Raw genomic sequence first — 288,358 nt, forward strand, 5'->3', positions numbered from 1 at the left:
GGGCCGATGGCGCGATATGGCAGCCTGGCTTCTGTCAGTCTGCCCCAGGGCAGCTGTGGCTACAACTGTAGCTGCCTCCACCAGTGTGTGAATGTGAGAGTGACTGAATAGTGGCATTGTAAAGCGCTTTGGGTGCCTTGAAAAGCGCTATATCAATCCACTCCATTATTATTGTTATTATTAAATTACTTACGAGTTTAATTTGTCAGCAACTTCCTGCCAGCCCTCGCTCCTTGCTTTTGCAGCCTTTGCAGTGTTCCCTTGCGTTCTGATTAAACTCTGAAACTCCTGAAATCCCTCACTCAAGAGTTCTTGCTCTGCTGCCGAAAAATACCGAGCCGAGCGCGCTCCGTCGACATTTTCGCCGACCAATCAGAGGGTTGCCGATCAATGTTTCTACTATCGATGCGTGGCCCCTTTTACGACACCCAGTGATGTCACATTACTGCGTCCAGCTGTACTAATCGTCAACAGCAGGTGTGTTCGGGGAACCGGATTAGCGAGCTCACGGTTAGCGCGATGATTTGATCTTGGATGTGTCATTTGATCTTGGATGTAGTAAGCGACGTACGAAGAACGGGCCCCAGGTCCCGAAATTCAATCTTATATTTCTGTTAGGTCAGTGTGCATGTTCTAGTGTCTTCCTTCCACACAGCCCTCTGCATGCTAATCAGTAAGTAAATGAGATTATTACACTAAAAATATTAAGCTGTAGGGTGCATAAAACTCAATGTATCTATAATGTGAATTGTGTTGACATGCACAAACACAGATCTGACTGCTTTGCCAAATCTTTGTATCATGACAGCAGCAAAAGTAAATCAGGCTATTCAAAATGCATTCTAGCAAGCACTGGAAGTTATACAGCCATCATCCAAACTGTAGAAGACATTTACACCCAAATTGGAGGGCAGCACCAGTAACAGTTGATTTTTGTTTTGTTTTGGGGGCTGAGAGAAGCAGCAGGTTTGGGGGGGAAAGAAAGCAAATGTAACTGTAGGATTATTAAAAACTATAGAAACTTTCTCAATTCGAGGCACTGTTTTCCATCATTATCCAGGGTTTAAGACACAGAGAGTCAGTCTGAAACATCTTCAGTTTAACTTTACTGTTCATTGGAGCTGTTATGGAAAGTTTAAATGTAATTGGCCGTTTAAATGTTTAAATGTAAAGTCATGTATCAGAACGTTGCTTTGTAGTATTTCAGGAACAGAGCATCTGAAAGAATTGAAAATGGTTTATGAAAGAACTGAATTTGAAACATAAACTATTTGGTGATTAGTCTCCCATGAAGCATAGTGTGTAGGAGGAAGTAGGACATCCACCAAGGGTAGAATTAGCAACTAGTAATTGAGTAGGATGTCGGGGGGGGGGGGTTGTTGTGTGGTAAGCATTTCAGGTATTTTCTTTACTCATTTATATAATATAACAAATATATGATCATATTGCGTTTGCTGTTAGCCAAATTTAGGGTTGCTTTGGTTGGTTTACTAGTGATAGTTTTTATAGCCTTTCGCTAGCTACTTGGCTAATGCTAACTAAATGTTTCTACAACGTGACTGGGCAGATGTAATGTTGATCCTGTACCAACATTATTATGATGATGCAGGAACAGCTCCAACACGGGGATATCAGATTGTGTGCAAATGGTCCCCAGATGGGATTTTAATGGGGCCATATGCCCCCCAACAACTTAGTTATAGCACCGCCCCTGCTTCCTGTATTTAAAACATCACTTAGCGGCAGAAACAATACAACCTTATCAACATGTAAATTATATCTTATGCCTTATGAATTAAACTGTACTCTTATGCTTTGTTGGGATTGTTTGCACTAGTCTGATTTGATTCTCGCAAAGCCCTCCAACTGTTTCCACCTAATTCTGATTTGAATTTGGACGCTTTCTCTGAGATGCAATCTCTGTAATGTTGTAAAAAATCATCCTTGCTAGTGTGACAAGAACACTACGCATAAAAACTCAGGTGAGGATGAAATCCATCTCTGTTGAGGTTTGTCACATCAACATCAATGCTGAAATTGTGATATTAAAAACACAGACATGCTTCAAATAGATGAACAAGAGTGGAGTCACAATTTATCTTCACTTTGGAGATGTGTGTGACTGCTGTGCCATGAATTATGTGTAGGCAGAATACAACCCCTTGTCATTACACAAGCCATTTTGTTCAATGATTTAAGATATTCGCGAGTCCTGTATATTGAATGTCAGCCTGTATGACAGCGTGTTCCCGCTCCCTCTTGTCTGCATCGCCTTCCAAAGCTTTTCTCCGTCGTGTTCTTCATTCAATAGTAATTCTCTCTTTCTCTCTGACTTCCTCTCCTCCTCCCTACATACTCATCTTTTCGCTTGTCACTTTCCCTTTATGTCAATTACCATCTCTCTGCACTTTTCCTGCCTTTCTCTCTGTCCCCACTCGCCCTGCCCCACACCTTTTCTATTCCAGTCCCAAGATTTCCTCATTCTTTCCAGCTATCACATACTCAATCCCCTTCTCTTTTTCTTTTTTTTTTCTCCCCATAGTGCTTCCTGCCTGCGTGCAAGATTTCCTCATGCATTTATTGTATATTCCTGCTGTTTTCCAACTTGCTCTCCTCCTTTCCCATCATCTTTCCTCCCATCCCACACATTTCTTTCTGTCCAACATGTAATATCTTCTCTCCTTCTCCACATAAATCCCAGTAGTGAGTGAGCAACCTGAATCTGTCTCTGACCCCGTTCATTTTGCAGTTCAGGAACCTTAGAAAACCAGGAGCGTGCTTACCACCTCACCTCACATCCACTCATGAGTGCATGTGAGGTCCGTGTAATCAAACCTGGAACGATATGGCAGCTAGCTTTTGTATGTTTGCACCACAAGTGCATTTCACTTGGCTGTGCTTGTTCTGCGTTTGCTTATGGAAGTACTTACCTGTTTTGCCGTTGCATCGAGAGGAAGGTGAAATGTGTTAAACCGGTCGTTACGTTCACTCTCAACTTTCTCCCAACAATTCTGCGGTGATGCCTGTCCGCTAGGTTACCATGACTACCTGACACTGAAGGCACCTCTTCATCCATCTGTGCCGCAGCAGTCGCTTCCACCTTGCCCGGCTCTAACCTATCCACCCACCATTCCTTCCATCAGTTCTTCCCCCTGCAATACAAGCAGCATTCGCCCATAGAAAGGAAGATAAGGTCGAGGCTGCTGGCTTTTTGAAAGCACCGGCACCGCAAGAGCTGAACTCAGTCGACAAAAGCAAGGGAGCGACAAGCAACGGGGGCTATAAAAAATTCATGGCCAACATACAAAGCTTTTGTATGTTTGCACCACAAGTGCATTTCACTTGGCTGTGCTTGTTCTGCGTTTGCTTATGGAAGCCAGTTTGTTGGAGGTGATGGGTGTGTGTGTGGGTGAGTGTGTGAGAGCACTTACCGTACAGTATGTTTATCAGTATGCCAAGCAGGGAGCCTTAAATGGATTTTAGCTGGAATGTATCAGCTTTTTTTCAGAAAGGAAGAACCTCAAGATTATCTCGCATTGCCAGTGTCTTAAATATGTGTGCATCTATTGTTTAGTGTTTGTGTGCGTTTGTGTGCATGTTTACGATATCGTCTATGTGCACAGTGTCTTGTATGTTGTCTGTAATTGCCTGCGCCTTACCATCCATCACAGGGATGGGGGTTTTCACATTTTCTTTACTCTTTCTAGTCAAGAAACTTGTTCTCTCTTTTGCTCAGAGAAAAGGGGAAAACTTTTTCGTTTTTCAAAAAATGCCTTTGACAAGTGCTTTTTCTCTCTCTCTCTTTCACACACTGAACATGCATAACAAACTTTCTAGAAAGAGATTGCGTAGGGGGCTGGATGGGGAACAAGAAACCTCATATCTGCCAAGTAGAAAAACAATCAAGACAGATAGCACTGACTTGTCAAAGAGTGTGACACCACCAGGTCCCACCCTGGGAAAATGAGAAACTTTGCACTCACACAAAACACAGCATCCCTGCAAACGTGTTTTTGGGTTTTTTTTGGTTTTTTGGGGGTTTTTTTTTTTAAACAATTTGATATTCATCTTTTCTCTCGCGTCTATTAAACTTGCAACTAATGCTTTTGAGATTTATCAACCCTTACTTTTTGGGGGCATTTTCCTCACACTCAAGGGCGGCTATGCATTCGCACAGTTTAGTGACACCATTGTTGTCAAACACTAATAGCAGTGACACTTGCAGTGACACAACCTGAACGCTAATTTCAATTTTAAATTGGTCTGAGATCAGATTTTCATTACAGTGAAACAACAAAGTCATTTGTGCTTTTTGTACTTTTACCTTTTCAAAGCTGTCAAACACAGCCTTCAGCCTCGCAGCAGGACTGCATCTCATAAGATCATCTTATCTTTTGACAGTTAACACAAGAAACAATTACACAAGAAATAATTCAGCCGGCATTGGAAACACGACTCTTTAACTGGATCGGGGTGGCCAGCTCCAGGCCTCGAGAGCCAGTGTCCTGCAGGTTTTAGATGTGTCCTGGATCCAACACAGCTGATTTAAATGGCTACATTACCTCCTCAACATTTCTTGAACTTCTGCAGACGCCTGATAATGAAGTGATCATTTGATTCAGGTGTGTTGACCCAGGCTGATATCTAAAACCTGCACTTGAGGCCTGGAGTTGGACACCCCTGCTCTGATATTTCAGTAAGACTAACTCTGGAGCAGGGTGACCAGGTGCACTGCGTTATCTGGAATTGTGGCATTCATAAGGGTGTGTGTGGTGTGCTGTTTTGAGTATATCAGTTAGGCTCTAATTGTCAGAGACAAGGAAAAAAAAATCTCCTCACGTTTGTGTGGCACAATGAAGCAGAATTTTTTTGTGAAAAAAATTGTCAAAAACTAAACCAAAAGAAACAAGATGTGATTTTTTTTTTTTTATATCTCCTCAGTACAGGAACATGTTAATATGTTTAGTCACACACCACTGAGCTTGACAAGTCTATAGTGTGCGTGTGTGTGTGTGTGTGTTTGGGTCCACAGAGACAGTGACCTGGACACGATGGTGGAGTGGGTGCAGTTAAATGGACCGTGGCTGAAGCAGTGGACTCAGTCACTCAGAGCTCACCTTTAGGTGGCAGCATGGGAGCCTCAGCCTCTTGGACACACTCGGAAATTACAGAGTCACAGCTCGACTTGCCAAATCAGCCAGGCTGCATAAAACGCTGTGATGTTATTTCACAGAGAGCATAGAATAATATCGATATGCACCTACGTACTACTGATATATTTACCAACGGGAAACAATCTTTTCTGTCTGCCTGGAGCAGTGTGCCCCACAACTACTTGAAACCTTTACAAATCCACTCAAAACTAATTTGAGATGTCAGAGCAAATTAATTTTAGCTGTCGGGTATCAAGAGTTTTGACACATAGGAAGCAGCAACTGATCACTCAAAGCGTAGCTGGACTCACCAGGGATGGTTGCAACTGCTGAAAATGTTTGGGGTTTTTTTTAATGATAATTTTAACTAATACCCAATATGGTATATTTGCGCTTGATGTCGTTCACAAGTGGTTTCTGGGTCACAAACTCCTTTACAGAAAGCTCTAAAGAAGCAATGGAATGTATTTAGTTTGTGTTGCTTGTCAGATTTCTGATCCATCTGGCACGTGACATAGATACACAGATGTTTTAGTTCTTTAGACAAGACATAATGTGGATTGCACAACACTGGACATTATATTCTTCATTTCCAGTTAATACTTGTACAGCTGCTGTTATTGTGTATATATTTATTTATATTTCTTCATACATTCTTATATAGTTCTATATTGTATATTTTGTTGTACAGTTATTTTATTTTCAACTTTAATTTATATATTTTATCTTATTCCTTCCTAGTTAAATTTACCCTTTTTAATTTTTCATATTTATTTCCTATATTATTCATAGCCTTTTCCTTTTTTGTTTTCTTTAGGTCACGAGCAGTTGTCCAAGCATTTCACTACATATCGTACTGTGTATGACTGTGTACGTGACAAATAAAATTTGAATTTGAATTTCTTTAGTGCAGGTAATTACACCCCAGTGTCTACAAAGAATTTAAGGATGTGTCTCCAGGAGATTTTATTTTTTGACCTCTGGCTTTTTAGTGATGAGCAAGATATCAAAGGATGGCTTTTAAATGTGAAATCTCATGGTGGAAATTGAGACTTGTAGCACAGAGGTGTAACTAACGATGTAAATGGTGGCCGATGATCAGAAACTCTGCTTACACAACACTGGCACCGCGCATGGTGTCTCGCTGCCATGTACCAACATATTGAAATGGAGCTGTCCCTAATGTTGTTAGTTACACCTGCACTTTTCCTGCTAAGGAGCATAGCAGGAATCCGATGGAGAGATAATATAATAACGGCATCGTATCGGGGAAAGAAATTATCAGTAATTCTGCTGATGAAAATGGCTCGCTGTGGCAGCATGCTGCAGGTCAGATCCCATCTTTGTTCTCCAGCAGCCCAGTCATCGATCTGGCTGAAGAGCCCGACTCTGACAAGTGCCCAGGTGGTGGAAACGATGGAAGGGGCAGCAGAGATTGAGGAAGTGGCTGATAGGATGACGGCCTCATCTTGGTAACAACTCCCTGGACTCTCAGATCCTTTCACCTCCTTCCACCTCTCCTTCCTGTTTTCCTCCCTCTGTCTTCCCTTCCTGTGCCCCACAGGACTCAGTGGAGCGATGGAGGGAAACAGAGCCCAGCTACCTCCACCTGGTCATTATCAGACAAACACCTGCTGCCTCTTCCCCATGCCTACTATCCTCTCATGCTCTAAACTCTTGCCTGTTTTGGGTCCCTTGTTCTCACTCAACCCTTACTAATAGGAATATCTTGTTTTATTTTTTTGGCAGTGCACAGCTACAGGTGTGCAGAATAAAATTGAAAGTCAGTGTGCGTCTTTCATAAACGATCACAAATATATTTGTTTATGTTTGTGAAGCTGACTTGTCCTCTGCCTGTTTTGCCGTTGCATCGAGAGGAAGGTGAAATGTGTTAAACCGGTCGTTACGTTCACTCTCAACTTTCTCCCAACAATTCTGCGGTGATGCCTGTCCGCTACGTTACCATGACTACCTGACACTGAAGGCACCTCTTCATCCATCTGTGCCGCAGCAGTCGCTTCCACCTTGCCCGGCTCTAACCTATCCACCCACCATTCCTTCCATCAGTTCTTCCCCCTGCAATACAAGCAGCATTCGCCCATAGAAAGGAAGATAAGGTCGAGGCTGCTGGCTTTTTGAAAGCACCGGCACCGCAAGAGCTGAACTCAGTCGACAAAAGCAAGGGAGCGACAAGCAACGGGGGCTATAAAAAATTCATGGCCAATAGAAGAAGGCACTGGGAGTCCTGCAGTATGTGAACTGCACTCTGGAAACTTTTTCTCTATTTTGCAGTCTTTTTTTTTTCTTTTAATGTTCTCGAATGGATTCCAGGCTTTCCAAACTTTACTACATACATCTTTATTGTCGAAAAATACTGAGAGAAAAATCAAATAAGTCAGACAAACTGTGAAAGTGAATTTCAGTTTCAAATGCTTTTGCAGCCCTGGGCTGCAGGACTCGTTTAGATGTGCTGTGCATCGGAAATTAAACTATCAAGTTATTTTTACTCTTCTCTGTAGTGCTTTGTTTTCAACCAAACACGAGTTTTTGTGTTTAAGCAAATGTGAGTTTTCATTCTTTCCAACAAATGTTTTTCCTCAGTAAACATTCAAACAAGTCAAAACTGGGAAATGTGAGGTAAAGAATGATGACTCCACATAGAGGCAGTGAGCCTCATCTTGCTCCCAACTTCTCACTTATGGATGTTTGATCGCTTTGCATCACATTTCAGCTCTCTGAGTCATCCTTTTTAATGTCTAAGTTTAATGTTGTAATCAGTCTTATTTTTAACCCAACCCGTCATCTTTTAACAAACCTAACCAAGAACTTTTGGTGCGTCAATCAAATAAATGGGGAGGGAACAGACTGGTGACTTTTCTAGGATGTACCTGCATTTTGCCCTATAGTAGCTGGGATAGATTCCAGCCTCCCCATGACCCTGAACTGGATAAGTGGAAGAAGATGGATAAATTGATAATCATTGAGTCACAAGCTGCATGTAACGTGGTCAACATGACCAAACCTAATATCTGGTGTCTGACAGACTGGGCCGAGTGTTTCAGACACTGCTGATGTGCTGGGATTTACCCACACAATCAGAGAATCATCTGAAAAAAGAGAAAATATCCAGCGAGCAGCAGTTCTGGGGTGAAAATGCCTTGTTGATAGCAGATGACAAAGGAGAATAGCCAGACTGCTTTGAGCTGATAGAAAGGCAAAAGTAGCTCAAACAGCCATTCGTTATAACCGAAGTATGCAGAAGAGCATCCCTGAACGCTGAATGTTTAAACAGATGGGCTACAAGTGCCGCTCCCGTAACAGGAAACTGGGGCTCACTAAAATGTGTTAATAGAAAGTTGCCTTGTATCAACAGTTCAGTTCAGCTGGTGGTGACGTTGTGGAGGGTATTTTCTTGGCACATTTTGGTCCCTCTTGTGCCAACTGAGCATCATTTAAAGTCCATCCTCTGAAGGCTGCTTCCAGCAGGACAACATACTTCACTGTATTCCAATGGCCTCCACAAGCACCAGATCTCAATCTACCTTTAGGATTTGTTGGAATGGAAGATTCACGTTATGGATGTGCAGCTGAATCTGCACCAACTGTTTGATCCTATATGTCAATATGGACCAATATGGATCTCTCAGGAAGGTTTCCAGCTCCTTGTTGAATCTATGCCTTGGAGGATTAAGGCAGTTCTGAAGGTAAAAGGTAGTCCAACCTGGTACTAGAAGGTTGCACCTAAAGAAGTGTGTAAAATTTCACTTACTGACACTTTTTCTACCTCTGGCAGAAGGTGAAGGTTTTTAAAACAGGACTATTTGCTTGTGGGCTTCAACACATGTCACAATACTGATGAGAGAAGAAACATTGTGCCTGTCTCAGACACCAGCAGCTTTGGCAGATTTGCAGTAGTTGACACTCCTTGAATGAAAACAGGTTGGGGAGTTCCTGCTGTCGCATGTGCTGGTTCCCTTTCCAACTTGCCGACGTTCAGTGCAACAGTTAATAAAAGAGAACCGTGATCACTGTTATTAATTCCACCTGTGCTTTTTCTACTGTGTCAAGTCAAAATGTCTACTGTGAAAAATGTCTATTGTACCAGAGATGAATGACACAGCCAGATATCTTCTGGCCTTTGGTAGTGAATGGAGTTATTTTTATGTGTTCTCGGCACAAGCTGATGTATGAGCTACTTGGGAAAACAGACTGTAATATTCCGGCTACAGTACATAAAAGCATATCTGAACATTTGGCAGCTGAGGGTGGTTGGTAGAAGAGCAGAAGCAGCAGAAATTTCATATCGTGCAGTAATTCAAGCAGTTTGTAGCGTGGAGTAAGCAGCAGCCTGAGCAAGCACTGTCAAAGATTGCTGGACTGCTCTAAGATGAACTCTTAAACAGATAAAAAAGGAAAGACTTTCATCTTTTCATGTAGTACATGAACTGAAATTCAGCAGGTGATTGCTACTAATTTGGAAAAGAAATTGCCTGGTCACTACATGTTAAATCATACATTTTAAACAGTAAACTCGTCATACTTCATATCTGTATGTTAAACAGTTCTAGTAAAACTAGAGCCAGAAGGGGAATTGCCATGTTCAAATATGAGACGTACAAAGAAACAACTGATTTGGCCATATTATTAAAAAAAAGGAGGAGTATTTACTGAGAACACAAACATTCTTTTTTCAGGTACGAGTTTGCTAGGATGAGAAAGACATCTGCATCGGCTGATTGCGACCTACACCCATTTTCATGAGGAGGTCCATTGTCCCTCTTGGGGGACAGTTCCACAGGGCTTAAATCTGGGACTCTACACCATTTGAACTGAAGAAGCGTCTCAGGTGAGAGGTGAAACGTCCTCAAGCAACTTAAAAAAGTCCAGAAGCTTTTCTTTCCAAGTTCCTTAGACTACGATGACCTGGATGACGGAGAACCTTCACAGACATGACAAAGACATCCTTGCTTTCTTCTATATTTTCCCCTAAGCTATCTGCCTCCTGATTCTATCTGACTGGGCTGAAGGATAATGTTAAGCTCAGAAGAAGTAGTTGTACTATACTAGACATTTCAGCTGTTTGTACGAATACGATGCCACATGAGATCAATCATTGCATCTGTAGCAGGTTGAAAAAAGCTACATGTTTATTTTTGTAAGAAAACCAATTACCCGCTTATTTTTTGTTTATTATTGTGACTTATTTTGACATTGTTATGTGTTGTTATATTGGTTATATTTCATTATGCCAGTAGATGGTGCTCTTGCACTGCTGTGGAACTACCAGAGAGACTCTAGCTATAGGCTCTGCGCATGCGCAGCTCAGAAATAAATGAGCTCCGGCCTGAGCAAGACGCTAACTTCGGTGTCCTCTCTATTAATCCACAGGTACTGACAAACAAACTTTTATGTTACCGAACTGGTTCTAAATGTCATGTAAGTTGAGTAACAACTGTTCGGCTATATTTTGAGATGAGAGTGATGATGTTGTTTTGTGGTATTTTGTTGTAATGAGTATTAGTGTATCATCGGCATAATGCTATAATGCTACGTAGCACTATAAGTATATGCTATGACAGTGGCAACTTGCGACTTCCGAAAATGTGTTGTAGTGTTTGTTTTAGTGTTAGCCAAGCAGTACTGAGTACATGTATTAAGAGGAAAGCTTTTTGTTGGTGAAACAACGTTGCAGTCGTCTGCCGCCATGTTATGTTGCGTTCAAGGGACGCCATGTTCAAAAGTAATAGCGTATATGGCGCGAATGTGGGGAAAGGTTGTGTGAATGTGGTATGTTGTTATGCTTTAACCGTGAGTGTTTTGTTTAAGTTGTGAGTATGTAAAGTCATTTTGAATTAGTTTGTATTTATTTTGCTTTTGAGAGAATGCTTTTTGTAACTTCATTTTTGTTTATGAACTCTGTTATTTTATGGGAAGAATGCATGGTCTAGTGTGATTTGTATTGTGTATATGTAGAGAAATAAATGAGCTCCGGCCTGAGCAAGACGCTAACTTCGGTGTCCTCTCTATTAATCCACAGTTTGCTCATATTTGGCTACGCAGTGCTCTCTAGCCTGTGTGCCGCTTGCTGCCGGTCCAGATTCCCCTAGGTCTGGTGCCGGTAACACATCCACATTTCCAAAGCTATTGTTTAAGAGTGAGAACCTCAATAAGGCTTCAAGTCTTGCAGCTTTATGACAGCATCCCATGAGGCATCTACACATAAAACTCAAAGGCCAGTGAGAAACATCAGCAGGAGCTTAAGCTGTAAGGTTTAAGCAGGTGTAGCACAGCTCCCCTGAGCCCAAGTGTCTTCACCAACAAAAGTTAATTACACATTTCTCTTATCTTCTCTACCACACCCTGGTGAAGATCTGTACACCAGCAGTTGAACCTTGATCTCCAGGTAGCTGTCAACTCCAGTATGCACCCCTCCACCACCACTACCACCACCTCTACCCCCGTGGTTAATTAATTGAACTAATTAAGGCTCCCCGTGTTAGTTCCATTGCCAGGCAATGTCCATGCCTTATCTCAATCCCACAATGCACTTGATCACAAGCTGCCGTGTTTGATACGTTCCAAAGAAGTGATTAATTAATTCATGAGCGGCAGGTCGTTAATACACACCACGTCCCTCTGATATCAAAGTCGCGGCGGTGAATGCACGAGAGGCTGCAGGTTGTGTGGAGGCGGAGTGAAAGGAACATGTTGGGAGCCACTCTGAAGATGAGGCCGGCAGGCAGGCTCAACGTGAGGGTTAAAGGGCGAAGCATTAGGCTGAACCTTTTGAAGACTTAAAGAAGCATCTGGGATCCTCTGATACATCTAATTAATAATTTATTGTGAAGTTAATTATGCTCATTGTGAGAGAATGTATCCTGAATTTTATTCACTTGACTGAATTTAGAAACAAGTGTAAACACAGCTTTTCCAATACATCTGCTTCTTTCCCTTATCTTTAAAGAAGGCGCAGCGCAGCTTTATCTGCTTTAGACCGTGACACGTTATAAGATAAGATAAGATAGAACTTTATTAATCCCTCGGGTGGGTTCCTCTGGGAAATTCGATTTCCAAAAAAGCACAGCACCGACAGAAGTTACAGAGTTATACACACACACACATATATATATATATATATATATATATATATATACATACAGAGACAATATAAATAAAATATACGAAGGGGATAAATAGAATAAATAGGAATAAAAATACAAGTGAATTGCACATTTCAAGTATTGAGTCTATTGCACCGTTGACTATTTACAAAAGTATTGCACAAAAGGTATTGCACAGTGAGGTGAAGAGGCACTACAGCTTAGTTGTTCCCTCCTTTGTCCTCCTGTTTCCCCTCCCTCTCCCCTCCAGAGAGGAGTTAAACAGTCTGATGGCGTGTGGGACAAAGGAGTTTTTAAGTCTGTTAGTTCTTGTCTTTGGGAGAAGCAACCTGTCACTGAACAGACTCTTCTGGTTGTTAATGGCCGTGTGCAGAGGATGCCTGGCATTGTCCATAATGTCCATCAGTTTCTTTAATGTCCTTTTCTCTGCCACTGTCACCAGAGTGTCCAGCTTCATGCCGACCACAGAGCTAGCCCTCCTGATCAGTTTCTCCAGCCTGGATGAGTCCTTCTTTGCTGTGCTGCTCCCCCAGCACACCACAGCATAGAAAAGTACTCCAGCAACCACCGACTGGTAAAACATCCTCAGGAGCTTCCTGCAGATGTTAAAAGACCTCAGCCTCCTGAGGAAGTACAGTCGGCTTTGGGCTTTTTTATACAGGTGCTCTGTGTTGCATGACCAGTCCAGTTTATTGTCCACCCACAGCCCGAGGTACTTGTACTTGTTGACCACCTCCACCTCCTCCCCCTCTATCTGAACCGGCAGTGGACCTGCTCTAGACCTCCCGAAGTCCACAACCAGTTCCTTAGTCTTTGAGGTGTTGAGTTGCAGGTGGTTTGTGTGACTCCATGCGACAAAGTTCCTCACCAGACTTCTGTACTCCTCTTCCTGATCATCCCAGATACACCCCATGATGGCTGTGTCGTCTGCAAACTTCTGAATGTGGCATAATTCAGAGTTGTAGCAGAAGTCAGAGGTGTACAGGGTGAAGAGAAGAGGGGACAGCACAGTTCCCTGTGGTGCTCCTGTGCTGCTGACCACTGTGTCAGACGTGATGTCCTTCAGCCTGACGTACTGTGGTCTGTCGGTGAGGTAGTCGGAGATCCAAGCCACCAGGCAGGGGTCCACCTCCATCCTGTTCAGTTTTTCTTGAAGCATACAGGGCCGGATGGTATTAAAGGCACTGGAAAAGTCAAGAAACAGGATCCTGACCGTGCCTTTTCCCCCATCCAGGTGTGAGTGGGCTCTGTGTAGGAGGTACAGGATGGCATCCTCCACTCCGACACCCGCCTTGTATGCAAACTGTAGTGGGTCCTGGGCATGTTGTACCTGTGGTCGGAGGAGGTTGAGGAAGAGCCGCTCTAGAGTCTTCATAAGATGTGACGTCAGTGCCACCGGTCGGAAGTCATTCAGCTCATTGGGCCGGTTCTTTTTGGGGACCGGGACGATGCAGGATGTCTTCCATAGGGCGGGCACTCTCCCCAGTCGCAGACTGAGGTTGAAGACTCGTTGTAGCGGCTCCCCAAGTTCAGCAGCACACGCCTTTAGCATCCTAGGACACACCTTGTCTGGGCCTGCTGCCTTTCTGGGGCGAAGCTTCCTCAGTTGTCTCCTGACCTGATCCACTGTGACACTGGGAGATGTTTGGGAAGAGGGGAGGGGGGGAGATGTCTTGCTGCTGAGAGAGGGATTGGAGGAGGGGGGTGTCATGGTGTCAGGAAGGGGGGGAAGCGAGGGAGGTAGGAGAGTGGGGATTGGACTCTGTAGTGAAGGTGAGGGTGGGGGGGTTGTGGGCTGGTCAAACCTGTTGAAGAAGTTGTTGAGTTCGTTTGCCTTCTCCACAGTCCCCCCCACTGTGCTTTTCTTGGTGTTGTGGCCTGTGATGGTTTTCACACCATTCCAGACCTCCCTCATATTGTTCCTCTCCAACTTCTGCTCCACCTTCCTCCTGTAGGTGTCCTTTGCTTCCCTCAGGCAGCGTTTCACCTCCCGCTGTGCTGCCTTCATCTCCTCCTTCACTTTGCTCCTGAAAGCCTTCTTCTTCATGTTGAGGACAGCTTTGACTTCCTGTGTTACCCACGGTTTGTTATTAGGATAACACCGTACCGTCTTAGCAGGGGCGACCGTGTCCACACAAAAGTTGAGGTAGTCTGTAAGACAGTGTGTCGCCCCCTCTATGTCCTCACCATGTGGGCTCAGGAGCACATCCCAGTCTGTGGTGTCATAACAGTCCCTCAGAGCATCCTCCTTTTCTGGGGTCCATCTCCGGATGGAGCGCGTTGTGACCGGCTGCCTTTGGACGAGGGGTGTGTATTGTGGCTGTAGGTAAACCAGGTTGTGGTCTGACTTCCCTAGTGGGGGGAGGGGGGTGGCTCTGTATGCATCTCTCACATTAGCATACAGTAGGTCAATTGTCCTGTTGCTTCTTGTGGGACAATTCACAAACTGGTGAAAAGCAGCCAGAGTAGAGTCCAGTGTGGCATGGTTAAAATTGAGCAGGGATATACGTATATAACGGATATAATTATTCTGCTTATTGTCTATCGAAGTGCTCTTTCAAGAGCCAATCAAATAAATGGAGAAAAATAAGCAAGCAAACGATGTGTACATATCTATTTGACTTCTTTGTTGTGCCCCCTCAAAGCTTAATGCCACAATAGACCTAAAGAGATTCATTCTTCTCTCCGAGCAAAAGCAGTGCCTTTCAAGTTTCACTGAAGTTCCAAGACAGAGAAAATTTAAAAAAGAATCCAGCCAAAGACACCCATTTGAAGATCAAAAGGGGCTGTATTGTGTGTATGTTTTCATGTGAATGTGAATGGGGGGCAAAAAGGAAGAGAGAGAGAAAAAGTGAGATCGCCGAGGACCATTAGCAACAGTTCCAGAGTATTTTATCAATCTGGTGCACTCCATCAGATGGTTAAGTTGGGATTAAATTGACTGATGATGTCTTGCGTGGGAAGGTTGCAGGTGACCGGACTGACCTCCAGACTGCACGCAAACCACTCATGTATGTACACATGGAGCTGATGATAAAATGTATGCATGTTGGAAGCATAAAGACAGACTCTGCATCGTTGTGTGGAGGCGTGCAGGGTGGATGGGCTAATCGGACATATTCCTCTGGATCCTTGGAGGGATGACCCCATCACCTGGCGTAGAAGACGGTTAAGTCCACTTCACAGCAGGGTGTGGGTCTCCTAAGGGAATGTTTGAATGTGTGTGTGTGTGTACCTGGGAGGAAACTTAAAGGTGAATGAGATGACAGCTGAAAGTCAAGTTCAGCTCATTAATTCTGAGCATTTAGACTTAAAGGAAAACGGGGAAAATACATCAAACAATTTAACTGATCTATATAATCATCATCCACACCGAGTGTCTGGACAGTGTTTGGGAAATATGGTCCAGAAGATACCATAGAAGACCTCTTTAAAAGCTCTAAAATACTCTATATAGATTGTTATCCCATGTGTGTTAATCAGGCATCAGGAAGCTTTAGGTCAGTGGAGCAGGGAATGGATTTTCTGTGGCCCTGACGGAGGAGACTCAGTGCATAATGGCTTCTACCTGTGGAGAAAATAACAAGCCAGACGGAACGGAGGAACATCAGCCAATGATCTTTCATTCCACTGCAGACACTGACATCAAGTGAAAGCTTCTGCCAAAATGCTCCTGTTGGCTCGGAGAGGTTGACTATAATTAATTGATGAAAAGCGATTTTTTTCCCCTCTTTTTTGACATTTTAATGCACTTAAATTATTATTTTTAACTGCATTAAAGTATTTTTAAACCTATTAGTCAGTGTGCAGCACGGAAGACACCGGTGGCCTGGTTTGGCATCATTACTCTTCGACTAATGATGCGGTGCCTGCAAACTGGAAAAGTACATCTGTGACTTTGCCACTGCTTTGTTGTTGGTGATTGCAGTAACACAATGGCTTCCAATTAATAGTAGGTCTTCCACATATATAAATACTTTTTTTTTAATATGAAAGAAAATGTGTAGAATGAGCACCCGCCTCCTCTTCACTGAAACATGTCTACATGCAGCACAGTGGAGGGTTTTGGAGGGCTTTAATATCCTTTAACACTAGAAGGAGTTCATGTTGACCTCCTGTCATTTCTAAAATCATAGAACTCTGTTAGAATAAAACCCTACTACCTCAGATTTCTCATTTTCCCCAAATAGGTTCATTTTCAGTTATATTTCAGACTCGTCTTATAGTGATTTTTCTCATGAATCTACACTCAAATAGTAACAATAATAAAACATAATACAATAGCAAGGTCAAAGACTGGCTTTGGTCAGGCGGGTAACCAGCAACCAAATGGCCACTACATGAAATATTTGGTGATGGGAGAACCTTACAAATAGAGTGGTCACACAGAAGTCATATTCAAATTCACCTGAACACTTCTTACACCAGGAGAAGCAAAATCCTCTGGTCTGATGAAATAAAGGCTGAGAAGATGTCCACAATTTTCAGCAGTGTGGTTGAGGAAGAAATTTTTTACTGGCACCACTGATACCATCCCTGTAATAAAGCAGTGACTGCTGGTCACATAGAGGGCAGGTTTAATATAAACATTATAGAATAATTCTCATTCAGATTGCTAATATCTCAGGATGTAAAGTCTGGGTCAAACATTTTTTTGCTTAGTCTCTGTGGAAAGTGATTGAAACCAAAACAGAAAAAGAAACGATCTTCGGTAAGACGAGTGCGACGTGCCAGTGTGTGATCTCTGACGACATTCCAAATGCACTCTGCATTCAGAGCGGAGAAGACCTAAAATACACCAGCAAACAGCTAAATCGTTGTTTGCTTTTCCATTTTTCCATCAGAAACCTGGAGGACAAGTATTAATCAGCCGTGAAATGAATTTATTAAAACTGTTTGCAGTTTTATAGAAATAAGCAATTATGAATCACGATTAAAGTGATTGATTGTAATGTTTGGCTTCTAATTTTGCGTTCAAAACAAAATAATAAAAGACAGCCAGAGATTTATCATAATGCAATGTTTAACCTGCCATACGGATTTCTGTAATTATTTCTCTCTGTGCAGTGATCACACAGGAGGAACGTTGTTTCGCCTCACTGTGTATTTTTAAACTGTATATGGTTGAAGTGACAATAAAGTGGAACTTGGAACACAGTACTACACAGTAAGGGAATCTATAACTGCATTAAATATAAACATGGACCGTGCACACAGGTGAACGTGTGTAATAAGTTTGCACACACACACACATTATCAACAGAACTAAGAGCGTGTCACAGCTTCATTTGAACTTCTTGTCGTTTACAGTACAGTTATGTTGCCGCACTGACCTCATGTTCATTAAAGACATGAGTGACTGTCACTGTTCAGCTAGAATGTAGATATCATACTAAAAGTTGATTCTATTGATCTGGGCGGTGTGTTTTCATTGGGAGAAACATGAAGTCACCCAGTCCAAGTTTCCCCAGCCTTATAAAGAAACATTTGCATGATGACCAGTACTAGCACCACTGATTAAGAATGGGCCGTGAGGTCAGTTTCATGATCATTAATATGCAAATTGCCATGACCACGTATCAATGGCCGTGAGTACCATTCACAGAGAGCTGGGAATGGCTGCAATCAAAGCATTGTTAAGATGGTGAGTGATGTACCCCTAAGCTTCCTCCTCGGGTCAAAGATGATCGTTGCTCTCTGTCCGAGTTGTGCACGTCTTCGTCTCTTAAAAAGTGAAGAGTAAAAATTTTGAAACATCTCAGTGTTTCGGCCACTGAGACACAACAAGCTGCAAATCCACCCATCCATCTTCTTCCACTTATCCAATTCAGGGTCTTGGGGGAGAGGGCTGGAGCCTATCCCAGCAGTCATAGGGCAAGAGGCAGGGTATGCCCTGGACAGATTGCCAGTCTGTTCCAGGGCTAATACAGCGAGACAGACAACAATTCACGCTTATATTCACACCTATGGGCGATTTAGAAGCATCAGTTTCACTAACTCCACTAACTGCATGTCTCTGGGCTGTGGGAGAGAGCCCATCCACATGCTGACTTTCCCTGTCTGTTGTGTGGCATTGTGCAGATTTCGTCAGCGCCTTTAGCACCTTTAGCTAAGTGATGCTTCAGGCCTGCGGCCCCTTTTAAAGCCCTGTAAAGTTGTGGGAGCTGCAAAAGACTCCCTGCATATATTCTTTTCATTCATCGCTGACTTTCAGCGAGCGTTTGGATTCATGTCACAGTTGAGCCATTAGCAGCTAACCTCACACATTACTTAGTACTCACTATGCTTCAGACTTGCACTTGCCTTGGGGAGCTTTGCATGGCATGACTGTATACATCTGTGGTGGGCTGAAGGTTGGCAGCTCTTGTACTTAACACCCACTCCTCTCCTTTACTGTGGGTCTCTACAGACACACAGCTATTTTTATTTTTTTGTGTGTGTGTGTGCACCCTAAGTTAAGAACCTTGACAGTAATCCATCTCACAGCGTCTCCAACCAGTTCCAGCTGTCACCTTTGCCTCGCCAGCAGCCACTGAACCACTCACTGGATTTAGGGGCCCTATAGATACCACTGCCACTCATTGTGCCCCGGTTCCACCATCCACTTGATGCAACGCACACTGACAGACACCAAAAGGCTCCTCGGTTAAAATAGAATTTCAATTTCACCGGGTTTTAGTGCGTGATAAAACACAGTGCCCTCTTCAGTTGTAGCTAAAAGAGATTAAAAAGGAAAGTAGAGTTGAGGGGGGCAAATATAGATCATGGCTTTATTAACTATGGCAATAGAATTCTGCATGCAAGAAGAGAGGTGGGTGGGTGAAGAAACGAGCATCTTGTGCTTTGCAAGGAATTTATCATAATGTACGCGCGGCAAGATCATTTGCCTCTTGACAGGATCATTACGAGATTCAGTGCTCCCACGACCATTACGCAATTTCAGCGTTCTTCCTCGGATGGAATTTTAATTGAATTAGCCCGGATGGTTACACATGGTGTGAACGATAACATTTTTTGTCAATCTGAGCTCATTGAATGCGCTGGCGGGCGGGGGGAGTGCTAACGGGTCAGGGCAAGCCAAGAAAAAAAAGAAGGGACAAGGTACTTTGGTGTCTTCTCCTATGCCTCTCTTTTCAGTTGCAAAATAGATGCCGTGAAAATCACTGGTCTGGCCGCTCTGAGCTGCCTGATGATCTGCTGTTGTTATACGCTCAAAGCCACTCTTCCACGCAAGTGACCATGTAAGCTGAGGGCAATGCAAGCATGATGTATGGTTAGAAGGTAAATGTGTTAGTATTAGCACCTCCAGAGAATAAAACCCCCACCAGCAGCTCAAGTACAGTCCCGTAAGAATGATTAATGATGCCGGTCATGTTATGAAAGGCAGGGAGATGGAGAAGGGAAGGTATTGTGCTGACAAGAAGGTTCCTCTTTAATGTGAACATTTTGATCCTCAGTTCTTTGATACTAAATGACACAGCCTATTAAGGCGCTGGAATTAATATGAAGGCTGAGCATCAATTGAAAAAATGTCTACCATGGTGCTACCCAAGGTATAACAATTTTCAAGCCACATGAGAGGTCCTGCATTTTGCACTTGGAAAATTTAATAAAAGATCTTCAATACCCACCCAAGCTTAAACGTTTTTAAAACTACTCTCTTTTTTGGCCTGGTTTAACACAATATAGTATTAAAGAGACCAGATTATCCTCACAAACTGTGTTAAACACATTGCAAATTGAAAAATGCTGTAAAAGCACAGAAGACACAAAGGAAGTCGAATAAAACACAAAAATAGAAGAAATGTAATTAAAATTGAATAAACAATGGAAACAGAAAAAAATCCTAAAAGCTTCCAGAAGCCTCAAAACACAACAGCTAATATCAAACATGTATCTACAGTATGACGTGAATAATGTGAGAGTTTGCCAACTCTAGTAGTTCTGGTTTAGTTTTTAAGCATTTTTGGGAGACAATAACCTAAACAGTTGTTTTATTATTTTGTGTCTTGTGTGCTTTTGCAGTACGTTTTTGTTTGACGATCTTAAGTTGCAGGACATTTGATCTCTCAGGGCCACCGTAGATTACTCCTGATGACATGAAATACATTCCTAAAATGATTCAGTACCACCAACAACTGTAATGATCCGCAATAGAAACACTGATCACTGTTAAAGGAGCCCCTTTTGCAAGCCCCAAAATGGAATTAAACTTAACAGCGGCATCACACTAACCAAGTCAACATAAGCTTCCTTTCTTAAGGTATAAAAAGTTTTACACAAGTCAACAAATAGATCGTGATGTTTTCCAACTCAAGTAGTTCTGATGATGTGCAGAACTTTACAAGATATAATTTTTAAACATGTGCAGGTGAATATTTACTGTAACATTACTGTGCTGCTTTCTGGTGCAGCTAGTGTGGCTCCATAGTGTGGTGAGGTTCCACATTTGGCTAATAAGTGAAAGATCCTGTTTGATCCTGGAGGAGACAGAAAATCCCTTTGGGATTCATCAGAAAGGGCAGCTGGTGCAAAATTCTGCCAAATCAAACTACTTACTGACATAGATGGGCAGTAACGCGTTACTGTAATCTGATTACTTTTTTCAAGTAATGAGTAATGTAAGGGATTACTATTGCAAAATCGGTAATTAGATTACCGTTACTTTCCCGTAGGAACGCTGTAAAACACAGCAGAAAATAAATAAAGTCAAAGACTCAGCGGTCCTGTTGCTCTATTTTCACCTGTAAAGCAGGAGTAGTGTAGGCGGAGGTTTACCCTGGTGCAGGTGTGCCGCAGCGGTCAGTGGAAGAATCTGCGAGTTTTTCTGTGAGTTTCCCATTACCTCGTTGCGCACTCGGTGCTTGCTTGGAAGTTTAGGGGTTTTTTTCGCTGTAAAAAGAAGTTTTCTTCCCACGCACGATGGACACTAATGTTTTTGTCACTTTTTATGGAATCAAACTCAAAGTAAGGTCAGTAGGGGAGACCGGGGATAGTTGTAACATTTTTGACATTTCTGTCTGTAAATTGAAGCTCTTTTAAGGTAGTGGATTCAAAATGTAATGCAAAGTATTTACATGTCTCTGCTATTAAATAATGCAGCTATTTTCTCTGCAGCACAATTACCCATTGCATGGTATGGTCTCAAACACAAAGAGTGAAATGTTACAATTAACCCCATAGTCTGGGTTAGTTGTAACACATCCTGGGGTAAAATGTAACACAATGAAATAAGGGTACTAACAAAACATTAACATGTAATCTTTGTTTATTCAACACATGAATGCACTTACATCCATTTATGTAGCTGTGTGTGTGTGTGTGTGTGTGACAGAATGCAGAAATCTAGCTTTTGAACATATTCCAACCCCCCAAAAAAGACAAATTATGGAATTTTCTGCAAATGAATATTTCATTAATTTTGGTTGGTCTTCCTTGAGTTTGGCCTCATTGGCTCAGTGGGCATTATAACCTACAACTCTTGCACCAATTTTGAACATAACAATGAAGCTGAAAAAATGTAGTTGTTCACCAGCATCGCAATTCCATTACTTTTTATCATGGCTTACCTTGGTGTGGTTTGCAAAGTGCTTCAGAAAGATGAGGGAATCTGTTTCTTGCACCCATCCTGATTTATTTCCACTACCAGTACTTCCTACTGGTCCATCTCTGACACAGTGGTCTGCATAATGTGGGAACACAAACAGTGAAGTAATTGTGTTGCCAATGGCATTAACCGCATATACAAAAGCGACCAGTGAACCTCTCTCTGCTGATGTCGTTGCCCCAACTTGTTTAATATAAGTTAAAGTAATAGTGTGGCAAGTTGTAACATCTGCATTATTGTTACAACTAACCCAGACTGTTGCTGTTACAACTGACCCAGACTCCTATAGCCATGAACTAGCTAACATTACAACCAACGGCTAAAACATTAGCACTAAAGACCTACACAGAATACATCCCCATAGACATACAAATAACATAATTTAAGTTTGATGAGTTTAACTGCAAAGCAGATAATGCTATCACAAATTGAAATAAAGTAGAAAAACTTACTTTTTGGCATACAAATTACTTTTTTTCATGTTAAATTGTCTGTGTTTGACAAAATGTGCTGATTTTTCACATGTGATAGCAGAACTGAATTGGGCATGCACAGGATGAGTCACATCATTTGAAACTTAGCCCTGATTGGAGAAATTGGAAGTGTTACAACTGACCCACGTTACAACTATCCCTGGTCTCCCCTACTTCCACGCTTTAAACGCTGCACGCTCATACTCTCTCCCGCACTCTATATATTATCCATTGTTGATCTGCACACAGCTGTTGTCATGAACGTTGCACTTGCTTACGTCACTGTCATGCGACATTCTCGCAAAAAAAATCACGGTTTTAGTAACGCAGTAACGCAGCGTTCCTTCGGGAAAGTAACGGTAATCTAATTACCGTTTTTGCAATAGTAATCCCTTACTTTACTCGTTACTTGAAAAAAGTAATCGGATTACAGTAACGCATCCATCTCTGTAGAAGAGTGGCATGGGGTGGCAAGGGCCACCCTAAAATGATCCCTTGTCACCCCAAGTGCCATCCTAGTTTTGCATATGACAGTGTTTATTAAAACAAGATCGCATTAACACTTTGAGCGTAGTTACAGTCAACAGTGAATATAAATGCTAAAACTGAAAATATTGCATAGTGTTACACACGCTCTGCCCCCCACCCCCCTCAACCATTAACAAATGGTTCAGCCCATAACACGGACCGGCTTTTTTCTTGTTTTCAGTAGCTTAAAACCGTTTTAACGCTATCGGTGGAAGAATGTACCATGTCGACCAATTAAAAATAAATGTCAACACGTGGGATTTGGTTGTTTAGGAAGAGGGGAAAGTTTTGGGAGTGATGGTAACGCCAGCGAGACAGAGCGAGCGAGTGTGAAAGAGAGTTTTTAGATATAGGAGATTTATAACGTTTAGTGTGGAGTGTATAGTTAGTGTGTTGTCTTGTGTAGTCGTTATTTTGTTTTGTCAGTGAGGGCACTAATGAATGTCACAAAGGCACATTTGTAAACACTGTCACTAAGTAGAAAACCAGCGGAGTGATACACCTGTTGTCAGGCCTGCAGGTTTATCCCGGTGCTGTTCTCCTCTGTCTTTTGGTGGAAAAACTTTTTTTTTTTTTTTTTTTTTTTTACTGGCACACATAATTTTTGGGGCATCTTATTACGACACCAGATTGTTCTCTCATTTTAGTAATATTTTGAAATGGTTGTACAAAATAAAAATAAAAATGTCAGGTGTATTGGCTGCATTTTTAGATAAATAGTTGTATATGTTTACAAAATGTAAAATTTATATTTGCATTTCAAGTTATAAAAATTTACTAAAACATGTATTTATTTAAACGTGTATACTTACTGCATTTGAATCATTATAACCATATGTAACCACCTGCATATGTGTTTGGGGAAAAAAGGCTTTGATTTTGCTACCCCATTTGATTTCTTTGCCACCCTAAGAAAATTTCTCTAGATCCGCCCCTGGGTGTGACTAGGGCCTTGTGGTCAGAGTAAAGCAGGCAGCTAAACTTTCCTGGCAAAAGACTGTTTAAAGTTGTGAGGGTGACTCAATCGTCCATCGAGGGGGGCAGCATAAATGTAAACATTTGAGTAGCGGATTTTGGGGATCTCAAATTATGTGTACAGCAGACTGTCAAGTGATTAATGCAAGACATGTATCAACAAAGCTGCTCAACAACAACATTTTCATCTCTAAACACGGCTGATGACAAAATAAAAAAAATAAAATCCAAGCCACAAATTATTTAGCAAAAAATGTTTAATCTCTCCTTGATGCGTGTTTATTTACAAGTAGTAAATCTGCAAAATAGGAAATAACAGAATATTTACACAATGAATGTTAACCTGCAAACTTGTGACAGTCGCTTCAAGTCTGAAACTCTAAAAATGTATCAGTTATTGTAGTATTAAAATTCTTTAGCCACTATACTTGAAATTCCTTTGCTTTGCGTTTCCGTGGGTTCTATGCAACTTCCATTTTGAAGGAGGAAAAAAAAAAGAAATAATGAATTTCCAAGAATCAGAAGCGAGCAGGAAAAAAACACAGAATGATGCCAGGACTTCATTTGATTCAGCAATGGTTTGAAAAGGCAAAAATGTGATGAAGCTGAGAATTAAACATGACTTTGAGCTGAGTCTACGCACTCTGAAGGTTGACAACAGCAGCAAACCCAGCAATTCAATCTACAGCCTACACTCTTAGGCCACCGAGTAACAATAAACACAAGTCAGCTGTTGTAGTAAACAGTGAAAAATGAATAGTAGAGAAGGGCAGCTGGAAAAAAAATACATGTGGACTTGAGAAGAAGGTCAATTTAAAAGGCAAGTAGCCATGCAAATGATAAACAAGCACGACTCCCCCAGCAGTCGTTTAATCAACAGAGCTACGAGTGGAATAGGACACAAATGGAGCATGAACCTGAGAATGGATTGAGAATGTGTAAGTGTCTTTGAAAAGCCTGACAGATCATCAGCTGGACACCACAGCCTCAGTTGTGATGAGGGAGTGAGTGAATTTGTCCCTACTGCACTCATACAGACCATCCAGAGGACTGCTGTTAACAGCACCACTGAGTCTCAGCAGTCATTCATTTCCACGTGATCTATACAGAAAGAGCACCAAAATGTATGAATGCAGTAAAAAGTCAGAAGGGGGGGAAAAAAACAAAAAAACAAATCCAAAATATGATTACTTTTTTTGTTTTTCATAATAGACTAAGAACATTTTAGTGAAGGATTTCATTTCTATTAGAAATAATGTAACATGTGTAACCAACATGATGACATGAAAAGGAGAAATTTCTATCCAAGCATGGCCAGAGTGGTCCCTTTAAGACTGGCAGGTACATAGTGAGCTATCAAGTCCCAACGAGTACTGGGATGAAGCTCGTAAGCATACAGCTGTAGAAGTCATGTTGCATCTCAGACATGTACAGTAAACAAAAGAGGATTGGACAGCATTTATGATCAGCATAAAATGACAGCCCTAATGTTCGATAGAAAAACAAGGTACAAGAGTTAAAGCAGCAAGTCACATTTCCATCACGACAACACAGACGCTCATCTGATTCAACAATTTCATTTTGATCCTAGAGATCAGGAAAATAAACCTTGAGTTCGGTCAAGTACTTCAACTTCAGGCAAACTGAAGAGACTTTTGTCTTCTGCGTACCATAAAATGTACAATTTACAGATAACAAATGAAAGTAAAAACAAAACCAAAAAAAACAACCTGATTACAAAAAAAATGGCAAACAGCTTTTGTTCATCATGAAAAAGTATACAATTTACAAATGAAACAACAACAACAACAACAAAAAAACAAAAACAATATACAGACCAGTTTGGTTTTCGGCAAGCAGAAATAAACCCCTCTTATTTCTCACCATAAAGTCAAAAACCGTGACTTCAAAAAAAAAACAGAAACAAAGAAATCCTCTTATGAGAGCAGTAATATAAAAAGCTTAAGCCACACATGGCAGTAGGCTAGTTTTGAAACAAGAGCTGCAGGCAAAGATGAGGATTACTCAGCCTCGTGTAGCTAATGAACCAAAGTGTCTCACCTCTGTACACTTCTATACCCTCCTCGTGGACAGAAAGCTTAAACCCATGTCTCAAACATATATGTTCTCGAGGTGGAGAAATAACACTAAGTCTTTTCTTTGCACCTCTGTTGTGAGAACAGAAAAAAGGGGGGAAAGTGGCTTGAGGCTGGAAATGGCTTTTCTGACTTTGTTTCTCCACAGTGAAGTTCTACTTGACCTCACTGTGGTTGCTGAATGAACAGAGTCTGTAAATAATAAAGACTTTGCTCCTGCAGAACCGTCAGAAAATGACCCTTTCAGGGATGGCTAACACAAAAGCATGACCTCTGGAAAGTTAGACAGGGTGGTATCAGAGCAAAGAGGAATATTTAAGGTAGTGCAATGTAGCTACTTCATTGTTCCGTCACTAAACTACGAGCCACTAAAACTGTCACCTCTTGACCTTTGAATTAAAGAAACAGACACCAACGTGGCCATGATAAAGCAACCATCCTGTAGGTATATATTTGGCTTTGTGAAACCAACAGATTGCACTGATTGAATAAGAAACAACAGCAACTTCATGTTATCACCGTGACACCATGAACTCTACCTGGAAGATGTGGAGATGGGCGACTTTGTGTTTTTTCTTTGTCACTTTCAACAAGGATCCTATGATGGGTTGTTATTCAAAAACTTCTTTTCAGTCACTAGGCATGTTCATATTTAAAATCATATGGTAGCACATTCCATCTAACAAAATGTCTTTGCACTAAACAACATTCAAAGAAAACATGGCACAGTACGACTTTTTTGTTTCTTTTTTCGTTGTTTTTTTTGTCCACATCAAATCGTGTTTTGTCTTATTTTTATTGTATTTGTTGGTTTGAAAAGAAAAAAAAAAAAGAAAAAAGTTTACTCCCTAATCTTTCTTTAAAAACGTAGCTGTATTTATATATAATATCTATATAGTCTTGCTTTGTAACGTTTCTGTAAATTGTGCAAATTCAGCAGTAATACAAGTGGCGAGAGATCAGAGAGTGGGCAGTTGATTACATTTATACAAAAAAGAAAAAAAATTCTAACTGTGACATCTGGAGTCACATGACCTAGAGAGATCCTCTCTCCATTGGCTCATCACAGATTGGTCCATTCCGCTAATGATGCCGTATATGGAGTTCTTTCCAGGCTTCCGTTGTTTCTTTCCTGACCATCGCGTCATCACAACAAAACTCCTGAAATCAAAATCAAGCAAACCACAAACACCGACATCCACAATAATCAAATGCTGTCGAGTTGACATGTTCTCCATGTATGTATGTGTGAAAAAACGTCCCGTGTCCTAGCCTCTCACACAGACACACTGTATGGAGCTGCAGACAAACACACACACATACACATGTAAGCGTACACAGGCCCCGCCCATCTCTGCCGAATCCCCCCATTTTGCAGTATACTGCCTCGGTCCTTTTGCAGTTTCGTCTGTCGTATTGTTTGGGGGTTGGAGTTTTGTTTGTTGTCTGGGTGAGAGGAACGTGGGAGAGAGACAGATGGAGAGGAGGAGTGAGGAGGAGCAGGAGGTGCTCGATGGTCCTCAGCTGGTCAGCGCCATTGTGTCGATGACCTGCTCCAGCTTGCTCCTCAGTCTCTGTCTCCTTGCCTGCTCGTCTCGCTCCAAAGCTGACAAGATCTGGGGGGAAAAGGGGTTAGAGGTCAGCAAATGCTGCAAAAAAACTTACAGCTCCTGCTTTCAAAGCACAAAGATGTTATTCCTACATAAGGATGAATAAGGACTCCCACATGGCTGGGTCATAAAGCATGCAAAAGTTGGTTTAATTTATTCAGTTAGCCCGACTAAATCGCCTCTTAAATGTCTTTTTTTTTTTTTTTTTCGCCTGTCCCATTTGGTTCTTTAGCCATCAGAATTGTTGTCTGAAGACCAACAAGGATACCCAATGGATTTACTTTTCCAAATGGATCATCGTGGCATTGCCGTATTGGTCCATTTGATCGACCTTTGTTTTTATTATTTATTTTATTTTATTTTCAGTTGTTACAGACGGGACAGACATGAGTGAGGGATAGGAAAGGGAGAAAGAAAGAGGAAGGAAAAGAAAAACAGAAGGGGAGAGGGACAGTGAGAAAGGGGGGGGGGGGGGAATCTCCTGGATCACCCGTTGAGAGAAAAAGAATAGAAAACAAGCAAAAAAAACAAAAAACAAAGCAACATACTAAACACAACACCATCGCATTAATCTAGCTAAGTGTAAACAGCAATAAATACTAAATATTCAATGTTGTTGTGCAGCACGCAGGACAGACAGCGCACAATGTGCTTTGAAGTAGCAGCCAAGAAAGGTGTAATTTAAGTCTACGAGCAGTGAACACCCGTGTGCACACCTGTGTGGATCAGCGCGCTTGTATTCAAATGGTTTCCACATGTAATGGTCTGCAAGAGGATTTAAAGAGCCATAGCCCTGTCCCCCAATCGCCTCTTAAATGTCAATAAGACTGAAGGTAAGTCTTTGTATACAGACAAAAGTAACAGCTTGTATTTAGTATGTAACATTAGTACAGCTTTGTTTCCTTCTCTTAGGTAGTACTAAGACTTAAATCTCACCTCGTCCTTGTACTTGATGATGTAGGAGTAAATCTCATGTAGGGCTGACATGCTGTTGAACTGGTTAGCATGCAGGCGTGACTGCTCTGCGAGGTAGGCACTCATGTCCTGATCGCTGATAGCCGGCATCCTGGAAATGTCAGAGTAGTACCTGGACGAAAACAGTTGAATATTTGTATGAAATATAACAAAACACACAAATGTAACATTCACGTCTAATCCACCATGCTTACATACCTTTCTACCCAGTTTTTATAGTTGGGGATGTCTTTAGCATAAAGCAGCTTGTTTGATGGTGAGTCCTTCCCTAGTTTATGCTCTGAGGTTGAACATGAATCCATGAAGGTCTGAGCCACCACAGACAAGCAGGCATCTGTAATACTGTTCTTGTGGATGTCAAATACAAACTGTGGGTTCTTGATCACGTTCACCCAGAACCTCAGTGGAAGACTGGAAGCAGTAAGAAAAAAGGATGAGCTGCAGAGCTACAAGGCCTGGTCTATTAATGTGCAGAGATACCACACCAGTGCATTAAGCTGCATACACACTGAACAAGCAGTCTCGAGTGATTAGATACTAGAACTGGCAGGGAAAAATACAAGCGTGGTGCATTCTGTTGCACTAACAATGTAAAAGTGTTCCATATTTGTTGGCTTACTGTCCAATATTGTTCCTACTGAGCAACACCAATGCCAACAAAACACAAACCAGCAATCAAATATTGCCAGTCATGCCCTTTCACAGCTTGCACACGCGCGCAAACTCACCAGTTGCTCTTCCAAGTGTGCCGTACATCAGGGTCTGATATGGAGTGTTTGTCTGCCTGCTCGTCCAGGAAGTCAAACATGTACTTGATGGCGAGAGGCAGAGCGCTGCCTCGGTGCGCTGTGCTGAAGATGGTCTCAAACAGGTCATCCACAAATTTCTGGAGCGTACCCTGAGCACAGGAATCAATACTGGATTAGGAGTTTTACTACACTAGTTGACATTTTCCTGCTCTTTGGGGCTTTCACGCAAACAGCAGCATGCAAAAAGTGGTGAAACAAATTTTAGAAATGTGGAAAACTATGTGCCAGTTTGTTTGTGTACATAAGATTTTGTCTCCAAAGATGGACATATAGAGATAAGTGTTTTGTCCCCGTTACACTTAATGTTTCAACAGTCCAGTTACACAACTGCCTTTGCTTGCACATTCTTCTTTGCTGTCGTGGCTGCAGGCGATGGCTTTCAGTAGCAGGTACTTGGGATGACTCTGCTTTGCTGTCAGTACTTCAACTTTGGGAGAATTTTTGATGATGTTGAGCACTTAGTGTTCTTTACAGTATTTAGGATAGGGCCCAATGAGAGTTCAGCCTAAGGCTGTTCTGCAGTGTTTTACCACATCGCACAACTCTGGAGAATTCAGAATCCTAACAAAGTTCTCTGAAGTTGAAATGATTTGATATTTCCCACAAGTTGTCACACGTTTGTCCCCGTTTTCAAGCATCCAGGCCACGTTTTACAAAACCTTTTTTGAAGCAGCCACAAGATGAATTTGCAGTTTTGTATTCGTTCACACATTAACAAATCAGCTTCCTAAACACACACACACACACACACAGCTGTGGGGGCTGTAATAAATAAGAACAAACTGCAATGCTTTAGGTGCCCCCCACCCCATTTGTCCTCCTCTGGCTTGTATGTTAATCACTTCCCAGTTGAGGCAGCATTGATGCAGCTAACCTTGCAGTTTCATAGCTGGGAGCTCATGGGAGCTCTGCAAATGAGAGCAAGAACCTGACATGGTTTTAGCGTATGGACAAATGACATTTTATAATTAATGCAAAGAGGTATGTTTATATTCAGTGGTATATGAGCAGAAACCAACAGAAGGCCACGTGTTTTTATGTGTGTGTTTAAGATGTGCCAGAATTCACACATTAAAGTCGTCCATTTCTCACATTTAACAAGTTTAATAAAAAAATGCTAATTTGGCTTTTCATACATCTAATAAAACCCTTTTTTATATACCCCCTCGTTTCTCTGGCCCGAACAGCAAATGCTGACACTTAACTAGACTAAAACATTTGTGTTGAAGGCAACATTTTATATTATATCGTCAAGTTAATCATTGGAATCCATTATTCAGAGAACAGAACCGCTCTTACTCTTGAGGAAATGTGAAACCAAATGGGTGCATTTTGAATAAGAGCTTTTCTCTTAATGACTTTAGTTGGTTTTTTTTCCCTTGTGCTTAAGTGCAGTTTGTAACAATTAATGCAAAAATTAAACAAAGGTGTTTCTTGAAGGTAATTAGCACTACTAAATTAATCCTTAAATAACATTATTTTATCATCACTTATTTTAGTGGAAGTATGAATTTGGGCAAAAGCTCTTACTTTATAGGAAACGTGTGCTTTAGACTGTACATAAATATATATGGCTGCAAGGCCTTCACAGCCATTTCTTAGCTGTTCTTTTATAGCTCTGAAAAGCTGTTGTTGCTTTAGCAGCTTCAGCAGTTAAAGAAAATAAAATAGTTTCTGTTTCACAACCTAATCTAACAGACATGGAGGCTCAGTCACACACTGCTCCGTAGTGGTTAACAACTAACTCGGGGAAGAAATACAAATTACCTGCCGTTTGTTTTTGCACAGTATCAACAAACACTTGACCTAACTCCAGCCTTTAAACCAACCTCTCTGATCATCATCTGAGGACACATGCTGCATAAAAACCTAAACAGTTTCCACAGTGTGGTCTGGAGGACATGGAGGAATTAGGTGAATAATGATCGTGGGGTACTGGCCTGGGCCTAAAAGCCCCGAGGCCACCAACAGAGGGCCCAGTAACACCAACCAAACAACTCAATAGTCAAAGGTCAACCTCCTAATTAAGACTCTGCATATGTGTGTCTTTGTGGAAAAGGTTACGAAAAATGTTAATGAGCTTAGAGACCACCACCAAACAAAGGTCAACAGGGGCTGCTGGTGGAAATGGGCTACATGACAGGGATGTGGTGGAGTCGGGAGGCTGGGTCTGCGCGTGTGAGAGAATACGCAGCCTCTTTTTACCTTTGTGGCCAACAGTCTGGTCAGGTAGATCTCAGACACCATCTTGCTCCCTCTGTCTCCCTCCCTCTGGTCTGAGTGGTCGTGGTTCTTCACCAGATGCCATAGCTTGGTGCCGCTCTCGAGGTCAGGGGTGATCATGGGTGTTCGGGAGCGCAAGCTGTCTGGACTACTGGCTGTCCTGAGCATGCTCTCTGCACAGAGATAAAGGAGGACGTGTTGGAGAAATAAGTCAAAGAGCCAAAAACCTTCATGCTGCTCTGTGTGTTAAATGCTATAAATTATGACTCATGCCGTCTTAATCACCATTTCAAGGAGAAACATTTATATAAGAAGAAAAAACAATGAGACAAATGAAATATCTGGCATAGCTGAAGACGGCAAAATCTGACTGAAGTTAAAAGCACTATTGAAATGTGACAGCTTTTTCTACTTACATGTCACTCTTTCACTGCAAAATAAATTCATCTATCACTCTCTCACCTGCCCCCTCTCTCCTTTTGTCGGACATTGATGTCATATCTGTGACACAGAGTATTACGCTTCCACTTTGAATGCTTGTCAGCTGCGTGACAAAGCAGCAAAGGACTGAGGGGTTTGAAATTGTCAGGACAGAATGTGAACCAGGTAAGCTCGGAGCAAATATGATGGGGGTGTTAGTGAGTATTATGTGTATGCCACAGTGGCAGGGCTCTGGAGTAGAGTTACTCTGTACAGTTATAGAGGTAGAAGAGAGGGGGGGACGGGGGGAAAACGTCGTGAGGAACTGAGATCTACTTCACAACATTAAACCAGTTATTACAAATATGGCATTTTGACAGCTCTGACATTTTGTTAGCTTAAAAATGTATCTAAAATATGCTGTTCTCCATGTGACTCTTTGATTTCACATATGTAAGAAACTTTCAAGATTTCTGATTCCTTTGCAACAACTTCAGTGCACCACTGCTATACTGTGTTTAGCTACGCTGTTGTTTTCCATGTATGCCCCCAAGAAGGCCAAGCATTTGTTTGAACAGATGTTCGAGGTTAAGTGATCATTAAACAGTCTTCTGCACAATCATGTATACAAGGGAAGCTTCAGGTAGCTGTCTGTGACAGCTACCCCCCCAAGGCAACTTTACTTAGACGAAGGAAGGCAAACACAAGAACAAGTAGTTTAAGTGAGCTAATATAACCAGATGAAAAACAGCTCTATTTTCCTGATCTGCCTCTTTAGGCTGAATGAAGAACATCAGTTTTATGTCTGTTAGACTTTCATGTGAACTAATATTACACCTGTAATAATTTATCACATAAGATATGAAGAACATCAGTGGACAGAACTGTGGCGTAAGTGAGTAATAATAAAACTACTATCCACTCCTCTACAGCAGAGAGGAGAACTGACACGAAACTCTTTCAAAGGTTTGGAACTCACTTAAAACACTGTGTGGAGAAATGTACTATATTACTGATAAGGGCACAAATACTTGATTAGCAATATCATATTTAATGGCTTCCAGGGGCCAAAGTATGTAAATTGAAACCAGTATTTGTGGAACAGTTTGAACCAAGTCCCAGGTCATGTAAACAGGTGTGAAAAGCACTGAGCTAATTTGCTAATGTAGATGAGACAGATGCCAAATTAACATGTGAAAGGTTCTGAATGATGTTTTTAAAGGTTCTTTCTATGAACAACATCCCAAGTTTTGCAAATAAATAAATAAATAAAATTAACAAGTCTGAATTTTTATAATTCCACACATACAATACACACACACCTTCTTTCGTACCGTATCTGCTGAGGGATTTGGTGAATGTGGAGGAGTTGGAGATGTTGTAGGCCGAGTTCTGTTTGGGTACCAGGGCAATCACTGAGCCATCTGTCACCTGAAGCAGACATTCAACCAGCAGCAAGATTATTGTCCAGCCAAAGAAACTTTCACAGTGCTCACATGGAATTTATTTCTGGATTTTTCATTTTGATAAGTAACATAAGAATCCATAAATACGCCATCAATAAGAAGCACAGAGGTTTTTCTCCAGCATAGCTTCAAGGGATTCTGTGCTGTATTAAGAAGCTGGTTACCTGGTAGTGAGCTAGGGTGTTGAGTCTCTTCCAGTCATTGTCGATCTTAGTGGTGACATCTTCATCCTGAAGGATGATACGAGCCATCCTGCCCTGCCGCCATTCTGTCAGACACACACAAGAGTGCTAAGTAAGGTTGTAATGTTTAATAGAAAGGGAATAAGAATCTTTCAAGACAGACAGCATAGACAGAGTCAGTGCCCCTTTTAGGCACACCAATCAATTCTCATCATAAACTTAAACTTCCAAACAGCAAATCAGGTTTCTACGACTTAATCTTAATTCAGAGTGAGTGTAGTGCAGTTTTACGGACTTTTAAACACATTACTAGATGTTTTTTAGGATCAGAATTCCCACTCCTGTCAGAAGTGCCTCCCTTCTGTGTCAGAGAGCTCTTGAAGCAATTCCCTCTTTATCTCCCATAGCAGCGCAGCTGTGTGTTATGACTCTCCGTGTGATTTGATATTTGTATGTTGTTCATTTTTTCCAGCTCCTTACCAAGGTCCATATCTGAGGCCTTCGGTCTCTGGGAATAAGGCGTCCCTTTGTACACAGCATCCAGCAGCTTTTCCTTCACCTGTGTCACTGTGTCACAGTTCAGGCTCTTCACTGTCACCTCTGGAGCATTTTCATTCTCCGGGTTCACACAGTGCAGCGTCTACAAATGCAAAGGGCGGAAGGGAAAGAGCACAGGTTACATTTAGACCAGAGGGTCAGCACAGACTGGAAGTAATAACTATTGATGTGTTAGAGCATGACCCTGTGGTTGTGTTTGACCTGCAAAGAAACACTTCATATGGCACCTCAGAATCAGTGTTAAAGAGCAGAAGGGGTGCACAGCTAGCTATTTATTCCTATCAATACAGGCATAATAATGATTTAGCAGGTTGGATCCTGTTTTGATAAAAGAATATTTTCCAAAATTACTGGACAAATATCAGCTCTGCATCATTGCGCTGTTTTAGTTGTAAGCATCCATCTGCTTTACAACCTTGTTCAGAAACAAATGCGCCTGTGTCCAGAAAGTATGTTTTTGAGTACTGACCAAAGTCTTGTAGTCAATTTGCTGTCTGATGAGTTTATCCTCGCTCAAAGAGTAGCGGGCTTCTCCTGTGATTGCATCTATTGGCCCCTTTTCCATTTGTTGCTTCATGGCACAGTACAGCATGAAGAGAGGTTCCCCGGCACATTCCTTCAAAAAGTGAGACACGCAGTTGTATTATGAAGTAGGAAGAGACAGGTATCAAGGAAAAGTGACAAAAGGTTATATGAAGAAAAGGAGAGAAAGACATACTGTACAAAGTGAAAACTGAACATTGAACTGTTCAAGAACTTTCCAAGCAAAAACACTGCAGCAAAAAGTGCATAGCTTTTCAGAGCAACTCTTCAATTATATTTCTAATCTTCTTTAAGACAACCACAGGCGAAGCAGTAAAGGACAAGGCCACGACTTGTGTTGGCTAACAGCACGCTAAAAACAAAAACCCTCCCCCCCCTGACACAACCTCCAGCCTCTCCCCTGTGTCTCTTCCTCAGTAAGAAAAAACAGCCTCTATTTGTGTGTGTGAGCAAGTGAGTGAGCAAGGAGGAGAGAAATTATAGAAAGTGTGAGTGTGAGTGAGTGGCAATTGATGGAGAAGTTAATAGAAGGTTAATGACTGAGGGGTGAAAAACGCTGGGAGAAGCACTTTGGTGTGTGAGACGTGTCAAATGGGCAACAAGCACTGGGATGTTGGGTTCCCTGTCTCTCTTTTCTTCACACTCGTTTCTGCTTCCCCTCTTTTCCATTCACTTGTTCAGCAGGCCTGCAAACTAAGCACTGCCTGTATGGCTTTGTATTTTCTCCTTACAGGTGTCATGTGCCGTCTTTCCTGACTTCTTGTTAATATTTTAACACTTCACAGTGTTGATTTTAACTAATTGAGATATATTTATATTTTATGACCTTCAAAAATTAGGTGCGCTGATGAAAAAGCATTAAATTATGATTTAATTACTTGCAGCTCAGGAGGTCAGAAAGACTGAGAATTACTGGTTTAGATAATCTATCTTAATCATTGCTTGTTTAGAATAACTTAGTGTTGCAATGCTGTGCAAATCTCTGATCTCAGCAAGCAATTTGTCGAGTACATGTTTATCGCTGCAGACAAAACTGATGACGTAAATGCGAAATGAGGATATATATGTGTGTGTGTGTGTGTGTGTGTGTGTGTGTGTGTGTGTGTGTGTGTGTGTGTGTGTGTGTATTTAAAAGCGTTCATGGTGTGATAATGTTCACATTAGTGCTTTTTAACCAGTGATTCACATTTTCTGTCTGCAGCTTTGTGCCTTGAGGCAAAGCCGAATATTGCAAGTGCTGCCCTCCGAGCTTCATTGGACATGTTCATGCATCAACACCAGTCAGTCATCTTGGTGAGCTGTCAGATGAACTCTGTGGGATAATCTAGCACTGCCTGCCTCCTATGGTGAAAACACAGCACACTGGCAGACGTCCTCTCTGTCTAGCAGCATACAAACCAGCTCTGCGCTGCGTCTCAGTCCTTCTGTCTCCTTCAAATGGTGCCAGTGAGGAAAAGCAGCACTGATGCTATACGTTTCTAAAAGCATTGTGTCGCGCAGACATTTTGCTGCGCTACAGTGTTTTTGACTTCAGTGTCCTGTTAAATTAATTATAATATATGCCATTTGTTCATTGAATTAATCTAAAGCAATCACATTTTATAATTAGTCTAAAATTCTCTCTAAAGCAGAATAAAGTGACCATGTGATCCCACACAAGCTTGTGCAACAGAGGACAAGTGAATGCTTAGAATAGGGTAATGGATAAAAGGATTTGTTTTCCTATCTCTTGTTCGTTTCGTAGGTTAAAGCTCTATCTCTTTGAACAGGTACTTGACCTTTACCCATCTCTATTTACACCTGGCTGAACTCTGAAATTGTTCCAGGCCTTTCTTTCATGTTACTCCCAAAAACATAGGAGAAAGAAAGGCATTAAACTGCAAAGGTTGGATGAAAGCGAGGCTTAATCTTGCTGCTAGCTACAGAAACTCTTTACTTCAGTACTCATCCCCCCACCCATATTTCCCTACACGCCCTTTAAACCCTCCAAAAACACCTCTGCCCTCTTTTTAACCATTTTCTTTCCACAATCTTCCGTGTTTTTGCTTTTTTTTTTTTTTTATTGTTTCTCTGTTATTTTTGTCTCCACTAAAGTTCATAAACACAGCTGCTGAAAAAATCCCTAACAGCTTTTCTGATAACCCACTCCCCTTTTACTGAACCACACTCTCGCCGTCCAGTCTCTAATTTGGAGCCAAGACACACATGCGTGCACAACCAGAACGGACACACTCGCATACACAGATGCTAACTGGGATCCCCGAGGGCTTGGCTGGTTTCTTGTCCACCAGAATGCCTGCCCTGGCGGGGGTTTAAGGCCCCGCTGCTAACTGATTAGTTGCAGCAATGTTTGAAAGCTGAGAATGTGTGTGTGGAAGCAAGAATTTATCACATTTTAAGCTATAGTGAGTCCCTGTGATATGAAATCAGAGAGAGGATTTCAAAAAGACAGACAGAAGAGAAATAAGAGAATGCAATTGTGTAAGATGTGTGGCTTCCTGTTTTGATAAGCCCCAACTGTCTGAAGAGCCATCCAGACACACAGCCATGCATACACGCACAGACACTTTCCTGGCTCTAAAAGAATCAAGCTTGGGACAAAGAAAGGACAGGTTAGTGCGACAGTCTACGGTGATCAAACCAACATGGCCAGCTGTGTCTGAACAGTGCTTCAGACTCTGCAGATCCCTCAACTGGTAGAAAGAAGAATTTACCACATGAAAGGCAGAGGTAAGGAATAGGAACCCTGCTGCCTCTGCCTTATCTAATGCTGCAGCTGTGAATGTGTGCGCTTGTTAGTGAGACATTTTTCAATTCTCAAACACCAGTGGTGATGCTGTTGCTTCTGCAATTGTGTGTATCTGTGTGTGTGCGCCTCTGGGACAGTTTTACCTTGAGGAACTTGTAAAGCAGGAAGGTGAACCAGTTGGTGAGCATCTTCTCAGCAACCGACTCCGTCCTGGGAGACCGATGAAAGAAAATGGGAGAGAGAAAAGAGAGGGTAATGGGTGAGGGTGAACTGGAAATAAAAGACAGTAGTATGTGCCACAAGTGGAGCGTAAAGTCTCTGTATGAGGAGGTTTTGGCATCTTGGACTGCCTGGTTATAATCTATGGTCAAAAAAACAAACATTTGAAACACGCTTGCATGTCAAAGACACTACATGACATTATCAGTCTTCATGCAGTTAATCTTCAGACAACCAAAGAAAAAGATAATGTAAGAAAGCAAATCCTTCAGTTTCTTACATTGCTCCATCCCCTCTTCACACTACCTCTAGGCAAACCCACTAATCTTCATAAAAAATACAGCAATTAGTATAACTCGCTAACTTCTCTCGTTAATCACAAAGCTGCCATGTAATGAGGGGAACCTCCGCACGTGCATGTGTCAAGCAAACACGTGAGCAACAAGTGCATGAAATGAAAACCGAGCAATTAAATGACTTATTGTGTCTAATTTGTTAAATACCTGAGAGGGACACCGGCACTCTAGGTATGTGGGTGGAAACGGGGGGGGGGGGCAAATAAAAATCTTTCTCTGTGTTACCGCCACACTTCCATGCTTTTCACATTAGAAACACTTGTTTTCTCTTATATTGACGTGGGGTACACCTGTGTTACTAGGTTATCTAACTGGGCCACGTTCCAATACTTATCGCAAATATTAGTCATTCGGTCATTAGGACGGCACCATGGGTGAAATGTGAAGACAGCTACATTATGCTGAAAAATTTTCATGCCCAATAAATAGTAAGACAGAAAAGAGGAAACTCTGGAAACTAGGCCAATGTAGTAGTAAAAACCAATAAAGGCCTGTAGCACAAATGAGACACGTACTCCTACGCTTCCTCAAACCTTCCTGTTTGACTGTTGGATTTATTGAATGGATGCAGAGCATTTTTTCTTTTTCATGCCTGTCAGCAAAATAGAGAATGAATGATGAGGCAGCGGAGAACGCAGGTACAGAAAACATAACGAGTGAATAAACCGGGACAAACCCCGTTTCTGAGCACGTGACGTCCACTGGTAACTTCTAATCTATGCCCCTGAACATCATTTTTGAACACGTCGTACGGGAATAAGCGATGACGCATTTGTGTTTTTGCCAGCTGCACACAGACAATGAATCTCAACGCACAGTATACAAAACAACTGCACCCAATGCAAAAGTATAATTTCATCAAAGGAGGTGGAGATCCCCATGGGAGAGGACTTTTACATCTATCTATTGACTAAAAAGACCTAAACAGGGTGAACCATGTGCAACAATTGCAGAGCTTATTAACACCGACTCCTGAGGCAAGTGTAGTTAACAGGGACAGCGTGTTGTGACCATACGCCCCAAGAGGGGATTGGAAAAGACTTCACACAGGCACGCTGGCTGAGAGTCATTTATTTGATTAGATTTTTAATTAAATATCTCTCCGAGGAGTAGGAGAAGAAAAAAAATGTAACTTTTTTTTATCATTTAATGTCTAATTCCAATTTATTTGGAGACAGGCCATTTCTCTAATTGTGTCTTTCCTTAAATATGTGTATCCTTTTCTGCTCGGCTGTCAGCAGTAGCTCATTTTCCTTCTCTTTTCTCCCTCTGCCTATCTGCTCCGTACTACCCTTCCCTGTTCTTTCTCCCTCTTTACCATCTCTCCTCTATATGTTTCACCCTTCATCAATTTCCTTGTAGCTCAAGTCTCCCTCCAGCCACTTGCCCTCTTTTTCTGTCAATCACTATTTCACTACCTTCTTTTACTTCAGCCACTTTTATCTTGCTACCTTTTCCCTTTTCACATCTCATTTTTGCCTTCCCCTGTTTCTTACTTTCCCCTTTCCCTACCAAATCCTTCTCTCTTTACTCTTCAGACCAACTCTTGTAAATCCTCCTCTCCCTCTTTGCATCCCCTGCATCTCTTGTACTCCCCCCTCTTCATCTTTCTCTGTGTGTTTGTGAGAAATGAGAGAGCAGTATGTCTGACTGTGGCTCCAGTGGGACTGTATGTGTGCTCAGGGGTGTAATCCTCTCTGACAGGGACAGGGTTGAGAAATAGAGAGGAGGTAACGTCACACAGGCCTCTAAAAGCTGCAGTCACTGTCCCCTGCCTTCCTCCCTCATAACTTCAGCCGCAAACTGAAAAAATACATCACTCGATACTCTGACAAAGAATATATGTTCATGTTCTCCTCTTCCCTTTTTAATGCTACAACAGGTCTAATTACGTGGATTATTTGAATGTGCAGCAGCACTGACATGACGAAATGAAAAATTAACACTACTTTTTTCCCTTATTTTTTGTTGAATTTAATATAATTAGTCAGGGTTTTTTTGTTAGGGTGCTTCCTGTCAAGAACATCCCAACACAGCGAATATAAGAAAAAGGAAAAATACCTGAAAACACACACGCACAAATGCATTTCCTCAAACCCGAACCTGCAACTAACTGGTGCACGTGTGGCATGTTTTTTCCCCAAAGCCAGGTTTTAGCCCTTTCCCTCCCCTTCTTATTTCCTGCTTTTTGTACCTCCTGAGTAAGAGCTTTGGGTGGTTCTTGCTTTCCAGGTTTTTGTCAATGAGGTCAGACAGGAGCTGTTTGAGGACACCGGTGGCATACTCCATCTCTCCTTGCAGTGCTGTCATGATGAGGGAGGCCACGTTGCCCCTGTCTCGCATAGAGAAGGACCTCTGTGCTTCCAATGTGCGAATGAAGGTCAACAGAAAGTGCTTTTTGGTGAGTAGCTGGCCAAACAACGTCAGGGCCTTCTCCACATTGGCGGGTACCTGAAGGAGAAGGGGACGGAGGTGATGAAGGGGAAGGAGAATTGGGAGAAGAAGGAGTGTTGAATAAAGAAAAAAAGAGGCAGTCAATTGTTGGACAAGGAGAAGATAAAGTGAATGGAGGTGATCATGGTAGGTTTAAGGAAGCATACAATTCACAGAGGAGAAGAAGACAACGAAGAAGGAAAGGGAAGGTAGAAGGTTGGTAGAAAAGAGTAAAGAAAGATCAAAGATAGCGATATAGGGGAAAATTAGATAAAGGGACTTGAAAAGATTGAAAATATGATGAACTGGTTGTGAGTTATAGCTGTGCAATGGATTCATGAGTATGTTTTAAAACAGGATTTATCAAATGACATGAATAAAGAGCCACATGTGCTCTATTTTCTCTCCATGCATAATCATGTCAATACTCTTATATTTTCCACATGCATGTAGGAAACGGCACATTGCAGCTTTGAAAACCTGCCTACTGTTGAACCAGTTCTCTCTATCCTACAACCCTCACTGTCATCCCTTTTCCCTCTTCTCCTCTCAACGTAACTGGCAGGCCTCCCCTTCTCAGGTAAAGAAAGTGAGGCTTGAAGTAAGAATGTGAGCTTTAGGCAGTAATAAGAAATTGATCTGCCTGCTAGCGCACTATTGTGGCTTGTGATTGCCTGGGCCATCCAAATGAAAATCCAATGTTGCGCTACACTATCCCTTTGGAATACAGTTGATAGCACAAGCAGATAGTGAATTCCTCTAAAGCTTGTCTCTGTAGTCATAACCTTATGTGCATGTCAGTGCACCATGCATGCATTTTCCAGGTAAATGCGTGCGTGATACTGTAATGTACAGAGAAATGACAGTGGTACAGGTGCACCTTGCATTACAGTGTCCACAGCGCTTGAGTTCATGTTAGTAATAGAGTGTTTCCTCTTGAGAAACGAACAATAGTAGAGCGGAGTGTGTTTTATTGAACATGTGAACACTGCTTTTTCAGGAGCCTCAAACAGGCTCAGTACTGTAGAGGCAATCTATCACTTGTGCGGAGTCTTAGTGGAGCTCAGACATTGCCCCTCAAAACAGCCACAAAACTAGAGTTTGTCCTGAGAGTTTGGACTTGAACCCTTCTGTCTGATATCTAGGACTAAGATGCAGTTTTAGAAGGTTTGGATTCAGATTGCCTACCTCTAACATGATTTTCAAATCTCACCTACATGAAATCTATGAAACATTCCCTCATCCTGTGTTTGTGTGTGTGCAGGGTGCTCTCTACTGACCCGTACCTCCATCTCCTTGAGAACAGGGTGGTCCTCAATCCCAGGAAAGAGGACCCTCATGGCATAGGTGCGGTAGTCCAGGAAGGGGATTCCTGCTCCATCCAGCTCCTGAGTGAGCTCATGGATGTCTGTCTGCAATTCTGCAAAGGCTGAGAAAAGAAACGGGAAATGCTTACAAATGTATTTTAAGTTCCAAAAGAGAGACACATTTCTCAAGATGAAATAAAGAGCAGACTGCCATATACAAGACTGTTTAGTTGATTTTGATGACACATTTGGTTGGAAGTGGTGCTCTGTGCAGTGTTTAGCATTGTCAGCACTAGCACAACACAAAGGGCTCATTTAAACACACTTAATGACTATGACTTGTCACACTTCTTTCTTATATATCCCAAAACAACCACTGCTTAATAGATGTAAAATACATCTGTTCATCTGCAAAAACATTGCGGAAGCATTTTCCTGGAAAACTGAGACATTCTGATTGGTATTTATTAAGTACTGGATGGGGTCGAATAGGATAAAAACGATAAAAAACAAACAAACAGGGGTAAAGCTGGGCATTAAAGATTTAAAGGTGTTTATTACTATGTTAAATACTTTCAATTTATATTTTTAAATAGTCAGAAATTGGGGAAAAAACATGCAGAAAAGAGAACCATAGTTTTCAAAATAATCACACTTAAGATCTTGGCTTGTCATGCCATCAATCTGATGTTTGGAAACATTCCTGAGGAGGAACAGAAAAAAGGAACATGGATGATATGAAGAGAAGGTGGAGGTGTCTCAAAGAGCAGCAGTGAAAAGCAGCCTTATGGGATCACTCTGTGCTAAGAGTGCAAAGAAAGAGAGAGGGAGAGATGGCTGATAGAGAAAGTATTCTGGAGCTGCTCAGTGGCTGGAGGGGAGTTCAGGATGCAGTTGCACACATGGCAAGCCTGTGAGTACACACACATTATACACCGCCACCTCTCATGCTTGTATTCCCGCACACACCCACACACACACACAGTTTTTCTGTTGTACCCCACAGCTGAACACATAACCTTGTGCCCAGATGATTTATGTGAACGCACATGTCAATGTTTTCACACTTTTTCCATTCCCACAAAGTGTGTGTTCTGACCCCATTCTGTATACTCCACTGGCTTCACGAGCCACATCTAGAGGGAAAATATGGGATCAAATCCATTCTCTCACACATCACATACAATAGTGTATACAGCTAATGGTTTTGGTGGACTGCCCCAAATCTATTTTATAAACATAAAACTCCCTTGAGGTAGAAAATATACAGCTATATGGTTCTATTAGCACAGCTCTGTGTGTGTGTGTGTGCGCCATATAGCATCATCCAAAATACACTAACACATGGAAACACAACTCAAACAAATAACGAAGCAAAGCCCAGACTAACAGATGGCTTGTGTCACCCTGTCCCTCTCTTCTAATCTCTTTTCTCCCTCCCTTCCTCCTTTCAAAGTGACATCTTAGAGGTCACCTTTCTCCCCCTTATGGTTACCTCCTCTTAACTACATCCTTCCATCTTTCTCTCATTTATCCGTTTAGTTTCCTTCTCCACCTCTCAGCATTATTCTACACAACTCTCTTTGCAAGCCTATAATGTTTTAGTTGATCTCCTGGCTAAGCCTTTCTTGATAGAAGGACTTTATTTCCATCATTCCTTATTCATCTCAAATAGTCCCTTCTCTCCATGTTGTCCTCTTATTTGTCCACCCAGCTCCGTCTGCCACTACATATTTATCTAGCATCCTCCATCTTCCCATCCAAGCACACACTCTCTCCATTTTGAAATTTGTTCTCCGATATTTCTTTTCTCTTCATTTTCCCACCCCTTGCATAATCTTCCTGTCCATTTCTTCTTCTTCTGCCTCCCATCTACTCCCATGACTTGTTTGCCATATTTATCTCCCTCACTCTCCTCCCACTCCAAATCTGCCCTCTTGTCTTCCAGACAGTACTGACAGAGAGGGACAGACGGGGTCAGGGCACATGGACTCACTTCTACACACTCCAGCCAATCACAGTATGACCTGCAATGTGAGTTTAGGTCTGTGTGATTGGAGGTAGTTGCAAAAGAGCAGGATGTAAAGATGCGAGCATCGGGTGAGATGAAGGAATAGCACGCAAAGGAAAAAAACAAACCACAAAATCATCCTCTGAACAGATGACTGACAGTTAAGACTCAAGGAAACTAATCAGATAATCCCAGGTTGTGGCCACAGTAAATCAATTATCATAAATCAGCATAAATAAAGCTATTGCATACCAATCTTTTTTTTGTTTTTTTTCCTTTTTTACATTAAGACCTGGCTCCTACATGACCCACAATGCAACTTGGCCACATGTACTTTATCCAGATATTCAGGTGTGGTATTAAATCTCCCTTGACACTATAAAAATGCAACTGACCTCTGAATGAAAATTTATATTTTTATATTTAATAAAAGCACAACAAGTCAGTGGAATGAGTAACAATAAATTTATGACATACCTACTATATTTGACATTCACTAAAGAAATGCAACAAGTGAAGTGATCTCAAATTCAAACGCATTGCAATGATCAGAGTTATCAGTATTCCCCTTCCCTTTCTCCCCATCTGCTTTTCTCTCTCTCCTGCCAGACAAACCCACAACAGCATCAGCAGCTTCTCACTCAATCCATGCCGTCTCCAGCCAAATGAATATATGCTAATGTATTGGTGTGTAAGTTTCTCTCCATCTCTCCCCCCGGTTCAGCAGTTGCCAAACCACTCCTTCCTTACAATCTCACACTTCTGTGCCCTGTCTCTATCTAACCTCCATCTAGCCCTCCCCCTCTCAGTGTGGATGGTAGCGAGGCCAGCCAGGCAGCTCTCTCATGGGGTGGAGAGCCAACATCTGGTGGCTGGCTCAGATCAAAGTAGTCCTCTGGAAACACACCAATACCCAAGCTCGCGCATACACACACACACACACACACACACGCACCGCTGCCACCTAACAGCGGAGGGACAGTTGGCAGTGAGAGTGAGGGGGAAATAGAGAGCGGGAGAGAGAAATGGATAGGACTACTGAATGGAAGTTGTTCAGCTTTTTAGGTAAGCTGCAGTGTGGGAGAGATTTGGGGGCATGGGAGTTATTTGTGAAGAAAGATGAGAGAAGTATGTGGGAAGAGAAATAGAAAGAAACAAGGAAATACCAACATAATAAAAGTGGGTTTTCTCGTTTTGAGTGGCTAGCATCACACCCCTGACACACAGGTTTTGTTTGGACTCACCTTCCTTGCACTCAAGGGCCACCCTAGACTCCAGGTTGTCCATCTGCAGCTGTAATCGCTTTAGAGTGCGGTCGGCATCCCGCGACTTCCTCTTATAAGCAATCAAAACCACAATGATAACCAGCAGGAGCAGTCCACCTCCTCCTCCAATACCAATGATGGCAGGCAGGGTGAGAAGGCTGTCTGAGTAGATCTGCAGTGTCCCTGGTGAGTATTCAAAGCCTCCAACACGCACCTACGAAATAGACACATTCAGAGGAGTATACTATTTTGCCTGGAGAGCAGGCGCATGAAAGACAGCACACACTTACTCAGAACAAAAGCAGATTGGTTGGGACAGTATGTGAAAGAGAGATGCTGCAAACTACTTTTCTTTTTATCAGCTAAGAAATAAATTAGCTGTGTTACAGGTTTGAGGAGCTATGTATGACTCTCGCACTGTGTAACTGAAACAATCACAAATGTATCCCACATGATGATTTTAGCCCTACGATACAATTAAAATGTATTTCAAATTTTATGTTGGCAAATCAAGTTGTGCTAAGTAAAGCCAAGGGCAGGCTAAAATCCCCCAAAACTCTTTACATGTCTGTCATATCTGTGCTTTGAGACAATTTTTTGGGAATGAGCAAAAGAACATATAGCTTTAGACACACACACACACACACACACACACACACACACACACACACACACACACACACACACACACACACACACACACACACACACACACACACTTCTTGCTGACAGAAAATGGGAATTTAAAAACCCAACAACATTTGGATAGGTTTCTTTTCCTCTTCTTTATCCTCCTTTTATTTCATCTTTAACTGGCTTAAGTCTATGAAATAGCAAATAGAGGAGGGTAAAAATAGACAGACCTATCACACCCACTAGGCATTTTTTGGTTTCTATTGAATATCAATACTATTGAAATCTGAAGGAGGATACCAGCCAAAACCAGACTGATCAAAAGCCTCTAAGACATAAATACAGTTGCAAATGCTGCCAGCGTATAAGAGAAGGGATACGTGTGTTCATCTGCTTGCAGCTATATGAATGGGTAAAGGAAATCTAGAGTAATTGAAGAGATTTAAGTCTGATGGGTGGGGAAGAAAGAATGAGATGAATGAATAAAAAGGCAGGAAGTGGATTGACATTAAAGAAGGGTGATGAATAGGCACAGTGGAAACAGCAGAGGGAACAGGGGCTGCAGCGGAAAATAGGAGAAATGTGAAAGCCAGATGCACCAGCAATGGAATGAATTACAAAAAAAACCCTAAATGAAGCAGGTTGATGAAATAACAGGTACTATTTAACACAGGATCAATATAACTTAGAGAGAGATGATGTTCAGGTTTTGTAAAGCCAAATCCTTAAACCTGAATGACACTGATCTGCTCAGATTGTGATAAGTCAGGGGTGGAAGAGAGAGACACAGCGCGCAAACGGAAAACATTACAGAAATGTAGATAGACCTGAAGTTTCACTCACAGTGACTTTGTGTTCTCCGGTCAGATTAGGCCATTCGCAGAGCAGCTGGCTCTCAGACAGGGTGAGAATGCAGGGCGTCTCCCCGATCAGCACTGTGTAGTTCAGCTTAGCATTTCCTGGGGCTGCAGGAATTAGGTTACGACCCTGGAAACAGACACACTTATGTTACTTACACACAGTCAAGTCTATGGTGGTTGATATAAACAGAGAAACTATACAAAAGCAACATAGTTGGAGCCATGACCACGGTAAAACAAACACTTGTCTCTGATTGGCTCCGAGGTATATGTCAACAGTTCATCCACTGCCCGATGTGCAAGGTGCTGTAAAATGTAGGTAACCATAGCAACAGCACTTCTGATGCTGCCAGATAATACCTCTCAGAGAAACCAACTAAAATCACGAGTTAAACTGTCTGCAAATATGACTATTACTGTGATTTTTGTGAGGTCCCAACCTGTTTTCCTTTAATCTAACACACTAACACTCGTGGTGTTTTTTCATTGATTCAGCTGAGGGCTTACATCACAGCGAGCTGTCGAAAGACTCAAAAAAAATGTGTTGGTTGCATTAAAAGTATTGAGTCCAGTAAATAAATCTCTGTTTGCTTCTGTGCCATCTTCACCTACCCTTCCTCATGCTCTCCATGCTTTCCAAAGAGGGAGAATTAATTGCTGGAAAGTTTTGATGGACTTCTAATTTGTCTGCAATTATTTAATAGGATGCCATTTCTTTGCAGCTTATTTCTGCAGCTTTTGTTTTCCTTTTTTAACCGGGAGCATGGCAAGGCAATCAGAGCATTTCATTATGGTGATATTTAAAGTTACAGAGGAGAGACTCATGAGTCTTAATTCTAAAACTCCACCCAGATTGGCTGAGAGAAAAAAGGTTTTAGTTTTCCATGAAATTGTGTGATAATTTCCTCCCTCGTTCCTGAAAGCCTTTGAAGTTCAAGGGGAGAGGTGACATGACAAAAGGCAGCATAAGTGGGAGGGGTAAATTCGCTCTGGATTCAAATGCGCGCTGCCTCTATGGCTTAGAGTAAACATGTCTATGAAGTCTCTCTTTAGAAGTTATCGTATAAAATCTGCGCAGGTGGCACAGCAATGCATGGGCCCACTTTATAAACATTATTTCCCTTTGCAACTGATTTTGAAAAGCAACTTAAAAGCAACTCTTTTTTTAAAAAAAATGTCTCTAAAACCCAATGGAGACAGCAGGTGGAGAAATCACATCTCTCGAAGCTGACACATGTAAAAGAACGACGTGTTGAAAGAAACGCGAGAAAAAGGCGAAAGGGAAGAGCCTATACAGAAATGTCTGGAGCAAATCACCTCAAATGCACATCAGTGTCTTATCAGCTGCACTGGAAGCTGACTGGGAGGCATCTGGTTATATTTTTTCAATATCTATTTGAGAGATTGATTTGTTAACACTGTTGACAATACTCGATATTACTAGCACACTGCTACATGTATCTGCCGTTACTGTTTTCTTGTATGTCAAGTGAATGCCAGCACTCAACTAACCTTTTATCCTCGAGTCCTGGGATATGGGCACATTAATCCCTCACCTTTAAAGGGTAACCTTTCGTAAAAAGCTTTAATACTAAATAATTACAAACTCAATTCATAACATATTTCTCCACCCATTCCAGGTAAACTATGTGAAAGAGGAGACACAGGCACAAAGAAAGTGATGCAAGAAGAGACCGATGAGGCTAAAACAAGATAGAAAACATTATTAGAATGACTCAAGAACAAAAAGAGGCATAAAGAAGACAAAGGGTTTAGTGGAAAAAAGAAAAAAAAAAGTCAAGAGCAAAGTCAAGAATAAAAAGACAAAGAATGTGATGGATGTAAAGTAAAGTCAGGCTGAACAAGGCCAAAACAGATCAATGCTAAGAGCACAAGGCAATTTACCTTGAGTATGAGTGGTGAGCTGGGCTTCAGCTCCAGCATGCCGGTGGGGCTCAGAGGTTCAAACACAGGGTCCGGGTGGTAGCTAAAAGTCTCGTTTACCACCAGCAAAGAGCGCACGTCATCCATGACAAAGCCAATCTCATCAGGACTGCTGCCCACATCCGAGAAGCCCTTGTCAGATCCAGCCACAGAGGGCGCCAGACACACCATTACGGTGTTGTTGAGGACCGTACAATTCTGGTAAGAGAACATAGAGTGGGGACAGGTGATGAATAAATTAGGAATGCAGGAGGAAAAAAGTAAAAGGAGAAAAGACCAAAGAAAATGAGAAGAAGTTCAGATTGAGAGGGTGATTTATTTCCTATTTAACAACCTTTCTACTTTGTTTAAAATGCCATTTTGGAATGAAATTAAAACAGGTAATTGTTTTAATCTTTGAATAAAACATATGTTAATTCAAGCGTAATCAATAATATTTATAAGAGCTAAAACACAGGTATATGGTGTGAGTGATTAAGTGTCTCAGTAATAACATAATGAGGAAGAGGCTGGTTTAATAACATCAGTGTTGTAATCAGTGTTGATATCATCTGGAAATTTGCCGCGGGGCACGACACTTAAATCAGTCACCGTAGAACAAATTAGACTGTAATGGCAGAGAATCTGGAGAGGTCAACCTGGAGCTGATAACACAATACAGCAAGAGAGACCTTTGCTGATAACGCAGCATGTCATAGCCATGCATTATGTGCCATATGACGCATACTGAAGCTGGAGGCAAGACATAAAGCACAACTGTTTTTATAGATCAATAGATGCATTAACCAAGAAAAATAAAAATGGTTGCAGAGAGGTGAGACAAGGGAACAACAATGGATATTTTTACTTTTAGCTAAGAGTGGGAGTGGGAAAAAGGTTAGCTAAGCCCCATGGTGCTAGGTGAAGAGAGGGGGATTTGCCAGAGCTACTTTATTGCTGGTTGACATTTCAAAGGTTAAACTGCTAAAAGGAAATTCAACATCAAAAACAAACAGAAAATGGGCCCTTGGCTGGTTGACCGATGGGTCAGGTGTGTGAGTCTGTGTCCCAGGAGTGTGTGTGCGCGCGTTATCACCTTTTTTTCATGGATAAGGAGAGGGAGCCAGCATCAAGACAGTGTGAATGAGAGACCTGCAGTCTATATGGGCTTTAGTCCACCTTACTTGTCCAATCAATGCATTTATAATGTGAAATAAAGTGTTTACAGGTGTGCAAGCACTCACATTTTCCGACTTGGCAGCTCCGTACTTGGCTCTCATTTTCGGCTCCTTGATGGTGGCCAGATTAGTTCCAGTAATGGTCAATTTGGTTCCTCCACTAAAAAAAAAAAAAAGAAAAGAAAGATGAACATAAAGTTAATCAAGACAAAAGGAGAAAACAAACAACCAATAAAAATATAATACATTCTCTGTGGGAGCAAAGAGTGCCCTCCAGTTGGTGATTCGCCATTTGCCACATAGTCACTCCTGCTGTAGTCTTTCACTCACTTAATCATGGAGGCTGACTTTAAGGAAATGATTTCTCTGATGTTCAAAGTGTGTTTAAACAGCTACACAGGCTGCAGTAAAGAACAAGTAACTTTGTAGCATTACACATGAGAACCTGAAGCTTCTGGCCTCCCAATACCAGCCTGAGACCCAGGGGACGTTATCAGAGTGTACCGAAACTGCAAAGCGGTATGAGATATACATGGCAAAGCAACAGTGTCAGTGATCTGACATTTTCTGTAACCTTTACACCTGTGACCTATTCAGATCTATGTGACGCTGAATAGTAGAGACATAGCTAATACGGGTGTGGGGCCTATTCCCCTACAATGCCTTCTTGTCAGCCTCTGCTGGCCTGCGATGCTGAACTTTATCTGATGTGAGGTGTTCTGACAGGAGCTAAATAAGTTAGCATACAACTAGCATAGAAAGCTGGAGTAGAGAAGCAAAACACAGCTATTGTGTGTACACAAAGACACACGCATAAAAATACAAATCATATACTCAATCATATTTCACACATTTTGCAAAAGGCTAGGACTCAAAAAAAAGAAGTGCCACAGCACTGTTTAAGTGAAACTGTTGAACAGGAAGCAAGTGCAGGTATGGAGGTGAGGGCAGTCTCGGGGCCTGAAGTAACACTATCCCTCAGAGGGTGATGGGGCTTGAGGAGCTAGGAGGACGAGAAAACTGCCTGAGGCGAGAAAGTTTACCGCTTTTCAGAGACTTAAAGGTACTAAATGAGGCTGAACAGTGTCTGCTGTAAAAAGTGGGCAAAGTTATTTTTATGTTTTACAGTTAGTTTCACGTGTTGATGGAAGAACAGAAAATTCTGTTGTCGAGGTATAAGGCAACGCAAAAAAGTCCGTCTGCGGTAAGACTATTTCTATGAGGATCATCATTTCCATAGATATAGTGCAAACTACATGATGTACTGTGTACACTGTCCTACTCTGTGTAAACATCCTGTAGTGTCCTGCAACTGCTACAAAGCCATATATGTGTGCGGTTAATCCAAGAAACTCCTCCTGAAAGAGTGAGAACAAAAAACTCTGTAGTCAAATTTGTGAGAATGAGCACTCTTTGCAAGAGCTCCAGGAAGAGGGTCACCAAAGGGGACACAGCGACAGCATAGCTTGATAAATGAAAAAATAAAAAAAAATGAAAAACACAAATGGCCCAGAGAAGCATGCGACTGCTACTCTGGGAGCACTGACTGAAACACCAAACACAAGCCGATTGTTAAGGTTATTTAGCCCCAAGGCTAACGACAGTGCCTTCTCCTATCCTCAACCTTTCATTCATTCCACTCCAAATTAGACTCCTTTTCCACTCACACCTGTTTCACATGATGAAAGATTTAGAAGTAAGAAGTGGAGTAAGAGCTGATACTTCAAAATAAATATCTGAGATATAAGATAATTTACTATGCCTTATCCTGAAAAGCTTTTTATGTGAACTGTCTGCACAAAGTACAGTTACTTTTGAAAAACAACTTAATACTGACAAATCTGAACGAAAGGCGAACATTATTTAACTTGCTGAGCATCTTGGAGCAACTGTGTTTAGATTATGAGATGCAATGTTTATTGGTTTTTCATTCAGGATTTACTTTTGAACATGTTTTCAGAGCTGTAAATGAACTTTTATTTAGCCATTTTAATTAAAGCAGCAGGAAAACACCTACCAAAACTTACACATGTGACAAAATAATTGGAACCACTACAGTACGTTTGAAGTAAATGAGAGAGTCAACAGTGTGAGTGTGTTTTGGTGTGTTTGCTGGCTTCATTTCTCAGCTGAGAAGTATGGGAGTTTCTAGGTCATGCTAGTAAGCCCATTAGCATGTGGACGCTTTTTTCCCCCCTCTCTCTCCACAACACAGCTTGTGTTTGAAGAGGAAATCTTCCTGTGGCTATGTAGACTCATTTCAGTAAGTCAAGTAATATTTACAGATACATCTCTGCTGCAGCTCATCAACTAGCAGCACTGCATCAGGAGTCTCCTTGACTGCTGTTCCTGCTCTCAAAGATTTGCTTTAGAAACATAAAGATAAACTGAATAAATAATATGTTTAGAAAAGTAAAACAAGTGTGACAACGGTGAGGGAATACGCTCTCCACAAAGTTCACATTTCAGAGTAGTTGAAAAAAAGCCAATAATTTGCTCTAGTCATCACCGGTGATTAATAATGTATTCATGCGTTTGTATTTGTTTTGTTCTGTAGCTCCAGGTTCATCAAGCAGAATTGCAGATAAAACACTGTATTGATATAAATTATAGATAAGGAAATCATCACATGATATGCTGATGCATTATACAGTGAATGTTTGATAGTTCGCCATATGAACGAGTGAGCAAAACATTAAAAATACAGTAACTCATGACAATACACCTCCATTTTCTAACAAGTGCTCTAAAATATTCAGTGTTTATCACCTTCAGGGTTGGAAGACACTATGTAAACAATGAGAATTAATTGATAACTCAAATATAAGACTGCATTGTCTTTGCTCTTCTATACAACACAGAAAAACAAAAACAAAAAGACAAACATGAATCCAAAATGTTCAACTATGTTGTCCTGGAAGCAGCACAGGGAAAAGCTCTGATTGGTTCCTTACCTGGCGATACTCCAGTCAGGCTCGATCTTCAGGATAGTAGGATCTTCTGTGTAGCTGAACTTGACCTCTGGGTTTCTCAGCTCAGCAGCATTTATGTCCACCATGACAGGTGTCTGGCCCGTGGCCTGGCCTGCTGGGGTTACACATACTATCTCCTTGGCGCTCCGCCTGAAAGTGAGGGAGATATAAGAGAAGACAAGAGAAAAGGAAGTCACAGGCTAAGGTCTGTCTCATAGTGATTGAGTTAAAGATTAATACTAATAGTTCCTGGAAACAATGAGTTTTTAGGCACCCCAAACAGAAAAACACAATTACACAGGAAGGAAACTCTTGTTCATCTTTTTAATTACTTGTAACACAGACACGGCGGTGACTGTCATACATCCACAAGGCCAACATCTTTCAGTCTGTCCAGCCCTGGTTTCGTCAGCCTGAATCATACACTGTTGTACTTCAAAGCCCTCACACTCTCCCTCTCTCTGTCCGTCTCTCCTTCCCTCCTTTGCTTTCTCTGGCTAACAGATCTGAAGTGGCAGATCAGGCTGGTTGTCTCTCTGTGTGATGTAACTCCCTCCCTTGCAGACAGCCAGCCAGCTGTGACCTGCTGTGAAACTTTGCGCTGCTGCCAGAAACTTTGTGCTCCACTCCACTGGCTCATTCCACTTTCCCCTCCCCATCGAGGGAAGACACTGCTGGAAGAGAAGCGGTGGGGATGGCAACCTATGTGGGCATACCTGTGTACGTGCACAGTGTGTTGATCAAGTGTACTGTGTAGAGGGTTTGTGAATTTCCATATAAATGCTGTTCACAGGCAGAAGATTAACACTTACTCGGGGTGTAAGTATGCTTTTTGTGTCAGTCGACGTCTGCCAACGCCCTACAAAGCACTCAAAGAATGTGCAAAAGGTTGCGCGTATGAGTGGTGCAGACACGGAGGCAGGTGGGACAGTATGAAATTTTGAACATGAGAAGAGCAAGCTGATCTGTACACAGATCCTCCCCCACTATCCGCTGTGGAAATAAAATCCACATAAAACAGAAGATGGAGAAGATGAAAGAACAAAAATCCATTTTTGCGTCTTTACTGGGATTTCGGGTGGGGTTTGGCAACTGAACAAGAACGGACATATTGGGAGTCTTTGTCCCAGGAGGAAATTTTATTTTATTTCCTTTTACAGGGTCCTCAGAGGGAAATGCTGCTGAAGAGGGGATGAAGACAGACGGGAAAAACTGAAGGACGAATGGAAAAAAGAAAAAAGAAAAAAAAAAGGTTTTTCACATTCCACTAGTGCTGTGTTTCCATGGAAACAGTTTTCACAACGCTGTCACTGTCAAGAGTGCCAGTGGTGCCGCGTACGTATTTTTGACAAGGTTGCGGCCACACAAAAGAAGCCAGAAGGGGACACAGAAAGGAAAAAGGAAAGAAAAGGGGTTGCACAGGGAGATAAGAGGATGAGTGACTCGGGGTAAATAGGTTTTGATTAAAGCAGAGGCCCCACTGAATACAAAGACACATTAAAGAGATAGACTCAACCAGTTCATTACTTTGGCCATAAAGGTTATTGCTGCTCAGTGAATGAAAGGCCAAGACTATTATGTTCACCTTTCTCGGGATGTGCTACAGAGCTTTAAATTGGCCTCTACTTTTGCTTTTGATATGCTATAAAAAGAACTTGATGGGTCCAAGCTTATTAGTTTAACCTGTCACTTGTTGCCTAAGAGAACGGAACCACTACAATAAAAAAACACCACTCTAAAGCAAAGAAACAAGAAAAGTGGAAACAAGGAGTATTCCTATACCACTTCCTATCTGACAAACATAACCTCCATAAGGAAGCTTCCATCAGATAAACCTTTTCAGTATATATGCGATTGTTTTAGGGAACTAACAATCTTTTCTGTGATGTTTTCTTGTGCCATCTGCCAGACACCATACATGATTGGATTTAGTTCAGAGCCCAGTTTTTTGTGAGTCTGCCAGCAAGAGACTCAAAGAAACAATGGAGTTCTTGGCTAGGGGAATTAGAGTCATATCAAATTGGATCAATGTCTCCTCTCCTTGAAATCCAAACACAACCTCTTGCAGACTGAGTGACAAGTGAAGATAGCAGAGAAAGATCATTCCAAAAACTAAAAAGAGAAAAATTACATATTTCAAACATCGGTTCAAAGCAGCAAAATGTAAGTTACCAATTACCAGCAACACCATATCATTCCTTTTAAATTATAGTCATATCTTTGAGAAAATGTGGGCCATGCACTTAAGCCATCCACAGCAGAAGTGAACAACGATATCGGCTTCACTGGGAAAGGCTACACTGTCATCCTGCTGGGAATTACAGCACTGCAGGTCATCCTGTTACTCGCTTCTTTTGCTAGTCCTGCACAAATCGAAGGCACTGACCAGGGAAGAATGTCATACATTAAAAACAGGGAATAACTACAATTACTAAACGCAGCAAACGGTGGGAAAAGTTGGCAAAAAACAGTAGCAGATGTAGGCAAAATATTCTGCATTACATGGCTATTATTTGTCTAAAGAGCAGAAATAAAACAGCTACACTTTAACCCAGTAAATCAGTAGTAAATCTGCAAACATTTGTTACAACATCTTGAAACGGTAAGGCCAAATGGTTCCTCTTCACTGTTTGGAGAGCTTTAATCAACATGGTCCCCTGCCTCCACAGCAGCACAACACAAATTTAAACTGTCATTTTCTTAGAAAAATCAGCCTCTATAAAAACCTTACATAAACAAGAGTTCTGTGACTTTGTTGTAAACTGCCCCCCCAAAAAATCTTCAGGTTGAAACACTTGAACTAAAAGAATATACTGTAGATACTCCAAGCACTCTGGATTAACTCACCTCACGAAACGGCAGGGGTGAAGTCCAATCTTCACAGACACAGCGCTGCCCGCGTTGAGATGACTGCCATCAATAGTGATCCTTGTTCCTCCAGATAGCGGCCCGGTGGAAGGATGGACTCGTGAAAAATATGGGGACTAAAGAGGGACACAGACAGAGGCCGAGCAAGTTAAGCGTCACTTATCGACTGGACTGTGGCTGCCAAATACATGTGTTACAATCATCCAAAAACACAGTTGTAATATACATCAACAACATTTACCACAAAAGTGAAGGCCTTGCTTGAGACTGTTTTGTAGTCGGGGTGACTACAGTCTCTGACACACACTTCCACCTGAGCCTCCTGCACTCTGTAACCTGTTGCATCATTTAGCCGACACACAATCCTGAAAACAAGAGGAAAAAAAGTTTATCACTATGTAAACGAGTGAATGTTTTCAGTTTCAGTGTTTGCTTAATAGTGTGACAACTTGGTCAAAAAAAAGGGACAGAAAAAAATGAGGAATACTTCTTTTCTGCTCTGTCTAATCAGAAAAGCATTCAGATATTTATGAGTGAAGTGTTTCATTAGTTTCCATCTTATTCATAAAAAATAACAAAAACAGACTAAATGTTCTATTAGAGATAATGTGAACTGCTACGAAACTAAAGGCTTTTCTGTGTGTGTTCATGCATTAGCGTGTATTGTAGAACCATAAGCTGCGCACTTGGCCTTGGGCGCTGGCTAGCCAAATGAAAATCCACAGGAGAAATGATTGAACATGGAGAGGAATGGTGGTGTAGCCCACAGGGAGAACACACACACACACACTCATTTCATGTTTCACCCACTGGAGACATAGTTGAATGTTAATTAGCTAGAGCGCACGAATGAGACAGAGAGAAAGCACGAGAGAGCAAAGGAAGGAGGGAGTCAGAGAAGAAAGGAGAAAGAAAGAAGTAAGAAGGAGAGAGGGATAAAGGGAAAGAGCTTGATTAATTGAACAAGCTCATATCCTACACATCACCTCAGCTTCCCCTCCCTGCGATGAGTTATTAAGTCTCCTGCTTCCATCCACCCTGCAGGTGGCCATGGCAACTGCATCGCGGCCGCAACAATGAATTTCACATTGCGATGCTGTGCGTTTCCATTGTTTTTACTTTCCCTTTCATTTATTCGCTGTCCTCCTGCTATGACAGAGGCCATGATTAAAATGCTGGACAAATCTCAGTTAGGAATGCAGCTCCGCTTGCATCATTATTGCCCAGATGACAGGTGGCTACACTGAGCTGGTATTACGTGGTTAGAAACTACATTAGCTAAGATGACAACAACATAAATTATGCCTCACTCAATCAAATAACTTTGGTGGAATGTAGAATGTTAAAAAATTAAACATATGTCAAATTGTCACATAGTAACTACTAATAAGGCAATAAAAAGAGGGAGCTTAGGTTCTGTTTTTCTTCACTGCTGGCAATGATGTACTTTTCTCAAAGTGAAGTTAAACCATGTAGTGAATATTTGATGACTTAGGTGGGAAAAGGCCACACTTCCTTGCAATCCAATTCTTTCCAATCATAGAAACTGATGTAGAAGAGGTGGCAGAAGCAGAAAGCCAGAGTGAGAACAAGGTGTCTACGTTTTGCCCAACAGTCATTGCACATCCTCTTGTCTTTCGCAGCTGACCTTTGACCTGTGCCGTCTATGCTGTGACCCCGTCTTGTTTTCTGTGCTATGGCTCTGATGGGGTCACAGGAATGACGAGTGCAAACGGGACACTAATGGCACTGTATGGCTAACATCACTTTTAATTAGCATGACAGCCTAACTGCTAACCGCGCCCTCCTCTTCCTGCGGGTGCTATGGCAACAGGCCAAAAGCAGCATTATTGAGCTGGCCGGGTTAAACGTCACCATCTTGACGTTTGGATGTGATCACTTGGAGAAAATGAACATGTTTGGGAAAAAAAAAAGTTAGGCTACAGCACGGCCTCGTGATAGAAGTGAATGTAAAACTGCTCCGCTCTGTCTGAACAAAACAACACACGAGTTTATAAATTATAAATCAAGACTGACATGTCACTACGCTACTCTAAACCCACTAGTGAGTGTGGAACAGCATTCTGTTTTCCTGACTGTCAAACCATCAAAGTCACATTTCTTCTGGTTTCTTCTTAGCGAGGGTGGCAGAAAGAAAACCAAGTCTGCTGGGACTGTGCTGCAAAACTCAGCAAATGGGGCATTTTTGTACAATGACAGCAACATGGTTGGAAATAGAATATTGAGGACGCCTCCAACTGTGACGAGCTTCACCAATTCTTTCCTCATCAGAAAATGTATCTTGTCTGCTTAGATGAATACAACATAAAAGAGAAAGTGGGACTCATCTTGTAATTTCATTGCCCCAGTATTTGGAGGAGCTATAATGGGGCACTGCCAGTGTGCCAGTGCCCCAGATTTCTTCTTATTCTGAATGTAATTTAATTAATGATTCACATGATATTGTTTACACGTGAAATAAAGAACATTTTTTCAAAGAGGCACCCTGTTAACAGTTAAAACAAAGAGCTCAGTCATAAACTGAACATGACTGTTATACATTACTCTGAGTTCTACTCAGGATATACAACTGCAGCTATTAAATGGGAGTTAAATTACATCTGTGCAATCTGCTGTACTTCACCATTTCCCAGAAAACAGTAAACATAACTTAGAGTGTTCACATGACAACCTTTCATGAAGAATAGCTTTCAGTAGATGTATATTGCACACTTTTGATAATATTAAATCCACTTATATCTAAAAATGGGTCAAATTAATCCTAATGAGGCGAGTTATATGAGGTATTTCAATGCTGCTTGACCTGACCTGAGCATTAGTTGAGTTGAACAGGTTTTATTCAAGTTGCTGTCAGAGTTACTCGGACTGAACATGTACAGAAAGTAGCAGCACCATGCACAGCTTGAGGCTATTTGTGAGGAATTGGTTTTGTCTGTTAGTGGAAAACAGCATTTAACCTTTGAAGGTTTTATGAAACAAAGGTCTGAGAGAGTCACAGCGTTGTGCTTAGCACTCAGTGTCACAACAATAGGGGACAAGACAAAAAAGAAAGCAATGAGTTTTAGAAAGAGTGAGGTTTAAAATCAGTGGGTGTAACAGGGTGAAGAAAGAGACAATGCCAACGTACTGCTCAGCGCTAATGTATTCGTCCTCCTGAGGGTTGCACGCCACTTTGCCGATACGGACTCCATTCTGGATGTCTTTGAACTGTAGACCCAGGTTCTCACCAGTGATGGTCAGCATGGTTCCTCCCTGTCTGGGCCCAGTCTCAGGATACAACTGGGTGGTAGACCAAAGAAAGGAGGACATAAGTGAAGCAGAACAACACATGTGGCGTATATTGTGTTTAAGCATGAATGGCAGTTTACTTAGGTCATTATGGTCATGTTTCATTCTGCATGAATTACATTCTTGCTACCTCATTAAGCACGATGAAAAATGACCTTGAATCCATTAACTCCACCTCAATTCAGTCAAACATTCACAACTTGCACACTTAACCTGGACCTACCCATCAAACCCTCACTTACGTCCCTCTTTTAATGTTGTGAAGATTTATAGGCTGAATACAATTAGAACACATAGTGACCCCTGGTTTCTGCTTTTTTTTTCCCTAGAGGTCTGTGACAGGTGTACGGAGGTGCTAATGGCTACCCGAGGCTAGCCTAGTCGCTAATCATGGCTCTATTCATTCAGCCCCAATGCAGACAATGGTAATCAGTCTTTACTAGTATAATTAGGGCTAAAGCTAATTGGATTAGAACACGGCGGGGCAGTGGGGTCATTTGTTGCAACAGGGAGGGGGGTTATTGGGGGAGACATTAGTGGTTGGATGTCATGGAGTGGGGGTGTAAGTTGCCACACACAAAAAAATGTATAAAAAAAAAAAAAAAAAAAAAAGATTGATTATGAATCCTGCTTTTTTTTTTTAACACAGAAATCTTTTGCTTGGTGTAGAAAAAAGTTGCTGTGTGGCACACAAAGCTCTACAAAGACACAGACAAACATGTCAACATTGAAACAAAGGGGTAAAACAGTGACCAGTCTCCCATATGTTTTATTTGATTGGACGGTTCAACGGTCACCAACAACTAGAATATGGGCCACTCCACTTGTAAGTCTTTAGTGGTGCTGGAAGCCTGGTGAAACACTGACTTAAAACGGTTAATATTTGTGCCATCCAACAAATTACTGAAAACCGTGTGCCGCTATGTCAACTCACTCAATTTGACCTCCATATCACTCTTTGTTCCTTCAAAGGTCAGCACTGTCACGAAGATTCATTAACAGTTTGATTCATTTGTCAAGCTTCGCTAAAGCTGAACCTTACGCTGTGCAAATTTACTTTTTCTCTATGAAGAAATCCTTTAATGACAGTGATTCTAGTGAAATTAAGTGATTGTGGTCAAAACCTTTGCCATCTTTAAAAGTGGTGCGACTAGTCCTTTGCTTTAATAAATTTACAAATTTAATCTTGTGGCGGAGGTGTGGTCCCTGGCGCAGCTGCAGGGGAGGAGTAGTGCAGTGAGCTCAAGGGGGCGGTACCGGGAGGCAGGTGAGCCACAGGTGGTGGCGATTGTGTGATGACAGTGTCTTCTTTCTGTTTGTCTATATGTGACGGCAGAGTCGAGCGGGAGAGAGAGCTGGATCGGAACGAACTGCTACCTGTGCAGAACTGTCAAATAAATACAGCTCTTAAGAGCAGAAACATTGTGTGTATCGCATACTTCACAAATCTATTTTTTAAAAAAGGATGGGAATACACCAAGTGCTGGAAAAGGTGACAGCAGGGATAATGTATTCAAATATTCAGGTTTGTAAAAGAAATAATTTAATAGTTTAGGAAATACTATCAGCAGCCAGTTAGCTTAGCACAGCATAAAGAACAAAGGTGGTGGGGAAAAAAGCCAGCTCAGATATCTAAATCATTACAAAATCCAGCTATCAGCACCAAAAGTCACTAATTAACATATTATGGCTTGTTTGTGTAAAACAGAAATATTATAACATGGCAATAGGTAGAGCCATTGCAGCTGCCACATCTTGTATTCAGTCTTTGTACCAAGCTAAGCAGCAGTCGTAGCTTCATTTTTACCACTCAGACATAATGACAGTATCAATCTTACTGACACCATGCCAACAATGAAAATATGTTCTGCAATATTCAGCTTCTTTAAAGCTTATCTACAGTCTTACAGATTAATTAGATTAACCTCTCAACCCACTCAAATATTTCCCCACCTGGCACTACAATGATACCCAGTCTAACGCTATGGAAAAGGTGGCAGGTTAGTAAAAGCCACAGGTGTTTAGAAAACCACTAATACAAACACACAATGGGAACAAAGCCCAGTGTCATGCAAGCCAGAAATGAAATGCTGCACATATTAATTAATGGCTATTTATCAGCTGGCACTCCATCTTGAACTTGTGTCTTTTATTTCAGTCTCTGTCTCCGTCTTTGACAGTGTGCCCAAATGTATAGATTTTAGCTGGAGACAAAAGAATGACTGGCATGCAGCAGTGCTCAGTCACAATCTTTAGATATGGTAATCAACCTCTCTTTCTCTATAAGCACTGGCTTATCAAGCACATAGACACACAAAGACAGAGTGAGACGCATACACACATGCACGTTGTTCCATCCACAACCAAACAACACAAACAAAGCGCCCTTTTTGATAAAAGCCACCAGCCTAAACACTCGCTCTATTCTCCTCTCACCATCATAACGCTCTACACTCATTCATACTCGCTTTTTTCTCTTTGTGGCTGACTTGTCCCGATGTATTTGAGGCTTTATGTCAGGCCTATTGTGGATGGCTAAGAAGCAGTGCACAGATAGCATCTGCAAATTAGAGGAGGAGGGGGAAGGGGGAAACGGGCAAGGGACACGGGGGGAGATGATATGAACATGGTGTAAGGCTTCCAGAGTTTATCTGTGATATGAAAGGCTTTCAAAAACAAAAACTCACAAGCAATCTGATAGAGGCAATGACGTGAAAGAAGAGAGGGATCAAATAAGTCTTTAAACGTTAAATGTTTCCATGTGACTGAGTCAAACAATATTAGCTCTGAAGATGTGTAGCCTTATAGAACAGGAACAAATCTGTGTCAGAAGTCAGAATCACATCGGGGCCAATTATATCCCTCTGGCTGAACTCTGATCATTAAACAAGTACACGAGCTTAATTAGGACATCATCGTGGCTGACATCCAGTTACAATCCTCCCCTTTATGAATGAGCACGGTAAGTATTTACCCAACAGTGGGTAAATACTCCTATTTTTGTAACAGTGGGGGCTTACTTTTTAGCCCCAAAATACAATCAGCAAATCACAGAAGCATGGTCAATCAACACCCGTAAACAGAACAATATCTATCTCTATATGGATAATAAGGAGGTTGCAAGCAAGAGGGTAAGGAAGATAGAAGGTAAGGGAACAATGAGACCAAAGGATGAGATTCAAAATAAGGGAAAGGAAAATGAAAAATACTGAATAGTTAATAGATAGAGGAAATAGTCGGTGGAAGGGATGGAAATTTAAAAAAAGTGTTGCCAAAAAACCATAAAGGATGAGAAAAACAAATGTGACTAGCTACAAAAAAGAGATGGGACATAAAGAAAACTGGCAAAGGCAAAAACCACTAAAGCAGTACATGAGGGAGAAATGATAGGCCATCAGATCCATTTATGCACTTTAATACATATACAACATCAAGAAACACTCACACATAAACACATGGAGCTTACCACGTGCTAAAACCCTAAAAATGCAACCCTCCCACACACACAGACTGGAATGGCCTGCGTTGTTTTAATTGGTTTCTAAGGGCTAGCTGTGATGCTCTTCCTGTCCCCTAGGAGATGGCAGGCAGGAGATGATGGATAATGGAGGGCCAGGCAGCATCCAGGGCCAGTACCAGGACACTGCTGTGCTACACTGGGACACAGTGGCATAGAGAGTATGTGTGTGTGTCCCTATCCATGTGGCTTTGAATGCCATTTTGAGAATATAATACAGACTACCTAAGTTGTAGCTTACTTTATTTTCATTTGGAGGCTTCTGAGAATGTGTGGGCACCATTGTGAGTCTTGCTGGCTTGTGTGAGTGTTAGCGCAGGCTCAAAGACACACACGCAGGGAGTATTTTCTTGCTTGCTTGGAAGGAAGTACTAATTAATCTTTGTGCACAATGTCAGTGCACAAAAACGCAGCACAATAAAAATAGCACTTCATCAGCTTAACAGCCAAATTCTTACAATGTCTAAAATCATCATTTAGTACCTAAAACATTAATTGCTGAATTTGGAGAGAAGTACTAGGTGCCAAAGCTGTTAGTGGCACAGTGGCCACACCGCACACTACTGAAAAATATCAACTGGACAATAGCCCACTCAGAAATAACACTAAATAAGTTAAACACTTGCTGCTCTGACAGCTCCTACTGTGTGTATGTTGTGCACACATGTGTGTCTCCAGTGGTGTTTCCTCCCCAGCTGAACACACATTCCTTGGTCCAAATGAAATTAGTGGTTAATCTACCAGCTATTGGCCACACAGCAGTTAGCATGCTGCATAAATGAACAAAGCAGGCTGAATCAGGCAAAAAGAAAAAAAAGATGAAACAGGGAAAAGGGGATTTGACCAAATGGTTGGTAAGAAGTGGAATAATATTCAATTTGTGTGGCCAATGTGATGCTCTTTGGGGGGCGGGGGGCGGGAGAAGATAAAATGGCGGATGAAAAAGGAGAGATTTTCTTTGTCATCTGCAGATGTTCTTTTGGCGTTAAATGTCAAACTGTAAATGTCAAAGGTGGAGAAGAGAGGTGAGGCCAGCGGCGCAGCTTGGTGATAACGCTTCCCCCAGTGTCTCTTTCTTCTCCACTTCTTTGTCTCTTCTTCTGCATTCTCAAACTTGCAGTGCGTCTCTTCTCCTGCTGCTTTTTGAAGCTCTTTGCCAGCTTTTTGACTGCCACCAACATCTTGCCCAAGGGCAGGATTTACCCCTACATATGCATGCAACGGCACATGCTTGTGAGCACAACCCCCCTACCACCTCCCGTTTCTCTCCCGCAAGCACGCACACACAACCCAGTTGCCTCTGCATGCTTGTTTCAAAGAGATAACTGAAACGAGCACGAAGAGAGAGGGAGCATTAGCAAATGGTTTTATCTATGTGCCAGAGCTCCAATTAACCAGTATCTTCATTACACATTCAAAGAGACGAGCCCGTGTCACACAGGAAATGGACTGAGGGCTTCAGTCACACAAGTCAACATCAATGAAATGAGCATGGATATTAAACATATATTTCACACTCATTTAAGTTGAAGAATTTAGATGATTCTTCAGCTTATTTGAGATACATTTAAAGGAAGAAATGCTTGGCTGAAAGTTTGAATCACTGTTGGAGACACAGTAAAAATGGAAGAAGACAGACTGACGAGAGGGCTGAATGTCAGGACGCGTCTCACACAGCAGTGTATTGCTTTCAAACCGCACTGTGTGTGCACTAGTCCCAGTGGTGAGCTGTAGGAACTGTGACCCAGGTCGCACTCAGACGAGGACCACCGCCACGGTTACTAGTGGCAACAGATGGTTACGCTATGGTGTTTAGACGCCTCGGCTCTGCCAGCCTGTCAGATGAACACATGCACATGTGCACGCACATATTCAGCACCCGTGGCGGGACACAATTAACGCACTACCACATCCTCGGCTTCTTTGTCTCTCTCCAGACAACCACCCTCCCTAACTCTTCATTTAGGTGCATGTGTGTGTCTGTGTGCGCTTCTGTGTGAAGCCGTTGTCTCTGATCTCGTCAGTGTGTTCAGTCTTGGAGTGTGTGAACTGCCTCCTCCTTGCCAGCCCATCTGTGTTGCTGTTGCAGTCTTAGTGTTGGCTTCTAAGTTGTCTATCCTCTCTGCTGTCTGCCCTCCTAGGATGTCCCCTTCACTCTCCGGGGCCAAACAATGACACAGAGCAGGAAGACTTTTCAAAGCTCCTCTTTTGAAAAATTTGTTTTTACTAATGATCTGGCTTGGATTCTTGTAGAAAAAACACATAAGAATCAATCATAGCCTGCTTACAAGTAACATACTGTAATGTGAAGCCTCTCTTCTTAGACCCCTGAGTTGTTTGCAGTGAGTTGCTAGGTCATGAACAACCAATCAGCAGCGTGAGTGTGTGCTTTAGCAGTGCTTAGAGAAGCCTATTCTTTTTACCTTGAATTTAGCTGTTCCATGCAATGTTGTTTTTAAAGTGGGCTAATGATGAATGTGGACACTTTATGATTCACATTCTTTGCTCAAACAGCTTTCATTCAAAAGGGTTTTTGAAATGTTGTGATATAATGAGCTGAGAAATTACAAAAAAATTAACTATTTCTGCTTTATTTTTCTCTTCAATTTTGTTGTATCAAAGAGAATATTTCTGTTGTGCACAGTCCACTCTGCATGTAGTTATATGTCTGGATATAGGGGTCTGTGTGCATGTGTGGGTACATTTGCACAACAAGACGTGTACCATCTGTTATCTTGGAATCATGCTTAACTGCAATACAATATGTGTAAGCATGTGTCATTATTATCAAGTCTTACCTTGGTGATCTTGGGGTGAGCACAGCGGCTGTTTCCTGTTGTGGCATGCATCCAAGTGCTCTCTGGGGGAGTACACTCCTGTCTCAGGGAGCACTTCTTTTCCCCAACGCACCAGCCGCACTCAAACCTGGGGTTTGCCTTCAAACACATCCCACAGCTATCCCTCAGTGCGTAGCACTTATACAGGTGAGCTGAAGAGAAGGAGGGAGAAATGAAGCATCATGAAATTATTACTGTTGAACTGAGGCTACCAAGTGAATAAAACATCCAGTCAATATAATATGTTAGAAATGACAGGGTGTGCTAGCGGTTAGCACTGTGGCCTCAAAGACATCAAAGAAGGTTTAGACCTACTTCCCAGCTGGGACCTCTCTGTGGAGTTTGCATATTCTCCTTGTTTTTATAAATCCTTGCACCAGTCTCTTATGTTGCTGCTTATCAGCTGGATTGTAACTCCCCCCAGTCAAAGACTATCTTATTTTCAGACTGAAATAAGCAGATAAGAAACCTGACAGTTTTCTTTTGAATAAAATTAAATTGCTTTATTTTCACTTCCTCAGCTTTATCATAAAGTTTCAAAACTTCTTCAGTGTCACTGAGCCAAAGTTGAGTTAAGGCCCGATTTCCCAAAGGCACGAGGAACAGAAGAGTAAATCTTTCCTCTCTCTTTCTCTGCTATTCCTTCCCCAAATCCCATTGGTCATGGAGCAGCTTTAAAGAAACCCTATGCCAATTACTGGCTGCTAAACGACTCGCCTTTAATTACATTAACCTATCAGTATTTAAGATGAGTGAGCATCACTTGCACTCTACTAGATGATTATCATCACTGAGAAATACAGAGGTGGCTGGCAGTGAAGGGAGAAGAAGACGAGAGTCATATTTAGGCTGTAGGTCACTGCCTGATGTGTTACATTTGAGTTAACACACAATGCACAAAGTGATGAAGTAAAGACTACAATACTACAGACACGCCTTTGTTTACATGGTACAAACACATGTAGACCAGTTACACCACTCATACTGAGAGATATCTGACATTTAAGACTACAACAGCTTGCTTGGCTCAATTAGACTACAAAGAGCGATCAATAAACAGCACAGAGTGATGTGGTGTTTCCTTACTGACAAATGGCAATAATCACTAACTCACAAACATGTAAGATATAACGGCAAATTCTGGCATTAAATACTACATCCAAAATACCCATTACTTGTTGTGTCCTTAAACATTAATGAGTAACAACCAGGAGCAGACTATGCTACTCCCTCTGTTGTACAAAACTCAATGTGCTTGTCATCCACAGACTATATCGAACTGGCGATGATGTTACTTTACCTCACAGCAGGGGAATAATGTTACATCCCCCACTGTGCTTTACAACCCACAATAATTACGAAGACAGCATTATAAAGACTTTTACCAGTAATTATATCCAACAGACATGATCTCATTGTCTTCTCCCACAGTGGTGCACTGAGAATGTATATGAGTTTAATTATTACCCCCCAAGGTTCCTGGATGAGGTGTGGTTTCACATTAAATCAAATATAATGCACTCTAATACAGTTTAAAGAAATATATATGTCTTCTATGCACTATCACATTAAAATAACACAAGTCAAGATACACACGGATGCCTACAACACTAAAGAGATTAACAAACAGGAAAATGCAACAATATGCATACAAAACATGGTAAAAATCTGTTTAAAATGCAAAGGGTTATGTGTTTTTGAATATTAGTTGGTGTAAACCTAAGACACTAACAGTGTAGCGGTCTTTTGCACCTCGACTCATGACGCTTGCCAATTTCTGCTTTGTTCAAATTGGACAATTTGCAAACAAAGCAGAAATTAGCCTCATTGCTCTACAACATGCACACACTGTACATCCCAAACGTGGCTCAATATACTGAAATTTAAAACATTTAGAGAGAGAAAATATCAATTACATTGATCCCTTTGACACTAGTTGCTACCCATTAGCCATGACAAAAGAGTCTCGTGGGGTGGAACCTGAGCCTTGACGGACATAATTATTATTCAATATATGCATTAGTGAATACAAATGACCAAAACTAGAATATGTGAACTCTCTGGCATTGACAGAAGATTTGAGCACATTCCTTGGGTGCAGTGTTTAACTGTGCTTTTTCTCTTTTGTTAGCACAAACAGTTTAATAATGTGACTGTTTTGCCTCTTCTACACACAAATACACACACAGTCATCTAGATACGGTTCTCAAATATGTAACTGTGAAAGATTGTGTCAAAATGTAACAGTATCTATGGTAATTTAAAACAGCTAACCAACTAAAAACACCCACCCACTAATCCATCCATCTGGGTTGTGGTGGGGGTGGAGCCGTCATAGGGCAAGAGGTAGCTGTGGACAGGTTACGAGTCTGTTGCAGGGCCCAGTGCATTCACAGCTATGGCCAATTTAGAACCACCAATTAACCTAACATACATGTCTTTGGACTGTGGGAGGAAGCCACTCAATCTCTCAATAGGCCAGCAATGGCTGCTTTTTGACTGTAGTATTTGGGGGTAATGTGCCATTCATGAAGCAGAAAAGATGATTGGGTGATTATTACATAATACATACTGATTGGAGTCATAAATATAATTGTTAAGGTTAAAAAAAAAAAAAAAATGTTGTACGTCACTGCAGGACACTGAATTCCTTCCCGGTTTCTAAGACAAATCTAACGCATTCAACCACATTCAGTTCCTACCATAAGTAACCTTTAATATTACTCACCTTTAATGTTATAGGGGTTGTCAATGACAAAGTTTCCATTCCAAACTACAGACAGGTCGACAGGCAGGTCGCTGATGTCATTGCCCTCATAATTATACTGAAATATAAAACAAAGAGAACAAGATTACAATTCATACTCATCCATTCAACATTTTTCTTACATCAGCATCATCATCAGAAAACATTCCATCTTTCAATAAAATTCTTTCAATAAATTCATAAGAGCGAGGGAAAAAAAAAACAAAAAAAACACAGCTAATACCAAGAGCAAACTCAGTTAAGCTAGTGGTTGGTAGTAATGTCATACCCTGCGGTGCTCACAGAGTTGAAGGGCCATAAAAATGAATGATGAGAGACAGGCTATATTGTGATTTTTACACATGGCACATCCGCCGCTGCCTGGCAGAGCGCAGAGTTGATTAAGAGATTGGAATCCCCATCACTGTATGACTCATTCCATTCCAGTGATGAATGAAATGCATAATATATCTCTGACAATAATATTCTCATCTAATTTCATTTTTGCATCCTGAACTAATAAGAGTTGAAATGTAATTGACTCATCGTTGGCATAATCAGTTTTACGGAATTGCTTTAAATGAGACAACAAGCTTCAAAAGCGGTGATGTGATGGCGGCGTGTTAACTGAACGGGTAACGGAGAAAAGAGCTCCTATGAGTCCCTGCCCAAACTCCCAACATATAAATTATCAATGACAATTATCACCAGCAAATAAAATGCCGCTTTAGAAATTACACCGCCTCCCCAATAACCCCTGCTGATGTGAGGTAAATACAACATCTTCATCAAGAACTTCACAGACTTCACCGAGACAGGTTTTACATTATTAACGTCTCTTTTGTTAGCTGTATTTCACACGACATAAAGCAGACACTATATGACAAGATGGGTGTGTTGTCAGCAGCAATGTTGAGGTGACGGCTGGTGAGACTTCAGATAATGACCTAATGGTGCCCAGCCCCTCTCACTACCTCTGGTATGGTCAGTATCTCCAGTAGCCCCTGGGTGAGCGATAGCAGGACTTTTCTCTTCTAGTAGAGTGGTGATAAAATCCAATGTGAAAGCCCCAAGCTCGGGGCTATGAGCCCTCAAAGATTGAATCTAGCTACAACTTTGCCACTATGTGAGAGTGATCAAGATGGCGCCGAGTATGGCAGCCTCGTCGCGAGCTCCCCCAAGCAACGGCTTTCTTCTGTGTTTAATTTTACTTTTCCTTTATTTTTTCACGAGCAGCACTTGTCTCCTTGTGTACGACCGACAAACCTTACTGGACATAAAAGACGGTCTTTCTTATAACTTTCCGGAGTTCAAGTTTTGCAACACGGACGCTCCGTTTGCAGACCCCCCATTCATCTCACCTGAGACGCCTTTGTTCTCTGGCCCTGGAGGCCGCAAACGCCGACGCAGAGGGAGAAGATCTGGCGTTCTGGTTCGACTGAGACGGCGCACTTACAGACCACCGTTACCCAGTTTATTACTGGCTAATATGCAGTCTCTGGAGAACAAGCTGTGCGAGCTTCGGGCACGGATCTCATTCCAGCGAGAGATGCGGGACTGCTGCGTGATCTGCCTCACAGAAACCTGGCTATCGGACAAAGTACCGGACTCCGCAATACAACTGCCGGGGTTCTCTGTGCACCGCGCGGACAGGTCACAGGATCTTACTGGGAAAAGCAGAGGCGGTGGTGTGTGTTTCATGATCAACAACAGCTGGTGTGATTATGCGAACGTGCACCCGGTCAAATCCTTCTGCTCACCGGACCTGGAGTACCTGATGATTAAGTGCCGGCCATTCTGGCTACCGAGGGAATTTACAGCAGTGATTATTACGGCTGTTTACATTCCCCCACAAGCCGACACTGACCGTGCACTCAGGGAACTGTACAGCGCGATCAGCAGCGAGGAAACCGCACACCCAGAGGCAGCGTTTATCACAGCCGGAGACTTTAATAAGGGAAACCTGAAGAAAGTCTCACCAAAACTCCATCAACACATCCTTTTCAACACACGTGGAAACCGGCAACTCGACCACTGTTACACCTCTTTCCGGGATGCGTACAAAGCCCTCCCCCGCGCCCCATTCGGCCAATCAGATCACTGCTCCATCCTGCTCCTGCCCGCCTACAGGCAGAAGCTGAAACAGGAAGCTCCAACCCGGAGGGCGGTGCACTGTTGGACGGACCAATCGGAGTCTGCGCTGCGGGACTGCTTTGATCACGTGGACTGGGAAATGTTTCACGTGGCCGCCAGAGACATTGATGAACACACAGACTCAGTCTGTGGATTTATCAGGAAATGCGTGGAAGATGTCGTCCCATCCAGAACAGTCAAATCCTTCCCAAATCAAAAACCCTGGATTAACGGAGATGTTCGCGCGGCACTGGCGGCACGGAACACCGCCTTTGCCTCCGCGAACACATCGGACTACAAACACGCACATTACCAACTCCGGAAGACGATCAAAGCAGCCAAACGTGAGTACAGGGACAGGGTGGAGCAACAGTTTGACAACCCTCGGAGTATGTGGCAGGGACTAAACACGATCACAGACTTTAGAGGGAAAACCAGCACACCGCAGACCACGGCCTCTCTGTGTGAGGATCTAAACGTATTCTACGCTAGATTCGACACAGCGAACACCATGAGACCGGACAGTGTGCGCACCGCGGATGACGTCAGTGCGCACACTGTGTCTGAGGAGGATGTGCGGAAGTGCTTCAGGAAGGTGAACGCACGCAAAGCTACTGGTCCGGACGGGATTCCCGGCCGCGTCCTCAGGTCATGCGCGGCTCAGCTGGCTGGAGTGTTCACGCACATCTTAAACCTTTCCCTCTCTCTGTCTGTAGTCCCAGCCTGCTTCAAAATGGCCACCATCGTCCCTGTACCCAAATCCTCCACCATCTCCTCATTGAACGACTGGCGACCTGTAGCCCTGACCCCCATCGTAAGCAAATGCTTCGAGAAGCTGGTCAGGGACTTCATCTGCTCTGCACTACCCGACTCACTGGACCCTCTACAGTTTGCATACCGCCACAACAGGTCCACTGATGATGCCATAGCCCTGACACTACACACTGCCCTGTCACACCTGGAGAAGAGAGACACGTATGTGAGGATGCTGTTTGTAGATTACAGCTCAGCATTCAATACCATCGTTCCCTCGAAGCTGGACAGGAAACTGCAGGATCTAGGACTGAGCAGCTCCCTCTGCAGCTGGATCCTTAGCTTCCTGTCTGACAGACGCCAGGTGGTCAGACTGGGCAGCATCACCTCATCCCCCATCACACTGAACACTGGTGCTCCACAGGGGTGTGTACTGAGCCCTCTCCTGTACTCACTCTACACCTACGACTGCACAGCCACTAACAGCTCCAACATCATTGTGAAGTTTGCGGACGACACTACAGTGGTGGCTTACAGGGAGGAGGTCAGCGCCCTGACCCACTGGTGTCAAGACAACCATCTCACCCTCAACGTCGCAAAGACAAAGGAGTTGATAGTGGACTTCCGGAGGTGCAGAGAAGTACACACCCCCATCACCATCAACGGCGCTGCTGTGGAGAGAGTGAGCAGCTTCCGGTTCCTTGGCGTACACCTGGCTGAGGATCTTACGTGGTCAGTACACACAAACAAAACAGTGAAGGCCCAGCAGCGCCTCTTCTTTCTCAGGAGACTGAAAAGATTCGGCATGAGCCCCCGCATCCTCAGGACCTTCTATCGCTGTGCCATTGAGAGCATCCTCACTGGATGCATCACCACCTGGTATGGCAACAGCACCGCCTACAACTGCAAAGCTCTCCAGCGAGTAGTGCGGTGCTCTGAACGGATAATTGGAGGTGAGCTTCCCTCCCTCCAAGACATCTACAGGAAGCGGTGCCTGAGGAAAGCGGGGAGGATCATCAAGGACTCCAGTCACCCCAGCCATAAACTGTTCAGACTACTTCCATCAGGAAGGAGGTTCTGCAGCATCCGGTCCCGTACCAGCAGACTGAGAGACAGCTTTTTCCATCAGGCCATCAGACTGCCGAACACGTCATAGACACCTCAGCTTCACTACTGGAACTTCAACATTATGCACTCCACACTGTATATAAATGCCACTTGTTTTGCACATATTCAACTCTGTATATTTTATATATTTTATTATTATTATTATTATTATTATTTTATTACTATTTAATTTGTAAAAATGTGTATACACACACACACACACACACACACACACACACACACACACACACACACACACGTAGGAAAATATTTAGTATACACATCCAGAAATGCATACACTATTATATATTGTACTTATATTTATTAGTTTCAGGTTGGCCATTCTTGTATTTTGCTCGTTTGTGTTGTTGTGTTTGCACATCTCTGTTGCTTGTGGGGCTCGCACACAAGAATTTCACTCGCATGTGCTGTGCCAGTGTGCCTGCACATGTGATGTGACAATAAAAAGTGATTTGATTTGATTTGATTTGATTTGATATCACCCACTCCAGTGTGATACTGTGAGATTTATCCTGACATCTGTAATAACAGTGAATTTGAATATATTTGAGGGAGGAAAGGACTAAAAAATGTGCACTGAGAAGATAAGAAAATGAGAGGACACAGCAATGTCACAATGTGTGAATGGCTGATTAATTCTTTCATCACTTTTTTTGTGATTGGATGATTTACATTTAGCGGGCCCTGAAGGCTGAGACGCTGATATCCGAATAAAGAAAGACGTCTCCATGCATCTCAGAAAAAATACCACTTTGCTCTTAGAGCTGATTTTAAAGGCAAATTCTTTCAAAATGTGTTTTCAGGCTCACTCTAATTTATTTAGCAGCTGTGAACTACTGAAACTTTTACTTGAGCAACTCTACCTGGAAGCTGGCCTACAGAACACTGAAGAAAAAGAAAAAGAAAAGAGACAACTTTTACAGTCTCACTGTAGATATAGTAAGTTCTGAATTTAGACAGTGCTATTGCATTACAACTAGATTTTTAAGACAAAACATTAGCCTTGGCACAGTACAAAATAATAAGGTAGGGTGTGAAAAGCAAAGTGGATGGGCAAACAGAAAAGAAAAAACCGATAGAAGATGTGAAAATACTTGGAATTTGTGATCAAAAGCTCAGAAGTGGAGTGAAAACAACAAAAAGATGGTGAAAAGGAAGGATGACAAAGAGGGTAGGGAGAGGGGGTATAGAGCAGGTAATGCAGCAGAAAGGGTGAAAGGGAAATAGCGAGGGCAAGATGGATAGAGAGGTGATTGTGTGTTATTCTGTGGACACCATTCATTTACACATGGAATAAGAGGCCGGGGCTGGGCTGTAAGCGCGTGAGCTGGTGGGGGCTAAAGTGAAATTGGCATTTTCAATTTGTTCTCTGACATGTCTGCCTCGGTCTTTTCACACATTCCTCTGCCTCTCCTTCTCTTGCAATCCTCCTTTCCAACCCTCCTTTTTCTCTTTCCCTTTCCCTCTCATTATTCCTTCCCTATACCTCTTTACAAACCTCTTCCCCTATCAATCTTAGCTTGACTTTCTCTCATCTGCCTCAATCCCCCCCAAAAGGTCCACAGTCAAACAAGGAAATATGAACCAGATTCCTTATCAGATATACCAAACATTTCCAGAAAAACACATGTGCACACTGTACTATAAATATATGTCCGGCACATGGGACTCCTTCCAGAGAAGGATGCCGGCAAATTCATCAAAGACTGATCACATGGTCTGTACAGGAAGTAAAATATGATGAATAAAAACACATGCAAACACAGGAAGATAGGGCACAGCAAAAACACATTTTGGACATCAGCTATTATTTCTCTTCTGAAGTTTGACCATATGAACCTCTTCAATCTCTCCCTCCCTCCTTCCTCATCGCTCCACCACAAGACCACCCAGTCTGCCTGGGAACAAGAGCACTTCTTCAATTGGTAAAGATGGAGAGAACGTGTGAGTGTGTTTGAGTGTATATCTGCATGCAAGACAATAGGAGAGAAGAACGGGGAGAAAAAAGGAAGTGCACAGGGACACTGCACTGTGAACATGTGCAAAGAGTGAAAAAGCATCAAAGCATCGCAGCGAGAAGGAGATAAAGAGGCAAAAAGAGGCAGGAAACACAAGACATCTGGAATAAAGCTGAGACATAAAAGCTAGAGATGCAAGTGGGAGAAAGATGGTGAGAGTAGAGAAGAAGGCTGTTAACCAGCCAAGGTCAGCTTTGTATTTGGAAATTGCTCAAGCTGATGAAGGGGTTCGAAAATTATCAACCGCTCTCTGAACAGTCAGTTGTGTTTACACTAAGCAGCAGGTAGGTTTCTCATAATCTGTAACATGACACGAAGGTTGTTAAATTGAAGCAGTCAAAATCAAAATGGCAAATAAACAAAATTAAACACTGTTATCCTGAATGCTTTATTTTGTAGAGATTAACAGGGAATACTGCTATATAAATAAACCTGAATTAAATTAATCTAAACACACAAACAGAGAGAAAGGAACTCGCTGCAATACCAACATGATAAAGAATAACAAAAGAAAAACAAATTACCAAAATTTCAATTACTTGAATACCAGACCATTTCTTTCCAAACCATTTTTAAAGACAAAAACATATCTATACATCCATCTGCTGTATTCCCACAGGACAGAAGACTAGCTTTAGTTAAGGACAAGAGACCGAGGTGCCATTTATTTCTGCCCTTGCTTCTCTGCTGAACAGCAAATTCTAAGAGAAGGCCTTTTTCTTCTTTGACCATGTTACCAATTTTACTCAATAAAGTAGAATAGTAACATATTTTAGATGTATATCAGCCTCTTAACACTGATTTTTACCTTGTTGCCTAACTCAAAATGTCCACCACAAGTACACATCAATAAAACACCAAAGCTATCTATCCTCTGTTTTTTGTTGTTTTAAATCTATGATACAAGAATTTGCCCATGTCTGTATATCAGTCCTCAAAGAAGAGTCTATATTGGGAACTGGGACAACACAAACATGCATATTTAGTTAGGGAGGAGAGTGTATGTGCATGTATGTGTGTTAAACGGGCAGCAGAGAGTGGGGGAGCCATTGGAAAGGTTAGGTTATTATCCAGAGCTCATCTTCTCTCATTGCACCAAGGGCTTATTAAACTTTTATACTGAACCACCACTGTTGCACAACACAGCGTTCAGGGAATACACACATGGGCCTTGGACAGGGTTTACGCACATCATACAGCAAATTCCAGTATGAAAATTAAACACCAAGAAATAATTCTAAAAAACAAATCACTACATTTTACAAAGAGGGCACACAGAGAGAAAATTAGAGATGCAGAATATTTACAATGAAAGAGCAGATGACAGAAACAGGAAATGGAGATTCCATAAAGGAAACAAGAATATGCAGTGACAACAAATAAGCCAGTGTAACAAAAAAACTAAAACAAAGAAGAGAAGAGACATTTGTCACTGGAAACTAAAGAATGGGAGGCAGGTGTAGATGAATGAAGGAGATGAATAAAGGTAGGGTGAAGATGGAAAGTAAGGCAGGTAACAATGGGTAAATTCTATGAGAGCCACAGCCTCATAATTGGTCATTTTGAGGGTGTGCTAAAAAAAAATATCCCTTTTGCCCAGGGCAGGCCCATGCCTGGGATATGTATGTAATATGTGGGTTACCCTCTTCCTCTGTTCACAGATTTCTCAAGGTGATCCAAAAACCATTAGTTGACATAACATAACCTTCAACCTACATCATTCTAGTTCTGACATATTCCACGGTGAAGTAAAGTGAAATGTGTGTTTGCCAGCCTAGATAAGACTCGGCATACAGTGGATGCCCAAGTCTTGTCGTACACACCATCAGTCTTTTATATACACACACACAACTTCTGGGCAGATATAGCTTCCTTATCAAGGATCAAGTGGTAATCCGTCTTATAGTTTTGTGTTTGTGTGTACGCATGTGCGTGTGTGCATGTGTACGGTCAGGCGACAGAGAATCAGCCCCTGCTCATAATAGGAGCCTGTTAGCCAGTGCTAATCGCTAATGCTAACAGGATTGGAGCATGGCTGGGCCCAGTTCCCCAGCTTATCTCCAGCACAGACACAATAACGCACATGTGTGCATACCCGTTTGCACACATGCATGCTTCCTTCATTGATGGAAAGAAAAAGAGAGGGGTGGAGGGGAGAAAAATGCTGGGTTGAGGGAAAAATAATGCTGCCATAGTCAATGTTTCTTATTTTTCAGCCTATGCATTAAGCTAGTGTAAGCTTGCTAAAATTCTCCCAGGACAAAAGGCTGATTTTTGGTAGTTGGCAGAAATGTCCAGATTTTCAGTGGCGTCAGACTTTTTCTCCTACCTCAACTTAATGCCATTCTTCTGGTGGCCACTAACTAACTTCTCTGCCAAATAACACATATGTATGTACAGTGGGGAAAAAAAGTATTTAGTCAGCCACTGATTGTGCAAGTTCCCCCACTTAAAATGACGACAGAGGTCAGTAATTTGCACCAGAGGTACACTTCAACTGTGAGAGACAGAATGTGGAAAAAAAATCCATGAATTCACATGGTAGGATTTGTAAAGAATTTATTCGTAAATTAGGGTGGCAAATAAGTATTTGGTCACCTCAAACATGGAAAATCTCTGGCTCTCACAGACCTGTAACGTCTTCTGTAAGACGCTTTTCTGTCCCCCACTCGTTACCTGTATGAATGGCACCTGTTTGAACTCATCATCTGTATAAAAGACACCTGTCCACAGCCTCAAACAGTCAGACTCCAAACTCCGCCATGGCCAAGACCAAAGAGCTTTCGAAGGACACCAGGAAAAGTATTGTAGACCTGCACCAGACTGGGAAGAGTGAATCTACAATAGGCAAGCAGCTTGGTGTGAAAAAAATCAACTGTGGGAGCAATCATCAGAAAATGGAAGACATACAAGACCACTGATAATCTCCCTCGATCTGGGGCTCCACGCAAGATCTCATCCCGTGGGGTCAAAATGATCATGAGAACGGTGAGCAAAGATCCCAGAACCACACGGGGGGACCTGGTGAATGACCTGCAGAGAGCTGGGACCAAAGTAACAAAGGTCACCATCAGTAACACACTACAACGGCAGGGAATCAAATCCCGCAGTGCCAGACGTGTTCCGCTGCTGAAGCCAGTGCATGTCCAGGCCCGTCTGAAGTTTGCCAGAGAGCACATGGATGATACAGCAGAGGATTGGGAGAATGTCATGTGGTCAGATGAAACCAAAGTAGAACTTTTTGGTATAAACTCAACTCGTCGTGTTTGGAGGAAGAAGAATACTGAGTTGCATCCCAAGAACACCATACCTACTGTGAAGCATGGGGGTGGAAACATCATGCTATGGGGCTGTTTTTCTGCCAAGGGGACAGGACGACTGATCCGTGTTAAGGACAGAATGAATGGGGCCATGTATCGTGAGATTTTGAGCCAAAACCTCCTTCCATCAGTGAGAACTTTGAAGATGAAACGAGGCTGGGTCTTCCAACATGACAATGATCCAAAACACACCGCCCGGGCAACAAAGGAGTGGCTCCGTAAGAAGCATTTGAAAGTCCTGGAGTGGCCTAGCCAGTCTCCAGACCTCAACCCCATAGAAAATCTGTGGCGGGAGTTGAAAGTCCGTGTTGCTCGGCGACAGCCCCAAAACATCACTGCTCTCGAGAAGATCTGCATGGAGGAATGGGCCAAAATACCAGCTACTGTGTGTGCAAACCTGGTAAAGACCTATAGTAAACGTTTGACCTCTGTTATTGCCAACAAAGGTTATGTTACAAAGTATTGAGTTGTATTTTTGTTATTGACCAAATACTTATTTTCCACCCTGATTTACGAATAAATTCTTTACAAATCCTACCATGTGGATTCATGGATTTTTTTTTCACATTCTGTCTCTCACAGTTGAAGTGTACCTCTGGTGCAAATTACTGACCTCTGTCATCATTTTAGGTGGGGGAACTTGCACAATCGGTGGCTGACTAAATACTTTTTTGCCCCACTGTATATGCTGGTCCCATAATGAGGAAATACAGACCACATTTTGATTTGACTCAGTAACTCCAGTAGTTTGCCATCACTGAGCGCACTCTCCATGACATTAACAAAGCTAACAACAAATATGCAACAAATAGAAGACATTAACTGGCATTAAATGACAAACTTTGTTTTTATGCAGCCCTTTATCACAATATGCAAACAAAATAACATTTAAAGTTTTACACTGTCTCCTCCACTGCGAATTTTTCAAAATGAAGTCAGCATGTGCAAGCCATGCTCTCAGTATTTATTACAAATAAGGTGATGCTGCAACTTAACTTAATGGTTTAATTAATCACAGGATTTCCAGGAAGATTTACCAATTTCTAATATTATATTTTAATGAAAGACTTTAATCTCTTATAGAATGACTTGCTTATAGTAAGATGCTATTACTGACAATATGTTTATGGTGCTTTAACTGCACAGGCTCATTCTGTGCACATCGATATTTGTAGAACGATGAATTTTCTAATAAAAGGTAGGCATCTTTTGAATGTTTACAAGGAGAAGAAAACTGATTCTTCTATGGCAGCATACTGTGATCAGAAGGTGTTTGACATGTATGGCCACACTTCAGACAGTCACATGAAAAGAAAAGTGTGCAAATGCTCTCTAAGAGATGTGAAAGTAAGCCCAGGTCTTTTCTCTGGCTTGACCTCCTGGTGGTCTCTATTCTCACCAGGGTAATGGCAGGAGAGCCTTGCTATAACAATCCCTTCAGCTTTTCAAATGTCTCTTCAAATAATGATTTAGAAAAAGTGCAGCGCTGCTATGAGACAAAGGATATGTGGAGTAAAGGTTACAAATTGCAGAGATGCAGGGAGACGGAGAGAAATGAGAAATAGATAAGAAAAGTGGGGTGGAGAAGTTGGCATATGCAGATAGCTGTGCTGCAGTTAATTCTTATTTATCCAGGACAGCAGCGTGGGAGCTGTGCTCTTCACCTGCCAGAAGGGAGGAGAGCAAGTGAGCCAGCAACAGGACAGAGATGAAGAGGAAAATGAGGGAGACACACACAGTATGTGAGAGGGAGGTAAAAAAGGGGGCACTGCTGGAGAGGGAAAAAAGAGCACACTATAGGAAGGTCATTGTCTGTTCTTTCTCTCACTTTGAGCTGCTTTAATAGAAGATGGGTCAGCGAGCAGTCAGATAAATGCCAAATAAGCACAGATGAGCAAACACAAGATCTTGTTTAAATATCACAAACTTAAACAGATATGTACACAAGTAATTTGAGCTATAGTAGGAAATCACATGATCAAGACTCATGTTTCTCCCAGCTATAAGATCTACTAAGACAAATACATTAACTTTAAACAACATTGTAACAGATCAGATGAGTCTGGGCTGCCACATGATGATAATCTTTCATCTGCAGCTATCCACAGTAAAACCCAGTGAATGTCTACTGCTTTTTCCCCAAATCCATCCCCACACAATACACACAGAATGTGCAAGCCAATTAAAACAGTGTCAGTGTGTGCTGTGGCTGAGTGCAATGGCAGATCTAGTGTTTATATCTCATTAAGCTGAGCTAGGCCATGCCAGGCCAGACTGTACTCTGCTCTGCTGCACCAACCCTCCACCCAACAGCACCGAGGCCCTCATTAGCCTTTTCCTGCTACCTTTAGCACTATGTGTGTATGAATATATGTGCATGCTATAGTGCGTTTATATTTTAATTTTTTTAATATGCAATTTAGTACTTTAGTTTTATTGTTCCCATAAAAAGTCAAGAGTTTAGTTTGTATTAGGACTGAGCTTCAGCCCTCTCTCTCTCTTTCTTACAAACACACACACACACACATCACAGGGTGTGTGACACCATTAGACCAGTGTGGTTTGTGTTAACCACTCTCCCTGCAGACATGTTTAGCCTCTTCTCTAGACCTCTGTTTTCTCAGTCTATCCATTCATTCATCTATTTATCCATCTTTCTTGTCTGCCATACTTCTCTCATTTCCCATCGGAAGCCAGCAGACAATTTGTCCTCTCCTCAAACTCTCTCACAGTACAGTCTCAATACACCCTTCTTCTTTCACTTCTCCTCCTCCTCATCCATCTTGCACACTGCTCTCTACCTCTCTTTTTCCTGGAAGCTCTGGCTAGAAACTTCCCTTTTGTGTCTTTTCTTTTCCAACCCCGCTCTTCTTTGTTTTCCCCAACACAATCTTCCCCAAATCAGTATGGTTGCTTTCTTCTGCTCTCTTCCTGTATAAGTGAGCTCATATGTGCATACACACACACACTGATACAGGAGCACTGGTCTCCACTGCCCAGCAGCAATTCATCATCATTTTATCTCCCTTAATTGGATGCCATCAGGACCCCTGATACTTCGCATCTCTACTTTAACAAACAGCTGCTCTCTATACACAGAAGCGAAGCACACAGACACACACTCTATCCCAAACTAGATTTTCTCCTCCTGCCCCCATGTCTGCTTTTTTTCTCCACTGGTGAAGGACTGGGAGAAAGAGGGTGATGGAGTGGCCGAGCTGTTTATCAGACAGAAGGTAATGGTGTAAGGCCCGCTCTGATATTATCTGTCCTCTCATTCCTGCCCTCCGGGGAGAAACAAGGAAGAAGGATAAAGAGGGAACTGAGGGTAGGAGAATGGAGACGCACAAATGGACAAAAGGCTAAGAACACATGAAGATAAAAGAACAGAAACAAAAAGTCTTGAACAGTTTGACTCTCATCTCTCACCCACAACCTTCAAACGATGTCCAGCTGCGCTACATCAGTCTGTCTGACCCAAGACTGCAGTCATTTGTGTGTGAAAGAATTGTGTGTACATGTGTTTGTTGCTCCAACGACCCCTCTGGCACTATGAGCACAACTTCCCAGCCCACAGCTCAGCATCCTATTGGCCTTTGTACCTTAACCGAAGCCCCTGATTGGATCACACACAAGGAAGCTGTCTGGACCGGGTCAGAAAACCGGAAGGCACCAATGTAGACACCAGCTTGTTGGTTTGGTCGCTGCTGACCGGAGTTAACTGCTACCATAAGGCATAGCGGATGGCTCTGTATGTGTCAGTAGTAATGTGGGCTTGTTTGGCACTAATAAATACGAATAGGACACTTTTTTTCTTCTTATAAAATGATCAGCATTTTTCTCTAATTAACTTGCAAATGGAACCAACTTTCACAGGTTCCTAAAGAATAAATGCTGAATTACTTTTGGCTATATACCCAACTTCAAAAGTTAAAAATGTAAAGCAGAAATTAGAGCTCTGAGCAGTGTTTTTAAACCCTTACTCTAAATGCATGACTCTTCAAAGTCTTAACACCATGAAGACAAAGGCTTGTTTCGTGTCCCCTCTTGCAAAAGAAAACCGTTTTCCAATATTGCATTCTTTCTCTGGTCTTATGATATGCTTGCTCTTTCCCCGTTGGGATCAGCTGGTATGTACAGTAACCTTATACAGAAATACCACAGCACCAATATTTTCTCCCATGAGCAGATATGGAAAGTCAATACCCAACAAGGTTAGCATAGAGCTGAAGTTACACTATCATATATCATGTCTGCCACATATGCAGTTGGATATTGACAGCCTCCTGTTAGGAGATACAACGCAAGAGCATTGAGTTATTATGGTCACTGTAAGAGCAGTAAGGTATGGGAAACTAAAGTTTAAACATTATCCGACTGTGGATGTCTTGAATATCCTGTGGATAGTTATTTCTTTCGGATAGTCTGATGATATTGTATAAAAGAAAGGAGAATGCGTTTTGGCCTCAGGAGACACTTTTGAGCTGATTTTCTCTCTTACAGCTTCTCATCTCATTTTCCCCCTCTGTTCTTTTCAATATCACTCTCCCTCTCACTTTTCTCCATTCATCTCACCTGAAATTGTCAACTACGCACCAATTTCCCTAGTCCACGTTGCCTTCTCCTATATTCTTTTTCCACTGATTTGTAGTTGTACCACTCTTTTTATCCCTTCTCCTTTCATCAACATTTCCCACCTTCACGTATACTGTCCACTCTGTACTTCCTCTTCACTTTATAGAAATTCTCAGCACACGTCTCATCTCAGCCCTCATCTTCACCTTTTCTAAGTAATGTGTCTCATATGGCACTTGCTGTGGATCTCAAACAAAAAGCTATATTGTGGATTATGCAGCGCTTGTGTTTATCACACTGATCAGCAAGTGTAATGCCCCTTACAGTCTTCTTCTGGAACTGCACATCCAAACACACTCATGCATAGCTACCCGGGGATCCGTAGCCTAAGGAATATAGAAGCATGCAGATGTGCACACATGAACAGACACTGATCGACCCCTATCCTCACAACTGTATGCCTGCAAGCTGAGGCAGCAGTGTGCACACAGTATAACAGATAAAGTCTATTTCTACTGCAGAACCATTCATGATTTATTGAGTTGGTTCTGAACACTGTCAAAGTAAGAACAATCACGGACGGGTGCTTGCAGAAAGTAGAGATATAAAGGTCTATAAATAGATAAACTAATATTTAAGACCCGCTTCTTCCAAAATGCCGCTCCAGAGCTATAATAAGACTCTCAAAGTAATAATTCATGACACATAATTAAACTCTTAATCTTGAGCCAGTATGAATTATGCCCTAACTGCAAGTTCATGCAGCTGGCACCTTTTTCCTACTCTGAAACTAAATATGGATGCAAGCACACTAGATGAACACGCTACATCGATATCTGGCCATACAGTCAGGATGCCACTGCTATTTGCTAACAGGGGCTAAGTGTTGACAGTCCCGCGCTAATTACTGCTAGCATGTCTGCTTTGTGGACATCAAATGGAGAAATTCAGCTTTTGGCTGAGGCTAGGCTTTGCTGTTGATTAACACTGGCCTTGCAGCTACAATAAACAGTCAATAAACAAGCATCTCTGTGGAGAGACAAGCCTTGTGTTAGGTAATTAGCCCTGCCTTCACAAACAACTGGCTAGCGTGTGCCAACACCTAAAGACTGTCCGTCGATACAGACAGAATCAAACACTGTGCTAGCCGTCACAGCAGCTACACATCAAGCTATACAGCTAAACAGAGACTACTGCTACCCTGTACTCTAAATGTGTCTGCCAGTGTCTGAATTCCTGTGGCAATCTGTGCCTATTATGACCAGTTGCTGCTAATTGAGAAGTGAGTAAGTGCTAAATCTTATTAGGCAGAGACATCCTGAGGTTTCTACTGTCTCTGAATCTATTTTCTTCCAAGTGTGTTATTGTGGCAGCTAAACATCCTCATGTAAAACTAAATTAACAGCAGCAGCTCTAATGGCATCGTATATCTTAGGATGGAATCAGACACGAACAGAAACAAGTAGCAAAAGTGAACTTATGAGAGACGAGGGAGATGGAGTGAGAAAAGTAGGGAAGAGCAGGAAGAAGAAAGAATGACAGTCAGTGGGAGGAAGAGAGACAGGGAGAAAGATGGGCTCTACAGACACAGAGGAAGGGAGAGGGAGAGGTATAGAGTCGAGGTGTAAACATGATCAATCCGCTCCCAACTAGCTTCAGAGACAGACTTCCTCTTCACATTTTCAGCCTCAGTGAAGCGCGACGCTAGCTACCTCTTATCTGTCATGCTAGTTTGAAGCCTCACACACACACACACACACACACACACACACACACACATATTTATATATATATAAAAATATAAACACACAACCACATTTCAACACATTGGACAGGCATGGGCCTACACGCAGAAACACTTCAACCTACCAGCAAACGCTCTACACTTATTAAAAACTTCTGCAAAGAAACAAAATACTCCTTTAGACTGCTTTAATCTGGAAGACACCAACCAACTAACCACTCATCCCTATCAGACAAAGCCATGAATAAATAAAAAAAATAAATAAATAACAGAAGCATTGGGGGGAAAAAACAAAACACTATGGCTGACCATCGTACCTGATCAATAATTTATATATTACACATCAGCCATGACAATCTGTTATGATTTGGACCAGAACAGGAAATGCCTCATTATAAATTTGTATTAATTCAAATGTAAACACTTGCCGTCACAATATCTAATTGCTAACTATCAATTCTATAGTATTACATCATTTATTTTGATCAAGACTATGCTAGTGTCCAAGTAATGCACGACATCTATCAGGACAATGAGCACATTAGTGTCTAGATAGCCATTACCTGTAGGAGACCATTATTTAACCTTGGCCAAGTCAATGCCCGCACTGGGAGCATGATTTAGATACCTAGTTGCATTGATTAGGTCAAAAGTAACAGCGCTTAATGGTTATCCTTCTACTCTGTGTGCAGTTCTTGCCCTGTTCAGTGTTCAGGAATTTTGGCTGCTTTTATTTTACAAGTGAGCGACAGAAATCCCCCCCCTTTCAAACTGTTAGTGTACATCACAACACCTGCTTTGTTTTTCACCATTAACATCGCTTCATTCAGCTTGATTGCATAAAATAAATACATTCAATCTCTCCATACTAACCGCAGTTTTCTGGCACTGGATGGAGGTGCTGTTGAATCGCAGTGCAGGCACATTGTGGATCTCCCCCTGGATGTGGAAGACGCACTCATAGTTTCTCTGTCCAGACTGGGGCTGTGGCAGGTTCTTTGCAGCTAAGGTGATTGGCTTTGTTACCCCGACAGGGATGTATATCTGGGTTGACGGCAGAATCTGAGGGCAATCCTGTGAAAAACAAATGTGGGGAAAATAAATGCTTAACTTTTACACCCAAGACAAGACCGTTAAAGAATAAAGAGAGTCAGATAATTCCACAAAGTCAGAAAGGCATGCAAACAAGAAGTGAATAACAGCAAGATAAGAGCTGGGATGACAAAATATATCATTTGTTTGCTGTTAACAGCTGAAGAGGCAAGAAGGCCGAGGCTTGCGTACCGTATTTGCCTTCATGCCAGATTTCCCATAACACGCTCTAGTCTAGAGTCGCGCTGTGATGCACTGTTCGCGTGCTGTATGCTTGTGCAACACTCCTGCTGGCCTTGCACCAGATTAATGCTGTACAACAACATTAGAGCAAAAAGCTTTTTGTCTATAGCTCATAAACTATTATCTACCAAGTAAAATTACTCGCATCACAATGGTGTAACATTGTTTTGGCACGAGGATGCGCTCCAGCGTATTATATCCATGTGTGGAATGGAGTAATGAGCTCATGAACTTGTGTTCAGCCTGTCTGTGTGAGTGTGTGCGCACGCTCTCACGGTGATATTGGCCAGAGCTGAATGTCTTGTTTGGATCATCTGGAAGTAGCCCATCCACTGGCTTACATCACTGCAGTACACAACCCCAGAGGGGGGGTGTGTGTGTGTGTGTGTGTGTGTGTGTGTGTGTGTGTGTGTGTGTGTGTGTGTGTGTGTGTGTGTGTGTGTGTGTGTGTGTGTGTCCTTCCATAGATGTGTAAGACAAATAGGTTTCTCAATATGCAATTGGACTAATTAAGTATGGTCGCATGTGTTTGCTGAACAAGAAGTAGATTGGGCAGTCTTGCTCAGTATGTAATGTTCCCTAGATATGCATTTGTGCATGTGCTGGAAGAAATGAAGTCATTAGAGTGTTCATGCCACGATCTGGCACTGATGCAGATCCTGTCAACAGTTAGAATGAGAGCCAGAGAAAGAGAGCAGGAGGGTGGGTGACAGATCCTAAAAAACATGACTTAAAACTTGGGTGGAACCATCCCACCCCGTACTCTGCCTCTTGAGCCAAAAGGATAATAAACCAGATCAGTGCTGACAAATCACAAATTTTACAACCTTGAGACACTGTAAAGTAACTCAAATTATAAGAGACATGTGCAGATAGAGAATGCAAACTGGACTTCTTTCAGAAGGATAAAAGGCCCTAAAACAATAGATTAAGATTCAGAGTGTTCCTCTAAAAGTATTCATTTTAGATTTCATAGTCCCAGCAAGATAGTGCAGCTCTACAGAGCAACACACTCACGCTGACAAGTCCAAAGGCAAGAATAAGATACACTAAGGGAAAAGGAAAGCACTGACCAGATCCTTGTAAAATATTCACAATACACAGCCTCTCCTTCACTTCTTGTTGTTTCTTTAAGCAGATAGCTGGCTCACTGTCAGTGATTTTTTCTTTCCCCTCCTCTAGCTGTAGCTATTATACATTAGAAGCTACAGCATGTCCCCAGGGCCTGAACACAATGCTGGAGTTTGTTCATTAGCCTGCTTAGCCCTGGCCTTGTGTGTCTGATCACACACAAACACATGCACAACACATAATGAGAGAGGGGAATACTATAGTAGGAAGAAGCGGGTTGCTGAAGACCTGATGTATAATCAACTAGGAAGAAGGCGGCGGGTGTGGGGAAGATTGGTGTGCAGGGAAAATGGATGGTGTAGAAGGAGGGAGTGAAGTAGGGAATGGAGGAAAGAAAGGAGAGGAAAGATTGTTGAGAAGAAGAGAAATAAATGAAGGAAACAGCAAGAACCAGAGGAACCAGTTTAACTGGGGAGCGAGCATCAGGAAAAGAAAGCTGAGTAGTAAGAGAAGCAAAGGAAAAAAGGAAAGGAGAAAAAAAGGATATGAAGACTGAATAAAGAGGGATCAAAAGGAAATAAAAAGAAAAATAATACAAGAATCAGGAAATGACAAATATTCAGGAAGAATGCCTGAATCCCTCTGCATCACTTCGATCTCTTTATCACACATTCATCCAGCATCATCCACACCATGTACCCAAGCCCCATGACAATGTCCTACTTAATTAACTGCCTAGAGTATCTGAAAACACTTGAAAATTGATGGAAGGGTAGAGACAGAGCGAGCGGGAGAAAGAGGAGAGAGATGATGCGGTTTGAAGTCTGCTTCAGAGGGGGAAGAAATGCTCATGTCAAAAGCCGTGGGCTTGCATTGTCCAGGGAGCCACAAGAGAGAAAAGGAAAGGTTTCAGTATCCTGCTGTTAAAGCTAACTAGTAGAAGCCAATGTGTTAGAAGCTAACATAGCCTGTAGGACAAGCTGCAGCTAGCCAATGTTTTATTTATCCGTCTATTGAATTTGTGTCAGCAGAACGTTTTTTCTACCAGTCGTCATTATACTGCCCTTTGCTTCTTTCAGTCTTCTGTATTAAATTCTAATAAAAAGCAAAACAATTATTTAATAGGTTAAAATATAATAATAATAATAATAATAATAATAATAATAATAATAATAATAATAATAATAATAATAATAATAATACTACACAACTTTTTTCCTCTTTGGGCATTTTAAGGGTGTCAATGCAGAAAAATAGAAGAAAATTCAATTAAGTACTTTGTTCAAATACAAGCTGATGGTGCTTTCGAGACACAATGGAAAGGAGTTCCGGGAGAAAAAGAGAAAGGAGGTAGAAGGCAGGAAAAACAGGACATTGTGGGAAAGAGAGCAGGATAAAGAAGAAAGTGCTCTGCAAGGAAAAACTATTCCATCAGTTTTTGTGACAGGTGCCAAAACAGTTCAAAGCTTGCATTAGGGCTACAAAGTGCAGGGTGCACCGAAACAATATTTCACTGGGGGGGATTCGTTTGAACCTTTATTTCCTTCCTTTTCCTGACTTCTCGAACTTCAATTCATCTGTGAAGGCGGATACTGTGGCTTTATTGGCTAGATATGACATGTAAAAAATGTAAGCATCTGCAGTCTTTTTGTACCTACCTGCACACATGTTTTATGTTGCATTTGCAAATTTTATTCAATAGATGATCGAAGGCTGATTTGAGTTCGTCTTTACACATAAATGCTTCACACCAGGAACTGTTTGCACAGAACAGCAGCTCGCTTCATCATAAGGATCACTTAATCTCACTGTAGTGTAACCACGGTAAAGTCGCATGCGCCCGTGAAGTGGAAAAGATGCCTGAAGGAATGCGCGCCACAGATGGTTTCTCCAAAAGAGAACACAGCACAAAAACATCTGCTCAATCTTAAGATTTTGATGACTGTCTTTGCATTCTGACATCTTTATAAGTATTTTTAAAAACAACAGATGTAGATAGTGTAACAGAAAACCCCTTTGCCAAATTTAACTCTTTTCTTCTGACTGTACTAATTATGACAATGTCAAATCCTCCCACACTGACTGGACTGTGCTCTAGGAGCATGTACCTGTGTTTTTGAGAATAACAACGAGTGTCGATGTTGCAAAGTGTGTGTGTTTTTTGATGGCTGAAGTCCAAGTCTGCAGCTTCTGTTAAAGTAGCCGGAGGGCTTTCCTCACCTCTTTGTATTTGTTTTCCCTCAAAGGCCCCTGTTAGCTTTGCTGCCTGAGGCTAGTCCCACCACTCTTTTACAGTAAAGGAATATATAATTATATAGACTGTAATATTTAATTTAATTGTATTTAATAAAGACGGGGTCATTAAAAAATGCTACTGCAGAAGTAAGTTTTGAGTGCAAGTACTCAAACTGCCATTCCAGTTCCAGCTCAATCTAATAAATTCCTTCATTTTCAGTGCTCTGATATTTACACGCTACGTCTACCACACCAAATGAGAAAATATACGAGAGAAAAAAATTAATAAAACCAGTGTTCGGCAGGGAAAGGAGATAATCTCTTCTTGCAGGTGAGCAAAACACCTTTTAACATCCGCCAAGAGCAGATAATGAGACAGTCGGCAGGAAAGTGCGCATGTCTGTGTGTTCATGCAGATATGTTGAAGGTGAGAGATTAAAATCAAGACTTCGACGGGGTGGTGTGAAAGGAGAGAAAAAGAAAGCGAGCGCAGAGTGGGAGGATGAAGGCAAAAGTCAGTGTGCGGCGCTATATAAATAAATAACTGTATTAAAAAGCCAAAAGAGTTCTGAAGGCTGTGGCATAGCCTGACAAGATATAAATTAATAAAGCTCCAAAAACACTGCGCATATGTAATGAGGTGGATGTCTGGTCGTTTTTTTAAAGCCCCCCCTAGTCTCTCTTAGCCCCCACCCCCTGCATCCATCCATAATTAATTAGCTGCCTCTGTGATGTGGGGACTATAGATCAGGGAGGAGAAAAAATAACACGCTAAATTATGAAGTAAAGCGATATGGGGAACCCGGGGGAGAGATGAGATGGCATAGATGGTCACACAGGAGCTGAGGGGGGGCACATTGGTACAATAACAGGGACAGTGTGTATGTGTGCATGTAAGTGTGTCCATGTGTGTCAGTCACGAGGGGGGCAGACAAAAGGGTATATGGAGAGTGTTGGACGCCCACCCCCCTGCCGGCTGTCGACATGGCCCCCAGGGTTTCTGACAGAGGTCTCACATCGCAAACCAAAGAGCTGCAGCCTTGAACTTCAGAGTCCCATTTATCCTTTAGTTCAATCCACTATACATTAATAAATAGCACTGGGTGGATCACACATTTTAGCAGTGTGAAAATTGCACCATTAAAACTGAAGGTTAACATCTTAAACAAGTAACCTTTGTTGAGGGCCACCCACCTCCAGTCAACTAATACGTAATGCTGAATAATTAAAACATAAACCACAGTCACATTGTTATATTATCCGTTTAACTGTATTTGCAGCTGGAATTTCAGCGTTTTAATATCTGTGCCACCAAAGATCATATACAGCCATACAGCATCGTTATGTTCCAGAAAGATAAATACCCAGACACAAAACAGAACACAGGTGGTAAAATTAAACATCAACAGTGCAGTACGATGACGCCAAATCAACAACAGAATCACTTACAAAAGATTCTACGGGTGGAAATGTGATAACAGTACTATAATATACTGCGGTGGTTACTGATTAGACTACATTGTTCTTTTCATCTACATGAATTGTTTAATGCTTAATAACTGATCATTTAAAGACATATGAATGGTTTTCAGGTTTAAGAAACAGCTTTTTAAATGAGATTTGGGGGAATTTAAACCACATTGTTAATTGAAGCTCATTCCTTAATTGATGTAAGCCACGTAACACCATGCCATGACATGTCATACATCATATTGTCATTTCAAGGACCACATAGTCTCTTGCTCCCTTGTCTTCTGTGTAGCAGCTGGCTTGCAGCCATGTGCTTCTTTAAATGTGTGTGTGTGTGTGTGTGTGTGTGTGTGTGTGTGTGTGTGTGTGTGTGTGTGTGTGTGTGTGTGTGTGTGTGTGTGAGTGAGTGAGTGAGTGAGTGAGTGAGTGAGTGAGTGAGTGAGTGAGAGAGAGAGAGAGAGAGAGAGAGAGAGAGAGAGAGTGTCTTTGTGCATGTACTAGTTTTGGACTTTGGACTCATACTAGTAAGGAAAAAACATGAGATCCATTAGGTCTGAATATAAAGACCAGAAGGAGAGTGCACAGGCATATTAAGCCTTAAATCTACAAGCCATTAAGTACACAATGATACAATTACTACAACACATGTAATATATGACACCCAGAGGTGCAAGTATTATTAAAAGTGAATAAAACGGAACATCTCCATAAGCTGCAGGGTGTGGTTCATATGCGGAAGCACGTGTGCACACAAAGTTGATGCGAGCTTATTAGCAGGCAGAAACCAGAAAGATGTTCTGTGACCAGACAGACACCTACTGTGGGGGGGAGGGAGGGAGAGAGACTGTGGGGGAAAGAGTGGAACAACTTAATAAGGCAGCAACATGTAGAACAGAGCAGGAGCGAGGGAAGCAGAGGAAGAAAAGGGACTTTGAACCTTGAAAGGGACTATGAGATTGTCTGCCCACGCCCTGCTTTCTTAGCAGAGCAGCGATGTAGGGAGGAAGACTGAGAGAGAGGGAAATAAGGGGATGAGCGCAGAGGAATGAAGGAGCAGAGAATGGAGAGTTTAATTTAAAGTGAGATGCCAGAGAATGTGTGATATAAATGTAATTCAACATGGATTATCAAAGTCTCACAGAGCAGATGCTTGACTGAACCTACCTACATACATGATCCTCCTATGCTGTGCAAACACACACGCACACTCAGACTGCTTTGATGTAACACCCAAGCAAACATACATGTTGATTTCATCTCCTAATCCCTCATCCTTGACTTACAAGAAAGCTGCCAAACCTACACAGTTTATCCCCTCGACACACATGGCGCAGTATGCCATAAAACAATAAAAAGCAAGAATGTGTGAATATTTTTTTGAGAGCACATCCTTTATTTTTTTTTCTCCTTATGGATTTTCATAGAGTAGAGGGGGAGGGGTGGGGGCGCTTGGCACCCCGTTATCATTCTAACCCAGATATGTCAGCAGCAATCAAACCTTGTGCTTTTCAGCTTTTCAAAGACAAGCTTTGATTTTAGAGGTAGATACGCTCTCCTGTCTCCTGCCTCATGCCTCTTCTCTGAAGACAGCACCATAATTCAGCAAAAGGATAGACTAAAACTGACTTTTGTTTTCCAGATTAAGTGGATGAGCAGACCAATATTATCTCATTTCTAATTTTGTTTGCAGATTCCCTTAATGATTAACCCTGATCAGCTTTGTTACCATGATTTACACATTTATGATCTTAAAGAAGCTGGTCATTAAGAATCCAAAGTGCAAAGGTCCGCTGATAAATTTGGAACTGAACAGTGTACCAACACACTTTCTGCACATTCCTTAAAAGGGTAAAATAGTATAAAACAAGTCTAATAAATCAGTCAAAATTAAAGAGAAAAGTCAAAACAATTACATTTGTCTTTTAGCTCACATATGTAACTAATCAAATCATCAAAGAAATGTTTCCACCCCCAAAATGTGCTGAATCATGTAAAACTGGCAGCATAAGGTGAAGGTTTACTTCAGATCTAATGACGTCTGACTATCGTAGTCTTAAATCAAACTACATGAATTCTACACTTTGTTTTTATATGATTTTATGTGATTTCCCCCCACGTATTTTGATGCCAGCAAGGGTGAGGACTTGATCAGTGCTTCTAATCAGATCCATAACAATGGAACAAAGAGCACTGTGCGAACAACCTCCCCTTAGGCCAATTTTCAAAGAAAAGGTAGGTTAACAACCCTGCTGCTGAAGTAAGGATGGCATGCAAAAGCAGCTAGGAGATTAAAAAAATTAATATACATAAACATATTCTTTATTTATAGAGCTTTGTGTTTTAAAATAACGTCATGGTTCAAAAGGTTAAAAAAATAACTCTCCATCTTTCTGAAGCTTGTATGTAAGTGCATCACTGTCCATCTTGAGTTTCTATAGGAGTGCAATAGTGTCATGAAATGGAGGCTGGAATAAAAATCAGTGAGAGCCACTTTACTAAAACAGCACAGTGAAAAGCCCAACATGACAGACACAGTTAGCTGGTCTTGTGAGACTGGGCGACTCAGCACGCTACCGGATTTTATTTCCTGCCTCTCTTTCTCTATGCCTCTCCATCCCAGCAGGCAGTTAGCGTTTCTCAATCACAATCGCTCTCCTTTTCTGATCTGCCTGCACTTCGGAGTTTGCTTTTCCTTCAGCTCACTTTACTGTGTTACTACTCCAACTGCTGACATCTCCTTCCTTCAGTGACTCTGTATTTATTTCTTCTATCCTGTCTTTGACACACGCAGGGGTTGATGGCGAAAATGCAATATTCATCTGTGTTCACCATTAGGCAGGCTGGCTGTGAGGGCTGCGGAAATGAAGATTTAACACAGCCTGAATAATTGAACCACTGGGACATGTGACTGACACAAAGAAACACACTGGCACAAAGACAAACACTAATCCACGCGTGCTGCAAACCCCTGTGCATCTATCATGTCATATTCCTATGAGTGTGCCTATGTGTCCATTCCTGTGAATCTTTACTTCACACCTACTCTTCATTTAGCTTTCACTTGTATTGTATTCAGTGCTGCAGCTGGTGTGCTAGCACAGCTGGGGTGATACCTGCAGCATCAGTGGGCTTTGTCGTCTGTCGGCGAATTACATCAAGGAGAGAATTCTTCACATTTTCTCAATGTCGTATGAGGATGAAGACTTTTCAACCAAATACACCAATAACGTGCTATTAATACTCGCTTAACACAAGCTGCATTTGCTAAACTTCTCCCTCTTCCATGAATAAAACTGTCTTTGTGCAGTTGTCTACTACACGAAAGTCCACCCAGCCTCCCCGCTTCTACTGAGCCTGATGGATGGTGCAACGCAGTGCAGAAGTCATAATGGAAGCTTTGAGCAGAGATCCTGAAAGAACATTAGGGGGAAGAAGAAAAAAAGCTGGGATTTGGGAATGTTACGACTAAAAACAGCCACAGACAGGCAGAGATTAAGCATCTGGGATGTATGGATCTTACTGTATGTGACCAATCGTCCAAATACAGTAACACCCAGAGCAGAGCCTCATTTCCAACACTATGATTAGGACGCTAGGAACTAGGAAAACTAGAACAACACACACATGCAGAGTGCTGCAACTTTAATGAAGGGCTGAATTGGATGACCATGGATGTATGAGAGAATCTACCAAAACACCTGATACAATCTCACACTGATTTCCCTGAGGGGCAAAATGCGGTTACTAACTGTTGGAAGTTTCCTCGGGAGCCTCACAAAGAAAAAAAAAAACAAAAAACAAACAGAAGAGCTAGAGGACTGAAGCTGTTTGAAAAGCTAAAGAAGGTGCACTGCTACCAAACCAAACCAAGAGTTAAACATTGGACGGTCATGGTCTGACGATGCTCCATCTGGCAAAGAAGCTGTGGTTACTTCAGCCCATCGCCTCCACTTCCTCTCCATGTTCCCCGTCTTTCCCTCCCTCTCCCTTCCTTCCCTCCAACTTTGGAGAGCATTTGGAAAATAAATTGTGTCACTCTGAATGTAATCTGCTGCTCGTTACAGCCAGACTTTCTCTGTTTAACTCCCTGCCCTTGTCTCTGTTTCTTTACATTTTCCCCCCTCTACTCGTTCTGTTTGCATCTGGTCTCAATTACAGCACCTCTAGTCTGCCTTTGGTTTGTCTCTGGTGAAATATATGCACAATTGAAAGTGCTGCATTGTTTTGGAGAACTGCATGAGGGATATTGCATTCCACCTCCACCCATTTCCTAATTTATTTGCTCCCTCTTCACAGCATTATTTATATTTTATTAAATATGGCTTAGGCACGTCTCCTCATACTGAGCAGAAACTCACATGTGGGGGTGTGTTTATGCAAGTTCAGCTATGAGCTACATGGTGCACCGAGGTGGAGAGAGGAATTCAACAGAATAAAAAGGGAAATTAGGTATTGCAACAGATGAGCAAGTAAAGAAAGACAAACGGATCTGCATGAAGGAACAGTATGGGTAAAGGAGGGAGAAAAGGGAAAAAAGGAGTGTACATAGAGGAGAAAACAGATATTACTAACAGATTAATACACCAGGATGGAGCGATACAAAGCAAAAAAAAAAAAGAAAGAAAAGAAAAAGATGGATATTATTCAGCCAGTCTTTTCTCCACCTCACCCATATAACCCCTGCAGCCCTGTGCTGCTGGTTGTGCTCTGTCCTGATAAGAGCCAGTGACAGTCACACACAAACACACACTAAAGCAGTATAGTCAAACATGCATATATATCCATGCACCAGGCAAGGCGCCTCAAGCAGCCTTGGCCTATGGCCTAGTGTGTGTGTTCTGCTCAGTGTCTGAGCACCAGCCAGGGCAAACACAGAGTGCCAGAATGTCACCGTCCGGGGCCTCACACCTCCATCACAAATAACCCCATCAGCCATTGTGTGTGTGTAAAAGAGAGCGTGAAAACAAACATTAAGCATGTGTTTCTGTGGCTGTTTAAGAATGTGGGAGCAGGCTGTATGCTTTAAGTGTATTTGGTTAAGAGTGTGTGAGGAAAAGCCATCACTTGAGAAAATGTGTCACTGTATTGTTGCACAGCCGATATGCAGCATCTCTTCTTAATCGCTGGTCAGTGTGTCACAGACTAACATTTGAGTAAATGGCTTCAAGTGTTTGTTAATGTGTCTCCTACCACCACTGCTCTGTTTCGATATGCACAGTGCCCACACTTATAGCACATAAACACATCAATATGTGTTAATAGAATATCTTACCATTTACCCCACATGCACACCCCTATTTTCTTCATCTCACCTCTCTTGCAGATGTACAGAAAACCACTTATTTAGGACAGTAAAAAAAAAAACTGGTACAGCTTAAATTTTGCTTCACCTATCCAGAAACAGTGCAGGCTCTCTTACACGTTTTCTGGCAAAATCTAATCCGACCTTCCTGTTCTCGAGTGTGATCAGCAGTTTGCACCTTGTTGTAAACTCTGTGTAGTTCACTTCATTCACGAAGGTGTGTCTTGATTGTAGACTTGGATGATGACATGCCGGCCTCCTCAAGAATCTTCTTAACTTGACTACATGTGGTGAAGGTGCTTCACCTCAAAAACAAGTTCAACAATTGTAAGCAACTCCAGATTTTTTTTCTGTCCAACTTATCTTCAAATAATGAGGGAACAGGACTCACCTGCTATAAACCTGCTTGACAATCAACAGTTAATGCACTACTTTTGTTAAAACTCTTGAATTGAAGCAGAAAGTCTGCATTTCCATCACATCTTGAGTCTTCATTCATATTCACTCTGATGCCATACAAAGTCAAAATTACAAAAATCCTGTTATTGTCCAAATACCTATGGGTCCTAACTGAATGCATTATTCAGGATCAGTGATTTAAGTCAATGCTGGTTAGCTCCCAGACAGAAAATAGCCTCGTGAATTGGTCCATTTCATTTTTTCCCCCTTTCTCCATTTTTAGTGTCCAAAATGGATCATACATTAAATGAGTATTGCACGGGCACAGAATACTAGCACTCACTGCTATCTCTAGCTATATACTTAGCATGCACGTGCGGCAGAACTACTGATCTACTCATCTAACGCTCACTATAAAAGCACACATTTCCCAAAATTCACGCACATTACTAGATGAGGGAAAAAAAGACTTTTGGGTTAAAAAGCAGCAGCCTCGTACCCACAAATCTCAATCAAGTTAACCACCTCCTTGATTGCTCGAGTGAGACTGAGCCTTGCTTTGCAGCAAAATAAACACGTAAGTATGTCTTAACATACCTGAGCCCAGCCACCCCTAACCTTGCCTGGCACTCATCAAGGCTCACAATAACAGTTTATTTCCATGGGTGTGGAGAGGAGAGGAGAGGAGAGGAGAGGAGAGGAGAGGAGAGGAGAGGAGAGGAGAGGAGAGGAGAAATAAAGGAAGCAATCAAGTTCCTCAACAAATGAGAGGAGACAAAGAAAGTTAAAATTCCTCTAGAAGAAACAGGAAATAATTCATCAAGGAGACCTTCTTCTTTCCTCCCTCTCCAGCTTTTTTTTGTTTGTTTCTAGAATAAAGTAACTCCTACTCCTCTCCCGCAATTTTCCGCCCGAATGCTCCTTAATTTGAGGATTTGTTTGTTGTGCCATTGGAAGCATTGTTGATTCATGCATATTTGATTTGGAAATGTCACTCATTATATTTATTTCCTCTCTGCTTACTCTGTCTTTGCCTCACTTTGCTCCCTCTTTTGACACAGTCCATTCACAAAAAAGAACAACACTTTCACTCTTTAGTTGGCTTATTCAAAACCTTTTAGCAGGATTTTCATTCTTTAAACTTGTTTATTTATTTATTTATTTACTTTCTCCCATCACAATGTAATTTGGTGGAACAAATTACAGATGGATGAGATAGCACTGGAGTGCTGGTTTTGTGAGAACGCAAACTAAAGTGTGTGTGTGGGGGTGGGGGGTGGGGGGGGGGGGGGCAACAAACCCATCCTCTGGTTGCCATGGTAACAACATTTAGAAATCGTCAGATGATAGGATGAGGGGGAAAAAATGAAGAGAATTAAGGTTATAGAAAAAGAAATCTTATGTACACCTGTCTCAATTTTCTTTTAAATACTTAAAATAATGGTGCTTGTTTTTTGTTTTATTGAAACAGTGGTTAAAAAAAGGGAACTTCATTCGTTTTATGTCATGCTTCGACTTGTGATCAGCTACCGTCTAGTGAGTAGAACTCCACTTACACCACAGAGTCAGCTGGGCTCCCATCAACCCTGTGTAAACGCTTCTATCTGATTTCTATCTGCCTGAAAATGAGTCCTATCCAGTCCTATCTACTGTGTGTGAGAGTGTTAAAGGTCTGAGTAAAATGCCTGCCATCAGGAGAGCAGATTTCACTCTTATGTTTAACACTGCTTTTTGTATTCAGGATGAAGCTAGAGCATAAAACGAAACAAAAAGGGATTGTCGGGTGTCTAAATTAGGGGTGCAAGCATATTTGAACACAAACACCCATCCCTGATGTCATGCAATCCCAAGAGGTAAAACCATGAGGTGGATAAGAAAGCGAGGTAAAAATCTCTGTAGTCCTTTCCTTTTTTTTTAAAGCAATGTATATTTTGTACAGCTAGCACAGAAAAAATGGATGAGAAAAAAAAAACATGTGGAGACTGAGCATCAAAGTGGAGATGAGGTAGAGAGAGAAGGACCTGGAGAGGAGAAGGATAAGCCTAGCCTACAGGAAGAGCTGTACTTTTGGGGCACTGAGAGCGCAACTAATGGATAAGGCAGCTAAGAGAAGGATGATGAATGACTTTGTGAATATGTATCTACATGTGTGTGTGTGTTTGTTGTAAGAATGTTTATACTTCGGTTGGATAAAAGACAAAACAGTACTTGTGTGTTTATGCTGTGTGTATGTGTGTGTGCGTCTGTGTGTGCGTGAGAGAGAGAGAGAGAGAGAGAGAGAGAGAGAGAGAGAGAGAGAGAGAGAGAGAGAGAGAGAGAGAGAGAGAGAGAGAGAGAGAGAGAGAGAGAGAGAGAGAGAGAGAGAGAGAGATGGTGCAGATGATGGTTTCTCTTGTGGAGCATGTGGTCGGTGGTTTCTTGGGCAGACGAGGTGACAGGAGAGGTCTCTCTGTCCACATGCCACTGTCAGCCGATCTGTCTATCCCTTTTGTTTTCCTGCTGTCTTTCTCACTCCGATAATCATCCTCTTTATACGCAGCAAATGCCAACATTTGAAATCCTCATAGTTTGAGATTTATTTTTAAAAGACTTGCTCGGTTAGTCATTAAATAATGTCCAGCTACTTAATTTCCTGTCAAACATCTGATAAACTCATGTAAGCTTATTCAGTTCCAAATCTTACTCTAGCACATGCTATGCCTCAGACAAAAATTATCCTATCATTCACCAGTGTTACTGAGTTTATATGTTTACTTGCTTCCAGCTTTCCTCTGTTTTTTTCCCCCCTTTCATCCCTGCAGGCCTTTCCTGTTTATCCATCCGTTGCCCCTCTGGCCTCTCTCGGCTCAGAGTATGCTAGCCAGCGCTCTCCCTGTGCCTTGCAGATGGGTGCACTAATCCGCTAACGTTAGCTCCATGAGCCGTGAAGGCTAGGTCGGTGTCTTGTTTTGGACGGGCACTGAGGCTGCGGTTTAACTTGCTAGCATTTGGGATTCTGCACAGCTCAGGTTTGAGGGAAGAGAAAGACGAAAGTAAATAAAGGTCGACCAATTAATAAAGGCCGGTGATTGGGGCTGGCTGACAAGGGGGGACTTTAATCTGCGTAGAGATAACAGCGAAAGTCAGACCACAATATAAGGCGATGGAATCGTGTATATGTGTATGTGTGAAGCATCAATCAGACAAAGCACAGGCATGACTGTCAGTCACTTGGGAGTGCAGTGGATTTACATGCGCAAGTCCACAGAGGAGATGAGCGTTTCAGTGCATTTTTCTGTGTGTGTTAATATATACAGGACTGTGTTTGGTGTGTGTGAGACAAAGAAACTAGAAAACCACCCTGAAAACATAACACGGCTCTGCATCTATCACTAATATCCTTGTTTATACTCCAGCAGTTGACAAACACTTGTTATGCCTTGCATGATGCCTGCTGTAGCTGCCAGAAGGCACGATTGATATTAGCTTTTATGCTAATGCAGCATTTGGCTATGTAAGAACAAGGCAGTATTTCCATAGACATTCATTCATCCAAGCCTGCTTATGGCCTTATGGGCCACGACAGAATTATTGCTGCACAGTACACAAGCTGTTGTCACTGTGCCAAAAGCCACTATCACACATACAGACAGCAGACACACGAAGCAGGATAATATGAGGAGAAAACCACAGTGAGGGTGTGAAAGTAAAGGTAGAAGCTGGATGCTGTATGTGTCAAATCGATAGATAACAAATATACATGCAGCAGAAGATGTTGCAGTGGAGTGACAGCAATGTGCACTAATCTGCTCAATGAATCTTACCTCAGAGTTGTTGACACGGCCCTCCTGAAAAGAGCAGTCGTTGGCATTCTGGGTGCACATGTGGCGGTACTTGCACCAGTGGCATGGGAAGGAGCCATTTACACAAGAAAGACAGCTAAAATGGAGAGAGATTAAAAGAGAAAAGAAGTTAACAGGGTCACCTGACTTCTTACTTCAGGCTCAGTCATTGCACTGCTTTACAGCATCATTTGTTATGGCACAGACACAGAAAAAAGTGAAACTGGTCCATCAGTTTCTATCAATAACCTGATCTAACTTGCTGGAAGAAGACTGCATGTTATTTTATTTTCTCTTTATTCTGTCATCTCTCTTCATTAAGCATATGAAATTCGCTTATGGAACGGACTGTGTTTGGGATGTGTGGTCTGTCACAATATGTCATTTCTTTTTTTCCCTCCCCTTTGTAGGGAAAAACGTGAACAGCAGCAGGAAAACAGAAACCAAATGCCTAACTGTGTGATAGCTGTGTTTTCTGCCTGCTTTTTGGAGCAAGCTACTAGAGCCCAGTCGTCTAGATAGGCTAAGATGCTGAGACCCTTATTTATGAAGGGTGCCAATGGTGCCTCGGCACATTTGCAAAGAGCAAGAGACAACCCGAACGGCAGCACCGGGTATTCATAGGCTACGCCCTCGAACGCAAACCTCAGAAAGTGCTTGTGGTTCGGGTGTATAGCCACATGAAAAATAGCACGTCTTAGATCAATCAATCAATCTTCCAGGCCAACTGCATTTAAAAGCTGCCTCAGTGTTCAAGACCACTTGTATTGCTCTTTTCTGCAACAGTGCACTTATTTCCTCTTCAGTATCACTGCAGCCTCCTTGCGAACAGCAGTTTTTATCATTCTGCAGAAACGAAACCGCTTGACCCGGAACTGCAGAAAGTAACCCATAGCAACGGCTCGCACCACCCACGGTGAAGGGGCGCAAGTGTGCCAGCTGTGAGCAGCCAGCCAAGCTAACCTGCAGCAGCTTGGGAACTTAGGAACATGTACATTCATGCAGTTGTTTGAAGGCACCTATATTGGGGCACGACAATGAAAATACAGCGGGAACACTCGATGTGGTCACCTGAAAATTGAACACACCTGGAATGGGTGCTTCTGGGCCTGTGAGAGCTAGCTGTAGGCTTTCATATGACGTATTGGGAGGATGTCGCGCAGAGCGACACATCGCGCTATATGTGCAGGCGGAGCAGTGCACATGCACGCCATAGGTCGTCCACCTTAACCTCCTAAGACCCAAACTCTTCCACAGCATGCATTTTTAATTTCTCTTTGATATTTGGGCTGATTGGCCCGATGAATGTAAAAACAAAGAATTACCAGATTTTTTTTTTTTTACCTTATTTTTGTGAAAAATCAGAGCCACATATGAGGATATTCATTTAAAATTTTGATAGAACAGTAGCAGTATAATGTCCTCGTAAGCGGGTATCAGGCCCTTGTAGAGCAAAATTTAGTATTTTGGTCTAAATAACCCAAAATGTGACGTCCACATATGTGGACGGCAGGTCCTAGGAGGTTAAAGGCGTGAATATAGGTTTCTTCAGCAGGACACACGGAGCCGTGATATCTCATACTTATGTGTTGCACCATTTGAATCAACTGAAAGGGAACCAGCAGACTGAAAATAAAATGTAAAACAGGGCTGGGATAATATAGTTTGAATACAGTGGTAACACCACACTGACCAATACAAAAAGAATGTATTGATATAAATAAATATTTTAATGCTATTTAAATCTTTTTTCCTCAAAACCCTCTTTTTCCACTTGTTTTTTGCCACCCCGTTTCATATTCTCTCTCATATATTCTTCCCATCTTCCAGCTAGCTATCTAACATATGTACCCCCCTCCCTCGTTCCCTCATTCATCACTCCCCACTTGCTTGTAACTGTCCACTGCTTGCTGCCTCTATATGTTCAATAATCTTCCTCAAACTTGGCCTCTCCGTATACATTTCCCTCCAGTCCTTTATTCTGTCAGTCTTTTAAAATCTACCTCTTTCTGTCACTCCATTTCTGCCCCTCTCGCTCTTTTCAACTCTTTCATTCACCCTCTCCCCCTTCCCCTTTGTCTAAACCCCTCTTTCATCCGTGGGACTAAGAGTGCTTCACGATTTTGAATTCACCTGCTTTAACTGAGGCGAGGTGCAGACAGACAGGCTGAAAGATGAGAGGAAGGAAAGAGGGAAAGAGAGAGAGAGAGAGAGATCAAAAGCAGGTGGATTTCCCTGACAGAGATGTAGACGCCAGGTATCGTGGGAGAGATGGGAGAGGGGGGGTAAAGGGGGTGAGAGGTCTCACAGGAGAGCGAGGAAACATTAGGCTGGAAGTGGGGAAGCGTTTATGAGTCTGTATCCACCATCTAAAGGGACCTGTAAGGGACAGCCAAACAGGTTTAAGAGCAGTTTATCTACAAGGCATCATGCTATTGGTGCTCTCTTACTCCTCGAGAGATGCTTAGCCACTTGGTATCTCATTTATGTGTACTGCATAATCTAATGTAACCATTATGACTTAGCAAATAAAATTGTTTCATTTTATTACAGAGCTTACTAAAGCCTTTTGTCTTCGGCATGAACTTAGTTAGAGATTATTCTGTGACTCATTTCAGCTACTGAGCTTTGTGTGAGCATATGGTTTATTGGAAAGACAATAAAATACTACATTTAATATAAGTAAGCTGGGAAAGCGAGCAGGTTGATTCGTATTCAGCCTCATCCACCAGGTATAAATTTGTGCCTCTGCCTGAATGACTCCTGACAAGCTCTCAAGTGTGTTTTAACCCTGTGTAAAATGCGAGCTCCCCTTCCCCACAGCAAATGAAAAATGAGGGTCTTAACTTGTGAGCACTGAGATGGAGCCCATATATGAATCCATCAAACCCTGATGTGGATTCATTTGGATCAATTAGGGCCACTCGTTTGTTAGGTGCACGTTTTAAGCGATCGTTTCTAGCCCAGACCCCTCCTTTTGAGCAACATCAGATGCTCGAGCTTAATTCAATCCCACTGCCTCTTTAATTGACCAATTTAGCATTGTGCTGACAGAAGCTGTCCATTTAGAATAAAAGATGTGCAGCTAAGGAAATAACAGGCCTCTTAATACCACACAAGAGCAAATAGGAGATTTGTCAATGTTGCCAACAAATGGAGGGAAAGCGATTAGGCGACGCAAGGTTACCATACAGTGCTGAGAGTCAAAGAGCAGAACTGGGATTTTAGCTCAACACTGTGTCCCAAAGGAAGTTGCAAGAAACAGAGGAAGGGCTGTCAATGCTGGACAAAAGACCAGAAGACATTACTGGTGCAAGACAAATGAAGGAGAGGTAAGTTAGTCATGCTCATGGCGTTGCTTGTTAGGGTTTCTTCTCTTGCTAACAAATACTATTTTTAATGTCAATGAATACCTTTTTTGGATTAGAGTTCATCAAAATACAGTACAACACCAACTTAACACAGCAGGTAACTAGAACCAGACAGTGAGCAGTACAAAGTGTAGTTAGTAATTCACACCAGTTAACACATCTGTCACTAAACCCCGATAATAATCCTTTATATCTGTTTTTTTTTCCTTTTTCTTTTATTCATGTCAAATCAGCCTTGTTAGTGTACCAACGACTTTGAAATAATGAGCAAAATATCAGCATGTAACTACTGCCAACTTTTAGTGACTTTTATGGTTACGCCCTTTGAAATAAAAGGCGTCGCCCATTATGCGTGCCACCCAAGGCCAGCAGTAGGCCCTGTCTGACAACCCCCTACTGTTCGCTCTTTGGTTCCTCCAAGTAACCAGGACCCCCTGTAACGAGCTGCCTTAGGATTTCAAGGTCTCTCTTTTAGGCTTGGTGCACACCCTTTTAATAAAAAGCCCACCCAGGGCAATTTGAGGACGTTCAATTCTAGTGTCCAGAGGTGGGCTCTTTTCTTCCGAGCCCCCGATAGCGTCCTTATTGCTCCTTCCTGTCACTCCCCATCGCCTGTAGCCACTCAGAGCCTTTGAGCGGCTGGAGACACGCTGCCCGTATGTCCACGCTCATAATGCTAATTTAATCCGCTCATATTCAGATGCTAATGGAGATACGCTAGCTTTGCAGCAGCAGTGGCCAAACACAATAGACTGACTTCCTCCTCTCTCTTCTCCTTGGTCAGTTTGGAGTGTTAAACACAATCAGCTCTCCTCGTGAGCTGCGTTTGACACTTGTGCACTTGGCAAAATGAGTTATTTATTGGTCACGATTCATTTGAAAGAAGTGGAGGTGAATAATTTAACGGCCCTCCAGAATAGTCTTTTCTATCATTACTGCATCCCTTCAAAATTTGAGAGGGATTGATAAAACACATAGGGACTAATGCTCGTGCACATAAATCTATTAATGCGTTTACAAGAGTGTTTACAAGAAAACAAGGCAGTCTATGTGGGCCATTCATTTTATAATTACTCCAAACCTTTCTGGCTTTATTCTTCTACCATTTTCTCCATCACAAAACCATGCCCCTTTCTTGTTATCAAATTTAATACATTTTCTTTCTCCAAAGAGCACCCTCAATCACACAACAAATGATCCAGACACTGGCCAAGCCACATTAACCATATTAAGAAAAGGTGCTTCATGTGGCCTTATTCAGACACCCAAACTCTAATTCATTTCCAGACTGTATGCTCTATCTTTATTAAATGGGGGGCTGTGGAATGAAAAGGAGCGTATGGAAATATTTAATTAAGGAGCAACCATGGCCGCGGGTGATTTTCTATTTCAATCTCAGCAACCCTTAAACTGAAACAGTGGGAATTCTAATTATATTAGTACTGCTATGCAAATTTATGGCATTTTTGAAAAGGCAAGGGCCACGACGCAATCAGTTGAGTAAATAAAAAGGTGGGGTGTGTGTTGTTTTTAAAAAAAATTTGTTTTGGTGTTTTTTTGGTTGGGTGTGGGTGGAGGGGGGGGTATTAGCACGTGAGATTAAACTGTTGGCAAAGCAATTCCAGTGTGCATTTATACTCCAGCATACAAGCCTAGACAGCAGGAAGTACAACATGATGCTGAGGAGGAAAAAAGAAAGATGCGTGGGAATTCACTCACAGCTAATGCTCGCAATTCTGCTTCTGAATGTTTCGAGAATGTCTGCTTCCTGCATAGTGTAAGAGCCTGCAGTATTTTAAGTTCAAGGCCATTAGAGGAAAGCCCAGCTCTGCAAAGAATGACCAAGCATTCTGGAAACAGGGCCTTGCATGTGGCTGTGCGGGCCTGAACTGATTACACCAACAACATTACCAGTCTGATCTCATCAGATGGCAAACACTTACGCCTGGGGGGGAACAGCGGGTATGCGGGACATAGTGCCAGCTCCAAATGGAATTCTTATCTCAGCATCTCTCTTCACCATCAGCGTCGCTGCAGAAGATGCAACGTGCCCTACCTCTAACTTCGTTAAACATGTCCATTACATCACTCAGAGGTTGTATTAGATCAGAACAGGGAGCGGACTTAATCAGAGTTCATTGGGCTAATATCGTCACACGGGCAACTCTCTCGTCTCTGTCACTTCTCGTACTTTTTCAATCGATTTATGAGATCAGTGACATGTTAGAATATCTGATATGATATCGAATTTTACAAAAAGGTGTCCTACTATATTTGTTTTCGTTATTAACATGAGATGTGATGCAAGATGCACCCAAATACCCAAAAAGACATTGAGAGATAACACCGACATTATGGGGTCCTTGTGGGAGATGAATTAACTGTGAGTTGACATCGTAAACCACCACACCCTTAACCAGCTGAGCTAATCATCGTTGCCGTGGCAGGGGATTTGTGTACAAGAGCAGGGGGTTGGGTTAAAGGTCACAGTAACGGATTAGGTGTCCAAGACAGTTGGGGTTTCAGTGAGCGGTAAGTGCAGGAGTGGAGTAACACTGCACGTGTATGTCTGTGTGTGTTTGTAGACAATCCTCGAAGGAGGCTCATCCTGCATCCAGAGGGAAGCCAGGATGGAGCCCTGTGGTACCCCAGGGGCCCCCAAGCCATCTGCTGCCCCAAGGCTAATACCCCAGCAGACGTTTCAGCCTCCCCTAGATCAGCCCCGATTGAGCAGGAGGGAGGGTATTGTGTTAGGGGGATGGAGGAGTTAGAGGATTCTTTTACCCTGGCAGGGCGCACCAGGCTTGTGGTAGGACTGACCTAAGGGTGTGGCTCTATGGGTGGTAGAGATTTTCAGCAGAAGGTGGATTAGGAGAGGCAGTGAACTGCAACTAGGCACAGAGAGCTGAGGGCATCTGGAGTGTGAAGGAGACCAACTCATTGGAAGAGGCACAAGATTTGATTCACACCGTTTCAGTATTATCATATTTGCTTTGATCTTTTTGGGGTAAATAAGTGCCAGGCTGACAATGTCATTGCTAAAAACGCCAACTGTATTTGTTTAATCAAGCGGGTAAAAAACAAAATAATTAAGGTAGAGTCCAAAATTTTGAGCCATTATGACAGACCACTATGCAATGAATTAATCATGCAAGTACCATTAGTGTGTGTTGTGGGATATGATAAAAAGAGTAGAATTACCATCGCATGTCCCGATCGTTTCTCATATATGGCACATTTGATTTTTCTCTTCAACTGTAACATAAGCCTCCCGTGGAGGTCCGAGGGGGGGAGATAGATGTGTGTGTGTCTCTAACTGTTTCTCTCATGGACAGTAACATGAGACAGCCTATGGTACGAATGGACAAAGAGGCCATTTCTTAAAAGAGCAAGAGGGAAAAGACTAAAACAACATTTTCGCCCATCAAACTAGAAAACATGTCGTCACTGTCACTTACGACTGATGGACGCTGCAGTTGTAGAAGACAAAGTCGACACTGGCAAACTTCTTGCCCGTCTCCTTGGACTTCAGGTAAAGTTTCACCACCCGCTTGTCACCTGCATATCAGAAACAGGGAAGCAGCCAGATTAACAGTTATTCTGCTCTCTCTGAAGGCTTAAAAGAGAAAAGTCCAAGTCAAACACATTAGCAAACAATTACATTTGTATCTAAAAACTACTTTAAAAACAGAATAAACACGGGCGTAAATTAAAACAACTTATTTGTCGATACAGAGTGACACTTCTGTATTCCACTTTTGTGCCCTTAACAGATAACACATACACAAAGACATACTGCAGCCTAGCAACACACTACTCATGTCACACCCACAGTAGGGTGGCATTAAAAATAGCAGCACCAATCAGTGTTTGGATGCCAAGGCTGATGAGAACTCATAATGGGGCATAATGGGCTCAGTTGAAGAACTACTGTGATGTTGCTTTGAGGAAACTTAGTGCTCGCTATGTGACATGTTTTCGGTGCTTTGAATGCGAATACAAAACAAGTTTTTTTATTACCATCTTTGTGGTGTGACAGAATTGGACATAAAACAGGTGCATAATCTCTGGGAAAAAAATGATGTCGATATTTTTAAACATTACGCTAAACCACACTGAAGTTGCTGCTTTGAAATGAAGTTAAGCACAAAACCAGTCTTTCAGATAAATAAAATGAAAGTGACATCAGTGCACAATGGTTGATAATGGGAATACAAAAACAGTTCTATTTTCAGTAGATAAAGCTGGACTTGTGTTTAGGCTTCAGAAAGCGAGTGTGTGGCTTTTATTGAAACTGACAAGGAATACTGAATATAGACATGCAAAGCAAATCAACTAGTAACATTACAATTCTGTTCTAAAGCTCAAGTGTACTACAAGATCCTTTAGGAGGGCACACATCTGCTACATCTGATGGTGAATATACAGTACAGAATGGCATGGAAATAAGATGATCAAGAGGCCAAAGAAACCAACAAAGATGTATCATAAAGATTTTGTGTCTACATTCTTCAAGCATGTCACCAAAACTTGCCATAACCCTAGCCACACATCTCATTGGGTGCTACCACCCAATGACCTCATCACTCATTGCCCTTCCTGCCCTGACCTTTGTTTCGAGTGATTGGGGCGATGTCCCGGGCAGAAGGAGACAGGCAGAAGATGTGTCCACCCTGGATCTGTCCCTCTGTCTCCACATAGTCCTCAAAGGAGCAGTTGACCCCCGCTGACAGATCGGGCACATTGCGAGCTTGGAGGACCAGCTACGGGTGGGAGGGGGAGAGGGAGAAGGAGAGAGCAAGAGCGACAGAATCAGTACCCAGTGCTTGATCAATGGAAGGACACGGTGTACATGGATTGTTATAAGATATGACATGAGGGTTAATGGCTGTTGGGACAGAAGGGGAGTGATACATGGGTATGTGTATGTGTGACAGTTACAGGAATAAAAGAGTGAGCGCATGTGCGTATGCATGTGTGCATCAGTCACTGGAGTGGCCATTTCGAGCAAGGTTAATGTGTACAAGTTAATGTGCAGAATGAAAGCGAGGCTAACTGTAATCAGTCAAACCTATATGATTACACCAAGGAGCCACTGATGGAACGAGACCTCGAAAAGCTCAGAGTAAGAATTACGAGGGCACGGAAAGCAGATTTCTAATTAAATCTGCTGTAAATATTCAAAAGTGACTTTTTTGGTGTAATTTCCTAAAGAATCCATGACATAAGATTGCATTTATATCCCAGTGAAAACTGGCAACACTGTACACCAGATATAGAGACGCACACCGTTTCTTGCTTTGCTCATTTCTCTGTAATTCCATTATGTTGTACCAATTTGATGATAGGACGAATTCAATCATTTTACCAAAAAACTGATAGTATCTAACAAACGTCATATTAGTACAAATTAATGAACAAAGCTCATTTGTCTTAAAAAAAAAAAAAAAAGGCACAGTGGACACAGAAGATTTCACAGAGCTATTGAGAAGGTGAACGTTAACTATAACGTCACCTTTAAATAAACCAGCTACTTATCTGCTGAAAAATCCTCATGCATCATACAACCAGCCTAAACCATTTTGAGACGACACTAACCTTAGTTTGGCATTTTGGGAAATGCCACCCTGTCTCTGTCAAATAACAGTAACTAAATCTGTCTACCGGCACCTCTAAAGCTCACTGATTATTATGTTATGTTATGCTTGCTCGTTTAGTCTGAAAACAACAACATGACATTTTAACAGCGGGTTACGTGCCAGGCCATTTCTTGGCTGCACCCGACAACTTTGCCTCGCTTCACCAAGTTAGAGTGGGACACACAACCTTACACTTTATTTTTATACCAGTGAAGACATAAATCTAATGTTTAGGAGGTTTTTGAGTTCTGGCCATTTTATAGTCTTTCTGCTCAAGTAAGATATCTGTGTGCACTGAAACAGGAAGACATACCTGGACTTCAGACATCGTGACAGAAATATTTCTCGGCTGAACAGTTAGCTCCACACACTGTCTCTGGTCAGAGGCAAACCTCTGAGGCTCTCCTGCCCGCTCACAGTGGTCCTTACGTGAACATCTGGGAAACAGCAAGACAAGAAGCGAAAGATTAAAAAAGATGAAAAATGTATAGTAATTACAAGAAGAAAGGTAAGGAGAACGGGGTAAAAGAAAATGAGCTTGACAAGAGGTGAGAGGAGGAAAGAGGCAACAGTGGACACAAGAAACTGTTAAACTAATATGACAATCATATTAAGATGATAAACACACAGCCATCACAGTCACACAGAAACGGGAGCAATAATAAAAGACAAATAGGCTAATAGCTTCCCCCAGCCATTACTGTAGGGCTTTAGATCATTACCTTATTGGTCGTGACATTTGTGCAAGAACTGCCAAGCTACAAGACCAATCAGCTCACCTCATCTTTTCACTTTACAGGCCCACCCAATTCACACTTCTCAGGAGATGTACAGGCGATCGTTAAAGTTTCCCTGAACACTAAAAAATGATGCAATTTCCTACCAGATGCATATCAAAGGGGTCAGCAATTTCACCCACGCTTATTAAAAGCCAACTGATCGTGCTAAAAATCAGCATTCAGCCCCGTATCGTAGTGGCTTTACTATAAGCAATTCATAATGCATTAGCTATCACTTTCACCTTTGCGCTAACAACATCTGGTCCCAGCGGTGAGAAGAAAATGCTGATGCAGCGTACTGCAAGTCCTTAACAATAATAGAGAGCCAGAAAAAATGCTAACTGCTTCCTTCATACAGCGGTGCCCCCATTCCCTCATTTAGTTAGCCTTCACTCACGGTCGGGAAGAAAAAGCTGTCACCAAGCACCCACCTGAGAGTCCCTGACATACACACACTGTAAGGCATTAGCAGAAAGTAGAAAGATTTGTACACCTTTTCTTATTAGGAACCCTTTTCCCTTCTACTGCTCTTCTGATGTGTGCGACTGTGTATTCGTGTGAATGAAGCGTTTCCCCCGTTTCAATTCCATGTGTCCAAATGGCGGGCTGTCACTGAATTAAGTCCATCATGACTGTATGTGTAATTTCAAATGTGTGATAGTCTCCTGAAATGGGTAAAAACAAGTAGTTTGTGTATGTGCTTGTGCATGCCTTGAGGAGAGACGGTTTGGTGATACGTACTATAAGTTTAATTAATGTAATGAAGAGATGGCTTTACGCCCAAAGCTTGAGGCATTCCAAATGTGGTTTAACATGCTGTCACCTCTCAATAACATGCAACTGTTCTCGCCTTACAGTGTGTGCACACAAACCTTCCAGTCAAACAGAAAGAATGACGAGATTGCAGGTATAAACAGTGTTAAAATGTATCACTACACTCTTATGAGGGCTAAGCTCAATTTTCCGACTGCAAATCCCTCTATTACATATCTAACCTTAAACAGTAATCTTATAGCAAACAAGACTTAATCCAAAAACCAAAGACCGACAAAGAGACTAATTCTAAAATCTGTAAAATCTGTTCCTGCAAAAGTCTGCAGGTGTACAATACCATGCTCACACACACAAAACTGGCTCAATAACACTGAGAAAAATAGTTCTAATAATGTAAGCTGTCATGTTCTGTAAGTATTTATTGGAAGCATGCAGCAGCTGTAAAATTTAAATTTCCTCTTGAGTGATAATTAAAGGACTAATTTAAGCTTGTTAGAAGAATTTTATTAAATCTATAACAAACATTTACAAAAGAGCTGTTTTAGAGATTAGGGTGTCATCACAGTTTGTTGGGTAAAAGCCTACTAAGTATAATATAAAACTTTTCAGGTTGTTGCTTCCATTCCTAATGTGATCTTCTGAACTAAAACAGCCAACACTGCTTTCTCTGCTATCTACAGTGTAATGCAATAGGCTACATATGAAGTGCACCAGGATGGAGTATGTTAATACGTGCAGCACTTACACATTGTGAAGAACACACCATCCACAGTGAGGGTCTCTGGAGCCCAAACACTCCCCGCAAGTGGTGTACTGCTCACAGCTCTCTACTGGAACTCTCACCACCTACGGAGAGACGAAGCAGGGAAGAGAGACAAGAGATATAGAGCAGGGAGGCAATTAGTGTCTTCACAATCAAACTCATAAAATGAAGAGTATATTCAGCCGGATGGAGGTAAGAATTTGACAGCTTATCAGACTCCTATTTAAAAAATGCAATCAGCAAACAGTTAGTGTGTGTTTGTCTCAGTATGTGTGTTCCTGAGAGAGACTAAGTGCTAGTCGGTGAGAGGTGTATATGTGTGGGTCTTTGTGCTTATATGTGCTGTGGTGAACCATTTCAGCAATGTGTGACAGCCTCCAGTCAAGCATGTACAGGAGAGGCCTCGCAGTGCATCATGGGACAGCTGAAAGGTGAACATGATAAAAGTGCTGTGATTGACAGGTGACCTCAAAAACCAACAGGAGGCAGAGGACCAGAAGGACAGACCCAGTGTGTTTGTGTGTGCGTGCGTGCGCACATGTACGAGGGAAATCTGTACAAAGCCTGTGCAACAAAGCTTTAGTGCATCAATGTGACATTACTCGCGCTGTGTGTTTGTGTGTGTGTACGAGTGTGATGATAGTCTGCAGATGTTGCCTACGAAACCAGATTAAGTGTGCAAGTTTAGCCCTCCACTTCAGTTAAAGGTGACGACAGATTGTTCACAACACAGTCCCAGTGAACGTGAAAGAATGCATGTGTGTTTCAAGATATTAAAAGGTTGAGCTTGTTCAAGAGTGTGACACACCCCGAAAGCAAATGCTGAGAATGTTAGTGGGCAACAAAGTAAGCGTGTGTGTTTGTATCTGTTGCAAGTGTCAGCAAGTGTCAGCACCACATCCAACTTTTCTTCACCATTGGGCCCCCAAGTTGATGATTTGCTGGAAGCCCATTTCATGGTGTGTGTGTGTGTGTGTGTGTGTGTGTGTGTGTGTGTGTGTGTGTGTGTGTGTGTGTGTGTGTGTGTGTGTGTGTGTGTGTGTAAGAAAACGTGAGTGTGTATCAAGTTGCCACTGCAGACTGGTTCTAAATCATGCAGCATAGAGAGGGCCAGCTGATCACTAAGTAAAAGCATTTAACAATCTTTCCCCTGAGTAACACTTTCACATCACACAGACAGATTTAACCATGAGAACCTCATCCAAGTGGTATGTGGAGGGACTAAAGTGGTGTCTTTTTTATGAGGTAGGGATTTGGGGGGGTTGGGGGGCAGAGCGATAAGAGAAAAGAAAAACACGGAAGAGAAAAGAGCAGAGGCCTGAGGCTTAAGATAAAGGTGGTTAGCAGCAGGACGGAAAACAGGTGGACAAAGGAATAGAGGAGTGAAATATTAAACTGGGGCCAGGATTCCTCTGCAAGCTGCAAGTACAACTGAGATATGAGATAGATGTGACATGATGGAACTAATTTCTGCTTCAAATGCCTTGCGGCAAACTGGCTTTGGGGCTTTGTGAAGGCTCACAGGACAGAAAAACAAAAACACTTGACACTATACGCTATCATAGCACTTTCTATCCTCTATTTCCTGAGTGCATATCTATTTGTTTACACTATATGATTCTTGTGCCTATATCACTGTTTGTAGCCATCATCCTGAGCACCTCATCTATTAGTCAATGTAGACCTCAGTACAGTAGATGAAATGACGCAAACAAGATATGGTGCTGGACTGTAAGGCAAACGAGGAAGGTGGTAATCTACTGGAAGTGCTGGCTGCATGGATGAGAAGTCAAAGAGAAGTCTAATGGAAGACAGTGCGAATTGGCAAGGACATTTTGCTGAGTAGATGGGATATGGTGGCAGACGCCTGCTATGTGTCATTGTCAAATTGAGTGTGAGTCTAGTTTTCATCTGCAAGGAGAGTTGAAAGAAGGCTGGAACAGGGGACTGGGTCTTTTGGTGTCTTTGATAATAAAAGAATGACAGAGGGGGAAAGAAGTGTGAATGAATTAAGACATGATGGATAGAAGGGGAGAAAAGCAGCTTGAGTTTAGGATATGTGATTGGACACCTTATAGGAGGTCTCTATGACTCAACAAAAAAATAGGAAATCGAAAGGAAAGAATTATGTGTTCCACATATCATCACATATACCAGCCAATTCCTCCACTCACCGTAATTCACCGTGACTCTGATTAAGGACAATGATCCACATAAATCATACTAACGCTACGGGTCCTTGGTGAGCTAGCATAATCTTATCATGGCCCTGTGTAATGATAGGTATGACCTATTGTTCACATTCGTTCCTACAGTAGCAGTGGTGAAGACACTGTGGGCTCAGCTGAGTGGTAGTGACTCAAATCGTAGGGAAGAAATTAAGAAACTATAGTGGTTGTTTTCCCCAGTGGGTAAATAAAATGCTTTCCAATAGCTATGAAAGTATGTGTATGACATATGATACAAGAAGATACAATAAAATAAATAAATAAAAACCTTAAAAAGAGGTCAGTTTCTCCCTCTGTTAGGAATACAGGCACACACACTTATCCTCACTGTCTCCCTCTTCCTATCTCTCTTGATGGCTCTTTTAATGAAAGCCAATTCCTGACAGCGCGCCACATTACTCCTTTAAATGACCTTATAAACCAAGCCCGCCATCTCCTCTCTCTTGACTTCTCCTTATTTACAATAGCATCCACTGCTGTAGCTCAATTCTCCTTTTCTTGCTCCTACTTCCTCTGTTGTCAACCTTCTACCCTGACCATATCACAATGCCATGACATCTCCTTTCAGCTATAAACTTTCCACCTTTCCCCTTCAATCTGTTTTTACAGAGCGCTATCACCTGCTTTTAAACGTCCAGCTAACAGGCTTTGTGACGGTCACCCCCAAAACCCAGAGGAACTGTAAAGCTTTCAGCGCAGCTTTTCATTGGTTGTAAACTGTAAAGACATAAAAGGATCGGCCTTGTTGCGGCTTCTCTTTTTTTTTTTTTTTTTTTTAAACATTCAAACACAGAGAGAGGCTGGAGAAGAGGAGAGAAGGAGGGGGTGTAGCTGTAGATGTCTGCAAGAAAAGAGACTGGGTTATACTGTCAGGGGGCCAAGAAGAAGAAATCACTGCTTGTTTTCAGTTATTTTCAGATAAATACTTGAGACTGCATCATAATTTGGCAATGCCTGTGCCTCACTATAGAACCACCACCAAATCTCTCGTGCTTAACACTACTTAAAATGGCTGTAATGCTGCAATTCAGCAAACAGTAGAAAGTGCTGAAATTTGATTCTTACAGGAAAGCCTCAAAAGGTTAGCTTGAAGGACATCACTGGGTCAATTTTCCACAGATTCTTCTTAAATGCACACAGCTTTTATCAAAGCAACAATAAAAATCTCAAACACGTGGCTTTTTATTGCTTCTCTACTTTCATCTAAACTTTGTTCTGTGATCTTTACACAAAAAATAACTACACAACATTTTCCTTGAAGTTTTTTTTCCCTTTGCCAACATCTTGGGAGCAGAGATGGGGAAGCAAGGGAGAAAGAAAACAGCAAGATGAGTAGGGTCAGCTCCTCGTCATCATTCCTCTGTGACTTCTTTTCTCTAAGCCGACATTAACCACACCTGCATTCTTTCAATAACCGTCAATCAGCGTGCACTCTCTCCCGGCTTAATCTGTGCTGGCAGTGAATAGCTGTGTGCAACAATGAAATCAATACCCATCCACACAGCCACTAAACACTCCAGGAGGACACAGAAATAGAAACAAAGACAGATACAACTATTTGTTAGGGTAAAACTTCACTAAACACATTGTGGCTGTCATTACTTTGCAGTGACAGTAACTGGTGTTGTCGTCTTCTGCTGTGGCAACAGTGTATCATCCCGGCAACATTAGAAATTGGAGTGCTGAACTCCCAGTATATCCATGCAAGTGAGCCAGTTCTTCAAGTGCTAGAATACCAGGTCAGGAGAGCAAGTGTGTGTACATGAGGGCGGGGGGGTCGTATCAAAGGCTGGGTTAGCATGTGTGCATTGACTGGATTGTAAGGGGCTTACAAGATCAATGGCAAGCAAGACTAAGCTTGATGTGTTGACTGATTGGAGATAAGCAGGAAAGCAAACAAGACTGGCACTGACAAGAAAGGAGAGATGCTGTAGATGGCTAAGAAATGCCAAAGTGAAAGAAACAAAATGCAAGAAGCAACAATCGCGGTGTCCCATCAGAAACTTATCTGCTGTCACATTGTTTACTGATAGATGTCGAAATACTACATAACTGTTAGAATTCAGTGATGTAGCAATACAAAGAGCCAAGTTTAAGCCTTTATGTACGGCAAGAAAGCTGTAATTTTTCTCTCAGAACAGTATTTTTTCACTTAGCACCCTTTGACTCATTCCCCTCTATCTATTATTTCTTTTATATTGTGCTTTATGTGCCGTTTCTTGTTTCTGAACAGTTCGACTTCTCTTTCACCCTCATTCTTTATTTCTTTCACTGGACTCAGATTTTGTTTTCTCTCTTCTGAAACACACTGATGAAAACAAGAAGCAGGCCTATATAACTATATATTTATTTGCCATTTGCATTTGTGTATGTTATGAATTCAAGGATGACAGCTAAAATCCAAACTATCCTACAAGGCATTTGTGTTAATTCTGAAGTCAGTGCAACAGTAAATCAGCAATATGAAATTTTGAACCAACAAAACAAAAGTGAGAAAAAGAAAAAAAAACTTTTAAGATCTGGGAACCAATCTCTCTCCATCAACACCTTCATCACATGGACTTTCCCATCAGCTCTTCTAAAAGGAGCTATTCTCAACAATAAGTCAATATACTCTCAGTCTTTGTGTATCCATTTGTCCATTACACTCTGTCCCTTTGGTGAGAAGGAGCCCGACAGAAAGAGAGAGGAGACAGAAGAACGAAGCAGGATGAGGGAGTAAGTGGGAAAAAAAAAATAGAGACGAAGACAAAGCATGAGACAGAGATTGAAAAACTGTAGAAAACAAAGAGCTGGAACAAAGAGACTGTAAAGGGAGAAAAAGAGGTAAATGTGACCGGCTAAGGTAGACAGGCCTAGGGGTCTTCTAATTAAGTGAGGATGGGAGAGGCCGTCTGCCTGGTAAATGACTCTGTCACTTTAGTAAATGGACTTGGTGAGGAGTGAGGAGCCACACAGCTGGCATTTCCATTAGCACTGCCAAGCAACCCACCACCATATACACAGAGAGAGAAGCAGAGAAGAGGAAGAGGGAGGCAAAAAAGGGGGGACAAATGCTGCTTTTCTTTATTTGCGCTCACAAGAGCTGCTGTGTGGAAGTCATGCCTGGGAGGTGTATAACAGATAGTGTTTTTGTGGAGAGAGAACCTAAATCTGCCTGATTGGCTTTGCCTTCATATGCAACCCGTCATTCAAAATTTGTTACCGATATATATTTATAAAAAGCTACAGAAGTCCAAAGACGTGTTCAGACGTTTTTTGGGGGTGTTTTTCAGATCAATAATATATTTACACGAAGTACTGAAAACACTATGTATGGTGTAGGTGAGGGAAATGCCAAGGCAGTGTGGAGGAAGCCGCATACACGGCTCCCACTCACTATTGGCAAATACACAGAACTAATAAGTGTGCTATTTGCACATCAGCTGAATCAAATGCCACAAAAATTACTTATAAGTTTGTGATTTAAGTGAGAAGTAAGTCACAAATGCAAAACGTACAGAATTTTCTATTTGAAGACACTGCAACAGTACGTACAAGCCAAGTAGTATTCCTTAAGGCAAGTGCAGTGATCTTCACAGGTCCAATTTGGTTTCACACATTTTTACTGAGAACTAGATTTCTCTCTTTCCCTTAAAAGATATGTTTGCCAAAAATGCAAATGAGTTGAAGTGAAATAAAACAATCAGTACTTACAGCCCCGCTTATTGTGTGCAAATGTCTTTCTAGTTCCATTTATCAGCGTCGTATTCTTTCCTGTTGTAATTTATGACAGTAAAACCAGAAAGAAAACGTGCTTTTCTGCTTTTCCACTCAGCTTTCCCCCTATTTGATACTTTATAACCGGGGTCTGACGAGGCCTGCTGTGCATGAATCTGAAAAGAAATTTGACTCAAATTCAAAACAATTCCCTGTGCTGTCATGCATGAGCGACATTTCATTGTTCTACTCAGTGTGACTTCTGGTTAATGCATGAAACTGAGTAGTATAGTGTGCCACTAGGAGCAGCACCATTGGCTATACCAGCTGTTGATTGGCCTCGTTCAAATCAGTCAGGGCCATATCCCTACACCCAATCACCGTGAAGCAACAGGAGAACGGCCGATTGATAGTGATTGAGAAGGAAGGCGAGGAGGGGGAGAAGCCATTAACCTCCCTATCCATCTCACCCTCTTTTCTAACCATATCAGTCGCTCTATCACACCATCCTTTGGGAAAAGATGGTAAAGTATAACAGAGAAAGATGAGAGAAAGACAGAGCTATCTAGTGGCAAGTTAGACTTCCATTAGGGCTGATAGCATCACACACAAGACAAGTGTCCAAGCACACTTTCTGATGAGGCGCGCACACGTTCAAGACTATTGCAGGGATTTAAAAAAAGAAATGCAACAGTGAATGATCTGATATGAACAAGGGCAGTGAGAGGAAAAGCAGGAAACACAATTAAGAGAAAAAGAGAGAAAAAGAGATAAGTGAGGTTAGAGACACTGAAACCATCCCTGCCTGTGTAATGATGCCATCTTGGCCAATTTTGTCTCATGTCTCTGAAGGATTTACTAATATTTCACTCAATTTTTTCCCTTCATCAAGTCACAAAAGAGGGAACTAGAGGTGCAACAGACAATTTTCACAGTAGTTTATTCTGATTATTTCCCCCCCACAGTTAAGTCACTGGTTTGTGTAATATATATATATATATATTTTTTTTTTTTTTTAATGTAATCAAATCACCATTCAAGCATGTCTTGATATACACTGGCCTACTGAAATATTCAACCTTATTAAGAATTTGTAAAAGCACTCAGATGATCCATCCATAAATGTAACACAATACAATGTGTTGTGTAGTTGCACAGCAGTCATTTTAATTACAGGTGTAGGTGCTTCATTCTGAGTAGAGAAAGGTGTAGTATTGGTTTGCACTCTTGTAATTGAGTGCCATATATCTGCATGGCTACATGACCAGCTTCCCCCTATTCTAGTCAGTGTACTCTTTTCTCTGCCTCAATGCACCAGGTCTATTAACATTTACATAACAATGACCACATTCTTGCTTAAATTCTGTGTGTAGGACAAATTGACTAGTGACTGTGTACGTGTGCTTAAGTGTTTGGCATAGGATACAAGAGCTCAGGGATCAACATTAAGGCTTATACAGGACAAGTTAGATTTTTTTTTTTCCAAGCCAGTGAAAAAGAAATTAATCTGCTCTACCATACACGTCCAAAAAAACAAAACAATTCTGTCTTCATATTATGTGACATGGATTACTTGGCTTTTGGTTAAATAAGAAAATGTTTAATTCAGAATATCAGTGTGGAAACCAAGCAGAGTTTGTTTGTGAATAAAACTAAAGAAATAAAGCAGCGCTAAAAACTTGAGAAAAAAAATGGTTCTCATCCTCTCTTCATTTACTGCATGCTACACTTACTCTATGGATGATAAAACAAAGTGTCAGCCAACAATGGCTAATGTTTAAACACCACATTATGTGCTTGTTAACTTCAGGAGTTCCTCAGTCAGCCAGAGTTTGATAAATTGTGGAAAATTAATCTTGGAGCCATTTAGAACCGGCTGATTAGCTGTATGTAGTTCACTAAAATGTCAGCTTTGATTGATACAACGAGCTGCTTATTATGTATGTTGATGTCAGTTTGTGCTAATGTGTTTGCTAACGAGATTGGCAGCGAATCAGTAATAACACACACACACACACACACACACACACACACACACACACACACAGAGGGGATTGATGTCTAACAAAACTCCACGGATAAGATGCTACTTGATGAGGCCCTCCTTGCTCAGAGAGCTAACAACACAATACAGACCATTGTTTGCTATTGTAGGGACTCAAACCAACAGCTTGTGAATGTCACAAGAACTTTGTCTGCGAGCACATCCAGTGTAGGACTGCAGATTCCTTGGAGGGATGCAAGTCTCTGTGAAATGTGGAGGGGGAAATCTCTTTCAAATACTGAATGGAGATTCGGACAATGGTGTTAGCCCACACACACAAAAATATACTCAGATCAGCCAAAACATTGAGACCGCTGACAAGTGCAATGAATACAACTGATCATCTTGTTACAATGTAATGATCTACTGGGAACCCAGGGTGCTGGCATTCATGCGTATGTTACTTTGACACGTAAAACAGCACTCAGTTGTATCAGCACCTCTCCCAGGGCAGGGCGATGTTCACCATGAACACCGTAAAGTGGTGGCCTGGCTTCAGAAACTTCACAGATCCCAATCCAACTGAGTATCCACAAAAGGTGCCAGAACAGATCCAGTCTGTGGAAACCTCACCCCACAATTCACAGGACCCCCAGGATCCACTACCAGAGGATACACTGCACATGCCCCAAGGACTCGAGGCTGGCTTCAGTGACACGGCCCATCAATGTATGTTTAGAAATAATGTTTGAAAGCTGAGTTTCTGTCCAAATGTATAGTCATATAAAAGTAAGCAAGCTGAATCAATGCGAGTCTAACAATCAGAGGTGCCTCCCTGACACAACAAAGGTTGCCTCATGCATACACAAGATTTTCCTCCCCTGTATCAAGCCTTATAAGGCATTATTGCTTGTTGCCTTCTCACACTTCAAATCCAGTCCCTCATCCAACACCAGAGCAGATGAATATTCATGCTTTCAGCAATTAGCCAGCACCACACACTACAGCACCATAATATGCAAGAGCTGCCATCAAAGACGCAAGGATATGTGCGCCCATGCGTGTATAACACTGAAGGGCTGAGTCAAGGGTGCAAAGATGGACAGAGCAGCATCTGTGGCATCAAATGAAGCCACAGCTTTCTACCTTTTTGGCTCCAAAACAAAAGATGAGATGATTTGAAGACGGGAAGACTTGACTGAGCCAAAACACCACAAGACAATTTCCCCACAGAGGGAGATTTGCACAGAGCAGGGGCTTCAAAAAGTTTGGGTTGAGTCAAAGAGCTACATTGTTCTTCTTGAAGTGTTGAATATTTTTGTGAAAAGAAAAAAACTTGAGCAAACCAGCAGCACTTAATGAGCCTGCTAATCTGCATAAAGTATTTTCCCGTTTTTGGTAATAACAGGTTTTAATATGTTTATGTGCAATGTATACATGCACTGCTTAGGAGTGAATGACTGGATGTCAACTGGGAGAGACACTTTTGTACATTTGTGCATGTGAACAATGTGATTAAAAAACAAATAACATGCACCAAGTAGGGCTGCCACGATTAGTCGACTAGTCACGATTATGTCGACTATTAAAATCGTCGACGACTAATTTAATAGTCGACGCATCGTTTGAAGCTTTGTAAGATCACAAAGGACGCAGGAATGAGTAGTAGGATTTAAGAGTGTAATAACGGACTGAAACAGAAGATGGCAGCACTGCATGTACAAGGATGCCAGCTGCCGTTAAACCCCGAAGAAGAAGAAGCTGTGTCTCAGAATTCATAGCGCAGCTGTCGACAATGGCGGCAGCTAGTTAGTTTTAACTTTACTCTTATTATTCTTTCTGGGTCACAAAATAAACGTTTAACATATTTTCAGGCGAGAATGTAGCTGTGTAAACCTCAAATATCTGCTCAGTTTATCAGGACACCACATATTTTCAAAAGCGCTCCGACGTTTTCGGAGACGTCTGTTACCCACTAGCTCGTTAGCTAGGCGGGGGCAAGGCTAACTAGAGCCGTGAGAACACCGGACTCCCGGCAAATCGTTTTCAAACCCACCGCCGTCTTTCGCTAGTCAGGTTAAACATATATATAAGTCACTTAGATAACTTAAAAATGTTATTGTTTGGCTTTCTTTAGTATTTTATTTGTTCCTGAGTAAATCGGTTTGGCTGAGATTAAAGTTATAGTTTTTGCACAGCTAAAACTGTCAAGCAGACAGCTGATTATCAGAAGTGTGAGACGCTGGAGAATATCCTCCGGTGTCCTGTTATATTTTAGAAAGCAAGGAGTTTATTAAACTTCACCGAAACAATCTGCAAATTTCATTAAAAATTTATAAACTACCATCTTGTCTTTATTTTTAGTTAGCACAAACACTTCAAGCTGTAAGCTAATGATAGTTATATAAGACCAGATGCTGCTGGTGCAATAAGCTGTACGCTGTACGTCCAATGGATGATGATCTGATTAGTCGACTAATCGCAAAAATAATCGGTGACTAGTCGACTATCAAAATAATCGTTTGTGGCAGCCCTAGCACCAAGTCCATAAGAATCATACAACCCTGACTGCAGTGAGAAATAAGCTGATCTAAATTTCCTGCAATAACACTGTCTCATCAAACACACACACACAGCAGGCCGTCCTATCCCGCTGTCATATCCTCCATTGATAATAATGACAGTGATGAATATAGCTGGAACAGAGCAAGTCATAAATCACTGGGCCTCACCCCTAACTGTGACTCACCGCCTTAGCCTCCATTTGTGTGTATGTGAGTGGGTGAGGGCAGAAGGGTGGTGGAACTTGTGGTCCACGCATCAGTGGATATGTCCAGTGACACCTTAATGTGCTTGGCTTGTCTGAGGAACCCCCGCAGGCACCCAGCCACACAACCACACACACACACTCCCAGGGTGAAGGCAGGGCTGTGTGTCTATCTCACTAGAAAAAAGGGGGCATGGCTATATTCCTCATGCAAACTAGTTGTGTGTTAATGTGTGTGCGTGAGTGTATCAGCATCTTTTAGCAAAAGCAGGCCCTCCTACCCACCACTCCATGTATCTATCCCACAATTTTCCACCTTTGCCTCTTTAAGAACGAGAGAGTATGAGCGTGTCTATCTGGTGGAGAGGGGGGCCATGGCAGCGATAGGGGGAGATCATTAAAAATACGGGAATGGGATCAGTAGAAGGCATTTGAGAGGGGAGGACTCAATTTGGGCTTAGATGGAAATATCAGAGTGTGTGTGTGTGTGTGTGTGTGTGTGTGTGTGTGTGTGTGTGTGTGTGTGTGTGTGTGTGTGTGTGTGTGTGTGTGTGTGTGTGTGGGGCAGCAAAAGTGAAGATTTAAAGAAAAAATGTAGTGGTGGGGGCATGGTGGGATAGATGGAGGGCAGAGGATAAAGATGAGGGTAGGATGGAGGGTGAGAGAAGGCAATTGCCCCCTCCAGTCATTAGCGCTGGATAGGGATTTTAGCTATAAGGTCTGGAAGCCACAGCCCCCCCATTCTGCTTAACCCAGGCCTGCTATCCATTAATGGGGATCAAACGCACAGGGAGATGAAGCTCTCTGTGTGTATGCGTGCGCGCACACACACACACACACACACACACACACACACACACACACACACACACACACACACACACACACACACACACACACACACACTTGTTTACAAGACTGTGTGTGTACATAAAGTGTGTGTAATCGAGCATATGTTCTGGGTGCTAGCGCCTATAAGTAACATTATGGTTTTGTGTGTGTGCCCTTCATGCCCTTAGCTGCTTAGACATGTGCTTTGTTCTTCTAGTATGTGTGTGCATTGGTGTGCGTTTTCTACTATGTTACTTCTTTCCCCAATCATGTGCTTAACCCAAAACTTGAAAATAAGTGTCCCCTCAAAATATATGTGTGTTACCATTAAAAAGAGCAGCACATCCCACAGCTCATGTTCCTTTCTTCTGTGCTCCTATGGTCAGGATTATAATCAGAAACCCTATAGGTATGTTCCTATAGGGTGCAAGGTGTGTATACATGTCCATACTGTATGTGTTGCACTGAGTGAATCAATTTAATGGGAATGAACTTCTTTGACTATAAGTTAAGTTTCCTGAAGTAGACGAACTTGGTGTTGTATCTTGCCCCAGCGTGCAGCTGGGTTCGGTGACGAGCAGCTATCGAACTGATGGATGATTGTGATGATGGGGTGTGTGTGTGCAGATGGAGCCTCACATATGTCATCAAAAGGTCATCTGGCTTGAACAGAGGTATCTTCAGCCAGGACACACAGGGCTGTGATATAACATACTGTTACACTCATAGCACAATCTGCATTTAAAAAAATTTATCTACCAAGCCCCAGCCATGGCAGTGGTTATACAGTGACCATTGATGATCCCACTGGGTGTCAAACAGGCAAAGAATGTTTCCATTTTATGGCCTGACTTTGATTTAAGCCACCTACAGAATCAGCACCTCTGAAAAAGCCTCTCACAGAGCAGACCTCAGATACATCTCACCCATTTTCAATTCGACAGCCTATTTTAGGTCTATTAAATACAGACATATTCCCATCATGTACAACCCCTTTTTTTCTTTCCCCCTCCCTCTCGTTTTGCTTCCTTCACTCACCACACTAATGAGACAGAAGAAAAAAAACAAAAAAAACAACAACCAGGGAGCAGCTGGAAATGGGGAGCAGCAGAGATACGACATGCTCTCTCTGCCTCCTCCCCAATCCCCCCAACCCCTTCCTCTCCTCACCATCACACTAGAGAAAGCCTTCACCAGAAGAAGAGTGCGCGCACACACACACACACACACACACACACCCCATCTGACCTATAACTCTCCCTGCACTCCCCATGTATGTAATGTCTGGCTTATTAGCAAGCCATCATGGTGGCGATGTTTGTAGCTGGTGTGAATGTGTGTTGGTGTGCAATGAAATCCAGTGGGGATGATTTGTGTGAGTACAGAGAATGAGTGTAGAGTTGGTAGGAATGTCAAAATATGCACAAGGGAAGTGTGTTCTGGACATTTAGTAACAGGCTGCTCTACAGGAACTATTCAAACATGCAACACAACAAAAATAAATGTTAGTATTTATGAGTATGTACCTTTGGCAAATACTGAATAGTCAGGTGCTGGATATGGAGAATTTGAATCCTAAAAACTCTTACATGTATCACAAGTAAGAGTTTTAAAAAGTATGTTGTCCCAGCAGACACTATGTCGAAAAAGTATTGCAATGGCAACATGTCTGCTGGGACTGAATGTGTGTCCTAGTGTATTTGTTGGACATGAACTCACCTGTCTGTCAGTCAAAGTGTAGATGTACTGCTGGTCTGGGCTGAACAGCATGTCTCTCAGTAAGGGACTTCCTCCTTCACTTACGGTCACCTTCTCGTATAGCACTGCTGGACGGCTGGCGTTTATGGAGTTAACCAAGATCTGCAAAAAAGAAACACACGGGAAAACTCATTTGGATATGAAAACAATAAAAAGATGATGCAGAAAAGTGATGTACATGAATACAGCAATAATATCAGACAGCAGCTGCTTAAAAAACCCCCGTGCTTTTACAGTAGAAACCCTTGAAGCTAAATAAAAATAACTTGTTGCTTGTAGAGAAATGATGCAGCGTTAATCCAAGTGGACCATTGATGCACAATAAAAATAAACACACGCTTAATTCCTCTAGATTTGCCGCACAAATAAAGGAAATAAAATGGTGACAAATTTATCTTCATTTTCACATCTCCCTTTAAATATCCATGCTAAATAAATAAATAAATAAATAAATAAAGTACACTCAAGCTGCACTTTTTTCTACAAACCAAAGTTCAAACACACTAAAGTGTCTATGGATGTTGTTCCAGCTGGTGAAATAAGCTGATTTCACTTCAACAGTAACAGGTGGTAGTTATTATAAGGTGGGAGGCATGAAATTATCAAAATTTTGGAAAAAGGTTGAGAGCACCTGTTCTACAGAGCTATGTAAAAGGCTTAATTGAAAGGTTGTGTTAATAGCAGTATTGAGTCTCGTATAATTATTGCGAACACAGATGTGATTACAGAGGTAGATGCATGGAAGGGAACAATATTGACAGGATGGTGCTGTTATCATGACTATAGACATCTTTTGTTCAGCACCTGGGAGGAATAAACTTTAAAAATTATGAGCAAAAAATAAAAAAAGTTAAGTATGAAAACAGTGTGGTCCTGTATAATGATAGAAAGCATAACAGTGAGTCACATCTCTGCATGTGAACAACAACCTGATCACCCAAAGCACCTGTAGACAAATATAATACAGAGCAACCAAGTCAGCATATGCACAAACATGCACGTGAACGGATGCTCAAATTTTTCTTTGTGAGTTTTGGCAAATAATTTGCCAAGATATGGAAAGTAATGGAGCAGATACAAGATAGGAGATTGGCTTGCTGGCGTGGCTGTGAGCCAAAGTCATCTCAGCAGCAAATGAAAAGTACAAAGCAGCGGGGGGGAGGGCAAGTATCAGCTCTCCATTACCGAGCTTTGTCGACTCGCACTGCTATCAGCCCACAGTGACAAGGGAAGGACAGCAGGCAATGACTAGCTGGAAAATGATACTAAATTCACACACTGACAAATAGGTTCACATCCAGATAGATGAAAGAATGATAAGATGACAACCCACACACCAAGTGATAGATATGCAAGCACTAGTTTGATTGAGATATATATATATGCACACACACAGGAAAAAGAAACATGTGGGTGAACAATGAACACACTTTGTGATGAAAAAAAAATTATTTACAGTTTTGCCAAAAGAAACCAAGGGCAACAAATCCCATTATCGCTCTCTGCTGTGTGCGTGTACGCATGTGTGTATGAGTGTGTGTGCCAAAGAGAAGGGGAGAGAGAGATAGTGAGATAGAGTGAAAGAAAGAGCTCATAAGGCTGTGATAAAGCTCTGGAGATGAGAGGAAATATGGATGTTATTATCTAGATAATAGGCCCGTAAACAAAGGATACATTTCATTCACGGATGGTTCGCATCTAGACGAGTTTGCACACGCACACAAACACACATACCAGCACATAAGGCAACACAATTTTTAAGTGCAGACAACCAGAATAAAGAAAAACAGCTGCTGATGCACACAGAGGTGAAAGAATAGCTTTTGTTCTGTGCCCTCTATGTATCATTTTTTCCCACTCCCTTAAAAAAAATGAGACATTTCCATTGGCAGCCATATCTATCTCTGGATCCGGCACCCAAGTCCAGTTCACTGGCTAATGACCAGTCTGAGCCTACACTGGTTTTGCACACACAAATGCAATATACCACAGAGAATGTACGTCTGTCTTTCTGACAGCCTTCCTATCTTCTGTTTGCATCCATCTGCTTGTCAGTCTGTGCAAAATCCAGCCTGCAAAATCCCCAAGTTAAAAACCAGTCTCTTTGCTGGTTTTAATATCAGCTTAGAAACAGGGACTGAAACATTGAATCTGACAAATAACACCTTTTCCCCCCTCATCTTTGTTCTGCTCAGGTTTTCCCCCTCTCAGGATGCAGTTCATCTACAGTGCTAACATTAAAAAAAAAAAAAAAGTAGTGTGCAGAGAGAAACAACGGTGAGAAAGATAGAAAACAGAAGAGTGGGTGAGTGAGAGTGGGTGACCTGCGGGGGGAGAGAGGAAAAAAAAAAAGGTAATAAATCATTTCAAATCAATTCATTCCACAAGTGCAGAGTGCGAGGCTGCCCAGAGTTACAGGAAGAGAACAAAAGACTATGGAATATATAAGCTGAACAGATGGATGGAGGAATGGATAGATGGATGGGATACTTAAAGAAGATCTAATTCAATCAAACTGAGCTGCTATGTCTGGAATTCGAGGTTACGCTCTAATAACAAGGTTAACATGGCAGGGTCTGTGCATTTAGAAGGGTTTAAAGCTAATACAAGGGCTAAGTGTGTACAAATACGTGTGAAGATTCCTGTGTGGGTGTCCAAGCTCAACGCCAGCGTGCATACGGCTTGATTTTCAATTGATCTACAAGCATTTGTAGAGTGATAACATGTAGAGATGTTTTCTCACACATATATAAAAATCACAGATTTATGTTTGCATCAGCTTGCATGCACAGCTCTTTGTGTGTGCCTATAAGCTAAGTCAAGAAATCAATGCAATTGTCAGTAATCAAGCGGGAAGCTGTTGCTGTCTGATTGTGTCCTCTGTATTGCTTAGCTTACCATTAAGTCCTTGATGGATGAATCTACAGAATGATGCTGTGCTTGTATTTTCAAAACAAGCCCCATCTCTACTCTCTACATGTATAATGTAACGTTAATAGACTTTAAACACATTAAAGGCACTGTCTTAAGCAACGGTGAGGGAAAGCAGTAAGAGGAGACAGTAGAGAGAGGAAATGATGCGGCACAAACGCTGCTGGAAATGAACCTTAGTCTTTGTCTTTCTGTGGTTCTGACGTAAACAGTCTATAACCTGACATTTCATAACTTTCTTAAGTGCTATTCAGAGTACCTCCATGACCAAAATAGGCATTCCTTCCTGTAGTGATAATGTTTTGTCAGCTAAAATAACTGAGAATACATAGAAGTGAAGAGAAGATGTTTTTACTACATCTGTTCCATGAGGAAGAAAAAAAAAAAAAAAGGAAAACAGTGGTTTTACAACACAGAAAACAAATCTGAATTCTAATATTTAAAACATTAAATAAGAGACAACTTAAACGTCTAGTGTATCCATAAATTTCTAACCTTCCCCAAAAACTATTTTTACAACACTGATACTTCTCCCTCTGGCAACGTGTCGCTTGATATTCAAAAACCATGCATAATCCCTGTATCAGAAGATGAGATTGTAACCAAATAAACCAACAATTTACCAGCTCCATACTGAAACATTCCAAACAACCACCTATCTCATCATCCTGCAACATCTAATATCCATTTTTTTCCTGTTCTATGATCATTAACATCTCTCTCAACCTGCCAATCCATCCAAAAGCCCCTAATGCTGGGTTTATCTGTGCCAGGCAGGCCTGGTTTGCTCTGATAGATACATGGGATAGCTAGCTGGTGATAAGGAAGGTGGGGGTATGAGGGTAAAGAAGCTGGATGATAAGACAGTAGCACGTCAGTGAGAATGATGCCTGTCATTGGCTCAAGTGACAACTGATGAAGCTAGTGTACATAAGAGATGTAAAGATTCAGAAAGAGGCAGACACCATAAGATGCCTTCTATTGTGTACAGAATAAAATGCAGAAAGAGACTCAGAAAGGCTGCAGGAAACAGGGGAGTAAAGATGGGTGGAGGAGAAGAGGCACAAATTTTCATATAAGCATCTGTCTTAAACTGTCGCTTTAAGTATTAAGTCTGACTACAAGTGAGAGGGAAATCACTTAAAAAGAAGGCAAAAAAGGACATCAAATGCCTCAAGACTGTAATTAGCATCACAAGGAGTGGAACTAAACAGACTGGTCCAGGTGTTCCCAGGTCTGTCTGAGAGTTGTAACACTTCAGCAAGACCACGGACTCTGGATAATGGCTTTGACATTTCAGAGCAGATTCGGAGAAGTGAGTGAACATAAAGCTTGGCTCACTAATAGCATGAAGCAGCACACAAACCACACCGCCACAGACACCACATCTAAAGAAGGGTAAACTTGGCATAACTAGGTCCATGCATTCATACATAATGGCTGCAAGCCCCACATTCCTGACTTTGATGTGATGTGGGCCCCCAAGTGAATGTGCATGTGTGTGTTTATGGGGCCCCACCGAAGTAGGCCCTCTACAGAACAAAGGGAAATGAAAGAAAGTGTTAAATGGGTGAGGAACCGAACAAAAGATTGGTATGCACCCACAATCCCTGGACAGTAGGGGTATGATAAAGAGGTTGAAGAGCAAACAAGAGACTTGTGCACCTCAGTGATTCTGTATTCTTGGCTAGCAAGCTCATTTTACAGCCTACCCTACCACACAATACAAAGCAACTGTGCCTCATTTAATTTCCCACTCAGCCAAATTAACTAATACAATAGCCCAACCACAATTTACTGGACACTAGAGTAACCTAATGCCCGCTTCTTGCAAACACCTCTCAAACCTTTTTCCCTTCTTTCAGCACTTTTGTTTCTCCGAGTCGGGGCTTTCAGATAAAGACCTGAAATCACTCACTTCCTATCGCGTAGTGAGCTTGGCAGAACTTGAGCGCAGCACGACACAAAACAAATATATCTGTTGTTCTCGAGTGGCAGCAGTCATCAGAAAACACACAATTTACTCCTTGATGCGTGTGTGTCTGTGTGCATGTGTGTTTAATGGACTATTGCATTGTTTTCTGTTTCAGAAACAGCAGGAGGATGTTGGCCCTAAGGAAGCACTGGACCCTCTAAACTGTACACTCAAAACAAAAACATCTATACTGGGTTACTGGGAAGCAGTACACTCTATTGTATTTTAGTTACCATGCATTGTTAGAGAAAACAGAGCATCCATTCAGTGTGTACAAATGGTTTCAATGGAATAAACAGTTTTATCTTCCACCAAAAAATAAAATAAAACAAAACCCTTCTGGAGATTTAGTTATGTGTGTATGGCTGACTGTGAAGTAGTATGAAGCTGGGAGCAGATGGAACATCACACATGAGTGACTGATGGCCCTGATGCTTCTATGGGACAAATCCCACTTCACCACACACAGACACACACATATACATACACACCATAGGCAGCCAACACACATAGAAGCCCTGAGCAAACCTTTACCATATGTGGGTCAGACAGTCATACCAAACAGCCTTTTCTTTAAGAGAGCCAAGACAGACAAAGAGCTATGGTGACAATGATGGAGGTGGTGTACCCTCAAACACATGTACAGACACACACGAGCTCTGTGTGTCTGCTATCATAACACTGTATGTCTGGAACGGCTTATTTTAAGGTCTGGGAGGGAGAGCAGACACAAACATGGGTTTTTATTCAAAAAGAAGCTTTATTGGTGCAGAATGATTAAACAATGTTATTTGTATTTGCGGGAAAGTTAGTAAAAGGAAGTCTTACTCGCTTCTGGATATTACTTATTCATGTAGGTTTATTTATATAGATAGACAGTACGAGCACCCAAAAGGCTTAACAACCTAGATGAAGGGAAAGAAAAGGCAACAAAGGCAGTGTGCCTCAAAAATGCAATAACTAGCTGCAGCTCCCAGACAAAAACACACACTCCCACACTTCACTAGTACGCCAGCAATTCTTCCACACACCACCACACCCTAGCACAGGTTTCCTACCCAGTTTCGATTTCCATTTAAAAAGTCCCAGACTAGATTTTTCATGGCCACATTTGTGAGCGAGTACACAGTGCTAGATGTTTATTATGTAAAAAGTTTTAAAATCTATACTATGTGGGCTATTATGTTGTCAAATATCAGCCAGAACACTAGTTGAACGGACTATCCCTCACATAAAGCAATTAACTTTAAACCCCAGATGGCAGATCTGTGTAGGCGTTTTCACTCAGTTGCATGCCATGACGTCTTGCCTTCTCCCTAGAAAAACCACTAACTGTATGATCAGTTTATATTTACAAATCCTACATTTTACATTTTGGGGGGGGGGGGGGAAACAATAGGCACAGCGGTCTGGGAACAAAATCTTTAACACATTTTGTTTTTAACAGACCTCAAAATAACTCAAATGAAATTCTATACTTTGGAACCTTGTTAGCAACAATAAATCACACATCGTCAAATCTCCTTTTACTTAGAAGCACAAAGAATTCTGGGTATTTCAAGCGCTTGTCTATCACTGTTCCAACTTGAACGAAAAACAGAGTTATTTTAAGCTTTAATGTTTTTTTGTACATTTATGATCTTACACCACAGCACTTGTGTTTTTGTTTTTTCTAAGCTGCACCTGACACGTTCCATCAAGGATACTGAAGCTCACGCTTTACAGTCGATGAAGTCAAATATGTAGCTCTGCAATCTGATTCTGTCATATCAGGTTACTTGCTTTGCCAAATCTTATCAACCGTCTTTGGTATTCGTCCACATGTCTACACCATGGTTATTCATGTGTGAGCCAGTGGCCTTTCACCAGCAGTACTCCCCAAAAGGTCACACACTCGCACACGTGTGCACACACACATCTACAGCTGCAGAAACATGTAACAGGCTGTGGAGGAAGAGGAGGGGAGAAAACACAAAAGGAAAAAAGAAAAGGAACAAAACGTCCAAGCCACATGTGGTATCTCTCTCCTAGAGCACATGTGTGCATACAATAACATGAAAGTAGGACATGGAGATAGAAAGTGAGCTGCTTTAAGAGCAAATTAAAGCTATTCATCATTGTTGATGCCTTTTAATCCTCACGCTTGCTGAAATTAAAAGCCCTAGTCATTGTTATATCCTTTACTTCTCTGCCAATACATTGCTCTCCTTTTCCTTAATTCATCTATCACGCATTCTTACTCCCATTTCATCTTTCCTTCTTCATACCGTCTCCTTTCTTCCTCTTTTCACCCTCTGAATTAAATGCCTTTAGCTAACAGTCGTCAGATAAGTGTGTGTAGCGAGTTGCTAGACACGGCACAGCGGCAGCATTTCATCTTCCAACCATCACTAAATCACACTAACTCAATCATCTGCATCTCCACGCGCGCGCACACATACATACGCACACAAGGCTGAGAGCGTGAGAAGCCCTGCATCTAGAGAGGTGCTTTACTATGACTGATTTTATCAGCTGTCTTGCAAACGGGGGAAGAAATTGCACCACAACATTATCATATACAATAAGATGAGACTCGAAGATAGAGCTTTCCAATTGAATGCCTTTTTAGTGTCGCCATTCAAATGAGAAAAGACCTCCTCTTACATTGAGGCGAAACACAAATCCCTTATGGGATATCTCAACCAAAACAATATTAAACATTTACATCAAAGACTGCTGAGAGGATGTTTACGTTAAAGACAAAGTGCCTAGACTTAAGTCGAGATTTAATATTGATATGTTTACGAGTGTGTTCAAGCAAGAATGGCAACATGTTATAGGATTCCTGAAGTGACATTGGCATCTCCGGATGACTGCGAAGCCTCGAAGCCACTGAGAAACTGTGAGGAGCTCTGCTAACAAGCTGCTAGCCTCCAGACTTATCAGACATAGGAAGGTGGGAAAGTACACAAAGATCGGGAAGAGTGCTTAATGCAACCGGGTGTGGGGGGTGTGCATGTGGCTTTGAAGAGGGCAGTGAACCACATACAAACACAGGAAGAGATCAGCTGAACAACTCTGTTTGTATTGTGTGTGTGTGCGTAGGAATGTGGAAGGTTGTGTTTGTATGAAAGAAAGTGTATGTGCATACAAACTAAGTGAGGCAGTCTATCAATTTGCATGTGTAGCTGAGTGCTTGCGTGCAGTGAATACAAGCAAAGTGTGCAATTGTGTGCACAGAGTTAATCAACATCAGTCACAATAATAAGGCATCAATTAATAGCTGGAGAAAACACACAAAAAAAAAAATAATACACACACCCCCACTCTGATGTGACACTATGCAGCACCGCTTGACCCACCATTTATTAACTATATCAGCCATTCACTAGGATTACAGTGAATAGGACCTCATCTTCAGCTGTAATTACTAAGGTAGGTGTGTGTGCATGCATGTGTGTGTGTGTCTCTTCCTGTGGGAGAGCCAAAGTGATTACATGGCCACTGGTGCCTCTAATAACATCTTTTAGGGAGAGAGAGGAAGAAAGAGAGAGAGATGAGTGATTTCCATCTTTTCTGGGTAGGACCAGAATTATGGCAAGGAAATTCTATGGTGGTTAAGATGTGGGTCTGTTTTGACTGTGCTGCCATGTAAGAGTGTGTGCTTGCACGTGTGTGCGCGCGCGTGCAGATTTTTGTAATGGATGTAACACAAGAGGCTAATGGGAGCCACGCCAAAACTACACCTCAGTGTAATGTGTGCCAAACCATTCCTGGCCACAAATGCCTTCCTCTCCACAGCCCCTTTCATTTATTTCTCTCCCGCTCTGTTCATTTTATTTTACCCCTACCTAAAAGTTCCTCTGGGAGGAGTACTTTCTTCACTATAATCTTTTTCCCCCTCTTCTCTTTTGTGTTTAGACACTTCTCTACTTCCCTTAATCCTGACTTTTTTCTTCTTTTTTTCAAGGCCTTTCTCTCAACAGCATATTCCTCTTTTGCTTTTATTCAAAACACAGAAAAGTTAAACTCTTATTTGGCTCTCAAACATTGCAAACGCCCATAACAAGTAAAGAGCGAGCAAGAAAAGACTGGGAGAAGATGACATAAACAAAGTCTAAATGTGCACAGGGCACTAAATGGCACAAACCAGTGAAACCACAGCACTGTCAGCTGGCGACAGAGAAGATGTTTTAAATTAGGAGCAAAGTTACTGGTAACAATAGGAAGCTTGGTGGCTTAAATGAGAGGAGATTTGGAGGGCAGAGAAAAGCAGCGACAGAACACACACATACACGAATAAAGTCTGGCAGCTATAAAGGATGAGGAATGCAGATGGTGTTTAAAATGAGCTTTACCGCGTGGTTTGCAGTGATTTACAGCCGTGGTCGCCCATGTGTATGTATGTGGGCTTAATCAGTGAGTTGCAGGGTGCTAGCGTGGTAGACTTTTCATAGTGTTGTCCTGTAAGTGTAATGTAAGATAGACTTAACCATAACACACACACACACACACTTTCATCTTAACCATCCTTTCTCTCTTTTCTTGCTCTTTTTTGTTTTTTCTTCTCTTGTTTAGTCTAGAAAATGTCAGACGAGTATCACGCTAACAGGTGTTTAAAGCCTTCTGACAATCCCAAATATACACAATGGCCAAAAAAAGAAGTAAAACATCACATTAAATAAACTGAAGACAGCAATTGTTTGACATTTTCCGTGTTAATCCAAGTTAACTTTCTGCACTTAGGGCTTGCTCTTTTTCCAAAGGTCAGCACCATCAAGACATCTTGCCATTTGTCAGCAAAACTGAATCTGAAAGTTCACCAAAGTTGAAACTGAGGGGAAAAAACTTGTTGCCCTGTGGGGAAATCCATAAGCTGTTGCAACAACAATGAAATGAACCAATTCCAATAAACACAGAGGTGACAAGGCCTTCAAACATTAACCGTTGAATAATATTTAAACACCCAAATCATGTTGTGATAGTTACTCCACCACAGGTTTTTGCCGGTGCCTATTCTGCTGTATGAGGTGGTCAAAAGTGCAAACTTGGGAGAATGAACAGTGTGTTAGGTTAAGAAATAGTTCTGTTTCTGCTGCGTGTGCTGGTTTCTGTATGAGAGGAGGAGGCACATTCCTGACGTGGCCGCCCTAATCCTACACTTCAATACAATCTTCTATTGCACACCAACCTATCAGCCTCTCTGTACATGTGCCAGTGAGTGCTTGTGAGCATGGTAATGCCTCTGTGTATGTAAAAACACCTCTGTGCACATTTACACTCACAGCCGGGCTTCCCCCTTTTTTTAAAATCATCATCTACCAACACTCCATATGTCAGGGAATAACTGCAAAGACATTGGCATGGCAACCTCAAAACAATCAGCTGAAGGAGGAACACAGAACGAGAAAAGAATGTGTGTCTGCGCGTGTGTGTGTGTGTCTGCATGCGTGCGTGTGTGTGTCTGCGCGTGTGTGTGTGTGTCTGCGCGTGTGTGTGTGTGTCTGCGCGTGTGTGTGTGTCTGCGTGCGTCTGCGTGCGTGTGTCTGCGTGTCTGCGTGTGTGCGTGTGTCTGCGTGTGTGCGTGCGTGCGTGCGTGCGTCTGCGTGCGTGCGTGTGTCTGCGTGTGTCTGCCTGCCATGTCTGAATGTTCTTACTTTTGAGTTTACAGGTGATGTGGTACATGATCTGTAGGTCTGGTGGGATTTCTGCCATTAGCTTGACACAGTTGAACTGTGTTATTGTTTGTCCAGCAGGAGGAACCCTGTTGATCTTGGCAGCAGGATAACTGTTTATCCTGAATGTTGGATGGAGAATTTGTGATGGATGAGATTAAAGTTATTTCTGCAGAGTCTGGATGGGAAGAACGGTGTTTTAATAGTTTCAAAATGAAGATGTGATGAAGTATTTACTTGGCAATGAGTAAATTTAAAGAACTGGATTTTTGAAAGCACATATATGGCAGAGTTAGTTTTTTTGTATTTTTAAGTGATCTAGCACTAGGACTGTTCGATATAACGATATGCATCGGATGACGATATGAAAATGTCTATCGTTGTATTTTACGCTATCGTTTGCAAAATCAACTGTTTACGGCAATATTTTTTTTCATTGTTTTAATGGTCACTGTATAATTTCCCGAAGTTCTCTCTTCCTCTTATATTTAATATAGCCACACTACAGACGGACAAGCCATTGTTTTTATGCGTTGTCCTTAGCATCAACGACAGTAAAACGATCGCATGGCTCTGCCGTCCGCATGTTTATTTTCCACACAAACCTTTCACAATCAAGCTGAAGATCCTGTTCAGATTTTTCAAAATAAACTGAATCACGTGAAACAGAATGCAGAGTGTTTACGCATGAGAAGCTAAAAAGAGCCGTCAGGTGTTAAAAAACTAAAGCTTAGAACAGGCTTTTCCCCGCAGCACACCGTGTAATAAATACTCTCAGAGAAAATTGAGGCCGTTTCAACTTATGTAACACTCGACTCCAGGTACACGACACCCAGCTGAAAACACTTCACGCAAGTCGACTTGCCCGAGGTTCACAGAATTAGCTGAAAATGTAAAATTTTTGTGATATACATCGTTATCGGGACGATAAATGTCTTATATCGGGATATGAGATTTTAATCGCACAGCCCTCTCTAGCACTGCTGTTTCCGTTAAGTGAAAGGAACTCATGCTCTTTCTCCACCCAAGCAAAGACAACATTGGGTTCTGTCTGAAACCCAAAGCCTGACACAGCAGTATGGTGAGACCAAACTGAAACATTAACTTTCCCCAACCAGCTTTTATACCATCTCTCTTTTCTCTTTTCCCAGGTGAGGCCACCCACTTTTCCCCCAGATTACCAACTCTTGTTTGGGGATAAGCCAGAGAAGAATGTCCCTGGCTTGGGTTTAGCCCTGCTGCTGGGAATTCACCTCTGAAATTAAAGGAGGAGAATGCAAGAAGAACTGGGAAGGCTGCCACAAGCAGGAGTCAGAGCAATGTGCCTCCCAATACACCCTTTCAACACTTTTTCTTTCACCGATTCATCTCTGTGTTGTTCATTCAGCGCTTTCTCTCTTTACATTTTTATTTCTCACTCCATCTCATAGCTTTGTTCCCATTAATTTCCCCAACTCCCTCCCTGCTGGACCATTCTGCACTCCTAGTGTGCCGTAATGGCCCATAGGGAAAGCCTTGGCTGCTGCCCACCAAATACAACAAGCATGACTGATTCAAGAGCCAAACGACTGGACTGGACTGGACTGGACAGAGGGGAGAGGAAATGTTGTTCTCTATCTGAATATGAGGGGGGGGGGGGGGGGGGGGGGGGGGTGCGTGAAACTCCAATAAAATCTGAAATGAAACAATTAAACAACTCAAGGATCTGAAAGACAGAAGTCGAGACAAAAAACAAAAAAAAAACAAACCAAACCAAACCAAACACAAACACACATGCACACACACACCTATACCTCAACATTATTTAAACACTACACCGTTATGTGTGTGAGAGCAACAGAGGAGAAGGGCAGAGGAGTAGAAAACACACAGTGACATTTACCAGATGTCCTAGGCATGTGTAGAGAGAGGCACACACGCTGAAACAACTAGCTACTTGATCCTTTATATTATACATGAAATGACACCAGTGGAAACAGGATGAGGATGATACATTTTTGACATTTCCTCCATCCTAGACTGCAAAATGTTCAAAACATTTCCCAATATCTTAACATTTTAACTAAAACAATTCGAATTCTCTTGCAAACAGACCATTTTTAGTGCAAATTTCCAACTAAAGCCAACACACAAGTCAGTATGTGTAACAGTAAATATAACTACAGTTTGAGGAAAGGAGGTGGGGTTTTAAAAAGTCGAAGTTTTGCGTCGGTATTTTAAAAAGTTGCTAGGTTTGTTCTCAGTTCCTGTTTGGTAAGTTTTCAGTTGGTTTGAGTTAGTTGGAAAAACATATTGAACCTTGTTATCAGTCATGTAGACTAATGGCAGAATAAGTGAAGAGTAGAGTAACAAGAAAAGGTAGAAACATTAAAGCACTTGAGATGTTTGCTGAGGGAAGGAGAGAGAGGATGGGAAGGAAGGGTGGGACACCCTCCGCTCAGGAGAAGACAATGAAGACAGACTTAGCACACTGTAACCACTACACTGTAACACTGTGTGATTAAATGAACCAAAATACTGGTTGATGACAGCAGCTGTGCTGTCAGATCGGCTACTGGCATTTAAAATGAGTCACGAGTCTGCTGCTGGATATGATTGGATAGTCTATTGGTAATAGCTGCTAATCAATTGGATGATGTAAAAAAACACAGAGAATTGCCCAAGCTCATCTATACGGGGTGCTGCCCTGTGTTGTAGCACATCTCAACAGTGAAGGGGGGTGAGGTAAATATAAAACACCAGAGAGCATATGTTGTATTCCTCCCAATGAGAAGAGCTGTAGGGTAATAAATTATTAACGCGCACTTCCCAGTTGATGAAAAGCAATGACAGGTACACACAACCTGGAAGCAAGAACAGCTTTGCTGCCTCTGGACTTTGCTGACTAGACTCCTTGTGAGATTCTATATGTAGGCTTCAAGCATGGTGTGCTACACTTAAATAACATCTATTAATACCGCCACTGCTCAACTAGAGGCACTTTACACTACCTTATGTAACCACAGAGGGCACAGATAGGGACTGACTATAGCTATATAAGGAAACATAACACACAACAGCAGCACAACAGACTCCACACACTGCCTTTGGTAGGGATGCACCAACCTGACGTTTTGAGTCCAGATACTGATACAGATAGCTTGGCTTTGTGTACCAGTTGACACAGAGCACTGATCTGATACCAGTTTTAAATTAATAAGCTGTTTCTTCACTGAGCCAAACAAACTTATCTTGGCCTGATCTGACTAAAGAATGTGCTCCTAATACACCTCAGGCTTTTTTCCATGTTCTTAAGCATAATGTAATCTTGCAGTTTTATGCCAACAAGCAAGAAAAGGCTCTTTTTGGATGTCGTCCACACATGATGCAATGCTCTTTGTATTTTCTGCACCGTCACTTAAATTCTGACTTTCAGTGATAACCTCTGTGCCAAGTCTGAAGCACTTGTGTGTCTAAATTCCACAAATGCATGTGTGCGGCCTGCTTTTAAAAGGATTTTCCACTGCAGTTATGACATGTTACTGTGGCTTATTCCACACCACCTCACTAGTAGTGTAACTGCATCTGGACTGATTTCTAGATCATCACTTTTTTTCTTTAAAACATGACTTTGTCAAATTCTTCGCATCACAATCAGATGTCTTATATCCACTGGCAATTCTTTCCTCTCTTTCCAACTTTCCATGTTGAGCCATTTCCAGTCTGGTGATAGGTGGTCACAGCTCATTTAAGACCCTAGCTTATGAAATTAAGCTAACTGGAATCACAGGAGTACTCTGCTGTGGTAACAGGTTTTTTAAAAGCTATCACATGTGTATTTACTTTTGTTGTGATTTCTTTGGCTGTTTCAACTTTGGGTTCTTTTGCACTTTAAATATATTCTCTGATTTGTAGCTTTGTTGGTCCTATAGAAATGCCATTTGATATTTAAGTAATACTTATGAGTACAGTCACTTCTGTAATATAATACAAGTATTATGTACAAACACAAAAACACAAGCCAGCAAGCAGGCTCAGATACACTCCAGGCATGCCATAGCAGCAGTGCTTGAGCAGCTGGTGCGACCAGGTGGAAGACAGATGCCCCGCCTCTGGTTTGGCCTATAGCCATGGTAACAAAATGGGGCCTGACCAATGGCTGCAGTCTCTCAGGAGAAGGTTGGGAGGGGTTTGGTTGACACCCAAAGCTATCCAGATGATATGGCCCACCCACGTTCAACCACATTGCTGCCAAATTATGACAATTTAGAAGCTGTAAATGACTTGCTGTATCCTTCTGTGGGTGCCTAATTTCATCCAGGGCTGGGCTACAGTCATACAATTACAATGAACAGATTTGGCAACATTTATAAACACAGGGGCAGTACTAAGCAAACAAGAAACTTATTGTTTGACAACTTTGTTCTTGTTCATCAGTCTTTTGTTTCAAAATGTTTGTTTCCCACATGAAGAAAACTGAGTTTATGTGATTTACAGCACCCAAAACCAGAGCTACAATATTATCTTCAAAGGCCTGAACTTAAAGCAGTCACACAGGGTCAAAGAACAAAACAGACAGAAGGGCAGTGATGAAAACAGAGGATAAAAGGAGGAATGATAAATGAGGAAAAGAGAAGAAAGTTCAAGAGAAATTTAGTGAGAGCGCTTCTGATACCAATGGTTACTGGCTGTCATTTACTAACACATTATCTGTGTATGACTGTGCTGCTCTGTTTCAATGAGGTGCACAAACCAAGGCAAACACAGAGAGAAAGAAACAGAAGAATGGATCTAAAGCTGTGGTTAGCAAGAGGAAGAAAGCGGAAGGACATACGAAAGTCAGAGTTTAACAAAATTATATAAAGTGTGAAAGAGCTGATGATGAGACACTGGTGATTGGTCACTTTAAACCAACAACAGAGATGCAAAACGATCCGAGCAGTGACAAAGACTAATCTAAATTCAGCTCTCTTCTTTTTGCCTCCTGGCAGCTTTGACCAGAATTCCAAACCTTTAACCTGCATGGAGTGGAGTTTATTTACTCAAGGACATCCTTTACCTCTATTCAGGCAGGGGGATGTTTTATTAGTGTTCCATGTTCCATCTGTTCTAAACTTTGCTGGTAGTACAACAGGTATATTTAAAAGTGCTTGAATGTTCATCTTCTGTACCTACTTGTACAGGGTTGCAAGAGAGCCAAGTGCAACCAAACAGTGACATCAACGGACTGTATGCCACTGATTGGGCAGGGAGCAAACTCACTGGATGAGTCATGGGAACGACCTCTTCAAAAGAATCAAACTCACCAGTTTTTTAAACCTGGGAATGAGGGACGAGGTGCAGGCGTTTTTATAAATGGTGGCTTGGTGGTTGTGTTGTGTTGCAAACAAATGACTTCACGGGACTCCCTGCGCACATTGAGGTGGGACTCAATTATAATAGAAACAACCAAAACAGAGTAGAGTCAAGTTGAGTATGTGCTGGTGGAAAAGAGGCATAAGGGAACAAGCATGTGTCATGTTTTAACCAAATACAGTGAAATTGAGGATTTTCATTCAGTTTGCTGATTCTTACGACATTTCCCTGCAGGCTCTCACTTGTTAGTGGGCTAAGAAACTGTTTGGCAGTCACGCTAATTTTAGTTTAATTACAGAATTTAGTAGTGTGGTAAAAGCCCAAACCCCAGGCTGTGGTTACATGCAGCACTTCCTTTTCCTCACCCAAATCAACAGTTCAAACAGAAATACATGCAGACACTGAATTACACAACTCAATTCCATGTCCATATGTATGTATATCTATCTATCTATATCATCATCTGTGTACACAATCTAAATATAACTCCGTTGACTTAAACAGGGGGTAAATCTTATTCAGCTTGTGATGGTGAAATTCCAACACACACACACACACACACACACACACACACACACACACACACACACACACACACACACACACACACAGTGCTGGCACTGTAACAACACTGTTGGACTTAAGTTTAACACTTGATGTAATGGCTTAGGCAACAGGATACTGTAGTACACTATCAGCATCTGAAGAAACACCTCCAGCGCCCGTGTTTGTTTTTATGCGTTTCCCTGACAGAGCAGAGTCCGACATGTGTTACTGGACATTAAATCACCACTCCCTGCCTTCTTCCTCTTCACTTTGCTTTCCAACAGCTCTCTCCCATTTCCTTCTGCAGGACAGTTTGAATAAAATCAAGACAAAGAGCAGAGGAAAGTGAAGAGTGTGAATTAAAATGTAATGCTCTGACAAAAAAAAGGTTAAGTTAGCGAGAAGGCTGCCCTGGGAGCAAAACAGGCGAGAGGAGAAGAAAGCACAGCAAAGTTTCCAGACAGTCAGCTGAGTGCACTGGACTGTCACAAGACTGCTTTTTATAGAAGTACTCTTTATTGTGTCGTACTCTCCAACACACACACACACACACACACACACACACACACGCACACACACACACACACACACACGCATATCTTATCCTTTTCCTTTCTCCAAGTGCACCCCACACAGAGAGGACGTGTGTATGAGAGGAGGAAGTTGTTCATATAGAAAGAGGAAATCCTTCTTCCTAGATTTCTCACATAAGTAAAACCACAAACACGTGAACAGACAATTGCACAGGCAATCAAAGAGATCAGCCCTGCCCGGAGTTGCTGTTATTTATATAGCAACACACAACCCGATGACACCATTCCAGCTGTGCTAACTTGAGTTGAAGCCAAAGAAATTAAATGTCCACTCTCTCACACAGTTTATGGCAAATTGATGTGATTAGATTAACTCAAAATCGAAGCGAATTACAGTGAAAGTGAGGCGCTAATATAGCAACCAATCAGCTGTTTACACTCAAACACACAACTATATGTACAAAGAGCATCCAAAAACCCAATATGTAACTCAACATGGGCGGCTCTTATGCAAGTTAATTGAATTCATTCATTTCTTCTTCTTCTAACCCTTTCTCTCCTTTTCAAAACTACAAAAACACAACAGACGCTAACAATTTCCTCAAAGGGTAACCAGACATTGCTATTAGCTCATTAAGAAGGAGCCCACATGCTTGCTTACTCACTCTCTCCACTCAAAAGTAGAAAAATTCACATCCCAACAGACCTAGACATGCATACACAGAGAAAACACACACACACACGCGCACGCATACATACACCATTAAGCAGCAGCATGGGTGCTCAGCAGGATTTAGAGGACAATTAAAAAGCTCAATTAAACCTATATTCTTACTTTGAGAAATACACATGTTACAGATGGTGTGGCATGCTCTCTTTGCGTTTAAAAACACACTTTGGTGCTTTCCTCCTGGGAAAAATCGCAGGAGGGATGTAGAGAAAGGAGGGAGAGATTTGATGTAAATACGTCTAATGGTTCTGTGTTGAGATAAGTGCCTGATGAAAATGTATCCCACATCCTTGAAATGCAATACTGCTGATACTGATATGATATTACACGTTTTCACAAGGCAATTCACTTCTATGGCTGGAAACCCCTTAATGTTTGTTCACTCAGTGATTATAGCTGGAGATAAAGTGTTTGTGTTTTTCCACAGAGACATTCACAAGCTTGTTTTCCCCCCTTTCATGTATCGTTTCCTCTTTCGGGCCATATTTACAGGTCTGCCTTTGAAAACTGTGCCCATTCGCTAGGCGTGCTTGCATACCCCCTTCCACCTCTTCACACCATTTCCAGTAAAACCAAATATCACAGTCCCATTGTCTTCCTATCCTGCATCCTCCATCCAGGGCCAAGTCTGTTAAGTTAGCCAGCGCAGGAATCTGCTGTTCGTACGTGTGTACTTGTGAGCTCACAAATTTAGAATACACAATACCTTCCTGTTCATAGAAGTCAAAAGACACAATCTCACGCACAGAAACGCACGCGTGTGCAGGAGGCAGATGGTCCAACCTGTAGGTTTTCCACGGCCCATTTGTGGAAGGGCAATGCTTCACTATCCGCCCTAACCGACTGCACGCACACACACAAAAATACACACTCACTCACACATGCAGAGAGGGCAATAAATCCAAACCAGCACAATACAACCCCCGCAACGGACATGGCAGAAGCAATAGCTAATGCCAGAGAAAACATTTCCAAGAGTTCATCTGGAGGTAAACTTGATTCCTGCTCACAGAAGGGCATGCGATGCAGTTCTTCAACAAAGGAGCAACTTGGCAGCATAGTAAAGACTTTATTTTGGCCAATCAAACTGACAACCTCTCCAAATTTAATTGTTAAGGCAAGTAATTAAATCTGCCAGGATCATTTAAACCTCAGCTTTTCCCTAACGGTTAAATGTATCATTATTTATGTTTCATTATTAAGCACTGCTTCTGTAACATTCATGAAGTTATAGAAGTTTACAATGAACTTTGCTCTTTATCAGAGTATTTAGCACTTGTACCCTCTTGTGGTTGTAGCTACAGACCCACATTTTTAAGGGTGAGCTTACATCTTTTTAGCTGTTTAAAATTTTCAATCACTTCTATTCAGTGACTTTAATGCTGTATAAAAAGCTAAAATCCATGTCTCATTTTCAAAGGCCTGAAAATCATCACAAAGTCTGCGCTAGAGCTGGGCGATAGAACGATAACGATATGTATCGCGATATAACTTTTACTCGATAGAGAAATTAAACTATCGCGATAGACCTCGCCACTCTTGTCCTCTTAAAAAAAAAAAAAAAAGGTCAGCCAATCCAAATTAAGTAGCGCAGAGCCGAACCAATCACAGCCGCAGCGTCACGTCGCGTGACTTGTTACGTACAGCACAAGTGCCAAGCCGCACGTGTGTTTGTTTGGGAAGCAGCCAGCGGGTAATGGAGCCAGCGCGTAATGGAGGAAATGAGTGTGCCGACTAGAAAAATCAACCGAGCGTGACCGAAGAGAAAACAGATGATGGTTCCAATGCCGGAGAGATTGTCGAACGGAAGAGCCATAGAAGCTCCGTAGTGTGAAGGTATTTCGGCTATTTCAAGTCTGACAAAAAACAGAGTAGCGTGCACTGTAAATTGTGCCGAAAGCAAGTCTGGAAATACAATAAACTGGTGCATGCGTCACACTGTGCGCCACGTTATTGTTTCGGTGAAATGAATTTCTACAATACTGTTACTGTTAATTCTACTCTCTGCAGTGTTTAAATGCTTACATATACACACAGTTACTGTCCGTCCACACATACGACTCGGTTCTGCTTCTATGCCCCAGCTTTGTTTACTTTTTCCCACCGAGGCTTCTAGACTTCTGATTGGCCAACATTTCAGCACGGTTAGGAATCTAGCGCCACCTGCTGCTTTGGCATGTTCATAGCAGCGTTTTCCTTCATTTCTGCCTTTATGTGTGGACGGGATTATTTTTTAAAACGAAAACGGAAAATCTCCGTTTTCAAAAATACCCGTGTACGTGTGGACGTAGCCTCAGTCTCTGACTGGAAGCGCTAATTCGTCATTCGGCTTTTGTCAGACTAAAGTAACTGTTAAAACTGTTTGAAAAGCTCAGCTATACAACAAGGAGAGATTGAGAATTTCCTTTTAGTTCTCAGTTTATTTGATATTGACAAAAGTTAGTCAGTTTTGTCTGTTCTTCTGTAAAACAAACTAAGATTTATTTTTAGAATTAATATTTTGTTTCTAAGTGGAATTGACAATTTAGTCTGTTTCGTTTGTTCTATTTTGAAACTTAAACGCTTTAGCGGCTGCCTTTTGTGTAGTTTGCAATATTTGCCTTTATTTATCTGAAAAAGTCTCATGTTCCTTAAGTACATCTACCCTGTTGAACTTCATCCATCCATTCGCGTCCGCTTAATGGATGAACTTATTATGGGAAATAAATATTTAAATAAAAACAAGCTGCTGATTATTTCACATTTTACTTGTGAGCAACGGCACAATTAAATCTTACAAATATAGTTATTTGGCTTATATCGTGATAGATATCGTTATCGCCTGAAATGAAAAAAACATATCGTGATATGAAAAAATCTCATATCGCCCAGCTCTAGTCTGCGCTGTTTATAAAACAGAGCCATCGATGCAGCACAACTGATTCTTGTCCTTTGTATTAGGTCACACGTTAATTAACAGTTCAAGCTTGTGTAATGTTTACTGTTCATAAGACAAACTCAACCAGTAAAATAAAAGTAGGACCAGAGTGTTGTCCTGTGGATTATTGCTACACATGCATTGTTAAAAACTGAAAGCCTTATATCTCGTGGGAGTCAATGATTCACAAATCCCAGGCTTGTGGTCAAAAACTGTCCAAGTAAGAAGCTCTGACAAACATCAGATGGTATTTGCAAATTTAACAATATCTCCCTCTAACCAAAAATAAATCTTCCACTCAGTTTTTTTTCTTTCTAAAATGATGGTCACACTAACAGCTAACTGATCGTTTGTAGCAGTTTATTGGTGCGATCTCAGAGATGTCGCCTCAATTTTCACCATCACCTTGCTTTATAAACATGCTTTTATTTTCGGTCTCTAGCCTTCCTAAAATCTTAACCCCGGTCTGCAGCCCACTGCGGCCTGAGAGAAATAGCAATGAACACACACACTCTCATCCAGACGTTCACATTTTCATGCACGCAGGCACATGTGGAGCAATTTGCATTTTCACACCCACAAATGCAAGTGCAAGAACTGTGACACACACACGCACAAGCGAACACATACACAGAGAGAGAGTGCTAACTCAGAGCTCGAGTTGAGAAGTCCCAGTGGGAAAAGCCACTTTCCGGAACATTTTACCCAATTTGCATTGCTCCTGGCTCAATCGCTGTGTGTGTGTGTGTGTGTGTGTGTGTGTGTGTGTGTGTGTGTGTGTGTGTGTGTGTGTGTGTGAGTAAACGTATGCATCTTCTCCAAGTGTAGGGAGGAGAAAAAACAAAAATCGGTGTGTCAGTAAAGTCAGCACAAGAGAAATATGCATTTAAGTGCAAAAGAAAAAGCTTGTTTGGGCATTTTAAACACTGAATACCCACTTGTTCAACTATTTCTTTCATCTACCTAAGCACTCAGTTAGTCAATACTCTATTTATTTCAAACTCTATTAACTGAAGTATGCAGGTCAGGTCTGACTGCTAATGAAATTGGCTCTATATAACTGTGCTTCAATGAGAGCGTGTACATGACAAGTGTTTTATACACAGCATTTACAGACTTCACTGGATGTGAATCAAAAGTCTATAACCAAGTACACCACCTCATGTTTTGGTCAACACCTAAGCTTTCATAACATGAGGATATGGCCTTTTGTGGCTTGTAGTCTACTGGGGACCCTGCATTTCTAAATCTGTTCCTCACAAACAGCCTGAGAGGGAGATGCAGGAGCAATGCCTTAGAGACGTGATGCAATGAGGAGTCAGAGATGCAAGCAATCAGTCTGATTAAGAGTGTGTGTTTTGTGTGTGAGCGTTGCCTCTCCTCACATCTCCTCTCTCTTTTGTTCCAGTTGTAATCCCTCACTTGCCTGTGAGGTCTGACATCATGTTATCTGGTTAGGTATACAAGGTAAAGAGAGGTTCAAAATAAACATGTCTACTTGAAGAATAAGATGACAATGAGGTACAAATTATTTATAAAATGAGAACTGTTGAACTCCTGCAGCTGTGTGTTGCCAAATTCCACTGAAAGAGGAGTAAAAAGCAGGGATTTAGACACATTTCTGCCACTTTCACGCTCTGTGAATAGTAAACTTTCAGCAAATGACCAACATTTTTAAAATCAATCCACATTACTGTGTACAATACCTCTCACCAGGTCTTTACTTTCTGACCCTGGAGGTCGCTAACAATTACAATGCTACTTTTTATCAGAAGGAACGATCGAAAGCTAATTTCCCTTAAAGCCTGTCTCTTAACTCTAATCACCCGGAGGGACAAACAATAGCCAGGAGCTCTGAAGTCCAACCTTCTCCCAGATTAACTCACCTCAGGACCCTTCCAATAACTCTAAGTGGCTTTGTCTCATTAATGCACTATTTGGTTCTTAGTAATAGCAGTTTTAAACTATTTTCCACCAATTGCAACAGCGTGGCTTTCTAAGTTCCTCAAACAAGCTTGTGAGTCCGTTGGTCTGTTTGTAATCTTGCAAAATGTTTATGCATGGAGGTAAATCAAGTTTTCTTAATTTAATAACATTAAAGCTGTGCATACATTTACAGAACTGTAACACCGAGTTGGGATTAGAATAAAGGTCTAAATAAAGGGTGATGAAAGCAGTGGGCCCAACAGGTCCATGGCCCCTTTACCACTGACAGGCCCTATCACACAACTCAATTTTGGTGTATTTATAACTTCCCTTATTAAATACGAAGTATAATAATGGGTGTAGTCTGAGAATTCACTTGCATCTGGTGCGATCTCATTCGTGTTAGGCAGTGATTAAAGGAGCAGGAAGTCTGAGCCAGTTAACAGCCATACCAAGCCAAGTGGGATGGTAATACACCATTAATGTTGTTGTGTGTCTGGGTACCGTTTAAAGTTTAATTACAAAATATCCCTAAGTACTATTCTACAACAAAACACAGTTGCCTTTTAAACAACAAGGTATACAAAGAAATGTGTATGTCAACCTTAGTGTGACAGTCGGTGAAGGATCTGTGTAATAAACATATTGTAACCTACAGCATTGATGTCAAATCATACTGTGAGCTTCCTTCACACACACATGCACAGCATTGCAGAAATTTCCAAAGGTGAGTAGGGTACAATTGCAGCTGTGCCCGTTACTGCACATGAACTTTATCTGGCTTCTCTCTGTCTTTCCAACACACTTTATTCCCACCGGCAGTCTTGACCCTCTTGCCTCCTCTTCACTCCACTGCATTACTAAATGCAGCCATTTTGGCTCCCCTAGGGCCCATGATAGAGCTTTGGTCGCCTCCTGGCCACATTAATACCACTAGGAGTGTAATGAAACTATGGATTTTCCATCGGAGCTCTGACACTAACTGCCTGTTTGCTGTGCATCCACTCTGTGCTATGCTGTTCTCCACTGTACATGTACAGAGGAGAGATTTCCCCAACAACAATAGCTCGTTGTTGTTTTTTCTTTCTGGAAATTGTTTTTCAACTGGATGGCATTATACTAAAAGTCAAATGAGTTACTGGCAAGCTTTTAACAGATGTTAAAAGAACTTTGTGTAAGATTTATTTTTACAGCAAAATTTTAAAAATAATAATAAAAAAGAAAAACCTTGTAGTTGTAAGCAGATGCACTATCAAAGCAATGAAGTGTAGAATGAATCCTGTCCACAGCCACTGTGTAGTGCATGAATGAACACATACACACACACCTGAAGCCAGACTGAACGTGCAGAAGGAGTTAGTGTGTGTGTGTGTGTGTGTGTGTGTGTGTGTGTGTGTGTGTGTGTGTGTGTGTGTGTGTGTTGCCTCTGCAATTTTATTTCTCCCTCGCACATCCCTCTCTCTCTCCTTACACACACAAATGCACACAGGGGTAAACATGACCTACAAGCCCACTTATTTCCAACCCCAGCTGAAACTGCATTCCCACTGTTGTGGTGCGGAACTAACATTCAGCAACATTGCAGCAACCCAGTTTCAGTGTTGTGGCTGCGTTGAAATCCCATGGCTGAATCACAAACATCAATGCTCCCTGTGACTCTCTCTCTCTCTCTCTCTCTCTCTCTCATCGTTCTTCTTCCTCACTATTGCCAACCGTGGCTGCCCTGACTACTGTTGCCATGGCAACCGAGGAGCAGGCCCAGCGCTGAGGGATTTGGAGACAAGTTGGAGTAAAGACCTCTATGTTATTGGAGCCTTATTATTGGGTGTGCACTTGTGTGACTGTGCTTATTGTTGTATGCTCAAAATGCTCTGATATCTTCTGTACGATAATTGATTGATTGATTGAATCTTTATTTTGAACATGTTGAAAAAGTATAAGAAAAAAAAAATAGAATTAAAAGAGACAAATGAACAAAGCAAACAAAAGGAAAACGAGCAACCACAATAAAACGGGGCTCTCGTGGGACCACGAAAGCCATAGCCTGCCACTGCAAAGCAGGATAAATATCAACTAAGGAGCATGGAAAGCTAAACAACACAGTACACGTGTATTAGTCCATCACTGATTTAACTGCAAAAGAGCAGTTAAAGAGAATATAGCTAACCAAAGAAGTCTGTGTACCCACAATCTCTGTCCCTTCCCTCTCTTAAACACCCCGTGTACTGGCCATATCAATTCCAAGGTTATCAGTAATCCAATAGGTTTCCCTGGAAGCAGGCGGTTTTCCAGAGACACAGTCAATATCCTGAAAGTAGAAACATCCGGAAGGGATTCCTACCAAGTGTTCGTTCTTTCTCACTTTCTCAGTGACAAGACTACCTTTCTGTACTTTTCTCTCTCTCTCTCCCCCCGCTTCTTTTTTATCTTGAGAACAAATTTTTCATTGACATTCAAAGATCAGTGCATACCGTGACATGCAAACGTTTTGAGACAAACACCAGCACCCACATATACACAGGAAAGCAGAGAAGATCTACAGACAGGAAAACACTCTTCAGTGCCACACGGCAAAAACTGTCAACCATTCCTTTAAAGCACACACATGCAGACACACAGCAAGGTTAAAGTGAGAGGTTGTGGTGTTATTTCTGGGCCACTGGTTCACTGCCAGTGACCCATAAATAAGACCGCACATGGCTCCTATGGATATTACTGCATAGCTGGGAGTCCTCTGGCTATAGCTAGAAGTGGATACGGACTCCTGATGATCCATTTAGGATGGGTTTGCACAGACTGAAGCTCAGCTCTTTACTGATGACAAACAATTGAGTCTATATAGGAACTCAAAGATAACTACTTTAAACCATAAACTTTATATAAAAGATGGTGTTGTCATGGTGGCTATGCCCAAGTGGTTAGTGAAGTGCAGCATTTCAGCGGTTGCCCTGTTGTTGTGGTCAATCTAGATGTTACAGGCAAGGGATGAATCTGCCTGAGAAACTCAGCTGTCAAATCATGAAGTAGCTTTAATAGTTCCTATTTGGCAGACTGGGGAGCTACAATCATGTTTTACATACAGTCTATGGTCCACGTGATCTTTCGCTCATTTACAGTAGAAAAAGGCAAGAAAACTGCCCATTAAATATTTACACAATGCTTTTTCCTACGAACCTCTGTTGCTAGAGTACTTTCAGAGTGTGATGCATGTCTTTGTACATATGGGGGCTTATGCTCATGGTTCCTTCCTGTTTTTCCAATTGTGTGTGCATCTGTGCCTGCCTTCATTAAAGACTGAATGTGTACTGTGTGTGTGTGTGTGTGTGTGTGTGTGTGTGTGTGTGTGTGTGTGTGTGTGTGTGTGTGTGTGTGTGTGTGTGTTTGCTCTCTGAGGACCCCGCTTGCGGTACTTTAATTAGCCTAATCCAACAGCAACACATGGATGGAGGAGCATAGTAGGAGAGGGATGTGAGGGTGGTTGGAGGGCGTGAGGTGGCAGACAGAACAAAATCTCTCTCCCTCTCCATACCATTTGTTACTCCCCCTCCAAAGAACACAACATGCACACACCTCCATCTTGGCTCTTGGCAGTGCAGTTGCTGGCCAGGCCATTGTAAAATCCACAGGGAGGGGGAAACAGTCTTTAAAACGGCCACATGGGCTGCTGGAGGCCAGCTATACCATTCCCAGGGAGACAGCATTCAAACCATAGCCACGCTAAATGACCAATTAAATATAATAGCGAGGGCTTAATTGGTGTTAGCCAATTTAGAATGACACTGTGCAATTAATGTTATAGAGAAGATATAGAGACGACTGTTGGGAGTGTCTGTGTGCATTGGTATGCTAATTCAGCAACCCAAACCAGTCTTTGTGTCTAAGACCATTTTAGCAAGAAAGGGGATAGATGGAATTGTGCAAGAAAGGAGGGCGGCAGGGGGTGTAAAGAAGGTAGATGAAGTGAGATAAGTTGGGAGGAGAAAAAGAATGACTGCTGGGGGAGAGTGGGTGGGGAGCAAGGGAGAGAGTGAAAGAGGGGGGAGTGAACAAAATTAAAAGAAAAAAAAACAAAAACAAGATGCACAAACAAATGCTAGCCTTGGGAATAGATGCAATCAGCTCAGTCAGTCAGCTAATGACCAATTCCATGGAGAAAAGTGAGACGGAGAAAGACCGATAGTGTGAGTGAAGCAAAGACAGAGAACAGAAGGACTAAATGGAAAGGACAAGAAGTGCAAGAGGAACAAGAGAAACATGGAAAAGAGACTAATTAATCAGGTTGAAACATTTGAATTTAATAAATGGATAGATAAATTACCAAAAGGAGACAATTGCATAATTTGGATATGGGATTAAAATGGGGAATATAAGGACATAAAGTGCCTCACCATTTTTAAAGACTTAGCTGGCGGAAATGTTAAGTCACAAGGTCAGCTACACCAGTAACAGGGCTTTTTTTCTAGCTCCAGTAATACTAATAAGAAGACCCTAGATAAAGTGGAACAAGAGTTGGTCCTGAAACTGAAATAAGTTCACTTTAGCCAGCTGTTACTCTAAGAGACTGGGCAGAGGGCATAAGACCAGTGTGGGGAATTGGCTTTCCGCTTGGCTATCACATACTCTTACGCTAACAGGATTACCCACAGGGTGAGTGCAGTATGGCCAGAAGTGGTCATGAGGCGAGTGGTCTGAAAGCAGGCAGGCTTGGGGCAAGATACAAAGCCAGCTAACACTGTGACAAGGTTTCAGGCTCAAGCTATTACCCCTGGGGGGGGCACAGGACAGAGGGGTAATTAGTTAGACAGCGGGAGATGCCATCATGCTGTGTGAGAAGGATAAACGCAGGGAGCTGTTGTATTTGGACTTGTTTTTGTTCGTGTATCTCAAAAGTATTTTGAAGTGTGTGCATTTTAAAAAAAAACAAAAAAAACACAGAGAGACCCAGTCTGAATTTCATGGCCTTGAAGTGCTACTAAAGCCTACAACGTCCATTTGATGTCACACACTTCAGAAAAAGACATTCACAAATTACAGTAACAGAATATGCAGTCACCTCATACAACACTGTATGCAAATATACGCAGGTGAGTGTGAATGCAAATGTGTGTTTGTTTCCCTACTCACAAATGTTAATCATCTTAACGTCACTAAACCACAGGAACTAATCAAAAACAATCTATTAAGAATCTATTAGCTTTGCAACGTGTAATCTGATAAGCCTGCTACAGTTGTTTCCCATAGGAGGCTGCGTGCACGAGTGTGCGAGTGTGTGCACGGCAGTGCCGTTTGCATTCTTCACAGTAGATTAGCCAATTTGATAGTAATTCACATATTTACACTCATCATTTGGTGTAATGGAGATGGAAAAGAATCCTTGTATTATCTTTTTTATTATTATTATTATTTTTTTCTCAGAGAAGCATCAAAGTGCTGTGCCTGCTTCCATTATGTGTCCTACTTCTGTGTCAGGGTATCCGTCCGTAAACAATTGCTGATTTCTTCCATTTAATGGCTAAGAGGTTAAGCTTCCACATGTGGCTGTAATGGGCTTGTGGTGAGCTGTGTAGCGAGTTGAAGACAGTCTCTTTTAAAACCAGGAACATACATACTGTGAGCTGCTGAGTTTAATTGGAAAGGAATGAGCGTATGAGACACTGTGTGACTGTGACTGTATGAGAGATATAGCCTCCAAAGGTAATCTTTGCCTGCTGTGTCACTCATGACCAAACCTCCGGACACTGTGCTGTCCCAGTGTGTTTCCAAGTTGGTATATACCTGCATGAATGGGCTCATTTTACCTTTCAGTATGAGCTATGATATTCCCTCTAGTGCGTGTGTGTGTGTGTGTGTGTGCGTGCGCGTGTGTGACCTGTCAGAAATAATGACACCATGAGTCCTGGCATTGTGCCATCCACCAGGTGTGCTCTTGGCTGTATCAGCTGCCATAGACAGAGCTCTGCTATAATTCTATGGAACTGATGCCTTAAAGAAAATCATTATTTGCTGGAAAAAATACACTAAGCGCATCAACAGTATATTGTGATTTTCACTATTGTACAGTAAAACTGAGTGCAATTTTAAAAAGTGCATGTAACTTTCACACACACATATCATATGGAGAGCAGGGACTCTTTGATGTTCCACCCCGAGATGCCTAATGGAGATGACCTAGAAACAGGCTGGCCTCGTCCTCACTTGGATCATGTGAGCATCCCAGCTTGCATCCAGACTCTTCTAATCTTCCCTTAAAAATGGATTCTAGTGTGGTGCATTTATAATTCATCTCCCTTGCTCTCTCTTTTCATTCTGTATCCCTTTCTCTTGGCTTTTCCCCACTCTCATCTACTCCCCACTTTGGCTCATTAACCCCTGGTAGTAGTGAATTGTGGAGAGAACGCAGAGGTAGTGAATGAGTGCTGTGCAGTGCAGTCACACACAGTTGAACTGAGCTAAAATGCATTAGCGCTCGAGATTATCAAGGACTGAACCGTTCTCATTTGTGGCATTAGCCTACACAGAAGCCCACTGTAACTTATCTTGCTCTTTAAAAATGATTAGCTTTAAACATTTATTGTAGCTTTGGTTAAAGGACTAGATTGGTGCCAAGATTAAGACACATTTGTTAAGGTTTTGAGAGTGAACTATCAAGTCATATCGCCTCTTAATGTCACCATAGCTTGTTAGGAAGGTAGGAAATATGGCTCGTTATGGCATATGAAGCACTTGCAGGAAAAAGGTGCAGAATTAGACCCCTGGTTTAATGAGACTGGATGGAATCATGCATGTGTAAAGGATGGTATGGCATTAAATCTTTTAAGAAGACCCCTCATTACTGTCTACCCTTACAATCTAAGTGCTACAACCTATTTTCTGGAGTGGGAAAGAGCATGTATGTGTGTGCGTGGGCATACGCAAACTTTATACATGCAAACTTCCTGTATACATGTACACTTGTACATATATTTATTTGCATTCGGAGTGCATATGCGCACACTCCTCACTTTAATGAGAGAAAATGATTAGAGAGAAATAGCGATCACTGCCATTTCATCTCAACACATACAAACGCTCAGCTATTATCAGGGAGGGGAATCTTTGATCACAGAAGGAGATAGAAAGAGAATATGTGAGCAGCAGATGAAACAGAGAAAACGAGGCAGAGAACAGAAGCAAAGAGGCAAAGTGAGGAAGCAGTGGATGATCCTGTTACTCACTGTGCTTGTTACACTAGTCAGAGTTGAGGGTTATGGATGAGTTTTAGACATTGTTAGAGCTTATATTATCCAACAATCTATATGGTTGCTGCTCATACAATGAGCAAAAGCAGAGATAGCAGAAGTGAACAAACCCTGTATATTCACAGTGTGAATCTACAATGACACCCTCCAAAGGCTCGAGTGTGTGCAGACGTGTGCGAGAGTGCATTCACGGAGAGATGCAGAATGCTATTGTAGGATGAATATAGTCATATGCAAGGATAACCTACATATGAGAGAAAGACTCAGGCAGGCAATGAACAGAGACAACTGATATCCATTTGCTTGAGCGACAATCACACAAACACAGACACATTAGCTTAAGCTTGGAGATTTAGATTGTCAAACATATTTCATTGTCCACTGCCTGCGTCGGTATAAGTAAGACCTTATAATGGTCATTACATTACTTTAATAATATGCATATAGTTCAAGTTTCACTCCCCAAAAAACAAAAAACAACAATAAAATCACCATCTGTGGTCCTCTGAGCACTGTATTAGCCACGGTTAGAATAACAAAGGCAAAATTCATTTGAGGTTACGTGCTAAATGAGTGGTCCTACGGCATATTCCTGGCTCGTCTCACACATTTGTGGCTCAACTGGGCTATTTGGGAAAACACCATTTTACTGTGCTGACAGCACAGAGGGAACAAATTGTAGCAGAAAATGATACATTTAGCTGTTAATATGAGAACATTATGATTAGATTGGAAGACTGATGGCACGCTGGGAGAGAACTAAATTAGGTGGAAAAACTTGGTGTTAAATACAAAGTGCAAGTTATCCGTTTTGTCTAGGGAACTTGATCATAACTCCACAGCCTCTGCCATATCAAATCTCTTTCACAATCAGCTACATCTCCATTTCCTCCGTCGCTTTCTCATCCGCTTCGTGCGTTTGTGTGACCCCATGCAGTTGGGTGAACTAATGACCGAGGGCCACCAAGAGCCCGCACAAAGCTGGCCTCTGTGCTCATGCCCGGGCCAAACAACTCGTGGCTTGGGAGGCTGAGCCAAATGATGACACAAACCACAGAAGTCTCTCACTCAGACACTCACACACACACACACACACACACACACACACACACACACGAACAAACAAAGTCTATGTACCATATTTTCAGACTGTAATTTTCTGCACATTCTCAATTAAAAGATGACGACACAAATAGAGAATCAGTAAAAGACAGATGTTTATTTCATCATTCCTCCCTGACAAGCAACTACTTTATTTTCAGAATGTGTGTTTTTATTTTATTTATTTTATTTATATATAATTGTTTTTTACTATTTGGGCACTGTCTGCAAAGAGAAGGCTGGAACAACAATTTAAATGCAAAGCACTAAAAACAGCCTCACACACACAAACACATACACACACAGGGGAGTTGGACAGGGCAGCATTATGCACCAGTAGAATAACAATCATCAGTCAATTAGGCCATGACATGGTCTCTTGACGGTGACACCGGCAGCCCCAGTGGAATACATCAGTGACTTCACACAGCAATATACACATACAAATGACAAACTGTCACTTCTTATTAACCCCTGAAATGCTGTCTCACTGGTGTAGTTACGGCTTAAACCTCATTTCTGCAGTATTATCTTTACTATGATGAAACATTTTTTTGTTATTTTCAATAGGTTAGAAAAATAAAGATGCAAGCTTTAGATCATTAGATCGCTTTTGGGGATAATCTTTAACACCAAAGCTGGAGCAAGTTTTATGTTACAGTTACTTGTGTGGGTTAAGTTTTTCTTAAAATTTGACAGTGAGAAATATTATTTAGAACATTTGCTGAGGTAATTTTAGACAAAGCTCAAACTGAAGATGAGACTCAAAGACTTAAAATCTGTAATTCATAAACCTAACTGTGGCTTCATGAGGTCTGCTGTGTGTACAACAGCAACAACATGTGAAATCCCATCTGCCACTTAATGTTTAGATTGCAGCTGCTTAGCTGACGCAGTCATCCACTTAGCTTTTACAATGTGCTGCAGGGTGACAGAACAAATACTCGGTCATGTTCGCTTTCAAATACACCTCAACGGATCCTGTACTGATTAGCTAATGAAAACACTTACTAGGTGTAGGGTCAAACATGTTATTTTTTGGCTCCAAGACATGCTCTCAAACCATCATCCACTGCACTCTCTGCTTTGAATATCCATCAGTTTTCTTCCACATATCCAATTCGGGGTCACAGGGGAGCTGGAACCTTTGCCAGCTGCTTTTCAGCAGTGGGGTACACCCTGGACAGGTCAGAGGATTTTCAAAAAATGATTTCTCATATTCAAAGGATTTTTAAAATGCTATGTTGAAGTTTGTTACATCTATAAACCTATGTGTTTCATGTAGTAACATGTAGTGTAAGGCCTTATTTGTCCCATTCACTATGTTATTCTTATGCTGGTCGTTTACGCTAGTCTTATATTGTCTTCTAACTTCTGTCAGAAACTGCGGGGAAGCTCAATTGATGCACTGATGAATGGTCATTGAACGGCACCCACACACCTGAGCCTGGCATGGACACAATGGGGGACACATCGAGCACTTGGGGCTCGTACCACCTGGCACACTGGCCCTATATACACAGCAGATGGCTCGCGCTGGCCTCTGATGGAGGGTGCAGCTGAGGAATCCTAACCTGCGTTTGAGTGTTCGTGTGTGTGCAGCACCAAAAGCAGACAATAGGTACTAGATTGTCAAGTGCAATCCTCCCTTCTTCTCTCATCTCCCCAGACCACCTATTGAGATGGTGCATATGTGTGCAAGCGTATGTGTGAGTGTGTCATGGTTGATGCCCATTTATTGTCACTGCTCAACGGGGCCTGAAAGCACAGAAGTGGCTGAGAGAATCACTCAGACTTTTATCATTATAAATGTGTTGGCTAAACAAACCACAGCAGCTTTGTTACAATGCTTCTTCAGACAGAAAGGCATAAAAGAGGAGTGAATAAGGTCCACTATGTAAACTAGAATAAAGCTGACAAAGACACAGGGACCGATGGCAGGCAGAGCCAAGCACCCAGACATAATCACATCGTCAAAGAATCAGAGCTTTTAATCCTAAAAATTAAGTGCAACAGATAGCCGGTCAACAGTTGTGCCCTTGACCACAGCAGTATCCAGATGACCATTGAAATTAGTTAATCAGAGGGCATCACCTCTCTGCATCGCTTCCTTCCCCCTTCTTCTTCCGCTAACCTCCTATATCTCCTTCATCTTACCATCTTCCTTCCTGATTCTCTCTCTCTAATGTCGGTGTCCCATCAAACCATTACTCATTAGTAAAAGCTTCTCCTGCGAGTGTGTGAGAGACTACAGAGCACAGAGGGACTTCATTAGTGCTTAAAACATGTTGTTTATGCTACTGTCTTGTTGCTCTGGAAAACCTTGAACATTATAGTTAGTTAAAAATAGACTGAGCGCAGATATAACAGATTATCAAAGCACTTCACGTCTAGCCAATAAAGACGTGAACAAAAAGTTATTTAAGGTAAAGTGATGTTCCTTAAACCTCAAAACTCTCCCAGGAGATTAATGTGGATCCATTTGGCAAACATTAGTTGGTTATATTTAAGATTATTGCAACAGTCACTGCCAGATTTGTTGTTTTTCGGATTTGCCAATCATACCTTTCCATGTCTCTTAAAACGCACCTGAAAAGCACACATGCAAGCTGTCTCCTTAAGGCAAATTCATCCAGCCAACCAATACTCTCCTTATTTCTGCCCCTCTTTCCCTTCATCGCCCTCAGGCAGAGCTATATAAACAACATTCAACACTAATGCTCTCCTGAGGAAGGTGTAAGAACAGGAACATACTCAGTAATTCCTTCATGGCCTGCATGGACTCCCACTCGTCCACACAAACTTTAACACTCGCCCTGAAACAGACGGTGCTTTTACTGAAAGGATAATGACACAAATAAAAATCAGTTACAGAAACACTGACGCACACAATCAGAGGACCCAACAATCTGTTATCACACACTATTAATTCAGTTGCTCTTTTTCCATTTTTTTTCTTCATCTGCCTCTTTATGGCTGCTGTCTGAGTGAGTGAGTGAGTGAGTGAGTGAGTGAGTGAGTGAGTGAGTGAGTGAGTGTGTGTGCACGCGTGCATGTCTGTGCATGCTCCAACGTCAGGTTTTAGATATTGTTCCTTCACAGCAAACTGAATCCTTTCCAAGACCAGATTATTTTAGTTGTTTTTGGGTTTGACTGAAACACAAGGCAGCCAAAAGAACCGCGGGCTCCTTGGCTCTGCTGTTGCGCACACGCACACACATGATGGCGCGCACACACATGAAAACGACTTATCTCAAAACCTACTGCAGCAGTCTCTTCCCCAGGTGATGCTCCAAACACACGTATATACCTCAGTCAGAGTGCATAACACCACACAAGAAAAGACATGTGAGAACAGCTAAATAAATAAAGGGACTGTTGCCGAGCTAAGTGAATGGGTGTCACTTTGACAAATGCACGGCACTGAATCTTAGTCGACACTGTATTGTTTGCCTTCTCATGCGCTCTCATAAACACAAACACATGCGTGCACACACGAACCCATGCCATCGCAAGCGCAATGCATTATTATGCACACTGTGAGTGACAAACACACAAGCATTGCGTGAATACATAAACTCGTATTAAAAGTGCACAAACACACAGGCTGATTATACATTCATAATATTGAATGGATGACAGGTCTTGAGCAGTGTGGAGAGAAATGGGGTGAATTCTAATGAGATACCATTTACCCCGAGAGCTCTGTCCTCCATAGTCTGGATACACACACACGCGCGCACACGCAAAGGAACAATTGCTGAGATTGAACACAACACTGTTACACAAAAAGGACCATAATTGCGGAAAATTTTACATATATCTAACATACAATCACAAAAGGTCAGCTATATCAGTTTAATCAGGCACAGAGGTTTGTCCATTTGTTACATGACCGCACATCATTAATCATTCCTCTACAGAAAAGGGTGCAACAGCCGCATAAGTGCGATGACATAAACCCTAACTTGCTTTGAATCCACAAAGAAATTGACCCAAAGAAAGGGACAATAGTTTCATCAAGAAATGCACTTTAGATTTTCTTCTTCCCCACCAATGCATCCATCACCACTTTATCCCTGTCCAAAGCTCTATCCACCTCAGCCCTGCACAGCTGACCTGAACAGAAAAGCCATTCACCAGTCATAGCTGTTGGATTGATTGAAGGTGAGCTCTTAAAAGACCGTACGTGGCATTGGGACAAAGCAGTTACGTTTTATGCCTGACATGACAAACATGACAATCAATGAAAGAGTAGGCGCAGACTTGCTTTAAATTGCTTGTTAAATGAACAGGTTTTAAAGAGACACTCGGATGTCCTGCTGGAAATAGCCACCAGCAAGAAAAATGGTGATGACTGCATTTAGTATAAAAAAAAGCATCAGCAAAGTGCCTTATGCAAATCTACAACGATTAGGCCGCCAGTACACAGCTTATGAACTGACAAGCATCACTGGGCAAAACGCGGGTAACCATTCACAAGTAAAAAGATATTTGCCAGAAAGTTGCTTCCTTTTAACTGGATAATAAATAAACGACAAAAATCTAAATGCCTTTTTGGCTTACACACAATTTCCCTTCAACTTCATATTCCATCCAGTTCAAATGGAAAAGAAATACCAGCATCGATAGAAAAAAATAAAACAAAAATTTTAAAAAGACCACACACACACACACACACCAACAATCCTACCTTCTTCAGTTTCCCATTGCGTGAGCCAACAAACGCCACAGTGTTGCCACGGTAGTCATACGCTGCCACTGAAGTCATGCCATCATCCTTATCGATGAAGAGAGGAATCCCCTCGATGGTGCTGGTTCCCCCCAGAGGCTGGTTGAAGTCCTGACCACAGAAGTTATCGTCGATCTGAAGTGGCTAGAGACAGGAGGGAAAGGCAACGAAATGAATCAGACAAAATAAAAGCACTCAAAATTCTATTCTGATCTAAAGCAGATTGTTCAGCAGAAAACAAATTAATGTAGGTTGTGATGTTTGGGGTGATTGTGTGAATGTTTTTCTGTCTGACAAGAGAATTCTTTAGATTTGTTGTGCTTTTAAAGTGGTATTTACAACAAGAAATGGAAAAGTATCTCATTTCAAAACAATAAATAGATTCCGTTTAATCATGAATTCATATAAGGACACATTCTAAAAATGCTACAAATTAGCTTTTATATTCAAAGAAATGCCTTTTTTAAATTCTAAACTAATGTGGTCTCATACTATGGAAGCCGCATGTGAAGCACCTATTCTGAGAATTCCTCAAATGCCCTTAAAAACAATTCGTAAAAGCAGCTAAGCTGCCTAAAAGTCAACTTGCTGCACGTTTCCATATTCAGTGAGAATGGCCAACATATTTGATTGTTGATTGATTATTGAAATTGAGGTTATTCACTCACACTCACACACTGCTGTCTTTAAAGCACAATCCCACCATGCAAACCCCTTTTATTCCACAGTGTTCGTTCATGGTGGTGACACGGCAGTAATGATGGTGACTATGTGACAATATCTGGAACATTCCAGTGTCACGAGGGGTCTATCACCCCAGGCAATCCACTGACCCATATGATGCTTTAACCAGTCATGACATACAAACACAGTCAGGGTATAATCCATGAAGCAGGGTTAAAATGCCACAGCCAATAAATGCTTTACTTCATTTGCACATTTTTGTACACAGTTTCAGGATATCAATCAGGTATCACTGTGGTTAAGTATTAATACATTAATCTGATGGATAACATTTAGTGACTGTTGTTTCTAGTTTCCCACGCTAGAAAAGTGACCAATGTTTCCTTATTTCATCACTATCAACATCTTCCCCCCCCCCCCCCCCCCCAACTTCTGATCAGATGAAAACTAGCCTGAAAACCACTTAAACTCTGGGAAACTGAAAGCTATATTTTCTACATTGTTGTACATCCAAACAATAAGTGATTAATTAAACCAAACCAATAACTGTCACGGCCAATCAAAGTAATTCTCTAGTGCAAAATAAATGTTTAAAAAAAAAAAAAAAAAAAAAAGGTTGTCTGAAGTAGTGCTGGGCATCAGGTGACTTGTCACCATGTTTTTGCTGCTGATGAGATGAAGTTGGTAAGATAGGCTGACACCATCTAAGAGCTCAGACTTTTCTCAGCCTCAATGTGGAACTTTAAGAGAAGCTTAACACTTGTTATCCTGTTAAAAATAATTACACTGTCAAGTTCCAGACGTACAGGACTGATAACATTAATATGGGAGCTACACAGCAAAGGTTATCACTTGTTATGAGCCCGGCCACTAGCCGCTACCACAGTGATAACAGTTGGCTAATATTACTATTGGATTATTGCTAATAGAGTTAAACGGTATGCTGTGTGCTGGCCAGGTTAACATTTATGATAACTGTTTAAAACTTAAATATTTCTCAAACTGGAGCCTGACTCACTTCTTTAAGTTCCTAAGTGTCTGTTAGTGTCAAGAACGTCAACTACTTCAGCTGCTAGTGTGCCTGGCTGTCTGCAGCAGATATGTGTGAAGTTGTGTGTTCACTGAAGGAGGCAAAGCCAGCACTAGGCTGCTAGTGTGCCTGGCTGTCTGCAGCAGATATGTGTGAAGTTGTGTGTTCACTGAAGGAGGCAAAGCCAGCACTAGGCCTGCACAATAAATCGAAAATTTATTGTCATTGCGATATCAGCCTGCGCGATGGGCCCATCGCAAAAGACGACGTAAAGTGCGATAATTGGGTACCTTAAAATGTTTACACACGTGCTTTAAAGAATTTACCAATCAAAGAAACCCCTTTACACATTTGACCAGTCGAATAGAGCCCTTCACGGCATTAACCAATCAAATGGATTAGAGGCCCGCCTCCTACGCAGGTGGGGAGCGAACAACGCTGCAGCAACGAGTCAGAGTTGTAAAGGTTGAGAGCGAGACGCATGACGAGAACGCTACTGACTATGAACTCGTGCCTAAAAAATAAAATAAAAAAAAATAGTACCTCGCTTATTTGGAGGTATTTTGGATTTGATAAAGACGACGTTCTCCAAACACAGGTACTCTGCAAAACTTGCCGAACACTCGTGGCAACCACCAGAGGAAACACGACTAATCTCCACCATCATCTTCAATACAACCACAGAGAACTGTTTGAAGAGTTCCAGAAAGACAGGGGTAGCTAAACAAAGGTTGCTAATGTTAAGACAAAGAGCGCAGCAGTCCAACAGCCGTCTCTGTATCAGAGTTTTTCAAGTGGAACTCCTTATGAGAAAACGTCAAAGCGCTACAAAGAAATAACAGAGGCCATTACACATTTTTTAACAATGCCTATAAATACAGTTAGCAGAGAGGGCTTCACCAGTCTGATACATAAAGTGGACCGGAGATACCCATCCCCTCACGAAACTACTTTTCCCATGTCGCCATTCCACAAATGTATGAAACATGCCGGAAGACCGTCATGTTTGAACTGAGCCAAGCTGAAAACTACGCAAGCACTACAGTAAAGTTTCCTCTCCAGTTTTGACTTGCATCATAACTACTTGGTGAGTGGTAAAATGATGAACAACTGCATTGAGATAATTTGCAGTATAATTTAAGTTATGTTTATTTAAAACTAATTCTAGAGACCAGGAAGGATGTCTTTCAGAATTCAAGCCTCAATGTTTTTTTATGGGGGCAATGTTTCAATGTTAAAGTGCACTTTGTTGTTACACTGCTAATACAGCAGCTTTCATTAAATAAAACTGTTGCAGTAAAGCGGAAATTATGTATTCATTTTTTGTTTTTATTTTGCTATTTATTTTATCGCAAGTCACATCGTTATCGCAGTATTGATCACAGTTATCGCACATCGCAGGTTTTCCTAATATCGTGCAGCCCTAGCCAGCATTGTTAGCATCGTTGCTGTAGAAATTGATTATCACCTCAGACAGTAATTTTTAGCAATGATTAGTGTATGAGTATCAATTTTCTTTGACAACGCCAATCAAAAAAAGTCCACTTTGGATGCTGTTATTAACAGAGAATAAATGTTTGTGCATCTGCGACTTAACCACAGCCGGCAAACGTGTGAGTTGCTGTATTCACACACATACACATACATAGGGAGCGTGTAAATGGCGGTGTAATCCATAGTCTTATCACTACATCATCTGATTGATCCGCACAGGAGAAAAGATAACACCCACTCCCTCCTGATCTGCTTAAATTGCCTGCAGCTCGGCACAAGTCAATAAAACGTTATTCTGCCTTTTTCTTCCTTCTCACTCTTTTTCTGTCTCCTCCTAGCCACTACAGTAACTTAGCAAACATCAATATTCCCTCCCTGTCCTTTTCTACTTCTGTACCTTCTCTTTTCATCCACCCCTTCTCTCTCCATTTCTCACAAAGTCACCAACTCCAGCCCTCTGTCCATCACACATCTGCCCACTTAGACCAAGTCCTCCGAGAGGTGGTAGGACAATCAACTCGAGACAACAAAGTGCTTGCCCCTTCTTACTCCCCATTTTTTTGGCCCTAACGTGTCACAGGGTAGAAGGAAACAAATAAAGGGGTCAGTTTAATGGGGGTTTCTGTGTGTATGGCAGTGTGTGCATTTAACGAAGTGAGAGCTAGAAGCAAACGCAACCATTACCTGAAACAACTTTCTTTAGTAACCACTGATGGCTAGAAGGCACTTTCATCCCTCACAACAAAGGCGACTGACAGACAAACATATAAGCACCCATGCGCACACAATAAACCGAGACATTCTTTCAACCTGAGCAAGCAGATGTGGTTACAAGCAACAAAATAATTCCTCATACACATCATATGACAAAAACTAGGGCCAACCATTTTAAACCATGTAGTCATGTGAAAGAAGTGCATGCGTCTTCAGTAGCGTTTCCACACAAACAACCACACACACACAAAATCCCAAGATGTACAAGCCTAAGAGGCAGGACCTAAAAAGGTTAATGTATCTTCTTTAGAGGAGGCCAACTGTGGAAAATACTGTATACAGTTGCCCCAAGACTCTATAAGGGTTAATACACAAACCACCATTACAAACACAGGCATTAGCAAGTGCTCACACAGTAACCTACACAGGTCTCTCTGCGGTACTGGGGGGGGTAAAGGTGGTATACAATTCCTGCTGGTCTAAAAGGTTTAAACAGCGTAGATCAGCATGGAATAGAAAGCATTTCCCTTGAGGTCGGAAAGCATTTTAACAGAGGCTACACTCTGATGTGGGTTCTGCAATTTAACACACTAAAAGATTCCCATGTGATTTGGAGCTGATATTTAGTATGGAAAGGATATTCCATCCTTTGTGGTCTCTGCAGAGTTGCTGGCTGGAGACTGCATGTAATGCTCCGCAGTGTTTTCAAAGACACGCAGCTCCGCCGGGGACAAAGGAGTTAAGCCAACAACCTTCCGCTGACTTTGGCAGCAGGGTCCTACAAATGCAGAAGAGGAGGTTTCTTGTTTTGATTTTCACAGGGTGCCTGCGGTGCACACTGAATGAATTTGTGGATTTGCTTTTCACAGAAACTTGGCCTGTTCTCAAGTCCCCCCTCTCAAAAAAGAAAGGGGGGGGGGGGGGGGGGGGGGGGGGAACAAAAAAAAAAACATGTGAGTGCTGTGCTCAAGGCAAACAGAAGCTGATGGCTCTTAATGACGTGATCATTGTCACTTTATTTTTTTTCTAAGTGAAGAAGCATTTATTGGAAATACAATGTTTAAAATGTACCTCCTGAACAATTTATCAAAGCTCCAATCAACATCTGCTGAGTTTATTATAATCAGATACAAGGAGAACCAGATAGTTACTAGATGGTTTTGCACAAACAAACAAAAATAAATCGATTGAATAATTAACAACAAACATAACTTTTAACTGTTTAACTGTTGTTGGATTTGACTATTACTCGATCTTTTATGGGTTATTGAATACACACAATTGTACAATTCTCTCCAGCTGTTGATTCTTAATATGCAGCTCATACTCATGGTGGCAGAGAACTGTCCGACCTAAATACTGCTAGTAAGTATTGAGAACAATTATACACATAAAACCAGAGTGGTCTCTACAACCCTACGTAATCATGTTCATCAACCACAACTGTATTTCTTCAAGAAGGCGGAGCCGCTTCACCCATCTCGTGCTGCAAAATGGCAAAATAGAGTGAAAATGTTCATATGGCTCCAGACACGTGTGCACACAGCTCCACCCACAATAACAGACTGATTACAGATGTGCGCTGGATGGCCAGGCCTAAAGGAAATGGTTGAATAATCATTCCCCCATGATTGCCATTTCTTCAACATATTAAGTCAGGAAAATATGTCTGGGCACACAGACTAGCCTCAAGTGGAATTTGTCAATAGTCACCTCCATTGAGTGAAACATATGGAAAACAGCAGAGTACAACATGGGGTTATGTAAGGGAACATACATAGTGTTGTTGACTGAAAACACTGCTGTGAATTATGGCAATTAAGGAAGGAGGAAACATGGGCGGCAAACACAAAACACTCGTTCATTTAGAAACAGGCAAATAAATTGGGTAGCCTGCTGCAGTAGCAGGCACTATGTTTCTTTGTAGAAACCTGTTAGTAAGAGGAAATAAATGCTCTGTAAAGGAGTGGAGAGGACAGCGGAGAGGGGGACAAAAACTGGCTGGCATTAATGCTGACGGCGTGGTTTCGAGACAAGCCTGTCGTTCATGTGTGTGCTTTTGTGCGTTTCTGAATGCGTGCGCATGTATGTGTGTGTGTATTTATCATGGGCAGCAAAAAGAAAATGCTTCTCTCCCCACTAGTCATCAGCTGTCTCCTCATCAAGCCAACAGAGACGTAAATGCGTTTCCAGAAACATGACATGTACCTAACTGATGAATTTCACTATAACGATGGCCTACTTTTATGATGGTGGGTGCGAGAAGATGAGAAAGAATGAAAGAGAGAAGTGAACAAAAAGAAGTGACAGACAGCAGTATGAAGAGGAAACTGAACATATGCGGCATCAACCACAAGTGCTGGCTGTTCCTCTGCTGTCCTATGTTGATGAAGTTTTCCCACACACACACGGTACCTGCATCTGCCAGCATACACTGTGTGTGTGTGTGTGTGTGTGTGTGTGTGTGTGTGTGTGTGTGTGTGTGTGTGTGTGTGTGTGTGTGTGTGAGAGAGAGACTGCCTCCAAGCAGAGTGAGGGGTTTTGGGAGAGGGCAGCATCATAAATTACCCAGAAATCTCAGTGAGGGTTTTGAACTCATGGAAGCACTGCAGGACTTTCTTCAAGTAGAATAAACACAAGAAGTGCTACTGAGCTTGTGTGCATGTGCTTGCAAGGATACTTGGAAGTGCTGATTTTCTAACCAAGAGAGCAGCCTAACAACCTTTTACCTGGTGGCTTACAGTGATATCCATGGTATCATAACTATGTGCATGTGCTGTGTTTATTTCTGTAGTCAAAGACAGTCGACATCAACCCCCCAGAGAAACACAGAAATTAATTTCATGTGGCAATATACAGCAAGAAGCAAAGGGGAAAGAATTCATGTGTAACTGCCAGGCACACGCGCGCAAACAGAATACTGGCCTACCATTTCAAAATGATTTACCAGCATAGCTCACTCAGATCTCCGTAATGTATAGCACTAGTGACGGGGCTTAGAGGTTCTCAGCTGGAAATAAAGACCTTATTTGAATACACACCAAAAATTATATTTAGAGGATTTCCCCCAGATATATGGCAGTCTGCTTCAACAACACAAGTGAATGATGTACGTGAAGTCACATGGAAAATAAGCACACTGGAAGAAGGTGGTGGTGTGGTTACAATTTGTTATTTTTCATATTCCTTAAACTGGCTCATGCAACAACTATTTTTGTTCTGTTCTGCTTCCAAAAATCAAAAGCAATTCATCTCTGAGTTAAAGGAATTATTCAACCCCTCATGCATTTATACCTCATCCTATTATAGTGCAGTCACTAAACACGCTCTGTGTGTGTGTGTGTGTGTGTGTGTGTGTGTGTGTGTGTGTGTGTGTGTGTGTGTGTGTGTGTGTGTGTGTGTGTGTGTGTGTGTGTGTGTGTGTGTGAGAGAGGTGAGAGACAGAGAATTTATCAATTTTCCCCCAAAGTACTCCTTTAAAAGTCTCTGAGTTAAAGGAATTATTCAACCCCTCATGCATTTATACCTCATCCTATTATAGTGCAGTCACTAAACACGCTCTGTGTGTGTGTGTGTGTGTGTGTGTGTGTGTGTGTGTGTGTGTGTGTGTGTGTGTGTGTGTGTGTGTGTGTGTGAGAGGTGAGAGACAGAGAATTTATCAATTTTCCCCCAAAGTACTCCTTTAAAAGTTCAGAGGATTTCACAGTGAGCTCTGGATTATTCTGTAAATCTGACAGTTATTTCATTTATCTTCAAAATATAACATTTCCTGTTCTAAGCCAAAAAGAAATAAAAAAAAAAAAAAGAAAAAGAAATAACACACCCTAATCCCCATAGCTTTTACAAACACAAATTTGCACTTGATATGCTAAGAACATATGTTGAAACGAGCCAAAATTAGAAGCTCACATCCGTCTATGTTTAGGATAAAAATAAGAAGGAAAAAAAAACCCCACCAATGTCAGGTGTGACACCACTGTGTCAATTATGTGTCAATTATGACAACAACCTTGTTTCCCAGCATGTGACAAAAATGATGCATTAACGTCACCATGAGGAAAGAGTGTTCATTTAAAACCAAGGGCTTATCCACAGGGGGAAAAAAATCATTTTGGTCCTGTGTGCCATCTATTATTTTTCCTTCTCCTTTTGATTCGTTCTAGCCATTTTCTAGGATGTGTTACTTGATCCTAACTGATCAATAATTTAGAAAAAGAAATTACTGCATCAATTCCATATTCATTGGTAGCAGGATGGTAATTTCTATGTTGAGTGCACTCCAGGCAGACGGTGAAACCTCAAGGAGTTGGCGCCTATTCAGAGAACTGCTTCCAAAAGCTGTCACCACATGTTTAGACCATAATCCAACTGAATAGAAAGAAGAAGAAGAAGAAGAAATATTGCCTACTGGATAATACGAAATGCACACTCACTCATAAATGTACACTGTCACTTGAAAATGTATCTTTGTAAGCACAGTTAGAAAGGAGAAGATTGCATGTGATCAGGAGGCCCATTAGCCCAGCTGGGACATATGGGTGTAGAAAGTGAATGAATAACATACTTCCACCATCAACCACCACAGGTGCCCTTAAGCAAAGTACTTAACCTCTGACTGCTCTGATGGAGCTGCCCAGCGACCAGCAGTGGGAGATCGGGCTCTTTAAAGTGCTGACCCAAACAGCAAAAGATACTTTAACAAATTCTAACTCTGACTGTATCCAAGCTGTATTAAGAGCCTGTAAAGAAGTGAAGAAGAGGTAATGATGTATGCAACACACACCCACACACACAGTACCGATCAATACATAATTACACTGGCAATTAGTATCGTTAGAGTGGTGCTGGAGATGGGGATTTGTTGAACTAAACACTCCACAGAGACGGAGAGAGGGAGAGTTTTTCTATTGTTCTTTAATAATGGAATGAGAGCAACCGTGCGTATGTGTGACGCTGTTAGCTTACAGGGACGCAAAGCAAACCCGTGCCGTTTACAAAAAGAAAGAAAGAAAGAAAAAAGAAAAAAGAAAATATTCCTGATTTTAAAATCCAATTTTCTATCAAATGACCAAATACTAACTGAAACATGATTCATTAGGCCCAATAACTTTAAAGACAACCCACCCAATCAACATCTCCCTGCTCAACTCATTTAGACTGTCAATTAACTCTGTTCATCAACGCTGGCTCAATTAATCAGGTCTAATTACTTAAACACATTTACCGCCACATCCTTTTAGATTAGGCCTGCAGAAAGAGGAGTGTGTTTTACAGAGACCACATGCAAGCTACATTCATCAGATCATATTTATAATGACGGATTTAATAAGGTTAGGAGCTGGCCTCAGAGTCAAATCCACTTTGTCTTAACACAGAAATGACAATCTGCTCGGTTAATTTAATGTGGGCTCATCAAGTGCAGAATATTTGTTTTAAGATGCTGCTGTAATGGCAACAAAAAAATATATATCCGGTTGTTAAGTCTGACGTCACTAGCCGTGTCTGGGTCTAAACTCCGCTGCAGGTCCATATATCAAACGATCACTGTGGCATTACTGAGAGTTGAAAAACTGTCTAAAGTCTTTCATCTTTAATAAAATGATCAGCGTTCTGCTCTACTGGGTGTAACAATTGAGTTTAACATCCAGGCATCCATGAAAACGGAATTTATGACATTTAACGGAGTTAGAAGTTAGCAGGGAGTTAGCTCGCTAGCTTCTATCTAAATACAATATAGCATGTCCTGACTGCGGGGTTTTGGAAACAAATTAAAACATACAGCTTTCTTATCACTTCCAGCATAAATGAAGACAGAAAACTAAACAGCAGTGACGTTTGTAGGGTTACTGAAGTTTGGCTAGCTGGTATATAATGATGTGCTACGTGACCGCTAGCGACATAGCTATGTTAGCATAATATAAACAAGCTAACTTTTTTTCCACTCGATAAAAGTTAACGTGAGTTTTCTCGGTGGTCAGAAACAAATGTAATCGCATGGCAGGATGCTGTAAAAGGACCAAACTTCAGCCAGGAGAACAACTGAGATAATTCATCTACAATACAAAGTTAGTCATTCATATACTGCTGCATGGGCTGGGCTGTAGTTACATCCTAAGGTTTTAAAAACTGAGCTTAAATAAATGATTAGCGGTAATAAAAGCCGAGGGAGGTCAACAGGGATCACTGACTGTTTTAGGAGCTTTTTGAGATCAAATAGAAGAAAATACATAGCATTAAACATGTTAACAACATAAAAGCCATATTAAACGCAGACTACTTTAGGCCCGGAAGTAGGATTCGTCGCGTCATCACTGAACAACCGGATTCTAATTTAGTTGGTAACAATGTCACAACACAAGAAATCTGGTAACGAGCACCATTACGAGTACAACTAGTCGATTTCCAATACCCAATTCAAAACATATTTTTTATCATTTATATTTCCATTTATATTTTTCAAAGACTGAAATGTAAGCAGGCTACTCAGACCAATCTTAACATTAAGAATTGGTTTGTTTTTTGCCACTGCAAACACTTTAACAAAAGGACCACTGTCGACTTTACAACAACAACAAGGCAAGTTTCCCTCAAACAAAATGATAATGTGTATTTCAGGATAAAAGAAGGAGAATAGTTTGGATGGATTATTTGAACAGATCTGGATTTCAGTCCTTTGGGTGTTTCACTAGAAGTATTTCCTCTTTTGGTCTGAAAAGCAAGATAGCATCATTTGCATACTCCACATTTGCAAATTATTTAGGACTGGACATTTACTGCCTGGCTTATCAACAAGTCAGGATGGAGCTCTTGTGACAGGTACACTAGACAATACTTTAGGTGTAGTTTTTTTCCCCACCTTCTTTTTCTGCATGCAAGGATAGACTAGAACATTTGTAGGTGCGTGCTTCCCCCATTCATTCTTAATGAATTGAAGACTTGATCCATACACTGCCTAAAATACCTACTTTACTTTTTTTTTTTTTTTTTTTTAAAGTGGTATCAAAAGGTTTTGTAAATATATCTGGAGACTTCCACATTAGAGAGTAAATCTACAATTATGTTATACTCTTATAACGAGCAGCTCTTCAGAAGCAGCAATATCATTTTGTGTAGAATAAACAAGAACTAGTTTAATTTTCACAAAACTCATGCTCATTAAAAAAAAAACAACAACTTTAAATTAATTGTAATTATCGTAATGAATGACAGCAGAATCCAAGTAACTTCACAAGTAGTGGCTTTTAAACACTGCACGAGCAGTGAGCACTTTAACCAGATACATAAAATAAATATTGAACACAAAGTGACCACTTCAATATTGATTTCAGGTTTTGCATCAAATATCACCTCTGACACTGTGGGTCAAACAACAGCTGGTCTATGCAGCACACATACACACACAAAAAGTATTTTAGACGGACTCCTACTTGCTATGATTGATTCTACAAATGATTGATGCGTTGGCCTATGACAAAGTTCAAAACCTTCCTATCCATCTGGGGATCGAGAGAAAGCAGTGGGACATTTTGAATAGGGCAAATATAATCCTTATAAAGAGAAATTCCAAAGCCAATGAGCACAAGGGTGGTAGCAGGATGGTTTTCTCCCCTATTGTTACTCAAAATTCCAACAGAAGTATTTGGTTGTTAAGTACTTTGTCCTCACTGCAGCCCTAAATCGATCCCAAATTAAACACTGCAGGTTTTTACTAAATAATGTGTGGCGCATACACATGAAAAGCACAACCATATGTATGGGTTTTTCTGTTTTGTTTTTAATTCAGTTAGTTTGTGTGAGTCCATTATTGTGACTTGGCTCGGTGAATAACCAGTGCAAAATTTGTTCATTTCAAAGGGTTCACCTTTTCTTGCAATACTGTACAGTTCCAAGTGTGACTAATAGCAGAATATAAAAGGCCTACCAAAACAATATTATACACAAGACAATCTTGTGTACAATATGCATCTGTTTGCACTGGTCTGTAAAACATTAATGGCATTAAACAGACACAAAGAGTCATTGTAGCTAATGCTGTTCCCAGACCACATGACCAGCATGGTTTAGATTCCATATAAATATCTGCTATGACGGCCAATTAGAAACTGCCTTGAACAGCTCCAATACAAACCCTGGAGACCGCTACAGGGCATCTCCATTGTGGATTGCTGTGTAGTGTGCTAAAAGGATTCAGATGGAGATTTTCTAACTTAATATGGCCATGCTTCCCTCCACTGTCTTGATGTTAAGTCCACAACTTTCCTACGACTTTCTCCAACTACATTTCAGAGCACTTAAAAAAATAAAAATAAAATAAGGTCAGTGCTTGCTAGTTTTCCGTTTTGCTTACTGCAGAGAAAACAGCTGGAAGTGACCATCAGATAAGACAAATTCAGTGAGTAAGAAAACAATTCTGCAAAGTGACCTCCGAGCAACAAGGCTCCCCAACTTCCTCTACCTAAAGTGCACCTCTTTAATTTCTGTAATATTTCACATACCAAGAGTCTTCTTGTGCTCCTCTGTCCTCATTGTATAGCACCACCTACTAGACATACACATGGACAGATGTGCCACAACACACACAGAGTTGACATGACAGAAATGTGTGCCGCTGAAGAGGACAGTGCAGTGCCCAGGTGACGGACACCGATATTATTTGTGCAGCAGCCAGCATTCAATCACACTCTCCTCTCTTCCTTCCATCTTTCTCCCCTCTTTCAGTCATCTACTCTTTTCTCAAGCTGTTCTTGGCAGTGGCTGTGAAAAGATTTCTGGGGCTATCACTCTTCCTCTCACCCTTCTCTTCTCTCTGTCGGTGATTCACTGCCTCTCCTTCGAGCATGCTGGCTGTAAAAGGCTTGCTGCTCTCTCCTTGATCGTTCCTCGTCCTTCCTTACCAGCTCTACATACCATTTTGTCTTTTTAATCCATTCTCTGATAATATTCTCTTTTTGTCCCTGCCTTTCACACATGTGTCATATTTAGGCGGCTACAAGTTACACCTACAAGTTAGTCAGCCATGATTGCAACGCAAAACATGGCTCAACATCAAAGTCCTCATCTTCAAAAAGAAAAAAAAAAGAAAAAAAGAAAGAGCACAGCGTCATTTTTCATCTTGCCTGTAGCTCATTCATTGGGTTTTGCTTTTAACAATTCAATTGGTGTACACGTAAAGACCCAAAATCACACATCTGAACTACTGTTTGGATATAATACATTTGTAAACAAAACAGACTTTGTAAATGTTCCTGAATTTTGGAAAAGGTATACGAATGCTTTTCACTCCGGTTTTCACTCCCTTCAAGTCTCTACCTTGGCTCACTTTGCTATTTTGCTGTCTTTTTCATCTTCTTAGCACCGTTCTTAACTTCCTATACTCTCTCCTGTATGTTGCTTTGACATCCAACTCTTCCTCTGGATCAGACTCCCTCGTGTTCTTTCATTTTTAACGCCGCCCACGTCTAGCACCTTTCTTTCCCTCTCTCTCTCATCCATCTCTTGTTCCTGCTGCCCCTCTCTCTCGTCTAATTCCCACAACTCACTCACCCCTCCTTGCACTCACTTCTATACTGTGCCTCTCTCCTGTTTCTCCTCTCTTCTGACTACACTTTTTATCTTTCCTATTTTTGTAGTCATCTCCCTCTCAACCCTAACTTAGCAACTCTCTCTCTCCATCTCACTCTCCTCCTGTGGAAATGGTTTGTATTGATCCACTCTCAAACTAGGGAGAAGGTCAGGGGTTCAATAATAAAGCTCAGGGACAAAACACAGGCGCATAAACAATCTTACTCTTGCACGCACACACAAATCTTTTATCACAGAGCTGCTTCTAATACGCTCAAACATTTATGTTTACAGAAAACAGCTATCTCACTGTGACTATAAACATATCATCTTAATGATGGCCGAAGGCAAGAAATTACGATCCAGCACAAATCTGAAAATTTCACACAGCGTCTGGTCATGCATTACGGCTGTGTGGCCAACAGCTGTCCAGGCATACCGCACACCCCACCATCAACCACGCTTTGCCCTCTAAACTACTCTATGGAAGGGTCAGCCTAAACGCATTCACCCTTCACACCCACATCACTGAGCATTTCCCACACTACACAGACTGCATTCGAATTCCTGAAGCAGCTGAAATTCAGGGTGGGGCTCAGTACCAAACTTCAGTATCTTACGAGAATGTGTGTGGATATGTAGAGTGAGAGATTGACAATTTAAAAGTGTTAATCACCTAATTCTGCATGCCTGTGTTTTAATTACTAACCAACTGCACAAACATACAGAGATTTTTGCCCCTGATTGAACTATACACACTGCACTGACTTGTGCATGTACACATATCATTCTGATAGTAGCAGAAAACAAACTGCACTTGCACAAACATTATAATTGTCACGGTCCTGGGTCAGCTTCAGCCTCGCCTGGTCCAGTTTCAGCTTCGCCTGAAGCAGCCTCCTCTGCTTCTGCGTCGACCTCACCTGGTCCTGCGGCTGCCACACCGCCACCCAAGCCACGTTCTGCACCTTGGAATCGCCGGCCACTTTCCGGGCCACCAGCTGGACGTCACTGCCGCCCGTACGGTCAGCCCCCAGGACTGTTTCCCCGTCGCCGCCGGGTCCCAGTTAATTCTTTAGTCTAGTGTCTTAGTTTGGCTTTCTTGTATTCTCTTTAGTTTTCTGAGTATTTACTTAGCCGCCCTCTGTGTCTCCCTGTTATCGTTCTCTGTGTTTCTTAGTTGCTCCGTCTCCCCTAGTCAAGTCTGCGTCTATGTTACATTTCCTGTTTTACTTTGAAGGTCTGTGTCCTACGTGAATGTATTGAGTTTCACTGGTTAGCATTTATCATTTTTCAAGTGTTACGGACCATTCAAATGCTTTAAATAATGAGCTATTCATTAATTCATGCAGCACTGTCTTCTGTGCACTTTAAACTATGTTTCTCACACTCCTAACCTATAGCCAATTATGTCTTTAGACTGTGTGAAGAAGCCTTTCGAGTAGCCCACACAGGCCTTTAAACTTCACATTAAGGCCCCCAAAAGGTTCAAACCCTACTCCTAACAACAGGCCTAAACACTGCACCACTGTGACATCTGAGGCATTTAAGTACATACAAATCATCTGTTATTATTATTCTGTCTAACTGAGTTCTGTGCTTGTCATGTTTAATCATTTATGCAATGCTCTAGCTTCAAGGCTGAAAAAAATAGTCTCAGATTTGAGATTGGTCAGGTCACTGGTGGCGGTTAAGGTCAGTGGTGGGCAGCTGACACAAGGTCAGTGCTTAGGGGAAACTTCGCCTACATCATTAGCCTGGGTCTAACCTCTCATGCTTTGCTGCTGCCACAGGGTCAGTGGGTCGGCTTATCTGTGAAGCTATTACATCATCATCATCATCACTGATGACAACTTGTAAGGGACAACAGTTTTTGAGATGATAAATTAACGGCAGATGTAAGATTACCAAAGCTCCTGTAACAATGGCTGCAACAGAAACGGTGTGGGAAGCAAAGAGAAGGGGCAGGAACAGTGTTATTAACAGAGCATGAATGTGTGATTTGATGAAGGAATCGCTGGCATTAAAGTGAAGATTGTAGCAGTATTAGGTCTGAAGAATCCTTGGTGGGATGTTCTTTGAGAGGAAAAAAAAAAATCAATACAAATTGCAAAATGGAGAAAAAAAGGGGGGGGGGGAGACAGTTTCAAACTGTCAACAGCACTATTGTGTCATAGCAGGAAATGCGTAGGTGCAACTGATTAATAACAGCTGCATTCCATTAAAATAGAGCCTTGATATGGTGTACACTGGCTTCCCAGTATGATTTATTGGGACACTTAAATGAAAACCATAATTAATGTTATTGGACACACCTGTGCTCCTGATGTAACAAGGGAAGCGGTCTTGGTAAAACTGTGTTAGGCAGGAAATCTATTTTGAAGTCAAAGCCAACAATCTACAGCAGTTTAGACTCTGCCGAGGTTGGGTAGGAGTTATCATGACAGCATTAAGCTTATCAGCACAATGCAACAAAGTTATCTACCTGGTAACGCAAACTTGCACATATAGTATTTGACTGGGCTTCACAGTGAGTTACCAGATGCACTGCACCCCATAAATGGTAAAGTCAAACTCTTTGCAGCACTCTGCACCAGTATCTCCTGCAGTACCAGTGCAAAGGTCTAATTGAAATAAATGAGATAGGCTGCTTTTTTGGCCCTAGAGCTATTGTCAGTGTGATGGGCCCTAAGAATGAAAAGAACCGTAAAGAATGAAGACAGCCACTGAACAGGAAAAAGAATACATCTACAGAAGGTGGTAAAAGAGGACTTGGCTGGGTCATTCACATCACTTATACTACCACACAAAACACTCCTGCGCACTCAAGCTAATGAAGACCTACAAAGAGAAAGAGTGCTGTTCTTACCAACTATCCCACTCCATTAGACGCAACACAGGGTGAATGGTTTGTGTGTGTGTGTGTGTGTGTGTGTGTGTGTGTGTGTGTGTGTGTGTGTGTGTGTGTGTGTGGTTGTGTGAATGGAAGACACCTGCCGCTAAAGTGGTGTTCACTGACATTTAAAGAAAAAAGCTTTAAAACGGGTCCTTTAATTAAGCTATCTTAAGAAAGAGCAAGGTGGAGGAAATGCATGGGTGCTTTTAAAGCAGACATAGGATGTAAGATGTGGACGCTGAGACAGGTGGTCAGCTAAGACAGAGACACCCCCCCCAAAAAAAACACAAAAAAAACAAACACAATTTGGGCAAAAGTTTTGGGTAAAGGGGAAATGGTGAAAAGATCCATGAATATTTTCAGAAAATACAAAGGATGTTAGCAGGTACACACGTTCACAATGAAGAAAGCCAGGCTATGTCTGTCTATTTGGAGTGTGTTGGCTGTAATACATGCAGGGTCATGCACTGTGGATCAGTAAGTAAAAACCAAGTCTAACTCATGCTATCCCATAGGATCTCACACTGCAGTGCACCGAACAATACTGTGTGTATGTGTGTGAGAGCGTGAGGGCTCCTCCTGAGTGACATTTCACAAATCCAGGGGACTGGGCTAATGATGTCCCCTGTCTGGTTAAATCAAAGCACCAAGATGTTGTGGAGTAAAGAAAAATGCATAGAGAAGTGAAAAGAAAGGCAGCAGGAGAAAGAAATTATAAATGGCATAAAGTATGAAATAGTCTAAGTGCAGGCATATAGCAGCAGTCTACATTGGTGATGTAGCACAGGTAGTCTGCATTCAACTAGTGGCATTAAAATGTGTTTTGTCTGAATGAAAAGCATATGCTCTAATAGTTCTTTTATTACAAATTCATAAGAAGAGGTTGTATCCAAGCAAGGAAGTCTTATAGTACACAAGTACAAACATATGTGTGTTGTGACAAAAAATTAAACTTACAAAATCGCTTACTACTAACTAAAAGCAGGAGTAACAAAAAAGATTTGAGCTTACCGAGTTGATACAGGCGAGCTCCTTGTTAAGCAGCCAGGGTAGGGAGAGTTTTCCATCTCCCCTGTAGCAGGACTGGATCCTCTCTTTGATCTTTTTTTTTATCTTCCTAAGGGTGAACAGGCACAATGCTGACTCTTTGGGTGGTTTGGCGCGATTCTTCTGACCCTGAGAGAATACTGTGAAAAGGATGTCTTCATTTTCGGAAATCCCAAGAGAGTTGGCCAGCTGCCGGCCCGGTCGAGCCAAGAAGGCGTCCTGCACCAGGCGGTACTCCACCCCATCTTTAGTGCAGCCAATGGGGAACTCAACGTAAGAGTAAAACTTTGGATCATCCATGCAGAGACGCACAATTTTGGAGGTGAAGAACTGCTCCCCGCTGGCATCAGGTGAAGTCAGTTGAGTATCCAACTGCATTGTTAGATAATAGACAAACTGCTCACTGCTGAAGCTGTAAACATAATAGATGTCAAAAGCAGGGAACTTGGATAAAGTGTCCGAGGGGATCTTCAGCTGAGAAGAGACAAACTCATCCTGATAGACGAAACTGAACATGTCAGCATTTTCTTCATTCTCCATCAGTTTTCGGCTGGACAAGGTGGGGAAGTACTCAGACTTGCCGTCGATGGGAGTTCCGATAAAAAGCTTGCTGGTAGGACTTTGAGGGGAGCTTATGATGACTCCTGACATGGTACCCGACTCTGCCACACTCGAGAGGTAATGCTCCTTGCGGTGGTGGGGCTCACCAAGCTTAAAGAGGTCATCCAGACGCAGGAACTGACAGATACCCTGTGAGGTGCTGCCACAGGCGATAAGTCGGTTTTGTGCATAGTCTATAAGAAGAAGCTTGTTCACATTCGGGGTTTGGGCCAGCTCATGATTGCAAGACTGGACACTGGGAGGTGGGTAGCACTTCTCATTGTCCACCACTGGGCCAGTCATGTGGCTGCGCAGATTGGTCAGGTTGCTGGAAAGCTTGAAAATCCGGTTAACAGCTCCCACATAGACTTCTCCAGTTTTGTTATGAATAGCCAGATGTGTGAGCGAACAATCAGCTGGGATGAATCTTTTGAAGGGCGGGGGCTGGCCTCCAGACAAGGATGAGCTCATGATGACTAAAAGCCCTATGAGGAGAAAGTTCCCCTGGCCAGAGGAGGCCACTGACCGAGCTAGGTGACACATATTTGGTATGTGCACAAGCAAGGCTTGGGAGGGGGGTAGGGAAGGAGAAAGAGAGCGCAAGCTGTGGTTCCAAATCCCGAGTCAGGATATTTTTTTTTGATAGTTTCGGTTCTACTGTCAAAGATTAAGAGGGAGGGAGAGAGAGAAGGATCAGAGAAGAGGAAGCAAAACTCCTATTGATCCGCTGTCCTGTTCTCAGCGTTGTGAGCAGTCACCAGGAACATCCACAGAGCCACGATGTGGGAGCCCTGGAAGGTAAAAAGAGAAAAAACACCTTGAGTGCTCAAGGAAAATTTCTTATTGATTATGCATCAAGGAGGCAGTAAGGCCCACAAATTGCACATCCAAAATTAGAAGGAAAAAAAAAAGCCAAGCTGACATTTGCCCTAGTTATAAATAAATGATATCAAATCAAGTCTGGAAGGCAAATGTGTGTCTGCATTTAATTATGAGTGAAGATGCAGGGAAAGCATAGGCCAACTATTAAAGGCTCTGTACACATAATATAAGCCTGTGAATGAGTTATAGACTCACAGCATTGAACTCCTTAATATTTCATATCTTTCAGTGTTACTGTGGTGGCTTCGGAGGAGGTGTGCTCTTGAAAAAGGGCCAGTGGGCACTGTTACATTGACAGCAAGCAATTTATAGCCAGGACTGCTTGAAGGCTTTACTGTCATGCTCTCCCCAGTTTCAACCCAGTCTGATTGTAACTATACCTGCACTTCTGACAACTGTAAACAAGCACCAGGCTTTCATGGAAGCACAGCAGGCAACCACAACTCTGCTTCCTCCGAAAGAGCTATGATTGCAGTATATATCCCTTAGATATCAGGATAAATATAACATAGCCATAGGGCACTATGAAAACCATTGGCTGATACATATGCTGCACGTACAGGAAAATTCTTGCAAGCATTCACTGATTGCTTATAAAGGGCCCGATCCACTGCATTCCAACACTCCTCCAGAGCCAACCGTGCCCCGGTCAGGCAGCAATCACAGCGAGGACCCTTAAAACATGCATGTTATTCATTTACCCTACAATGTAATTAGAACCAATTTCAGAAAGATGTATGAGTCCCACTGAAGACTGCAGAACAAGATTTCTTTTCCCCCCCGCCAAAAGCTCAACTTCTCAACGCAATACATCTACATACATATACCACATATACATACAACACCGAGGGCTAGAGTTCATCCTTTCAAGATGAGGCTAAGTTGAAGACCACGGTGAAAATTGCATCTGGTTAATGAATACTTGAACATTTTAGTATGTGATTCAATTTCAAAATTGTATCTAGTGTTCATGATATACTCATTTTATCACCAGTACATGTGGCAATATGCCTACAAAGTCACAGCACAGTCAATGTTTGTATTTTTCTTTTACACACTGCTTCCTTCATCACTGCTCCCTCAAGCCAGCCAATTCTGGCATTTATTTCATTTCATAATGCACACATATAATGAATCCCAGAATGCAATGTGCTATATGCACACTCAACAGAGAACAGACATTAAAAAGGAGGGAGTGAGATCATTTATAGGGATGGAATTTTTATAGGTAAAGGACAAGGAGGAGGAGAAGGAGAGGAGTCAAAAATGGAGAGGGCATGCTCTTTTGGGTGTCCTACAATGACAATACAGTGATGAGGAGCGGTGTTTGCTGGGCGCGTGCTGGCGGCTGACAGGCCAATCATGTTCCTGCAGCACCAGGACATTAGTTCTTCTGTAAATGCTGATTATGTAAAACAGGAGACAACTCTCCCAGGGATCCCACGCTTCAGTTTCACCTTGACTATCAAAGCGTCTGTGCCAAAGGTGTTTTATGACCATACCAAATCGGAAAAGATGAGACACTACAGTGAGACAAGCAGGGTTAAAAGATGGGGATAGGGGGATGAGGCAAAAACATGAAACAGATGACGAATCAAACGAGGAGGCAGATGGAGGTATGAAGAAGAAAATTCTGGTCTCAGGTTCTCACCAGAGTGTAGGAATGTGGCTGGTAGTAAAGAGCACTGAAGCAGCACATATGCGCCAGTCCACTTGTAATAGCTTACTATTAAGCTTATTTTTGCCCCTAATTAGGCACAAACAGCTGAACCTTTGATACCACAAGACTGTTTCTGATACACAACCTGGATTTTTTTAAAAACCAAAACTGGCTTAGCAGCACCTGAGAAAGTCTCCATTATCGTGGTGCTAAAACATCTGAATTTACGTGATTGCTCTTGATTGTGTAGCAAAAGCTGTAGTTCTTTTTACTTATTAGTGTGGATATACAGGGCAGGGAGCTCTGCCTGCCAGGCTGAGAGAGATGACTGTCAGCTTGTTCCTTTTTTCGATATTTCCATCCTTGAGAAAGGCAGGTATGAGTGACAGATTATAGGTGTGTAAACCCCTCTGAGGGAAAAAAAATGCACTCTTACGAATCTTGAAAGAATTAAACACCTCAGTAAGAGTAGTCATTGAATTGCTCATAAATTTTAGTCACTGGTGCTGCAAACTGTGTGTGAGAAAGAAAAAAAAGAGAATGAGGGAAAGCAGGAGAGAAGAGAAATAGTAGTGGTGATGTTCATGGAATAGCAAACGATAGCTCAACTGACACAAAGCTAGCCAGGTTCAGGGAGAGGTGGTGTCATCCAATTTTCTACAAATGAAAAGCCCAGGAAAAGACAAATGTATAGGAAGGGGGGGGACAAGGAGAGAAAGAGAAAAAGAGAGAACGTGACAGAGAGAGAGCGAAGAGGATACTGTATGGGCAAAAAGAAGGAGAGTGAGTCAGGAGCCAATCAAAAAGGTGCACTTCTGCTGCATTTTAATCTACCTTCGCGAGAATCAAACACCAGGGAGCCCTGTGGGTCGAGGCACCTCGGCAAGGAAACTGCAGAGAGGAGGGCCTGAGCTGCAGTTATCAGATATATCCCCACTTTCCACTCTGTGAGATTAAAACGGCTCGACGCGGATCGCAGCCTCTTCGACATAAGCAGCCGCAATAAAGTGACGAGCCAGCCTATAAAAAAAACTAATTTCTTGCTCAATGGTACAGTCGCGCCGTACGATGAGAGCAGATGTCAATTTAAAGCGTGGCAGCGCATAGGGAAGCCGGCTGCCTCATTTTCCTTTGTCATTTCCAAGTGAGGCAAAGACACAATGGGGCAGACTGGGCGAACGAGCAAATGAGAGTGGCTGATAGAGAACGAGAGGGAAGCTGGGGGGGGGGAAAAAAAAAAAAAAAAAAAAAAAAAAAAAAAGTGTCCCTGCAGTAATTCCTCTTCATTTAGACCAGCCACAGCTTGATGTAGGAGAGTGTGAATCACACAACAAATTGCATCTAGGGTCTGCTGCTGCTTGTTATCTATCAGGGCAATAAGACAATGACATCACAAAACACATCAACAACTACAGGTTAGTGAAAAGACATCATGGCGTGAAGGCCTCCGTCTACTTATAGACACCTTTAGTTCCTCTCTTTACTGTCAGGGCAGACACGCCCAACTGTTGAGTTATTCGCTCAACTTCTCACACATGCCCCCACGCCCCTTCAAATTTCTCAGTTTTTTTCCCCTCTCTATTTATTCTTCCAAACCCTCATCAATTTCAATTTCCTCCAGAGCTAAACTGAAATGGGCGGAAGAGTGCTGGGAGAAGGTCGGGAGCCATATCTGGAACCATCAAGGAAAAACATGTCAATCATTTTGGTGTGGAGCACGTCTGTGGCTTTGGGAATGGGCAGTCACCATATCGGGGGCAGGGAAGGTGTTATCACATCAGGGAAAAGCATTAAAGACGGCTGGCTGTAAGGGACAGAGTTTATTGGATTTGATATTGAAATGTCCTATCAATCGACAGGCCTGTACTGCATCCCTATGGGCACTGGAAATAGGACTGAGGGGAAGAAAAACAAAAAGATTATAAAGCAAGGACCCCCATTTTAAAGAGGCAAAGGTGGAGAGGTAATCCCAAATGCTGGTGAAGCGGCAGGTGACTCTTGTGAGCTAAACTGTATAACTTGCTCTCTCACCTTCTTCTCCAAAGCAACTAAACCTGTCCGTTCAGATAATGGTCGCCGCTCAGAGCGTAACTTTGTGCTGATTTATTGCCAGTGGCATATCAATTACAGCACTCTACAATGGAGGGGGGAGAGAGGAAGAGAAGGTGGTGAGAGAAGAAAGAAGAGCAGCATTCAGACATATTTTTTGCCCTCTGTGGCTTGTCACAACATATGGGTCAAGTCTGGGACCAGACGAAGAGGAAGTGGGTATAATCGAGGATTTAAGAAGCCAGGAAATTATAAGTAAGGCCGGAAATGCGCGTGAGCAAATAAAATGCAAAGCTCTAAAAATTATTGCAAATTCTCAAGACTCGTGCACAAAGTCAGTTACTGTAGACCAATCACAGCGTAAACACAGGTGGCTGAAAACAAGGTGGTGCAGCAGGAAAAACTACAATTTTATCTGTAGGTACACAAAAAAAAAAAAAAAAAAAAAAAAAACCAAAACCATCCCTGTTGTACATAACTGCACCGTCCATGTTTAACTCTCAACCTGGCCTGACTTTTGTTGAACTCAAGTTCCTCTATCACCCCCACATTTCCCATCTGGCTCCAGTATTACTATCAAATAAAAGGCATATATGCCAAGATATAACTTCGTTTAAATACAGCCACAGAACACAAAGAACGATCCAATATTTTAAGTGCAAATCATGACACAAATGTGCAGAAATTAAATGGGTTTTTATCTGAATCTCCCTTCCACCTCTTCACAGCTAGTACACTCTCCAGATTGGATATTTGCCCAGGGGACAAAAGAGAGAAGGGTGAGGAGTGGAAGAGGGATTGAAGAGCAAAGTGGGTGGAGGGGTGGTATTACGGGGGGGTTGTATGGTTAGAGAGGAGGTAAGATAGAAGGGGCAGCCAAGCCCTGAAGCCTTAATCCTCTCTCAGGGTCTGCCTAATCTCACCGCCAGTATCTGCATATGGGGAGAATGGATTACCATCCCCCGACGCAGCGACAGACAGATTGACGGGGGAATGGGCGGCAGTCTCTGGACAGAAACGCTCCCTGAGACAAACAGAAACACCCAAAAAGTCTGACTTTAAAAAGTTAGAGGAGAGGATGTGCTTGCTCTTGAAACAAATACACACTCTAACATTCACCCTATCAAACACACATCTGCTGCAGGTAGGTATGTTAGTCAGCTGCAGCTCGTTTTTGCCACCAGTGTAACATATTGTGTAATCTGTCCCGGATCAGATACTGTCTGAGGTGCTGAGAGGGACAGGAGGGGGTCAGCCTACCAATCTAAACCACACTGAAGCTTAAAGAGTCCTCTTAACACACCACAAACTCAAATCTCACTCTAACAAATCAATCATTCCTCTACTGGGGATTATGAGAATATTATATTACAAAAATGAAAATAAAAATATCCAAACCCATCTGTCACTGTATATAGAAATTTGTTTTGCCAAGGCCCTCTTCTTTCCAGCTGAACGACAGCAGAATAGGTATTAATAGGGGAATATGAGGTCTTGAGGGCAATACATTCAGAAACACCCCTTGAAGATAGAATATTCCATATTGTGTTGTGACAAAATGAAAAAAGACATTTGGTGATAGGTAAGGACACTGGGATGGGAAAAAAAATGAGCCAGCACTTTTCAAGTGCCCCCAAAAAATGTCTTTATATCATACTCAAGCCAAGACAGATTGCAGAGGAGGTAAGACCAATTTTCTAGAGGTCGGACAATAAAGCAGTATTGTATATTATGGTATCTTGTATCATTTCCTTCCTGCGTTGGCTGCAAGAACAAGCCGACTGGAAAGCCTTCGGGCGCATAAAAAGCCCTTACGAGTTCTGTTTTAGTGCCAACGTAAATCAGTTTCAGGGGACAAGTGTCTGTGCCCCTTCTCTCTCCCTCTCTATGTGGCAGGTGGCCTGCCAAAACGAATGCCTCGTTTCATCGTACAGAATTGGCAAGTGTGTGCATGTGTGTAAAGCATAAGTCAGGGTGTGGAACAAATTGAGCCCCCTGTATTTAAAACACCTTGCTCCACTGACACTCATTCCATCAACATGGCTGGACTAATAAAATCTGGACCCATCTAGTGGCTGCCCTCAACACGAAGGAGTTAAACGTAACAGAGGAGGAAAAAACAGACAACAATGACCCTTCATTAGCTCTATATTAATCAACAATAAAGTATATTTTTATATTAGACAACAATAAAGTCTTTATAGCAGACGCTTTACAAGCTGGAATAATAGAAACTGAAGATTATAAAATGTTCTGTTTTATTAGCTCTTTTTCAATGAGAATCACAACATTTGTTGGAAACATAAAAAGATTATTACATCAACACTTTTTTCTGTTCACATCCTTAATTTGTCATAATCTGAACCACTGTCTTATTTTTCCTCCACTCCTCTATTTGTTTCCTAGGCTTGAATAAGAAGCTTGCACAAGGACAAAGGCAGAAACTAACTGACTATCTACTCTAACACTGAAGGTCTGAGGCGGCAGTAAATACAAGGACAACTGCTTCCCTGCCACCCAATGTGCTGTGGATAACAGGTGTGTGTGTGTGTGTGTGTGTGTGTGTGTGTGTGTGTGTGTGTGTGTGTGTGTGTGTGTGTGCGCGCGCGCGGCAGCTGCCACTCTGAGACAGTAGACAGACTGTGGGCAGTACTTCAAACAAATTATTCCATTTCTCATACGCTGCAACATTAAACACACACACACACACACTTTGAGAGGTAAATGGGATTATACACCAGCATACGTTACTTTGGACACAGTGTTATTCAAGTATGTGGTTGCATGTGCGTTAGTCACGACTGGGCGTGCGCACCTGTGCACAGTAGTGACAGTGAGCCACTGAATTTCTTGAATTTAGCCGCCTTCATTGCTGGCTTACAGTAGGACTGGGCGATATGGCCTGAAATCCATATCGTGATATAATTTGAAGCACGTGCGGTAACGATATATATCGCTATATATTATTTTCTTCTGTATAACGTATTTTCCACACTATAAGGCACACTTAAAATCCTTTAATTTTCTCAAAAATCGAGTGTGCCTTATGTATGAATTCTGGTTGTGCTTACTGACCTCGAACCGATTTGGGCGTGCAGAAATCTGTTAAAAAATGTTTTGATGGATTGTCAGAGCATTACGGCTGCCGTAGTGAGGAGCTTTGCGGAGTATATGGGTCCAAAACTCCGTCCTCTTCAGGTCCCAAAGTCAAACGAACACAGAGTTAAAAACAGTCTAAATTCTTTCATCTTTAATAAAATCATCAGCGTTGTTGCTTTACCAGGTGTAACAATTAAGTTTAACAACCAGGCATCCATGAAAACAGAAGTTATTAAATTTAACGGAGTTAGAAGTTAACAGGAAGTTAGCTCGCTAGTTTCCACCTAAACATGACATACCATGTTTTGAATGAGAGATTTCTGAAACTAATTAAAACGCACAGCTCTGCCACCACTTCCGACATAAATTAAGACAGAAAACTAAACAGCAGTGGCGTTTGCAGGGTTACTGAAGTTGGACTACCTGGTATATAATGTTGTGCTACGTGATTGTTAGCGACACAGCTATGTTAGCATAACATTAGCACAGTGAAGCTGGAGGATGAACGCCAACTTTTTTCCACTCGATAAAAGTTAACGTGAGAGATTCTGGTGGTTAGGGACAAATGCAATCGCATAGCAGGATGCTATACACGGGGCAAACTTCAGTCAGGAGAACAACTGAGATTATTCATCCACAATACAAGGTTAGTTATTAATATACTGCAACAACATGGGAATAGAACAGCTGCGAGAAGTTTCAACATTAATGAATCAATGTGACGGAAGTGAAGCGGAGTTTTTGGCTTTCCCCATATTTCAAAAGTGCTTCATCTCTTTGCTATGACTGTCGCCCGGCATAATTTGCAGATGATAATGGTTGTAGCCGCTGTAACGCTTTCGACCAAAACATGCGCAGCTTGATGACATCATCAACATGCGCTATCTCAATAGAGCAGTATAGTCAAAATCTCTATCGTTGGCCAAATTTATATCGTTTCTATCGTATATCGTTTATATCACCCACCCCTAGCTTACAGCATTCAAACAAGCACAGAAGCTGATTTTAATGTTCCTTAAAGCTTCACCAGGACATGCATGTATATAGACATATGATATATATATCAAAAATAAATTAAAAAAAAAAAAAAAGCACTTCCTGGGCTGTTGTGATTGGCGGGTAAATTTCAGATGTCGGTTGTTTTCTTATGTGGTTACATACTTTCACACACGTACCATTTTAAAGAAACAAACTTCAGTGAGATTCGATTATGAACAACTTACACTTGAAAGTCTAAACTGTTATGCGAGCTCCTGAAGCCACTGATTCTGATTAGTAACACCACGTCAGCTAAACTGTAATGCAGAGAGAATTTGCACAAGATTCCAAGTTGAATTCATCTCTTCACCCAGAAAAAAAACCCCCAAAAAACACACCATTCATTTGTGTGTATGATTATCTATACGAAAGGTGATTCACCACACTTTAAATATCAACTCTCACCAGTAATTTGTCATGCAACAGCCTTTATAAGTAATTTGTGAGCAGTCTGAGATGGCTGGTAGATGAACGCCACCATCTCTGGGTTCTGAATGGTTTATGAACCTTGTATCTGAATTGGCTCTTGAACACAGGGTTGAGTGCCTCAGGCTGCCTTCCAAATATGCAGCCCTTGTCATTACAATAACATATGAAGAGCAGACAGCCTGGGTTTGTCTCCTCCTTTGTATCCACCCCTGTTTCCTTCATCCAATCATCCCTCAGCCTCTCTCCTTTTATTTCCTCATGCAGTTCTCATGCCTGGCCTATTCACCAGCTTTTTAGATGAGCACTACCAAAATACAAATTGCTTTAACACCAAATTTCAAAACACAAGCAAGGAAACCCAGTTCCTCCTCCCCGTTTCTTCTCTCAGGGGTGAAATTCCTTTCAGAAACAAAGGCCTTCATTTTAGCTGCAAAGATAGAATGAAACACTGCTGAACCCAGCATCAAAAAACCTGCCCACATTTCAAAAAGCAGCACACAGACACACAACCACACTGATGCAGCAGCAACAGATTAGCGGTTTTCTCTTAATCTCTCGACTGTGTTTGTGCGACTGGGTCTTTATTTCCATGACAAATCCTGCATTTATTTGTGTGTGTGTGTGTGTGTGTGTGTGTGTGTGTGTGTGTGTGTGTGTGTGTGTGTGTGTGTGTGTGTGTGTGTGTGTGTGAGCGAGAGAGCGAACGAAGGTGGGAGAGGTAGGCACTATGTAGGTCAGGCCAGAGTGTGCCTACTAAGAGTCAAAGTGAAACTGTAACAGTGAGGCTACAGTATTTCAGCACTAGCTCACTAAAGCAAACACACATTGAGCCTGTGCTATGTCTGAAGCATAAACCTAATACTGCTTCTGTTTGACATGGATTTAAAGCAACAATAATGAAGATGACATAAATTCATCATCAACAAAAAGCTACACAATATCACCATGTCTGCCATGGCAGGAAACTTTATAATTTACATTAAAATTGGCAATCAAAGTTTGCACACTTAGGAATGACAACTTGATTTTTACACATTTTAACTTATTTAGTACATCTACATATTTTCACCTTTTACCTCACAACATAAACAATTATAGTCCTTCCTAAACATTCATGGCTTAAAGCATAGGGTTTGAATTAAACTGAAGTCATAGCCAAAAGAACACGCACCCTCGTTTAGTATAATACACTTAAGGTTTTGCCACTAAACCTTGATTTGGTCAGGTACAACTGCATTTTAATTAGCACACGTGGTCATGTTGGCAAAAGTTGGATTGTCTCAGGCAAGTTGTCAAACAATAAAGTTATTTTTAATACAGTGAATCATGCATTACAGCTTCCGCACCAACAATGTGGTATACCTGCATTGACGTACAATGTGAAAATGTCTGACGAAAATAAAGATGGCTAATTGTTCACTGTAGTCATTTTATGGAGTGATCCGTTTCTCTCAGTGGCATCAAGAACAACGAGCTGTGAACAACTAAAGCTCATCAGCCATATCCAGTGACAGCTGACAAAAATCTCTGGTTGATTTTTTTCGAGGGGGCCTATACCAGAATAGCCACAGAGCTCAAAGAAAATTCATAATGACAGCCAAACACAACACAAGTCCTGTAATTTAAATGCTCAACTTGCAGTGTGTTTCAGCTTTCTAGGCTGGATGTGCAGGTGCTGATGTAATAAAACCACGGGTAAGGAACGGTTCAGTCAGCGAACTGGGTGAAATGGGACATAAGTGTACTAAACTGACGAAATGATAATGAATAGCATATAGCCACAACAGTATTTCACTTTTCACAAAACAAAACCGCAATGGAGTCTGGACTTTAGACGGGATCCTCTTAAAACAAAGCCTGCACATTCCTCCATGGCGCTGCTTATTTTCTGCCTGCTGAGGTCACCATAATAGAATGCAGACTGCTCTGCCCAAAGCAGCCCATTACCAAACAATGCTGTCCTCAATGGCAACGACTCTCTTCAATTTCTCTGCCTCACACCTTCTCTTTATGAGCTCGACTGACCTTTGACACACTGAGTGCTGGAGCAGGGCTGAGCTGAACTCCTTTGTAAAAACTTGCCGAGTGTTGATTGCTGTAAAAAAATGCATACCACTATAAATCTTGTTGTTAACGATCTGAGGACAGAGTGGGTGATAGTGGTGTAAGCGGCAGAAGAGAAGTCGCTTCAAGGAGAAAGGCATTAAAATAAAATCACTGTCTCCTTTTGTTTTACTGGTGTCATAAAAATAGCCTCCCCTTTTTGGACTTTCCACAGTAAGCACAAGCTAATACAAGGAAAGCAGCTAATCAACTACAAACTCATTTGTTCATAAGCATGATAACGTAGCTCACTGCCTTTTGCTCGTCTCCTATAAACTAATTTAATCCACCTTTGCCTCATCACACCTGTGGCACCCTTGGTTTTTGGTGATTACATGATATGATAACAAAAAATGTACATATCTGGATAAAGCTGTCAAAACCAAAGTCGTTTGTAATCTTCCGTTTTGAGATTACATCATAAAGAAACTGACACATGACCTTAGCGCTTCAAAGACTTGACAAAAGTCCAAACTAGCTCATATCTTATCAGCTGTGGATTTTTCTGGTGCCTCGTCACCTGCAATATGTTTTTATTGAAACAGACAGGCAAACTGACCATCTGCTCTGCATCTCCACTGAGCCATAATGACATCCAACGCATTCAAGTTTATACAAATAGATGGCTCTGCTTTGTCTTAATGGCAGCAGACAAGCAAGCATACGCAGTGTGTCTGGACTGGTTCAGTATTGACTCAAGACAGCATCCTTATCCATCTTTGTCCATTAAAGCCATACCGTTTCCGGATATATACTGTTGAGTACTATTAGTAACCATATTGTTGGCTGTGACCGCATGGCTATTTCTCTGCTCTTAATGCCTCAAGACAGGCGTGTGGCTTGTGTCACATGGTGTTCAGCCAATTTATGTCCTGTGATTGGTCACAAGGCAACAGAGTTAATGCAGATCTCAGCCTGGGGGGATGAAGATTTGATTCCTCAACAGCAGGGGGGAAAAAATTGTTGCATATTAATATATGATCTGGAAAGAAGTCCTCACGGTAGCATAAAGTTTTGCATGAAAATGAAGAGTGACTGGTCAAACTCATCACAGCCCAGAGGAAGACGTGCAACGGGATTCACAAAGACAGCGTCTTGTCCAGGAACTCGTTCATTTTGTTTGGCACCGCTACATCCGAATCATGTGAGGTTAGAGCTGGGCGATATGAGATTTTTTCATATCACGACATGTTTTTTTCATTTCAGGCGATAACGATATCTATCACGATATAAGCCAAATAACTATATTTGTAAGATTTAAATGTGCCGTTGCTCACAAGTAAAATGTGAAATAATCAGCAGCTTGTTTTTATTTAAATATTTATTTCCCATAATAAGTTCAACAGGGTAGATGTACTTAAGGAACATGAGACTTTTTCAGATAAATAAAGGCAAATATTGCAAACTACACAAAAGGCAGCCGCTAAAGCGTTTAAGTTTCAAAATAGAACAAACAAAACAGACTAAATTGTCAATTCCACTTAGAAACAAAATATTAATTCTAAAAATAAATCTTAGTTTGTTTTACAGAAGAACAGACAAAACTGACTAACTTTTGTCAATATCAAATAAACTGAGAACTAAAAGGAAATTCTCAATCTCTCCTTGTTGTATAGCTGAGCTTTTCAAACAGTTTTAACAGTTACTTTAGTCTGACAAAAGCCGAATGACGAATTAGCGCTTCCAGTCAGAGACTGAGGCTACGTCCACACGTACACGGGTATTTTTGAAAACGGAGATTTTCCGTTTTCGTTTTAAAAATAATCCCGTCCACACATAAAGGCAGAAATGAAGGAAAACGCTGCTATGAACATGCCAAAGCAGCAGGTGGCGCTAGATTCCTAACCGTGCTGAAATGTTGGCCAATCAGAAGTCTAGAAGCCTCGGTGGGAAAAAGTAAACAAAGCTGGGGCATAGAAGCAGAACCGAGTCGTATGTGTGGAGGGACAGTAACTGTGTGTATATGTAAGCATTTAAACACTGCAGAGAGTAGAATTAACAGTAACAGTATTGTAGAAATTCATTTCACCGAAACAATAACGTGGCGCAGTGTGACGCATGCACCAGTTTATTGTATTTCCAGACTTGCTTTCGGCACAATTTACAGTGCACGCTACTCTGTTTTTTGTCAGACTTGAAATAGCCGAAATACCTTCACACTACGGAGCTTCTATGGCTCTTCCGTTCGACAATCTCTCCGGCATTGGAACCATCATCTGTTTTCTCTTCGGTCACGCTCGGTTGATTTTTCTAGTCGGCACACTCATTTCCTCCATTACGCGCTGGCTCCATTACCCGCTGGCTGCTTCCCAAACAAACACACATGCGGCTTGGCACTTGTGCTGTACGTAACAAGTCACGCGACGTGACGCTGCGGCTGTGATTGGTTCGGCTCTGCGCTACTTAATTTGGATTGGCTGGCCTTTTTTTTTTTGAGGACAAGAGCGGCGAGGTCTATCGCGATAGCTTAATTTCTCTATCGAGTAAAAGTTATATCGCGATACATATCGTTATCGTTCTATCGCCCAGCTCTATGTGAGGTTAATGCTAATTATCGTACGTTGCCCTATTGTGGAGCTGAAACAAAGGAAGAGCATCTACCCCAGCCATTTTTAGCCCAGGAGCGTAGTTTCATTCAAACCAGCAGACAGTGAGCATGTTTGGATAGAGGCCTGTGAGCTCGGGCGATTTCCTGTCTTGTCACCGATCATCAGCACATGCTGTATTCCTGGTGAAGCGCAACACACAGCATTGCATGCATCACTGCCTCACTATAGAGGCGGCGACAGAGACAGAGACGAAGGCTTGCATATGTACATGTGGGTATGTGTGACTAATAGCTTGCATACAAACAGAAGTAGGAACTCCAGCAGGTACAGTAATGAGATGTTTGAAGTTCCACTTTCTTCACTTAACCATCGCACCATATTTAATGATGTCATCTAACTAAAATTATGTGAAAAGAATGAGAGAGTGGGCCGGAGAAGAGAATGAACAAATACCTAATGATGGAGAAAAGAGGCTGAGTGAATAAAATGTGTAATCACCAGATCTGGAGACGAGAGGGGAAAAAAATGGTGGAAGTGAAAAGGTGTGGTGATGGAAATAAGAAACGCGGGAGAGATAGTGGAGTGAGATGAGAGAAGTTGACGATACCTTTTCAGAGAGTTAGCGAGGTGGAACGAGGAGGAATGGAGGGAGATAAGAGGAGAGCAGTCTGTGCATGTTTAGCTAAAAGGGAATTTTTATCCTTAGCTTGTGGGCAACCGAGTAACTGTCACATAGCTACAGCCAACACCACTTCAACTTCAACTAAGTACTCCAAAACAATACTCCACGTTAGAACTTTCACAAGGATTCCACTTGCTTTTTCAGAGTTTTAATCAAGTGTTTCAATAGGTGAGTATAGGTTTCAAATAAGAGTAGCTCGTCATAATTAAATTCGTCGTAACTAAATTACCCAGTCAGCCTACACAGATATACACATTTCTTTTCTTTTTACCCACCTGTGTGCAGCTTCTCCTTAATAAAGAAAATTTCACCCTAATTTTCACACATTGTTCTGATGCTAACAATGTAAACATCTAACAACAAATTTTCTCAGCTTAAGGGGGAAGCAAATATATTAAATATTAATACTCAAGGCTAAGACTTTGAGCATTACAGTCTCAGTGGAATTACAGCCTTTACTCCAACATTTCCATTTCATAACTGAGCATTATGAGAGAAGACTGGTTTTTCTTGGAGTCATTCCAAATGGAAAAGCTGGACCTACCGGGCAGTCCAGAACGACAAGTAACATCAGCCATTGTATGTCAGTCCCAGGGCAGAGAAAGGGGGGGCGGCTGGGAGGTTCAATACAAGACAATATACACAGCAACCTCAAACGCACGTTCATTAGGTCATATTACAGAGACTGTCTTTCAACTTGGCAGACAGCTAAATTAATAAAGCTGCTGCTAGTGTAAACTGAGTGTGAGTGCATAGTTTGTGGGTGTCCGACAGTCTTTGTGTGTCTTTAAGTTTACATTTGTCATTCCCGTGTCTAAATGCAGTGAGTGACAGCAAGGCCGGTGAGGGACAGAAAGCCAAAACTGTGTCCAAAGGGCTTGTCAGTATCGTTATAGCAACGGAACCTAGGACGAGGTAGTGCTATGGGGGAGAGGAGGAGGAAAGTGTGGAGGAGGATAAGAACAGAGATGGAGAGAAAGAAAAACAGAGGGAGATGTGTTGGAAAGAGAGAAATTTGAGCGCAGAGGAAAAGAGATAAGGAGAGACTGGTGGGAGCGGGGGAAGATGAGAGGAAGAGTGATGAGTGAGAGGAATGCTAGAGACAAAGAGGCAAGGAGAGCAAGGAAGACAGGAGAGAAGAGGGACTAAATATATAAGTGTCTTGCTCAACATAACACTGAGCTAGATATGAATAATCTAAGGTGCGACAGTGACTTGTAGAAAGACAGGATGCTACAGGTCTAAAGCCTCTTTCACACGCACAGAAAAAAAAGAAAAAAAAAAGATCTCATAACAGATCCCCACACAGTGTTCCCTAAAGAGAAAATTATAAAATTGGCAATTTTAGTCTCAGGTTCGAATACCACAATACATGATAGATGCAGCCTCATTGGGGGGACAATCACAGAAGACGAGAAATCCTCAGCTCCCTCTGGCTTTGAATGTGTTTAAATGTTATTTTCCACAGTCTAATTAAGTCACCCCTCTGTTTATATTGCAACCCTGCATACTGAATAAATACCATGCCGCCTCTACTCCTCCACCGCCTCTCCTGCATTCTCAGCCAGGCACTTCGCTGTTGTGTACGAGTAGATCACACCAGTACCGGCCAGGCAAATGACCGGCCATGTTCCATGGGCCCACAGGGACCAACTGCCAGTCATAACTTTCCAATCCCGCACTTATTTCAGCCACTCAAAGCAGACTGAAAATATGGCAGAGGCGTTATTTGATTGCCGTTATTCTACACTGTTTGGGAATTTATGCAAGCTAGGTCTCTCCTTTTCAAAGTGAAGTAGATGGCACTGGTAATGAAGCAAGAAATGTTGGGATATTTGCCATAGTGGAAAATATATATGCAAAAAGGATGGAGTGCAGACATGGAGTCTTTTAGTGTCAACAATTTATGGCAGGAAAGGACAAATGGGCATACTAGCAGTAATAAAGTGCCAAAGTAGGGCTGTATTTAACAGACTGAAATCTTACCTACTTTTCAACTGCTATCAGGAAAAATGAAAAACAAATCTGCATAACTGCCACCATATATCGACCGACCAATCCACTACTCGACCTGGAGACTACGGCACTAAAGCAAAAATAAAGCTACATTTCAACAGGCTTTTTAAATATTAACAGCTTTTTTCCATCTGTTCTCTCCAGCAAAGCAGCTGAGATCAAGCTTTATCTCAAGTCCAGTGTCTGAAAAGACTTGATACAAGCAACCTCTTGTTCTCTTGACTTTAAACAGGGCAAAATTAGCTCCTCAAAGCTCTGGAATTAAACCACAACCTAATTTGTCTTTGGTACAAGTGGGCCTTGACCCGCTATTTGACAAACACTGTTTGATAATGGGATTCAGCACTAAGCCGGTCTCCGTCGCCACACTCCAATCCACTTTCCTCTCCAGGTCAGCGGACCCTTTCCTTGATGTGCTGAAGGATGGCTAGTATGATGTGTTATAGCTTGTTAAAACTCATGCGATTTCACAAGGGGGAAAGGTTAACGGTTACACAACGACAAGAACCTGCCACCAGAGCGGTGCTCATGACCTCAACCCACAATACCCAAGCAGAGAGGAGGAGAGAGTCATCAGAAGATCCCCGCTTCTCTCCCGTGTGAATATCAAGTCTCAACCCCCCCATGCTTCATTTGAATTTCAACGCATTCCTTAAACTCACACACAGACACACAAACGTCAGGTTTACAGCTCAACTGTCCACGAGAAAGCACATTTTCTATGAGAAGTGATGCATGAACTGTGAATGTGTGAGAGGTGTCTCACCATATGCCCTGACCTTTCCAAGGAGAGGAACAGAGTGAATGTAATTCTCCAGGCTGTGTTTGTATGAAGCACAAGGCAGCAATTATTAAAGCCTAATGAATAACTGGGACAAAACAAAGTACCGGCACACTCGAGCCATTTCTGCTCACCCGAAAGGCTACATTAGCATCTTAAATGCAAATCAAAATCTTACTCAAAATACAGACAACTTACTTTTGGGGGGGTGGGGGAGTTAAAACAAGATTATTCCTGCCTGAAGAACCAAGGAGTACGCAAACAAAAACCATAACAGTTTTCACTTAGGTGGTTATTTATCCCTGCAAAGAAAAAAAATAGCACAAACTTTTGGGTGCTGTGTAGTTTTGAGGACTAGTCGGTGGTTTGTTGCATTTGCAAAGGGCATGTAGGAGGTTTAAATCTCAGTCCAACAGTCTTTATTTTGATCTGATAACTGGGTAGTCACACAAATCAGTCTGTCACTAAAGAAGGGATATTGTGCAGCTGCATATGGGGCTTAACAACTACACTGGAACATGATGCTTCTCTGTAAGCTGATTCACTGAAAAAGGAGGAGAAGGGATAAAAAAAAAAAATGAAGTAAAAGACATTGACAGATTATGTAGAGTGACCACAACTGCTTTGACCACCACCAATACACTCTTAAAAGCCGTACTGTCAAATGACAGAATTCCTGAAAAGCCTCAACTGGGGCTACATGCTGTGAGCATTTATTTTACAAGCTGCTGGCTGAGCACACAACCAAATCTCTCGCTTCACATTGGATTTTAAAGTCATCCATCAATGTATGGACTATGGTGGTTGTGTGTGAATAAATGTTGATTGCTGGCGATGCTTGAGGTGTTCATCCAGCAAGCATGGCTCTGCATGGCCCAGATCCTGCCTGAGAGGAAGCAATGCCACTAATGTGGGTCATTGTTATGCTGGGCTGTGGCTTAAGATTCTCCAAGAACAGATATGAATGCGAGTGCAGTGAGCGTAAAACGGGGAGGGGGGGTTCCAGCTGTGTGTGCTTCCTGCACCAAGCTAAGCTGCTCTTTACTCTCTCTCTCATATGGTCTTGATTAGCAGGCCAGTGGCTGTGGTAGCTGGCTGGCAAAGTTATTCCAGCTATGCATTTGTACTGGGGTGGGTCCTCTGGGAGAAATATGTCAGTCTGATCCACAGCTTAGATGAGACCTTCTGTGTCACTTCATATCATGAATTTGACAGGACACATGAGGAAGAGGGAGGGTGAAGGTATTTGAGAACATGGACAGGGAGAGTGCAGCGTCTATAGTGCTATGCAGTCCAGTCTTTTTAACTGCAGTATAACAGATTCTCTGTTTAAGTGTGCCTTTTGTCTCCTGTGGTTGTTTAAGTACAGACACGTATTGAAGCAGTAAATACACACAGCATACACACACACACTTGGCTGTCTCTTGACAGGCATAAACCTCAGCAAGGACACTAGTGAAACAAGATTCTACACCCATCTCTCAAAATGTGCACTGAGCAGTTACAGCTACTGAGCTCCCACAACATTGGAAATGGGGGAAATATAGATTTTCCTGACAGTCTGAGACTCTTTAGGCTCTCAAAGCACACCTACTCTTCTGCACTTGTGATCTCTGAGACGCATTACTAAGAAAGAATTTGAGTTTTCCTCTGATGACTGTTTTTCTGAAGCAGCTCCCTTGTGTACCAACATGAGTTGAATGAATCGTTTAAAAAGACTTTAGAGACAAGCACGTGGCGAAACAATATCATGCACATAACCACATTGTCTGCTGAGCAAATACAGCATTAAGTATTCTCTGTGCAGCGCTTCCTGTTCCACCTGCAATATCACAAAGGATGAACGCACGCTGCTAAGAGGACATGCAGACATCACTGCAGCTGATGTACAGAGTAAACACGTACTGAAACCCACCACACACATACACACGCACACAGATGTGGGGCTGGGGCTTCACCACAGTGGCGCCGGGGCAGGGCAGGCGGCAGCAGCAGCTACTAATTAAGAGTGGTTGGCTGAACAGCTATAGTTAGGGCTAGAGCTGGAGAATAGGGCGACAGGTCTGACACTGTGCCTGAGTGAGTCTGCGTGTGTGTCTGTTACTAGCAACCCTGGGGCTATAGGGTAGGGCCCCAGTTCAGCTCTTGCTGACTCAGATTCAACACTGTCTGGCTACAGTGCTACTAATATAGCTAGAAGGGAGGAAGCACAATTTGCTCTTTCCCTTCCTCTACAACTTTTTCCCACTACTGTTTACTTTTTTCTTGTGCTTAGTGCATATTTTAGATTTACTTCCTCTTTTTATTTCGTCATTAAATCTGCCTGCCACTGTATCATTTCTCTCTTTCACTTTTACACACAGTCTTTGTGCTTCAGTACGTTTTATTAGCAGTTTATATGTTCGCATATCAAAGGTGGAGATTATAGTGGGGATTAAAACAAGAGATACATTTGCTGTAAAAAGGTGAGAAACTTCCTAGACAGTGAAATAATCTTCCTGTCTGCTTTTGTTCACACTTTTAAAAACTAGAAATTCTTGCTCTCCCGATTCAAACTTGTTGGGCAACACTGTGACTAACAGCACCACAGACTCAATTCATCATGTCCTAAAATCTAAACAAAAACAAGAGATCTGTCAGCAGGTCTGTGATATACCCTTTGTGGCACAATACACTCTCTGCAAAGTGCAGGCATTTAATCAAATATGTGACCAAGGCTGATTTATCAGTCACTTCTAGCAAAACAAAAAAAACCCCAAAGTGCCATAATGTGTCCTAAAAAACATGAACATATTTCAGTTGCTGTCAGTAAAGTGGTTTGTGCAAAAGCAACTCATTATACGGGAATAACAGGTGACTATATTAACAAACATTTAAAAAAAAGAACTTGTGGCAGTATAATAGGCTTGGGCCTGGGCCTTGGTTATTTAGCAGGCCAGCTAATCCTATTGTTGATGTCTCTAGAGCACAAGTGGTTAAGCTTGATGTGAAATCCTTCCTTTTGTCTCTTTGTGTGTAATTCACAGTCACCAAAATAAATAAGCCTAAAATAACACATTTAAGCACAGGCCTGTTTTTAAAGTCAAGTATCTCTCTCACGAATACCGTTATCAAATGCTGGGGTGTGAAGATCACATCAAACAAACTGAACATGGACGAGCATTAAACCAAGGTTACCGACTGGACTGACTTCATTTAGCTCGTGCTGCCAATTTACTGCATTCCAAGCATTTCTGAATTACCAGGAATAGAAAGTCACATTCTTGACATTTGGATGCTTTCATGTGGATGTTAATGGCGTAAATTCAGCAATGTCCCATTTTTAGTCACAGGGCCCTGCACTGCACTTCACCTTTTATTTATTTATTTATTTCTAGGGATTGCAGTTTGGAGTGTGTACACACAAATACACACTCACTTACTCCTTTGTGTTTGCAGTCTAAACAGAGTGTTATGGGAGAGTGTGTCAGGTTATTGTTTGTCTGTTCCTCTCTGTGTTCCTAAATGTTTTCCGCTACAGAACAATGGACTAAGGTGGGAAAACCTGAACATGGAAGGTCTTTCTGTTCTGTCTGTGTGCGTAAGCATGCATTTTTTCCATTTTAGCATTGTAATTTTGTAACAATCTGGCCTCCTGCCTGGGTTCCAGCACACATCCCTTTACATATACCAAGCACTGAATGTCTAACATTAGGTACAAGGGCACAACACACACCTCAAACTATTCTTGTGTCATTATGTAGGAACTGCAACCAGAAATAAGCTAGTGTACGGGACAACTTTCTAGCTTCAGATATTTAGAGACTTGTGGACACATGGAAACCGCAGCAGAAAGCCAATTCACTAAAAACATGAAGCATATGTGTACCACTGAAAATCCTTTAAGCACAAAAAACTCTGGTAAGCATAGTTCAGTTTTTTTTTAGCTGAATAAAGTCTGTGGATGTACAAAAATGCATCTACATAGACTGGGACAGGCAAAAAAAAAAAAACATGAGGACAGAGGTAAAAAGAGAATGACCTGAACCTATAGGCTATAAATTCAGCCAGCGCGACACAGAAACCTCTGCGTGTGCGGGGGGGGGGGGGGTAAGTGACATCTGGGCTGCTAGCCAGCCAGCAGTTGGGCTAGATGTCTCATACCGGCTTACCACTGAGGCTAACACTGATATGGCTACCATGGCCAGTGGTTTCAGCCCTAATTGAACAACAAAAGAAAATCTAAGCCTTAAATTAAAGCATAGCATAGTGAGAATTTCTTCATCTTCCTGTGGCATTAAGTCTGTGTAACTAATGCCAGTGAGACTTTACCTATTCATAAAGATTTCCCATATTCTGCTTCTTTGAAAAAACAAATATCAAATGTAGCTAGTATCATATGATATAAGGAGACGGTTGACCATTTAAAAAATGGAAATAAGGAGTGTGCTCAAAAACAGCGCATGTTATTATATGAAAATGCAGTGTATATTTTCATTAAGAGATCTCGACACAGAGACAGACAGCAAGAGAACAGAGAGGCCTGCGCTGTGCCCATCCTCACTCTGGCCCTGTGCCAGGCCTGCTCCAGCAGAGGAAAAGAGAGAAAGGGAGGCTGTTGGGAGCGTGTGCGGATGTGTGTGTGTGTGTGTGTGTGTGTGTGTGTGTGTGTGTGTGTGTGTGTGTGTGTGTGTGTGTGAGAGAGAGAGAGAGAGAGGGGGCAAACATTCCCCTGGCAGGATCCCCGGGTCCCGACGGAGGGCAGGGTTCAGCCTCTGAAGGAGAGGCTGCGTGCCCGGCAGTCAATTAGCGGCTTGCATTTACACAACAAATGGAGCTCCTACAGTTTCTCTAGCCCCTCACACACATCCACACACACCACTCATGAGTGTATCCACTCAGCGCTCATCAGCACACGCCAACGCAAGGTCATAGAGAAGGGAAGGGAGGGAGAGGGAGAGAGAGAGTGTGTAAAGGAGAGAAAAAGAGGGAGAGAAAGAGAGAGAAAGAGAGAGAGCAAGAGGCCACCTATCTGCTGGAGTGGTACTCCACAAATACTATTGGCTATATCAGAAACACAAGCAGAGACACGGTGAGCACGGAGTAACAAAATCCCTGCAGCCCAACATTGCAGCTGCGATGCAGATGTGAAAACTTGTCCCCAAACCTTCTCTGTCCTTAAGAGATTCCACAGAAGACAAAGAAAAGGAAGCTCTAAATCACAGCTGAGTGGCCAATGGACAGACTCCAGCTTTTTCAAATGAAATTACTTTCTGCATCTGCCCATTTGGTGTCACACTAAATTTAGGATCTTTTTCAAACAGCGGTTTAAGACGAAGCAACCAACCACTGCTTTCAACCTTGGGCTCCAGAAAATTATCACTTCGATCAACCATTTTCTGACATTTTACGCACTGTGATTAATCGATTCTTGATTTGAGTACTGGAGTGTCGAGAGCGCTGCTTCATCAGCCTCTCATCAGACATTCTAGTGCTAATGCAAGCGAAGAACTCAAATTTGATTTATACTTGGCAATTCGCCTTGTGGATTCCCTACATTGAATTCATTCTTAGGTCTATAGATGCTAATCTTATATATCTGGGATCTGGTTCCATAAATTTGAACAAGTGAATCTGCCCTCATTAAACAAAGTGCGATGAAGCTCTGAAAGAATTGCATTGGTGGAATACTGTGTTTTAGTATGGTATTCTGACATGCTGAAACATCTTTAATCCCTTGCATTGACATACGTTACTGACTTACATGGCCCAAACCACAGCTGTTCTTATCTGTGTCGCATGACACAGTCACATTTCTGCAGAAGCATATGTCACGTGCAGGTTGCGCCATAGTTTTGTACATTCACCACCAAAGCATGATTTAAAGAGTCATGTCAACACTTCTCATTGTTTTCTCTTTACATTCTTTCTCTCTGACAACTTGCGTGTCGAGTGAGCAGAGATCATCCTATTACTGCATATTTTTGCAGCTTTGCAAAGAACTAGAAAAAGAACCGGGGCCGCTGTAGCTCTCATTTGTGTCTTTGCAGCACTGAGTTGTGCAGTGTTTGGAAACTTTCAAAGCAGAAGCAGACAGCATCATGCATCAGAGCACACAAACTGAACCAAAAACAAAAATTTACTTAGCAGGTTGTTAATTTAACTGCAGTGGAAGCAGCCAAATATCAGCTCTGTATAATTAGACACATAATAAAGTTAATGTGAGCCTACTGACCAGCTCAGCAGTTCTCAACTCACTGGAAACAAAAAATTAAATAACAGTGACAGACACAAGTGCACACACTGAAGGGAGACAAGCATTAAAACAGGGCAGGAGTGACTGACGTCCCTTTGAAACATTTAGCTTCACCGGACACCTTGTGGAAAATTGTCATGTCAGGATGACATGAGAACAGAAGCTGAAGTCAATACTCTTGATTCAATAAAGTTGATCAGGCAATACCCCTGTCAGGACCAGGGGAAATTCCTTTCAATCTTTCTTTGTGAATCCACTGTGAACACAAACACACACAATATTCTTGCGCTGGGCAGGCAAAAGGTTACACTACAGGAAGAGGCTTACTGTACTTTAACAACATGAAATTTAATACTGTTAAACTCCTAAAAGAAAAAATATGTTTAGCTTTAATGTATCTTATGTGGACAGCAATGATGGATGTTTACAATAAATGGTGAAACATGAATTAACTGTGCATATCAGTACCTGTACCATAAACTTGATACCGGGGCAGTTGAGGGCGTGAGTGTGGAAACGAGGCTTAAAGACCGGACACAATCAACACTTCTGTCTGTCTTCACTTCCCCTGCTCCTCCCAACCATCTGTCACTCTCACCCATGGACATTCAGGTGAGAACTGCCTCGTCTTCAAACTGTGTATCTGTGTGAAACGGGTACGTTCGGTAGCAAGAGTGGAAGCCGTTAATTGGAGGAAAACAGGGGTCTCCTCTGCTGTTTGGCGTGTACGCGACTCTCCAAACAGACAGGTCGGCTTGCCATTGCGGCATCTTTTTGCCTATCTGCCCTCTACCTACTCCATTCACTAATCTCCTGTCTATAACATCAATCTATCAGGGACAATTATTAGTGAAATGAGACCAGAGGTAAGTGGATGAGAGCTGGCCTGTGGCATACAGCAATCAAACCCCAGCCCATCTCTCTCTGTAGCTCTCTCGTTCTTCCTCTCACCCCCCCTTTCTCTCTCCCTCCAGCTGTGCTCTGAATAGGCCTTTAAATCACCCGGCCTAGGCCCTTTGATTGGTTGACCTCTCTGCATGATTAAACAGCCATTTTCATCACGTCCTCCATAGAAGAGTGACAGAAAGAGAAAGAGGGAGAGAGATGGAGAGACAGACGCCGATAAGGGAGGTGAGCGAGCCCAACCAAATGGGATTTTACCACACTGATGATGACAGACATCTGGATCACACGGGGTGGGGGGCGGGCTGATACTCTACACAGTGATGGCTGGTGTGAATAGCACCTGAAAGTTTAACATATGGCTCCGCTGAATATAGCTGGCAAATTCAGCGGATGACGTGACAGACGTAATAATGTCTATATGACAATAAACTGCCACAATCACCTTTAAACAAAAAAAAGAAAATCGAACATGACACTTTCTAAATACAAAATTTTATTCATTTAAAAGAGTCAGTTTAACGCTCGTCTGAAAGGACCATAATATAATGCGTGAGATAAGATATCAGACGGTCATAGTTACCACTGCTGTGCACAGTGTCCACAATGATTTACTAAAAGCACTGTTCTAACAGTGGGAGAGTTTAATTTCCTCCTCTTCCCTGAAAACAAACCCTTTCGTCCGATAAAGTCACCACCCCCTCATAACATCTGTTTGGCTTCCGAATAGAAAAAAGAAGAGAAAAAAAAAGCCGCAAAGCCAGTGTGGCGGGGTGGCACAAGCAACAGCAGCTGTTCCAGTGCTGTGTTCAGACTTTAATTAAAGTTTGAATCAGCTCCTCTCTATTTTTTGTCATCCTTCTTTCCCACCACTCTCTTCTCTTCCTTGCCCTGCTTTGAATACAAAAGCTGCTCACTGCAGCAATATTATTTAGTATTTTTCGGTGCGAGCTGTCTTGTTGCTGTTCCGAGTTAGTTAGCGCTGCCAAGTTCCCTCCCTTATTCCTCGGCTGTCTTATTCTTTTCCCTCAGCTCTTTCTGGCCGAGGTGCAGGCTCTGGCGTCGTTTTGTTCAGATTCTTAATATCCCGCCCTTTCACAAATCTAAACACTTTTATGTTGATGCAGCTACAAGCAGACTGGGAGATGGGTTACTTTTGAAAATGTGTCTGTGCTGTGGCCAAGTTTCACTGCGGCAGTGATTGTTGAGGGGAGAATGAGGTGTGTCTAACTGAAAAAAAAGAAAGAAAGAAAAACTAAAAACAGCTTGTTCCTTAAAATGTCTTCATGAGATGTGTGCCAGTGACTAAAAGATGCTCCAACTTGATGATAACTTGGGTTTGGAAAAAGCTACAAATTTCAGACATGTCCATTTTAAATGTAACCACTGGTTTTGGTTATTGGTCATTCCATTGTTTTTGAGCTAACATTTGGTATTGCCTGAAGTGCCAGTTAGACAAATACGATTTGTCATGTGTCAGAGGACACGCAGAGTACGTCTGCAAGTGCACCAGAGGCCATGTCAAGCTGATCCCGAGAACCAAACAAGGTCACACTCTGAAAACAATGAAGAGCTGAGCTGATCAACCAGAACAGCCGCATTCCTTCACATGCAATGGAAACCAAGGAAATCTTGGTGAGGCAGAGGGAGGACAGTCTCGAGAGAAAAGACTGAGTGAAAGGAAGCAACTCCTCCCAGCTCAAGCACATCACCAGGCACAAGCTCCACACCCCATTTCATTTGAAACGGAATGGTATCGCTGATGCATTCCTTCGTGTTTGCTGGCTGTTTCGTCACATGCTCTGCCTCATTATCCAGCCTAGAAAATCTAGAAGCTGAAAAAAAACAGACTCACTGAAGCAAAGATGTTCCTTGCTACTCTACGCCTCTTTATGTGGGGCCAGGCAAGCTGCTGACCAATGCAACAACTGCTGGAAGAAGAGGTCAGAGGTGACCAAGCGCAACTGAAGACATCATGGGATAGCAATGTGTGGCTCACATCCAGACCCATCTATATGCCCCTCCCCATAATGCAGTAGCAGACCAGAGGTTCACCCCAGAATGGGCAAAAAGCAACAACAGAGCACTGGCAATAAAACCTCCATGGCTCTACTCCACCTTCAAAGTACAGATCATTGTAACATTTGACCTCTCTTTTCCCACCCCTCCTCAAAGTTTGGAGCCCTGCTCCTCCTCCTGCTCTTCTTCTATTTCTGGCTACAACCTGCACCCCACCCCCTTCCTGGCGGTCCGCCATTGTCTGGCCTGGAGCACTTATTCCCAGTGTGCCCCTGTCGGTTTGCTTTTTCTCTGCAGGTGGTCGAGGACAGAGAGACAACTTAAAAGAACCCCCAGGATTTGTGCCGTTATTACATGGAGGCAACACAGGTCTGCTAAAAGAATTGGACTGAGCAGTCACCAGTGTTCTGCACACCATGCTGTCTGTGGTTTTCTCCTTAACAAGGTATGTAAGGTAGAAAAGAGAGGGGAATGAGATTTTATAGTCCTCAAGCACATGGTTCCACTGACAGAAGAGAAGCAAAACAAAGTATTTCTGCAGCATCCCGAAAACTTTCCTCTGAAGCTGTGAAATGCTAGGAACGTGATCTAAGGTGCACAGTGTGCATCAAGCTTCGAGTACAGTATAGTTCAAAAGTGAAAAATACTATGCAAAAGAAAAATATGAAAACAACATTTTTCCACTGAGTGAGCTCATAAAATACACGTGTCTCATATCTGCATAACTCTGCAGCAGGTGAGCGTCGTATTACGGGGTAACCGTAGTCCCTGTGAAATCAGAAAAGTCCCATGTACATGTGTCTATAGTCGACATGCTATGCAGTGGCACAATCCCAACATACAATAGAGGCCAGACTCAGTGGGCTACTCATCACTTCTCCCTCTTTAACCCTTTGTGAAGGGTACAAAGAAAGCTGACAAAGAGGCTGTGGAAATAAAAAAGGAGTGAAGAAGGAGGAGGTGTAGGATATTCTATGCTGCTTCTTCACCATTTTAAGAGGAGTTTCAGGCTACATTTTCTATGTGACAAGTCAACTTCACCATAAGCACAGGGACATGAATATCGGGAAACCATTTCTTAGACAGACACATAACATTGTGATTAGGCGTGTGGAGTAAGTGGCCTGGTTTCAACTACAAACAGGGCTATTTACTGTAAAAGGTTTGCACTTTTATTTATGTTCCAGTTTTCTTTTAAAAATAATTTCAGTGGTTCTTTTGGAGTGCTGTTTTAACAGAAATCATTTTTCATCTGGGCTAGAGTTTCAAGAGAAGCAATACTGCTTTTAACCATAGCTTAAAAAATTGAGCTTGTCCCAAAACCTGACAGGTCCCACTTGGCCCTGTTTTAGAAAATTGGCTACTGGGAGTTAAACGTGGAGAGGTGAGAAGTTGGGAAGCGCTCCAAAGTGATTTAGGCTAAAGCTACTCAAAACCTACCCTTCTTTTTGCAGCTGAAGTGGGATAGCATAGCGGATTTAAGAAGGCTAACTGCTTTTTCTGTTATGTTGAAAGAGCAAAATGTTTTTTTCTTTTTTTCTCTGTCCCCATGATTGACTGGTTTTCTGCAAAGAGTCTGCCCTCTCCAAACACACACACAGACAAACACACACACACACACACCAAGCTAGCCAAAAGCACCAGCCGACATCTAATGAGTGCCAAGCACTCAGGGGAAAAAATTACTGGTAAACAAAATGAATAAATGAGCACTTATCTCCATCTGGTAAACACACATGCAGGTGCTGACATCAGAGTGTATGGTTTATGAGGCATAGCATGCGTGTCTGTGTGTGTCACACAAACCTGAACCTGAACGCAACTAAGGGACTAGAGAGAGGGTACATTTACCTGTGTCCTACATGGATATGCACACATTTCTTCAATGCCCACCGCTGCCTCGGGGGCACAGTCACCAAACTGCTGACCTCTGTGGAATGAGTTGTCCTTCCGCTAACATGGAGGTTACTGCTAGTCCCAACACAGACACAATAAAGAGCCCAGACAGGCATCTAGCTGATTTACAGGCTAGCCCACAGCCATGTGGCTCTTTTCAAAAGCCTTCCTTCTATTAGGTCTTATTTACATGGCTGGGGAGTACAGACCATTTGAATTATTTAAGATTCCCCTTGGTAAACACAACAGAAACCAGGAGGGGTGTGTGTGTTAAGCAAGTAGAAGGATGCAAGACAGCAATAACGACACAGCAGATACTATGACTGAGATGGATGAAAAAGAAGTACGCAATTATGAGTTACTGCACCATTAATCAAAACATTCAATAACTACATGCCAGTGAAAACTCTTCACCATTTCATCTCCTTTACAACAGTGGAGAGTTACCTTACATTAAACCAGAGGTCTTTTCACTTTCACATGCACAAATATGTTAAGATACAGTGTGCACATCAACGATGTGCTGCTTATCTCAATGCAAATACATGCACAGGCACACACCCACAGTGCACTGCCTCCTCTCTCACACAGTGGTTCTCATTAACAAGCCAAACATGCCTGAAGAGGCAGACAGACTCTAGTGAGCACAGTAAACAACCAGTAGGCTCCCTCATCTAAACTGAGACTATCTCAGCATCCGCAAGACACAATTTCTGCCACTTATACTGACAGGCTCCAGATAGAAGCCATTCAAAGGTTAGAATTTTGCCCTATAAACTAGGGAAATTGGTTGTTCCTGCTAAGAGTAAATTTAGGAAGGCAGACACTAGGGGTATGTGGGATACCCTCTATGTCTGTGACTTAATTCTCAGTTCTAACATACTGTTCATAAAAGAAAAAGAAAAAAAATTGAGATTCACATTAAGTAACAATAACTATGATTCTAGGAAGCCTCACTTCACAGATGCTAATCCAGGAAAATATTAAGTGCAACTCAACCTGTCAGATGCACACCTCATCAATAAAATTATTAAACAATATAGATGACATGAGATGAGATTACAGGAAGGAATGATGATTTCCAGATCAATACCAGACTCGCTCTCTTTTTATAAGCGAAAAAGCAACAAGAGAAACCTTTTTTCTTTTCCTTTTTTTGGTCCGTCTGCAACAATCAGACCGTCTGAGTCAGTGTCTGATGGGGGAAGACAGACTGCTGACAAGAGCATTAGCCTGCCAGGTAGGAAGCCTCATATGCTGAGGTTGTGCCCACTAGCTGCAGGTGTAGTGGGATTCTAGACAAGGCCACTAGGTCAGAAGTGGAACGAGCTTAATTCTGCATCGCTGGGACCTTCGGAATGACTGTAACTCAATCCAAGTAGTGACATGCTGGGGGTCAAGGGTCAAATACAGCCAATGACACTGGTTCGCTTTGGTTGGGATGAGTCTTTCCCACAAATGAAATGAGGGATTGTCAATTTGACTTTCTTTGAAAATAAACTCATCGCAGTATTGTCCTCGAGAAATGTGAGTATGCACATAACAGTGAACGACAAAATTTCTTCTTGCCCTACTTAAGTCAGTCTTGTCCCTCTGCCTTGCATTGTAAGCAAACCAACCAACAAATCTTTGAACAATAAAGGGAGCCATGTAAACTCTGTTCCCCAACATGCAGCACAGACTAACACTGGAGCTTCTTTCAATTTGCAGCCAGATTAGCAGGAGTGGTTTTGATACTGTCAGAACGGCAGAGATTTTTCTATTCCGAGTTGTCTTGAGTGAGTGGCCTTTTCAGTGCCTGCTTCAAAAAGCATCCCTGTACCCGAGCAGCTGTCACTTTCAGCAGGCACTGAGGAAGACGGAAGCGGGGGAGGGGTCCTTTGAAGAAACAGTTAAAAGTGAGCGATAAAAATAAACTGGGAGAGAGGAGAAAATTAATTATACATAACAGACAGTTCACTTGGATGAGCACGGCGGAGAAACTAAAGCTGCCTTCCTCAAAGAAAGAAAAAAGCCATTTTCAGACTGCAGACATTTCTGCTCTGCTCACAGTGGTCATATTGAATCAGCTATACTATAGTAAGGCATGCAACAAGGATTTTGGGTTTTTAATGGTCAGAGCATCAAACAGTACAGCCTGAGCCCTCATTTAAATTCCACAACCACTCACTTTATGCATCCTTTCTAGTTCAGCCAGTTTCCCCGAGACCAAAATAAAGCTGTCACACCTGATCACCCCCCTCCCACACCCCCCCCCTTTTTTTTTTGCAAAAACTTTGATGAAGCTTGCAGATAGCTCAGTCTACCTTTAAATTTGCCTCTGATTGGCACTGATGAGGGTTTATGCTGCCGGCTCACCTGCAAACTCACCTCTTGATATGATTCGTAATGCACCAGCACTTTGTAGTTCAACACCGCCCACTGACTCTCAATCCCAGCTTCTTATTTGGGCCAAATGGAGGTCATTCCTATTTGAGCAGTCAGTCAAGACAGGCCCGCCAGGTATTGGCAAGTGAATTTATTTCATATTAAGGCTTGTCGGCTGGATAGGTGTTAGCACCATGAGAGCTGTGAGTGTGTGTGTGTGTGTGTGTGTGTGTGCACAGCATGGCCTTCGGGTAGAGCCCTACTGCTGGACCCTCTTTCGTGCTTTTTAATATTGCTGTTGCTGAGTGGCTCCTCACCTCAGGGCATCACAGAAACCCTGGAGAGCCTAAGTAAAATACTGATGGAAAGACAGGAAGGGAAAGGCTCAGAAAGAGATATAGGGAGGTGACCGACGGAGAGGCTGGGCAGGACGTGACGGAAGCAAAGAAGGAAGAAAAGATCAAGACGTGCAACGAAATAAATAAATAAATAAATAAACAAACACTAGTTTAACAGAACCCAGCAGGCAACATACCTCTCTGCCTAACCTCTTTAGCAAGACTGACACAAATGAAAACTCATGTAATAAAAACATGCCATCTCCACCGGCTGTGATATGAAAGCAGATATTGCATTACAACATCGCTGAGCCAAAAAAGCCCTCAGTCACACATGGGGGGGGTGGGGCAGAGTTAACACTACTGTGTACGTGACACTCTCTGACATAACCACTGTTTCAGTTCAAGAGGGGATCCCGTTTCAGTTAGTAGTAAACGCTTCTTCACTGAGCCAAAGGGGCATCAATGGACAGGCACTGGCAAACAATGAAGACTAGCCATCTCGTAAATGAAACATAGTGAGGAGCCAGTTGTGAAACAGACAGAGAAGCCTGGCCTGGCCTGCTAGTCCAGTCTCTCTCTAGGAGGAGGAGGAAAAGGGAGACCAGAGGAGAGGAGAATCGGCATGCAACCTGACAAGGTGTAACTTTGCTGGAGAAGAGGGAAAGTGTTCGATTTGGGGGGTGTCGGTGGCAAGAACGGACTAGGAAAGGAAGTCTGAGTGGCAGCATGAGGCTGGAGCCAGGAAGAGCAGCAGAAAAGTGGAGGCAGAGAGTAGGAAATGCCTAAAAGTTGAGGATGTTACACTGGTCAAACATTGAGGAACACCGGAAAAGGACCTGGATTCTGCAGTGTAGCAACACACAGACTACAAAACTGTGAGTGCAAACACAGTGCATATATCTTCCCACTGCATGAAAGCCATGAATCATAGTGCAGCATACCCTCAAGAATACAGTTACACTGTGAAAGTCCTTTCCCATATATAAACAATTTCCTTAACCCAGTGAAGTAGTTTTTCACTCCAGCTGAGAAAGTCCCATGTGTGTCTGCAGGAATTTATTTCAAATCCTTGTTTTTATTTCCTTTTCTAAAATCCTCTATCAATATAAGCAGTAAAGCAAAAATATATCAAGCTCAGTCTTACAGCATGCCAAGATGCAATTCAGTCCTCACTTTAGCGCAACCCCTCTGCTTCGTCATCCATCTACAATCTAATTAGACCTTAAATATGCCGCTCACTGAAACGTCCGGAGCAATGCGACGTGGGGGGAGCCACACAAAGGCCGGACCAGAGGGGTGCAAAGAGCACATGTCAGCTCGAATTCCAAAGTTTGGACATCACAGATTTACTCTTCACAGCGGCAAACGGCAGCAGGCAGACTGGACAGGGCAGACTTTGAAAATTCACGACACTGCTGCTCTATTGTGGGGCAGATCTGTATCATAATTAGGGAAGATTGAGGGAAATTGCTTGTAATTTTCTGGCTGGGTTGCCAGCTTTCATGTTAATGCCGTACAAGATGACATTTGGACTAGTGGGACTTTTTGAAACAACAAAGAAACAATCACGTAGGTGAGATCCTCCCATTTCTCATAGATTAGGGTCAAAACAGGCAGTTGTTTGGGCATGTCTAAACATGCACATGTGTAATCATGAGCATATTATTATATCCATAATCACTTGAAGATTTTTTTTGTCACTAGGAGAACTACACTGAGCTTTTTGTCATTTCAAGCCCCGTCGCTGCTAAATAAGAAAAAGGTCATTGTTTGCACACAAAAAAAGTCAATGATGCCTTTGGTTCCTCTCTGTCAGTCACACGCTGGTGTGAATAATGCCAGTTTTGATTTTGACATGTTCAGTATGCTTGTGTTGTGCAGCTGGTGAGATGTCCCTGGTCCTGTGGTTAAGTGATTTAAAGCCTTGTGTCTAGGCACCACCTCTTAAACAAACACTCATGTCATGGTTGAAATCCCACAGTATTTACATGTGAATGCATGTCATTTCATTGAACTGTCAATAACAAACTGTTGCTTCTCCTATCTCAGGCCAAACAGGGTCACACCACCTCTAATACAGAATTATGCCATCATCACACACAAACCGCCTCTGTCTATTCCAGGGGGTGCCACATGTAGTAAAATCGTCCGACGGGTGCCACGATGTGCAGATGATACACCCACGCGCAAATATTTAAGGAACACAGATGTGACTTTTCTCATTAACCCCCAGTCTTGCACCCCACCACCCCGAAAAAAGGTTCAAATTATCTCTAAGCCTTTACTCATCTAATATGATTCATGAATGCATGTTTAAAACGGGCTCCAAATGAATTCATGCTGCGTGCGGGGGTCGGGGTGGGTAGACTAATTTGGTTAACCAGGATTTGATTAAAAAATAGAACTGAGGAGAATCCGATAGAGCAATGAGAGCATTTTCAATAGCTGACAACCGATGCGCACTCAAACACACCCACAGACAGCCCTCACCACTCCATCCCTGCTCAGAAGAGAGGAATTCAATTGCCGTCGAATAACAAAGCTCGCAAATTGCCACAAACTGGTTTGCAGATTAATGGCCCAATCACATCACGCCGACATACAATTTCTAATTATTTTAAAGCTAATACGGGAATCGCTTTATTTATTTGTTTATTTTTTAGAAGGGTGGGGGGGGGGGGGGTACTACCTTGTTCCCTAGAGAAATCTAACACAACTCCTCCCTTAGGTCCATTTATTAAAGCCGGGGCAGTCAAACATAAAAAAAACAATAAATAAATAACATTAAAAAAAATAATAATAAAACGTTTAAGGCCAGGCAGACTCTTCAGACTCCCCCCGATTATTTACCCAGGCGACAGTGAGTGTCAGCTCCTTGAATACCTGTAATTATGTATGGTGGTGGCATTCCTCCTCCGAGGCAATGCAACCGCCCGGCGCACTCTGAGCCAGATTAGGCTGCGAGCTGGTCCGCGTTAGCCCGGTGCCGGTAGTTTGCTTCCCCCCCTCCTCCTTTTCCCATTCTCCCAAAAACTCTTATTTTTAATTCAACAGCCGTGCTTCAAGCAGAGAAAAACTCAACACACTGCACCAAAACCCGCGGATACTTAAAAAAAAAACCCCGCAACCATCCCCTTTTTTCTCTCAAAGCACCAGGTGTTCAGCGCGAGGCAATAGAGTAATAGAGTTAGCTAAAGCGGCGCGCGAGCTCAAAATATCCGCAGTTTTAACAGTTTGTGTGTGTCTGTGTGTGCGCTTCTGTGTTTCCAATCCGGCTGGTGGTCACACCGGGGCGCACATTCAACACAGCGCAACACAGAAACGCAAGTCTACACACACCAGCGCACACCTAAATAAGTAGATCTCTCTCTACAGGTCCTCCGTCCGCACGGCTTTCCACGGCTGCCTTTGGTCGGAGCCACAAGCCTCCACCTTTCTCCCCGGCAAACTCGTGGAGAAACCACACAGCGCGAGCTGGGAAGACGTTGGGGAAAAGAGACGAAACACAACCCCAAACTCACCACACGGTGTCAATACAGAAGGGGGGGAATGTAAGCGCAATATTTCCACCAAAAACTGCTCCTTCCACGCGAAAAGAGCCCTGCTCCAGAGTTTTCGCGGTACTTACAGGTTCAAGTGATCCTTGGGGTAGATATCCTCGCCATGGTTTTAAATTCCAAAACTTGTGGACATTTCCACACTGGTCACAGAGCGGGTCTGCTCTCTCTCCGGCGGCTCCCTGCGTGTGAATGGAGCGGAGAGGAGAGGAATGCAGCTCCGGCTCCAGGAGTAGGAGGGAGGGAGAGAGGGAGGGAGGGAGGGAGGAGGCGCTCTGCCGCCGCTGTCCCTGCTGATGCTGCAGTACCCAAACAAACCCATAGAGGGCTTCCACTGCTTTATAATGTGAAGGCTGGGGAGACCTTTACATTACATTCATAATTTGGCCAAGCTTAGCTTCCACACGTGCAAAACTATTTTTTTCACGTTTTTAATTGAATTGTAATTATGAACTATTATGTTCGTACACTGTTAATTATCTGGCTTTCTGTATTTCCTCCTTCTCAGTTGTAGGTAATTATGTAGTGGCAGGCTCTGTAAATGAATATTTATATCTACTTAATAAAAATCTAAAAAGAAATGCAAAACTGTGCAAAAGTCTTGAGTCACCATTCATTTTTTTAATATTTTGCTTCCAAGGAGCCAGAGTTTCCTGTAATGTTTTTAAAGCAGTCTTGAGCAAGGTCTTTTAAAGTTGTTCCTTGCAAGTTGGCTGCAGTTCTTGTATCTGACCATTTTCAGAGAATTTTGTTTGTTTTTTTAAGTCACTTAACACTGACCTATGAATCATTCAAGCATAAGAAAAGATCATAACTCAAAGGATGAGCAAGTCTTGTAACTACACATAGCAGACGACTTAGCAAAGCAGCAATTTTAAATTGTCTTTAGGCACTTTGTTACTAGCAACCTGTCACAAAAGCATGTAATTTGTTCCCATTTCTTTAGCCGATTATATGAAAAATACCAAAGATAACACAGTTTGACAGGCATAAAATAGTATTTTTGCACCAGCAAGGTGATTTTCATAGAGTTATTAGCTGAAAACTTGGCACATCTCAGCATGGTGTGTAGCATGTCCTTTAAAAAACTGACAACACTGGACAAGTGGAGGACAAAAGAAGAAGTGGCTGACCTAAAAAGCTATTTACAGCAGATGATGGTATCTGAAAGTCATGTTCTTGAGAAAGAAAATTACAAAATCCAACAAAGATCTCACACAGGACCTGAAAGATGCAGCTGGACCTTCAATTTTTCTATGTACTGTTTGCTGAAGCCTCATCAGAAATAGTCTCAGTGGAAGGGTGGCTGCCAAGAAGCTATTCTTAAGGAAGGGAAATGGGGGAAATTACACAGGAACTGCACTGAAAGTCAGTGGCAACAGGTCTGATGGAGTCCTGAATTACAGTTTTTGGTTCAAATGATCATCAGTATATATGGAGGAGGTTCAGCATGGATCAGGACATTACATAAAGCAATGACAAAAAAGCTCTTCTGAGAAAGTTTGTGCTATATTTAAGAATAAATGTTGACTTTCAAGCTCATGCAAACTGTTAAAAACTCAGTTTTCACCCTATATACTTTATTTCCATGTATGTTTGCACAAGTTTCAGTGAATCGCTGCACCAATTCCCCATTTTCTTGGTAAAATATAAAGAAATGACTTTAGTTCAATTTAATTATATTTAATTAACATAAAACAAAGAGAACAAGAAAATCTGGAGGCCACTTAAAATATAATCATGGACATTGTTACTTTCAACTACCACTCCAGCAATCACAACTAATCACAGTTGTGAAAGTCATTATTATCACAGTTATTATTACCTACATAAATATGTTTCACAGCACACATCTCTCACTTCAAGTTAAAACAAATAGCAGACGCAGGAAAAGATTACATTAGAAGTAGACGACAGCAGAGGGGGAGAAACCCAGGCAGTACTGTGTGGGAACAAGATAGAGGTGATGACAGGAGTGGACAGAGTGACAACAAATATTTGCAAGACAACCAGTTGACATTAAAGCCCTGACAGGCACAGTTTATCCTGTTGCAAGATATTGCATACCTGCAGGTCGTGAGCAGAAAATCTAAATCTACAGTGAATGGTGTTCAAATTAGAACTTGCCCGGGAGATGATCGCAGACAGATTTTAGTTGTGAGCTCCACAAAACAAGTCAGACTTCTAATTAAACGAGGAGGCCCGAAGCCTGTCTGTCATGTCCCATCAGCTGACACATTTCCACAGCCTTACTTAGACTCAGTGTCACTTTGATGACAGATTTTCAATACAAACTGCCCCTGTAAGCCTATACCCCAACCAACTTTTAATTCTTCCTCTTCTCCTATGATATTGAACTTCACAATGGTGAAAGCCACCTTCGAAGCTTTATTTCAATATTCCTCGAAGAGCGAGTGAATATTAGGAGCTTAGGTAAGCCATGTTTTTGGGCACTTTTCCATGATGTCTGTGCAGCAAGGAAGCTTTTGGGATAACTGAGTTACTCAAACAGGCAGCTCAGGTTACCAATTGCACTCAGGAGAGCAGAGACCAAGATCTGGCACTAACCACACCACCTGGCCTCACGAGCTGTGTGTGTATCTAAGTGTGAGAGGGTGAGAATGAGTGTTTCATGGACGAAGATGCAATGTGTGTTTTTGATTAAAAACAACACAGACCTTTGCGTGCCTGCACATTAGAATAGAAGAGTAGCTGAGTTTCGACACTTGCCAGAAAATTTCCCCCAAGTCTATCAAACCTCGCAGCTTTTCAGTAGTAGTCAAAAAGCCCACTGTGTGCCTTTAGAAACAATTGGTTTGGGCACACTAATACTAAAAGATTAGCCTCACTTAACATGTGAAAGGCCTCTGGACAAAACCTCTATCTCGCAGTTAAACAGTAACACATTGATTAGCTTTGTATTAGTGTGACTCACGTCTGTCCAGTTCACTTCAGGCCGGGTGCAAATTCTCATGGGAAAATTTTTCATGTAGTATGAAATACAATAGGCTTATGTGAGCCAGAATGACTATTTGCTTCCTCTGTCTTCCACTGAGCTGTTTGTTGAGTTCTGGTTGCATATTATTACAGTAATAAATAAAGACACAGCACTCCTAATATGCTTAAACAAAAAAACTCTGCCCTTTCTGTGCACATACCTACAGTGCAAACCAAAAGCTGTTTTGTCTATAGTGCTCAGTGGTGGTATTTTTTTTAATGAGCCTGATTAATCTTAGCTGTCATGACTTCACTAGATAGTGCACGGGTCGAGTTGCTTGGGCTGAAAGCTGTGAGAATATAAAATAAATGCACGCATGGCTGTTTGGATGCTTTGCTGCTGTTTTGCTCTCTGCTTGTTTTGTTTATTTAATATATATTCATGTAGTATTAATGGGCCTGAGTTTGGCAAGAAGAGCAAATATTTTAAGTGAGCAACAAGACACCAAGAAATGTTTGAAAAGAGTGAAAAAGAGCACCGGTCGTCCTTGAAAATACACAAAGTGTGCAATCGCACAGACGCACATAAATGCAGTTTTGTGCAAACACTCCAACAAGCAAGGATGTTTGCATCTATATACACAAACAGATCCATTCAAAGATCTCACATCTTTTCTGTCCATAAAACACAAAAGGCTGCTTTTATACACAGGGAAATGATCACACTCAGATACAATGACAGTACCTTGAATTTCCAGTTATTCCTGACACACAGATAACAGCAGATTAAAATGTGCTCCAGAGACACAAAAATAAAAGAGAGATGGAGAAAACTTTGTTTTAATTCTCTTAAAGTGAAAGAAGATCACTGTTTGTTCTTCCCTAGCAGTCGATGCCATCTCTTTTACTGCCCATGAAACCCGATCCTTGGTACATAAAAGCCAAAAAAACATCTGATCTGTGCCAATTAGGCGCAACTAATCAGATTTGAACCAGCGAGTGAAGTGCAGCTTTGGTAGCCTTGTAACCTGAGGTGGCACAAACAGGGGGCTAAACAGGTAATGAGCCATTAATTGGCTAACAACAAGATGGCTGACTGCTGGGTAGCAGGGTTACAGGATATCATCTGGCTAAACCTGTCTGATCTGTTTGTACAGTCACTTCAATCCTATTTGAGCTCTGAGGATCTTGGGCCATTATGGAACTGTGCCATCTGTGCCCTCCATCGCCAGATCAGGACAAACAGAAACTTTTTGAAACGTCTGTTTGAAGCCAAGTCAAAATAACAAAACATAACTATCTGTCTTGATTATTTCAGGCAATTGAAGATGTTGATGTTAGAACAGATTATAACATTTAGCACAGTCATAATGAGGCGAAGTGTTCATTAAAATAACGCAGTCCAACACTAATAGTACAGAAAGATACACAGAAGCACAAAGCTATTCATTCATCAAAACTGTCCCAGAATTCTTTGCTCTGTTGTTCAAATATAATATATATATTATGGAGGGACAAGATGATTTTCTAGGCTTCATTTATAAACTTCAACCACTTTCATGAGTGAAAAATATTACATTGAACTTACATATTCACACCGTCATTTGCCTGTGATGAACCTATACATTTTCATTAGATAGACCTTTTCAACTGCTCATTAATGCAAATCTAATCAGCCAATCAGATGGCCACAGCTGATTGCATATTAACATGGTCAAGGCAACCTGCTGAAGTTCAAATTAGCACCAGAATGCGGAAGAAAGGTGTTTTAAGGTGGCATGGTTGTGTCTTGCCAGACAGGCGAGTCTGAGTATTTTAGAAACTGCAATGAGCTGGGTGAAAATGCCTTGTTGATGCCAGAGGTCAGAGGAGAGTTGCTAGGCTCCTTTGAGTTGATAGGAAGGTAAAAATAACTCATGTCAACTAAGAACAGGAAACTGAGGCTACACATAGGCTCATGACAGTCGACCGCAGATGAATGGAAAACATTGTCTTGTCTGATGAGTCTTGATTTCTTCCGCAAAATTCAGATGGTAAGGCCAGAACTTGGCATAAACAATGTGAAAGCATGGGTGCATCCTGCCTTGTATCAACGGTTCAGGCTGCTGGTGCTGGTGTAATGGGGGGTATTTTCTTGGCACACCTTGGGCTTCTTGGTACCAACTGAACATCATTTAAATGCTACAGCCTACCTAGTTGCTAACCATCTTCATCGCTTCATCCCATCTTCCGATGGGTGTTGATGGTTGGTTGATAACACACCGTATGAGAAAGCTCCTTAAGAACCCCAGTCACCAGATCTCAATCCGGTAGAGCACTTTTGATACATGGTTTAATGGGAGAATCACATCACGGATGTGCAGCAATTGTGTGATGCTATCATGTCAAAATATCTGACGAATGTTTCCAGCATTTGGTGAATCTGTGTCATGAAGAATGAACACAGCTCTGAGCTCTGGATCAGAGCTACTAACATGATGTAACTAATAAAAAAGGCTGGTGAGTACATGATAAGATCAGTGATCTCAAACTAACAGTGTGTGATGTAATGGATAAATGAAACACAGACAAACTTCCCCCTAGTTTATTTGCATACAGTACACCAGTGTATACTTTTGTATTATGTTACACGCTGATTCTGAAGAGGCACTCACATGAGTGTATTGCCAAGCACAGCATTCCAGTTACTAGCTGCAAAACCCATCACCTGTGATGTATGTGATCACTACAATAGCTTAGTGCTTTCCTAATATGAACAAACAACTTCATTTCCATTAGTAAACACCACAGACATGCACATTTTTAATGCCCTTCTAAATTAAAGCTTCTGAAAGTTTACATCTATTGTACGGCATCTGTTCATGGCAAAGGGAATCAAATTGTATCTGCATGCACATGTATTAAGTTAAATGTTGTTTTTTATTACATTTAAGTAAATTGCAGGATCACACCTGGGCTTGTTAGGAGCGATACTAATCAAACAGTAACACGAGGAGAAATCAAGAAAGTCATTAGGGGATTGAGAAACCTGGTATTGCTGGAGGTTAAATTGTTTATGCATTATAAGATTATGCTTATGCAACTGTTGTGAAATCGTAATGTCTTAGTAAGGTAATATGAGTTAAGAATACTTCCACCTTAATTATTCATTCAGTTTGCATTTCAGTTGTGGGAAACCTTAAGAGACTCTGGAGACTTGCTCTTTAAAATTGCTGCAACCTTATAGGCAGGCTCATTGGCCATGATTTAATGTGCATCTTTTCATAGACCTCAGTTATCAATTAGCTGTAAGTGTACACCACTGGGAATATCCTCAGTCGTGCCTGCCACATTAACATCCATTAGAAGTGAATCACCTGTCTGTGCTAGAGCTCCTCATCTGCTGAATGTTTTCCTCTGGGCTGCAATCTGTCATAGTGGGGGGAAAAGACTGGTGAGATAAGAAATTGCTACAGCTTGTGAATCATTTTAAGGTGCTCACAAATCTCAGAATTATCAGTTTGCTTCACACCAATGAGTGCCGAGCCCGAAGACTTATTATGAATGTGGCAAGGGAGCACGGCCAGCACAAAAACACAGCAAATTTGTAACGACGACGGTTTGTGATTTCACCTCTGATGGACCTTAATACGTTCTAAATTGATAAGGTAGATTCTCCTCTTCGTGAATATTGAAGAGCTTTATAGAAAAACAAATACGAGTCGTGTAAATGCAGTGGGAAACAGAAATAAGCAATAGCGCATGGAGTCAATTAGTGGCAGAAATGCTATGATGTATGTAATTAGTATCAAAAACAGTAACAACTTTGATATTACTTGAGTGTTGCAGCGTAATTAGAAGCATGTTGTACCAGAAAGCACACCTCGTAAGGCACCGGAAAACACAACACCATTAATTTTCCACGTGCTGTGCTGGGCATGCAAACAGTAGGTTCCTCTATGCTTGGCTGTTTAGCAGCAAAGCTTGTTTTCTGCTCATGCCCAGCTATTTTTTGAAAGAATGCATTTGGTGCAGAAATTTTTGAAGTACCCAATCATAATTAAAATCTAGGTGAGGCGAACTGAACCTAATTAGTTACAAACAGCCTCTTTGTGTCATCTCTCAGCTGCCATCAAACACTTTATGTGGCCCTTCTCTGCTGGCTTCTGATGTGCACGCCTTGGGGTGCTCATAGTAGGGAGACTAGCTAACACCAGTCTTTTGATTAAATTTGACATATTCCATTGTGATCAAAAAATTACAGGAACCTGTGTTGTGACTGTCTTTTGATTTTGGTATTATTATTTCCCCCCCCTTTTCACTTCACAGTCACAGAGATCTGGAGGACAATGAGGAGGGAAGGAGAAAGAGAGGTGAGGGAAAGAGCTTTGATGTTTCTATTTGTACAACACATAGCTGCTTTTGTAGATGTCCTTTAAGAGTGTGGCTGACTTTATGGCGCGGTGATGTCCTTGTGCTCAATGTGTGAGCTTAAATATTGTCAGGACACATGGCTAAAAATAATCACAAAGCTATCCTCTCCTGTCATGTAAAATATGTATACGCAAGCTGCAGCATTGTGGGTTAATACTGAGCTAGCAAAAAGCATCCATTATTTTAGCATGACTGTCGTTTATATTTTTAGCATATTTTATGGCAGTGTTAAATAGATTAACATGTCATTAAGCAGACATGCTGACCCTCTATTCGTATATTTTATGAAGAAATGTATTTATGTAGTTTATGACGAAGTTTATAAAAGAAATACATCCATTTCTATCCAAACAGCTTGCTAACATGGTTGCAACAAGCTAGGAGGATAGCAAGATCTGGACCTCTGTAATCTTTTTCAAAACACGGCAGCACTCCAGAAAAAAAGTATCTGTGTTGTGTTTAGTTGGATCACTTGATGCAAAACTCAAGAGGAGGACAGCTGGTTGGTTTAGGCAAGAGGAGAAGTTACTTCTTCCTTCTGTGATTTTAATTTCAAGCTCCCTCTTGGGGTTGCGTCAGGAAGGACATCTGGGGTAAAACTGTCAAATCAAATATGGGGGGCTACCTGCTGTGACAAGGCAGGGGCTCAAACTATTTTAATTTCAAGTGAAGGGAGAACTTTGCTGATCTGTTTTTATGTAGTGGTTTTATGCAGGCAGCATTCATCTTCCATATTTCTATACACACAGTTGTGCCTGCTAAAAAAGAGAAATGTACACAATGAAGTACTTTACAAGTGTGACTTTCCTTTTGGTTTTTCAACACCTTAAATACGATACATTCTGAGAGATAATTGTGACCAAGCCTTGTTGTTCCTGAAATTTGGTGCTAATCAAGTGCTAACATGTTCAATTTATTCTGTATTTAATAGGTGGGGAATGTCCAAGTTTAAATGATGAATTCCAAGCTTAAGTAAACAATCAACACGGCAGGCAGTGAGAAACAGCGAGGCAGAGTTTCATTTGATATATCAGCCAAATGGAAGTGTAAATAATTTATATTTTAATATCAAGTCAGAATATTATAAACTTTAGCCCTACCATGTACCATCAACCTTAAATGCAGCCTTTATTTTTGCAGACTTTGCTTTCATGAATAATAGTGGAGCAAAATGTTTATAAAATAGACGTGTTTTCAGACTTAATGTAAGACACAAACTGGACAATCTGGAGACTAATATGTAACCATTTATAATGATCCATCCTGTGCGCTTTCTTAAGAAAAGCTTCATCACCACGAGTGCCGATCTCAGATCAGCTCAGCCTTTTACATGAGGACGAAAGACAGTTAGCGGGCCTCCTCGGGGATTCCAAATCAGCACACTCACATTTTGGTCCAGACACGTTCCTGGGTGCCTATGGGAGACGGTATGTCAAAACGTCTACTTCTAATGACTGCCTACTTTGTCTAGCTCATTTAAAATCGAGGGCTGTATGCCAAGCCTTTGCCCATGCCAGGTTTTAGGTCCCAGTGACAGTAACAGTTTTAATCATATCTTGGCAGGTATGCTTATGCTGAGGGTTTCTTTGTGCAGGAAGTTTGCGGTTTGCCTGGTGTTAGATTAACAGAGTCTGTCATCTCAGCCGAGCCCAGAGCCAAAATCAGATATCACGTTAGGCACCTCTCTGCCCAGCAGAGAAGGATTGCATTGCCTCTTGACCTCTGAGAACTAGCAGAACAATACCCATGTTAAAGCATGTCAAAATTCATAAATTAATATTGCCCCCTGTATCTAATAATGACATTTTTAGGTGTAAAATTAGGAGTAGCCTCCTTGCCTCTCAGTGCTGCTGAGGCTTGTCACGATTTTAGAGCTGCTTTGTAACTTTCGGAGTTGAGTTCTCACTAAACAACAAAAACACCGCATGTTGTCACAGCGTTTTCCACCCAAATAACTTCCACCCAAATTACCTGCAGTTTCATCATCTCATATTTAGCTGAAGCTTTTGTCATCCGCAGTGCCAGCAGCACCTGCTGTTGCTGTGTCTTTTAGCTCTCTTCAGCAGTGTAAAGCTTGCTCCCATCTTGCCCTTGACAGAGGAGCTTGTCACCCTCACACAGTAATTATACGAGAACTGATGTCTCCTCTTTCCATTGAATTATTGAGAAGGTGGAGAGGACACCAGATCCTATGTAGAGAGAGACATCGCTGTTCACTTCCGAGTGGCCTCCGGGTATAAAAAATCCCAAACGGACAATGCTGTGCAGAAGCAGATCGCCTGCATGTAATACCATTGAGTCTTCTTCCTGAATCCAGCTTCAGTCGTCTCGCTGGATCCCCGATACACAGCTTCATTATAACATAAGAGCGTCTTAGCTTGTGAAGACTGCAGTAATGAGCAATTTGATTGTAAGGCGACATGCTATACATCTGTCAAAACAAAAGCAGTGAACTATGTATATAATGTAATTTATGCAGTATATAAAATTACCATTAAACAGCATTGATCAAATTTTAAGACTTGAGATTGTCACTCGTATTTTCTTGTAATTTTGCCTCTGTAAAACCCCACTGAGGATTTTAAATCAATCAAGCAAGAGGCAGACTTTCATCTTTAATTTAAGGGTTCTGGCAAAAGCATCACATTAACTGTTTAGGGAATACAGCCATTTATATTCATAGTCCAATTGGACAACTGACTGACGAGCAGTTTTATGGCTTCCTTATGCCATGACAAACTAAGCATTAAAAGATGTGCAGTTGACTCCAAGTGTTGATCTTCTCTTCTCTCAGTGTGAGGTCCAAAGGTGTTAGAAAGCCATGATAGCCAAATCTATCATAGAGATAGCAAGAACTTAAATCAACAGTCTGGTACATGCTGAAAATGAAAGATTGCACTGGCCAGCTCAGCCACACCAAAAAGCCCAAAACACCACAGAAGATAACTAAAGTGGATGATTGCAGAATTTTTTCCTTGGTTAAGAGAAACAAATTCATCTCTTTATCTAACCAAGTCAAGAACACTCCAGGGTTTCATTGTCAAGCTCTACAATCAATAAATGGTTTAATGAATGGAAACACAGAGGCTTTGGAACAAGGTGCACTCTACTAGTTACACTCAAGAGCAAGAAGGCTGGATTAGACTTCGCCAGAAAACATTTAAAAGAGCCTGCGCAGTTTTGAAAAGACAAAAAGTCTTTGTAAAAATTGAAACCAATATTAACTTGCACAAAAATGACAGGAAGAGAAACATATGGAGAAGGAAAAGAACACCTCATGAGCATAAAGCATATCACGTTATCTGTCATGCTGGAGATGCTGGAGCAAAAGTGGTTTCTCATCTATGGTGCTATATGAATGCACCTCAGCAGTGCATAAATACGGGCCACAGTGATCTTTCTCCAAAAAAGCAGACGGACGTCCCTGTCCTTTAAAGATGCATAATGCAAATGTCAGCACTGCAATTGTGAGCAGCCACACTCCCCTTAGACAAGTGTTATTACACAGGAAATCCTGCCACGCGTCTCTCAAAACACAACTCTGCTTCTGCTACCACCTCACCTTTGGACACCTACACCAGTCGTATATTTCGTGAAATGCACGGCATAGCGTGCGTCTGCACGAAATCATTTTATTGCAGGAAAAAGCAGCACGCTTGTTTGCAAAGCTGTCTGATTCGCTTCATTGTCGCGCCAGCGTTGGGCTTTTGATTGCACAAATGAGTCTTTTTGTTTTAATCCTCCACTGAACAGCCCAAGGTCATTACATTTCTGTGGAGTATGCTAACTTGCCAAGAGGTGGATTTTCCCCTAAGGTAACCTACACTGGCTTGTGTTTTAAACCTGTGAGAAAGAATGAAGAGACAAATAATTCTGGCACAAATGAACCCGCCTGCGGAGAAAGTGGCTTTATAATTAAATGTACTCCAAGAAAAGCATTTCCACTACTCGCACGACAGAAAAACCTTTCACCTTGTTCCCTTTCAGAGCTCACCTCTGCACTGCTTAGTTACCATGGTGCCATGGAGGTGGTGTGATTCATACACCACTATCCTTTTTCCTGCTACCCATCTGTATGCGGGTTATGATTTTATTTCACAATTTAAGCAAATGGTGTACCGATGAAGTCAGAAGGGAAACAAAAAGCAGTTGAAGAATTTCCTAATAAAAACATGTGGTAATATGTTTCACAGTGAGAGACTCTTGAAATCAGCTTTGACGAGATGGTCTCAAGAGAAGTGACTAAATGTGAACTGCCTTTTGTGTTACACTCTGTCCAATACTGAATGAACTGAAGTGCCTGAAAACTTCAGTTATTTCTGATCATTTCTCACACTCAGCTGCTCGAGCTTTAACACACATTGTCACACAATGATCCAACCCTTACAAGGCAGCTTATATAATCTGTTCTATGGTAAGACTGAGGACTTGATGTGACTTGTTTATGCACACAGTTTTTCCCTTTCTCCTCTTCACTCCAAGCTGTCTTCCGCACAGGAACATATTACAAAGAGAAAAGGTGGCATGTAGGAGTAGCATAGGATAGCTGGCCTCAGTTCAGTGCCTCCATCTCCAGCCCTGACAGAGCAGTGAATGACCCTCACTCACAGCTGTCCTGGACCCACTCAGCCAAGCAAACTTAAAGCCTGGAAAACAACACACTATACTAGGATGCTAAGATGCGGTCGGTAGAAGAGATAGATGGGAAAAGAGTTATTTAAATGCAAAGCAATGCATCTTGGGAAAACCTCAGAAGCTAAAGCCAGAATGTGGCCGTGCATTTTATGGACAGCGGTGCAGACGCCCTTAACGGCAGGGTGTGATCTCTCTAACTGATCTTTACAATTATGCAAGTTGTCTGGAAATGCTGCGAAACAGTATTAGTAGACACAGAAAACACACTTGAGATTTTCTTCAGCAACACGTCACAAATGCCACTCATAAAAGCTATCGGTGTTAGTGAGACCAGATCTATCCTAAATGTCTTGACATTTAATTTTTGATTTCATATCTCGATGGTAGCCCTGAACTTCTATATGCGCAGCCAATCTAGATCATTTATTACCTGAGCAAAGTTATCATCACTTCATATAACGGCCACCTTGCGATATAACGCGGAGCTCAAGCTATGCTGTCTCCGTACTTTATCAAATGTGACATACTGCTCGGTGCCATATGGAGGAGAAAAAGGCACGTGTTGTAAGAGTAGGAGACTTAATGAAAGTTCATATATTTTAATAATCCACAGGTCCATTAGCCAATGTGACAGCTAATAAAGAAGACAGATCTCAGCTGACATCTTCCTAACTGCTACTGTTTGACCTCGTGATATGGTGATTTTTTAAAACGAATATATATATATATATATATATATATATATATATATATATATATATATATATATATATATATGAGGTCTTAATAGATTAATTAATTAAGAGTAAACAGCATTTAAATGTTGTGTTTTTGTGTCATCGTTGAGCTGGAAATAAAAGCCGTTTGGTCCAGATTAAACACAAACATAAAAACGTCATTGAAATACAGAGTACATACTAGTAATTTTGCTTTCCCTTTATACTGTTTGCATGTATTTACTTCTCATACAGATACCTTGTACATACTGCTTCGGTTTATATCAATAATAAAGAAAGATTACTCAGGATAACCCAGCCTGCTAACTCTCATCCTGACCTGCTCTACCATCTGTGTTCTAGTATACATTAGATGGAAATAAAACACTGTGCTACATATATACATTTGCCAGTAAATACAAACTCTAATTCTGAACTACAACAACATCAACTTTCTTCTTGTAAGAATGGGTCAAATGACTATGTGTAAGAAGAGAGCGAGAAAAGTGCAGCGGCAGTCCTCCTGCAGTCCTGGGGCATTTTAGCACCTTTCATCAATTTATTTTGGATTTACATCCTCAGTGTGTTTTCATTCTTTGTATTTCTTCTTATAAACCTATTCTACTGGATACGCAGCACCAAATTATAGACAAAGACAGATTTTCTTATTGGTATGTGGATCGCAAAAAACAGAACCACAAAGAGAATGTCTATAAAATGCAGATCGATCGATGAGACAAAAACGTAACTTTAAATATATATAAATTTTTATATCATAATAATGTTAATATGCTATGTTTGCCTAATCAAACTCTATTCTACTCCTCTGTGTGTTGTTTTCTCTCTTTCGTTCAAGTTCTTCTTTGTGTGCTGTGAAGACGCGCCTCTTCTTCCACTAATCTCAAACACACCTCAGTGTTATTCTCAAAATTAAATTACCAAATGGAAAAAAGAAAAAGAAAATGAAAAACAAAAACGACCAGCTGCAGCAGCTGTTTTATTAAGGCCACTGTTCCATATTTGCACTCTACATGTATTAGTTCAAAGCAGCGATAACTGCACCCAATTCTCTTTCTTTGCCGGAGGTTCCCTGGCTGGCGAGGAACTTGGTGATATCATGAATTATATTTATTTTAGGTGATATGTGAGGCATGTTACACGAAATGATGTGTGCTGTGATTACCAGGATAAATATATTAGCAATGAGCACACGCGGGACAGTGGTGAACAATACAAGTGCAGCTAAGCAGCTTCTTTTCCCCCCTAAGAATATGCAGAATAGAGTTAAGTATTATATATGTATGAGTTAATGTTTTCTATTGTAAGAGGAAAATAAACCACATCATTCTGTCATTCATTTTCTTCAATAGCTGTTCTATGACAGCAGAAAGAGGAGGAATGAAATGCAGTGTGTGTTTGTGTGTGTTAAAAGGTGTGCTTACAATCCAATACAGCCTCCTGCATTTACTCACTGTATGAAACAGAACTGATGGAAAAAATTACTCTGCCATTCATTGCTCTAAACTGAATGCAGCTGCAGTGAGAGTGACAAGGTGCAAACTGTGCAATCCCAAATGTTATTAAGCAGCGCAGACAGGTAGTCGAAACCGAGGCGCTGTGCTATGCTCTATTGTTCAACGTTTCCGTCCTGTTCCTTCTTTGTTTTTACACACTCACGCGCCAAGTGCAGAAAGCTCTGCTATGGGTGCACTTATCTAATGACCTTGGACATGTAGTAAAGATATCCCCGTTTGACACAGCTAATTGGTCGACGTGTCGGAGGATGTTTAGCAGCTTAGTAAATCACATCTACCCATTGATTTCTCCCCCCTTCACACCCCCTCCATCAGACATTGTATTGCTTAATCCAGTCTACAACTCCATTGTTGCAAATCCTCAATGGATTCTAAGGCGGAGGAGGAGGAGAGAAAGAAAGCGAGACACGGGGAGAAGGAAACAGAGGAAAGAGAACAAGTGATTAAGAGGCACTTGGGATGGGGAAGGTAAATTAGAGACTGCAGGTTAGTGTTTGTGAGAACAAGAATCAAAGAACGGAGTAGATGCTGTCAGAAGTGTCGGGATCCAGAAGCGAGGGCAGAACGGAGTTCACAGCCGTGCCCCCGCTCGTGCTGAAGCATATTTGATGGCATTGGGTTTTCATGCGACAGCATGCCTTCAAATGATGCTGTGTCGCGCTATTTGTGTTGGTGCAGAACTGCTGTGCTAGCTGAAGCATGCAAAGTTGTGTCATGGCATCAGCTCTCAGCATTAAGCTATCTTCCCTCTGGTTAATCGTGAGAATTTCTCTGTATTGTCTCTGCAGGGAAAATTCGGAGGCTTTTCAATCCACTTTTCGAGCTGCACTTCCACGAGTGAAAGCTCGTCTGCTGCAGTTAGATTATATAGGCAGTGTAACCAGAACATGGAGAACTTTTGAGTGCTATACTTGGAGACAAGGCACGCTCTATAACAAATACAGAAATACAGCCTCTTTAAGCTGTCAGTACAGTTGCTATGGAAACAATATTTGTCCAGTTATACAAATAAAGCCTTACATTTTTTGTGACCTTGGTTTTTGGGCAAAACTTGTCAGTCTTCATACACTCCATCATGGTCTGATTTTAGTCAAAAATATGTGAGTCATTTAAAACATGTAAATGATTTTGCTGCATAATCATATTAAGACATTATTTGAAAAGAACAGACTAGAATAGAATAAACTTTAATGTTGTTATTCAAGTGTGATAGAACTTAGACTGGCATTTCTATTATGCCCATCAGAAAATACAATAATAACAATAATAGGTAGATGTAGATTATTACATCCAAGGGAGTGATTACATAGGATGCAATGATAGTCCTGAAAGTTATTATCAGCGCAAGTTATCATAGTGTATTGGAGGGTAATGGAGGTCACAGCTCAGAGGAAAAATATATACCTCAGTTTGTTTGTGTAGGATTGCATTAGTCTGTATCGTTTGCCTGATGCAAAAGTTCAAATATAAGGTGACTGGTGTATGAAGTGTCTGAAATGATGCTATTTTTCTTGTCCTGAGACGACTGATGTAGACATCCTCAAGATGGGACCTCCAATCTTACCGCACGCTGTGCAATCTTCACCATATGGTGTAGATCCTTCTACTCGGCAGCTGTGCAGCTTCTGTATCACAACGTGATGCCGTTTGTGAGGAAGTTTACTCACATTTTAACATCGTAAACTGATATTTATTAGTAACCACTTTGTTAGCTCAGCATTTTTAGGATATCTCAGACTTCAGCTAAGAATTGTGCAAAATTCAAATTCTAATAATTCATATCTTTTAAAGTCTAAGGTTTTACATAAAAAATAGCTACTTCTTACCAGGTCTTAATATTAGGTAACTACAGCCTCACATGAAGAAGAACACATAACATATTACATTGTGTCATTTCTTATTTAATAAACTTTTTTTTGTTTGTTGCCTGTCCCGTTTGGATCTTTAACCATCAGAATTGTTGTCTGAAGGCCAAGAAAGATGCCAAGCGGATTTACTGCAGTTGGATCATCATGGCCTTACCATATTGGTCCATTTGATTGACCTTTAATATAATTATGTATTTATTTTATTTTATTTTCGGCTGTTACAGACAGGACAGACATGATTGGGGGACAGGACAGGGAGGAAGAATGAACGAAAGAGCGGGAGAGAAAGAAAAATAGAGGGGAGAAGAGATGGTGAGAAGGGGGAAGAAAAAAAAAAGGAAAACAAACAAAACACCTGGATCACCTGTATGGAGATAAGAAAAAAAACAGAAGAGAAAACAAACAAAAAAGAGCAACATAACAAATACAACACCATCACAATTACCACACAAATTAGCTAACAGTAGATACCAAATATTACATGTTATTGTGCAGCACACAAGATCGACAGCGCACAATGTGCTTTTAGTTTGTGTAGTTTGTGTCTGTGAACACCTGTGTGTACACCTGTGTGCTCACCCATGTGTACACCTGTGTGCATCAGCACGCTTGTATTCAAAAGGTTTCTCCATGTAACAATTTGTTAGGGTTCAGAAACAACCTTGAAAACCTTTCTGCTATTTTCCGCTTGGAAGGACGAGACTTTCTCATGAAACCCCTCCAATCAAACCATACTTGATCACAATCTTTAAAATTTAAAAAGCTAACTGAGGCCGGTAGAGTCTGAGATGTAGCTCTTAGGCTTTTGCAGTTTCTCTAGGCATTGCACAGTTTGACCTTGGAGTGAATTTCCATGGATATCCAATCCTGGGAAGACTGGTAACTGTCTTGAATGCTTTCCACTTGTGAATAATTTCTCACTGTGGAATGAAGGACTTCAAAGTGTTTGAAAATTCCCATATAACACTTCCCAGATGGATGGGCAGCAGCAATTGCTTCTCTAAGATCACTACTGGCATCTTTCTTCTTTGACACTGCAACAACACATACCTTATGATCGATCGAGTGAATCTGATTAGGAGCAATAAGGATGCCCTGCTTCTGTTGTTTGTCAACAAAATGATGACATGGTGTGATACCTCATGTTTTATTGTTCATCTGAGCGTTTATTTTAAGACCTACTGAGAACCAGATGATTTTTATTATGTCCTGAGAGGTAAAACTTTAGAACTGACAAAGGGTCTACTATCTTGTTACAAGGACTATATAAGCACTGATACACACACATTTTCATTTAACCTACAATAGCATTGGAGTCGAGCCCGTTCTTTCTTGACATGACTACACGCGATAGATTGGAGCTGTTATTTCTTCTCACCTTGGGTGGTAATATTGCTGAAAGAAAAACTGGCATAAACTGTGAAAGAAACACGGCATTGCGTACTTGAAACTGATCTTGCGGTTGAATAACTGTTTATCCCCCCGGCTGAACTGCTGACATGACAAGCATCGCTGGGAAAACTTCAAAGGAAGACACAAAATTTTACATGGCCGATGTTTGCTTATTACACAGTAAATGATCGTGCAGTAAAACAGACAGAGATGGTAAAACTTGTGCCAGTGTGTACTTTTTTAAGGGCCTGCATTCTTTAAACAAGAGACATTATAAGGTTTTTTGTTTAAAAAAGAAAGAAAAATGAAAGAAAGATCCCTGGGAATCAGTCAAGGAAGTATTCATACATCTGAATCTTTTTAAGCCATCCCTGTGACATAACTACAATAAATAAAATTAAAAACAAACAAAGCCAAAAAATTTATTTGTGCATTCAGCCTTAATCTTTCATTAGTAACTGCATAACAATTCCATTATAATTTAACCAATAATGCATTGAAATAACACTGCAAAAAGTCCCTAAGCTAACAGGGGGACTGTTCAGTTCAGTTCAGCTCATTTTATCTATATAGCACCAAACCACAGCAACAGTTGCCTCAAAGCGCTTCAGAAAGAGGCGAAAACCCCAACAATCAGATGACCCCTGTCAGCAAGCACTTGGTGACAGTGGGAAGGAAAATCTCCCTTTTAACAGGAAGAAGCTTTTTGCAGAAACAGGATTAGGAAGAGAGGCGGCCAACTGATAAGACTGCTTATGGGGTAAAAGGGGAGGAAGACAAGACAACAGGCACACTGTGGAAGAGAGCCACTGTTGGGAGCAAGACAGAAAGACCAACAGTGGACAAGCATGTGGGTCACGTGCAGTGTGCGCCAAGGTTAAAAACACAGCAAACAGAAAAGGTGCATTCACAGGTACTGCCTGGAAGCAAAGTGTATGTTTGCGTGAGCATGGCACTGAGCTGCTTAGACAGATTTCTGAGCCGCCTGTCGGTGTGAGAGGAGTGAAGTCATGATGCATCAATCAGCAGCCTGCCGCCTGAGGTGCTAGGACTTTCATTGTACTTGAAGCGTTGGGAATAGCTGAGACTGCACTTCATCCTCGGCAAAACACCTTTTCCACAACCTTGAAAAACCCACTTTACACATGTCGTCAAAAAAAAAAAAAAAAAACAAGCCCGGCTCACTTGCTTTCACTAACTTTACTCGTCCCAACGACCCCTCCCGATCCCATTGATTCACTCCTTTTCTTTTCTTTTTTTAATAAAAGTGGAAATAGTTGAGAGCGGGAGGCGAATCATTTGACTCTGCATGTGTCCTTTGAGATAACATGCCATGCTCAGACCAGAAATTTCTTGTCTTTAGAAGAGAGAGAGAGGAAGAAAGAGGAAACGGGAGTGCAGAGAAACAAAAAGCTCTCTCAAGTACACAGCATACATTTGCACATGTCTAATTTGGGGGTCAGAGGGCAGACGGCAGAAAATGTTTGTTTTCACACTTCTTTTCTTTGCCTCGAACATACACAGGAGTGCATTTGCATAAAGCCAAAACATTTCAGATTTGCGCCCCAGCTTGTGTGCATACAGCCCCCCCCCCCCCCCCCCCCCACGTGTAAAGTGATATTGCCTTTGATGACCCTTTCCTTTTGATCTCTGTAATATATTTTCCTGAACAACAGAAAGCCACAGCCATGATTGATAATGCATGCATACTCCGCTGGCTGCTGGCACGTTGCTTTGATCTCCATCAAAACTGAACGAGAGGAGCTGATAAAATGTAGGACAACCCTCGTTCTGCTGGGTTAAACGGAACTGGTGATGCTCGGGATGGATGGCGAGACCTAACGGCGGTATTAGTGCCACGCACAGAGCGTTGGAAATCAAAGCACTGCAAACCTGCCTGCAATAATGTTCTCAATCAGTCTCCCGAGGGCGGCACTGGCCTGTCTTTCACCCCTGCGGGAGTTTCGCCGAGGACTTCTTCCTTCCACTTATGTTGAAGGACTATATAAGATGGAAGAAAATCATCTGACATGAGACTGTGCAGACATCTCTTCTAGTGCAGGATGTATATAGACTAGATCTAAAGCCCCGTGACAGCTTTGGCCTTTCCATATGAGGCATCAACACCAAACAGACCTTGACGCACACATACACACACAAACATACACATAGCATCTCTCATACGCCGTCTTTGCCTCTCCCTCTCTTTTCTCTCTCTTTCTGTCCCTCTGTCTAACAGTGCTGCGCGAACATGCATGTATTATTCATTTAGCAACTAGCTGGATGTGGGGCCTTGTCAAGAACTGAACCCACCACGGCGGAGTGCAAAGGAAAGCAGAGGGGGAAGGGATAAAAGAGTAGAAAGAGCAAGAGAAAGATGGAGGGATATATTATCTATTTTCTGTGGGTAAACCGGCTTCACACTATTACACAGACTCTGGATAAAAATAAAAAAAAAGCTTCATATTTCTCCCTTAGGACCCTGCAGCCTCACTCTTTCCCTCCTTTCTTCCACACATACAAGGAGCTGAACCGACAACCTCTCGGTGCTCCTCACCGGAGTCATCTCTGCGGCAGGAAATTGTTACTGAAGTTGAGGGTAGCCGCTTGTCTCACGGGGCTGTCACCAGCGCTAAATCTAGGTGGAATATTTAAACTCTCAGCCAGCAGAGATTGGCTGTCTGTCTCCCGTGGCCTATCTTAAACAGCAATCTGACTGGCATTTTCTCCTCTTTCAGGCTGTCACTCAAGAGACATTTGTGGTTGAAAGAGTCGTAACACTTGGTCAGAATGAGCATTTACTCCGGAGATGGGCTCGCAGGAGGCTCCCTGTAGGAGAGGAAATGGATGGAGAAGAGGATAAAGAGTGAGGGGGGTCGGGGGAGTTAAAAGAGAGATAGGGGATGCTGAGGAGAGGGTAGAAGGGGCGTGGATTGCCAGGTTGAAGATAGTGAAGAGGGAAAATGATAAAGACTGGCAAAGAAGGAACATACTACTATATGTGGATAACAGAGCAGGGAGGAAAATTAATGGTAGGTGGAATGGGTCTGAAGGGGCTAAAACAAGGACCTGAGGATGTGCTGTCAGCAGTTTGCAGCTGAAGTAGTGACATGCTGATAAGTTTAGGCCTAATAAAAGGTCACCTATTTTTACTGCTTTTAGTGATGTTATCAGGAAAGGAAACAATGTGTTACATTTTTATGCGCCTACTTATGCTAATTAAAGCTACCGTAATCAATATTTAGAGATGGGGGTCACACGAGGTGACAGATCCACTGAGAATTATCATCAGATCCTACAGTTCCCCTCAGCTCTCTCGGCTCAGGATGTTTTATGATGAAGCTTCAAGTTTTTGATTCAGGGTCATTGTGGTAATTAGCATCCTTTTCAAATTTGGCAGCCAATTGTTTTCACTGAATAAAGCTTTTAAAATCCTTTGGATGCTATACCTACCTTGCAAAAAAACCAAACCAAAACAAAAAAAAAAAAACGGTGAATAAAAGTGGAGATTTAGCAGGAAAATACTTCGATATTCCCCTTAGGGGGTTACGGCAACTGCTGAAGAGCTATAAAAATTGCAGTGAAGGATAATGTTGCTCCCTAAATTTGTAAAGAAAACACTGCAGAATAATAAGCTGAAATTTTAGCTTAATCAACCTTATAAGGTAATGTCAGAGCTGTTCACCTGCCCCAAGGGGACAATGCCACTTTATGTTTTGCAATTTTGTTCCAGACAAAAGAGCAAAATTCTCACTGTTTTTTGTTTTTGTGTGCCCAGAAAGCACATAAGCCATTATTTCTAGAAAAAAAAAATCTGACTTTGATGCCTCCCAGTAGCATTAAAAAAAAAGACATGGTGGCAAGCGGCGATGCAGGCTGCTACAAATAATTCAAAATGTGCTACACTCACAAAACAGTTCTACACACCGTCACTTTAAACTGACATTGGTCCAAATTAACACCTTCAACAGTGTAGCTTGTATTTTTTTTTTTCTGTGCTGATGCCTGCTGTTACATAAACTGCCACAAAAGATCACAAAAGTACTTTGGCAGGTTTTTATATAACTGTCTGTATGTGGACAGAAACTTTACAGGGATGTGATCGAGATCAAAAGAAAGGTCGACCACACCTAAACTAAAGGGTGCTTCTTTAACCCCCCATTCCGGTAATCTTCAATTTTGCGATGGGTAATCTTTATCTGGTGTGCAAACATATGATATTTTTCAAAGATGGGTATGGTTTGAAAACTTACTGTATTAACAGCTGAAGTGCTACCATTGTGAGAGTTTCTACTGCCTTCTCTCTGACAGTCAGCAGCATTAAAGCGAGCATTAAAATCAGAAAGAAAGAGAACCACTGAGGCTCTTCAGGCTCCCCCGATGTAAAAAATCTGAACAAAAAGCACCACTGCTGTGAGTAAAAACACGACCCAGGCGAGGGGCTGACCCCAAACCATGTGGCCCACCCTGACTGGTCACCACAGAGCGAGAGGGCACATCCGCACAATCACATTATGCTTGATAAATGCCCAGCTTGCACCAAAATATGTGTGGCTTCTTAAGAACAGAAGGCTGCCACATGGCCCAGTTTAGTGAAAAAAAAAAACAAAACCCTAACTTGCAAGGCTGAAGATGACACTGTGTGTATGCGGGGTGCACAGGCGCGTGCGCGTGGCACCAACACATGGTTATTATGCCCCCGAGCGAGGCTGGAGACAGCTGCACAGTCGTGAAGTCAGTGGAGAACAAAAAGAAAAAAAAAAAAGCGTACTGAATGCGATTTCTCTGAATCTCATGCTCATAAAATGGTGCCTGGTGGCCTGGTGGAACTATTTCATCAACAAACACATCATGTGACATAACAGATAAATGATTTCAGGGCCTCCGCTCCTCCCCAAATCACAATCTAGCCCCAGATGTAACAGTTATCGGCGTACAGAGCATAGCGGTGCCGTCTAGGTCTTTGAGAGGCCTTGCGTGCGTATTTGTTGGATGATGAAGTGAAGGTGAGTTGAGGTGAGTAGCGTTACAAACCCTCCAAAACCATCTTCAATCTGCTTCTCACTTCAGAACAAACTGTTTTGCTTTCAGCAGTTAATCTCGCCCCGAGAGTAAGTGAGAGTCGTGGGCTTGTTGGCAGGTGTCATTACCCGACAGCCCGTGGCAGCGAGGGATTCGCAAACAGGAAGTGATGATATTACATTTCTCCCCCCAGGCTGCGGATTCCTGTCAGGTCTGCGGGAACGCTGTTATTATCATCACAAAAGCACTCATTTGTTCATCAGCTCCAGCAGCCGCAGCTATTACTTTGCACGGCGAAGATTAAAACAAGAATAGCCGACATTTTTCATAACCCTCCTTCTAGTGTAATAACCCATCTCCTGAATAAAAAAAAAAAGTAGTTTATATATTTAATTCTGTGTTTTTGAGTAGATTTGGGGAAGATTAATATTTTGGATAAAGTGAAGAGAAATGAGAAGTGATTTCCCCTGAGGTGGCGCTGCAGGCTGGAGCAAGGAGCGCTGCTGGTTGATTACACCAGCTAGAGTGAGCCGTGGGTGGGGAAGCGAAGAATGGGAGTGCCCTCCCTGGCCTGCGAGGAAGAGATCCATAATCTGGGAATAAGTTAATCCCGTAATGACTTCCGAAGGTGGCCGAGTCGGATTGGCTTTCCTGGCTTGGAAAAGAAATAGAAGGTAAAGGAAAAAAAAAGGGAGGGTGAAGGAGATGGATGATGAGAATGGAGAAAGGTGGAGTGAGGGCTTGATACCCCCCCTCCACCTGGGGCAGTGTAATTATATCTGAGGATGAGATAAATGTCCTTTTAGAAACACTCTTGCATACACACACATGCATGCATACACGCACACAAGCACACAACGATCCCAGGTAACGTATAGATGTTCCAGACCTTGGGCATTTCTCCACAAGTCTCCAACTGTGTGAGTGATTTCTCTAAACTGCACCCCTGGGCCAGCGTATGAGCATAAGCCAGCCTGTCAGGAAAGCGGGACGCACATTTGGTTAACTTCCCAGTGCAGAAACACTCACACATGCACACACAAGCAATCTGGGGAGCGTGGGCCGGCAACGGTGTGAAAGGGAAATGGGTGATAAAATCCTCATTTTCCTTCATTGCCCGGTCGTTTGTCTTCGTCGAGCAGGCTGCTCGTCAGTCATGGAAATGCTGGCTGGCAACGAGAGCTGAGTCACGTCAGTCGTTCATCGATCTTTCGACTGTTTACTGTTACTCTCACTCCCTATTTTGTTATTTCTTTCGCTCTGCTGTCTAGCTTGTTGCTGTTTCTCCTGTATAGTATGACATCACACTATTTTTTTTATTTTTTCATCTTCTTTTCCTATTGCCTTTTTTCTACTTCTGGCATTAATTTCTGGAAATATTGATAGGGTGGAGGACTGATTTATTTTAAGTAAGTATGCTGACAGAACAGAATGTTCACAACCCAAGACAACATTTTAGTATAAAGGTTTTGTCAGCTGAGGGTTTTCTCCGTAGAAAAGCAGGACTGGCAATATTTGTCAAAGTGACAGTGGAGAACATTGGATATAAACTGTATCTGAAAAATGCAGCATGCAGCATGAATTCAGCAGAGCAAAAAGCCTTTGCTAATACTGAAAATGTCTTCAGCCTGTAGATGCAACCTTGTTTCGTACCTGTTTGCTTGATTTATTCAAGGGAATTTCATGTTATTTCACCAGTCATTGGTTAGTAATCAGGAGCTGTCCCAGTAGGGTGTATGTGAAGTAAGACAACATCACAGCTCCCCAAAAAGCGAAATGAAAACACCTAAACCGTTCTCCTGGAGGCCTGCTGCAGATTCCAACACAAACCCAGCCTCCTCCGTGTTAGTAGATGGGACACAACCCAAACTAAGATTGTATCTGACATTTATCACTCATGTGTGGTGCTGTGTTCATTTATCTAGTAAGTCTAGTTTTGGCAATTATTTTTATTTATTACGTTTATTTAATAGAAAAAAAAGAATGTTTACCTTATAAATATCTGTTTATTAGTCTCCAATTCTTCCAACAAAGTGATGCATTCTCATAAACTTAGAATGAATCCCTTAAAAATACACAGGAATAGGTGCTGATCTGCCAAAGCAGCTTGAATACAGTTGTTGAGATGGACCTGGTAGCCTGGCTGGCCCTGGGTGGGTCCGGGATGGGCGTGAGGTTCTGGGGGCGCTCCGTCTCTGGGCTGGGGCCCGGGCCGGGCCTCGGGGGCTTGGATCCTGGTTGGTGTGTTGCCGGGGTTGTGGGCGGGTGGGTGCATGGAGGCCCGGCCCTGGAGCAGGGTGCCGCCGGTGCGTCGAACCGCCTGGGGGGCTCTTCAACTGGTGGGGGAGATTGTCACATCTTGCAGGAGCTTTCCTCTCTTCAGGAACTCTCTCTGCAGGAGGGGGAGATACAGGAGAGGTGGAGGAAGATCTCAGCCTGGGCGTTTACTGTCTTATGTAGTCTGGAAGATGAGCGGATGGTGGGGTGGGTGCAGTTTTCTCTGTGGTGGGGTTGGGTGGACTGTCCCGGGCTCTGTGGGGCCGGGAGGCGCTGCTGCACTGGGCCCCGGTCTGGATGGGCCTGGGCCCCCTTTCCCTGGCGGGTCGCGGAGTGTGGGAGTGCCTACTGGGGTCAGCGGGGGAGCTGGCCCCAGGGAGGGGTTACCTGCCCCTCCCTTCCTTCCCTCCCCATCTCCAGCTGCCTCCCTCTTCCCGCTCCACCACAACCACCCACACATACAGGGCCTTGGAGTAGGGGTATGTCAGCAGGGTGCAGAGGAGGCTACCCCCCCCCTCTGTCCCCTTCTGGCTGCCTCTGCCTCAATTTTATCCCACAACTTAGACATTCACATTATTCACACTCTCATTACACATACATATAGGATCTTGGGGGTGGGCACAATCACGGAGTCCAAATTACCATCAGGGTGTACACCTCACCCCTGGCGTCGTTGCCCACCTCTCAATTTTAAATACACTTAGACATTGAGGGCTAGCAGGAGGGACTATGCGCTTACCTGCTGCTCCTTGGCAGGTAGCTCCATGCCCTCCTGGGTTTTAATTGCACCTTAGAACACACATGCATCAACACTACAATGAGTGGGTGGAGGGAGGTTTGGAGTCTTCTCCCACCCCCATTCTCTGCGGCCTGCTGGAGCGGGAGGGCTAGGTGGAGTTGGCCGTCCGACTGCGGTCTGGGGTGTGGGGCCTCCCTGCTGCTACGGAGTCGGGGTGGTCTGCCTCTCCCCACCGCAGGGAAAAGGGTAACACCACCTGGGTCTGGGTGCAGTTCCCCCCTCCAGGGGCAAGGGTACCTAGACCCGGTTTGTAGAGTACGCTTGGGGAGTGTGATCGTGTGTACAGCGTCTCTTTATGTCTGTCTCCACGTTGGTTGAGTGTGGAGTGAGTGCATATGAGAGCATGAGGGGGGGAATGGATGTTTGTGTCTGTATGTGCCTGTATGTCTGTGTCTATATGTCAGGTTGGGTATCAGACGCCACCTCTCTGGGGACACCTCAGGCCCTCCAAGGTTTGGAGGCCTATCTCCACCTACCACCACTTCCCCTGCCGGTGGCGGACTCCCTCAGGTGTCGGTGCGTTGGTGGTTCTTTGTGTCTGGGGGTGGGCGTCCAGGTACACACCGGCTCACTCCTTGGCGGCCGCTTATCGGGGCCTGGAGCCTGGGGCTCGCTCGGGCCCCTTCGGGGGTGGGGTGCCCCCGGCCTCTCGGCCTGGGGCTCGGTCACTCAGGCACAGCTGGCGGCCGGCGGAGCTCACGGGCGCGTCACTGCAACTCCCCCTGGCTTCTGCTCCGCGGCTGCTGAGTGAACCCTCATCTGGGACTCTCCTCAGCTCTTACTGGAACAGTGGCGCGGCTGCCCCTCTGTTGGTCTTCCATGGTTTCTTGTGTTCTGGGGGCCTCTGGATGTCTGGAGTTTTGATCTCCTCCATACCTGCTTCACACCCTGGAGGACGGGGCTGTGGCCCCCCCACACTCCCTAACAGATCGTTACATGGAGAAACCTTTGGAATACAAGCGCGCTGATCCACACAGGTATGCACACGGGTGTTCACTGCTCGTAGACCCAAATTACACCTTTCTTGGCTGCTACCTCGAAGCACATCTGTCCTGCGTGCTGCACAACAACATTGAATATTTAGTATTTACTGCTGTTTACACTTATCTAGATTAATGCGATGGTGTTGTGTTTAGTATGTTGCTTTGTTTCTTTTTTTTTTTTGTCTTTTTTTGCTTGTTTTCTATTCTTCTCTCAACAGGTGATCCAGGAGATTTTTATTTTTTTTTCTCTCCCCCCCTTTCTCACTGTCCCTCTCCCCTTCTGTTTTTCCTTTCCTTCCTCTTTCTTTCTCCCTTTCCTATCTCTCACTCATGTCTGTCCCGTCTGTAACATCTGAAAATAAAATATAATAAATAATAAAAACAAAGATCGACCAAATGGACCAATACGGCAAGGCCATGATGATCCGTTTGGCAAAGTAAATCCATTGGGTATCCTTGTTGGTCTTCAGACAACAATTCTGATGGCTAAAGAACCAAATGGGACAGGCGGGAAAAAAAAAGAAAAAAAAAAAAAAAAAGAGATGGACATTGCTGTTCCACCTAATTATGTTTTAAGTATGTGGCTTGAGACCAGCCACATATGTGGGAGATCAAAAGCAATGGAAAAAAGACCTTGTAGGTATTAATGTGTCCTGGAGGAAAATTGTAATTCATATCTGCACCTTCAGACACCTTCAAAAGTGAAGGTTCATACCTGTATGTTCTCAGTATGGAAAAAAACAAAGTTACATAAACTTCAAAGAAAATGTTACTAACACTGGCTAACAGATGCTAACAAAAGCTAACAGTAGCTAACAGACGCTAACAAAAGCTAGCACTGGCTAACCGTAGCTAACAGAGGCTAAAAGCTAACTTTACTTCAGTATCGTTGTCATTGGTATCAAGTGAGCTTCATTGGTTCATCAGCTCGTTGACTCCTTTTATAAAGTTTTACAGCTTCCTTCAGATTAACTAGATATGGACACATCTCCAAAAGTTGATTCTGTTCATCTGGACGTAGCATTTTCAGTGACTAAGTGAAAACCTGTAGTGATCCCGTATGTGTCATGAGTATTGGAACAGTTGAGACACATTTTTTCTAAACACCGTGTCTCTGTGGCTTTAAAACCCCAAAACACTCTGCGCCAAACGTTGGTCCACCCCAAGGATCGGATCCCCCGACACAAACAGAGTAACATAGTGTACGCTGTGAAGTGCCAGGAGGATTGCCAAGATTTATACCTCTGACGAAGCGGATGGCACAACACAGAATAGCCACCTCGTCAGGTCAGGACTCTGCAGTATATTTACACCTACAGGCCAGTGGACGCTCTTTCATTGATGAGGATGTACACATCCTGGACAGGGAGGAACGCTGGTTTGAGCGCGGAGTCAAGGAGGCCATTTACGTGAAAAGGGAGAGACCATCTCTGAATCCAGGATGGGGCCTAAGGGTACATCTTTCGCCATCTTACAATGCTGTGATTGCAGCCATTCCCCAACTCTCTGGGAATGGTACTCATGGCCATTGGTCAGTGGGCTTTGATCAGTGGTTGTTGATCAATGGTCATGAGAATTTGCATAATCATCATAAAGAAACTGACCTCCCAGCCCATTGTTCCTTCAGTGGTGCTAGTTCCAGTCATTATGCAAATGTACTGTTTATAAGATTGGGGAAACCTGCAGTCAGCTGAGACTGAAGAAGTCACTTGGATGAGTTATGAAACTTTTCTCCCACTGAAAATGCTAAGTCCAGATGAACAGAATCAACTTTTGGAGATTTACTTACCTGGATGATTGAGCATGCATCAAGATGTGGACACATATTGACAGTTGAGGTAAACGGCACGCTGACAGTTTACACTTAACTGGCTGAGTTAACACCAGCTAATGCGACATCGCAATGCAGCTGATTGAAATAAAAACCTCGACTTTGTGGGGGTCAAAGTTTGCAGAACTACGAACGCAGCTGGAATCCACAGGTGTGCGTGTTCATGGAGCTTTTCACCTGCTGGATATCACTACCTGAGAAGTTTAACTCTCTTCAGAACATTGCAGAGGCCTTATTGACAGTATTTGGCTCTACATATCTGTGTGAGCAGATTTTCTCTCACATGAAGAGGTGTCCTCAGGTGGCCGTCTGAATGCTGGACACTCGGAGACCTGTGTCTCTGAGTGGGAGACCAGAGATCACATTAACATGTGTATCTCTGTATTAACAAACATGCCATATTGGCCCAGTTTATTTTTCTTATCATTATTGTGAGGAGACCATGAATAGCATTTGCATTTTCTGTTGTACAGTTCATTTGCTCTTCTTGTTATATACAAAAAGTGTCTTTTTTTTGTTTCCAAATAGCTGACAACTATTCGCTGATAGCTGCCAACATCTGCGAACAAATATAATTCTATAAAGTTGTTCTATATAGTGTGTAACTGTTAATATAGAGCGTTATTACATTTATTGCTAATGCAATCATATGGCACATTGACTTCTGAGGAAATTTTAGACAGCACTCATCATCAGAAAGGTTGGCAAACCCTGTTCTATGGTGACCCCTTGTGAATAAGGAAGCAGCTGAAAGTGGTTGTATCTGTAACTATTTCAAACAGAAATGCAGTCAATTTGTTGCACATACTGAAGCATGCAATTAACTGAACTGATGGTTGTACGCTAAAAAAATGAGAGGCCTGTTTGTTTCAAACTATTACTAGTTACTATGAATTTGTTATCGTAAACAGCATCTGTGCCTGAAAGATTTGTCAGTTGCAACAGAGACAATGGGTGGCTTGTTTAGCGAAGGGTCAGGACTGTTCAGCAGCTGGGATTATTTAAAACAATCTGTGGCCTACCAGCAGCTCTAACAAATTTCATTCAAATATGTTTTTTTGCCCTCTCTTAACAAAGAATGTAGTGAATTAAAAGTAAAACTTAAGAACTCCACTCTCCTGCTACACTCTGACTGACCTCCACCATAGAAAAAGTTTCTTCACAGAGGTAAGTCTCTACCTGCTTTGTAGCTAAGACTTTAACCTTTTAGTCTCCCATCTATAAGGCACATCTATAAGCAACATATATCACTTTCTCCAACTAGAGGGAAGCTTCAAGAAAAGTTAAGCCTAAAGAGCAACTTTCAGCTTGTGGAAAAATGCTTAAAAACATCCAATTTTTGTGGGATGCAGGAGTTGAAATGATTGACAAAACTGAATAAAGAACAGGTGCAGATCTGGACGTGTCAAACTGTGTGTCTGAGTAATCAGGTAATGTCGACTAAAAAAGTCGCGAGGTGACGCGAGAGGGACTGTCACCAAATCTGGTCTCACACTGCTGTTTTAACAACCTGCACAGGTGGGGGGAAAAGAAAATGTGTGTATGGGGAGGTTAGTAGCGGTGGCTACATGTAACATTATTGTTTCTGCGCCTATCCGCCCCTCACACACACATGCCCACACACACAACCATGCATACTGAACCTGACACGCCTACACTGTAACACTCCCTCTGGAATCCAGCAAGTCAAACGCTCTTGTGTATGTGCAGGTGAGTGTATTTTCCATCCAGCTGCCAGAGTACATGTGTGTGTGTGTGTGTGTCTGTGTGTGGATCAGAAAGAAGACTTGTACTGTTCGGCTTCTACAGGATGACTCAGCATCATTCAGCCCCCACGGGAACACTGCCTGCCTGTTAGCGCTCAGCTAATAAGACGCTTGCTTGAGCCGATGCATCACCATCCCACCTGAGCACTGCAGAAGGAAGAGGGAGAGAGAAAAGAGCAGGGAGGAGGGAAAGGAAGAAATGCAGATGTAGATATTAGAAGGAGGGGGAAGTGTCTTGAAGATGAGTGCACCTGTCTCCAAGCACAAGCTTCTGCTCACACTCACTGTCTTACTTCTGAGTGCGTATGCGCCAAAAAAACTGAGATATTTTCACTGAGAATTTTATATAAATGCTGCTATATTATGCTGTAAATCATATCGTTTGAAAGATTTTGCATAATTGAGATCCAAGTATGCAGACGTGCATTACAGGCTTTGTTAATCGGCAGGTGAGGTCCAGTAATATTTACACATTGCAGAGAAAACATGTCACTTATTTGTTTGCAGATGAAAAAAAGAAAAAGAAAATTAAATACAGAAACACATTTTTAAATGGTGGGGAAATGCATCTCCATCAGAACCGCTGGCCAGGGTACGTGTGACATCAGTCACTGATTTGAATTCAGTGAGTTCTAACAGAGTTCACGATGTTACAGGCAGCAGCTTTCATGTGTAAATTAGCTCAGCCAGTCTCCACTTTAACAGGTTAGTTAGGCCATCCTTTGAGTCTGTGTTGTGTAGACTTAGGAGAAGGAAACACGCACGGTGGCCGCTTCTATTTCTGTGCTGCCATTTACTATCTGCATAAGGAAAAGGACACGTATACTGGTCGGTTATGCAGTCGGCCTGACCACATACCTAGCGTAACGCCTGCGCAAACTGGCAAAGCATCACTGGCAGCAGTGTGATTTACCCGCTGAGAGACAGCAGGTAATGTTAAACTTCCTCATATATAAAGAACCTTTAAAAAAACCTTACCATGATCTCCTCTCAGTTGTCTAGCAGTAAGCACTTTGCTAAACACAGACATGCTCTCAGTCTCTCTGCCTCATTCACTGCAGTGATGTGGTATCCCTATATAGTAACTCGAATAATAAATGCTACCTGGCATCAATCTTCCCTACCAGTGGCTTCATCTCATCTCTTTCACCTTGTTTTCTACTTAAGTTCATGGCTACTCCTGACTAAAACATCTGTGCTGGTGTAGTATAACAGCAGATGGCAAGACACGTGTCAGTTTAAGCTAATTTTACAGTTATGGATCAGAGAGTTACAAATGGCATTCTCAGGACCTGCAGGTCCTTACAACTGCAAGTGGAATTACCGTATTTTTTGGACCATAAGGCGCAATGTCGATGAACGGGTCTGTTTTCATACATAAGGCGCACCAGATTATAAGGCGCATTAAGCGAAACAATACACTCAAATAATTCAAACTTTACTCAACTCATTCTTCTTGCTTCCTCCATTTTCATACCATTGATTCATTAATGTTGAATTCTCTCACAGCCGCTCTATTCCCATGTTGTTGCAGTATATTAATGACTAACCTCGTATTCTGGATGGATTATCTCAGTTGTTCTCCTGACTGAAGTTTTGGTCCGTTTACTGCATCCTGCCATGAGATTGCATTTGTCCCTAACCTTCGGGAACCCCCGTTAACTTTTATCGAGTGGAAAAAAGTTAGCGTTCATCCTCCAGCTTCACTGTGTTTATGTTATGCTAACATAGCTGTGTCGTTAGCAGTCATGTAGCACATCATTATATACCAGCTAGCCCAACTTCAGAAACCCTACAAACATCACTGCTGTTTAGTTTTCTTCTTCGTTTATGTTGGAAGTGACAGCAGAGCTGTACATTTAAATTTTTCAGAAATCTCTCAGTCAGAACATGCTATATCATGTTTAGGTGGAAACTAGCGAGCTAACTTCCTGCTAACTTCTAACTCCATTAAATGTAATAAATTCTGTTTTTTATGGATTCCTGGATGTGAAACGTAATTGTTACTCCTAGTAAAACAGCAAAGCAGATCATTTTATTAAAGATGAAAGAATTTAGACAGTTTTTAACTCTCAGTGATGCCGCAGTGTTTGTTTGTCTCTCAGACCTGAAGGGGACGGAGTTTTGGACCCAGATTACTCCGCAAGGCTCCCGACTACGGTAGCTGTAATGCTCCGACAATCCATCAAGCGGTGCGGGTTCATAGCTTAAGTCTTACTAAAACATTTTTTGACAGATTTTTGAGCACCGTGTACCACATGAAATCGGTTCGAGGTCAGTAAGCACAACCAGAATTCATACATAAGGCGCACCGTCGATTTTTGTGAAAATTAAAGGATCGTATCGTAAGTGCGCCTTATAGTGCGGAAAATACAGTAAATAGGAAAATGAGGCTCAGGTTGAATTAAAAAAAAAAAAAAGAAAGACAAGTGAATATTCAAGTTAGTGGTTCCTACAACAAGCCCATACAGAGTGTGAGTGTGAGAGTCCGTGCATCTATCTGTGTCTTCATGTCTGTGCAATGAAGACACAGATAGATGCATGGACGCACATGTGCACACTCACACGCATGCACACAGACACACTTTCCTAAGCCCACTGGCGATGTCTGGCACATCTGTGTCTGTAAGAACTGGACCGTGTTTTTTGAACAGTTCAACTTTGTGTGCATGTGAGGGTGTGAGAACACGCCAGGTCATTTCAGGTCATATTGGAAAAGGTTGTTCATAGTCCAGATGTTATGCAGCCATCCAAGTATCTAGTCCAGCAAGGCACAGACCCAAAGAATTCAGTCACATTGGCCCCATTCTCACTGCAAAAAGGGGGGAAAATGCAACAGTGGAGCAATAACACTTTAGTGCATATAGAATTTTGCAAATTAAGAAAGAAGAGTTTTAAAACCCACAGAAGAAGAACAGATTGGATCTGTGTGAATATAATCTGAACTTTCCTTTGACAGGTGTGTCACTGGGAGACGTGTTAATAGGCTTGAGGATGAAAGTGCATTTTCCCTTCTCAAAGATAAACGCCCTTAGAGGCCACTGCACACAAACACATCCTTTGGAAACACAGACTTCTACTGTCTCCACTGCAGCATTCCAGTGTGTTTATGCAGACTCTGTAAAGGAAACACAAGCAACAGAGAAGGAGTGCACAGGATGAAGCAAGCAGGCATGCTCTGAGCTTGTGTCGCTTTTTTTCTTGTCACTGATGATGTGTTTGTCTTTCTATAGCACGAAAACCTCATACCACTGCAAGGGTTTTTACTTCTGACCCTTCATATATACTGACTGAATATTTATATACCCTTTTATTGGCACAAACCCAATGTTCTCATGGCCACATTGAAAAGCAGCAACATGGTGTTTAACTTTTCCTTCTAAGCAGAGTCACAAATAGATCAGGACTGCCACTAAGGTGGGAAAAAAAAAAAAAAGAGTCTTGGTTGTTATTTAAAGATGCTGGTAAAGTGGGCCGCAGGGATCCAGGACCATTCAAACAAAGTCACCGTCCACCCTCAGCTGATTTCTACTGATACACTTCAGCTATAAGTTACACTAATTTATACAATTTGGTGATGAAAATCGTAAAACACTCAAATCGCCAATAAGTTACTGCAGTGAAACCTCAGTTTTATTTACCTACTTCACGGTAGTTTAGTGCTCCTGCAGCAATCGTGATAACCAGCGTGACTGAGGAGGACACTGAGCAGACGGGCACGTGCAGGTCAGAGTTTTGGAAAACATTCATAAGCTTGTTCAGCTAGTTTTAGAGCGTGATCCTACTTGAAAACTGCCAAACTAATGGAAATGTGTTGAAGATGTGTTGAGGTCACGTTCACAGTACACTGTCCTAGTGTGCAGTCTCTCCTGTTTGTCTCCTGCTTTGCCTCTGCAATTTAAGATGAAAATTTTTGGACTTTTATAATTGTGGCTACATTTCTCTATGAGTGTACAATGCGTATATGACTGTAAATATGATTGCTATCCTAGAAAAAGAAAGCTACGTGATTTGAACCACAATTCCCCCCACCTCAGTCAAAGTTTGCCCGTCCCGTGTCTGCTGACGACCCTGTGCTGCTAACACAACATAGCACTTTGCAATCATCTGCACATACAGCATGCTAACGCAAAGCTAGCAAATAACCCAGAGGGATGATGAAGTCAAGTGAATGCTTACCCCAGCCAAACAGCCAGAGCGTGAAGTATAAGCAGCATACTGCATTACTGTTCAGAAAGGTAATGTGTAATGTGTAATATATTTCTTTTTTGTAGCATCAACCCCAACACTACTCCTAACATAACTCCTCCTAGAAGAATACAGAAAGAGGACCACGATTTTCAGATTTAAAGAGATGAAGAACACAGAGTTGACCCTGGCTCTCTGCAGATGCTTCACAGTAAAAAGCATCCAGATATTTTTCTGATTCATGGCAACTGAAGTGCTTACTGTGATGTACCATGTTTGCAAGGGTCCAGGTTCATGATACCCGAGTCTAAGGGCTATTCTATTTTTACCCATGGAAGTACTTGGTCATAAACTAAAGCGCTTGACAAAGTAAACTTTTGAACTCATGGCTAGAAAACGAAAGTTACCACGAGTCGAGCTAAGGTGAGCATAAATGTCCCAATTTTTGTCGGCCCACTCAATAATTTTACTCTCAGCCTAATGATGCTGTGATAGTGTACACTCTGCATTATTTGTTGCGATATTTCAAACAATGCGCTAACACACAAGTCAAAACAACTCTCTTTACACAAAGGTTTAGCAGATAAAAGTACTGTTTGAAAAATAGCACAAAGTCCAAATGATTCACAATTAACCTGGTCAAAAAACTGCAACACCACAGATACTGCTGGAGTCTGTCACAACACCAGCAAAGCACATCCACTGATTACACTGCTTGCCTGGCAAGGCAAAATAATCTGCAGCAGTAAAACAGGAAGGCTTTAATTAGATGTGACTCTACACTGCGTGGTGACAGCAGTAAAATTCTCTCTGCTCACCGCTGTGTTGATGAACACCATAAGGCTAAATAAGGTGTGTGTGTGGAGGAGCCTTGCATCCACCTCATGAATTATAATGTAAGCTGTCAGACTGAGGGATGGTAAGTGACCAGTTCATGTCAGGACGGGACAGCTTGCTGCTTGATTACAACCCTGCCTGTATTGCAGACACACACACACACACACACACACACATTGTGACCACCTACTTCAAACCAGGGTGGGGCAGGTCCTGCTGTAACTCCAGGTCCTGTCTTGTTCATTAGCATCACATCAAAGAGAATTAAAAAATAAAAAAAGATAATCACAGTATTAGAAGAACTTTAAAACTCTTTTGTGGACTCACAACACCAATAAACGAATAACACACTTGTCTCCATCCTCCTCCTCCTCCTCCTCCGACCCTTCTGTCCTAGGTGGTAACTCTCCTCAAACCTGTGTGTGGGTGGTCTGCGTTTGTCATTCGTGCGCACCCTCGAGTGTGTGTATGTGATTTTGTCTGTGCCTCCAATCATGCTTGGCTGCATCTGCGTGTTGGTGGTTGTGCCTGCGTGTTGCCGGTGAATACAAGTGACAGTTGGTACCAGACCATAGCTGGGAGAGCACCAAACAGGCAACATGGTATTGGGGGGGCTGGGGAAGGGAAGTGAGAGCGAGAGACTGGGAGAGATCACCTGAGGGGCTTTCCATTGTGCCGGGCGAGACGTGAAGGTCATGTCGCTAAGCATCAGATCAGGTGGGCTGCTGGCCTGGGTGTGGTGCCTTTGTGTGTTTCTTAAAGAATGGTATCATGAAAGGCTCTCGAGGCATCTCAGCGTTTCTTTGTTCGTTCAGTTCAGTTTGTCTGCTAGAAGCAAGAATGATAGTCCTTTTTTCACAAGGGATTCTTGAAATGTATCAAACGCACATCTCCTCCATCATCATTTCGACTTGTTATGAGTGTCAGAAAAGTGTTGCACGTGCTCTTCATTTAGTTTTACGGCAGCAACTTTAATCAGCCAATGTGGTTTCGGACCAAATTTTGTTAACTAGCTGCTCGCTGTGCTTAGTATGATGAGAACGAGAAGGATTGCAAACATGATCAGGGAGGCAAGATCAGTTTTAGCGGTTTATTTGAGAGAGATTTAATCTTACAAAAAACAAACACAAAAGAGAAACAACCAGAGATCGAACAGCCGACACACAAAGCAAAAAAAGAATACATCTGCGTGTGAAAAGGCCAAGAAACTCGGTTAAGATGGCAAGTGGAGATATACGGGGTGATAAGTGGTGAATTGCGGTGAGTGTGTGAGTCAGGCCGCAGACATCCGGTGGGTGGATTGGTTGCAAAAAGATGCAGGAGTGAAAAAGCACAAACTAATTAGAGCTCAGACAGGAATGGTGGCAGTTAACTGATTGGGATTTTTCAGCCATGGGCCAAATATTTCTCTCGGGAAACGCTGGAGACTGAAAATGGAGCTGCAAAGAGAGCCAGCTCCACGTAAATGATGATTTTGAATTGTAAACAAGCAACTGTGTGCCAAAGTGTTTAACTTCTCTCCACTGCACTTGGAGCGTGATGGTCATGATTACTGACCCCAAGTCTAGGAATGTGAGGGTGAAGCCAGACACAGCGAGACCCAGAATTGGTCAGCTAGGTGGGGCACATAGCTGGAAGATAGTGGGAGACATGGGCCAGTTAGAGACACATCAAACCAACCTTAGACCATCATGATCTTTCAGTGCTCTAGGATGACGCACTGGAGGATACACATAAGAAGGTGAAGTACACTGACGCTATATTTTTAGAGTTTGCAGCTATGTTAACATCAAGGTCGGTGGAGATCTAAAGGAAAACCCTCCAACAAGAAAAGATGTCCCTAGACCTGATGAAAAATGGTAGCTGGTGGCTCTTCCTGAAGGGAAAGGCACGCAGAATCTAGCAGCATTTCTTGGGGATGCAAAGTCCTAACAGCAGGAAATCACTTAGAAATAACCAGTAATCCCTTTTATGTCCACTGAAACATAGCATACTCTACTACTTCTGGTGATAAATTCACATCTCAATTCCGTGCATTCAAGTCCCACTGGATAACCATGAGTAATGGACTTCTTAACTCCTGAAAGGTGATACAATATTTTCATTTGACAACAACAAAATTAGGTTAAATGAAGGAAAGGGTGATAAAATCATATTACACAGACCTGAGAGTCAGTTGTACTGACTAGACCGGATAATGCTGTAGCTACAAAAAGCTCAATTGTGAGTCAGGGAAGAAGAGTGGCACGAAGAGGGAGAAAATGTTCTGACTGCAGAGCAAAAGGGATCCTGGCTTGCTTGAAGTTACCTTGATATTCTTCATAAAAGTTCCCTAAAATAAAATAGTATTTGTGTGTCTGTATCCGTGGGCGTGCGTGAATCTGTCAGTGAATCATCAAGTCTCCTCTCTACCAGTTCAATAAATAACCATTCCCCAAAAAATGCTTTCTTTACTCACAGGTCAATTTCCCCTGCAGTCTGACAGAGAGGACTCCCCAGGGAGAAGGGAATGAGTCAAGGTGTAGAAGCTGCTTTCCAATATACAGAGAGTTGCTCCAAAAGAACCAGAATCATATGACTCACCAGTCACCCAAATATTTCTCCACCTTACCTAACACCTGCTTGCTGCCGTGACCCTCTGTTTGAATAACGATTTGCCTTCTCAAATCCCTATTTCTGATTGAGGCTGGCTTTTATCACACAGCAGTGCATTCAGTTTGATATGTGCTTCATCAGTTAGCCAAATAATTAAAGTGTCATAATCGCTGCAAGAGAACGTACACGTACACGAGAGAGAGATGCTATGCAACTACAATGTTCCCATTTTGAAATTGTGTAAAAAATCAGTCTGATAAATGCAGCTGCTTTTCAAATACAGAAGAGCTTGAAAGGGAGAGGTTTACCAATTGCTGTATATCATGTGTATGTTGGTGAGAGAAAGGTCAAAGAGTAAACGAGAGCACATCCTGTGGTGTTGTGTGCTTTAACGTCTAATGGGTGCTGACAGGTGTAGGTGGAAGAAGCCTGAGGACAGTAAGAGAGAGCTGGGTAGGGGTTTAGGACCAAACACTCCCACGAGGATCAGTACTTGATAATGACAGTATGTTTTGCACTAAGTACCGCAGCAATTTCCTAATGTTGTAAACCTGCATTCTGATCTCTCTCTCTCTCTCTCTCTCTCTCTCTCTCTCTATGTAATGCAAAGGGAAACTGAGAAAGTGAAACACACACACAAAATGTAAAATAAATATATATATATAAAAGCATATAGACTGTACATGGAGATCTACTTGCAGTTTTTCATATGAACAACAGGAGGCGACCGCTTCGTTTCCAAAAAGAAACCCAGTTGTGTACAAATCTGATACAAGCTTACAGTTTGTAGCTGTAGTTTATGGTGCGCACCGTTAGAACCATCGCTTCCTCATCATGTCTGGCTGTCAAATAGTTAAAAAAAAAAAAAAAAAAAAAGAACAAAAAATGACCCCCTACCTCATTTTCCTCATCTCTCTTCCTTGACCTGGAAAGCATCATCAGGTCAAAGAAAGATGTGAAGGAGAACTGGTAAGGACTCAGGAAATCCAGGAAGGAAGGAAGATGTTTGTTGTATTGAAACTACGGTATCCAGAAGACGGACTACAAAATTCACATTTTACTTCATACTGTGCTCTTACCCTTGTTTTGTGCAGGTCAAATAAAAGAGAACCATCAGAGAAAAATATAAAGCTGGAAGTATAAAGAAAAATGAAGATATTAGCATTTAAAATAAAACAAATCTTATTTTTATATCTGCCTGCTGGTGCGTGATCCAGTGTAATTCCTTTCCAGTTTCTGGTGGATTTCTATGACAATCAATTTTCTTTTGCTATATTCTTTCTATATAGTAAAATTCTCTCCGTCAATCACTCATCTGAGTTAATTCAAAGTAAAAATTAATTCACGATAATCCAAAAAGCCTGGAAATACAATGGACATTGCTAATGCAAAATGAACCTTAAATGCATCTTCACGAGTTAATATAGGTTAATGTTGCTCATCAGAATGCAGAGAGATTATATAGATCTACACATGCAAGTCAATGTCTCAATAAAAGCAAAAACAAAACAGATTTTGTTCAGCGGTGCGATCTTTGTAGTAAACCTGTGGGTTTAAAGGCCTGTTTTTGAAAATTCAAAATATATCAGCAGATTATGGAAATTAAAAACACATTCATAATTAACATTTACATAATCTGCACCATCCAATGTTGGATGGTGCATCGCTATTAATTATGGGATGGAATTATCTCATCTACTTTCATTAAAGATAGACCAGTGTGAAGCACTTTTCCTAAGTATTGGGAAAATTCAAAACAGCTCTTATTATGGCTGCCACACAAATACTTCCAGGTCTTTTCACTCAGTTTGGTCATGGATGGGCCAATCAGGCCCGTCCATGACTGATAGTGCTCCACTGTTTCTTAAAATTGGTTATTTCCTAATGTTTCTTTGATGTGTACAGAAAAAAATGATTCATCCCTTGAGTTAGGTGCCTTTTCATGATCTTGTGCCTTTATTTCATGTTATTCATATTATGCGTGACTAACAATTTAGAATTCAGCATATGGTAAAATGGAACTCAACTTGAGAATAAGTGATTAAACTATGAGTGAACCAGAACAATTTAATCATCCAAACCCATGTCAATACATGTCAAAATTTATGCCAAGGTTCCTGATAAAAGATTTAACTAAAGGGACAAGTTGCCATTACCAAGGACTTCTGTTTCTTTATTAATAATTTGGAGAAAATTGTCTGCCATCTAACTTTTGAAACAGTCCAAGATCTGTAACTTAAAAACATCTTAGGGCTTGAAAATGATATATAACAGTATGTCAGCTGTTTAATGGTTATAAGAAGAAATGTACTGAAGAGATAGATATAACCGAAACAGTAAGGGCTCCGAAACAGAACCTTGTGGCACACCGCAGGCAAGAAGTGGGAGTGGGTCTGTACATAGAAGCAACCACAGAAAAGCAAAGCAGACCATGATACACCCACCCAGTATCTCAGCCTATCAAGCACAATGTGACTGTCAACAGTATCAAAGTCAGAGGTCAGGCCCAACATCGGCAAAACAGAACATTTCCCTGCATCACTATGCATTAAAATATCACTGGAGATTGTAAGAAGAGTAGTTTCACGAGAATGAGTGAAAGCAGACCAGTTTTAATCTTCAGCCAAAACTTTTTTAAAATCTTCACAATAAATGTTAATTTTCAGAGAATTATTGATCAAGACCACTTTTCTTTTAAACTGCCTGGCTCCTTAGAAGCAAAATATGAATAAATGAGGAGTGGCTCATGAGCTTTGCAAGGAACTGCACTTTCCAGGCACAATGTGAGCCAACGCTTCACTGGATTACTTTAATTCTTCATCTCTTTCCTTCATATCAATTAAACCTTGCACAACATTTAACAAAGATTACAACACTGTACTGTAACTGCCAACATTGCCTTAATGTTCTTAGCATCCTCTTATTTTTTAAATGAGAATAATGTATGCATCCACAACATCCATTATGTCATTTACATTTCAAAACTTCAGGTGTTACAATATCAGCTATGTGTCTTTGTATGCAAAGCACAAATAGCTTCATAATGATGAGGAAGAGCTTCTGGCAGCCAGATCCTGTTAAAACCAGCTGGGTGTTGTCTCTGTGGCCTCAGCCCAGCAGAAAGCTTCATCTGCCTTTCGGGCTGGACAGAAGGACCTATGTTCACACATTAGTGTGTGACCTCCATTGGTTGACAATGTGAGATTGAGCCACAGGCTGCAGGGAGGATGTGTTGCGTTTGTATCTGCAGCGTGGACAGAGCTTTGACATAAAGGCTTGCACACATGCGGACACAAACAACACACACATTCACAGTTTTGAAATCTAAACACACCATAACACTTTTAACACCTTCTTTCAAATCCCCCGAAAATCCCACAAGTAGGCGGACACACAAGTGCATGCCGACACATGCGCACAGATAATGTGTCTTGATAACATTACGAATGGATGAGTGAACAGCTTCATAGAACAGTGATTACTGGGTTCTGTGTGTGAAAGGAAATAGATTAGTCACTGTCTGAGCTCTCTCTCTTTTAATAACACAACATATAAACGCTGCTTCATGCTGTCTGAGTGGAGGGGGGGGGGGGGGGGGGGGGTCTCAAAACGCAATGCAAGGGCTCCAAGGAAACTGCTTTTTAATAGAGCACAGCACAAAGTGAAAACAATATGAATTACTGCGATATCTGCTTCATACCCCCTGAAAATGTCTGCTTTAGCTTATTAAACAAATCTGAAAAAGGATTTTTAATAAACACCTACATTACTGTGAAAAATCACAAAGGCTACTATTACAGTCACATTTGTGTGACTGTTCTTTTGTGCAGCTTACTCAAAGCCTCCAATAGACGTGTCGTTAAAGACAATCATTTTAAAGAAAGTGCCTCCAAAAAAAAGAAAGAGAAATAGACTGCAGCAGCCTCACTGAGTTTCCTTGAAAGATGTGAAACTCTAGGAGATCAAAGATTGAATAGAAAGAACGGACCTTGGTCAGGTGTTAAAAGTGCTCTCCCCCATCACAGGTATATTTTGGACAGATGGGAGATGAATCCTGCCCTTTAGCAATTCTTATGCAATGTCATATTTTTCTAAAAGGATGCACTAGCAGCAAGGACAGACCGATAACAAGCTGCTGTTTGGATGCGCTCATAAAAACCCACAATTTTTCAACAAAAAAAGCAATCATGGCAAAATTAGAGAACAATCAGATTGCCTGATTTATAAATGGGAGGAGTTAAAATGGACCACGGTGTTGAAGCTGGTAATGAGTTTGACATTATTTTGTCTCACAGAAAACACAAAGACATCACGCTGACGAGCGTGACGCCTCGCCTAATCCCACGCCGGTGCTGATGAGAAGTTGTCCGACAGCAGCGGACACACGTGCGTGCGTGTACATGCGCACGCTCTCACACTAAAAGGTGGCAGAGAGACAGCGGCGACAAAGGGTCTTGTTTATTGAAGGAACTTGAGAGGTGACAAATGAAGCATGAAATGAGTCTCTCGCACACAACGCAGAAATACCAGGTAGTGTGGCGCGAGAGCGCGGAGAGAGAGCGGGTGAGCAGCCAGAGGCGCTGGGAAAATGCTTACAAAACATACAGATAAAAAGAATCAATTTCATGGGTCGTGATAGCAAACAGAATGTAGAGGCATCTGTACAACAGATTGCGTGACCCAGTTTATGGGGGTTAGTGGGCTGGTGTGTGCAGCAATCTGGTTTTTGAATGGGGACTAGTAAACCAGCAAAGACAGAGTTTGGAAACCTCCAGATGGGGGTCTGCTTTAGAAAATCCCCCCCAGGCACTTTTTAAGAAATAAAAATATGTTCTAAAAGTATTTTCAATAATAATTTGTCTGATATGGGTTTTTCACATTTTCCTCCCACACTGCAAAATTACAGAATGTATGACTATGCTGGACATCATTTTCTACACAGACTCTTTTAAGAGGAAACGGTCTTACAAACAGTGGTTAAATTAATTATAATTTGATAAGGTTTGTTTCGAATTATAATTCTACATCAAAATGGGTTAATTCTTTGTTAACTCTGTATTTTTTTGTGATGTTACACCTGACAGGTGTTGGGACCACTGAGAGCGTCAGGTGAGAAAGACAAAGTGGGAGAGAAATCAGCCTTAAGAAAAAGGATGAAAACAAAGTTTTATTGCTCAGGAGAAATTAAGCAGAAATGAAAAGCACATTTACATGCACCATCAGCCCCCACATTAGGAGGAAGGTGGCAGGAGGGGGTAGGTGAATGATCTATTCCTGTCAGGTGACCTACTGTGCTGAAAAGGAAAATAACTTGATTTGAAAGGGCACGGAGCAATACACAGTGTAACGATGTATTGGAACTGTCATCAGAATTTTAACGAAACCAAGTTACAAAATCTGACTTTGTCTCCTAATCAAGACAATTACAGCAACAAACCCGGGATGTTTAAGTTTAAGGAGGGCACAGCCTTCGTGTGCAGCCTTAGGGGTGAAAAGAAATCCTGCTAATGTGTGAGAGTGAAGGCCTGAGCCGTGCTGCATGGAAACGGGTGTGACACATGCAGATGGCTTTGAGTGTAATGCTGCCATCTATAGGTAGGAGTAAATTTCTGCTGATGTTTCAGCAAACAGCACACACACACACACACACACACACACACACACACACACACACACACACACACACACACACACACACACTCCTCTTCCTCTAACACACTCTCAAAGTACAGCAGGAAAGAAGCCATCGCTGTACTGTATTCATCCACGATTCATGTTCCACCATAATATATAGAGCACAGAGAACAGGGGACACATTCCATTTAGCTTTAGCTCTTCTCTCTTTAGCCATCACAGCAAGGCCCCCTCTCTAAAAGCCAACATAAAAACCAGTACAAACATGTTAACTGGTAACCAAAAGCTAGCATTCTTTAAGCAGACACAATACAAAAAGTGTTTAAATGCATCTAATGCTTCTTAAGTTGTTCACTTATACCTCAGCATGTATCAAAATCCATCTCCTGCCTGCAACATAACCTTCACGATACACATCACACCATATTATGCAGCTACACTCATTAAAACATTACAAAGTCCGCACTACACCTCATCGCCCTCCTCCTCTAACTAAAGTTGACCGCATATGACCCGCAGGCCGCTGTTGATTGGCATTCAGTTGCCCTGCTGGCACTGACCAGCTTCTCACCTGGCTGACTCCCTGCCAGCAGGTAAAGAGAGACAGAGCTTCATTGAGAGGTCCTTCACCCTGTCACTTATCTTCTACCACACACACCTCCTGTCTTCAGGGTCTCAGCTCACACACAGCACCCAAACTCACGCGCACTCGAAGGAGTCACGTCTCCTCCGGCTCCATACGTGAAGGAAACTAAATATCAATTTCCCTTTGCTGTCATAACTAGCTGCATTTGATGGATTCAGCCTACATGCCTATCATCAGAGTCAAATTGATCACGGTGCGGCTGATGTGCATCGTGCGGCAGAAAGAGAAAGCCTTTCTGGAGAGTGACTGATAGCTGAAGTGAAGGCGGCTAATTGGAAGTTTAAGGTAAAATCACGCTGTCAGTAGGAGAGGAAATTGGCTGTGTTTACTTTATGCTCTCTAAATGATTCCCAGCTGAAGCTACAAGATGAGTGTCGGCACATATAGGATTTTTTTTTATGTTTCTTTTGGAGTATTAATAACAAACAAGGAGCGGAAAAACAAAGCAGAAGAGCTGAAAGGAAAATTGAAAACGATTTGATGTATTGAAATCAAATATTCTTATCGGTGCTTTTATAGGGTTCCAGACTGAGACGCATCATTTCGCTGCCTCAACTTGCAGCGAGCCATCTTCAATAGAAATTCACCATGTAACGCTGCTTTTGTCCAAGTGATACAAAGGCTCGTGCCTGTCCCCAGTTAATCAAAGCTTCTGTTGACACAGGAAGTCTTGTGGCGTACACCATGGCAGTGGGGTTCGGTGTGTGTGTGTGTGTGTTGACGGGTGATCCACTTCTCCTCTCACTGCCTCCCTTCCCTTTGTGTGACAGACAAAGCCGATAGCACCCTGTCTATCTGGGAAGATAGGATCATTATACAAACAGCGCCCAGCCATTATTGACACTACGCTTGTGTGACTGCACTGATGGCACAGAGAGAGCGTTAGTATGTTTCAAGCATGTAAAATATGTCAGTATTAATAACTTCTTGAGATATTCCATTTACCCTAACCACTTATCCAGACCTAGGTCACACCTAAACGTCAAGAGGGAGGATACACAGGACGGATCGACTGTCCATCGCTGGCCCAACGCACAGAGAAATACATACTCACATTTACACACAAAGCCCATTTAAAATCATATCCTTTTAGGCTGTGGGACTGAGTGAGAGGTATGTGACTTTCACAGCTGTGACACCAGTTTATGAGGGGAAAACAACTCTGGAAGTCCCTCCTACAGTTTGTAGGAGGCCCAATTTGTTAAGAAATAAACAAGCAGTCATGCTTTTAGGAAGTGCTGTAGATAGATCTACAATCTATACATATCAAAGCACCTAAACACTAAACATCAGTACTATGTGATGCTACAGTACTAATATCGATACTGGATACTCCATAATTAGCTAACACAGCAAAACACACCTTAAAGCTTTTCATTTATTTTGAGCTTTTTTTTTTTAATGGAGACTTGTTTAATATAAATGATACCAATACCAGCACTAGTATCGATGGAATCAATATTTGGATTGATCAGCCCACCTCTGCTAAACCTTCTAACTGTGAGTGCTTGAAGATCAAGTCTCAAAAGACAGCTATCTCTAGCATCCTCTTGTGTCACAACCAGTGTTGGTCAATCAGAATCAGAATCAGAATACTTTATTGATCCCTGGGGGAAATTATTTTTTGTTACAGTGCTCCATTTTAAACCAACATTAAGACAAGACAGACAATACGCTAACTAAGAATAGTACAATATATACATATATATACATACATACATACATAAGTCACTTATAAATAAATATTTGGAAAAGAAACATGTGTAGCTGTAGCAGCAAACAGTGTGTTAAGTGGATGCGTTGTACAGGGAGATGGCCACAGGCAGGAATGATTTCCTGTGTCGTTCAGTGGTGCTTTTCGGTAATCTCAGTCTCTCACTGAACGAGCTCCTGTGACTGACCAACATGTCATGGAGTGGGTGGGAGGTGTTATCCAACATTGTCTTTATCTTGGACAGCATCCGCCTCTCCGACACCACCTTGAGGGAGTCCAGCTCCATCCCCACAACATTGCTGGCCTTACGGATCAGTTTATTAAGTCTGTTGGCATCTGCGACCCTCAGCCTGCTCCCCCAGCATGCAACAGCATAGAGGATCGCACTGGCCACCACAGACTCATAGAAAATCCTCAGCATTTTCTGGCAGATGTTGAAGGACCTCAGTCGCCTCAAAAAATAGAGACGACTCTGGCCCTTCCTGTAAAGTGCTGTGGTGTTTTTAGCCCAGTCCAGTTTATTGTCAATGTGTACTCCAAGGTATTTATAGTCCTCCACAATGTCAACACTGACCCCCTGGATTGAAACAGGGGTCAAGTGTTTCCTGGTCTTCCTGAAGTCCACGATCAGTTCCTTGGTCTTTGCCACGTTGAGCTGCAGATGAGCTAGTTACTTGAAAAAAGTAATCAGTAACTAATTACTGATTACTTCCCCAAAAAAGCAATCCCGTTACTTTACTGATTACTTATTTTCAAAAGTAATTAATTACTTAGTTACTTAGTTACTTTTTAAAAACACGATTTACAACCTGAAGAGGTGATAAAGCGATAGATCTTTCAGCCCAATTCTACTTTTTCTACATAATCCATCATACAAAATGTAATCAAATGGAAAAGTCCCTTTTTAAAACTTGTTTTATCAGTTTTAATCTTTTAACTTTATGCATCAAGCAAACATTAAATTATATGCAACATTCTCTGACTTGAATAAATTTGTTTAACATTTAAACCTATTTTCTACACATTCCAGCACATAAAATAAAATATTTTTTGTGTTTACACTCAGTCTTTCAAATAGATGCAAGTAAAACACAGCAGAAAATAAATAAAATCAAAGACTAGCGGTCCTTTTGCTCTATTTTCACCTGTAAAGCAGGACTGCGGTAGGCGGAGGTTTACCCTGGTGCAGGTGTGCCGCAGCGGTCAGTGGAAGAATCCGCGAGTTTCTCTGTGAGTTTCCCATTACGTCATAGCGCACTTGGTGCTTGCTTGGAAGTTTAGGGGTTGTTTTCGCTGTAAAAAGAAGTTTTCTTCCCACACACAATGGACACTAATGTTTTTGTCACTTTTTATGGAATCAAACTCAAAGTAAGGTCAGTACTTCCACGCTTTAAACGCTGCAAGCTCATACTCTCTCCCACAATCGATATTTGATCCATTGTTGATCTGCACACAGCTGTTGTCACTAACGTCGCACTCGCTTACGTCACTGTCATGAGACATTCTCGCAAAATATCACGGTTTTAGTAACGCAGTAACGCAGCGTTCCTACGGGAAAGTAACGGTAATCTAATTACCGTTTTTGCAATAGTAATCCCTTACTTTACTCGTTACTTGAAAAAAGTAATCAGATTACAGTAACGCGTTACGCGTTACTGCCCATCTCTGGTCACAACAACCCTCTGCATGTCCTCCCTTCATGTCCACCATCCCTCCTCTGCACATGTCTGAACCATTTCCGGCTCACCTCTCTAACTTTGTCTCCAAACTGCACAACCTTATCATCTTCAACTCCACCTCCTGTCTTTCACTGAGTTGTTAAAAATGAAACCAAACCTAAAACTCACACTAAGATCCAATGAATGCACGATACTCACCCACTGAAAATAAATGAATGAATGAATAAATAGATAAATAAATAAGAGACCGGCCCATTTTAGCACCATGCAGCGTTTAGATGCTAATAATAAAGCGAGCACGCTGGGCACGTTCACACCTGTTCACCTCACTCAATTTGATGCCATTTTAGGTGATCGTGTGCTATTGTGTTTAAGGCCTATCACCCTGGGCCGAGGTGCAACTAAGGGATGCTACAGAATTAAAATTGGATTTGTTAAGAGCAACTTTCATGTTGCCTTATCATTTCTATTTTCTTTCTTATCAAGGGAAATTTAATAAGGTGTAATGCCTTTGTATAGCGGGCCCTTTAGGGGAATGAGTCATTTAACAACTGCACATTGCACAACAAGCAAGGCTGCCAGAATGTGTTTGTTCTCATTATATCAAGTTTACCACTCTCAGAGATTTCTGGAAAAAGGCGACGAGCAGATTTCATCTGATTAAAACCTATATATTTTTCCAGCTCAGTTTCTAGACAGTTGGCCTTAAAGACGAGGCTGGCAACATTCTCTCTTTATCTTACTGTCAACAAATCCCATAAACAGAAATAAACCAAAAATGCATCAGTCCATCTGTGAATGCTTTCCAGCCTCCCACTGCCAGCTCATCGGTTACTGCTTAACACGTACTGTAAATCTTGGACTTATTTAGCCTGTCGGAGTCACTGGAAGTGTGCGGATCATTTAAAAAGTTCCATGAAGATGTAACAGATCTTAGATAATATTTGTAGGAACGTTGCTGGTGCTTTTATGGGACTTGCTGACAGTATGAAGAAGAAATAATGAGCTGACTTATTAAAAGCTCTGCGATCTGCACTGACTGTGCAACCTTTTTCATGCAAACATCTGCAACCAAAGGAGCAGGAAAGGTTTGGTGATCCTTAGCAACCTATTTTAAAAACAAACCTCATATTTTTACCTCCTACATTTCAACATATCAGATACTCCTAGACCCGTGGCTCCATTCATAAAGGTAGTTGTTGTCACTTCTCCTGGAATAATATCAGTACATCACACCTTTCCAGGAGCAGGTGGTGCGATTGCTGATTACAGCAAAATCTTTCTTCTTCTTCTGGAAAGCTGCTCTCAAATCCTGTGCACAGCCTGGCAATAAAGAACCAAAGAAGTGTGGAATCCATGAAGATTCCAGGCCCTAAATACAGAATAATGAGGCATTAAAGTCTGGGGCTGAGGAGGGTAATAATAAGATTGAAAGAGCGGGTGGGAGTGTGGAGGGTATGGTGGGAAAGGGACAATAGTTTCCAGAGGAAAGAAAGAGTGAGAAGAGCAACGAGAGGGGAGGAAGGAAAGATAAGGCTGGTGGCTTATCCTAGTTACTGGGAAAGGATTAAGTGATGTGCCACTTTGGTTCGCTGAATGTGTGTGCATGCATGCACGCATACACACAGAAATAGGCCTGATCAGTCTTTCGGGCATGTGCGCACCCTTTTTTTTCCTCATTCAATCACCCTCTGAGAGACACACGCACATCCAGGCATGTGCTGAGAGGGGTTAAAGAGCTACGTTGCCCTCTGAGCCAGTCTTACTGGGCTGTAATGACTTTAGAGGATGTCGGATTCTTTTTATCCACCAGTGTAATATAATAAAGCAGAAAGGAGGGAGCCGTCTTCTTCGAACTGCTTCTACTGGCCTCAGCGGACTCTCTTACCCAGTCTCTCTCTCGCTCCCTCTTTCACCTTTCTAACTTATGTCATGCTCATCTCTCTCTCTCTTTCTGTCCCTCTCTCTCCTGCCCTCTGGTCCCAGATGAAATTCTTTGTCCTTCCTAACCTTGACCTCTTTCCCTTGTTCTCCTCCCTTACTCTTTGATTTCACTGGTGTATTGGGTTTGTTCAGCCTTCTGCTTTCCCTTTTGTTCCAAGCTCCCCTACTCCTCTAGTGTCACATATGACAGTGTAGGGTTCCTGAACTGCTTCACACTCAAGTCACATGCTGTTTCCCTCCAGACACCTGGGTCAGGTTCCCTGCTGCTTCCGGACGCTCTGGTTATCTCTATTCCCTTTTCATAGCCATACCATCCCTTGTACTTTTTTCACTCTGTCAGTGGACACAAACTGGATGAGACAGACAGTGCTTCTCTCTGGGGGACAAATGCAGACAAAATTTTCAGGGCAGCTAACTGGGACCTATGTAGTGTGCACTTTGGAGCTGGTGGCAGATCCTTATTTATCTTATCTTGATATTAGAAAACTGGACAAACTTAAATAACATTTTCTGGGTATTTGCAGAAAAGATGTTATTATCTGTCCTTTAGAGTGGAAGAGAGAGCCTGACTTTGAGGAGTAAAGAGAAAATGATTACAATGGGAAATTGTTTTTACTAGAAAATTATTTGCAGCATTTGGGAGACTGGTCTGGGACATGATAACTTGCGCAGGCAACGAAGCTGTTCGGTGTTATGTTTAGTCATGTGAAGAAGAACCACTTTTAGCATCACTAACTTGCAGTAGTCATTTACTGCATGACTTTATCACTCTCTCATATCATCGTGGCCCACTCTTCTTTGCAACATTGCTTCAGTTCAAGCATTGTGACCATTCATTTCTAAACAGTCCCTATACTGCATTTCTGTTGTCTTGAGGTCTGGACATTGACCGTGCCACAGTGTGACGGCCTCGGCCATGTCCCGTCTTTACTATGTCCTGAATGAGCCGGGCACAATTATTGCTGCACCTTGTTTCTTTTCTTTATCAACCATTCTGTTGTAGATTTGCTGCTATGCTTGGGATTACTGTCCTGCTGCATGACATAATTTCAGCCAAGTTGTAGCTGTCAGACAGATGGCCTCACATTTGACTCTAAAAAACTCTGGTATACAGAGAAGTTCATGGTTGACTCAAGGATTGCAGGGTGCCTAGGTCACCCTTCTACCACTGTGCTTGACAGCTGGTATGAGGTGTTTGTGCGGATGTGCTGTATTTGGTTTCCTCCAAGTGTGTTGCTATGCATTGTCGCAAAAAATGTCCACTTTCAGAAGTCTTGTGTTTTTTTCGGTTGCAACTTTGCAAACCTAAGCTTTGTTCTCTCTAAAATGAACATGGCAGCAGACTTTCAACTGTCAACCCATCCAAACAAGAGATATTCGGTCAGTCTACTTCTAACGGTGCTGTTATGACGTTTAACATGCTAACCCAACATATAGATCTTGTTTTTTTGTAATTGCTCCGAACACTGCATGGTCTAACTTGTGATGATGACACTGGTGGGTTGTCCACTCCTGGGAAAACGGTTATATTGTGTTAGCACACACCTGAATGCTCCAGAGCAGCAAACTGCTAAAACGTCTCTTTTATAGAGACGCTCACACTTTCTGACGATCAATAATCACGTGTATTGGATCATCAGCACCTGACTGCTTCTTGGTCTCTTAATTTCAATGAAAACATTATGGGAGTTTTCCACAGCATTGCAGAGTCTGGTGAAAACTCTTTTTCACACGCCTATACATGGTCTCCACCCGTCGCAGCTTCACTTACTTTCATGTTTCACAAGATTACAATTTTCTTGCATTCTTAATGCGTCTAACTTTTGCAGCTTCACTACATGGACTGGACACATGGACAGCTACAGGCAGTAGACTTGCTGATCGTAAGGCTAAGTCACTGAAGACATTGTATTTTCACCCTATTGTTTTTGTGTGAGAATCATGACATCTAAAATTACTGAATACACCAGTCAATCACTCCACACCCCCACCTGTGGCTGATGTAGAATCAACAATTAGCTCAGTTGTTACATTTTGCCTGTGGAAGGAAATTCTCACAGGCACACTGAAAACATGCAAGTCCCACAGAAAGGCCCCAGCTGACTAGTAGGTTCAAACCGCCTCCTGTCTGTGAAGTGACAGTGTGACAACACAGCGGCTCCTTACAAATCTCCTAAATCGCAAGCATAACGCTGAATGTAACTCACCTCTTACTCTATTCCCGTTTTCTCCTCCTCTTCGTCCCTCCAGGCTGAGGTTCCATCCATTCCACTGCTTCGCCGAGCTGCATGTTTATGCATATGGTTGTTGGTGGGGGGTCTAATTAAAATCACCAGCAGACAGTTCCAGTTCACATTCGGACAGTTTAATAAAAGACTATTAAAATTAGCAAAAGAACCTCATGCGAGCGTGCGCAGAAACAGAACGGTGACTGTCACTGATGCAGCCACACACTCCAATTAGGCTCACTGTCGAATTCACACTCATGCAATGCCAAGTTGGCCGAGCGAAGACGGAAGAACAGAGAAGTGGGGGAACAGTGAGGGAGGGAGAAGTGTAGGGCAAATAACTTTACTACTGTGTGAACTCCAGAAAGAAGTAGTTACATGTGTGGGAATGTGTGTGCATGAAAAAGCATTTTTATCTGACTGCATGTGAATTCTAAGTGTCTAACTTTACTTGAATTGATCCCCATTAAGTCTTTTCAAAGGGCAGCAGTTTGTCAAAGCCTGACACCTCTTCAGCAGAATGAGAAAGAACAGCCGACAAACAGCATTTCAAGAACGGAACAAAGGAGATGGTGCAGAGCTGATAAAACATACAACATTAGGCTCCGCGGCTGACTGTCAAGCACGTGTCGAGCTAAAGCTACGGGATGTCTGACAGGTCAAAACTGTGGCAACAGCTCAAAGGATCACTTTTCAGACAAACACATGAACTTAAGTGGGTGGAAAAAAAAGAAAAAAGCAAGACAATTACTGCATGCTGGCTGCAAAATGAGCATTACAGTAACACCACCCTCGGCGGCACACACACACACAGCGTCCTCTGCTTTATGCACGTTTTCTGGAACTCGTTGTATTCAGCTGGGCCCGGTAATTGGTAAAGACTGGAAATCAATAGTGGCACACTGCAAGGCGTGAGTAGCCATCTTCTAACCTTGCACCGAGCAGCTGCCTCTCCCAATCAAAGCCCGGCTGGTTTCCACGGCAACCTCAATCCCGTGTCTTCCACTGTAATAGGGCGGGAAAAGAAAGCCACGGTGCTGAGGGTGTGCGGTTGAGATGGAGCTCAAGAAGGTGGAGGCAGCGAAAAATAAATCCAGTCTCGAGGGAACAAAAAAAAAAGCCATTAAAAATGCGTTTTAGCGGTGACATAAATTTAATGAGACTCATTCAGATTGTACAAACTCCAGTTCCTTAAAAAACAAAACAAACATCCCCCGCACTATCAAGATAGTGTTTATCTCATTTCATCACCAAACCACATTCAAAGCATCTCATAAAGCCCATTCTTCCATTATTTTTCACCCATTGTGCTCTCTTATCCAATATATTGGCAAAATATCCCTGATATTTCTGTAATTCAACCAATTTAATTAAAGGGGGTGGGTTTCTAATAAAAGCCAAATGGCAGATAGCAGTGCCTGGGCTTTTCAGGAGCTTGTTTAATCAGAGAGTTGTTGAATGGAAGAAGGCAATAACAGAGTGAATAGAAGCTGGTATTTGTAAAGAAATGTCAGGGAGAAGGAAGCGATATGAGAGTCACTGGCTGAAACCTCTAATATGGTGCTGACTTTAATATAGGTAATATGTGCGCCATGTGTGTTGGGTTAGAGCTGCCTAATCCCAACTGAGGAAGTGGAGTTTGTAGACGGAGGCAGTGACAGACAAAACTGATGGCCATGCTGGGCTTCATTTCTTTATCATTTGACTTGCTGTCACTGAAACTGTAGAGTGCAACGCAAACTGGAAATGGAGAATGTTCGCCTCAAAGTAAGGCAAAACTTTTTACATTGCATTTCCAGTTAGCATCACACTTTTTCAAATTTCAGTACAGTTTGAAGAGTAATTGGAAGAGTAAGTGTTCCGTGGAAGCTACAGATGACTGTGGAGATGTGCCAATGACCAAAGAAATCAAAAAGATGTTTTTGTTGCACTCTTTTTGCAACAGCATTCACAGAATTTACACTTTCTCCTAGCTCCTGAAGGTTGCCAACGGATTGACGGCCAGTCCCAAGCCCGTGTGACTGAGGGCTAAGCTGTTCTCACACATGCATTGTGCATTCAGTTAGACATTAAAAGGTATTCAGATCACATGTATGTGACAATAGTGGAGGTAAATGTCCTGCCTTCTGCACGCTCGCTGATTTAAACCAAATTAAATATTCCTAGTAGTGAGAACACATCTGAAGCTGAGCCACGCCTGCTGTCATACAGGTAAGCATGTGTCAACAGCTATCCTCTTAAAGATATTTGGCTAACTTAAGGCACTTCATTAGCATTAGTGTGTTGTGGGCAGTGTTTTCAGGGTATACAACTTTGCACTTTGCAGAGTCAATGGATCGATCCACTGTATTGTCTGATATCATGTTGTGATGGTGATGAATGGGACCCAAACTGTGATCAATAGATCACTCCTCACAGATATCATTAACAAACGCACTCCACTACATTCACATCGACTGCCACTTGTGTGAATACATTCTTACGTTCAGGAAGAGCTGCGTGGGTACACTGTAAGGCCATTAATATTCTATGTGTCTCTGCTGTGTGAATGTGTGCATATTGCGTGTACAATGTCTGTGTATGTGCGAGTGCATGTGTGTGATAACAAGCTTCTGTCATTCCAAGGGTGGCCAACCATGTCCATATATAAGTGGAAATGCATCTTGACAGAGTCCTTCTCCTTCACACACTCGTATATACACACACACACACACACACACACACACACACACACACACACACACACACACGGAGGGGGTTAAGTGTGTGAGTACAGAGTAGTGCTGTGAGCTGTAGCTCTGTGTGCTGACCTTCAGGGTTATCTGGAAGGTTCCTCCACACCTTGCTGCTAGCACGAACCCCTGCTGTCACCATGGAAACACAGCTAGCAGGGACAATGTGTGCCCCGTCCGGTGTGTTGCTCATGTGTACACATTCACCTATATGTGATGACACTTACAGGTTCGGTACAGCGCAAAAGCGCGCACACACACACACACACACACACACACACACACACACACTCACACTCTAATTGGTGCATGCTTCAGTATTCATCTGTCCTCCAATTCATTTATCCCTCATTTCCTTCACTCTCCTTTCGCTTCTCCCTCTTAATGAAACCATGCACACAGTGCACAATAAGCCCTTGGGCCTGCACAGCATTGTCAGAAGGGTGCACACGACCCCATTTCCAGTAGTGGAACCATTATTAGCATGCTGTGACAAGAGACAGCCATTCACCACAACACACACACACACACGATACAAACCTGCAGTTTCATCACCACTGGATCACTGGGATTTATTTCACAGACAGCGGGAATGTGCTGGCACAACGTGACCGTAAATCAACACATCGTACACGCTGGAGTGACAAGTCAAGATAATACACTCAAAAACCAAGTAGGATGAGTTTTTATTTACGTATTTATTGATATGGCTAAATTAATGGACGGATTGATAGAAAGGGAAGCAAAAACAAACAACAAAAACAGGACAGACTTGACATGCACTCTTCCTTCAGATCTCCTCCATTTCTTGACTTTCTCAACCATGATTCGTCAGAGTGCTCTGGAAAACGGGGGGGGGGGGTATGACAAGGGAGTGGAAAAAGAAGAACAACTGTCAAATAATACATTTACTTTGCTAGAATCCAAAAGACAAGTAAGAGAAACCAGGATGCATCATGGGAAATCTATTCCCTACTATAAACAAACTAGCCTGATGATGGATGATCAATATACAAAGAACAGTACCACATTAAATACCTAAACATCTTAAAATATCTGGAACTTAACGCAGAAAATTACAGTTCCAGCTAACAACTTTGGGGACACGATCATCGTTCTAGTCTGGAGAATATCAATGATTACCCAGAGATATGGATTTGTATGGAATTTTCTTTAAACAATAATCCATTTTTAAAACTAAATTAGATTTCTAAGTGTCAACGTATCCCAAATAGTGTCAAGAACATGTCATCACAATGATGCACAAAAAGTACACATCCGTATTTTGTAAGCAGAGCTTATTTATTCTGCTTTTAACCTTCTTTCGAAAGGTAAACAAAATTCATTCAGGTAGCTGCCAAGTGGTGGAAGACATAACTATATTTACTTTCTCAATATGATGGATCCAAAGTTGTGTAGAAAAAACAAAAGAACAAAAATGCAACCTATTTTTTGTTTCACTGGACTGGAGATGTCAACAGCCCTCGGGATAACGGGCTAATGCTAAGACAAGCTTCTGCAGAAGGTCTGACCTCTGCAGGAACGTGTTTAGCCTGTAGCTACTTTCACTGCTGCTAAACTACATTTAGAAAAATGGGAAACAATGTAAAGACAAACACAGTTCCAGAAAATGTCTTCGCCACCAAAGTCTAAAACTCATACTGGTCTTTACAAAGCTAGCTGGACAAGAACACACACACACACACACACACGCACGCACACACACACGCACGCACACACGCACACACACACACGCACACACACAGGTTCTAATCCAGTGAATCAGAGTAGCTGCAGGGAAGGTCTAAAGTGGTTTATTGCTACAGTAGACCTACACTTGACATACTTTAGCCACACTCATAACAGGTGATTTTTTGGGGATTTGCTGTGCAGCCCAAGAGCTGCAACAGGCACTTGAACAGAAGACAATCTGCAGAGGCTGAAGATGTCATCGTAATTTATCTGATTTTACTCATTTTCATTCTGTCATCAAGAGCACTGGATCATATTTGCTTGGTGCCTGTTAATATAGACCATTCCACAGCAGCACACACACACAAAATACGATTTTTCTCTTGGTGTAGCATGCAGTTTGGAGCGGTTTCTTATTGGATTCTTACTTTCAGTACCAGATGGTGACGTTTATCCCACCCCAAGAAGAATTATCGCCTAAAAGCAGAACAATATATTGTGATATTAGCACAGCGACTGTACTTAATAGTTGCCAAGTAAGAACCAGTCTCATGGTTTAATAATTTAGAGGACACCTCATTTTGGAACCAAGCAGCGAAAAGATTAAATGGGGGATGAAGAATAGCAGCCTTGGAGATTTACTCTGTATCAAAATACTTTCCAAGTGACCTGGCAGTCTCTTGAAATAAGATTATTAAGTACTGTCTTTATATGTTTACACAGAGTTACACTTGTAGCTAATTTTGTTTCGGAAAGCCAATTTACTATGGGGTTACACTGAACTCCTCTAGCGTAAATACACATCCAAACACACAGTTGCAGGAAGAGACGCGGAGCAACACAGGGTTAGTGAAGCATTAGCTTGACGCTGCTGGGTGTGCTAGTTGGCATGCTAACTACCCCTGTGCTCGGCTGGCAGGCAGATATGCTGGCGGGCAGGTTAGCTGTTCACTTGCCAAGTGCATCCGAGGGCATCGCAGCCTGTGCCTTTGAATTGGAGATGAGCGGCAAATGTGACAAGGGGATTTAGCTTTACTGTTCCACTCACGTTCTGAGATATAAAGGGGGACAGTGTGTGTCTGCATGTGTGCGTGAAAACTCACTATTTGTGTGAAAGCGGCTGTTTATGCGAGCAGGAGTTGATGCATACACCAGTGTGCGTGTGCGCGCGCGCGTGGCGAGAGGGGTGTTGGTGTTGCCACACTCTTACACAGCACTGTGACGGAACATTATGCCTAATGCATAGTGTATGAAGTAGTTCCTGAATTTCAAACTGACCCCTGGCACCCCCCACAGTACACACAGTTCAATTTGGTGCCCCAGGTCTAAATTTGGACTGCCGCCATCCTCACTTGGATAATTTAAAGACAGGAAAAGCTTTTCATGCACAAAACTGTGGGCAGCAAGGGCAGCCAAATATTCTAGCTCAAGGTCTGTGCTGAGGTTTAGACATACACCAGCTGCCGGTTTATTAGGTACACTGAGCTAATGTATTCTAATGCAGCTATACTGGAAAAAAAATCCTACCCTTTACAAAGGTTTTAATGTTGCCTTATGGATGTGTTCCTCAAGAATCTGTGCTAGATTGGAAAACTATAGCTTCACACCTGGAGACTGAGCTGTGGTTTGCCTTGATCTTTATCTTTTATGCTTTCTATTCACCAGCACTGAAAGTTTAAAGTTGACTTTACCATCACTGTAAATCTGTCTGTCATAATTAGATTTAATATTCACAAAAACATGGATTCACACAAAGACAGAGACAACATACAGTCACACAAACGCATGTTTTCTTCCACCTGCCAGTTTCTGTCCAATTAGCGAGCAGTTTGAGGAGTAGATCGTTGCGTTTGTTGGCTGCGAATCAACTTTGAACGTCAAAAAGGCACAGAAGCAACGCTGTGCACACCGTGCGCGTGTTCACACTTCCACAGTTTTAAGCTAATAGGCAACATGGAGACAGTGGACACACGCGTAAGCATCTGCAGCACACAGAAGAGGAGCCTCACTCACTCGCTCACTTGTTTCTTCTCTGCAAAAAACAAAAATAATAGACAAGCAGAAAATCAATAACTGTCTCCTCTGCTCAGTGCTAACAGCACTCAGTTCTCTCCCTCTCTCAGGAGGGACAGAGACAGTTGCCAGGCAGAACTGTCAATCAGATACTCACAGTGGACGTGGCTATGACTGCTTTATAAACACACAGCGATTCACTCATTACCCAGTCAGTACGACAGCCACACACTCCATTAGTCAATCCAGGAAGCCTCCAGTGCAGTTAGTCAGCTGGTTGGTTACACGTGTAAGAACATTAAATTGTTTTGTTGGTGGTGGGCGGGGTTGCACCGGAAACAAGTTGCAAAAACAATGCTTACATTGTGCCTTTTAAAATGATATGGCGGCACACTGGTTATCAAATAATGCTTACTTACACAACCGTGTGACTCTTTTGGAGTTGTGTTTCCAGTTTTAGAGTTTCTGTTGTGGGTTATATTAACCAGTGAGGCAAATGTGGCACACTTTAAGCTGGGAGCCAAGCAAAAGAGTCCCAAATCCAATCAGGGTGCTTCATAAATGAAAGCCTTGAGAGGTATTGATAAGACACCAATATCATAACTATGATATTGTTGGTAAATGATGAACTTTGATCAGTTCTGCATCATGATCACTGAAAGCTTCACAGATTTCCACTCTTAGCAAATAATCAAAGTTTCAAGGTGAACTTCACGGGGCGAGTACAGAATCACTAAAAGGTTCTCTCTCAGTCTTTCTTTTGGTTTATAGTTGTTAAAGAAACAAACTCCCTGACACTTTGAATTCATTTGATGATTTCTTTTTCACTGTTATGCAGAAAAATAGTTTCTAAACCAAACATGTCAACATTCCTTTGGAACAGCATTTTATTATCCAGTATCTTTGATTCTGATTAATGACTGCAAACATTAAATAGAGGATTATTTAAGTCGATAATGGTAGTCACACTCTGAAATTAAAGAGCTCCCCAGTCCTCATATAGCAAGTCTCTTTTGTCACAATTTACACTGACACGTTATTTTTAGCCAAATGAAATAAGACACGTGGCAGCTGAAACCTGGCAAAGGGGGGGGGGGGGGCAAGGATCGATGGCATGTTGGTGATTGCGGTCCGTGGAGTGTAGCAGCATGGAAGACATGTTTGGCTGGATGCTGATGGAGTGTTTCTATAGGCTTGAGAGACAGGCACATGGTGGGGTGGGTAGGTGGGAGTGGAGGGGATATAGGGGAGGGACACGAGAGAGACCAGCTAATCTTTATGTGGCCTGTGCGTTCATGGGGCGGTCGCCTTGGAGATGATGGATGTGAAGGAGAGATGGAATGGAAGGAGGTAAAAGGGTGAAAGAGAAAGACAGTCATAAAAAGACAGAAATATGTGCCTGTGTGTATGAGAATGTGACACACACACACGCAAAATTACATGAATGTGTTCTCACAAGCAAGCAGGAGCTATAATCAATGTAAGAGCAAAACTAGGACTCTATAAAAATGATATTAATAACAGGGATAATACAGTATAAAGAACTGACTGGGTCTATATACGAGTGTGCCTGCATGAGTGCACATATAAAAGAGTGTGTGTGTGTGTGTGTGTGTGTGTGTTGGAGCAAACCGCTGCTGAAGAGTGGCTGCGTTATCAGATTAGAGTTAGCAGGCAGGCCAAGGCTCACAGTGGGGCTCACCACCTGCTACTACTGATAGTCATGCAAAAAACAAAAAAAGACAAAAACAAACACGCGTGCGCATACACACACCACACTACTATTTCCTTGTGTGCTTTTAATTTTACCATCTTTATGCTTTTTCCTCACTCTCACAATAGTGACTGACACAGCTTCCTCCTCTTTTCCTTTTCCCTACTTCAACCCTTCCATTCCTTCCACTGACAGAGTCGTCCTATCTACATTTTGTCTATCATCCACTCTTTCCTTCTGTATCGCTCTCTTACAGTTTTCAATGAACCCTTTCTCACTGACAGCCATGTGTAAGCCTCTTCCTCTACCAGCTTCTTTTCTTTCATCAGTCTCCATCCATTACCCTGGTGACGGGCACCTTTCTCTTCCATCTCAAACACTCATCCACGTTCTTATCTTTTTTGTTGTTGTTTTTAGCTGAAAAACACACAAAAAACCCCAAACAGACAACTTCATCATTGCAGCCCGAACATGTCCGGAAGAGATTTTCTTCTTGCCAGAATTACCTGCAGGTGAAATACGAGGGAGAAGCAGAGGGAAGTAGTCTGCCAGCGCTAGAGCCATCCTGTTCTTTTCCCTAGCAATGGAGGTCTACGCTGAATGTAGTCTTGAGAGGTACTTAAGATGCTGCTGGCACTACATTTAGAAATGGACAGCTACTTGAAGTAAGTGAATTTGTGGTTCAAAGTGGCATGTGTGGAAAACGTCAACTAAAATGTTTGGAAACGGGAGGGATTGTGCTACACAGATGCACAAATATGCTACACAAATAAGCACTCAGATGACAAATCTGATAAGAGATGCAAATAAACATGCAAACATACAACATCCTGCACTGCACCATCGTCATGTTATTATATTGCTAATATCTTTTTGAAGCCAGCTGGAAGCTTGTGTAGCATTCCAACTGGCTTGGTGTGGGAATAGTTTTCTCTTTGTTAATCTTATTTGCTGACACAAGGCAAATCAACTAATAATATAAATCTCCCCCATAATGATGTGCCAAGTTTAACTTCTAACTGCCAACAGAAAAAGGCATGGAGAAAACAAACAATTAAAAAAAATTATGCTAAAATATTATTTACAAGTGGAGACTTGCACACAGTCACCGCATATTTTATCAGGTACACCTTCTTACTGGCTTGCTTCCACTTCTGCCTTCGGAACTGCCTTAATTGTGGCATAGATTCAACAAGATGCTGGGAACACTGGTTAAAGATTTTGGTCCATATTGATATGATAGCTTCACATAGCTGCTGCACATTTGTGAGGAACACATGCATAATGCAAATTTCCCATTCCACCACATCCCAGAGGTGCTCTATTAGATTAAGATCTGGTCACAAATATAACCGTGGTATAGTAAACTCATTGTCATGTTCAAGAAACCATTTTGAAATGATCCTAGCTTTGAGACAAGGTGTGCTCTCCAGCTAAAAGCATTCATTACAATACAAGCACACTGTAGTCATAAAGGGGTGGAAATGGTTTGCAGCAACACTCAAATAGACTGTGGCATTTAAACAATGTTCGAGCTGTGCTAATGGGTCCACAGTGTGCCAATGAAATGTCCCCCTCTCCACCAGCACCAAAAGCAGCCTGAACTGTTCTTAAAAGGCAAGATGGAGCAGAGCTTTTATGTTGTTTATGTCATATTCTGACCCTTCCATCTGAATCTCAGGAAATCGAGTCTCATCAGACCAGGCAACGCTTTCCCAATCTTCTGTCATCCAATTTCGGTGAGCCTGTCCCAATTGTTACCCAGAGAACTGCTACACGCTGGATATTTTCTCTTTTTCCAGACCATTCTCTGTAAATCCTAGAAATGGTTATACACATCTGGCGCCAACAACCATGCCCTGTTCAAAGCAACTTTGTAACCACACAGAGAATAATAATTATGACAGGTTTGTGGGACCTTTGTTGTCTAAGCTAGCAGCTATTGTGCACTATACCAATCTCTGCATTTTATTATGTTACACCTGCCCAAATGTGCAGGAGGCATGTTTATTGTATGTGAACCATGTTCGTGTGTTTTCAGACTTGCTGTTATGAATAGAGATTATATTTGAATTGGTGCTGGATGGAGAGTTTTCTAGCCTTGGAGACCAGGGCCTGCTCATTCATATCAACACATCAGAGCAGACAAAAATCCACGGACTGAAGACCAGCAGGTTCAAGTGGGTTAAGTATGTGACATGCAACAGAAAGTGTGGTGATATGATATTGTTAGCCCAGGCTGATTGTATTAAATAGGGCAACAATAGCATTAGCATTCTGCACTAGTTGGCACTGAAACCTTGGAGTACTGCAGAAGAGGAGGGGTGACAATTATTGTAAGTGGTGGGTTGACAAATGTTTGTTCTTGAATATGACTTTGAGGATGGCTGTGTTTTGTTTTCCTCTGAAGGAGGTTGAATGCAAGACTAGATCATGAAAACCAAAAATTCTCAGACTATTCGGTGGGCTTGTGCTCATGCAAACACACACAGATGCTTAGAATATAGAAATTTTGCAATGGAAATGTCTATATACAGTAATGACAAAATATGAGACGGATATTGTCACACGAAAGACAGACAAAATGCTCAGAGCTTCATGATAACGTAGGGCCTTGGTGAGCTGACATTTACCCTGTACTCCTCACACATACACGCACTCAGTGGGTTCCATATGCATGACAATGGCCCGAGCTGAGACACTGACAGGAGAGGGACAGGGGAGTGATAGCAGAGAGGAGGTGAAAGGCCATATCCTGAACCAACTGTCTTTAATAGATGGCAGAGGGTAGAATGTGTGAAAAATGTGTATGTGTGTGCATCCATGCATGAATCATAAAACATAAAAGAACCTCTGAGTGACATAAGGAAGGCTGTGCCGCTGCAGATAGTGAGTTGGGTGGACTTCAAGTGAGAGACAGAAAAAATTGAGATAGATACTCTAGTGATGTTCAGATCAAGACTCTGGCAGAAAAGACAGATAAGCAAGCCACTGGTTTTATTGGCAGATTGATTGGCGAGCATAGACACTCCAATTGAGAGTAACAGAAATATATGGCAGCGTCTACATGAATAAACTCTTGGAAAGTCATGTGAGTCACTCTCAGCTCTGTGGAATTGACAGGATTGACCACTAAATCGTATGAGCCTACTGCTGATGTACACAAATGTGAACTTTGCTTACACGAGTGTCTGGTGGACAACAAAAATAACTAAGATTTAGCTTTTAGGCAGACACGTGCTATTCAATAGCTGTCATGCTTCAGAAAGAAAGAGCCAAAAGAGAGAAAACGATGATGTGTGAACCATAAGGTATCCACTTCAGGCAAGGAGTAATTTGTCAGAAAAATACAGCTTTCTCCCTTTAATCATAGGGAAGAATGTGTCTGCTTCTGAAAATCCTTACAAGCAAATGCAGTTAACAAAAGAACAGAGCCTTTAAGCTGTCTGGAGGTTTTCACCAGGCTAAAAGCTTTGCTGCCTATTGAGCAGTTGTGTTATTGTTGCACCGCAGAGAACAAAAAAAAAAAATCACTGCATCCAAATGTTGCATGTCTTTTTTTAATTTCTATTTTATCAGGCTATGAAAGCCAGTTTACTCTGCTCGTTAATTCAAACAAAAATCTCTGTAAACCAACATCTCAAAAATATGATGTATCAGTCATTCACTCAAGGAGGAAAAACTGTTTTTTTAAATTACAAAATTATGAAGGATAACAGATTTGAGACATTTCCCAAATGATGCATCCAATTTAGAAATCACACATTATGTAAAAGCTGGTTGAAAATTGGAGATTTTCTTGTGACAGTCTTTTTCAAGTATTTCCTGGAGCAATAAATAGAATTTTCTAAAACATGTCCTATTCCGATTTTTTAAAAAGTAAAAAACATCAGTTTCCCTTTACAACAACAGGAGCAAGCACAGGCACTAGCTCTATTATTAACAGTCTCGACCATAACAAAACATTTTCTCCAGGGTCTATAGAACATTATATTTCATAATGAAATATGATGCAGTGCTCTGTCTAATGACTAAATCTGCAGTGCATATTGCTCCCTGTTGACCCTTTTCCACCTGGAGCAAATGCTGAACCTTTTGCTGGTGAAACGCTCGTCCAAGTGCTCTGCTCTGCCAAGCTGCTGGCCCTGTCAGATCCATTTACACACAAGCAGACTGGACAGCTGTCTGCATGACCAGAGGGGTCTTGGGAGAACCCACTTATTTCTTTTCATTAAGGCTGACTGATCAGGGGGCTCTGCTGGGAGGTCTACTCATCTACCCTCTCTTTTATACTTCATTTGGGCATCATTCCAAACGTAGTCTAACCCAGCATTACTAAATAGCTCCATAAAAACTCAGAAAACACCAAGTTCTATAAAACGGATAATTCCTGGACAGAGGTCTGTGATCAAAAGACAATTTTAAAATTAGTTTTCGCGTGCACATTACACTCAATCTGCACTCCAGATTCCAAAACTAAGTGAAACTTGAGTTTTATTGTTTTAACAGTTTCAAAGTGTGAACATAGACTGACAAATTAAATTATATCAGATTAGATATTAACATTTTCTGTTTGCACTGAGGGATATTTTAGGATTAGTTTAATCTTAAAGAACAATAAACAAAAATCTGAGGATCCTAAGCTAAGTACCTGCAGTGTAAGGAATGCTTCTTTTTCGCAATTTATAAAACAGATCACTTTGCTTTCAGGTTTTACAGTAGGCTATGCAAAGGGAGACTGGTTTGAATCCCGTGTGTAGCCAAAAGTCTGCACTTATATGAAGCACTTCCACATACCTGTGCTCATCTTGTTGGGGAAGTTTTGGAACAGACAGGTAGAGGGAGGGGAACTTTTCCGCCTACTGGAGCTTTATGAGAAATGTATTAATGATGGGCGAATATATTGATAAATTTGTGCATGATGTCACCTCACAGTATAACAATCGACCAGGGCCTTTTTCCACAGGGGGTTTATACAATATTGCACTTTTCACTCCAGGTACTCCTGCTACCTCAAACAGTCCAAAGGCATGCGCATTAAGTCCACTGGTGATTCTAAACTAAACACATGTGAATGTAGCATGTGTTGTTGTGTGTCTCTGTGCAGTGGATTGGTAATCTGGCCAGGGTGTGTCCGGCCTGTTGCCCTATAGTGGCTGAGATGGGCTCCAGCCCCCCTCAAATCCTCAAACTCTGATTTGGATAAGTAGTAAAGAAAATGATGGATGTTGTGTTGCAAACTATCTCACAGCCATTTAAAGCTAAAGCTGAATAAATAAACACAGAGTACAGTAACTATTACCTCCACTAGAATAACTAGCAAGCATGCACTGGTCCCTCACATAAAATCTTTGTTTGAAACCTTTTTCCTGGATTCATTACTACTACTACTTTCACTGGCGCCATCTGTCCATTATCAGTGCTCCCTCCCTGCTAGTAACCCTAATGCAATGTGTAATTACTTGCTAAAGTTTACTTGCCGTATTAGCCAAATTAGTGATTTTTTATCCCCATGTATGAAATATGCAAAGTGTCTCCCCAGGGGTGGGTTTAGGATGAGGCAAACATACATAGTCAGACCTGAATAAGATGTAAGAGAGCTCCACGGGCAGCAGTGCAGAACAGAGCTAAACACCGGTTAATGTGACAATGTGTTCAGCGAAAAAAGCTTTAATATGGCAACCATGGAGGATGGTGACTAAAAGAAAAAGGGGGGATCAATCACAACAGCACCAGGAAAAGATCCACGGATGAACAGATAATATAGAAGATGGGTGGATAAGGGAAGCGGGAAGGAAAAAAGGATATCCTAATACATGACAAAATATTAGATGGAGATAGTTTAAGGCCACGCTTACATATGGAATCTTTTAGGTTTCCATATTTCTAGTTTAAATCCAGAAACATTTATATGGCTTTTTACGCGTCAGCTTGGGATAGAAATCTCAAAAGTCTTAAAGGTCAAACTGAAAAGCCCAGCATCTTCAAACGAGTAGTACAGGTTACTCTTTAAAAGAAAGATTTAATCTGTTAGATTATCCCTATAAAGAAAGGTTAGACAGAGAAGATGTCAGTGATAAAATGTCCTGATTCGAAACTGGTTTTTCAAGTAAGAAAGCAAAAAACTGAAATAAAGCAGCACCCTAGTATAAAATTAAATCTGGGATATAGTATAAAGTGATTCAAAAACGTGGCCAATAGTGGCAAATTCAGAGATCTAAAACTATATTTAGGACAAAATGAACTATGTTGTGTTTATCTACATCAGTCAAATCCATCCTCTTTCTACCAAGATGAAAGTTAGGAACTTTTTATTTCTCTTCAATATAAAACAGTATAAATGTATGGGCACAGTGCTGATGTGCTTTATATAGACTGGATCTTTGCCTTTCATTCATTTGCCCTTTAAGCTGCCTTCTTTCAGCCTCCGTAGTGTTTTCTCCTTCATTTTCCATTCACAGTCAAAGATCTGCCTAATTGGATATGAATTAAAACTCGGCCGGCTTCAAAGAAAACAAAAACTGTTTGGCTTTATTGTGCAGTACCGTCTATTCTTTAAAAAAACAAACACTTCCTATGAGAATTTATATAGCACATGCATACAAACACTGGTCTAATATACAAACTCAAATGCACTGTATTTCCTCAAAGAGCTACATCCCAATAGCAAGCTGATCTTTTGAACCAGTTTAAAAAGACTGATTGCTTTTATTGTGAGCCTTTGCTTTGCTTTTATCAACCGTTTAAACTGCCAAATTCACCAATTGTTGTTTTGTGGCTTTTATCTACTTTGGAGCCGTATCAGTGCATTTTGTCATGATAATAATGTGCAAATTGGCCCATTCATTATTGTTTTTTTGATGGAGAAATTGGCTAAAATAAGCACTTTGTAGATAAGCATAGGGTCTGAACACTATTTGCAAAAGCATCTGCAGAAAACAGAATGTATTTCAATGCACTGAATGCCAAAACTGATTTTAATACACTAATAATGGTGTAATCTTCCTATCACCATCTGCCTCTCTTCATTGGCAGTGAGGCGGTGGAGAGGGTGAGCAGTTTTAAATTCTTGGGGGTAACTGTGACCGAGGACCTGTCCTGGGGCAACCATATCACCTCAGTTGTACGGAAGGCCCAACAGCGCCTCTACTACCTGAGGAGACTGCGGAGCGCACACATTCCCAGATCTCTGATGTTGAACTTCTACAACTGTGCCATCAGCAGCATTCTGACGTATGGATTTCTAGTGTGGTTCCCCAGCTGCACCAAGGCCGATCAGCAAGCACTCCAGCGGGTGGTGAAAGAAGCTGGCAGAATTATTGGAACAAGTCTGCCAGAGATCAGTAATATCTTCCCCACTCGCTGTCTGAGGAGGGTGCACAGTATCCTGCGGGACCAACATCACCCTGCGCGCCACCTTTTCCATCTGCTGCCCTCAGGGAGAAGGTACAGGTCTATACAGGCCAGAACATCCAGACTGGCCAACAGCCTGTATCCACAGGCTGTGAGGCTCCTGAACTCTCTGCCCCCCTCTCACGGACAATAACCATATCCAACTTCTTAATAGCAATGAACTGGTCTGCATTGGTGCATCATATCTTTATTCTCTTCCCCCTCCTGCCCCCCCCCGTCTTTCTTAAATAGATAACTATCATATCTGATATCATATCTCACAGTACAATAATATTGAATGGGTTGCATTGTTGTATTTTGTCATGTTTCTCAGGTCTTTGTCTGAATTTCTACGAACATTATTGCTAAGGATTGTCTTATTGCATTGGAGTCACACTGGGTTAAATATGTACACTTGGGTTTTAAGGGGTATTTATTATTTTCTTCTTTTTTTTTGGGTTGTATGGAAGCCCCAAACGCAATTTCATTGTTCTTGACAATGACAATAAATAAATAAAATAAATATCAGAAAGTCCCCAAACACAGTGCACGCCTGGTGACTTATAAATCCGCTCAATGAGCACGTTGTATTGATTTAACTTTCTACTCGAAGTGTCAAAGTAACAAACACGTAGATGGTGATTCTCAGAAGTTAACTGATTCTGTGCAGGTACTGAAGGGATTCTTTGTCTCTGCACCCTTCTGGTCCACTGTCAGTCTGGCTGTCAAACTCCTAGGTCTGACTCATTCAAGCCAGCCTTCTCTCTCGTCTTCACGCGGGGAAGAAGGCTTTAAAAATATGTCCTTATGTGTCCCTCACTCAAAATATGGAATAAAGGAAAATAAACAAGAGTTTGTTGATGGTAACGCTCTGACCTTTATTTTGCTAAAACTCAACTTGGATCCTTTTTTATTGTCGTTTTTTTGTGTGCAAGGAACTTTTTTTTCTTCTTCTTTTTTTCTTCTGGCAAGCCAGGAAAAAAAAAACCCCGAATAACAACAACAACTTTGAAAACCACAGCTTTAAAAAAAAAAAAAAAGGGACGTTGGTACATCTCTCAAAGGAAATTTGAGGGGAATGAATGATAAGAGAAACTATTTAGAGCAACACAAACTGCACTCTAATACGCCGAATTAAGCAAACCTTCGACTAAATATCACATGCAAAAGATACTAAAGCTGACAAAGATGACTTCTGTGCCCTACCTTCTTTGCTTGATGGACACAGGTCATGTATTGTTTGGCCAGGCTGGAGCAGTGGAGAGTCTCCTGTGGATTTTCCTTGTAGCACTCGAGCACCTTGGCCTGCAGCTCAGCGCACAGATATTCAGTATGTTGGGGTCTAGAAACACACAGAGAGAAGGAAAAGCTCAAATCTGCTTGCCAACATCACCGCCCCCACCCACCAGGACCAGAGATCAAGGTTGTAAATGCTACTATGTGAACTCAAGATAGTAAAGTCAGTTCAGCTGCAATAGAAATAGAAGTTGTCACACATGAGAAACACAAAGCTGTAGCGTCTGTTTGTCGAAACACTGATTCAGGAAAATAACTACCAAAACAGTTGTTATTTCCAACTGTGATTGCTTAATGGAAATTTCAACCACAGCCACACAGACGAGGTCAAAGGAAATGAGCGCTGGCGGGTGTGATTCCTTTAAGTTCAGCTTGCTTTTAGCAATAACAGCTTCTGTTTGGTGTAAGTACATACGATGAGCAAACAAACCAAAAAACAACAACAACAAAAAAAAAAAAAAGAAAAGCGAGACTGTTTGTGGTTTGTTTTAGTCGCAGTTGAAGTAGCTAAGATAGTTTCAAAGGCTTTAAGGTGCAGCTTGTGGAGAGATGAATAATGCATCAACAAAGCAGCTTAGGAGTCAAAGTCAAACTTTCTCTTTTCTTTTTATCTGACTCACACGTACAGTACATGTGTGTAGAGAAAAGCACACAATCGAAACCGCAGCCACGAAATACGAGATCGGCACATACGCACGTGCACTAACGCGCATACAGGTAGCGAATGCTAATCCTATAAGAGGGTAATCTTTGAGTGCTCTGTTGCTCGTGGTAATTTACCTGCTGTTGTGACAAGAACTTGCAACTGGAAGGACTGGGATATGGATATGTACGCGCACATACGTGCACGCACGGGAATACATGAACACAAAGACGCTTAATCAATCCATGATGCCCATTTCGGTTTTTGGTTAACATCAACCACTTTTCTGTTCAGCTTTGTCAGTTTGTTTTTAAAGAGGGCCTTCAAGAACTAAGAAGCTGGGCCATGTGGTGACCCCGTCTCTTCTTTCCATTAACTGATATCCTTGTTGCCATTGTGAGTTTTTTGTGTTGCTATAGTAAGTAAAGCCTTGTGTTGTTCAGTATTAGTAGTACCTTCACAGATGCAGAGGCTGACCATATGTCATACACCCTGGCTTTTGCAGCAACAAGATGATCTTTTAGATGATTTTGATCTTTTTTAATAAATTGTTTAATATCATGATTGAGTATTAACTTGAATTTACTGATGTAGCTCCTGTTTGCATTAACAGTAGTTTCAAGAAAGCTCAGTCCTTGCAGAAATGTGTCCATTTTAATGCAGTGCTGCCATGATCACTGCCATTCAGTATTTGTTGTCATTGTAAATTTTGGTTACTTTTTGTGAGATTCTCTGATATCATTTAAGAGTATTACTTTCTATAGATGATACATTTGCAAATTCTTTGCAGTTGTAAGTTGACAAACATTGTTTTAAAATTGCCTAAAAATCTTGCTGGGTTATTTTTCACAGCATAGAATGCAATAAAATATATCAGAAGAGAAAATGAGAAAATAGAATTAAGAGAAAGGACTGAAATGGAATTTAAGTGAAAAAATTAGGACCGGAATACAGATTAGAGTCAAATTGAAGTAGAATAAAATATGCGAATTGAAAAAAAGCTCACCTCAAAACCAATTCAATAGTTTCACTCGGGCATTTGATCATGTTAAATGATATGCAGTGAAATTTCATGGAATTATTTTATTATTGCATTTCCAATTGTTAGTCATGATTATTCTTTACTGTCTTGAGGTGAGATTTGTTTCCCACTGCTCTCTCCAAGATCAAGCATGAACTTTAAGCCTGAACTAGAATAGAACAGAGTAAAACAGAACAGAATAGACTAAAATAGGAATTCTCTCTGCTCTGTGACTCCAAACAAGACCTACTGTAGGTATTTATAATCCAAACTTTTCTTGGGTACAGACCCCAGCTAAACTATCTCAATCATCACAGCTTAACATACTATAAATGTCTAATCTACCTCATGATGTCATATATGATGGTAGTTTTTCTGCCTTTAAAATAAGAGACAGAACAGAACTTCTAAGTTTGATAAGGAGGCACGTTTTCCATCACTTCAAATAAACCATCTGACATGATGGGGCATGCCTTTTATTTTTTGGGAAGCTGACCACTTGGTATTCATGTGCACGATCATGCATGTGCACACACACACACACACACACATACAGAACTGCAGTCATGCCACCGCAGAAAGCAATTACGGAATCATGCATCCTTTACATATGAATGAGCTCAGCAGTCCCTGCCTTCACTGACAAATACACACAATAAGCCTGAGTGCATGTGTGTGTGTGTGTGTGTGTGTGCGCGCGTGCGTGCGTGCGTGTGTTGATCTGTACCTTGTGAATGCACTGCATGTGTGTCCATGAGATAAACCGTGTGCACAAACAAGACTGCGGGAGAAGTTTCTCTGCACTGGTATGTGTATTGTGTAGTCCCAGTGTCTGTGGCTCTGTGTGTGTGTGTGCGCTTCCGTGTGCAGTGGAGGGTAGAGCGACAGGATTAAATAAATCACTGGTGGAGAGAATATTCATGAAAAGAGAAGTGAATGCAACCTGGGAGAGAGAAGGGGGAGAGAGAGAGAGCAGGAGAGAGAATGTGACAGTGATGTATTAAATGACAAATAGCCCTTGCAGCGTGCATGGACGAACAGTAGCCCAGTAGCAATCATCATAATCTGCATTTAACCTCTGCCACATCATGTGGTGCCGTGCCACTCGGCGCCGAGGAAGAAGGGTAAATCTTTTATGTGATGTGACCATTCCACATTAATTTGGTACAGAGATGTTGATGTGTGGGGACAGAAATGGTCAGCTTCTAGGTATTCGTACTATTGCACAGAAAATGTAAATTATGCTATTGTGGTAAAAATCAGCAGCTTGGGCTTTCAATCACCTGATTACATTATAAGATTGGCTGGTGTTTAACTTGAGAGCATCTCGAGAGCTGGTCGGCATTGTGAATTCCTCCCCAAGAATAGCAGATAACAGCAACAATAACCACAAGGTCTTAATCCAAACCCAAGAAAAGAAAATCATCCTTTTTTTCTATTCAACAAGAGGAACTTTTTGATAGCGTGTGTTTTAATAATGGAATCTGAAGCAGAAAATTGCCTCTGCTAATCTGCACCAACTGCCTTGTTTGACTGAAATTAAAGGTGAGCTCTTATTAAAAAAAAAAAAAGCTAGTCTGATAGCCAACTTTTGCAGGGAAAAAGAAGCAAAATAACACTCCAATTGCTTTCTGTCTGTGACGTTTTGCATAAATACGTGCAGCACTGAGGGGGAAAGATTAGGCTCAAATCGTTAAAGTTTCTCATTATTTTTTTGTCTCACCTTGGCAGTGTGCGGCTTTTATGAAGAAAGCTCAAGTTCTGGTCTGCTGCAAAGCATGACACTGGGGAATTAGGCAATAAGAAGAAAAAGAGAAGATCATAAGGACACCGCTTTTTATTGTTCTCCGTGTCTGAGATGGTACTGCTTGTGTTTGTGCGTGTGTGTGATGTGTGTGAATGGTTATTAATGCATGATGACAAGGATTTGGTTTCATTTAAAGAAGCAGCCGAGGCATTGTACTTTTGGTTTTTAATATTACGCTGAGTGGAGAGGAAGAGAAGAGAGGATCAAAGATGTCATGGCTGGGGTGAGATCAAAAGAAATGGCAGAGCATGCATCGTGTATTGTTGGAGGCTTTGTCAAGCTTTTATTAAACTGCCATATGGATAACACTCGCAACATTGTGGTTCGGCAGAAATCTTACTTTGAGATCACATCAAATTAGAGCTGCAGACTTAGCTACAGCTTGTGAGGTGTCTAATGCCTGACTAAATTCAGTAACTTTGATTATTCTGGTAGTCGCAATAATCACTTATCCTACCTTTGCAAAGTGTGCAGCAATCCTTAAGTCCTAAGCTCACTTCACACGATATGACACCAGTCCAAAACTTTACCAAGTTTAATCTCAACTCCTGCGAACACACAAAGTCTTCATCTCAAATCTAGAACAACCCAAAGACTGAAGACAGACAGAACTCTCCCTTTATCTTCATATGCTGACAGATGAAATGCTGAAGGCAGATAAGGACGTAGGATAAAAAATTCGCACTCTGTTGGCCTGGCTGATTGATCCCCGCCAACCTCTTTGTGGGAATACAGGGAGAGAGAGATGGGAGTGGATAAGGACAGTGTTTCATTAAAACAGGTGACATGCGGGAACAAGATAAGAGGCGCATGTGCACGTGTGTTTGTGTGACATCTCATCACTGATAACTTTTCAATCAGGAAAACTTGCGCTTGGACGACTCACTCGAGTTAGGAATGATAGGGGACTGCTATCGCCTTCCATCACTCTCCCTTCTATCAACAGTTTCAATTCCAGTTTGGTGCCGTATCATTTGTCCTTTTCTTTTAACAACTACACTTCCCCTTAAAAACAGTGTAGCTTTTAAGCACAGAATACAAATCGCATCAAAGCCTGAGCATATTATTTCTGCACGGTAAAATACAATCTAGAACATGATTTCATAATTTGCCTCTCAGTGAGGCGACATGCTCTTTGTTCCCCTTCCATTAGCACCAGGTAATCTTTAGATCATTAAATAATTTGCTGGTTCAGCATGTTCTTATGCAAGGTCCCAATGCTCCCCCCCCAAAAAATGATACTGATATCAATGAGATTTTTGCCTTGTTAGTTTTTTTCTAGGCAGCACGGTGGCACGGTGGTTAGCACTGTTGCCGCACAGCAAGAAGGTCCTGAGTTCAATTCCAACATCAGGCCGGGGTCTTTCTGTGTGGAGTTTGCATGTTCTCCCCGTGTTTGCGTGGGTTCCCTCCGGGTACTCCGGCTTCCTCCCACCGTCCAAAGACATGCAGCTTGTGGGGATAGGTTAATTGGACAATCCAAATTGTCACTAGGTGTGAATGTGCGAATGAATGTGAGTGCAAATGGTTGTTTGTCCCTGTGTGTTGGCCCTGCGACAGACTGGCGACCTGTCCAGGGTGTACCCCGCCTCTCGCCCTATGACAGCTGGGATAGGCTCCAGCGCCCCCCGCGACCCTGAAAAGGATAAGCGGAAGTGAATGGATGGATGGATGGATGGATAGTTTTTTTCCCCCTACATACAGGAATTTTTAGGCCAAAAAAAAAAAAAGCACTTTAATATCAATATGCCAAAGATCACATTAACTTAACTCTAATACACATCTTTGCTTATTAAACACACACCATCAGGTTATTGACTATACTGTATGCTTACATACCTAGTCACTCCACAAAGGGCCTGTGCTGAAATTCTGCTCATCATATCAAGCAGAAAATCATTTAAATCAATGCACTATTACTATTAATATTGCAACAATTACTCTTCATCTTCTCATTCTTATTTTGAAACTATATTCTATATAGTTAATAAAATTGTATTGTGTCCATCATCAGCTGGCCCTACAGTAACAGGTAGAGGGATGTTTCTTCTGTAGTGACACACGTGGTGGGTCCAATTCGGCAGATAGAAAATATTTCCTACATAAAACCACTCACAACAAGGCCTGTGGAATTTCCTTTTAATAGAGCCGTGACATGATACCTGAAAAGAGACATATTACCGTTTAGTTCCATTAGATTGAATAAAAGGCATACTTTCCTACAGCCACTACCTCCCAAGCTGGGCAAGTTTTATCAAAACAGTCTAGACAGTTAGACAGAACTAACACTAACCAGTAGAAAAATATGCACATTTAATTTAGGGGTAATCTGCTCCTCTGAGTTTCTGGCATATGAGTTGATCCCTGAAGACCTCAAGAAATGTGAATAAATGTAATGGTGTAACTATTACCCTAATGGTTGGAATGACAAGAGTTGTTAAGATAAACCTGTCTAAAACCTCACCTATCTAATTTACTCCATTAATAAATGAGTCCTGTAAACTTGTACAATTGTGTTTCTTCATATGCTTTTAGAGGCAGTCAAAAAGGCAGAGTGTCTAAGTGACTGCAGCCTTCTGTCCTCATGGTAAATCTCTGCCAGTTCAAATGGTAAATGGTAAATGGCCTGTATTTATATAGCGCTTTTTTACTAGTCCCTAAGGACCCCAAAGCGCTTTACATATCCAGTCATCCACCCATTCACACACACATTCACACACTGGTGATGGCAAGCTACATTGTAGCCACAGCCACCCTGGGGCGCACTGACAGAGGCGAGGCTGCCGGACACTGGCGCCACCGGGCCCTCTGACCACCACCAGTAGGCAACGGGTGAAGTGTCTTGCCCAAGGACACAACGACCGAGACTGTCCGAGCCGGGGCTCGAACCGGCAACCTTCCGATTACAAGGTTCAAGGCGCCGACAGGTCCTGTCTCGTGTAATGACTAGCAGTCTATTGCTTTGGACGGCACAGAGATCCTTACAGTAAGCTACCTGTCTGTTTCATTAATTGGACATGGAAGACAGACAGACAGACACACACACACACACACACACACACACACACACACACACACACACACACACACACACACACACACACACACACACACACACACACACACACACACACACACACACACACACACACACACACAATAAAGTAGATAAAAGCATGCTTTCATCTGAGTTTGTTCTAACTACAAACTGTGAGCAGTTACTTTATGATGAATCCAGACATCCACCTGAGGTTTGCAAAGGTTCTGTCTTTGCTAACACTTTGAGAGTAACAAGTTTTTTTTTAAGAGGATTAATGGATTTTTAGATCTTAAGGTAAGCTTGACTGCAATGTTGTGGGTCTCTACAGAAAAGCATTTTGAGGGAATATGGGTAGTCAGATACCCCAAGGCAAGGCTAATGGATTAACTCCTCTAAATAACCTCATGTTGTTGGGCAAAGCAAGTAGAAGATGACACTGGATAACATTTTACCGTTCGCTATGTCGCCACATGAGAATAATGTTTTACAGTCAACATCTCAGGGGCTTCCATCTTTTTGCTCTGCTTTTATGAAAGTAGCCACCTCAAGTCTGAGAGGCTGCTTTTAGCATTAGCGTTTGCACTTAAACTATTTGGGGTCATTCCTAGAATCAAAGCTGAGAACCAGAAAGAAAAAAATGGTACGGCTGAACAAGTCAATAAACAAGGGAAATGGTGGTGTTCTTAACTTCTCTAGACTACTGTTCCTGATTTCAGCCTCCCTAAGTGTATTTATAGGGCTCTGTGGTTCGCCCAAATCTTTCCATCAGGTAGCCATGGTTACTAGTGTAGGTAAATAACTCGTGATCAAGTAGCAACCTCAAGGGCTAAAAAAGAGACATGAAAAGTGCTAAAAACTGCAGTCCATTTTATAGCCATGTGAGGCTATCTATGTTTAAACTGCATTGAGATGAAAAGTTGATGTGGTCAATCCGGTGCACAGGTGTCCTGCTCTGCTATTAATTGTACTAAAACAGACTTTAAGGAGTCAGCTATCCAGGCTTCATTTTAAAATTAGGAAACTGTTACAATAAGATGGAGAGATGCTAAATCAGAGACACAGACCTTCCCTAAAAAAGAAAGAAAAAAAGAAAAGAAGACATATTGTAACTACATAGCATGTTAGACAGTGCTGAATCCCCGAGTGCTCGCCCCTCCTTTCAGCGGTGGGTAAATAGAATAATTACTGGGTGGTCAGTGTAGTGTGAAACGACAGCGTGACCACAGCACAATGAAACACTGCCCAAATGCTGACAGAACATGATGAGCACATGGCTGCCTGAATACAAAGTGTGCCTG

The 288,358-nt window shown here is 42.0% G+C and overlaps 2 protein-coding genes and 1 long non-coding RNA gene across 6 annotated transcripts in view; 1 reads left to right on the forward strand and 2 right to left on the reverse strand.

Moving 5' to 3' along the window:
- The first annotated feature begins 10,360 nt into the window (after positions 1-10,360).
- On the forward strand, positions 10,361-42,011 carry LOC146669497 (uncharacterized). Its single transcript, XR_014911713.1, has 3 exons — positions 10,361-10,541; positions 40,296-40,464; positions 41,761-42,011. It is a non-coding gene; the product is annotated as an uncharacterized LOC146669497 (long non-coding RNA).
- Positions 24,097-212,266, reverse strand: plxna1b (plexin A1b). Of its 4 annotated transcripts, none has more exons than XM_085406125.1 (32): positions 212,143-212,266; positions 176,830-178,256; positions 159,401-159,583; positions 123,781-123,921; positions 110,535-110,635; positions 108,550-108,673; positions 107,207-107,360; positions 106,056-106,155; positions 99,209-99,323; positions 84,467-84,667; positions 67,905-68,001; positions 65,138-65,328; positions 58,662-58,813; positions 55,755-55,878; positions 55,493-55,629; positions 52,628-52,795; positions 49,740-49,833; positions 48,478-48,714; positions 46,556-46,699; positions 45,059-45,293; positions 41,783-41,925; positions 40,258-40,514; positions 37,632-37,698; positions 34,666-34,812; positions 34,119-34,278; positions 33,621-33,724; positions 33,325-33,421; positions 31,553-31,743; positions 29,267-29,436; positions 28,737-28,949; positions 28,500-28,650; positions 24,097-27,569 (listed from the first exon to the last, which is right to left on the reverse strand). In XM_085406125.1, exons 2-32 carry the CDS (start codon positions 178,006-178,008, stop codon positions 27,474-27,476), a joined length of 5,673 nt encoding a protein of 1,890 aa, XP_085262251.1. In that variant the 5' UTR covers positions 178,009-178,256; positions 212,143-212,266; the 3' UTR covers positions 24,097-27,473. The 4 variants fall into 4 exon arrangements, with proteins under 4 accessions (XP_085262251.1, XP_085262249.1, XP_085262250.1 ...); XM_085406123.1 differs by having other exon boundaries at positions 33,313-33,421; XM_085406124.1 differs by having other exon boundaries at positions 41,777-41,925.
- Positions 212,267-267,125: 54,859 nt separating this feature from the next.
- chchd6b (coiled-coil-helix-coiled-coil-helix domain containing 6b) overlaps positions 267,126-288,358 on the reverse strand; it is a 52,324-nt gene continuing 31,091 nt past the window's right edge. The window contains exons 7-8 of the mRNA XM_085406126.1: positions 280,460-280,595; positions 267,126-267,283 (exon numbers count right to left, since the gene is read on the reverse strand). Of these exons, the coding sequence (XP_085262252.1) occupies positions 267,260-267,283; positions 280,460-280,595 (160 nt within the window). The 3' untranslated portion in view covers positions 267,126-267,259. The remainder of the gene's footprint in view (positions 267,284-280,459; positions 280,596-288,358) is intronic.

Source organism: Rhamphochromis longiceps, linkage group LG5 (assembly GCF_057381845.1).
Source record: "Rhamphochromis longiceps isolate RC_006_pf linkage group LG5, R_longiceps_female_GT1.1, whole genome shotgun sequence".
Classification (NCBI taxonomy): domain Eukaryota; kingdom Metazoa; phylum Chordata; class Actinopteri; order Cichliformes; family Cichlidae; genus Rhamphochromis; species Rhamphochromis longiceps.

Bases quoted from the DNA above. Each gene is read 5' to 3' on its own strand.
- plxna1b (XM_085406122.1), bottom strand. From the start codon at position 178,008: ATGTGTCACCTAGCTCGGTCAGTGGCCTCCTCTGGCCAGGGGAACTTT. The intron at 58,814-65,137 runs GTAAGACTTGAT...TCTACCACCCAG, and splicing joins CTCACCCCAAGATCACCAAG to TTGTATCCTGAGACTGGGCC. The intron at 45,294-46,555 runs GTGAGTGAAACT...TCTATTTCGTAG, and splicing joins CCGGAGAACACAAAGTCACT to GTGCGTGTTGGAGGCTTTGA.